Genomic DNA, 244,034 nt, shown 5'->3' on the forward strand with positions numbered 1-244,034 from the left:
AATGTGAGCCCAGACCAGACACCTCCCTCCTTGCCTTTCTCTCACTACAGACAGTGGCTTATCCCAGCCACACCAACCTCACATGTCCACAGCCCCAACACTGACTGAGCCCATGCAGCTGGGAGAAGTTTCCCTGGCCTCCAGAGAGGGTCATTTTCTCCCTGAGAAGTTCCCAGACTCACCTGAGTCACATCAGCTTCACTTGTTAACCCTTTCCTCAGCGACTCATATTCTTTCTAGTCACCTCCTTGGAAATTAAATCCCATGAGACTTCTTTGACCAGCCCAGGAGGAAAGTGAAGTCTCTCACACCATGCTAAATCTCAACAAAAACTTAAGATTATTTCATGGCAGTGACATTTTAGTTTGAATATTTGGCAAATCTGGAGGAAAGGTAGAAATTTTTTTTTTTTTTTTTTTTTTTTTTCTTCCTGGATTTAAATAAGACAAATGTCGTGCATTTTTTTCAGACATTTTTGTTTTCAAAGATGTGTTTTAAAGTCACTGGTCCCTCTGACCAATTAATTTGAATTGTTAATGAGATAGAAAATATACCATTGACAAGATATTTTCCCCCTAAAAATAGTATCCTCGAGCTGAGGAAGAGGTGGTGGTGAGCAATCTCCCAGCACTGCACACTGTTTCACATATGTGTTCTCAGATGCCACACAGATTTTGCAGCAACACTCAGAAACACTTCACAGCAGTCACAGCTCTCACAGTACTTGTAACTGACAGAGAATGAAGATTAATTTCTAATTTTATAACTGGAGAAAGTGTCTTGTTTAGAAATATTTGCAAATGCATCTTATGCATCCAAGTCATTGTCCCTGACTGACAACTTCTATGGCACTATTTACTGAGCATCTGATTGCCAAAAACATGTTAAATTCACAAGAAAAAATTCTTGTAAAGCTACATTTAACATAAAATAATATGTTGTTTGTGCTGCTGCAAAAAGGAGTTTTCTGTTTCTATATCTTTATTAAACTTTTAGAGCTATTGCATTTATTGTTACATGCAATTAAAATCATATTATGTGTGTCATCCTATTGTAACCTGAAGTGATTAAGTTCTCTTATGTAACCTAATTAAGTGATGTGCAGACTGAAGTTTTTGTATTATTTAATTATTTATTACATTTTTATTTAAGTAATATTTATTTCAGTGTCACAAAAATATATTTTATATAGAATTTCCTTCTACTTCATATTGATGTTCAATCCAGTTATCACTGGTATAAATGAATTTTCCAAGGAGCCTGTTGACCTTAAGTTATTTATCCAATCTGCTTATATATCTAGACAGCATTGTGATTTCATGCTAAACATTGTAAATATTAAAAATATTAACAAAATGCTTAATTAGATGCCTCAAAATGGGGATTGTTCTCTTTGCAGCACTATTTCACCTCTGTTTAAAGACTAAAGTGGTTACAGAAAACAAAAAGTCATCTCAGACTCCAGGTTAGGAAATGTCATGTTTTGGGATCTGGCAAGTTTAAAGTCATAGTTCTACATATAAGAAAATATGAGAATTATGAAATGCCATTGTGTTTTCTTGGTAAAACCTAAGAACAAGGACTGTAAGTCTGAGTGAATATATGGAAGCAGAGAAAGAATACTAGATAAGATTCAGAAGGCTTGAGGGAAACATCTGTACAACTGACAAAAGATAAAGCATCCAATTCTGCAGAATTATTAGACCAAATTAAGCACATTCAGATGGTCTCTGGTGAATAAATCTCAATTGTCTAGGTAACAAATATTTCCTGTTTTGTTTTCAGATGAACCAAAGTAATTTACAATGGTTTCATTCATTTCCAGGCTACAGGTTCCAGATTGGCACTAATTGCTCAAAATGTAGCTGTTCTTGGAACTGGGATGTTTTTGTTGTTGATCTGGGGCTAGCAGTTCATTACTCAGCTTTTAGCCATTGTGTGAATTATTGCTGTAACAATGTAATGATTCAAATGAAGATGCCTGCTGGACATGGAAAAAAAGATAAGAAGGAACTGTAAATCACAGAAAAAGTAGATTCTGTGGCATTTTTAAGTTTTTATGTTGTACTAAACTGTGTTGTTTAATAGGGACATTCGTGATGCATCAAGAATATACTCCTTGAACAAGTCAAACCTACCTTGTTCTATTATTCTGACAAAATGGTGATATAGCAAATATGGAGCTGAAAATTGAAAACATGAGTTACTCATTTGTGTTCTCAAAGAGTTTGTAGGATTCAGAGCATACTAAACATTTTGAAAGTACTGGGTCCCTCAGGCCTGTCCTAAATCTGCATTTGAATTCCCTAGTCTTTCCCAGCACTCTGTTTTCTTTTCTTGTTTTATTTTTTCTTCAGTTTGTTCCCTTTCAGAGCCCCTCTCTTCTACCTCCCTCTCACCTTGCAGTTGTCTCTAGGCTTAAGTTGAAAAATCACTATATAGAAACCATCAGTAACAAGGAGGGGTGAAAATGTGACAGTGTAGCTGACCATGCCCTGCAATTCCTTGCTCTGATTTTCATTCCTTTCCTCTCAGCCAGGAAGAGAAGCAGGAGCCTGAGAACTTGTTTCAAAGGAAAATCCTAAAAGGATTTTCAGTGAGGTAGGAATTAGCCTTTCCTCCCAGGTAACAAGTGAGAGGACAAGAGGAAATGAACCTCAAGTTGCCACAGGAGAGGTAAGCAGAACCATAAAATTATAGAATGGTTTGTATTGGAAGGGACCTTAAAGATCATCCATTTCCAACCCCCTCTGCCACTGGCAGGGACACCTTTCATTTCACCAAATTGCTCAGAGCCCCATCCAACCTGGCCTTAAAATACCTCCAGGGCTGGGGGCATCCACAGCTTCTCTGGGCAACCAGTTCCAGTGCCTCACCAGCCTCACAGAATCTTCCCCTAATACCCAATCTAAACCTACTTTTTTTTCAGTTTGAAGCCATTCCCCCTCATCCTGTCACTACATACTCTTGTAAAAAGTCCCTCTCCATCTTTCATGAATGTTTTCTTCAAGTACTGGAAAGCTGCAATTAGATCACTCCTAAGCCATCCCTTCCAGGCTGCACAAACCCAAATCTCTCCACCTTTCCTCACAAGGAGAGGTTCCCCACCCTCTGACCATCTCAGTGTCCCTGCTCTGGACTCACTCCATGCCCTTTATGCCCTTCCTGAGCTGGTACCCAGAGCTGGGTGCTGTGTTCCAGGTGGGGTCTCTCTCACCAGAGCACAGCAGAGGGACAAAACCTCCCTGCCCTGCTGCCCACGCTGCTTCTGGTGCAGCCCAGGGCACGTTTGTGTCTCTGGGCTGTGAGTGCCCATGGCTGGGTCATGTCCAGCCTCTCACCCACCAGCACCCCCAGGCCCATGAGATTCCCATGGGCCATTTCTCCAGCTTGTCCAGGTCCCTCTGGATGGCATCCTGTCCTTCAGGTGTGTCAGCTGCACCACTCAGCTTGGCACATCACTGCAAACCTGCTGAGGATGCACTCGATCACATTATGTCAGCAATGAAGATATTAAATAACACTGATCCAAACAGAGACCCCTGAAGGGCACAACTGGTCTCTGATTTCCAAGAGGACTCTGAGCACTTGACCACTGCCCTCTCGCACATATCTGTCCAACTAATTTCTTATCCACTTAACAGTCCTCTCATCAAATCCATCTCTTTCCACTTTAGAGAGAAGAATGTTCTGGGGGAGCATCTCAGAGGCTTTACAGAGGTCCAAATAAATGAACCTGTAGCCCTTCCCTTGTCCACTGATGTAGCCCTGCCCATCCTAGAGGCCACCAGACTGGATATTAGGAAATATTTCTTCTCTGAGACGGTTGTTGAGCAGTGGAACAGGCTTCTAAGGGAAGTGATTGAGTCACCAACCCTGAAAGTCTCAGGCATGAGACTGAGGCATGGTTTAGTGGTGGAAACGGCAGTGTTGATTACAGGGTTGAATCCAATGACCTTAGAGGTCTTTTCCAAGCTTAATTATTCTGTGATTCTATGGTACTTTGTTGTGTTTCTTATTTGTAGACTGTCTAAGAATTTATTCTACTTCTTATGTAGAAGTAGTGATGTGGACAAAAGGATTTACTAACTGCATGGGTAGAGTTAAGTTTTTGGAAGTTAGCTCCCATATTTAGAGCTTCCAGGCTTTTCCTTCTTCTCACTGAGTTGGAGGTTGAGTCATGTTTGCTTCCAAGCTGTTTTCTACATTTACAGTGAGGGCTGATGATTCACAGGCCTAGAGGTGCTCTGTCACACATTAAAATAAGAAGTTAGAAAGTTTTATTTTTAAAAGAATATATGTTTAAAAAAAAAAAAAAAAAAAAAGAAAGAAAAATAAAGTTGCTATGCTTTCCATAGCAACTCAGCAAAATGTTTTACTCTCAGTATATTAAGCAAACTTGAAGGAAAACAAGTCTCAAGCATCTATTTTTAGTTCTAGGTAGAAATCTACTTTTTTAAAAGTGAAGTTCTTCCTGGAATATTGCTTATTGAGAAAGGACATCTTCATACACCAGAGGTAAAAATAAACTACTCTCACTGAAAGGCAGAGAAAAAATAACAGTTGAAAGACAGTAATTAAACTTCATGCCTTTCTTATGAGCAGTGAAATTTGTCATACACATATCTAATGAATCAAGTAGCTCCTGGTACAATTCATGAGCAACAGTTCAGAGTGGCTAAGAGACAATGGGGATCTTCTGTGAAGGCAGGGGGGTTCCACAGTGCACGAGTCTCACATGGGTGACAGAAAGTGAGAAAGAACTGAGCTTCAGTCCTGCAAACTGGCTGGGTTTCTAGGCAGATCTAGTGATAGATTCACATATCCAAGGGATAAGTTTTAATTTTCTTCTCCCACAAAATGAGTACTTTGAAACTAAATTATAGTGGTGAATTTAGTGCTTAATGAATATACTTTATAAAGTTTATTTCCAAGATGCTTTACATATTGAGTTTGGATTTGCTAGATTCCTGATCAAGGCTAAACCAACTGTTGCTACTGTAAGACTTGCTGTTGATATTAATTAGCTAAAAGTAGATTCTCTTAATATTTGGGAGCATTAAGAAAATTAAGGCATGAGCTTCTTCTAGTTTTCAATCATGACTGGACACCTAGCTAAATTAATAATTTTTGAGAACTTCTACTATTTTTTTGCTGTGCAAAACAGGAAGATTTTCAAAGACATAAAATGAATAGGGATAAGATGCCAAACTTCCAAGAGCCAGGAAAATGTTTCTACATTTTTAGGAATGAACAGTGCTTTTCCTTTAGGTGTTTTAAATGGCATTTGGGTTGGGAATTTCTCCTTTAGATGTTTGGAAAAACTCCTGATTTTCAAAAAATTCTGAGAATATACCCTGTGAAAGATAATTTATTTATGGCTAAGCTCCAAATCACTGGTTGCTTTCCACAATGTAGGATGTATGTTGACCCTGCAGTTCCAAAAGCCTTTGCAGGTGATGTGGGCTTGTTCAGTGTATCCCACAGCAGTGACAGCCCCATGGCATTATCCTCATGACAGCTTACACAAAACCCACAGAAAAAAACTCTCATTGTAAAATGTGTGCTGTCTCCACTTCAATGCTGTAATTCAGCCTAATTGGGTATATTTAATAGCAGCACACCCACAAATGTTGTGTCTACACTCTCAACAGGATGTAGCCACATTTCTACTGCAGTTATCCATTGGATTACATCTAAAAGTATCCATAAAATTGTTTTTCTGTTGATGAATATCTGCTCCCAGACACAGACTGCTTCAGCAGCCATAGAAAATACTTGGATTGTTGTTACTTTGAATCAGAATAAAAAAATTAGCTTAAATCTGGACAAAGTTTGGAAGCATCATACAAGTTACAGAATGCTTCTTAAAAACGTATTGAAATATTCTTTTTAAAAATGAACATAAACACTAATAAACTGAGGTCCTGAGTGGGTGTTAAGTGTGTATACCAAGTACACGCCTAATAGTGCTTAAAACTAAAATACAAAGTTATCCAGCATGTTTTCTGATTATATGGAACTCTTTGGTGGATTAAGTTGCACTTATTTAATGAGTGAGCCTGAACTTGGAGCAGTTGTCCATGTTGCTAAAAGTGAGCCAGAAAGTGCATGACTTGTCAAAGGAGCCAGGCCAATTTGTTTGGGACAATTTCTAAAACTAATCAATTAAGACCTGCTTGCAGCAGAAAAGAAGGGCCAGGCTGTGACCCTGGAAAAGTCTGTTTGATCTGATTTCCAGGGCAAGTGATAATACAGTGAGCACTGTCTCCTGTCCCCCATCCTAGATGTACAAACAGGAACCTGAACTAGTCATCAGGATAAAGTTTTCATCTGCAAGGCTATAGAAGCATCACCTCTGTCATTGTTCTATCAGATAACAGACCAGAGGCACCAGAGGTGGGAACAGCTGCTGTATTAGTTTTTAATTCACCTTTTGGCTTTTCCATTGTGCAGACTGTCAGGAACTGTCAGATTGTCTTTATCTGTCTTTGTAAAGGTCACACATGCATCATGAGAGCTCACCAACCTCTCCAACATCCATAATGCAGACAAGATTGCTGTGGCTCAGAGTGCAAGGTTGTAGAGCAAGAGAATCAGCAGCAGCTCTGGACTGAAAAAGGCATCTAACTCTTCTCTGGTCAATGTTCAAAGTGAGACACGAAATGCATGAGAGTGGGCAGTACCAGCTGCTGAATTGCAGCTACACAGCTGGTTCAGTCTTCTAGATAAAGACTAATAAGGATATTTCAATACATGTGGTTTTGGTACAATTCCATAAATGGTTTCCTTAAAACCCATAACTAATAAATAACTGAAGTACATTTGCTTTAAGAACCCAATCCTCTTTCACCAGTACAAAATTCATAGTTGCTCAAATTAAAGAGTACAAAGCAGTCCTGAAAAAGCCTCACTGATTTGCCAAACTGAAAGCAAAGGACTGGGTGGAAAACTCCAGGCAGTGAGATCAGCTCTGCAGCACAGAGCATCTGTGCTCATGGAGAAAGACACAAAAACAGGGAGGCTTTGAGGGCAGAGGCACTGGAGACTAAATGCCTTACACAACACTGAAATTATTACCTACATTCATGAATTCATGCATCCACAGCACATAAGCAGCTCTAACAACTCACAGAATTTAAATTTGTTCTCCTTGGATACTCTTCTGGCTTCAATTTCTGTAGGCAAGTCTCAGACAGTGTCAGCTGAACAGGAAATTCTAGTTATGCTAGTGACTGAATGCCATGTTCTCAATGATTCACTTTCTGAAAAAGTTGTCCTTTTTTTGTATTTCTGTCAGGATTTCTATGTTTCCAGAAATCCTCAGAAAGGCAGGAGTAGGTGTATGGAAAATAAATGCAAATAAATGCGAAATTACACCCTTCAGACTTCAGGCAGTTTGGAATGGATGTTCAAAGCAAACTGTCCTTATCACAACTGCAACCAAGTTTACTAACCCAGCTGAAGGGTGAAAGGTTGTAATTATCAGATAGAACTTAGAATAAAAATACTCACTCATAGCTTGATCCAAAATCCTAATCTATCTCACAGAAATCACAGCATAATAAAGACACAGGCTTCACTGCCCATGAGATCTGAGAAAGTCATTTACCTCTGAGAAAACGGGTGGATTGTTGTAAGCATTTCAGAATAGGGATGAATTCTTTCTCTATATGAGTTTTGGAAGATCTCAAACTATTAGACACTGAATGGTTGTCAGATGTAATTAAGATGTACAGGTAGCTCAGTAAAGGCAAAGAAAACAAAGGCTGAAATGAGGAGATCATTTTTTGAGGCATCAAGACACAATGTAACACATCCTGGACTGTAGGGAAGTGTCAGGCATTGAGAGAGGAAATCAAAAGGGGAAGTGTTCTTGCTAATGTGAACAAAAAATATGCAACAGAGAGCAAAGAGTCTGGTTCTGTGTTAGCTGAAAATTGAGTTGTTTCTGTAAATAATAGTATTTGAGCTCTCTGAAACTCTAAAAAGCTACAGAAAAAACAACGGGTACTTCAGAATCTCTGTTTCAAATTCACCTGTCACCAAGATCATCTGTCTCTCACAATGTTGCCCCACTATGTTAAACCATCCAGCCATAAATTAAGACAAGGTTGACTTTTAGAAAATTTTATTTCTATAATAGGAAAATACAAAGTTGCTCAGAGGAATCAAGTATTAAAATCCTGAGAACTGTATCAAACTGTATTCAGTGCTTACTTTTATTGTGCATTATTAGTGTAAAGCAGCAGATATTCACAGTTCACTAGAGGACGAAAACTGAGAAATTTAAAACTTGTGCTGCTTTCTATCTTTATTATTGAGTGATTATTTTTCAAAATACTTCAAACTATAGTGCTCTCATATTACAAATGTAGTGGGAACATCCCCATCCACAGATACAACATTTATTTGGTATAATCCTGATAGCAAAACATGAAAGGTAACTCATAAAATACCACATAACCTGATGGAGGCATTCTGTTTGATTAACCACTCTGAATAGGAAGCATAATCACATAAGAGGATAGTGTGGTTACTTTTAAGTACACAATTAAGTGCTCCACTGTCATAAACACTATTGGTAGACTACAAACTATTCTACATGTGACTACTAAGGTCATAAATACATAAATCCCATCAATTTTCCACTCTAACATCCCATCCCTAAGTATGTTTGCATTGTTGTGGCATATTTAATATTGCATTGTTCTACACAGATAAGGTACTACTGCTTGCATTGCTGTTGCAAATGGCTACATTATTCTTAAATGGGTAGTGTTACCACAGTAAATCTCATAAAAATAGATACATGTCACATAGATCATTAAATGTCTTGGATATAACAGTACTCTTGAGTAGCATTTCATTTTTAAGTACTACACAATTTGTGGGCTTGCAAAGCCTCTTACATCATTATCAAGCTTACAGCTGAGCTGTAACTGTTAACTGCAGCACATCATGAAAACACTGGAACAGAGTTCTGCACAGCACTTCTGCATCAGTCTCTGGACAGGACTTCCAAGAAGAACACGTAGTAATGATCCTACCAATAGAAAACAGTGAAGTCACTGAGCTTAACTGTCATGGTCTAGGATAAAGTCCTGCAATGTGGAATTATTCACATAAATTCTGAAGCAAAAATTATAACATAAACATACTGTCTCAACATTAAAAGAGGACTCAGATTCTTAGTGCCTTCAGTAAGCAATAATGTTGACAGATCTTTAAATCAGATACTTTGATTTAAATACCTGTTACTACATATAGTGACACAACTTTTCTGCTTATATTTGAAAATGCTGTGAATTATATTTCTTCTTTTTCTGCAATTAGTTTAAGGTTTTAGGTACTTCTGTTTATCTAATAAAAGGTATATCTTGATCTAGTTTTATTTATTTAAAGAGCCATAGATCATAGACCAATGGCTTGTATCTCAAACCGATTTGAATGGGCACACAACCCCTGCCTAACTTTAGGAAAAAGTAATTTGAATTACACCTAAACTAGCAATTTATCTCTACATATTCTAACCAAAGTAGCTTTAGCTTTCATAAAAAAGCAGTAATTTTTGTCCATAATACCAGTTAAGCCTAAGTTGGATCTTTTCAAATCGTATGATTTTTGGAGAAGTGAAGCCAAATGTTTTAGCTTCTCCTTGTCAAAAAGGTCTGGTTTGAGTCAAGATGTGTCACTGCCAAGAATGATGGGCAGTGTGCTCACCTATCCTCTTATCTGCTCTAGCTCAGCCAAAAAACACCTTTACATGTTACAAAATGATCTCTAAAATGACAGCCTATTTCAAAGTTAATCTGTTTTAAGGCCCTTTTGTTGCTCCCTTCTTTCACCTTCCCTACTCTTTATTTCTGCTTAGTGTCAGTATCTTGGTGCTCACTTGCCCTCCACCACTCCCACTTCCTCCTACACATGCTTTCCCAGAATGCCAATGCCTCTCTTCTCGTGTACCTCACTTCTCAATCTCTTCTGACACATTCAGCCATATTTCTTGGGTATTTTCCTCTCCTCATTCTAGCTGTTAGCTGCCTTTTCCTCTGTGGCAAATGCAGAGCCATATCCAAAATGGAATTATATCCTTACCTGTCATCTCTAATTGAATAAAAAAAGCCATAGCCATGTTGTACCATAGGGAGTGCAGATCCACTAAACCTAGTGTAGCCAGTCAGACTAGTTGAAAGGACAAAATTCCCTCCTCCTCCACTGTGAAACAAAACAAAACAAAAGCAGCACTTTTGAAAATAATTTAAAATAAAGTGAGTTTGACAAAACAGTTATTTGGTTGTAAAGATCAATAAGACCATAAGACCAGTGTAACAAAGGCCTTGGTATAAAGGGATACAACTTCCCATGGCACAAGAATATGAATTACCTGGCTGTGAAGGCCTTATCCCCATACAGTTCTGGCACTGGCAGTCCTTGCTCCTGTGCTATGAGCAGGAGACCCAGAAGATGACGATCAAAGCCTGTCAAATAAATGCAAATACTGCATCATTAACAGCAGCATTCCCAGTTTTTCTGCCTCTTCTGGTCTGGACAGCTGGGAGCTCAAATAGCAATTGAAGGACAGATAAACAACAGCATCATATTGCAGCATCCAAAAACATTTCCCACATGTTTGATCTAAGAGGTCTTCAACACTTTCAACTTGCAGCACTGAGCTCAAAAGCAAATTACTTAAGGTATTAATTAAGGATGGGTGCAAGGACTAGGTTTTAGTCCTTCTCCCCAAAATTAAATTATAAAATGTTGAGGAGTAGTTTTTATTCAGGTTGAAAATAAGGTGATAGAAAATGTACTAGCATACACTGATATTCCCTTTTCACCCACAGGAAGAAGACCAAAAAATTGTGATTCCAGAGTACCTTTTCCATTTTCACATTCTTTTCTCATTTTATTGTGCTTTGCAAATGCCTTATGCATCAGTTGTAGCCGTTGATAGTTCTGTAAAGTAGGGCAGAGACAGGATAAAAAAGAAAAGAAAAAAGAAAGAAATAGAAAAATCAATCCAAATGAGTAACATATCAGCAATCATAGATCAGCAGGTTTTTCCCCTCTCATAGTTTCTGACAATTTTAGATAGAAAAAAATGGAGGAACTTGAAAGGTACATAAAAACCTCTTTCAAACCCTTTCTCCCAAGCCCAAATTCCCTTTTCAGGAAAACATGCTTGTTTGTTTCCTGTATCTCTGATCTCTGACTCAGATCACTTTTGAAATGAACAATATTCTAAACCTCCTGCTCTTTCCCAAATAATCTGAAACAATGGAAAGGAACCAGTGTGAACTAGAGTAATCAAACCCCAAAACCTACTATAATACTATTTATTCAGAAAGACACTAGCTCCTACTAGGTGCATTCCCAAATATTCTCTGCTGATTGCCATTCTGCCCAACATTAAGATTTTTTCAAGTTTATATTAAAACTTAAATATTAAAGCCAGAGAGAATACAAGTAACATGGTTTTTGTAAAGGAGGCCTTCAGAAACAGTCCTAGATGCTCAAAATCTTGACTTCTAAGACCCTAGATCTTGATAGATCTTTGATTACTTAAGAAGCACTAATTATCCTTTTATTCATCACACAGGAGGATGCAGCAGAGAATGTGCAACAAGGACAGCAGTCACTCAATTTGGATAAAAATTAAGCTAACAAGCTGACAAGGGGCAAAGGAAAATTTGAGACAAAAGGATTATTTCAAAGCATCTGACTTCAAGATATAAAAAATTACATAAAGGCAGACTTTTTAAGCATGTTAATTTCAATACCATTGAACAGATTTTTTCAAGCTCCAGGAGTTAGTATTAAAAAACAAACAAACAAACAAAGCAACTATAGGGAGATATTTGGAGATGCTATTTAACATTACAAACAGAAAAAGTCCACAGAAAGTGTTGAAACTTACACACTATTAGTAGTAGTAACCACAGAAGCCTGATAATTGGTTAGAAGGTAAATGAGCAGCAGGGAAATAATAGGAATCCATATTTGGAATAAGAAAGTAGATTTGGAAGACGGCCAGAAAACTGAGTTTTAAAACTGCAGTACATGCCAAAAGAAGTCAGTAAAGACCAGGAAAATGTCCTCTAAAAGATCAGAATTATTAATCACACATGCTTTCTGACAGCTGTCTTCCTCTATGTTTTACAGATGCATTAATAATATAGAACCTTTGATTTTTCTAAAGATGTGTTACCCTTTGTCTCAAAAACCTTCTCCATGATTAATTTCTCAGGCTCTGAGAAATGTACAGTGAGAGCAACAGAAAGAGCTTTATTAGAGCTCTTGCTTGGCAAGCAAGGCATGACCTGCTTTACCAGCCAAGCACCAGAGGGTAGTCACTGGGAAAAGAAAAGGTCTCTGATTCAGCTACTCAGAGACAAACTCTGGAATACACTCCTGTTACCACTAGGACACAAACAGCTTTCAATCTTGCTCTCAGATCCAACTATTAGACAAACATTTCCTGATTTCACTTGAAAATTAAAACAACAGAACAACTGCACAGCAGAATACTTCGGCCCCAGCCCAGTAACTTTTTGAGGTGTAAAATAAATCAGTGTGAATGTAATTTAAGATAGTTACATTCTTGAACTCAGAATGTAAATAGCACAGAAAACCAAGCAAGCCCACACATGACAGCACATCTCAGTCACATTGACCAGAATCAGAGTTCAAGCAACTCAACATTTGAAATTTGTCTCCTTGGAAAGGTGCCAACTCCCATTAATGAGACAACAGAAAACCAAGTTTGAAGTGGTTCAGATGACAGTCCTTCTAAATACACAGTAATTAAAATAGGATTTCAGTATTTACACTTTCAGAAGGATCCAGCATGGACTTGCACCATTCCACTGCTTCCACAGTACATGGTCTTATGGTCTCTGTGCGGCCATGATAGAAACGCCTGGTCATGGCAGTTTCGTAACAGCAGCCCGGACTAAGAACAGAAATTGGGGAAGAGTGTCTCAGTAACCTAACAAAACTATTTGCTATCTCAAGGACTAAAGAAGCTCTGCAAAAGATCTTGCACATCTAGCTACAGTTACAAGTACCAGAAACCCATTAATTTTTTTTAAGCTGTATGTCTGAACAAGAGCCACAAAGCAACTCTGTATGCTTTTATGGGACAGATGACTGAAAAAAAGTGCCAGTACTATAATCATACCTTGAAAAGTCTGCATTGCCATGGATATTTTCTGCAGACTACAGAACTACCACCCTCCAGCAAAAATAGCTGAAATTACACAAGCTTCAGTTTCACTGTAGACTTCCACCTACACCATCCAAACCCTCATAAATTAGGAGACACACTTGAAATAAGCAAGGTGTTCCAAAGCATTTAGAGGGAAAAGGTCAAAACCTTCTCTGCTGTATTCTGACAGCCATCCAGCTTTTACATGGAGCAACTCCAGCTCTATGACAGCCTATATACTTATAGTCTAGGTCTATGACACTTATTATACAACCTACATGAAACATACTTGCATGTTTACAACAGACCAAGGCTATTTTAGTCAGATAATTAATGTCCTGATGTTCAGAAAACCAAGATTTACCGACCTTTGTTATGATGAGCTACATCTCACCAGTGACTAATCACCACACTCCTATGAAGAAACCCTCCTCCTTCTGAAGCAAGCAATTCTCTGCTGGCCAGTAATGATTTACACAAGCCATATAATGAGTGCTAGTTAGCTAACAGAAATTTGGGAACACCAGTAACAAGAACAATGACACCTTTTAATCAATAATACAGAATTAAATGCCACATCCAAAAATGCAGAGGCAGGCACTTAAAGTCACTATCTCCATCTCTATTATTCTGCCCAAACCTTCACGTCCGATATTGCTAAACAAAGTAAGACACCGAAGTTTGTGAGGCCTTTCACAGGCTTAGAAGATGAAAAACTTTACTGATGGCTGTCACAAGCCACAGACAAAACTCTCTTCTACATTTGAGCAACTATTTGACATTAGTGAATCCTGACCCACAGTGCATTTCATGTTCACCCAAGCGTTTCCTTTGTTTGGCACAAGTTCAAGTTCTCACAGACTGTGTTCTACCACCCATTCCATGGTATGCATAAGCATTATCCCCGTGGGCACAAGAACATAATTCTTCTGAAGCAAGTATGGCTCTACGCAATTGTTACTGTAAAAACCCCTTAGTTCTTCATTATTAAATCCCCATGGCAAGTTACATACTAACTTTGCAAAACCACATCTCTACTCAAGAACCTAGTTTTTTATTCCCAGTCTGGTATTTTCTTACCGTCTATGGCATTTGTAATAAGCAAGCTGAAGGGCAAGCTGCACAAATGTATCGGGATGAAGTTTCCTCTTTCTAATCAATGCTTTGCCAAAGGATGTGAAGGCATAAGACACCAGCTGCACGTCAGATATCTGTCATACCAAAGGAGTAAAAACAGAAGTCAAGAAACATCACAACTTGGTCCACTGCAAATAAAACACACTCAACATAAACCACAACGTAACAAATTTAACCATGGTGTTAAATTCATCAATTAATCAGTAATATATTCATTCCTGCTCTCCAGAATGAAAAAAGACCAACTAAAAACATGCAATACAATGAAAAAAAATAGTATCAATAACAACTAAGAGAACCAGGAGTAAATTTCACCTTCTTGTAATACAGTTCTTTAGTATATCCAATTTCATTTATAATTTTTTGATCCACTGTGAATACAAGTTCCTCTGGCCATGGAATATCCCTCACATTATCTGATCCCTGGGAAGATAAAGACAGAAAGAAAGACAAAAACAGAAAACATTATCCATAAGAAAAGACACGTTAACTGATAAGCTTGAAAGTTTATAAAGGATAGATACCTTCCATTTTCCTTCATTTTCAATAATCTTCTTTTCAGCATAAGACAACATGGTAATTAAAGCCATGGCATCAAAAGGAGAATGCTAGAATCAGAGAAGAGATTATGTTACTTCGCGTAATGCAAGAAGACCAAACTTCTGCTTTTTCCCCTATCCCATTCTTTTTCCTGCATACCAACAGCTTTACTGCACCGTGTTGCACTTGTTTTATAGTTCTGCAATAAATACAGAAGTATTTTAAGTCCATGCACCGTTTTAACTGCTCTGCATCTGGACAAAAAGGCACAATGTACTACTGCCATGAAAAGGCAGATTCAAGGAAAAAAATAAGCCCTTTTGGCCATGCAATAGTAAGTTTAAAAACCATAAGTTTAAAAAACACAACTATTCAAATGGATACATCAAACAAAGGCTTAATTTTAAGCCTTCTTGTGCATTGTATTTTTTTCCTTTCAAACTCCTTATTAAATACTTTCAGAAACAAGATTATGACTTCAGATCCCATTGCTAATTCAAGAATGGTGTAATAGCAAACACCATGAGAGAGCAAAGATCATGAGAAAGCAGACTGCTTTTGGAAACCTACCAGACAAGGTGCCATGTAAACAAAGCTATACCAAAGAGTAACTCATTAAGCACTTAAAATAATACTCTGAAGAGGGAAATTCAGTAAATAAAAATTCAGAAGATGGAAAGAATTTAACTTACATCACAGAATGCACTACAGGTTCCATTGGAAAAGAATATGCTATTGTAGGATTTATCTCCCCAGCGCACAGTAGGATCGCCTGTTACGCCCAGCCTGGTAAGCTAAAGCAGAAGGAACACACCATGAAGTCTTAAAAAATACCAAGAACACTGCCAATCTTTGTAAGCTAAACCTAGTCTACATTAAGATGGCAAGACCTCCCTGACAGATGACATTTTCATTCAGTTCAAGATGAAACATGATTATAGGGCCAAGTTGCTAATTAGAAGTGTGATAAGAAGTTAATTACTATGTCTTTCAAGAACCTGAAGGATAGAGAACTAAAAAGTTATGAAGGTAGATTTCAGCCATTCCTGTTTCCAATATCCTAACTATTAAAACCATGTAAGTTTTCCTATGGATCAAAAAGTACATTTTTTGCATATTTATCTGCTTCAATTTTAGTGTTCTGAAAGAGCAAGAGCTGCTACTTCCGTATATATGCAGGAGAAATTTTTATGTAAAGATGATCAGATATGAATTATCAAATATTCTTAGCTACCTCGGTGTAGTCCTCAGGAGTTGCATGGGGACTAGCATCATCAAGGCCAACCACAAACAAACTGCTTTGAATTTTTTCCAGAAGAGCCAAGTTCTTTGGATCAAGATGAATCAAATATTCCCGTAACTAGAAGGCATGAAAAGACAAAGCTAATTGAAATGTTTTTCCAGTGATCACAATGCTTTTCCCAGGAACCAGCTGCTGAAGAATTCTTACCTCTGCCCATTTGGTCCTTTCATTGCTTGTTAGGGTTGCTAGTCCTGGTCCATCTGGTTCACTATAGCATCTCTTCTGTATATATGTAAGTTGTCTTTAAGAAGATTTAAAAAACAGAAGTTAACAACAGATGGAGAGAAGGTTAAAGTCATCTTGCATCTCTCTCTCTTTTTTTGCAAAGCTGGAATTTTGGTTTGACATTCACAAGCCAGTGTGAATATTCAGGAAGCATGAATCAGCTCCCCTAGATTCTAAGGACAATTGAAGACCTGCTCAGTTTTCAGTCACTCAGCACCTATGAGCCCAGTACAAACACACATAAACAATTATAGCGCTAAAGCACTGTAACAACTTAATTTAAAACTAGATGTAAGACTCCAACAGCACAGGTTGAGACTTTTCAGAGCAGCAGACCTCTGCCATACTGCAGCTTTACAGCAACTAATCACATACAGGGCAAACCTTCACCTCAAGATAAAATTTGAAGCAGAACTCTTGCTGCAGTACATCCTGAAAGCAGATTCTGAACTATAAAAGAGCAATTCCCTTCCTACCTTCCTCTTTGCATTAAGTATTCCCAGGCAAAATTAACAACACTTCTTTAGTAAGGAGATGCATATAGGTCCCAAATCAGTCACAAGAGACTTATGCTGAAACTACATCTATATGTAACAGGAGAGTTCAACACATGAAAGTGCGTCAACTTTGATATGATTAAGTAGCAATGCAGATTGCACCTGGAAAGAATAATGATAGTTGTAATCCTACTAATTCCACATAAAGAAAGCAGAAAAAATGGTACTTCCTACTGAAGTGTCTTCTTTTAGCCCTTTTGTGTGATGCTGTACAGATGTATTACAATAGTACATGGAAAGAAGTTGCCATCCACTGAACAAGGACTTACTCAAATCTGAACCTTTTAGCTAAAGGAGAAGCTGTAGTCTCTCTCACACCTAATTCTCTGGGGTCAAGGGAATGGAAAAAAAGAGCCTCTTTTGTATGTAGCTTAAATATAAGATAGGTAATTTTAAAAAAGCATTTTGAAAACCTGAAAATCTCTGGAGGAGTTAGCATGCTGCCTTCATGCACAGCATCAAATGCAAATACTCGACCTCGACACAGGACTATCAAGTGAGATGGACATTCACCTTCAGCCTCTGAAATGAAAAACAGGTATAAATGAAAATCTAAGCTTGGGAACAAAGTGACAGATACAGGAAAAACTCAGCAAGGCCTACAGACTCTTTTGTTCAATTCTGCAAACTTGAAGACATTTTAAAAGCCGACAGAAGTTACTTGTAACTTTCAGTGTTATAAACTACTTCAAGTCATTGTTCTAATGTTATGTTCTAATAAATCTAGTAGCAAATTTTATTTAAATTAAAAATTTATTTGATAAGGACTAAATATTTGTAGATGAGATACCTTCTTTGCTTCATTATATAAACACTCTACAACCAGTAGCCGATTTAGCACTCAAGAAAACAAGAATTTTATGGTTAAAATGACCACTCCTTCAGGATATTAATAAAAATCATTTGCTTGTATTAGCCCCCAATTTTCATTTGTTTACCAGTTTTAAAATAACTTCTGAGAGAGTCTCTGGTAAGTCCAGGAATTTTGCAAGTGCAAAAAAGCATTCGAAATTGGTTCATGTCCAGAACAGTATTCCCAGATCTCTCGATGGCAACCTTCTCTCTGTGTAACAAACACAGCAACATTAAGCAAGAGAAATTACAATAATGGAATTACGCCAAGGTAAGACAAACCTGTCTATTATGGCAAAGAATTCATGCCAATGGACATGAACACACATATGCAAGTAAGGGATACACAGACAATCAATATTCAGGATCAATTGGTTTTTTTTTAAAGTCTTACGCTCGTAATAGATCCCAGTATTTCAGGGTGTGCCATATATTTACACATGCTCTGTCTATCTGAGTGCCCTCTTCTGGTGGCCAGCAGTGTTCAATATAGGGACCAGGGCCTCCCATATTACAGTGTATTTGTGTTGAGATGCGAAGATCAAGATAAGCCACATTCAGCCACCAGTCCTCCAGCTGAAATGAAAAATGTTAAACAGAATCAGAACTTATTGTTATTCATTAATTCTCTAATAATTACATAACTGTTCAACTGTCTGCTTTTTACTTTTTTATTTTAATACTCTGAATAGTAGGTCCTATATAACACAAGGCAGGACAGTGGTTTAAAACTAATTGCTGAAGATAATGACACATTTAGCTCTTCTGTTTTCAAGCTTGAAATAAAATTCAATGCTGCTTAAAAACATTAAACTGTAAATTATGGTATTTCTTCCCTGATATTCATAATCTTAAACTCTTGCAGTTGTCAGGTGTAGTTGCTGTGAATATCACAGACTACTCCATGAGGAATAGAAGGAAACTCGACTTATGTTGAGAAGGAATTTGAGAAAGAAATTTCATAATTTACATTTTCTGCCACCATATGAAAATCTCCACTCTGGAGTGTGTCTTGTTAAGATTTAGACTCATGAATACCACTTGATAATGACCTTCCTTGTATCTCTTCCTCTGTTGAAAGATAACTTTAAAATGTTACCACATAACTTCCTTCTGGGAAGAAAAAGAAAGAAACTAAACTCCGGATTCCAGGGCTGGTTTTGTTGGATTTTTTTGTTTGTTTGTTTTTGGGCTTTTTTTGCAGGCTGGAGAGAGAAGGAACAGATGTCATAGAAAGAGAGACTGACAGATAAAGCATTCAAAAGCTGGTAAATAAGTTAAAATTTCAGTTAGTGAGCTCTCTTAGCCACTCAGCGTTGAGAAAAACAAATGACACATGTGTAAGTGAGTAAGAGTTCATATCCGGGTCAAGTGTCTGGCTGATGTAAAGAAGATTTAGAGATTTTAAAAAGTTAAATGATTCTTTGAGTTACATCCTGAATAACCAACTTTCCACAAGTTAAATTAAGATTTCTTACATTGAATTATGATTTCTTATACATCTAAATACGCACCCAATTCCTTCTTGTTTTAGCTCTTTCCAGTAATTTCTGATGCAACTCTTTTCCAATGCCATTTTCAAATTTTTTAACTATATCCTCAGTTCGTTGATATTCTTCTTCATTTAAAAATGGCTTCACTGTAAAAGGAAAATGTTTTTATTTTAAAGACAACTGCATACTAAGATTTATTCCAAGATATCCACAGGCAAGGGAGTGAATGAGAATTAATTTTTCTAAAACAAGTATTTGAAAGGAAAAGACCTTTAAAACACCTCTCAAAAATCTGTAAATAAATCAGTCTGTTCTAATAAAACATAAATACATACTTTTAAATAAATACAGATGATAGCAGACTAAAGTAATTGCTGAAAACTTGAAATACCTAACAGATAACTAAATCAATATATTTACATCTGTAAGTACTGTGGAGTTCTACCAAGTAATTAAATTTACAGGAACTTTATTTGCAAATTAACACATGGAACATACACATCTGCTACCCTACTGCATCAACTACAAGCTACTTGCCTGTATTTTCAAGTCCATTCATGGTCTACAAGCAACTTGCCCATCAATTCTCATTCACTGCCCCTATGTAATTTCCACCTTTTTTTATTGACAGCAAACGGAGTTACTGGTAGACAGTTTTTCTATTTTAAAACCCTTTTGGATTTCTCTAAGATCATGTGCACTATAGGCCAAAGTCTTCCATAAACATCTGCAAAAGTATTCACTATTTTAATCTAAACATTCCTTACAGACTTTTTACCATTAAATTTATGGTCAGTAACAGGCACTGCTGATATAATTTTCCATACAGGGACATCTCATTTTTTCCTATACTCACCTGGTGTATAATGTAATTTCTGTTAAATTTATACTAATATTTTGAAAGCATGGGAAACAGAATGGAGGGTTGTGTGTGAGGTGCGTTTCTAGTGATTAAAGGCCTACACAATGAGGTCCAAGTAATTTTTGAGGCTGCTAGACGCTCCCATTAGTTACTTTCTTGCTACTGGTAACCCAGTAATCAATTTATAGCTGTTAAGAAACAAAGAAAGATAAACAATTACAAAAATTTAAACATGTATCTGCAACAACCAAGTTTCAGCAGGGCAAGATCTCAAATACTTAGTTAAAGATAACAAAGTATTAAATCTCAGCTGTCTTTCTGCAATCACGCCTGCTTGCCTGCAACCACTATTGTTCTCAACAAATCTAGTGATCATCTTGTCCAACACTTCATCTCTGTAGGGTCAGTTGCAGCAAGTTTCTTAGGACTGTGCTGGGTTTTAAGAATCTCTGAGGATGAAGACTCTACAACCATCTTGGTAGCAGCCTGTTCACTGCTTGACCACTGTTGCAATAAGATAAGTTTTCTTTTGCTTAAAAGGAATTTCTTGTATTTCAGTTTGTGCCCATCACCTCTTATTCTGTCACTAGATATTACTTTGATGTCTGGCTCTATCTTATTTACTCCTCAACAACAAGGAGTAATCACACATATTGCAAAGATCTGAACAATCCTAGCTTTCTCCGTCTCTTCTCACATGTCAGATAATCCAAGACCTTCATCACTGTCACAGACCCTCTCTGGGCTCACTTCAGTATATCCATACCTCACTTGTACAGGGAGCCCAGAAACAGACACAGAACTGCAGGTGTGTCCTCCACAGCACTGAGCCAAGGGAAAGGATCACTTTTCTGTACCTGCTGGCAATGCACCTCCTATAAGGAGTCCCAAAGGCTACTGACATGCCTTGCTGCAAGGCCACATGCTGGTTCATGTCTAACAGACCCCAGGGGCTCTTCTGCATCCAGGCACTAGGCCCCAGCTTGTGCTGCTGTGGCAAGTTACTCTCTCCTAGGTGAATGACTTGGTAGTTCCCTGTGTTTGTTGAGCTTCATGGGGCTAGTGTTAGCCTGTTCCTCCAGCCTATCAAGCTGCCTCTGATGGCATAACAACCATCTGCTGCATCAGCTAGTCCTTCCAGCTTTGGAAGCTCCCAAACTCAGAGTACACTCTGAGTGCACTCTGCCCCATCACACATGTCCCATCACCACTAATGACCATATTAAAAATTACTGGACCCCTGGTGTACACCATCAGAGATTGGCCTAGAGCTGCCATATGTGTTGCTGACCACAAACCTTTGAGCCCAGCAGATGATACAATTTCCAGTCCATCTGACTGTCCTCTACCTAGTCCATACTTTATTAGTTCATCTATGAAGATTTTTTTAAAAGCTTTTGATGTGCCAGAAGCCTTGCTAAAGTCTATATAAACAATACCCATTCTTCCTCCTTCATCCAGTGAGACAAGTCACCTCATCATGAAAGGCAACCAGGTTGGTCAAAATTTCCTCTTCAGAAACCCATGCTTCCCAATCACCTTCTTGTCCTTCATATGCTCAGAAATGTTTTTCATGATTAATTGTCAAGGATTCCCAGAAATTAAAGTAAGATTGATCAGCCTGTAGTTACCCAAATCTTCTTTCTTTTCCTTCCTGAAGACAACAGTAACATCTGTTTTCTTCCTTTCCTCAGGAACCTTCACCAGTAATCATGAACTCTCAAAGATTAACAGAAGTGGCCTCTCAAGACAAAGACCATCTCCCTCAGCACTCATGGACACATCCCAACAGGACCCATGTAGTTTTTCATGTCCAATCTGTTCAGTGCTGATCCTTTTCTATCAAGGGTAAGTCCACTTTAATCCTAATTATATAAGGCATTTCAGTATTTTGCACTACCTGTCCTAATGTGAAAGATAAGGATCCATTTTCAGATACATCCTGGTCTCCTTATGGTATTCTACAACAACAATGCAAGTCCTAGCTATAGTTTTTCTATTCCACAGGACAAACATAGAGAGTGAGGGCCAAATATTACCTACAAACATATTTTTAAACACATCCTGATAACCTTAGGCAGCAAGACAGAACATCTACTTTCAAGTATTACCATATAATGCTAGTGTTTAAATTACATTGAGACTTCCAAAAATTCCACTACAACACCATAGCAACTGGAAAGGTACCAGGATTCTCCTTATACCTCCACCACAGATGATCAGCTATGCACACTCAGGCAGTGTCTACCACATCTAGACCTCATCTAGATGCAGCTTGAATTGCACACCATCATTTGTGAACACAAATGAAAAAAGAAGTGATAGCAGCAGAGTCATTCACCTTCACTCTTTTGCAGATTACAGTTTTCACCCTGAAGTTGAAACCCTTGCCTGACTGAGAGTAGTCCAACACTCAGGTTTCCCAGAAAATGACCTTATTATGATACACTACTGAAAGAGAGGATGATTACCCTCTGTTACTCAGGTTACAAAGTCATTACAGAGCAATATTCACACAGAAAATTAAAAAGAAGCAACATTATTTGGTTCTGGTCTCAATTCATAGAACCATTTAGGCTGGAAAAGGCCTCTCATTAATTTAGTCAAACTGCTAAAGGGGTTACTAAGATTGCAAGAGGACTGGAATGCACAATGTGTTTGTTGCTTACAAAGAGAATGCAAAGGGAAGACGACCTTGCTGTCCTCTTCAACTGAATGGAAGTCCTGGTGAAGATAAAGCATAATTTCTCTCAGAGATGAAAAGAATTAAGGTAAGAGAAAATAAAAAGGAATAAAGGTAGAAGACAGAAAATTTCTGACATGGAAAACATGAAGTTTTTAGAAGGGGTTTTTGGTAATTGTTGTTTTTTTTTGTTTGTTGGTTGTTTTTCTTCCCCCTCCCACAATCATGGGGGTGATCAAACACCAGAACAGGTTACAATGAAACAGAGTCTCCACCCTTGTAAGTAAACAAAACCCGGCCAAGCAAGGGCTGAGCAACATGCTCTAGTTGGACCAGCTTAGAGCAGAAATTTGCTCCAACTCTTCCCAACCTATGTGATTCTATGACTAGAAGGCCTCTTTCCATTTAAAAACTATTTAATCAGATGTAGAAGCAGCACTGTTAAGGAGCAGAACTTTTCTCCTTTCTCACCAGAGTGCAGTGAAACTTCTCTTGCATTTCTTCAGCCCACAGATTTTGTCTTTCTGATTAGGAGGTCAGCTCTGCCCATGAACAAGAAGTATCCCATGAAAGACACCTTCAGTTGCATAGTTAAGGAACCCTGGGAAGCTGGAAGGTTGAGTTTTCATACCTGCATGTTGAGTCTAATATTCTGAATCTCAGCCTCTGGGGTGGAAGGCTAAATAACAAGTCTGTGGCCACCTTCTGCCCAAGACTTATTTTCAAAAAAGGGTTACTCAAAGAAGAGGTAGCAACTATAAAGCCTTAAATAAGGCATATTCTGACACGTACTTTGTCCAGCTTTTCTAGTTAGCTAGCTCTAAACAGACAAGTGCCTTACCAGCAGGCGCCCTGACTAATGTCAAGTGCTCAGAGTCCTCCTCCAACCAATGAAAGGTTTCCCAGGACTAATTTAAAGCCTCTGTGAAGAATCATTTAGAGGTTCTGAATTGTTGCTTAAGCAATGAAATTCACAGAGCTGTATCTAGAACTGTGACCTGCACACTTTCATATATTTGTACAAGGGAAGACTATGGCAAATGCTGGGCAAACTTTTCTCCACCACCAGTTAGACTAAAGAAGAGCAACAGTGATCAAAACTATAGAATGTTTTTGTATATGGAAGAGCAAGCAGCAACTAACTTCAGCATGAAAAAGAAAGGGACATAAGGTATTGGGACATAAGGTGATAAGGTATTTATGAAAACAGAATCAGAAAACAAGAGCAAACAAATTCACTGCCATATTTTCTCACTCCATGAGAGAGTTATTTATTAACCTAGAGAGACAGATGGGTTTACAAAACTAAGTAACAATGTTGCTTTTGCAGGTTCTACTTTTGCAGCACAACTTTAAGTAATCTGCATTACAGCAAAGACAGGCCATTATTTTAGACACACATACAAACACAAAAATTTTGCCAAAACCCACCACTTCATTCTGCATCAAAAAACAATGATGTAAGAACACCAAAGCAGGCCATTTCCAGTACTCAGAATAAATGGGAACTCTGAGTAAACTTCAGGAATTCTATTTTGGGAAAGGGAAAATTTGGTGTAGTAAGCTTCTGCTAAGGAGAGAACTCAAAGTTTTATTTTGCTAGCATTTGTGTAAGCCTGTAAGATGGTAAGATACAAAGCAGGTGTTCCAGAAAAAAACTCCATGTCCCAGAGTTCTGAAAATTATTGAAGAAATATAAAAAAGTAATCTCAAGATACCCATAATGTATTTTTGCTATTCCAAACATATAATAAAAAATGAGCCAGTCATTTCTTCTTTATAAACAAAACTAGATACATATACACCGATGCTGTTACAAAAATTTTCTGTGATGTTCTTTAGATTAGTCAACATGTCAAGGCAGAAAGTATCCAAGCTAAATTATTAAATTATGTGAAAATGCTCACCTCCGTTTTTATCTACTACCATGTAGTTAATAAGTGTTTTTCTCGCCAATATTAAGTATGAAAAGTTTTAAATAACTGATTTTTTAAAAAGATTCTGGGCAAGCACAGTTATAAACAAGCAGCTATGCAAACTAAAATTTGTAAGTGAAGAGTGAAGCATTTTTCAGTAGAGCAACCTTTTTTTTTTTTTTTTTTTTTTTTTTTTTTTTTTTTTTTTTTTGAGAAGGAAAAAAAAGTTTAAAAAAAAATCCACTCTCAAACCAAAAAGTTCACCTTCCCACATGCCAAATTCCCTTGAAGAAAAGTAGTTAGGGATTTAATGGAAACTTTTACTCAATCTGTGCTGGGCACTTAATTTCCAATTTTAAGCCTGACCTTTGGCCCTCTAAACTTGTCTGTATCCCACGCCCCAATTACTGCACAAGCTGTCTCTACAGTCACTTAGCAAACATCTTCAGATTAGCCTGGTTACAACAGCACACGACATGCTACCATTGCAAAATTAAGTCATTACCTGCATCAAGATATTTACTCAAAGATTCATCAAGAGGAGGTACTGGCAGGGAAGGCAGAGAATCTTGGTACTGAAACGTTCGCTCCTCTGAGGATCCAAGCACTTGCTTTTCCATGTTGCAGATCCGCAGCACAACCAGACTATTCGCGAAGCCCACGTTCGATGACGAATCGCCACAACACTGTTCTCTCCCCCGCTCCGGCCTCCTGCCATTTACACGGTAAAAGACAGATATCAGGAAACGCCCCCCGACAAAGCACGGACCGAGGTTTCTTCTTGGCTTGCAGCCGCGAGAGGCACACACACGGCAGGGGAAGCGATGGCCAGGCGGCCACTGCTGCTTTCCCCAGCTCGAGGACTGTCGCTTCCTCCCCCAAGGAGCAGCCAGTCAGCCCCGGGACACGGGCCCGAGACTAGAGGGAATCTGGGGAAGGGAAAATCACCGCAGCCCGGCTGGCGGCCCCTCCGAGCCCCGCAGACCCTCCCCAAAGCCCCCGGCCGTGCCCCGACCCCAGCGCTCCCCGGGCCGGGCCCGAGCCCCGCCACACCACAGCGGTGTTTACAGCGGCTCCGGGCCCGCATCGAGGGAAGCCCCGGAGAGCCCAGCCGGACGGGGCCTGGGTGTAAGGAGACGGCCGAGCCGGGCCGAGCCCACCCCTCTGCCTGCACCCCCGAGGAATGACGGGGGGGACCACCTCCGGCAGGGACCACCGCTCGCCCCGGCCACACCAGCCCCGGCTCCCTGCCCACCTCCCCGGCCGCCGCCTCCGCTCGTGTCCCACTCCGCAGCGGGTCCGGAAGCCGCGCGGGGCGGGGCGGCCGCGGGGGCGGAGGGAGCGGCCTGGCCCGTCCCGTGCGCCCGGGCCCGGCGGTGCAGCTAAAAGGACAGCTGGAAGGGGGGCGGAGGGAGCGGCCTGGCCCGTCCCGTGCGCCCGGGCCCGGCGGTGCAGCTAAAAGGACAGCTGGAAGCGGGGCGGAGGGAGCGGCCTGGCCCGTCCCGTGCGCCCGGGCCCGGCGGTGCAGCTAAAAGGACAGCTGGAAGCGGGGCGGAGCTGCCGGCTCCCCCGAGGGCACCCGGGCCCCGCAGAGACACCCGGGCCAACCGGAGCGCTGGGCAGGCACCAACTCTGCCAAGTTTAGTTAGGGCGAGTGCCGCTCTGCGCCTGGGACGGGCAGCTCTGGACGGACGTACAGACTGGGGAATGAGAGGCTGCAGACCCCATTTCCATCGGCCTGGGATTCCTGGTCGATGGAAGGTTGAATATAAATCAGCCATGCCCTGGCAGCCAAGATGGGCCAGCTCTGTCCTGGGGTACATCAGGCACAGCATCACCAGCAGGGCAAGGGAGGGATTGTCCTGCTCTGCTCTGAGCTGGGGCAGTTCTGGGTGCCACAGTATAAAAGAGACTTCAGGCTATTAGAGAGCTTCTAAAGGAGAGCTATGGAAATAAAGAAGGGCCTAGAGGGGAAGCCATGTGAGGAGTGGCTGGGGTCACTGGGTCTGTTCAGCCTGGGGGACACCGAGGGGAGATCTCGCTGCAGTTACAGCTTGGTGGGGAGGGGAAGAGAAGGGGCAAGTCCTGATCTCTGCTGTGTGGTGCATAGTGACAGGAAACAAGGGAATGGCCTGGGGCTGTGTCAGGAAAGGTTTAGACTGGATATTAGGAAGAGATTTTCCCCCAGAGAGTGGTTGGGCACTGGAGCAGATTCATGAGAAAATTGGTGACAGCACCAAGGCTGCTAGAATTCAAGAAGCATTTGGAAGATGCTCTCAGGCACATGGTGTGATTCCTGCGGTGTCCTCTGCAGGGTCAGGAGTTGGACCTCTGTGATCCTTAGAACTCAGGATCTGTGGTGTGGGGAGAAAGCACAGCTGGAGCTGCACTAGAGTCAGGGGCTCTTCACAGCTGCTGTCCCTCGTGGGCTGTGCTCTTAACTCAGTGGTGGCCTTAGCAGGACTGAGACCAGATGCAAGCCCTGGCTGGCCCAGGGGACTCCTCACCCAGGGTAAGTGGCCTGGCTGTTTTTTTGGAGGGCAATAGCTCAGGAATCTGCAAAGGTATTTCTGTGGACCAGGTCTGGGCTGGTAGGTTTCTGTGCCAGCTGTTAAAATGTAATGTGGGAGAAATGCTTGTGGGGTGTGACTTGCAGTTCCACAGGAGCAGGAGTAAACAGTAACCAGAGTGATTGGGTGGCATTTGGAGCAGTCTTCAGATGCTGGAGCAAGCATTGCACCACACAGTGAAGCACCACCTGTATTGGGAAGGACATGTGAAACCCACCCAGCCCTACTTGCCATGGTTAATGAGGTCTCTGCTTTCAGAGACACCTGCCAGTACTGCTATTTGGCACCTTGAAGGTCTCTGACACCTGCTGGTGTACATGGGTGGTGTGTGTTGAAGAGCTATGGTTCAGCCCAGAGTCATAAAAAAAGTTTTAAAAAAAATTCTATGACACAGCCCACCATACTTGCAACAAAATGTCACCATGTTCCATGACTTCTTTTCTCTTTGAGTCTGCAGCAGTGGTACCTTCTGTTTGCTTCTTTTTACTCTCTGCCTTTGCTGCCAAAAAGGCTTCACATTATCTGGTGTCGTGGTTTAACTCCAGCCAGCAGCCAAGCCCCACGCAACAACCGCTCAGTCACTCGCCCACCAGTGGGATCAGGGAGAGGATCAGATGAGTACAAGTTATAGATCTTGTGAGTAGGGAAAGCAAAAGCTGCACAGAAAAGCAAATCAAAACAAGGAATTCGTTTGCTATTTCCTATGGGCAGGTGTTCAGCCATCCCAAGGAAAGTAGAGCTCTGTCACATGTAACAACTACTTGGGAATACAAACACTGTCACTTAAAATGTTCCCCCGTTCTACCTTCTTCTCTTTATATACTGAGCTCTTCCTGAAGCCTACAGTGCTGCATGGGGTTGTTTTAACCCAAGGGCAAGACTCAGCACTTTGTCTTGTTGAATCTCACACCATTGGCCTTGAACCATCAATCCACCCAGTCCAAGTCCCTCTGCAGAGCCTTCCTGACCTCCAGCACATCAACCCTCCCACCCAACTTGGTGTTGTCTGTGAATTTACTGAGGGTGCACTCAATCCCCTCATCTAGATTATCAATAAAGATTCTTAACAGGAGGTTGTACTCTCCCAACTAATTTTTCCCTTCAGATGGTAATTATCTTTCCACATTGATGTCTTTCCTCTTGATTGTTGATCTACTTGCCTAGTGCCATCTCTATGGCCTTTATCTCCGGTTTTATCTCTTACCTTTCACTCTACTCTATGGACTCCTTTAGAGCTCTTTCTCTCAACGGAATGATTTTCTCAAACATCTGAGCAAAGGTTATGTGGTTGTACCATAGCAGAACTAGGCTGACAGCAAAGGAGTAGGAAAGGAGGGGAGATTATGCTGCTCCTTGTGTTTGTTTTTGAAACATGTTGCGAATGCATGTTGTGTGACTTTAATATTTATTTCAATAATTTTGCATTAGGGATGGTTTGAGCTTATCAGATGCAAGTGTCTCACAAATAAGTTTCTCTGTAATAATGTCATCGATCTTTTTTTCAAGGCTAAGTAAAGGGGTGGGTAAACTGCTTTGTGGAGGACATTATTTCAGTTGGTAATGACACATATTTTTTTTTTTCAGCAGCAGCTTTTAGATGTTAGCAATGATATTAGCTGATTTTGAATATAGTCTGCTAAAAATGTAGCCATGAGAGATATGTTACTAGGAAAAATATGAATAATAAATGGGTATGCACCATACTTTTTTCCATTAACTTATAGCATTTAGGTATAATGACAAAGGATTGCCTTAAGTCTTTATTTTTCAAGATGCAAAGACCAGTATTGTCCTGAACTCAGGAGCTACTGAGATATGGCTTCCCACATTTTTTTCCTGTGGTTTATGCATTTTGCTGTCTCTTAAATGGAAGATCATACCAGTTTTTGAAGATCCCACTTACTTTTTGCTGAGTAAGAAAATTTTGAGCATATAAATCCATAAACCTCAAAAACCTGTAATAAATATTACAATGCAGGTAACAGATGTGTTTTCTCTCTATCTGGACACCTCTTTTCATAAACCTGTAATTTTCCAGAAAGCCTAAGTGCCTACTCTGGAAAACATTTTTTAAACTTTTTAAAAGGATTATTTGAATAATGGATTAACCAAATGTGTATGATACAGTAGCATGTAAGGTATTGATACAGATGCAGAAATAAAAAATTTCAACTGTGTCACAATGTTAGGACAATGAGACATTGGTGTTTCTCAGTTACACAAACTGTGTTTCTCTTGTGAAGAGAAAATCAGTAGAGGATTACATTGCCTAACTATCCTACAGTCTGACAGCTCTGTTTTTACAGGATTGCAAATAACAAGTGCTCAATGCCCTGAGCTGTTAAAGTTCTCATCTTCCCAGCCAGGTGTCTCAGATACATGCCTAGCTGTAAGTAATCCAGCAGTTTCAATAACAGACTCAATACCTACCATGAAGTGGATCATTTGACTCCCAGGCTCACTATTCCACTTCTGTGCTTACTACTGGCAGGTGAAAGGACTACCTTAAATCTAAATTTTGAGAATAGCCTTGGATCTACTTGCTACCTGGGGATAGGGTTGCTTTTCCCTGGCGTCCAGAATCTGCAGACAAGGGGTTAACTCGTCTGTGTGCAAATGAGACAGGTCTGCTCTGTAGGGTTTGCAAGGTCCTGGATACCTGAGAGGCCTCTTAGGTCCTGGACTGCCCTGGCAAATACCACATTCCTGCAGTTCACAAAGACTCGTTGCACAGATTTTTAGACAGTGTACTATAAAATAAATTTTGTTTGGGGAAATATCTTGCAGTCCTCTGCTGCAAGCACTTGGTGTTTCTTTACCTTTAGCTTTCCTGTTCCCTGCAGGATGGGGCTGATGGTCCATTTGTCCTAGCAGCTGGTTGGTGCAAAAGCAGTTTTGTTGTCACTTGTGTTTTCAATTAATATTTTTCATATACTTACTATATAATATATATAATACCTACTATATAACACCTCATACCTACTATAAGGTGATGCCATGACAATAAATAAAGCTCATGTAAAAAGTTCATCATGGCCTGAAAGCCTGTCTCAAAAACATGTTTGAAAAATAATCCAAAATTTCTTTGGTGTACGACATCTGGGTCCATTTTAAATTCTGCTGTATTAGAAGGGTGTTGAAATACTGAAGTGAGTGTGGCATGGTCCCTTGTGATTTTGACTGGAGTGGTTGGTGTACAGGAGAGACTGAGATAATTGGTTTTGTCTTAGGAGGGGAGTGCCAAGTGAAGATGTCTTCACCTACCTAATAGAAGGATAAGCAGAGGATGGACAGAGCCAGACTCTTCTTGGATGCACTCAACAAAAAGACAGAAGACTTGCAGATACAAGGGACAACAAACATATAGAGAAAGAGAAGTACTCTCACCATGAGCCATGATTGAACACTGGAACATGGTTACCAAGGGAGGTTGTAGAGTCTCCATCCTTAGAGATACTCAACATCTAACAAGAGAAGATTTGAACTATATGATCTCTAGGAGTCCCCTTTAGCCCAAGTTATTCTGTGATTTAAATGATGGCTCTTTTAATCTTTTTTAATCTTTAGTTCTCTATCAAACTAGAATTTTGTTTTCATCTTATTCTAAACGTGAAGAGATAAAAACCAGGAAATACTTTATTAAATTCAGTGTTTGTTTAATTTTTTTTCACTGGTTGAGCCATTTCTTTGCCAATAATTCACGAAAGAAACATTCTTTTTGATTATGAACACTCTAAAGTAAATTTTTCTGCCATTAATTCATCAGATCATGCATCTAACTTAAAATTTATAGAGAATAAAAATTCTGTTGAAAAGCTTACAATCTAGAAAATTTTGATTGTGTGGAAGAATACATATGTATTCTCTCTGTTGTAATAGGGTCTGAGTTAGATCTCAGGTGTAATGGAAATAGGTGGAAGTAGATGAAAATATAAGGATGGTTTGGAAATGATCAATTTTTTTGTAATGGCTGTCTTATCTTGTAAAAAAATGAGAAAAAAGAAAGATATTTCCCTAACCAGATATTCTTGGATTTCAAATAAATCAAGATTCAACTGAATGTACTTCAAATATTATTTATTCACACAATAGTTCTTTCTTCTTTGGGGCCTTTTTTTTTTTTTTTTTTTTTTTTTGTGTGTGTGTGTGTTTGTGTGAATGAAAATTAGATTGGCTGAATGTATCTTTCAAACCAGTAAGACAGACTCTGCAGGTTCTTTGTTTGAGAAAGAGTTGTAAAATAGTCCTTAAAGGCAAATTACTCCATTAGGTTAGCACAGATGTGTCATTTACATCTAAACCTTGGGGCTGTATATGTAGTATCAGCATGCACCTATCCAGCTGGACAAAGTGTGTGACAGCTTCCAAAAAGTCATAAAAGGCTCCTTTCATTTTCAACAGGAGGATGGTGAGACTGATGTAAGTCTGAACTACAGGATTAGTTTTCAGCTTGATAAACAAGCTCTTACTACTTAGCAGTTGCTAGTGCTGAGTTAAATATTGGGGTAAAGCATAATGCTCCAAGAAGCTGGGAAGGGACAGATTGTCTCATCAGCAGCAGGATCAGACATAGCTGCATCTGGTGATGAGTCTGCATCTCAGTTACAGCTTTGACTTAGGGCACTCTCTGAGCCTCACCACTTCTCTGCACCCCATTTTTGCCTTCCCTGCAGCAGTTTCCTTTGCAGCAAAGGCAATAGCAACTGTGGCTATGGTTTTACTCCTGTTCTTATAATCAGTTACTTCTGTAGGTCATCCTGTGACTAAGAAATCTGGCCACATTACTGATTTTTTTTTTCAGAAATCTGACATTTGTTTCCATACCTTATTAGAATATTTCAGCTTGTGTGAGGAAAACAGCACTTGGAATGGTTTTCCTGGAATTCTTGCTACTGAGTTTTCTCTTCTGATTCTGAGCCAATAGGTGTGGATATAGGAATCAACCTCAAACTGATGGGACATCACCCATAGGATGCAGGATAGCCAGTAGTGAATGCAGAACTTTCTGATTGGAGGAGACAGAGTTGGTTGTGAGCAGCTGTGAGGATTTTCCTATCATCACACAAAAACTTTTGTGTTTAAAAGGAGAACAGCCCTGTGGACTCTAGCACCTACTGCATGTCTCTGGGTAGTCAATTTGGTGGACAAGCCCATTGAATACTTTCTGTTCCACTGGGTTATGAGGCCAAACCTCCATGTTAATAAATCCCATGCCTTTTTTAGTCATGTGCTTATTTCTTGCAGAGTGTCCATGTGGTATTCCCACTGGAAGTAAATTGCTGTAGTCAAAATGTAGAATGCACAGCCTTCTCTGTGCTATGTGTACTTTCTATGAACGGCTATGAAAGGAGCAGATTCCCATTATCTGTGACATTATGCCTCTCTGCCTAAGCAGGGTCTTTCTGTACCCTACTAGGTCTCCTACTGTTTGTGTGTTTTATTCTTGTCAGTCCTGATGCTATTTCACTCACCATTACTTTTGAGAAAGCAAAACTCTTCTCTAACCTGCTATGTCCTTTCACTTTCCCTGACTACCTTTTGGTTTTCATGGGTGACTAATCATTTCCTGTCCAGGAGCCAAGAGCATCATTGGTGGGAGATGGAGAGACCCCCCAAAGAAACTGCTGTTTCTCCAAACTACCAGTTCTGCAAAGTATTAGTTCTTCAAATTGTTACCAGTTTGGCATCAAGAACTGCTGACAGACACACATCAACATCTGTGAAGAAAGAAAAGCAAGCCTTGTCTGTTTGTGAGCATATGAAGATATAATCCACTGTTCTGTTGATTGTGGTAATCTTTCTTTTTTCCAGGACATAATTTTGTGCATGGTAGTGGAAGTCCAGATTAACCCCTTTTCTGCCTTATTAGAGTAGGTCAAGCTCTGAATGATGCACGACTTCTCATCAAATTAACACCACTGTTCACTTTCAGTGGCTGACGGAGTGTTGGCAGCTCATGACTCTGCTTTACAGAAATACAGAGGGACAAGGGAAGAGTATTTGTCCAATTGAACAGTGCTTCATGCTCTTGCTTTACAGAAGTAGGTATTGACATTTGCATCCTTGTCTTGAGTATTTTAGGCCTTCTCTGACTGGAAGTGTTTCTGTTGAGTGATCTTTGTCCCAAAGCTGTAAATGATTCTCCAAAATTTGAGACTAAAATTGTGTTTGTAAGCTGTGTCATGTATCTGAGACAATAGTATACAGGAGTTTCTTTGTTTAGCATATTGTATGCCTGACTGCTTTGCTGCAGAAACTTGTGGTTGACCAGCAGTTTGCATTGCTAAGACTGTTGCACTCAACATCAAATGGTGATTCCTGTGAGTGCCTCAAGGTTGAGTATAGATAGAGAGCATCTGAGCACATCTAGGTGGAAGTTTGAAGACTGCAATGCGGGCTGAGCAGCTAAGGTTATGAGAGAGTACAAACTTCTTTATTTGAAGATTTATTGTTCTCGTTTTGATTCTTACAAAATCTGCCTTTTGGAACTCAGACACCATTTCCCTGGTTTTTGAGTTTGCTGCAAGGAGAGTCTGGGTAGGTCTCATCTACACAGCTAGGATCTTGCCATGGTGCATTTCTGTGTATGCAGCTGATCACAGGGAAGGAACAGGGGGAAATTGGTCTTGGTAAAGTTTTATTCTTCCTCAAAAGCACTTTTTTTGGTTGTACCAGTGAAGCAGTTTTATCAGTTACTATGATACTTCATATAATGATAGCTCAGCACAATTGTCTTCTCCTGAGACAGCAACAAAAATGTTCATTCTGTTTTATTTCCCATGGCCAGCCCTGTATATAGACTGACTATTTTTATGTAAATTCCACACTTCATTTCTCTTTGCAAGACTGGAAAGTCAGCTTTTCCACTGTGTTCTGGTCCCTCCAGGCTTCCTGTTTTCTCTGATTACTTTTGAATTTTATTTTCTTTTCTTAGCAGACTGACCTCAGTGCATGTCCTAGTATTAAGTACAATAATAGAAATAACTTTGTTGAACTGAGCTTGTTCTCTGTTAGGAAGACTGTTTTACAGCATTGTAACTGCCTGGCTTTCTTCATACACATACAGACTCATTCCTGTGTCAGGCCAGCAAGTGCATGGCACTGAAAGTATTCACCAGGCCACAATACATACTTGTTCTAGGACCACTTTAATAATCTGAATGTCCGGCTTAAAGATGGAGAGCTGTTCCAGAATTTGGTGAGTCCAGTAGTTAAAAATCTTATGTCTAGCCATGGTTAATTTATGGGCAATCTCTAACCATTTCTTGGCATGTTATTTCTCCCACCTTTCATCTTCCAGTGCACTTGTAGAAGGCAATGTCACTCTCTTTCATAAGTTCTGTTTTCTAGCCATGCCCTGCATCAGATCTGGTTTGAACTCACCTCTCTTGACCAATGCTGTAGGCGGAATTCCAATGAGATCTCTTCAATACTCTGTCTGACGTCACTCATCTTTCCAAATCCATCAGGAGATCCTGCTAATGCATCTCAGATTTCCTCCCTTTTGCAAAATCCACTGCTCCCTCCTAGTTTCACCGTCATGTCTCCTGTTTTATTGCTTATGTATAACCCTCTGAGGCTATACTTAAGAATAATAATACATTTGGATTAGTTTAAGACTGTCTCTATCTTAAGACTGTCATAGAGAGGAGCCTTACTCCTGTTTTCTTTTGGATGGTGTAAGAGCTGCTTAGTTGCATGCCTCTTCATGTAAGTGTGAAAACCACAAAGTAGTCCAGCTTGCATGTCTAAGCTAAACATCAGAATCCCTTTTGGCATTCAGGTTCCTTAGTTTCTATAACTGCTTGTAAATATTTTATGTTTTATTATTATTGTTACAAATACTCTTGGTAGAGTAACACTAAAAAGAAAAAAAGGGGGAAAAAAGCCAGTTTTCCTAGTATTGCAAATGCAATTGCAAAAGACACTTGTGTTTTATGTTGCTCATAGTTAATCTTGATTTCCAGGGGCATAAAGGGTATCAAGAAATTATCACATGTACCCAGAGTGTATAGTTCATACACTGCTATGTCTTTCAGTCTAAAGAAATTACAACTGGTCTACTAACCAAATGCAGTGGTTAATCATATCAGGTGATGGTCTTCTACAGCAGCATTTTCAGACCCCTGCAAAACTCTCCAGCCTCGGTGTGAGTACTGTATTTCTGGACACAGCTCTTACAAAAGACTGGCCTTTCTATTTGTGCAGCTTTTTTTCTCAGTAAGGCTGTGTGCCTCCTTGTATGAAAACTGCTACAACTTGTGTACTGTCAGGGGCATGCTAACCTGTGCTTTTTCCTTCCCTGGGATTAGCACAGTGTGCCTTTGTTATGTTTCTGCCAAGTGTTGTGTATCACATCTAACACGTGATGCTTCTCTCCCCCTTTTGGTATGCTGCCTTTTCTTTGTTTTGATGGTGGGGCTCCTCCCCTTAAACCTAGAAAAGGCTTAGAAGTAAGTGTCTGTGAAGCTTCTTGATGTGCAGCTCTGAGAAGTGGACCCACCCTCAGGCTGTCATTGCCTGGCACTAGAGGTCTTTCTGACTGTTCAGGTATTTGCACCTAAAGTAAGCTGGATGGTGATGGAATAAACCTGTGTAAGTTTAAAGTGGGAAAGATATCAGTAACTGTTAATGTATCTTTAAATAATTTAAGGACTTTTATTAATTGTATTCTATCATGCTTGAAATTTCTGTGTCACCTTTGAAGTAATTTGAGATGTTGTTTTTGTTGTTATTTGACTGTCAGGTTAAAATACTGATTTCAGAAGTGTGTATTTTTGTGGAAGAAGTGGCTATGTAAATGGAACTAATTATACTGAAGCTAAAAATCTGCCAGAGGAGCTGTCCTCTGCTGCACTCTTTGCTACTTTAGGCTCACATATCCAGTCATTTTTTGAGACTTTTTTTGTGTGTCTTGCTCTTCCTAATGTGTCTTTGAAGTGATTCTTAACAAATATTAACAAACTCTCCGGTTGAAATATACATGAAAATCAAGAACCACACCAACATTTAGGTCTGTTTTCTTTTATCTTGTTTGTGTAGTTTTGAAATAGGTCTGAATTGCTGCCTATCCTGATCTGGTTGCATTTCTCAGTTTCTCAGGTAAAAAGATTACATGTAGGCATACGGGTGACTTTTATGGTGAATCAGCCCTTACATATACTGAGCTATATTCAAGGCAAGAAATAATATCCTCAATAATCTGCAGCATTTTGGAAATGGAATTTTGCTATCTCCTAATCAGTATTTTTTTCAATATTTTTAATAAGTTTATACTAATGGCTGCAAAAAACATTTTATAAAAATTATATATCACTATATTTCTAATTAATTTATCTCCACTAAGCATGTGGTGTTTCCAGGTTCTTTTGACACAACACAAGCTCCAGGTGCTACTTTGTCACTTCAGTACTTAAATCCACAAATCTAATCAGAAAGAATAAAGGACAAAGAAAATATGGATAAAAGGATAAAAATGATAGAGAATTGCTTTATTCTTCAGATAGTAAAAATAATATCTGATGCTAGAGACAATGCACTTGGCATCTTCAATGCTATTTTTCCTTCACTGCAAGAAAGAGGAAGTAATTATAAATCTTGCTTCAGCTGTTACTTCCATCAGTCACTAAGCAAAGCTACCAAAGCTGCTGAGATAAAGCTGAATGTGGCTCTGGTTACTCCATCATGGCAAACAGAATGTAACAAAATTAGACAGTGATGGGCAGTGATGATAGATATGAAGAATACTTAACACAGCCAGGTCTTTTTATTCAGGAAAAAGAAATGTTCAAGGGCTGAGATAATATGTCAGAAGAGCTAAAAAATGCTCAAGCCCTGAGAGGTGCACTATTCACTGTCTTTACTACCCTGTGTCCATCAAGTGAATTTGTAGAAGTCGGATTAAAACCAAGAAAGGGATTGATTCTTCCTCCATCAGATAGTGGAGCTGTGCAACTCATTGCAAGAGGAGGTCATGCCAGCTGTTCAAGGGGAGACTGGAAAAATACATGAGAGAGTAATTCATTGACATTTTATATATATATAAAGAAACTACATCCTACTGTTCCTTTGACATCCATTTTACCACTGTGATAGAGAGAATGTTGAACTAAGTGGTCCTAATGTTTTTCAGATTCTTCAGATGGACCTTTTATTTTTGTGTATATGCTAAAATCCTATGTTATTCAATGGCCTTCCTGAAACCCCTTAACAATTTATTGTGCTGCTTGAAATGTTATTGTGGTCAGTGACTTAGCAAATATTAACTAAGTGTACCCCAATACTATTCTACCATCATGATAAAAGAAGAACTGGTTTATAGTGTTGCAGGAAGATTATATTTTATCTAGCAGATAGCTGTTGTAGCACAAGCAGTTTTGATGTCAGAGACTATTCCACCCTGTTGTTTCAATTTAGACTTAATTCACTCTAATTTTCCTGAAGAGTCTTGTTCTACAATGATGTGTTGTTTTCTTAGTTTTCTTGGTTTTTCATATTGTTTTTGTTTGTTTGTTTGTTTGTTTGTTTGTTTGTTTGTTTAAGAAATGGAGAAGCTGGTTGCTTGTGTACAAAAAAAGCCAAATGCTCTTTGTAGACTGATCTGCTTTCCATGGGCTGGAGGTGGAACTTCACAACTTGCTCAATGGGGCAGACTCTTCAACGACACAGTTGAAGGTTAGTCATTTTTGTAGTTACAGTAGAAGTTAAGCAATTCTGAAATACAAAATAGCCAGATTTTTAAGATAGAATATAATAGTCTTGAGAGAACCACAATCTTTATCCAATGTGTCTTCTCCAGAAAAGAAGGAACTAGCATTCATTAGGAACTAGCATTTCCACTAGGGTATATTTTTTGTACTGCCTTGAATCAAATTATGTTCAATTGGGTGAAAAAATTATATCCTCAGAGCTACATTTCACAAGAGTATAGCATGCTTGACTGCTTCAGAAACTATTGGTATAGCTCAGAAACAGAAATACACTGAATATTGTTCATAAGCCAGTCTTCAGCAAGGTTAACTGTGAAGAGAACTATTTTTAATTTTGAGAGGCTGCAGAGTATCCCTTACCCAGTGTTTACACTTCTTGTATCAAAATTGAAATTTAATCTATGAATTTTATAACAATGAAATGATGTTTAGTTACACTATGAAGTAATTTTCATTGCTCACAAGATATATCAGCACTAAAAAATCCATTGCTTGACCTATTTGAAGAGGAACCAAGGCCATTTTCCAAACCTTCCACAAAGAAAAAAATAATTTCATACTCATAAGCATAGCCATTGCAGTTTTACCAGTCCTCTAAATGCATGTATACTTTCCAGTAAGCAGTTGCACATTCCTTGAAATTAGGGGAAAAAACTACAAAGAAGAAAGAAAAATAATTTGTCCTCTGGAACTACTTCCAAGAAAGTTACTAAGGAAATGGCCTAGGACCAAGTGCAGATGCAGATGAATAAAGTCATGGCACAACATGTTCTTTCAGAGATGGTTTCTGAAGAAAGTATAGAAGATGTAAACTTTTGTGTACTGGTATATATGGCATTAAGTTGTGGTTTAGTCTGTCTCTTCTAGAATGCTTTGTGTCTGACCCATTACTTCTACATAACTAGCAGTATGCATGATGTCAAGGAGATTTGAAAAAAAACAACATTTTTTTCTGAACAATTCATTCCTTATTTCACTAAGCAGTGAGAGGAAAATCTTCAGTTTTGAAAGGAGAATATTAAAAGCATGTAACATTTCCTTCTCTATAAATATAAATAACTATAAATAACTATAAATGTAAATATCCACCAATTTGCACTATGGTTCCACGTTTTCCAATGTGCAGTGCTGAAGAGCTGACAAAGAAGAAAACAGGCATTGTACCATTCTAGTATAGTTTCACTTACTGATGCTGCCCTTAAAAGGATATTTTTTACACAACCTTCAAACTTACTATTATTGAAATTAATGAATTTGTGGTTGTTATTAAAACTTATAACAATAAAGTTGCTTTCAAACCTCAGCTGAAATCAGGATCTTGTGGATTCTGATCCAAGACATTTATCAATCAAATCAGCTGGAAGGGCAACATTTGAGACTAAAGAAAGGGTGGAAACCTAATCTCTTGCAGGATTAAATCACAGTAGCAGCAATAGCAAGCAAGTGCACAATATCAACTGTAAGAAGGAGTAATTAAAACAGTAGGTATATTCTGAAGAATAATTTTAAAACTTAATTTAAATTATTTTACTGTATCTATTTGAAATAACTATAATTCTTTTCCCTCCCTTCTTTCACCTCTTCTGCAGTGTTCTGCATAAGACTTCCTGGGAGAGAAACTCGTCTTGGGGAGCCTTTTCCAAAAGACATGACAAGCTTAGTTAATGAAATTACGAGTGTTTTGTTAAAAGAACTGGAAGAAAAACCATTTGCATTTTTTGGTCACAGGTAAAAATATATACATTTTTAGATACCCTGGTGAAGGAGCTTCTATTTCCGAGCTCTAGGAGTAGAGTTACTTGTTTTTATTTGCAAAACCTTTAGGAAAAATATGCTTCTGTAAGGATCTTCCGTCAAGTCATCCTAAAACATGCAGTTTCTCTCAAAGACTCTGGCTATTTATTTATTTATACCTTCAGAGACAACATCTGAACACGTGTTTCTAATCAATCATAATTGCATTTATTGTTATATTTGTGTCAGAGCTTGATCTAAATGAATGCAGGGGGTAAACCATTCATGAAACAGATTTTAAATATTGCTGAGTCTCAAGTATTCAAAATAACTGTTCTAATTGGAAATTAAGGAGACTATTAAAAGAAAGACTGAAAAGTTCTTATTTGCAAAATTAACATAAATATACTTCGTGTCAATTAACTAATGTCATTATAATCTGCAAGTCAGATGCAGTTTCAGCAACTGTTCAAGATAGCAAGTTAGTACTGAAATTAAAATTTGTTTATATTTTCCAGTTTTTATGTAAGTTTTTACTGGCTTTGATTTAATTTCTTCTTTTGCTGCAGTCTTGGAATGTACACAAGTTTTGCTGTTGCACTTCATTTGAAACAAAAGTACGGACTGGAGCCAGTCCATCTGTTCATATCAGCAGCACATGCCCCAAATGTAAGCTACAGAATCATTAACATTATGAAACAGAACCATAAGTTAGCTACTAAGAGTAAAAATAATATTTTACAGTATGATATTCAGGGCAGTTTTAATACAAAATTTTTCTTCAGAATCTATGGAGTGAAAAGTGTTCTGAGGTAGATGCAGAATACATAATATTCACTACTGCTAACCTTACCCTTGGGAGAACAATCTCTTTAAACTAATGCCTGAACTAATTAATGCTTGAACTAACTAATCCTTAAACTAAAATGTTTTGAATATCGTGTTACTTAGTATGGTCATTGGCTTTAAACTCAAAAGTAATCAAACCAAGATACTAAGTGGTCCTCCTTACTGTGTAATGCATGAAATAACTGTCTTGACCTACTGTTTCATAAACCTGCTGCATCAGCCCTCAATACTTTTTTTCTCTCTCCTCATTCTTTGTAGGATTTTTAATCAGTTTTTTTTCTGAGGTTCTGCTAGTTCTGCTAGTCTTTCTCAGAAAAACAGTAGTGAAGTGGCAGTTTTCCAGTCCGTCCTCAGTCAGCATTTGCTATTTCTGTTCTTCAGTTTCTAATGCATCTTAGCAGTCTTGAGTATGAGCCAGTGATTCATGGAAGCAATTCTTATTCCTGCAAATTTCCATAATCAGTTGGTCTCTTCAGTTCTACATTAGGCAGATTTATGTCCAGTGCTAGGTTTTTCTTTCTCAGATTATTTCACTAGTTGTATTTAAAAAGTAAGAGTCAAGCTTGTACAAAATAAAATTAACAGTTATTTTTCTGTATAAGTTTCAGAAGTAGAAAGTACTTGGCTCACTCATAATTTGTAATTTCAGTAAGCACAGTCTACTAACCCTTTCCATGAAGCATTCTCTGTGAATGTTAAACAAATCAGTCATCATATTCTGGAGATGGAAAATTATTGTACTTTTTACTAAAATAATTTTAATTAAAATATTATTTCAAGTATATTATATACAACACCCGATCTGTTTTGTTTGGTACTGACAGTCTGCAGCTCATCTTGCCCTCAAAAGCACACCCATGCCTGATAGAAACAGTGACCTTCTTGCATGTGTGGAGATGCTCGGAGGAAATTTTGAGCTTCCACCTAATGAAGACTTTAGGAGAAATATAGCCCTAGCCTTCAGAGAAGATGCTAAAGTTTTTAAGACATTTTCGTAAGTTTTCCAACTTTGTATTACTTTTGTATTTGTATTTTACATTTTTACTTCTGTCTGACCATGTTAGGTTTCCTTTTTTCTTTCTTAGTAACTTGGTCTCATTTCTGTTATAAAAAAAGAAGAAGAAGAAACAGTAAAGATAGGTTTTTTTTTCCTTTGTGTGCTTTTCTGTTTGTTTTCTAGTATTTAAGCCCTAGATGAAACAGTGCATACTGCAGCAACCACAGCTGTTACTGCAGTAGTTAATCTGTCATGACAGAATTACAGTTCTACCTAGGATCCAAAGTTAGCAGCCACTAAAAGAGAATATTCTCGTGTCTTTTATTGTTTTCTGAGATTGACAATCTCAGCTCACCATGCTTCAGGAACACTGCATTCAGCCTCCAGATCTAAGGTCCTCTAGCATAACCAGAAGAAAAGGATCCCTAACTGCTGTCCCCACTGGACAAGCAGCTCCTGTAGCTGAGTGGTTAAGGCTTCTTACCTTGGCAAAAACAAGGACACTCTTGGAAGTGGGACCCATTTTGGTCTTAGGAACCTGACACTGAAAGATGCTGAAATGTTAGAACTTGTATGTAAGTAGGTAATATAATTATTTATTGTAGGTGAGAATTTTTTTGCTGGTTGAAGCAATTTTTTTTTCCCTAACTACTGGGTCATTTTTTCTTTACAATTTTAGATCTAATTGCAGTAGAGTAAGGAGCTAAAAAACTTCAAGATACAGTATTTTCTTCTCTTGACGTCCTGTATAGTCTAACTCCTGAAATTTGTTAAGTTTTGGAGAAGAACAAAAAACCATTTTTTGCATGTGAAAGCAAATTCCAAATATCGGTATTTTATGGAATGTTTTATGGCTTTTTTTTATGTTCACAGATTTGAGAAGGCAGACATGAATACCCCCTTCTCCTGTGATGTTACCTGCTTTCGTGGGTCTGATGACAAAATATATGATGTACAAGGTACTTTGTTTAAATGGCTTTTCTCATATATTTACACATTTTCTTGTTGTATTGCACCCATTTATTAGAGTTTTCTAGAGTCTATCTCCTTCTTAAAGGAAATAAATCAACAGATTTTTATGAACCAAAAAGTTGATAAGGGATTTAAAATAATTATTAAATAATACCTTTGAAATACTTAGACAAAATGATCACAATAGTTGACGTTTCTCTGACACTTCAAATATCTTTTTTAGGTTGGCAAGAACTAACAAATGGAGATGTTTCCTTTTATGACCTTCCTGGAGATCACTTTTATCTGCTGAAACCATCTAATGAAAGTTTCTTGATAAAACATATCACAACATGCATAGAAAATGCCAGTCTATGAGTATTTCCCTCAATTTTAATGGCAGAATGTGTAGGTTAGTCCACAGCAATTTATAATAAGTCACTTCTTTCTCTACATTGCATGCAATTATGTCTAAAAGTTGTTCTGGTCCTCCTCTGTAATCCTTTATAAGGGGAAGTTTTCCTGATTTTTTAAAAAACAAACGTTGGCTTTGGGTCTTAAAAAAGGTTTCACCTTTTCCTTCTTCTCTTCCTTATGCACAAACTCTTCACTTTATTCCATAACCTTGCTTGCAAAAAAATCATGTCTATGTTATTTAACTGTTAGAGCTTTTCTGTTTGTCTTCTTCTGTCAAAATGCTAAATATAATTTAATACCCACAAAATTCCACAATTCTTAATAAAGCTTAATTTATTCAGTTCAAATTTATTTAGATTAATATACAAGCTAAAAATCGATTATATATGTAAATACCCTTTAAAGTCAAACAGCTGATGCTTAAAAGATATTAGTGTCAGACTACACAAAAAGGAGTTAGTACTGCATTTTTCTCAAGTTAGTTCATCAGCTACTGAAGAGTAGTTAATTATTAGTGGGAATTATTTTGAATATTCTAGATTCCATATTTTTCTACCATTGCTCTTGCTTTAGAGATATAGGCATTCATGGCATCCTCCTTTGATAAACCTGCAAAGGAAAGTAGGAGTCATTATCTTTCCTCATTTGTCATCCTATAAACTTGACTACAGGATGTAAATTTAATGGGTGTAACACCTTTTTTCAGGTTCCATGCCTCCCATTTGGCTTTGCCTTTCAAATCTAGCATTCCTGGACATTCTGCCAAAATAAATGCATAGCTTTGGTTATCATGCAGATTTACATAACATTACCTTGATTTTATCAAGATATGTGAGTAAATGTGAAGTATATATAGTAATACCAATATTAATATCTCCAACAGTAGCCTGTTTGTAGAATCCATATAGTTCCTTCAGTTCTTCATCAGTTGGTCTTGTTTTTAATTTTTTTACATCTTCTGCAGCACCATCAAAGTCAGCCTGATGAAAGAACAGAAAGTATTCTCCTCTCAAGGGGTGTATTTAAAACATGAGTTATAAGACACACAGTAGTATCATTAGATATTCTCAATGACTCACTTGGGTTTAACAATTCAGACAAGGCTTTTTCCCATGAAAGAAGCTTCATAAATGTTAGAAAGGGATATAGGCTTACATGGCTGACAGGGGCAAGCAGCCTCCCCAGTTTATGTGGTGTATATGTCTTTTACAGTCACACTTCAGGTATGAAGCTGTTTATTGAACTTTACACCCCACAGTAATCTCTGAGTTGCTTTGATCTTGCTTGCACTGTGTTGGCTCAAGTGGCGGAGCTCAAATCCCCTCTGAGTGGTACTGCCCAATTCACCCTCCATTTCCACTGCTCTGCTGACAGGGAACTGGGTGGCACAGAGGTACCTCAGAGATGAGCTACTAACAGGACCACCTTCCACAGCCACCTCTGAAACACAGGAGAGCACCAGAGTAAAGTGTAAATTTACTCATTTCATCACTGTGAATCACACATTCACATCAATCTGAGGCTGTAGCAATTCTCACTATAAAGCAGGTCTCAGGCTAAGGTTTGGAGTTCTGTTTCATGCCCAGAACATTTCAGGGAGAGCCAAATTTTGTAGAGTGACTACAGACACATCAGGTCACTGCACTACTCTAATGCAGAATGATACAAGCACTTTAACATGCTGTATGCTGGTTTCAACAATTATTTTAGCTTTTGAGCTGGATCTGCATTTGCAGAAGCACAGTATATCCTGCACACATATTTATTATGTACAAACCAGCTGTATTGGTTTTGAATGGCCTGGTTTTTGGTAGTGAGGGAGGCTACAAGGGTGGCTTCCATGAGAAGGTGCCAGAAGCTTCCAACATGTCCAGCAGAGCCAGTTCCTGGTGGCTCCAAGGATGGATGTGCCTCTGGGCAAGGCTGGGCCGATTAGAAAGGTGGTAACACCTCTGTGGTAGCAGAGGTAAGAAGGAAGATAAAATAAGTGGTTGTGCAGTTGTAACTACAGCCAGAGAAGAGCAGAGCGAGAACATGAGAGAAAAATTAGCTTGGCTAATGAGATTCACCTGACACAAACTTCTGAGGAATTTCTAATTTTTTGCAAATTTTGAATTGCTATATGAAACCCACAAAGAGAAAGCACAAGTCTTCTAAGAACAAAAGTGCTTGCCACAAGAAGATGTACATCTGTAACAGCAGTGTTGCAACAAGGAGCAGCAAGCAGAGAGGTGCATTTAAATGGAATGTTTTTTAAAAATCATGATGTATGATTAAAAGGGCATTCTAGCTCCCTGCAAAACAGCAATTAAATCTTGAATATTGTTTAAACTGCAGCTGTAAATTCATAAAATATTAGATGGGAGGGGTTCATTATGACAATACACATCTCTAGGTCTGTCAGTTCACAGCACCCTTAAAGGGAAATGAAAGGAAAAGACAAAAATCCTGCAGCAATGCAGATGCTTTTTAATAAATAATTTTCCAACTCGGTGAGAACCTCAGTGTTTGCATAACTGACAAGCAGAAGTTTCTGGGAGATTCCCAGCAAGGCCTCCCTGAACCAGATGCCCAGTGACAGATGGAGAAGTACAGAGAAGAACTGATGAGCTAAAATTGATAATGACTGTTTTAAGTTTGAGAAATGCTGTTGTTCTATTTTGAATATAACAATCTTCTGAGAATTAGGCAGATTCCAAGTGCCATTTACCTTCTTAAAGATCTGACATTTGGTCATTCAATAAAGTATATGATTTGGCAGTTTCTGCACTAAATTCTAGATTAAATTACTTCCAAATTATATTCTTAAATCTAAAACTTTAAATACTGAAACATGTAATTACTTATGTAGTTTGTTCCTGTTTCAATAAAAATAATTCTCGATGTTATTAAAAGGCAACTATACCATAGAACCATAGAAAAACACGAAGCTTTAAGTCCAACTTTTTGTGTCTGATTTCTTTTAAGAACACTGCAGATTTTTTTTTTTTACAAGTATTTGAGAGTGCTGCAAAACAAATACAGGGTTTGCCTAGAATAAAGAACCAAAAGGCTCAGAATGTATATATGTTATTTGTAATTTAGATAAACCAAAATTGTGTGCTTTACACTACATATAAAAGCTGAATCAATAATGTTGAAATGGCCTCACAGCATCCCTTCTCAGATTTTTTTTTTTGTAATATTAATATTTGCTTTCATGAAAGTCTTGAAATTTTTATTTTTCTTCTTATTGTCTCTTGGTCTCCTTCTGCACAGCAACTGTACCTGGATTTTCTACAACCACATGAAATGCTTCAACAAGTTCATATGTTAAGCTCATTTTTAATTTTTCATCAAAAATTACTGAGGGCCATAGTAAGTAAGTAAATAACACTATTTTTCCTTTCAGCAGCAAACCCAGAATGGCGAACCCAAGTTTTCGAGGCCAGAAAGTCACAGCAGCACAGGGAGAGAATTCAGGGTTTGGGACAGAAGCACCTTGTCCTGTGTCTTAGGCACAGCATGGGTGCCCTCATCCTGGGAGTAGGGAGGGGACAGACACACTGCCACAAGCAGGAGTCTAAACCCACAGTCCCTGTGAGACTGCTCACAGGGCTTTTTTTGACAGTCAGGTGCCTTAGCCTTCCATGAAAACAGGCCTGTTCCTCTTGCCTCTTCCCTCACCTCAGGGAAGAGGCAAGGACATGGGGATTGCAGAGGAACTCACATGCTTTGAATTTACATCCCAGCCTACCCCTGAGTCACTCCAGGCACGCTGCTGCAGTGTTCCAGGCACTGCAGCATTAGGATATGAGGGAGCCTGTACTAAGGCAGCAAGACAAGTCTAATCACAAAAACTCCTATACACTAACAACATTATTTTTAATAGCTATATAGCATTTATAACAGAGAAGCATTTAACAAGAGGAAAAAAAATCAGCAATGCAAACTACCTAATAACAATTAACATAGTAGTCCAAAGAAACTGGAACTGTACATATTTGATGCTCCTCAAAGCAAAGCATTTAAAGTCACACTTTGGTACAGATGTATAAAAGGGATGGACATTTATTTATGAAAACAAATGTGATTACCTACTGCTCAAGAGGTTTTTTTATAGGTACAATCTTGTTAAAATAAGTATTTCATTATTAATCTAAATATCAGAAATGTGACATTCATGACTACATCTATGACTGACTCCTCCATGACAGACATCTCTTAATATTATCCACACACATGCAAACCAAAGCAGGATTCATGCTCTGTTAACTCTAAGATTTAAAACTGCTATCGGTAGTAAACCATAACTAGGTTGCCACACTGTTTAGTTCAAATAAGTTACTACTGCATGTGAGCCTCTGCCAGAACTGATGTACAAGGACCATTCAAATCTGTGGAAATCTTTCACATGTCTGCAATTGTTTTCTGATCTAAACTTATGTCTTGGTTTTGTCTGGGGTATAGTTCATTTTCTCCCTAGTACCTGGTACAGTGCAGTGTTTTGGATGCAGGATGAGAATTGTGTCGATAACATACTGATGTTTTGGTTGTTGCTGAGTAGTGCTTGGACTACTCAGTGCAAGGACTTTTCAGTGTCTCATGCTCTGAAAGTGAGGAACTGCATAAGAACCTGGGGAAGGTGAGGGGAGCACATCTGGGACAGCTGACCAAACTGGCCAAAGGGATATTCCACACCACAGAAAATCATGCCCAGTGTAGAAACTGGGAGGAGCTGGCCAAGAGGGACTGATTGCTGTTCAGGGATGGGCTTGGCCTTGGTCAGTGGGTAGCGAGCAGTCATATTGTGAATCACTTGCTTCTCTTGGTTTTAACTGCACATTCTCTCTCTCTCTCTCTCTCTCTCTCTCTCATTACTACTATCACAGTATACAATTTTATTAAAAAAAAAAAAAATTATTAAACTATTCTTATCTCAGCCCATGAGTTTTTGCTTCCTCCCCCTTCTCCCCACTGCCAATTCTCCTCCCCATTTCACTGCAGGTGAAGGGGGTGTGAGCAAGAGACTGCATGGTACTTATTTGCTGGAAGGTGTTAAACCATGACAACTTCACAGTAAGAATGAACCAAAGGCCCTGTTCAACTGTACAAGACAAAAGATAAAAAAATAAGTTAAGGAAACCATTAAGTTAATAATCTTATCTCCCTATAATTTTATTCTATTTGCATCTATAGGCAAATATCACAAGATAGTTTAAAACTTAGCAAATGCTTATCTTACAGGGCGAGAAGTGTGCAGAAATGAAATCTAAAATTTTCTTTCTTTATCCCCCTCTAGCCAGTCATTCTGCACAGACTGTTCTTTAGGATTTGTCTGCTTACACAACAAGCTTATGAGCAGCCTGTAAAAATACCATTTCCTTTTAATCATGTGCTGATAAAATTCCCTTTAACTCTTCAAATAAAAAGCATAAAAATATATACAGACATAAACATACACATGTGCCTTAAAGATAAAATCGCAAATTATCAGACTATTATCAGACACTGCACCTTTTTGCAAAGAAAAAAGCTTGAATGAATTCTTCATTTACAGCAGAATATTCTACCAGTTTGCAAAACCTATAAATATTTTACAACTTCACTAATGAGAACATTATTTCATCCATTTGTCCTCATTCCCATACAGCTAGATTCAATAAATTTATGGATATGGTTGGTGACTGTAAACCAAACCAATTTGGAAAAAAGCTCTATAATGTCTAATGCAGAATGTGTATGGTATCTTAAAATTTCAACCACTGATTTTTTTGTGAAAGTGTATACAGCTGAGCATATCATACTTCATTCAGCTCTTTCTTATTATGATTTATGGCTCATTGCTTAATCATCAGGCTAATAAATTCACCTTCTAGAGTAAATTCAAGGCAGAATAAAACAAACTGTAATTTCAGCAATTATTAATTAAGCAAAGGTGGCATTATGTTTGGGATTTGGCAATTTTGATCCACTAAAGAAAGAGATTTCTTCTTAGCTGTAACACAGCACAATGAAACCTCTGTGCGATTCAACATAATTGCAGCTCAGAAGAAAATTGCTAAGCTGCTGGCAGTGCACTCCCTGCATCTAGGTCAGAGCACTGTGCTGCTCACTCTTTGCAAAATGCACACTAACTAAGCTGAGATAGACATAATGAGACCGGGATAGAAGAGCTTGCAAATCTTGCTGTGAAAGGGATAATAGGAATGCCTAAAGAAGAAAAACAGCTTAATCCATCAGGGCACAGCCAAGACAAGGGAAGTATTCACAGTTTCCCACAAAGGTAGCAGGCTAAAAGCCAGCAACAAAGACAATTTCCTCAACAGCTATTTAAAGCTATAATCAGTGAGAGTGTAAAAGGATGCCCACTCTGTAGCCAGAAAGTAAGAAAGTAGAAGCTCTCCTACCAATACACAAGCCTACCAAAATGTAGCAGTCTAAAGATGCATACACCCTAAAAAATACACACAACTTCCTTAAAAATTATTTATGCTTCCCAAATGCACATAGAACACTGTCTCAGTGATAGAAGTTTCCGTCCTCCTTTAATAGCTCCAAGCAACCAGCTAGATCCTAAAAATATATGTATGCACCTGCCTTTCCAGGTCTAACTTGGTCCTAGCAATCTCAGATGCACACCTGAAGAAAACATAATTCATGCATGGTCTCAACAGTAAGGCTCAAAATATTACATGACCTATGAAATAGTTCAAATTAATCAGCATGCTTATTACCCTCCACTTGTGAGAAGTAATGCACTATTTAACCTCCAAGGGTTTAGGCAGATTTCCCTTGCCGCAAGGTAACCTTGATTTTTCAGTAAAAATCCTTATGCTGAAGAAATACCACAATCTCCAGCACGGCAGTACACAATGCACAGTGCATCCCTCTCCTCTCGTCCTGTCTCACCAGCTGCAGGAGAGCGTACCTGAAGAGTCATGCTGCTGCAGGATGCGCAGGGAACGGCCTCGCTCCTTCTCCGGCGGGGACGCGGCGCGTCTGCAGTGGGGCTGCGGCGGCGCGGCGGGGCTGGGGCGGATGGACCCGTGACCTGCGCTCGGCAGCGAGCGGCGCCGGCAGCGCACGGGGAAACACGGCACACAGGGAAACCCGGCACACAGGGACTGACAGCACACAGGGACTGACAGCACTGCACACAGGGACTGACAGCACACAGGGACTGACAGCACTGCACACAGGGACTGACAGCACACAGGGACTGACAGCACACAGGGACTCACTGCACACAGGGACTCACTGCACACAGGGACTGACTGCACACAGGGACTCACTGCACACAGGGACTGACAGCACTGCACACAGGGACTCACTGCACACAGGGACTGACAGCACACAGGGACTGACAGCACTGCACACAGGGACTGACAGCACTGCACACAGGGAAACCCGGCACACAGGGACTGACAGCACACAGGGACTGACAGCACTGCACACAGGGACTGACAGCACACAGGGACTCACTGCACACAAGGACTGATTGTACAAAGGGACTCACTGCACACAGGGATTCACTGCACACAGAGACTGACTGTACAAAGGGACTGACAGCAGTGCACACAGGGACTCACTGCACACAGGGACTGACAGCACACAGGGACTCACTGCACACAAGGACTGACTGTACAAAGGGACTCACTGCACACAGGGATTCACTGCACACAGAGACTGACTGTACAAAGGGACTGACAGCACACAGGGACTCACTGCACACAGGGACTGTCAGCACACTGGGACTCAGTGGTTTCTGCAGAAAGCCTGAGCTCCAGCCATACCACCGAGTATTAGACCGCCAGGTCGAGAGCAGTGATACAGAAGGAATCCCACACCGTCTGCTTGACAAAGTAATTTCTGGAAAGGTTTGAACTGCAACCAGCGCAGTGATTGGTACTGTTCCCTCTGCCACAGTCCCTGCCCATGTCCATGTCCATATCCAGCCAACCTGGGACCTCACACCCTTCAGCTGCAGCTCTGGAAAAATCCTGGGTCATCCCAAGGATACCTCACACAAGTGGCTACACACACAAAATACACTGTGAATGCTGGTTTTTAATTTGGTCTATTAAGTACAGAATAAAAACAATATTAAATTAATTGATGAACTATCCTGCAAATGTAACAGCTGAAGAAAAAAAAATCCATCCCTCTTGTATCAATGAATTATTTATATTCATGCCTCTACACATTTATGTACATGATTTTCTAAGCATATTTTGATCTATGGTAGGTATTTCTGCATTTTTTAGCCCACTAACTTCCATAAAACCGTGCCAAAAAAGTAATTTAAGGGGAAACAAGTCCAGTTAAATTAAGTCAGGAAATAATGAGAAAACAATCCAAGTAAATTTAAGTAAAAAGGAGATTGTTTTTTTTTAAGAAATGAAAACATCTCTGAAGCAGCGGCGCCCTGGTGAAGAAGCTCAGCACTTTCAGCGCCAAGAGGCTGTGCTTAACCATGCTGTACACTACGGTAAATGTGGAAGATGTCCGTGCTTGTGAAGATTTGTTAAAGGCTGAGGGCAGATTGCGGAAAACACTGAATGGACTCAGCCCTTACATGTCCCCTCGGTCACAGAACACAAGATCCGTGCACAGCACGGCGCACACTGCACTGCAGCGAGGACACCCTGTGGCTGTGAAGTCCCTATGAAGTCACCTGGTGATCTGGCACCGATTGCGTTAGCTGATATACAACTAATCAGGTCTGCCACTGCTTAAGCGCCAGAGAGCTCGAACTCTGGGAATGCCGGTGCTGAGTCTACGGTTAGACCTGGCAGCGGCAGGCCCCCTTAAAGCTACGGCCGCTTCGCCATGCGGCCTTGAGCGCAGCTCGGACACCGCCCCGGCACAGAGAGACCGGCCCCGGCACAGAGAGACCGACCCGGCACAGAGAGACCCGACCCGGCACAGAGAGACCGACCCGGCACAGAGAGACCGACCCGGCACAGAGAGACCGACCCCGGCACAGAGAGACCGGCCCCGGCACAGAGAGACCCGCCCCGGCACAGAGAGACCCGCCCCGGCACAGAGAGACCGCCCCGGCACAGAGAGACCCGCCCCGGCACAGAGAGACCGACCCGGCACAGAGAGACCGCCCCGGCACAGAGAGACCCGCCCCGGCACAGAGAGACCCGCCCCGGCACAGAGAGACCGCCCCGGCACAGAGAGACCGCCCCGGCACAGAGAGACCCGCCCCGGCACAGAGAGACCGCCCCGGCACAGAGAGACCGCCCCGGCAAAGAGAGACCCGCCCCGGCAAAGAGAGACCCGCCCCGGCAAAGAGAGATCTGCCCCGGCAAAGAGATACCCGCCCCGGCACAGAGAGACCTGCCCCGGCACAGAGAGACCCGCCCTGCCTCGGAGAGACCGCCCCGGCACAGAGAGACCCGGCCCGGCACAGAGAGACCCGCCCTGCCCCGGAGAGACCCGCCCCGCCTCAGCCGGGGACGGAGCGGGGCCGGCGCAGGGGGCGGAGCGGGGCCAGACCGGGGGCGGAGCGGGGCTGGTCTGTGCCTCGTGGCCTGTTCCTGGAGCGTGGGACGGCGGAGGTGAGGCCGGCTTTGTGCCGGCGGGCGCGGGGCAGCTGCGGCCTGGGCCCCGCGGTCGGGCAGCCGGAGGCCGCTCCGCTCCCGGGGCCGTGTGGGCCCGGCCCGGCCCGCAGTGCTCGGCGGGTGGGGGCGGCGGGCGGGGAGAGGGTGCTGCGGTCTCGGCACCCGGCGGCGGGCGCAGGGCGTTGTGCTGGGCCGTGCTTAACCCGCGTTTCGCTGTCGGCAGCAGCTGCAGGAGCCCGCCCGGAGCGGAGCGGCTGCAGAGAGCTCCTGAACGCGGCCCGTTCCCCGACTCCTTCCGCCGGAAGCGAGGGCGTCGCGACCTGGGGCGAGGTGGGCGAGCTCAGTGCTCGTTTTTTCACTCGGTGCTCTGTTTCTTTATTTCTGCACGCTTGTTTTCCTCAGGAAAAGAAAAATGTAGTCTTTGAATTGTGAACATGTTCCTTGTTTTTTTTTCTCGTACCTGTCGCTGATTTTGCTTGTTAAAGGCCATCAGAGCATCCCTAATTGAAAGCTTTTAAAAGCGATAACCCAGAGCTCATCTTTTAAAAACAATCACAAGCTTCCATTCTAATTCAGTCACAGATAAGAATTTTTGTGGCCATTTCCATTTTTCACTTTTCTGTTGTTGCCACTGTGATGGCAAGCAAAAGGGATTAGATATAGCTGCATGAATGATAGCTCCATAAAAGTTAAGTTGGTACATCTTTGTTCTTACATCGCTGAGGTGGCCCAGCATATTTCATAGATTATTCTGAGAAGCTCAAGAGCACCACGGTGGTTTTTTTGTATTTTGGAATTCTCAGTTTTACTGTTCTCTGCAAACTCCTTTAGTGGTTTTGACTTTCATTTTGGGTAACAGTTCACATTGCATTGATGCACCTCTGTTCAAGGTGGAATCATAGAGTACAGACTATCCTGAGTTGGACAGAATTTACAAGGATCATCAAATCCAGCTCCTGGCCTTTGCAGTCCAGCTTGTGGGCTGCCCTCAGAATCACGCCATGTGCATCTTTCTCCTGCTGTTCTCCAGACAAGAGTTCACCTGAGTGAAAATCTATCCAGACAGATGTTGCTTGATGGCTGTACACTTGGGTAAAGATAGTATCTGTCTTTTTATATCAGATTAACTCACTACCAGTACACAGAGAACTGGTATGACTACCAAAATGGTATATTTTGGGTGGCAGCCTTTAGATGTTCATGAGCTGGACATAAATGCAACCTGTGTGCCTGCTTGGGTAACTGGGAAACTTAGAGGGGATTCATGCCATGTTTCCCCTGATTAGAAACCTGAGCTGCACTTACTCTGTAAGCTTGCCAGTGCAGCAATGTAGACATCACTGAGTCCCAAGCAGGAGCATGGGGGCTTTGCAATTTACCATGGACTGTCATCAGGCTTGATCTCATGTCTTCACTGTTACTCTGGACTAGATCAATCAGAGCAAGAACAATTACACTTTCTCCGCTCCGGTTCAGTTTTTCTCATCCCTGAAGGCATTGTCCAGGTGATATCAAAGACCCCTTCTGAACTGCTGGAGGCCTGTAGGGGATTGCCTGCCTTCCCTGAAAGCATAAATTATTAAAGAGTCTGCAAGCTTCTATCATACCTTCCAAATATAGAAAAACACAAAGGCACAGACTAAAGACTTAAAAGACAGATCTCTAAAAATCCTAAATAAGTTCAGGAACTTGTTTCATGTTGTGATTCAGTTTCTGCTTTTATTTAACCCCCCATGACATGGGGGACAATGCAGCTGTGCAGTAGTAATAATGGAGTGATCCTTCAACCTGTGATTCTGGGGATAGGTTGTTTGGTTGGGTTTGTGGGTTTTATTTTTTTACATCTGTAATACCTCCAGCTGCTTTTGTTCTGCTTTAGAAGGGTCTGTTGTCACTGCTGTTGCCTTACTGTCCTGTCCAGCTTTTTTTTATTTATTAAAAATAAGCAGCTCCACCTGCCCTGTGGAAGATACGTGAAGGATTGATGTGAGGAGGTTGATAAGATGCCAGTATCACTGACATACAGTGCTTCTCTTCTGCATTCCTAGAAGAAGCTTCTGGGAACAATGTCCATAGCACACAGTACGGTATTTGAACTCATGTCTTGCTCTTTCTTCCTTAGGTTGATAAAACACAGAAACACCTCAGGATGTCTGTAATTCAGCAAGGGACAGCAACACTTCGGAAAGCAAAGAAAACCACTGTAAAAACGTGTCTAGATAACCCCTTTGTTTTCCAATGGAAAACCATAGATGGAGAAGATATGCGTTTTATACTAGAGACTTTAGAAGAAAGGATTAAACATATTGGACTTAAAAAGATTGAGAGTCCAAGAAAGAAAAAACGTTCCCCTACAAAAAAACAAACAGAAAGAAAGAGTGATACTGGCACCAGTGAACTCCCTAAAGAGGAAGCAGAAAGCTACCAACAAAAACCAGGATGGACTGACATAAGTATCAGAAGACAGCTTGCTATTGGAGTTAATGAAGTTACAAAAGCCTTGGAAAAAAATGAGCTTCTTCTCTTGCTGGTGTGCAAGTCTGCCAAGCCTGCCATGATCACGTCGCACCTGATCGAGCTGAGCGCCAGCCGCGCCACGCCGGCAGGGCAGGTGCCGCGGCTCAGCGAGACCATCGCGCCCCTGCTCGGCTTGACATCCATCCTGGCACTCGGCTTCAAAAAGCAGTCTGACAAATTCACTGAAGCAATAGCAGCAATAATTCCAAAGATACCAGCTCTGGACGTGCCCTGGTTTCAGTACGGAACTGAAGAACCCATGACTTACACAGATATAGATTCTTCAGAAAATCTGGAACCTGAAGAGCTTGCGGAGGTGCTGGGGGATAAGCTCACAAGTCAGAAGCGGAAGCATATGGAAAGCAATCAGCCTGATCTTTCAAATGTAATTTTGCAGCCTTTGAAAATCAAGAAACTTGTCCCAAATCCCAATAAGATAAAGAAACCCCCTCGCAAAAAGAAAAAGGCTTTTTCAGCGTAACTGATTTTAGTTTGATTCTTTCTATTAAACAGGTTTTTTAAATGCAGGGTGGAGTACAGTTCTAACTGAACAATTCTTTCAGGCTTTACAGTGTAAAGCTCTTTAATACAAGGTGAACTTCACATTGCATTTGGCTGAGGTACTTTCTGCTGTAATAAAGAATATTGCTCAGACTTGAATGTTAGTCTTTACTGGGTAAGTATTTTCATTTGCAGCTGGATATCAGAGTTAAAGCCGGTAATGAACATGCCAAAGTAATTTTAAGACATAATTTATACTTCTTTGGAATTAATACAAAGCATTAAATGAACTTTGTATTTTTACACAGATGAACATGCTTTAAGCAAAAGAGATTTATGTATAATTACTCAAACAAATAAATACCAAAAGTGAAAGTTTATTTAAACAAAGGTCCATGCCAGTATAAGTCTTTTAAAGCTGAGTTCAAGTAAATAGCACAGGCAGACTTCCCTTTTGAACTCTTATTATAGTTTTTTCTACTGAACAACTTGCCTTGATCACAAATGTATGCAGACTTGAGTTCCACCTGATACCTGGTGCATGGTACACTGAAGGAAAAGCTATTTCCAAATACAAAACCAAGTTACTGCTGCTGCAGTATTAAAAAGAAATACTTCCATATGCAAATTATTAACACATATCCTGTGAGAAAATGTAAACCTAAACCCCATTAGATCTCGAAGTCTAAAATCATTTCCCAGGAAATTGACAGAAGCCATATACTGTTTTATATAAAGCAGATGAGAACTATAAGTGCTACGAGACTGAAAACATATCACGTAGCTTCTGAGTTTCCTTTAATTTTACTAGGGACTATGAACCATTTCCTAATGAGGGAGTTGGGTTGTAGGAAAGAAGGGAAATAGCACTGCAATTCAGGCAATCAACAGCCTAGGAATTTACTTGTAGAAGAAAGCATAAAATACCTTAACTGAGTAAGTTTTGTTGTTCCTTACAAGGTAAAATTTACATCTATTTTTCAGAGATTTATTCATCCAGACTTCCACTGTCATCCAGTAGCTCATCTGTATTTTGAATTTATTTAGAAATTAGTTTAGTTCATGATACCAACTATGAAGGCAGGCAGTAGCAATGGGCTAATGTGATTGTGTAGTCATGATTGAAGTTTAAACAAAGCATTTAATTTTTGTCCGTGTCTAGGTGACATTTTTTTGCCTTGCTTCATAATCCTTTATACATGTCCTTTTTTCTGAATTTCTGGGTGCATAAAACTTTGAAGGCATGCTAGCACTAGTGTGTTTCATTCCCAGGCTGGCTAACCATAGCATAAGAGCATTTACAGAGAGCATAAAGATTAGCTTTGGTAAAGAACATAAGCACAGCAATCATCCTTCAAGCACTTCACTGCCTGCCCAGGTCTGTCTCTGTTTTCAGGGATTTGGGTTCCCTCTGCAGATAGGAAGTTACTTTGGGAAAGAAATACCAGATGTTCAAAAAGCCAGGTGGGAAAGGTAGTAGAGCAAGCTTTACGTTCACCAATCCTTTGTGAACACCTATTAAGTTCTGAGGAGTCTTACCTTCATAGCAGGACTAATGCATGCAGGTTCAACCTTGGAAACAAGAGAAGGGTCTCTCCTATTGAGTTCCTGACAGAGGCCCCACACATATTCACATTTTGTTTAGTGTCTGCTTAGGAAGTCAAAGTGAGTTGCCACAATTTTCACCTCCAGAGAGGTGACAGAGTAACTGCGTTACTGCGTGGGTGCAGGCTGGGACACCTTCAAGGTTCAAGTCCTCTTGATGCTGGGATACTTCAGGTGAAGAACACTCAGCAGGGACACAAGAGGCCATGCTTAACTCACACATGTTCATGAACAGAACTCTCCAACACATGCCCCAACACTCAAGCTTAGAGGCCTTCTTCCCTCATGCTCTGTCTAATAAATTTTCTCTCTGAGCTACAGTGCTGCACAGCTTCTACAGGAGCATGTCTCTGCCCTCCAGCCCTCAGTGAATATGCAGAGTGAGCCAGACAAGACAGAAGTTTATCCCTTGGAGTCAGCAGCAAATGGCACTATTTTACTAGAAGAGAGGACAAGACTGTCCATGCTCCTTCCTTCATGTTCCCTAACCTGAAGATTTAGGCAGAAGTCAGGCTGCAGGAAACCCAGATTCAAGTCTGTCTTCTGCCTGGACATACTTGGTCCTGTCATGGCCTCTTTTTTAGAAAGGACAGACAATACTTGGGATGATCTGCCTTCTGATTTCAGAGGAGAAAAGAAATTCTAGCATTTCTTCCACTTGCATTTTTTTGAGGGTAAGGAAGGCAGAGAACATGAATATATCCTTCACCTGGGCTGTGATTACCTGGGCTGTCTCAGCAAGTATCTTAGCCATGAGGACAGAGCTATGCCCTGCTGTCCCACCAACCTCAGGCATCCCTGACTGAGGACTGCTGAGGCTCTGCCTTTAAGAGCTGAACACACTAAGCTTGGTGAACCTCATCCCAGAGCACCCCATGAGAATGCCCTGTCAAAGAGGCACCTTCTTACCTTTTAGGAGTTAAAAACTTAAGTCTTTGACAGGGTCAAGATTAAATCCTTGTTACCTCAGGTATCACTACCACCAATTATATTTTCAGGCACTTAATTCTGCTCAGGCCTCACACAGAGTCCAAGCTGTCTCTGCATCACCTGTTTTGACTGCTACTAGCAGAGAGGTATCAAGAGTGGCCAGAGATGTAAAGCCTAGCTGCACCATTAGATCTCCTCTGAAGACCTTCTAAATTCATGAGGTCCTGAGCTGGTGCACAACCATGGGTCAAACAAACCACGTTCAGTCCCTTCCTTTGTTTGAAGGAGGTCGAATGCTTTAATCAGCTATAATGCAGTAAGGGAAAGTATTTATCATTGTTTCTAGGGCAGAATCCTCTCACCACAATTCAACAAGAAAAAGAAACCAAACCACAAACCATTCACACAGTGGAAAAGGTGCGGGAAGAAAGAAAAACCCCACTGCTACAAAGTGGTGGGTAGGGCTAACAGTTATGAAGAACAGACAAATTTATCTTCATGTACAGAATTAAACTTTCAGCAAAATCTGCTGTCAGATTTACAGGCATGTTTAAAAGGAAAGTTAGACATTTGCATTTCATGAGATATTCAAGTCACATTCAAAAGATGCTCACAGCACAGAGGCTTCACTACCACAATTTGGCACTTTCAGCTAGAACAGTTTCTTAACACAGATTTTCTCAGTGCTCACGATTCTGCAGCATCCATGAGCTGAAAGAACTGCTATCATCTCTAGCTATGACACTATGCTGGAATGCATTTAAAGTGCTTCAGAAGCCACTCCCGTTGCTGCGCATTCATGAGGGAATTAAAACAGCTCCACCCAACAACGAAGATCAGCCCTCCTACATTTCAGGAAGTGCAGTACAGAGACTTCCAAGGACTGAGGGCAGAGCATTTCTCTTCTGCTTACCAGCCACATATATAGCAAAACTTTTTGTTCCAAAGTCAGGATAAAAACACTACCAGGAACAATTTATGAATACATATTTACACAAGGTACTTTTCATTAGAATTACAGACTTCATAGGAAATCAAAGTAGACAAAGGAATATGTGCAATTTCGCAGAAGCGTTGAAAACATTCAAACTATAAATATCCTGATAGCACTACTAAAATTCTTAGTTTTACACACAGGCTGATGTTATTCTACTGAGGAAAAACTAAGGTATTGTGCCACAACTGTAAATTAAGTACAGTAATGTATTATCATTCTGGCAACATAGATAACACCTGCACTGAACAGTGCGATACTGTTAAATCAATCCACTGATCTATTGAAGATCAAAGTACAAATCTGTATTTTTTATTGATTTGGCAGCTTTGCTTATGGAGAAACAAATGCACTAGTTAAACCAGTACACTGTCATACTGCTCCAGTTACAAAAACATCCAGGACTTTCATAGAGCTACAAATGTATCGTACTTTGTGATTTTCCCCCAAATGATGATATCCATGTTAAGTAAATAAACAAAGATACTCCAGTTTGTATCCTTCATTCTGTTACACTGACATACATACATCACCACTTAATAAATAGAAATGCAGCAGTTCATCCACATAATAGCAAATATTTTTGTACCCTAATCCACCACTGAAGTTCAGTTTGTACAAAACAGTCTTTTCTACAGAGTGGAAAAAAATACCTTCTTCTCATCCAGGTGCAAGCTAAGCTTTGAAACTTAAATGAATGTGCTTTTTATTCTTTTCATGGACAACAGAAGATTTCATGATCTGATCTATCTGAAAATAATAAATTTGGTCACATGTGGATGTCTTCATTTATCAGATTGAATGGACTATTTCAGTATCACTGACGTTGTGCTTTTACTCCTCTTGAACAACACCATTTCAAGAGTTATGGAGATCAAATTAACTCAAATGATGACCTCAAGAGTTCTAGAAACATAAGTGTTCTCATTGTAATACAAGACCAACCTAAAGGAAGAAGAAAAATATAGTATTTTAGTTCAAGTATGGCAGTAAATCTAATCAATAGTCTTCTGTATCTCAGTTATGATTAATAAACAGGGCAAATTAAATTAATTTTAAAACTTCTGGCCATTTTTGGCCAGCGTAGATTAATGTACCATTACATCTAATGGAATTCAGGAACTCATTTTTCTCCCCTACCTTTTCAGATTCCATGCCTGGACACCTCCAGTTGTACAAGTAATACTGCAAATTTCCATCTCCAATCCCAAACTTGAGTTTTTCCAGGAATGTTTTGTTTTCCATTAAGTCTAGCGCATTGAACACATCAAATCCTTTCTGGCAACAGCAAAACATTTTTTAAATTTTACTTTTGAAATTTTTAAATAACACACAAATGATACTTTACAAAGTGCCATACAGTAGCCAAGAGAATTAGGCTAATTAAAAGGAAAAAATACAATGGAATACACACAAAGACATTTTCCCAATGAAAACTAAAGTATAATGCACAATTTTCCTTGAAGATTAGCTTCAATGTGGTGCAAATCTTAAAGCCATTTTCAGGGCCTAAGGTCTGAAGAGTCCCTAAAGCATTACTCATCATTTTATCCTTACAAATATGCATTTTTTACAGTCACATGTGTGCTCTGACACATACGGCCTATTCTAGTTGAAGCTGCATAAATACATCTGTGTTTTCCAGCAATTTATCCTTCTGTTAAACATATTTTTGTGATTTAGTCCTTTTCTGAAATGCCATTCTCTTGAGAACTCAAATCTTTCATGAGGTTCTCCCTCCCCTACTTATGCACCCTCTACCATCTCCTCTTTTCATAAACCTCCCAAATTCACCACTCAAAGAGACAATTTTTTGTCCCAGAAGAGCCACACAGCCAAATCAGTCTCAAGGTTTTTTTTGCATCAAATCCTAACTCCTCACTGGGAACTCTTACTAAGCAACATAAACCCAAGGTCAGTTAAGCCATTGCAGCAATAATCATCACATATGGATAGCTGAATTTTCTTGGGAGTGTGGATATAAAAGTTCACTTATTTGCAATTAACTACAAGGGAGTCTGACCTAAACTCCTGGAGTCTTAACAGCATAAAGGCAGTGCACCAGCAGGACATGATACACTTTTAAGACAAAAGATCCAAAACAATAATGCTCAATTACTTAAGCACAAGAAGATGGAGTAAGGAACATTCTTTACTCGGTAAAAAGATTTTTTTCTTTTAAATGAGCATCCCATATTAGGAAAAAAGAGGCTTGAAGAAAAAGAGCACTTAAGCTCTTCACCAGGACTATTTAAAGCAAAGTTACAAAGCAGTTTACTAAGACTTCCTGCTACCCTGCACAATGATCATTCTGTGCGCAGATGACACCATGCTAAGTTAAATTGCTGTGAAAAACATGCAGAAATAAGACAAATGAGGTGACAATATTTGACATGTGGCATTGAAAGCAAATTTTTAAATACTCCAAGTGAGTAAGTAACAGTAACAGCAATCTCAGAGCGCAGGAAGCAAAGTGGGGGAGAACAGATACACACTCTAGATATAAGAACATTAAGCTGTACAATTAAACACTCAAAATTCAAACAAAACTCGCCAGATGTAGTTTTAATGCAGGATCTAAACATCAGCAGATTTTAGGTTAGTATCTTCACAGAGGAATAAAAAGGTTTCTGTTTAAAGGAACTTTCTCCACAGCTCTGACAGACCACCGAAGCAGACTCAGAAGATAATTTCTTCCCTGTGTTCTAGATCTAGACTCTTAGTGTCAACTTCAAAAATAAAATATGCAGGGTTTTAGAGGGATTATCTTGATGCAAAATCTCACTCTCCACGCAGAATACACAGAACCTAAGTTAATAATTCCAAATTTGGGGTTTTACTTTGAAGGTCAGGTGTTTCGTCCTGTAACTACTGAACTAATTCTAAATTAATTTTATACAGCGTGATATGAATATAAAAATAAACATTAGCTGACATGCAAACCCTAAAAGCAATTTGCTGAGCTGAATTTATACCTCCAAAGCCCATGCTTTGTTAAAGTACAGAAAGGAGACTGTGGTGGGCTGTCCCCAGACAAGAGCCAAACACCCACACAGCCTTTGGTTTACTCCCCTCTCACAGGATGGGGAGAAAATAAAGGGAAGGCAAGACGTCTTATGAATTGAAATAATGAGAGCTTAATAGAGAAAGCAAAAGCTGAAGGCACAAGAGAAGCAAAAAGAATTTACCCACTGCCAGACAGATGTCAAACCACTTCTGCTGGAGTGTGTAAAACAGAAGCCTCTCTGAGTCCCCCAGAGAAAGATCAGAATGCAGGAATTGAATTAAAACCTTCAGAGAAATTAAAGTATACTAAGCCACACAGACATGAAGTAGAAGTGCAAGCTTCAGTTAAGTGAGTAGAAATATTATTAAGTTACATAGATATGAAGTAGAAGTCTAAGTTTTAAGTAAGTAAGAATATGCTTTAAGGGCCTTAAGAGAGTAAAAAGCCCTAGAAAGTAGTGTAAAGTTTAGGCCTTGGTAAAAGTTCAAAAACTTAGCCCCAGACATAATGAAAACATTGCTTACATTTTCAGATAGAACAGATAGAACCATTTACATGAATAGATAGAGCTATATGTGTAAATTTTGCATAAGAATGAACACTGCTTTCTAGAACTAGAATTCTAAGAGGTTCAGAAGAAATGTTTTAGATTCATGTTTTTAGCTCATGGGTAATTAACAAATAAAAATCCATGTAATGGGATGAGAGCTCTCTTCCTTCAGCAGCATCATCACCGTCTGGAAGGAGAAGGGAACTGCTGAAGCTGCTCAGGACTCTATACCAGGGAACTGCTTCTACTCAGAACTTCACACCAGAGAGCTGCTGCTGCTGCTGCTGCTCAGGACTCTATGCCAAACAGCTCTTGCACAGACTTTGGTAATCTGGACTCTTTCAGACTGCTTCTACCATAAAAAATTTTAGAGTAACCAACAACTGCTCTTGTCTCTTTGAAGACCTAAACCCATGAAAATCCTGACACACTTCTTGGGAGGCAATATCTCAGCATGCGTAATGATTGTTAGGAGCCATAAATACTATTGCTGGAAGCATCCTCTCCTTCCTCCTCCTTTCCTTCAGCCTTTATTGGGGAGCAGAACATCATGTGGTGTGGAACATCCCTTTGGTCAGTTGGGGTCACCTGTCCTGGCTGTGTTCTCTCCTAACTTCTTGCCCACCCCCAGCCTCATCACTGCAGGGGAAAGAGGCCTTGAGGCCGTGCAAGCACTGTTCAGTAACAACCAAAATGCTGGTGTAATCAGCCCTGCTTCAGTGACAAAGTGCAGCACCATATGGGTTGCTAGGAATAAAGTTAACTCCATCCCAGCCAGACTCAGAATTTTTGTAAACAAAAGGCTGTGAATAGGACTGCGCTATCATCTCTCTTCCCCTGCCTTACCTCTACTCATGTAAAACTCAACTGCCAGATCTGCAGCTATAATTAGGCATCTACTGATGCATTACAGGCTCAGCAGGTACTTAAGAAATCCACAGGTGTCTAAATCCCAGTATTGAAAGGGATATAGGATGATCCACTCAAAAGGAAAAAGCTGCATGTCACATTAAGAGAGAAATGTATGCAGGGTAAAGTGCAAAGCCTTGTGGTCAGACCATGGAACTGGCTCTTCATCTGTCCCACCCACAGCCTAGAGAATGGCCAGACACAGCTCCCTGTGCCACACTTCCAACTCAGACCAACCTTTTTCCACCTTGACTTTTAAGAATAATTACCAGTATTTTTAGCCACTCCTGAAAATTATATTAGCTTCTAAAAGTCTGTCTCTGAACTTCAGTTTGGATCATTCTGGAATCTGTATTCCCTGTGACTATCAGGAGTTTTCCCTGACAAATAGTTACTGAAATGCTTCTAGGTTAACAAGCCTCAGAATAAATTATAAATAAATTTCTACATTTTTTTAGGAATAAAAAAAAAAATTAAAAATCAAAATGCAAAATTTGATAGCACTTATTAATTAATTTCCAAGTGAAATTATTTTAGTGATACTTTTCATTCTTCTGATACTTTGCAACTGTGGTCATCAGTGTACTCTTGGGTGTTTCCACAGTTCAAACTATTGCAAATACTTTATGCATTTGTCATTCCCCAGCACCACTCAAAGTAAAAAAGAAAAGCAAGGATATTACTTCATATTTTGATATATAAATTGTATATGTCTCATCAACTGCACTCTGTGCTGCCAAGAGTAAAACTGAATACACTGGCATGGATAAGTTACTCCAGTTCTTACCTTGCCACTACTCCTAAGAATACTTTTGTGAATGAATCAGAAAAAATCCAACCTACAACTTACCAATTTAGCTATAATGAGTGCATCATTCATTAAGTCCAAGAGGGGAGTCTCTGTATGAATATTGTAAAAGGAATAGGCAGCTTTGAGGCTTTTATGAACAGGATGATGCATCACTGTTGAAGGTAATGTGTAGAAACTGAGGAAGTCTGTTAAAATACCATTTGAACCCTATAAAAAAACAAAATAAAACAAAAAAGTCCATTAATAAGTAATCATTTACTGGTTAGACTAATGTGACAGTTCTACAGAAAGTAATAAATGCAGCAAGGTTTGTGCACTGTAAGTACTATGGCATAACAGCTAGTCTTAGCTAATATTTGAGGAAACATTTAGATTTTTCTAGTCTATTACACCACTAACATTTTGACAAAAATGTCAAAGCAGTTGTTTGCTATAGACAAAACTAGCAAAGCACACTTCCACTGAAAATATTGAAGCTTTTTTCTGACCGAACTAATTTTTAATAAAATATTTTTAAAATATTATGGATATTTTAAAAAATCTGATGACATTCACATTAAAGAATAATTTTCTCATCTTCCTAAAAATAGAGAAAAAAATATACTGTGTTGGTATATAAAGCATATTTAAATATTAATCAACAAGCACAAGCTACTTGTTGGAAAACAGTGCTAAATCACACTGAAATTCTAATAAAACCAGTAGTCATCAAAAAAGGTGTTTATACAGAATCTAAAGTATACCAAATAAATCTTCTTAATTTCACACATCTAAGGAAGTTGGACCATCTTCAAGAGTGTGGATTAGTAGGAAATAATTATTACATGGTTTATGAAGGGTTACTACTAACAGGCTGGACACAAAAAACTCTCCAGAGTATCTCCAAGAAAATAAGGCAAAGGAGACACACAAATACTTCTTCTTGCTTTATTTTTGAATAACTAGTAACCACTAATTAGAGTTCAATGAAGGACTTCACGTGGATCCTTAAATTAATAGTACTTCTACAGTAAAAAGTAAAACAGTTGAACATACCACATGCAAAAAAGCTTTTGTCTTAGAGCAGGTACAGATTCTGTAGTAGAGTAATACTAACTACAAGGAACAGAAAAGTTATTGAGTCACTCACTAAATTCAGCAAGGATGATGAAAATATTAACTCATAAATTATACAGATTATTGTAAGGTTTTAGATCTGCACATTACAAAGATGAATTAGAAGTCTGACAGTAGCTTCTCCAGGTTACACAGGTCTTAAAAAGACTTTAAGCACTAACAAATCTACATTTTGTATAGTAAAAAACTAGTTCAAGAGACAGCATAAAACAAGTAAGTGAAGACTGTGCTGTTCAGTTAACATGGCACTGTAAATGTCACATTCATGCTGATCCTGGTGCTTGTGAACTCTCCTGAAGATTTCAACTCACAAGCAAGCCAAAACCCAACTGAGGGAGCAAGGCAAAGAGCAGAAAGAGTGGAGAAAGAACATGGGACCATAAATTAGACCAAGGAAAAGTCCAATGAGCACTAGACCCACTACAAAGAAAGCAGAAAGCTAAGCCTGGACAATCAAAACTGATGGACAGGACCACTCATCTCCAGCAGCTCTGGGCTTCCTAATTCAACTGAGGCTCCTGCACAAATTCAGGTTACAGTGTGGGAACACTGAGCTTCACAACCTAGTGCTTCTATGAGAAGGTTTAGGGATGTTAGTGCTGATCCTTTTTAAATAATGTTATCACTTTAAGCAAAGTAATACACTGTCTAAATATGCTTTCTACAACTGATTTTGTACGGACTCAAAGGGAAGGGTGAATCTTTCCACTAGCTTTAGTGCACCTATTCCAAACATATCTGGGAGATTTCCAATCCAAATGCTAATCTATTCCTGCACTCCTTATTTTGAGAGAAGCATTATGACCAGCTCCTTAGAGGGTGGGGGTGGTAGAAGTATATATATATATTATATATGCAAATTTATACACATATATACACACACATTCTTTTACTGGAAAAAAACACACTTTACAGAAGCAAACCATCAAAAAACGTAATTGTCCCAGCAGGTGCCTCTAAAATTAGGTTTTTTTAAAAAGAATTCTGCAATGGTGTATGGCAAAAATGTGTACACTTGGGAGAATGATAGTCAATTCAAACCAAATTCTTATCTGTCATGACATAATTTTTCCTTTTTTCTAGAAAATGAGGTTTGAAGACCACTGCTTAGGATCATGTCATAACTCTGTAAAAAGAATTAAGAAATGCAGGTGGAGAAGTTGATTTTAAAATATGTAGGGTTCTTGTCAAGATAGTGATATTTTGATATTTTGGAATTCTTCTTTAAGATATTCTATTATAATAGTACTACCGTTTATCAAAGCCAAACTTATTCTTAACAATGTAATAGAAAGAACAAAGCTTCTGCTCATGGTATCAAATTCTACCTATAACACACATATTTCATACTGCCTGCATTTCAAAAACTTTATGCTGATAGGAACTACTGTCAGTGGCACTCCCACACACATTCATATACATTAGTTCATATTTTACCTCCACCACGTAAGTGTCAATAATATGATCCCGAGGCAGGAACCAGTGGGCCACCTCTTCTTCATCCATCACAGGAGCAAGATTAAACTGTTTCAAGTAAGTATTGATTAATTCCTGTACTGCTTTCGTATCTTTTTGTTCCATTGGTCTCAAACCTGAAGTCTTTGTGGCCTTAGTATAAAAAAAGAAAAATAAATGTTAAGACGTTGAAAGGAAAACTGCAAACACAGCAAAGGCTAAAAGTAGGTTGCAGAGTCACTTCACTTGCTATAATGCATTCATTATTAGCCTACTTTATCCCAGCCACCTAATTCATTATGCTATTTTACAAACGGCTTTCAATCAGAATTCCCTCTCTTCTAATTACTGAGGCAGTCTGGGCCACTTCAATCTTTTTATTTCATTATTGAAACAGCTTCATTTCTCCAGAGAAAAACATAACTGCCTACACTTTGTGAATTTAATGTTTTTTATTTTTTTTTTTAGGTCAATCTATTTTTTATCTCCTTCTAAACTACCTGGGGCCCAGACACAGAAACAAAACAAAGAAACTTGCAAATCAGAAGTTATCTCAAGACAAGAACACATGCAATTCAAACTTACGGAAATTACAGTCAAGCTATACATCAATGTCAGCTGATAAAGTTTAATTAGAAATTATTTAACGGAAAAGATTCTACCTATTTTTAGCCCTTGTAAACTTCCTTGCTAACAACCTCCTACACAAGCACAACTGCTATTCTGTTAACAAGAAAGCTTCTTGTAACTTACAGCTGCCTGAAATTAAAAAGCTATTTTAACAAATAAAGTCATTTTTCTAACTTTAAACATCAGAAAAGGAAAAAAAACTACTTTCTAGTATTAAGCAATTACTATTTAAACAAGTGAAAGTGATTGAAGTTTTCTTCCCATCTTTTGCTAGCCTTCCTGGATATTTCCTTTTGTGGAGGCTAATGCTTGCTCTCTTCAGTGCCCATTTATCCTGCCTCATCTGTCTGAACTACATACTTGGGCACGTACCACATTAATCATAGCAAAGTCGATTGCAAGAGCAGCCAGGTAGAGACTTGATTACTGGAAGCCTGAAATTAGTGTAGCTGATTATGCTTTGCCCAAAAGGCATTATTCTGGGGGAGGTGTTTATTCACGCACTGTGGGAGTCAGCAGTCAGATGAGAAATCAAGGCACATTTCGCCACAGCTCTAGCCTGTGTATTACATTTCAGTGTCCCTGCTTTTCTAGGCAGCCTGGGACTATGGTTTGACTCCACAACAACACATGATCTATATTTTTAAATGCCCTTATTCCAGAAGGCATATAGGTTAGTCAAGACACTTGACATACAGGAAGGATGGAGAAAAAGTAGCTGGGCTGGAAGATCTTTTTCTCCCCAGTAATGCTTAGAACGGCCACCAGTAAGCGACTATTTGTAATCCCAGGGGTGAGGGAAAGTGTACAGAACCGTGTTAAAATTTGTTTCTCTGCTGGACTGGGCCTGTAATCATGTGACTGCCCAGTGTCAGGATCTCAGCTGGTCAGGAAAAGACAACAGAGACAAACATACTCCTGTCCTGACTCTAAACACAGACAAATTTTACTTCTTCCAGAAAACTCCTTGCTCAAGAGATTAAACACTTAGGAAAAAACAACCACTTTTATTTTTTGTGTCTATAGGTACATGCACAGCCTTTAGAGAGGGTGATATTTATTAATTACAGTATTTATTACACCTGAAAACCTTTTTAATTCAGGTTGTTCAAATGATTAGGAATGATTAATTCTCTTAAAGGGAGATGAGCTCCTATTGGCAATGATATTCCAAGGACACTAAGAAAAGAGGTTAAAATGCAAGAAACTGTGTTTGGTGCTGAGGGACAGGATAGCATGGCCTGAATGGACAAATTTGCTTGACAGTAGTGTTTATAACATCCTGAAACTGAGGAAAAAGAGCCTCAACAGCACTTAATTCCCTTCTCAGGAAAAAAAAAAAAAAAGGCCTCCAAGTAAACTCGAAGCACAAGACTTAAAGAGAAAACATCAGAACAGAGATTAAGTCTTTATTTTACCCTGAGAAGCTCCCAAATCCAACCTAAAAATAACAAAAATCCTGAGATATATGGACTCCTACATCGCTTAGTTTTAAAAGCTGATTTTGAAAGCAACTGTTTTCTATTTGCACTTCTATGTACAGTATATGTTTGCCTTAGCTATATTTTATGCATGAGATATGATATATTACTTATAATTTTCCATAATTCACTTCTCTGTTGAAACTGGGTTTTATGACAAAGGAAAATGATTAGGATACAATTGCTATTTCTAATTATTCTCTGTAGTTACACCTCTGGTACTACAAGTAAGATCCTTATTCTTTAAACTATTCACTTCCTGAGTTGTTTCCATAAGCAATATTCCTAGAGCTGCCACCAAAATCTACACTTGAAATTGTATATTGCACTCTTCAGACTGCTAAAAATGTCTTCAAGATTTGATGGAAGCTATATTTAGCTGTCCAAGATTAAAACCCAATTAATTTGGTTATTAATTCTTAAGCTCTGCAAACTGCTGCCCTGCACGCAAGGGAGAAGCTGCATGTGCAGGCACAGGTGGCAGCAGGCAGAGCAGGAAACGAGGCTCTCAGACGACAGCAGGAGTACAGATCAAGGCATGGCATGTGCTTTATTCCAAGGGTTGCTCAGCCTACTGCTCAAATATCTGAGCACTAAGAGAATCAAGTTAAATATAGCAACAGACACAATTCTCCAAAATCGGATAAATCATTAGAAAATACTGTCAGTGAGGAAAAAAAGTGTTGTTTTTAACCATAAAAAGGTTTTTTTTTTTTAAATAGAGGTTTACTGATAAGGTACAAGGGATATTCTGCAATCCCTTCAAAAACAGTAACAAAAATACTTTTACTTACCCTAGCTAAGCCAGAACATTTGTTTTTTACTAGACCATGCAAACTAACAGTGCACAACATATTCAAGTGGCTTTTACTGAGCCTGCTCAATGCAGAACAACACTCTCTGACAGTACGGAAAAAAAAAAGAATTAGAGTGGAACCAACAATATGAATGCATTCAGCCAAGTTGCTGATGGACTTCTCTGAGAATTTTAAGACATGAACTGTTGCTTTTCTGTTCCAGTAATCTCTTATCAGATTAAACATACCGAGAATAGTCTTATGCATCTTCAACTCATTCCCACATGTTTGTGAAGTCAAGCTTTCTGGGCTTTTTTTTCCTTTGTTTAAGGATTTTAGGTCAAAATTTGTATTTTCTCCATAGAGATCCAGATTTCCAGCAATAGTCTCTTCTGTTTAGTATAGCCCTTAAGGTCTTTTTCATCAACCAGAGATTATTTTTTTCTAATGTCCTGCACGCACTGCCTTTACACAGAAAAGCCTGTGCTGTCAGAGACAGATGGAAGGTTATTTTGGGCCTCACAATAACTGTGGGGATTCTCTAGAAGTCATACTGCTTACATCAGGAAGTCTGTAGAGCTTCATTGTTCTTTGTAGAGTCATGTTTCTACTCAAATGTGAAAATTTCACTTCCACCAATTTTCTGGGATTTAGTGATCGATGCCAATACCTGGAAATACAACCAAATAATTAATTTAAATAGTATTTTAAGTGTCAGCGTCACTTGCAGCCATTGCCCTGCTTTCTTGCTTCCTCCTTTTCAACTCTCCAAATTTGTTTCTAAGCAAGCCTGTACTAAGTCTATAATAAGCCTGATTAACAAAAAAAAATTAAGGAGAAGCTATATCCAAGTAATAGGTTTTAAACAATCCTGCTATCACAGTATATTCAATCTAAGTGAATGCTTTTTGATACAGAATGAATAAGCAAAGGGCTAAACATTTTAGCATTTGTCACAGCCCTGAAAAACATATATACACAGTAACATTTATTTTCTTGTGCAGACAGCACCCTCTGCTCATGTCTAAGCATTTTTTTTTGAAGGAGCTCTGCCTTTCCTGAGAGGTCATTGTGCAACAGAGCATCTCTGGTTATTCTAACACAGCACAGTTTTTTTTCCTTCCCATCATTCCTTATAGAAACACAGGATCTTTGGTATTGATAGGTACAAATCAATTTCAAATCAAAAGGTACTCTGTCCTCCAGAAGTCTAAACAGCCAGACTAGAAGTGCAGGAACTGAATTTTTCTAAGTAGAAACAAAATCCATTCCAAGGAAATTAAATTATATTTGACCATTACTCTTCCCACATGGTAGTGTTCCTGTATTTATCAAATGCCAATGAAGTTCTCCTTTCTCCAGGAAAGATGAAAGTATTTCAAAAAAGCAAATCATACAATTACCAGAAATGCTCTGCCATCTCTGGCAAGCAACCAGGTTACACAGGAAAGTGTCCCAGCAGGGACACAGACCTCTAGAGACACAGGTATACAATGTTGTCTTTGCTAGCACGGCTGCCACCAGAAGGTCAACAGAAACATCTGCTCGTCTATTTAAAGCATGCTAAACAAACCAAAAGTTAAATTTTAGTCTGAGAAGCTGTTTTATTCGAGGCACTGGGAGGGAAGGGGGGAAAAAAAACCCCAATACCAAAAAAAACAACACTGACGAACACTCAGGCCTTCAGGTTAGTCAAGGCCACAACATTTAATACCTTTGAATTTTATGCTTTTGCTGTTTTTAGACAACTAAAAAATTTAAATTTTCTTTAAAATAACTGTTATAGGAACCAATATTATTAAGAACATCACCTAGGTTACCTGCAAGTGGCCACAGGTTTGGGAAGTACCACTCCAGCAGTGTAAACAGCCTGAAAAATTCCTTCCAAGTTTACTCTTCTGGTTATCTCCCGAATCAGTACAGGTGCCACCCGTTTAGATCTCAGTTTCTTATGGACACACAGAAAATTGATTTCTACCATTTTCTTCACACTAAAAAGGCATTAAGAAGTGGAAAAATTAGAGTTACACATTGCATGTTTCCATTTTTATAATTACAGTTTTCCATACTGTGACAGAAGAATTTAAAGCAAAATAAACTTGCCTGTGACAAAGTACATCTGCAACAAACACTAATCTATGACACTGTGAGTGCAATGACAAATTGTGCAATATGGAAGCTATTTCTGAGGGACAGTCCTTTACCAGAGCTCTATCAAGACTTAACTGATTGCTTTACTTTAGATGCAGTATAGCATCCAAGCAATGCTATGTGGTATCACAATGCTTTATGTTGGTCTGTGTATGAAGACTTGGCCAAGTTCAGCTGATCAACTATAAATGCTTTTCAGCAGGGTCAGAAAACTGTATGGCATTATCTCTATCATCCATTACTAAGAAAATTCCTTAAATAAATACTGGTGCTCTTCACCTCGTTCTCTCTTTTTAAGTTCTGTACAGCAATGGATACCAGTTTAAGGTTTGTGTTGTGGCATTATTCTTTTACAAATACAAAAGTACTGGTGCATTTTACCTGTCATAAATACGAATATTTGCAGGGATGGCACTTATGAATCCTACCAGTTTTTTGTTTGAAGACACTCTAACTCCACAGTGCCATTGCGGTAACCAGCCTGGAGGACGTAATGCCCTAGAATTGATGACAGAAATAATTACAAATTACTGCCTAAGAAGATGTAATAAAAACACCTTTCATTGCACTCCAGCCAGAACAGAATGTGGAAATTGCTACTCACCACAGAAGAAATTCAGGTGAATAATCAAACCTAAACATATTATCATCATCTTCTACGTAATTCTCATTTAATAGTGTGTATAACTCCTTCAGCTGAAAACACACACAAAAAATTCCAAAGACTTATCCACATATCAATCAGAAAAAAACTTGAATTATTTTAGATACATATAAAAATTGTTCTACTTACAACTTCAGCATTGCTAAGATCCAATGTATCCCACATAAAACCTTGTGGCAAAGAATATGGCTCTAGGCGGACATTGTCCTTATCTGGTTCAATTGCACCATGTGAAGTTATAACTTCATCTTTTGAGGGAGAAGGGATAAAAAAACAAACAAAAAATGGTTACACTACTAGCTTTCCTGACAGCTCTCTAAACTGCATTTAATTTGCGTCATATATTTCCTCATAATTACGTGAATGGAACAAGCAGCTTTTAAAAATGCTGAAAAAATTAGTATTATTAGTTTACACTACTTCTCATAGACCATATTCAGACTAGTGACTGTCTCATCATAATATTTTTAGATATGCACAGACCATTCTATCTCAACTGATACCCTGCATTTCATAACACAAGAGACAACACACACACACACAGAGCATTTAGTCAGCCATGAGACCCACAGCCTCATCATGAGAACATGTACTCACTGCTAACAAGCTATGGCTCAGATCCTGTTTACCACTGACTTGAACAGACCTGAACTCAACAGGATTACTCAGGAACAGTGACATAGCAAAGCCAGGGCATTTAAGAGATACTGGTGGTATGTGAAACGTGTTCCTAAAATCCTACTTGAAGGCATGATTTCTTCTCCGTTACTTTACAGCTCCAGTCCTCAGTATACACTTATAAACTGCAGCTGTTCCCCTTCTAAGGAGCAGCACCTACTAATTCATAGAATTTAAATTGGAAAAGACCTTTAAGATCAGTCCAATCACAAACCTTACTCTGCCAAGCCCACCACTAAATCATGGTCCTAGGCATTATATCTATGTATCTTTTCGATACCTCCAGGGATGGTGACCCCCCTACTTCTCTGGGAAGCCTCTTCCAATTCTCAACCATCCTTCAGTGAACAGATTTCTCCTAGCATCCCATCTAAATCTCCCCTGGCACAGTCCTCTTGAGGCCATTTCTCCTTGTCTTCTCACTAGCTAGCTGTGAGAAGAGGCTGACTCCCACCAGGTCACAATCTCATTTAAAGTAGTTGTAGAGAGTGATAAGGTCTCCCCTGAGCCTCCTTTTCTCCAGGCTAAACAATCCCAGCTCCTTCAGCCACTCCTCATCAGACCTGTGTTCCAGATCTTTTACCAGGTTTGCTGCTGTACTCTGGACTCAGTCCAGCACCTCAATGTCTTTCTTGCAGCATTGTCCTTTAAGTGAGATTACACTGTAAGGGCTTTTGACCTTCTGATTTTCTTCCTGCATAACCTCAGCATCCTTGTGATCCTCATGAGTAGCCTGCCTCTCCTTCAACAGCCATAAATTCTCATTTTCTTCCTGAATCCCTCCCCCATACTTGGGCCTACTCTATGATCTCAGGAGTTCCCAGTAAGCCTTGACCAAACCAGTTGGTAAACTGTTAAACAGTAAAGGAGGGAGTGACACTGACTGTATCGGGATCATTTGCCTGAACAAGGTGAGGAACAAGGGATAATCAGTTATTCCCTAACAATCAGCTATTCCCCGACAGCCTTCAACATCATTTACCTGAACTTTAGCCCAAGTAAAATGCCATCATTGTTACTGGATGGGATTTTTCAGATTTTTTTTTTTTCAAAAAGCAGTTACCACTGTGGGTTATGGCCATGATGGAAACTTACTGACAACTAAAACAAATTATCTTGCAATACTATGAAGAATGGTGGTAAGTGAGGCCCTTTACAGTGCCCTGGACTGCAGTGAGCTGCACCAGCTCCTCCCTCTGAGAGGGATATCTCTCGGAGCTTGCAAACCCTCAAGTCTGTGATACTCTAAAGACTTGCTGAGGACAAGGCTTACACCCACACCCTCCACTCCTGAAGGCTCAACCCTTGCCTGCAGAGAAATGCAAGGGACTCAATGTGTGTCACTGGGCTCACAGGGAATTTTTGACAGGCACCTTTGAACACAGAAGCATGTAACAACTCTGTGTGCGTGCATGTGAGCTGAGTATAGCAGCAATGCTGTTATCTAGAATCTATAATTAAGTCACTCTTACAATTGTAGTAAATCCTATTGAATCACTTCATAAATGTTGAATTAATGATTAAGTACTGCTAAACTCTTTTGTACTCTTATATTTTTGCACCTGTATCCTTGGCACCCTGACTCTCCTGCATCCCCACTTTCCAGGTAAATAATTCTAAATTGCTGCTAATTCCGTTTTGCTATGTGTTCTTCATCTATGTAGTAAGTAATAGAGAGAACCTTGCAATCAAACTCTCACTTTCCACAAACATGCATGAAAACCTGCTTATTGCCATTATCTTTGATGGAGATTCTTTAGGTGGCCCAAACCACTCATTCACAACAGTTTGAGCCGAAATTCTGCCACACTGGTCTCCCTCCCTATTAGCTCATCCTCATGGGGACAGACTATTCTTGCATCTTTAAGTTTTGTTTCTGAAACCACTTCCAGTCCTCCCTCTTTGCCTTTCAGGACTGTCTCCCAAGGGACTTTCAATCAGTTTCCTAAACGGATCGAAGTCTGTTGGAATGTGTAGAGCAGAGGCCTCTCTAAGTCTTGCAGAGAGAGATCAGAATGCAGGGATTGAATTAAAACCTTTAGAGAAATTAAAGTATATTAGGCCACACAGACACATGAAATAGAAATAATGTAAGCTTTACTTTTAAGTAAGTAGAAATATTAAGTCACACAGGTATGAAGTAGAAGGTATGAAGTAGAAGTGTAAGTTTAAGTTTTAAGTAAGTAAAAATATACTTTATGTGCCTTAAAAGAGCAAAAGCCTTTGAATCTAGTTAGTGTAAAGTGTAAGCCTCGGTAAAAGTTCAGAAACTGAGCCCCAGACATAATGAAAATATAGTAAGAATACTGTTTACATTTTAAGACAGAACAGATAGAACCATTTGTGAGAACAGACAGAGATATATGCACAAGTTATATGTAAGGATTAAGACCACTTTTGTACTACAGAACTAGAATTCTATTAAGTTTAGAAGAAATGTTTTAAGTTCGTGTTTTTAGCTCATTGAGCAAATAACAAATAAAATCCATGCATTGGGGTGAGAGCTCTCTGCCTTGCTCCTTCACCACCATCACCACTGCCCGGAAGAAAAAAGGATCAGCTGCAGTTTCTGCTCAGGACTTTACACTAGAGAGCTGCTGCTGCTTCTATTCAGGACTCTATGCTAAATAGCTCCTGCACAGACTTCCACATTTTGGACTCTTGCTTTTGAGACTGATGTGCTTCTTTGATAAACAGCCTTATAGCAACCAACAACTGCTCTTACTTCTTTGAAGACCTAAGCCCACAAAAGTCTCAACAGAAGTCATCCCTCCAGTTCTGCTGACGCCCTCCTTACTTCTCTGAAATCAAAAATTCTATCATTTTATGATGACTTGGCCCAAGATGGTCTCCAACCAGGACATCACCCGCAAGTCCTTACTTTTCACAAACAACAGGTCCAGCAGAGCACCTTCGTAGCTGGCTCACTCACCAACTTTGTCAGGAAGTTCTCTTCCCCACACTCCAGAAACCTCCTAGAATGTCTCCCCTCAGCTGTTCTGTATTTCCAGAAGACACCTGATACAATGAAGTCCCTATGAGAAAAATGGCTAGCAATGGTGAGACTTCTGCCAGATGTTTAAAGAAATGTTTAAAGAACATTTCATCTGCCTCTTCATCCTGGCTGGGAGGTCCAGAACTGACTCACACCATGGTATCTGCCCTGTTGGCCTTCCCCCTGATTCTTACCTGTAAACACTCAAATGTATTGTCAGCACCATCAAATTAGACAGTCAAATGTTCTTTTAGTATGAATTTTTCCAAATGATGCACAATCCTGACTAATAGTTATGGCCTGCCATCCAGTTTGGAAGGTCAAAATTATCAGCACCTTTGGGCAAACTCTGAAAAGTCACAATAGCCCAAATATTACTGCCACTACATGGCAGGTTTGGCATAACTAAAGGACCTATTGCTAATAATTTTAACTTGAAGGCCAGAGGATTCCGAAGCAAATTTAATGCAAAGATCCCTACAACACCTTCTTGAATTGACAAATTGTTTTTTCTACCTAAACACATAAAGCATACCAAGTAGTGATGACTTCCCAATCTGTTCATTCAGCAAAGAAAAGCCCAAAAAAATCTGTGGGATTAAGAAAAAATTCATAGATACTTTTGGATAAAACCTCACTGACCAAATTCAATGAAACATACTTCTACTGAACAACACTAACAAATCATTTTCTGAGCCACTGTATGGGCCTTTTTAGACTGTCAAGTGACAGACTTTCCCCTGTAAGTGCTTTAAGATACATTGATTAGCCTGAACTGAGCTCCTGGCACTACTGCACAGACACCTGAACTACCTCTGGAAAAGCTTGATTATGGCCAGAGCTTTTTTGATTTATGCTTCAACTTATTTTGGCTAGGGTCTTCCTCACTTAGGCTAGATTGCTGGTAACAGTGACTACCATTACTTTATGCAGATATTTGGACACTGTTTGTACAGAGAAAGGCAATGGCAGGTCAGTTCAATCCAGTCCAGGGGAAAATATTGCATCCAGGGACTCTCTATTTGTCTCTATTGTATCTGAACTTCCCTATCCAAGGAAAGCCAGGAAGGAATGAGATTGCTGCAGATTAAGCTATAGCCATGGGTTAATGTGAAATGCTGCCTGTGGAGAGAGAGTGAGCAGAATGCTCCTGTGCTTTAGACTCTACCTTATTTCTCCTTATTCTATACCAGTCTCCAGTGCAATGAAGAGAAACTTGCAGGGCAGAGCAGCACCAGCTACTGTGCTGAGAATGTTTTACTTGTGGGGCCCCCAAATGTGTTCACACTGAAAAGCTGTAACTGCTTAACCTGAAGATTATGAAAGCAGAAAAAGAAGGTTCAGAAAGCAATGCAGAAAACAAGACAGTCAGCAACTACCTTCTCCAACTAGAAGCTTTACTAACTCTCTTATCAGGGATTAGATCAGTATAAAAAAATAATTTATCAAAGTCATTACAAATTTAAAGGCAAGGAGAGATCACCTCATCATCTCACTTGGAATCAAGAACAGAGAACAGAATCTGAGAAAGTATGTCCTCAAGGTAGTGTACATTGTGGAGAACATGAACACACAGCAGAGAAAGAGTCTGTGTATCAGTGCCATTATCCACTTGAAGCTGTATGAAAACAGTGCAACCTATGGCAGAAGAGTCATTACTTCTGTGATAGCAAATCAATCTATTGAAAAAAGATTTTAAGGGAATATAAATAAATATACAAAACAAATAATAATAAAAAGTTAATGTTTATTCTTTGCTACCACTTGAGAGTTCTTACTTCTCCTAAAGTGGAAAAGGCTTCTATGTTCTATTGTTCAAGGTTTCAGACCTAAAATACACAAAAGAATGCTATTTCAATGCCATTTTTACAGAGGACATCAGAATGAGATTTTTAACACTGTTCTTGCATATTACCTGTGAGGAAGACAAGCACTTTCCTGGAAAACATCAATAATTCCACATAAACTACACAAAAGACTAAGGATCCACACACAGTCCAACTTTATACCCATTTTAGAAAATATGCCACAGAGCTGGCACATTTCTTCAGTGATCATAAGACAGATCTTTCACACAGATCCAGTTACACTTACTAAGTTTAGGTACAGGTTGTGTATCCCAGAACTGGTATTTACGTTTGGTAGCCTCATCAATATTCTTTGCTGGGCCTTGGCATGCAGAGAGCAGCTCCATTGCTCTCTGGATGTCTTGAAGCTTCTGCATTGGAATGGCTGGATTCTGCACACACAGACAAGCAGAACAGGAAGTTTATTGAGTACATTTACTTTGTGATTAGTTGTACAAACATGTTAATTTCTTTTACTGTTACCTATTCTTATGGGTACTCTTCTCATCATGGATAGTTTAGGTACAACATTTGTAGACAGGAGGGTGGAAAAAAGGTGGGCAACAGGCAAGCAACTTCACAAAACAGTTGCCAGTAGCACTTGCGTTTAACCAAGAAACATCAACATTTTAAACACAAATACAGCAGCATTAAGGCAGGATACTATATCACAACAATAAATGCTTCTTATATTCCCTGTTCCCCTGGTAAAACACAATAAAATATCATAAAAAGTATCAGTTTAGGTATTTAACAATAAAGGCACCATTGGTACACATGGAGTTGTTTGAAGTTGTACTTTACACATACAATATAAAATAATATTTAAATTCTAACCTTAGTTATATTGCCTTGTATTTGCCTGCAATTATTAAAGCAGATAATACCTTTCTGCATCATACATGTAGAAGTTAACCACCTTGCTAATATCAACTGTGCCAACACTGACAACTAAAGAAAATTTTAACTGAAGCAGACAAACATAAATTCAACTCACTTTCTCCTAAAAAGTTGAAAAATCTTTTTAGAAAAGTTATTTTAAAAACATAAACCAAAGTATTTCTAAATTGAGCTATTAAAGCCTCACTTTTGATCACTCTGAGTAAATCTAATAGGAATGGGAATTTTTCCTGCAAAGGACAGTATAGAGGAATAATGGTAAGAGGCCTCTAAATTTTTTGCCCTCTCTTTTTAAATCTGTTTGTTTTGTTATCTTCCTAGTGGTAAGTCCTGTTCTGAGGCATACCAACAGCATGCTTGTGCTCAGGTTTCCTTAGACTGTAGTGCAATAAGGCATCTGAAACAACAGTCTCAAATGTACTGGAAAATTTTAAGCAATTCTGCACAGCGATTTCAAGCCAGACTGTTTTTTTTTTTTTGTTTTTTTGTTTTTTTACTGAATAGCAACGGACTATTTCCATATTTCTCCTCTTTCTAGGATTCATTTGTTGGAAAATCACCATAAAATAAATGTAATAATGATGGTAAAGCTTAATTTGGGTGATCAGCCTCTAGTATCCTCAACCACAAAAGGAGCTAAACTTTGTGTCTGGAGCTCAAGCAGCCCATCATTTACTATTAATAATAAACACTTTTGTTATCTAAATTAGTGAAACAAAATACCTAATGTTTAAGTATTGCAAATTTCACCTGTAAGTGTGCCTTAAATACCTCCAACTAAGTAATTGTGAATTAATATGTGTACACACTTTGGAGCAACACTGTTGCAACCTAAAGCTTATCTTATTTCTAGATCAGGATAACAGAAACATAAATTACTAATGTCAGTAGATAAATTCTGAAATCTCATCAGAATATCATGAAATCATACATAAATGCTGACACACTGTAATTTATTCTGTATATTTATTTAAAGTCTATAATATGTCTTCAACATTAAAAAAGCAGAAAATCTAAAAAAAAAAAAGTTCCTAAGAAAGATCTTACTAGCCTAATAGTAAGTAAGAAGTTAATGTTCAGATACTAAATAGACCATAGGGACATCAGGAGGAAACCCCTTTCATTTCAAAACATTCAGAGATCAGCCTGACTTTCAGTCAGTTTACTTTCAACACTTTTTGTTTTCCTTTAATAGAAAGCAAGGAAAACCTACACAGAACTTCACACGAATTAGAAAAACAAAAACCAGCTCTTTTGCTTAATTTCAGTTTAGGGCAAGTGTCTCTTCACAGCACAAAATGGCTCTGTCATGCAACAGGGCTGAGGTACAAAATGCTGGTTTTGCCTCAATTTTATTGATGACCTCATGCCTTTGATGTACCTGTGCACTGTAGCAGTCTGAGAGAAAGTTAGGGACTGTTGAGCAAACTAATCACGCACAGGTCCCTGAAAACAGACCAAATGCATGTAAGGATGCTAAGGGAGCTGGCTGATGTTAGTGCAACTGACATCTATTGAGTTTAAAATAGCAATTGGTGGAAGTTTCCTATATATGGATAAAGGAAATGTCACACCCGTTTTCAAGAATGCTAGGGGGAGAACTCAGGGATCAATACTGTTTAATGAAACGGATTTGACAGAGTACTTTCTCTACAAGTGCACAGATGATACCTAGAAGAAGAATTTCTAAAATTGTTGATACGCTAAACCACAGAGCAGTTATTCAAAGCTACTTTGACAAGCTGGAAACAGAAACTTAATCAAGTTTGACAAAGGCAAATGCAAAGTCCTCCATCTGGGATAGAAAAAGCTCATGCAAAGGCAGAGGCCAGCATGGATTGACTAGAAAGCAGCTTGCAGAAAAGTACTTGGAGGTCCAGGTGGGCAGAGGGCTGGACATGAGCCAGCAGATTGTTGGCCAGCAAAGGACAGCTGCATACTAGGTAGTACCAGTATGACTGGCCAGGAAGCCCTCCCCTTTATCTGGCACCCCTGAGGTCACACCTCACAGTTTGGGGTTCTCGAAGGAGAGCACTGACAGAGTGCTGTGAGTTCTCTGAAGGGCACCAAGATAAATGGGGGACTGAAGCACATCACACACAAGAAGATGATGAAAGACCTTGGTTTGTTTGGCCTTAAGAAGAGAAGGTTGAGGGAGTAGGGAAATCTTATTACTGCCTAATGGAAGGGTATAAAGAAAGCTGAGCTGAATCTTTTCAGAGGAACACAGTGATAGGACAAGAAACAAAGGAGACAAGTTGCAAAACAGAAAAATCCATTTAGATACAAGGAATTACTAATTTTTTTTAACCAAAAAATGTAGTCAAACACTGGAATAAGTTATGCACAAAGATCATGGTGTCTCCATCCCTGGGGACCCAACAACCTGATCTAGGCCTGAGCAACCTGATCTAGCTGGACCTGCTCTAAGCAGCAGGTTGGTCAAAAATCTCTCAGATGTCCCTTCCAATCTATTATTCTGTAACTAGGTTGTGTAGACCACTTGTGACTACAACAATGACTGGTAAGATTGCAGATATGACAAGTTTTCTTTGTGTCAGCGTGGACAGCCTATAACACTACAACTTGTAATAGAGAGAGATGGCAGTGAAGTGTCCTCAAGGTAACTGCAAGCATACAATGCTAACAATTATTTACTGCTATGATTACACTCACACCAGTGGTCAAAACATCTACTATCACTACTGTGATATAAAAGGAAGGTGGAAGCCAAGGAGACTCACTGTTCTGCTTTACTCATCTTCAGACTAATAAACCTGTTTACAAACTCACATGACCACAAAATCCTTCTTCAAAACCATTTTCAATGTGTTCAGGAGCCCCACTGGGTTCTACCTGATGATCTACCTGATTCTTTTAGAGGTAAGGTGTATAATTCTCCTCTAAAATATAATCCTTTCAACCAAGAGCAAGCAAATGTTAAAAGCCCATTTTCTGTAATAAATTTCACATAGCACAAGAATACAAAATCTAAATATTACTTGAGTAGCAGACAAAATAAATATACTTTTCCATACTGATCCAGACCAGCAGTCTAAGATGCTTTCAAAAAATCTAAAACAGAATGGTTGTCTAAGACAGGCCTGCAACACAGCAGAGAACGCAAATAACCCTCCCGGCAATGTTGCTGCATTTGTGACTAGAGAAAAGGGAAAGCCTTAAAAGAAGAGTAAAGTGGTTTAGCTGCCTAGAGTTTGAAAGAAAGACCTTATATAAGAACTTTTTCTTTATGCCAAAAAAATAGAAAATTTTGTAACACTGCTAAGGAGCTGACTAAACTTGTGTCAGCAAAACAATCATGAGCCATGCCACTCTAAGTACACAACTTAGAACAAGGATAGGCTTCCACATGTGTACAACACATCACATCAGAGAAACGGTGTGCAAGGCTGCAAGGTGCAGGACTAAAATCTTGCACACAAAAGCAGAAACACCATGAAGTAGCTTCTGTTTAATGCAATTAGAGGCAACATATGCAACAATAAGTTTGGTCAGCAGAAAGTCAAGGAACTCATGGGATACTATAGCAATTAATTACGCCTTTATGTTAATACGAAAATTTACTTCACGCCAGTTATAAGAGTGTGAAATTACTTGTGTATCATTTGCAGTCTTCCTGTATTACTGGTTCATGATGTGTTTTACAGAAAAGCAGTATCGAAACATGTGGCAAAGAAGTATTTAAAATCTCTCTACATATTATGAAGTGTCCCCTGTGGCCAAATGTGTGCATTCAAAGCAATCAGGGTAACACCAAGAAAATCTAGAGGGACAACACAAAAATCTACCACTATGCTAATCAGCCAGAACACAATCTTTTTCCCCTAAAATTAGTTGGCAACCCCAACTTGACAAATCTTACAGGACGAAGATTACATCGCATGAAGTTGGTACAATGGTGTAAAATTCTCCACAATAATCAAATAAAGCAAATATAACTACCTCAATATGCTCAACGATCCACAAACTTTGTTAGTTTTACAAACTTTAGTTCTTGGACTCAGATTTCTCTTGGGATAAAAGCTGTATGCTAAAAAGCCACTACATCATGTTATTCACTGCTCATTCAGAACATGATAGACAAAAGCACACAGACAATGCTATTTTATCAGAAAGTCCACAAGGACTGTACATTCCCTCAAGCAATTTTCCATTCTTAATTATAGTGGAGGCCTTTCTGACAGCAAAAATTTTCTTCAGTCTGTATCTCCATTTTTGAGATTACTGAATTTTGTATACCCAATACATGCTGCTCGCTTGCCCTAAAGAGACTCTGGTTAGCACAACAGGCCCACTTTCCCACCTGCTGCTGCTGCTGAGAGAGCTTCATGCTACACAAGTGACCAAAACTGCATTAAGCCAAGTTAGATGGAGGCTAAAAACTAAAGGCAATTCATCAAATACAAAATCTCTTTGAAAGCATTACCATTGCAGATTATGATTCTGTGCAATGAAGCTGTCACTAGCCTGAGTTCTAACAACTCAAAGAGAAAGACAAAACATCTCCTCTGCCTTTCTCACAGAACCACCACTGTGGTGACCACAACTCTGAAAACACCAGGTCTTGGCTTGCTTCCCTCTGCTCAGGACAGGAACGATTTGCTTAATTTTCACACACTAAGGCAGGACTACCAGGTCACTTTTACAACAAGCGACACGCAAATTAAAATTAAATTAGAAAGTAAGCACAAATTAAAACAGAACCAGGCTCTTACTTTTGAAGGTTGTTGTATTTTAATCTCCTGGGAGTCAGATGCAGAATCTGATTTGGTGCCTCCAGAATTTGGTTTCTCCTTTTTTCTCTTCTGCTTCTTTTTCTTCTTCTTCGCTCCCAAATCCCCTCCAGGACTTCTGCCAGAGATTCAAAGAAAGTGCAATGAGAAAAATCAATACCACCGAGCCTCAAATTTAAAATAAATTAAATATGGAAAATTCAGCATTTTGACATGAAAAATCTAACAGCAGTTTGAATGTAAAGAAAAGGCAGCAGAAAGAAAGGAAGGAAGAGGAGAACTGAGAGCATTGATAAAAAACTTCCTGCAAGTGCTGTCTCATTTGTTTTATATTCTGACACCAGCACAACCAGGCATTTTGACATACTTATGTCAAATTGTAACACTATATAGAAACCAGTGCTCATCTCCAATCTATTACCCAGCACCAACACAAAATTACCAAATTCAACAGCTTGGAGGAACACAAGAAGTAAGGGAACTGAGGAAAGTAACCTCCTTGGCAACTCAGTAACTATTAGTGCCCCAATACTTTTTCTCCTTCATGCTCAGCCACCAGACACATCCCAATTCCAGAAGAATCCAGATAAAACATTCTGTTTTCAGGAAACTTTGTTCCTAACTTAAACTGCAATGAAAGTCTTGCTTAAATCCCAGTAAGAGACAACATAAAACCAACCAAGTATTTGTGCTTTAAAACAATAAGCACAATAAGGTTAACTTTAATTTAAAAAGCCCCAGCAACAAAGTAAAAATTGCACTTGAGGAATCTGATTTATTTTGACTATTGATTTTGATTATTCTTAAAGAAGATTTTTACTTAACAAATAATCAAGATATAGAATCAAGATTAGATCAGAATTTGCAAAGTGTCAGATGCGTCGGCAACTCTCAGAGAACGAAAATACGAAGGCAATGAGTCAGTTACCATTAAATTGTCTTCAAGGGGCTAATCTCTCAGCAAAATTTTACAAACATAATGAAACTTAAGACAGTTATCAGAGTTTGGGGGGCTTGGGTGTTTTTTACTGGGTAAAAAAAAGTTAATGCAACAAACAATTGCTTCTTTAAAGCCTGGAGGGGGAACAACCCCAGGCATCATACTGACAAAGAAAAAGAAAAATCAGAAGAACACAACTAAAGTTATTACAATCAACACATTTGCAAGGGACGTATTATTTTCTGTAAAATGCTCACTTTCAAGATTATGATGACCAGTTTTAGCATCTATACCTTGTCTGAGCTGATATTGTCAAGAAAACACCCTCCCTCCAGCTGGAAGGCCCAAAATCTGCAATTAATCAAACAGTGCAACTAAGCAAGGAATGATTTTTGCGAGATCATTACTGTACTTTAGAATAGTCTATAGTGAAAGATCAATCTCAAAAAGTCCTTAACATTCAAGGTTACACTGGGTTATGCTCCCAGAAAGAGAGAGCTGTAGATGCCAAAGCCTCTAGAACAGGACCAAATTGCCACTCAGTGGATAACAGTAGAGCAGACCAAACACACTGGAGAGATTAAGAGAGTTTGAAGCATTTACTAGAAGGCTGCAGAAACAGAAGATGGACTCGTGTAAGTGACACTTATTCTTTCGTTGCAGAATAAGCATACTCCTAGATTACCTAGGAGTACATGATCCATAATGAATCACAATTTCATTGAATCACCACACTTAAGTTGGAATACACCTTTAAGAACAGTGAGCCCAGCATTAACCCCAGTCCACTACAATAATGTATCCCTCAGTGCCACATCTGCACTTGTTTTTAATACACCCAAGGATGGCGACTCAGCCACTTCCCTGGGGAGCCTTTACCAATACTCAACAACCTCTTTGGTGAAGAGATTTTTTTATCACATCCAATCTGAATCTCCCCTGGTGCCAGTTGAAGCCATTTTCTCTTGTCCTGTCATTTGTTACCTGGGAGAAGAGGCTGACCCTCACTCAGCTAAAACCTCCTTTCAGGTAGCTGTAGAGAGCAGTAAGATCCCCCTCCCTTAGCCTCCTTTTCTCCAGATTAAACAAGCCCAGTTCCCTCAGCCGCACCTCACAGGACTTACTCTTCAGCCCCTTCACCAGCTTTGCTGCCCTTCTCTGGACATGCTCCAGCACCAGTTTTGAGGCCAATGGAGGGTTCAAAACTGAACCCAGGATTCAAGGTGTGGCTTCACCAGTCCAAGTATAAGGGTGCAATCACTGTCCTGATTCTTCTGGGCACACTCTGTCTGATACTTGCCAGGATGGCATTGGCTTCCTTGGCCACCTGGGCACAGTGCTGACTCGTTTAAAAAAATAAAATTTAAATCTATCTGAAGGCCTGGGTACCAAGCTGACATTTTGTACAGAATTTAAATGCAGAACAGACCCAAAAGCCTGGCAAGTTGTTACAAATATGCAACAGTAAAATCTCACGTGTGTTTAAGACCTAGGACTTCACCACCTCTATCAGGCAAAACTGAGATAAAAATACTAGGGAAAGTGATTTCACCTTTGCTGAGATTCATTTAAGGAAGTATTTTTTTTACTTTCTGCAATTGTCCACAAACTTGTCTTTCCCTGTAACACTTCACATATAGCAAACAAATGATGCTTCTGTGTCCCTGAGCTGGCTCCCAAGGGCTTGTGTGCTGAACATCAGGCTATTTGGAGTTTCAGCAAACACTGTCTTGAACAGACACCCTCAGCAGGCACCTAAGCCCCAAGCTGCACCAGTGCAGCTCACTTGTCTTCTTGTCTTTCAGGAGGATCCAGCGTCACATACACCACAGGGGAATTTTGCTCACTAGGATTACCTCAGGGTCAATGTTTTATTTATTTTGGTGAAATAATGAACGATTCAAGTAAAAAAATGGTTTGGCAGCTATGGAGAAAAATCAGCTTTGCCAAGCTTTACCAATGTTATCCTCAGTTAAACCGTACTTTTACCAGGACAATCATAGTTTGTTCTTTGACTTATTCAAGATCTTTTTCATACAGAAATGCATATTCTTCAGCTGGGAAAGAAGAAGAAGAAAGACAGAAGTAAATTGCTGTGAAATATATGTGGCATTTAAACTACACTACTCAGGTTTTTTTTTTGTTTGTTTGTTTTGGTTTTTTGTTGGTTGGTTTGTTGTTTTTTGTTTTTTAATTAATCTTCCAAAATCCCAGTCCTTGGTTTATGACCTTGAGGTTTAAACCTTTCCCACTGTCTGTTGCAAAATAAATACTGGTATCTCTGTCTGACAGGTTATCCAGGGATCATTCTGAGCAGTTATTTATGCACAGTCTCCTGCTTGGGTCAGTTTATTTTTTACTGTTACAGTCCACACAATGTAAAAAGAGGATTTAAATAGAGTTCTACTCATCGTACTATTTAGGCACGCCTGCAACCCAGATATTTGGTAGCAGGCAGCACACAGAACCTTCCACTCAGTAAGCAAGTTTGTCCAACACAAGCTGCAATCACAGATACCAAGCAAATCAGGGCAGAAGTGAAACCAAAACATCTCGGATTTTTTGTCCTTCTCATGCTCTGCCTTGAAAAGAACTGAAAGGTTCTAAAACTGGGAGTGAGAATGGCTGAGAAGGGAGAAACTTCGTTGCTCAACTTGTAGTAATTACACTGGACTTGACAGCATGAAGGATATGCAAAGGTAACAAGATTAAAACCAAAGGCTCCTACTAAAAGCTTTTCTCTGACATTCTTGTGTACTAAGATCTGAATTCTCCTCTGTCAGGTCACATACACCTATATGATGACACATTGAAGTATATCACACTTAGAAGCGTGGGAGGAAAAAAGTTTCCCATTTTTATGAAAGTTGACCTTTAAGTGTAAAATCTCTTTTTCCAAACTACCCTGCTCCTGTAGAGTGACACAACTCTGAGTGCAGGTCCCATATGGGAAGCAGAAAAACAATACAGAACTCACGGTGTTGCCATGTCAAGTTGGCAGGTCAGGAAACACAACCTTTTCACTCATCAGATCAACACATTTGCCCCAGACCAGCCTGCCACGCAGACAACAGATAATACAAAGAAAACCATTCAATGTTAGATGATTTTGTTAGGAAGATTTTGACTGTGTCAGTCTAGTGGAGACACACTTATACCAGGAGAATTTAACAGGAGGGCAAGTCTATACACTGAGGTTTAGCTATATCTAAGTACAGGCACAGTCTAAGATATTTTTAACTGCATGCACAATGACAAATTTTTAAGTCTGATGAATAAGAAAAAGGTGAGGCCAGAATAAAAGTGACATGCAAATCAAAATTCAGTTGAGGCAGAAGAAGGGTCAAAAGACCGTATTCTCCCCCAAATGACTTAACCTTGCCCCAGAAACAGGCTGTGGATAGGACTCCAAGATAGCCACTTAGGCCTATGGTTTCATGATTTTGTCTGCAAGTCACAAATGCAAGCCCATGATCCCACCCACATACCTTTCCACTTATGTACACACATCTGGTGTTTTGCATAGATGTGAGAAAAAAATACTCTTCCCTCTCCCTGCATGTGGTGGTGTTTTGGTTGGATTGGGTTTTTTTAAACTGTAAAATGGGAATACTTACTGCATTTGGGGAGAAGTGTGGCAAAGGTGGAGAAACTTACTTTATGAGGCTCAGAAAAAATCCATGAAAAGCTGAGATGGAAAAAACAGGAGGAGCATGACAATTACCCTGTTCAGGTGGTCAGACTGTTTTGGTTCCCTTGGTTTATCTTTCTTACTGACTAATTGTCACTATTATTTTAATTTCCTTTTTGAACACTAAATTCTGCTTTAGCAGAAACAACCTTTTGTAATATCAGCATCTGTTTTAAATTACATGGAATGGTAATTTTAAGTTAGCAATTTCTCAAATTTAAAACCAAACATGTACTTCAGATGTTTATTTTTAAACTGCAAAGGCCTGTGTGGGGTTCTTGTCTTCACAGTACTTCTCTCTCTGTGAGTAAGTGATGTTGCAAAGCTGCATTTCTGAAGATGTTACACAGATCTTTTTGATCACAAAAATAAGGTCTCATGTATATGAGAGACTTCAAAAATTATAAAGCAGTATTATTTATACTAGGGCTGTCTTTGGTTCATAAAGAAAATGGAGGTTTAGGTGCAAAGGGCTTTCTCATTCCTGTGAAAAACTACCACCACTCCAAGACAATATAGAAAGGTCTTGACCAAAAGGGTCTATGCCTTCAAATTCCACTTACTAACAAACTGCCACCACAAAGAATCTCTCTGCATGAAGATTTCATTTGTATACATTTCAGTACTTGAGAATGGAAGGTTTTTAGCATGAAAAGCTAGCAGCAATACCTTAAACCCTTAAACCCTAACCAAAGATTCAGATCTGCATGTTTCCTCTGCCTCATCCTTCAAGACTGTAATTTGTACTTCCAGATGTAAAACTCACCTGCTAAAAACGAGTACTGCTTCCACTACCTTAAAATATTTGCTTCTTTTTTAAATCTAGAAGTAGTACTCATTACAAAGCTGGCCTTTTTTGACAATAATCATAGGGGTATACTACTAAAACATTCAAAGCAAATAATTTGTGAGGGATGGGGGAGTTGTTTAAAGGTCATACCTTTTTCTCATCTGTTTACTTAATGTTTTGTATCCAAGGCCTTTCTGGAAATGAGCATAAGGAGCTATTTAGAATATGAGAGACCTTATAAGGATGGGCTTAGCAGGGTGGATCCAGGTGCAACAAACACATTTTCTTCTACATACACACTAACAAAAATATTTTGTAAACCAGTTTATTACAATACAGAACAAATACAGCATAATGCGTCTAGCAGGAACACACTACAGAACAGGAAAACAGCAATGAGTCACACAACATACATAATCCTGCATCTAAAAAACAGGAGCAGAATCAGAGGACAAAGACATTTGCACAGTTGAGAGCTATAAAATGGTTATTTTCTGCTGCACTCATTCAGTGCTCAAGCACAAAAAACCCCTTCAAATTAAAAAAAAAAACAAACAACAAAACAATAAAAGCCCTATATATCTAAAAATCTTGTTTTCCTGTGTTTCCTAATATTCTAAGGACCTGTTTTCAAATGTCAAGAAACACCTTTAAAATAACTTAATTTACATGGCAATCCAGTAGAGACTGACACACAATATTCTGTCTCCTTCTAAAAAAGTGCAGGCTAAAACAGAACAAGATTAAATACTGATCAAGAGCAATAGAGACCATGCAGAATTCAGCAAGTCACTTGACACAGTCATAGTCTCAAGTAGTTGGGATGCTCATAAATGCTCAAGTATATAAAACCTAATCTAAAAGCTTGAAGCAAACTTTAAAGTTACCTCAATAATTAATATACAATGACTAGGAGAAAACGTGTAATAATTAATTAGGCTCCTATTACTATGGGTTAATCTCTCAGATCAAGAGTAGATCTTGCATGCTCTGCTGTGAGTTTTTTTCCTTTCATTTGCTGGAATCCCTTTGAGTATTTCAGCCTGCAGACAAAGAGTAACAAACAAGATTTTTCAAAGATTACAGGAAAACAAAGTAATTCAAGAGTTAATGCAAGTAATTCAAGACTTCATGCAGCAGAAATTAATACTTAAGAGGCTTTTTCTACTGGAACGACCTACCACTAATTTAACTAAACTTCATATTACTTGAAAACATTCGCTTTCTTATTCACAGAAGCACAAAGAAGCTTTTAAAAAATTCTCATTAAAATATAACTAGGATATTCAACAAAAACAACTTTTGGGTAGAAGACCATACAGGCTACAACTACTACAGCTGGTAGTCCCTTAGAGAGCAGTGAGACCCGTGTTGGAGTGGAGCAGCAAGCTGTGATTCAGAACACACCGAAGTGCAATTCTTTGTTCCCTGGCTGCTCCCTACACACTGCACTTGCTGTCACTGCAGCCCGGGCACAGCCACACGCAGAGCTACGCTGCACAGGGCAGCTACAGCCCAGGCACACACACAAACAAACAGGAGAGGAAACTGAAGTAGGAATACAATCCAAATGCATTCTGAGCAGGCATTATCTAGCTATCAAACAATCCCGATGAGGATGCTAGGTCGGTTGCTATGAAGAACAATAAGTAACAACTATCTGCTCTTAGGACTTTCACTTATTTGGGAAGCACCAACTGTGACATGTTTACTAAAACAAATGTAACAAAAACCACAAGCTAATGCAACACTATTTTGTCCCTTTTAATATCCCCGATTTATACCACTGTAATTATTTCTGATGCAATTATTTTAGCGTGCATGCCATTAACTCAGTGACAGAACAGCAAGCATCAAAGTTTTCCCCCTTCCTGCTTCTACACAAGTCAGGCCTCCAAAATCTCTTAGATTTCTCTTGCCACAATTTAAGCTTGTTGTCAACCAAATCCTGGGGGCAGGAGACAACAGAGTACAAACAACAAAAAACAGTCACCTACAGGAAGGGTCTCAAGCAAATCAATCACTAACTCAGGAGGAAGACATTTGTGTAGTACTGTATAGATTAACCTAGTTCTATTTTAGGTTCCTCCAGCCACTCCTAGCTGCGACAACAAAGCGCCTTCTCTGCAATCACGTTTCTAACCCCTCAAAAAAGAAAAAAAAAAAATAAATTAAGCCGACTTTTGAAACACATTCCTCCCACTCCCCTGCCCCAAAAGCCTGCAGAGCAAGCCAGAACCTTTGCACCTCGCGTCCGGACGGAGCCTCACTGCAGCCAGCAGCCAGCCCAACACCGGCCGGGTGGCAGGGGCCGCAGCTATGCTGGCTGCCTCTCCCACCAGCTCCCCAGGCAACTGCAAACACCGCCTGATCCTCAGCGTGGGAAGATCTGAGACGCGAGATTAGCGGGGAAGGAACTACAACCAGACAACAGCGTCTGCCCCGGCTACTGCCGTGCTAAAACACGCGCTCTGCTCTCCACAGCGTGTGGATCTGGAGGTAACATCTCCTGGAGGACAATGGGTGACGGTGAGGAGTGTCTGCAGGACAGGCTGACACAGACGATGCCGGAGCGGACCGGGCGGGCGGTGGGTGTGGGTGTGGATGGGGATGAGCGCGGTGCGGCCCGCGGGAGCCGCTAAGCTGGAACCACCCGGAACCACCGCGGGGACACGGGGGCATCTCCCCGCTACAGGGGGCTTCCTGACAACCAAAAAATACCCAGAAACGCCCCCAAGCCGTAAAACCGCCAACAAGAAGGCAGGGTCTGCCCTCGCTTATACAGCACGATTTCAAGGCCGGTGTCCGGCGGGGAAGTGCCAGCCCCGCCGCCCCTCACCTCGGGCCGGGCCCGGCATCCCGCCTCCTCCCTCAGGGGCAGAAGGGTGCGGGGCTCCGGGCCGGGCGGCAGGGCCGTCCCACGCCGCTCGCTGCGGCGGCAGGCGGCCCGGGCTGGGGCCGCTCGGCCGCGGGCGGCCCGGTGCAGGCGCCGCGGATGAGCCGAGCCGGGCCGGGCCGGGCCAGGCCGCGCAGGCCGCCCGCCAGCGGGCAGGAGCGCCCGCCACACCCGACCCGCCGAGGGACCGCGCCGGACATCAGGGGAGCCCGGCCCCGGCACCTCCAGCCCGGCCTCTGCCGCGGCGAGGGGCACGGAGCTGCCTCCCCGAGCCGTGCCCGCTCCCCAAGCGCGCCCCTACCCCTTGGCGTGCTCCGTCTCCTCCTCATTGTCGCCGTCTATGCCGCAGGTGTCCTGGTCATCCAGCTCCAGGCTCTGCTGGCTGGCCGCGGACTCACTGTCCTCCGCCATCACGGGGGAAGGAGGGAGGGGAGGGGCGGGGGAGCCTGTGAAAGAACCGGGGCGCACGGGCAGACGCGGTCCGGAGCAGCTCCCTCTAGCTGCGGTCCCTCCCCGCGCCAAAGCCGGGGGCCGAGGAGGCGGCGGCCGCCGGGGCTGCCCGGCCGCTCCCGCCACCCGCGGGGCCCGGGGCGGGGCCGTGTGGGGAGCGCTCCGCGCCCGTCCCGCCCGGCGCTGCCCAGCGCTGCCCAGCCCAGCCCAGCCCAGCCCGGTGCACTCGGGCGGTGCCGCTCCGGGGCCCGGCCCCACACTGTCGCCCTCATGCCGGCGTCCATGCGGCTTCCTCGGCCCTCTGCGCCCCGGAATCCCGGCCGTGGGCGCTGCCCGCCCCGCCGCGGAGAGCGAGCGCTGCCCCGGCGCCTCCGTCCCGCGGAGCCCCTGGGGCCGGGCCTGCAGCCGCCGGGCCCCGGCAGCATCGCCGGCCGTTCTGCCGGCTCCCCGTGTTTCATTCTCACACCATAAACACTCGGACGCCCGAGTTATTTTCATAGGTCTCCTTAGAGCTTTAGTAGTGACTCTAGGTTTGCTGCTAGACAAAATACCCAGTTGCTTATGGCAACACACTGGAAGCTGTTTTCTCAAAGCGTTTTGTATTTCTACAAGCTCTATGCTAGAAAACTTGGAATTGAATGGTAACGATTTATACCCAGGAAAACAAATAAAGAGCAACTTGTGTTAAGTATTTGAACTGTTGCGATTTCCAGGGTCATATCAAGCTTTCTGAATGAGATCCAGAATTTCTTGGTTTGGCAGTACTGCCAAACACCACATTAAACGATAAGAATAGGGTGCATCAGTTGTAATTTCGCTTTATCTTTGCACCATTGAGAGCAATTTAATGTGAAGATGCTATTGGTTCTGCCCTATTTAAAGTTTGATCTGGATTACTTTTTTCCATTTTTCATTTGAAGTGGCATCATACTTTGCTCTGTTATGTATTGCAGGTGACATGTCAAGTAAAAGGTCTCGCTGGCCGACAGAAGAAAGCTAAATGTCCTTCCAGCTGTCAAACTCTGTCTGAGTACTGAGCGCTAGCCTGGGGCTGCCCTTTGTCCCACTGCACTTGGTCCTTTACAACTTGTGAGTTGCCACAGGAACTTGTGATTCAAATGCATGAAATGGAGTCTGTAATTTACACTTGGCCAAGTATGACCTCTCGGTGTCAAGCCCGTAGTAGTTAAGAGGGAAAATGTTTTTATCACGTCGCTACACTTTGAAATTACCTTTAAGAGGAAACCTTCATTCAGTTGTAATGCATAAGAGAGAAAAGATATCTCAAAACAAAGGCACAATACCCAATAGTTTTCAATACCAAAAACCAATTGTGAAGTTGTCCTGTAGCCTGGAGAGAAGTTAATCCAGTGATTATGAATGATTTTTCCCCCTCATAATACTATGTAAGAGAAAGTGAAGAACAGCATGTCAATGACTAAACAGCTGTATTGAATCACTGTGTTGGAGAAGCTGTAGATTTCACTATCTTCTTTACCACAATTTTCCTCACTTCATTGAGACAAACGGAGTACAGGAAGGCTGGATCCTGACTCTTCTTGCATTTCATATTGTCAGTTGAAGAGGCAATATGAATTTCTCCCAGCAAGCTACTCTGCTAGGCATTCTCCCTGGAAGGGGGACTAGAGCTGCAGAATGGCTGCTGTTCTGTACTTCATAGCATGTGTAAAGTGAAGAATAATCTTAAACATAGTGCAGTTGATATCCTGAGATTATTATCCAGGATCAACCACTGCAAGGTCGAATGACAGCACTGGATTGCATTTCATGAAGATGCAACTTTTGCTTATACCACAAGTAAAGTTCACCAGAAGTGAGAGTTAGGCACCTGTCCTGTACTGCGGATTTCTGAGGTAGCTTTGCATTTCTGAAATTATAAGACATATTCCCAGTGGATTTAAATTTACTCTGCAGACACTGCTCAGCAGTTACACTACTTGATAGATGCTGGCTACCACATGTATAGTTGTCTTCCAAAAATAGAGCAGCAAGGTGAAAAAATGTACCTCTGAATTTCAGGACCCCAGATTCTCAGCCACAGAGAGTTATTGGAGTATGTAACATTAGTACAGCAACCTGCTGTGCCTGAAAAAGCTCCCTGTTGGCATCTGTACTTCCAAGATCTCTGTTGTTGCATGTGGGCATATCCAGGAACCCCCCAAAATGCTGCACGCCAGTACCGCAGACACAACCCACAGACTCACACCAGTCTAAGCAGACCATCAAAACCCATCAGAAATGTTTAAACTTAACCAGATAAAGAGCTTGTGTTTGTGAAGGTGCAAACTCACTATTTTTAACTGATGAAAAAGACCTCTTCCTAGATGTACTGGGAAGATAAAAGCAAAATCTTTTTATTTTATGAAGATTGAAAAGAAAGCACAGCCATGTTGCACAAAAGCTAAAAAATTATGAACAAAGGAAAATAGACTTCCTTTGCAGGAGATACACTTCACTTAATACTAAATGGCATATCATGAAATCAATTAAAATACTTCCAGCATGTCATGAATTATTCATCAGTTGGTTATTTTCATAGGTCTCCTTAGAGCTTAGTAGTGACTCAAGGTTTGCTGCTAGATGTAGACAAAATACCCATTTGCTTATGGCAACTAACTGGAAAAAAGGAAGAGAGAAAGGCAAATAAATGACTTCAAGTGTAGCTCTGCCTTGCTGCTCCCAATACTATCAGGCACCAAAGAACAGAACAGTTTCCAGGGGACCTGCCACACCACCATAGATCTCAGCTTTCTGCATCTTTCCCCATTGTACCTTCCAGGTTCTGTCTGTCCCCAGTTTTCCATGACAGAAGCAGTCATGGGTCTGTCATGGCTACAGAAAATTAACCAGTGTCTACAATTCAGAGATGCTTTGAGCCACCTCAAATGCATGTATGAGCATAGGTCCAGATGCACAAATGAACTTTGCCATTGCTGTGTTTAACCTTTTCCTAGTTGACTGCCAGAGGAAACTCCAGGACTTAGAATGAAACCCTACAAGCACTCAAATACTTTGGGCATCTTGGTGGCCAGCATGAGTTCACAAGAACCCCAGGTTACTTAGGGAGGAGCCATCTAAGCTTGGCAGTAAGAAATACTAGGGATTGGGAAACCTAAATTCCCATGACTGTACAGGGACTGGATGAACCATTGGATGAGACTGTGCAGTACGTGGGCAGGGTTGGACCATGCTTCTTGCTCTTCTGAGACTGAATAAAGCCAGCCAGGCACAGATACTGTTTCCCACAGGCAGCCAGGCATAACCCAGACTTGTTTACCTGCCTAGCAACACATATTAATTCCATCCCAGTGAGCTGCTGATATATAATCCAGCACTAAGGCTATTGGCACCATCTGATTAATGAGTTCTGAGTTTTAAACACTGCAGAAGAAAAGTGTCTACAATTTTCATGCAGTCATAGGACTGCTACTAACTTAACACACCACAGTGAAATATTCATGGTATTTATAATTTAAAATGGATTTGGATTGCAAGTAACAACTTGATGTAAAGATTTTTAATCTTGTAAATTGAAAGCAAAATGGGTCCAATTTGAAAATTAGCTAATATTTTAGTGTTTCCCCTATTTTCCTAATTAACATTTAAAAAGTTATTGAGCAAACAAATATATTTAGACTGCGGTTCATTCAAGCGTCTACTAGTACTACCTCACATTGCTTATTTTTTCTAATTGGCTGCTCTTTATGGTGAAAACGTAAATACTATCTTCCACGATTCTGAATGAGAGGCAAGGATAAAAGAATAAGATTGAAAATAAACAGAACAAGTGCACCAAAACACTTCTGCATACTTGTTACAGTTAACAACAGTGGAAGTAGAAATGGTTTGGGAAGGAGATGAGCTTGTGATCCCATCTATTGCACACTGTTATCAATGTGAGATCACACCTCTGGTCTTTATGGTTTGTCTCACCCACTCTACCTCCTTTTAGCCCCCCCTGCATACCCCACTTGGGGAGCTGCAGCCTCGCCTCTTCCCACATCTTGCTGATGGCCTGTGTTGACTGCAGTGGTCAAACTGGGGGCATGCAGTCTCAAAAGTATCCCATTCTTTCTGCTTCATTCTCATTCATCTTTTTCTACTCCCATTTTCAAATGCAGCTCATTCCTTATCCTCTTCTATTTTACAGCTTACCTTTGCACAGAGCCATCTACTTCTCCATGCTGGTGCCTGCACTGGCAAGGGCCATGGGCTATACAGCACTGAAGAGGGTTAGGCATTTACATACATAGTGAAAACATATCAGGGCATTGAAAAAATGTGTATGATAAACACAAACCTTTGTGCTTAAAGGTATAAGTGATAAGGATAGAAAGACTTTCATCCTGTTATTATTGCTAGTAGAGATTTCAGTTTTGAAAGCATCTGTTTTTGATGATTGTTGGAAGCAGGATACAAGACTTACATCAAACACAGGTTCAAACTGGTTCCAGCACTGCTCAATTCCTGAGTTCCTAGAGTCTCTAGCCCCAAAAGGTAAAAAATACTTAATAATCAGAGCCAAAAATAAAATAATTATTACAAATATATATGTATTTTGCATTTTATGTCTATTTTGAGACCCTTCTCAAACTATGTGTGTGGATGAATGTGTTGGGGTGACTTTATGATGCATGTATATCCCCAATCGTCTGTTCTGTTAGTGTTGAATATTGAGTTCTGCAGCTTTAAGACTGGTTCCAGGAGTGAAGAGGGAGAGAAGAGGTGCAGAGTTTGTTATCAGAATCCGCACTTGCTCCCCCGCATCCTTCACACAGACTGTGTTGTCTGCAGTGGGCAGCAGGAGAGAGCTCTCCTTTGCTTTTGGTTAGTTTTTCTGGCTAGCTGAGGCAAAGAAGTTCCCTAAACGTTTTTTTTTTTTTTTTTTTTTTTTTTTTTTTCCTTTTTCTTGGAATTGTTCGAACCTGCTCTGGACTGAAAACCCAGAAGTGCACTGGGAGCTCACACCTGTGGCCCACCAGGCCTGGCCTGGGCATTTCTCAGCACTGGAGGGACTGAGAACACTGAGTGAGCTGAGCTGAGGGACTCTTCTGAATTTGTCATCTCTTCAAAGCAGAGAGAGGTTTTGCTGTTTAGTATTGTTCATTTTTGTGCTGGGGAGTACTTTGTTTGTTAAATAAATAGTTTTTTTTCCACTTCTCTCTGGGGAAATATTTTCTCCGAACCAGCTGGGGGAGGGACTGCTTAAATCTGTTTCCTAGAGGGACCCCATTCAGAGGTTTCCTCCCAAATTTACCCTAAACCAAGATACTGAGAATTGGTGGTGACAGATTTTTTGATAAAGAGTGTTGACACAGCTACTGCAGGAGCTCTGACTGATACTCAGCAATTACTTCTGCCCATCCAATCTCCAAATCAATCCAATTTACTCCCCTCAGCTCTGCAATCAGTTCTCCCACTAGCCTTTTACACTTCCCCCAATCAATGTGCCTGCTGTTTCCTTCTCTTTGCAAGGAGGCTGCAGGTACAGCCAAGCAGCTTTATTTCCCTCATTCTGGAAGAAGGGAGTGATAGATACATGAATTATTCTTTATCTCTTGACCATTTCAGTAGTTTTTCCAAAATAGAAGTTTTTAGTTTTCTTTTTGTCTGTTTCAGATAGTTCTTTTCCCACAAAGAAAAAAGAATTCTTTCCTGTGACAGATGTGCCTTCTGGGTGGTTAGAAACAGATTAACAGCATAGAAACAGATTAATAGCATGGTTCCTGAACCATGCACACTTTTGGCATGGAGAACTACACTGAATTAAGAAGTGTCTCATAGACATAGTGTCTTCCCTATGAAGACAATGGAAAATCAGACTCTATTGTAATGCTTCAATTTCTATGCAGAGTTTTTAAAGATTTTGCTGTAAGATTTTTACCCTTCTGAATTTTACAACTTTGCAAAAAAGAAAAGACTGTCAAGTGTGCAACAACTGCAACTTACTTAAAATACAGATCCTAGACAAGCTTTAATCACAAAATTTACACATCAGGTTTAGGCTAGAAGGCAAGCATGAATAAATCCTGTGGAAGTTGGAGATACAGCAGAAACTCAGCATCAAGCATGGTTTTGACCCTGCAATGTCAGACCACAAGGACAATTAAGTTAATTAATACAAGCCTTTATGGGCTCTCATGCCGGTTCTTCCAGTCAGTCTGGGCGAGCGACCTTCACTTCACCATTGCTTGATGTTGAAATGCTGAAACCAGTATTTAAGCTTTTATATTAAGTACATTTATATACATACATGTGAATATGTATCCATGCACGTGTGCATGCACACACACATATACTTACTTATGTAAGGATTTCTTCAAGGATTTCAAGGAATGAAAAACTAATCCAGCTGTCAAGCCAAATACATTTCTCATTGGGAGAACCTGGCTATCATGTTTGGCTCATCTCATTTTTATTGTGTTATTTAATGCAGGATTGCAAGGTGTTAAATACAAGTTAGAGCAAATGGCAGACATAGAAAAAAGGTTGCCCTTGCCAACACCTACCTAAAAGTAGCTTTACTGAAAAGTCACACTGTATGTCCCATTGATGTGTGGTGGCCTCACAGCATGGCACAAAACTGAAAGTGGAATTAGGGAACTTGGTTTATAGAAGAGGCATTCTTTGAAGAGAGAGGAGAGAGAAGCCAAGGCCTATAGCTTCTCTCATCTCCTAGCTTTTTAAATTTCCTGTAACCACTAAATCAGCAAAACCCTTTTAAAAACAGTGCTTGTAACAGGACCACTTTAAATTTAAAGTTCCTTCAGTTTTGATGCCCAAACTCTCCTGCAGCAGGACCAGCCATTCCTTTGAAAGTGGGATCTCTCATCTCACAGCATTATTTTAAGCACCATTTCCTCCCTTTATAATACAAGACTGTCAGGAGCATTCCTCAGTTGGGTTTACTGAGGAGGCTGTTTTTTTTTTTTCATGTGGACACAAAGTCCTTCTCTACAGAATTACAAAAATAACCTGTAAACAAGTATTTCATTTGTACCTCCCTGTTGTCATCACATTTTCCTTCCCTGTGGCTGTAAGGCAGAATAGCTATTTAATGATCAAACAAACCGGCACTGTTCATTCCTAGAAGAAAAGCACATCAATAAAACAAGAAATTCTTCAGTTAAGTGTTAATAGACCAAGTGCCACAGTTTGCAAAGTAATTACCTGTGGATACCAGAGGATTACAGCTGAAAAGAACTAGATACCCTTTCTGTTATTACTGACAAATAGAAGACAGTACCTGGTCTCAGTTTAACAGTTGGAATTACATGAGTAAATGTAATAAAAAATGCTCCTCTATTCTGAAAATTGCATGTGACAGCTGCTTATTTGTTTACCTGAAGCTCCAATTCCAGCTGTTTTGGAATGGGAATGAATATAGCAGATATGAAAATATAGTGTAGGTATGTATTTATCATGGCATATGATATAGCACAATATTATATATATTCTAAATCATGTGTGATCATATATATATACACACACACACACAAATAATAATAGTAAGGTTAGCATTATGAGTAAGGTTAGTGTTGAACCTGACAGTTTTTCTGTCTTTAAGCAGAGGAACAGGAAAAGAATAATTGAGTTGCTCCTATTTTTCTCAACTTTGGAAACAGAAGTTAAGTTTGTTTTTATTTTATTTTAATCTAAACCAAAGGTGCTATTCACAAGGCAGAATACAGAGCCATCAGTGATGATGCATTTTGATATGAATGGAGATGTCATAAGCTGAGTACTCCCCCAGCAAGGAGACTGGGCAGGGTGTCTCAGCTGACAGGGATCTCTGCACTTGGACTATCAGCAGGCCCAGGAAACAACTGATGATCCTGTGCCAGCTGCCTGCTGGCATTACTGGAGCTGTTAACTGTGCTTATATTGAAATGATAAAGTGCTTCACACACAGCATGTCTGGAGAAGCAGTTCACCACCAGGTGGCAGATACCACAACTTGAATTTGAAATGCTAAGGAGACCAAAGGCACCGCTGATTCAGAAAAACCCTCTCTGATGCATGCCTTTTAGAAAAGTAAACAGACACTCTTCTCTTTTGACCAAGCCCAAGGATGCACTGCATGGACCCTACTAGGCTCCAAGTTATAGAATACTGATAGTTGATTACTGAGCTAGAATAAATTTTAATTCCCAGATGAATTCCTGTTAAGAAAAAAAAGCCTTTTTGGTTCACTATGGACCTTCCTAGAGTAAGAGTAAATATCTCATCCAACACTTGCTCATTTATACCTGTACTGTTCTATAGGCTAAACCCTACATAGGATGTTGGATTTCTCATCAATTTCAAACATATTGGTTCAGAATAGTGAGATAAAATTGGTTCCTGAGAGCATTCATGGATAGAATGAAGGGCAGAAAATGAAAATATTGCTAAGGTATTTCAATTCACTCTACTAAAGCCATTTAGTCCTCCCTGTAACAAAGAAAAGCATTATGAACAATTTCCAAATGCTGGGCCTTCCTTTGTAATCTGTTCATCTCAGATCAGTACCACAAGTTTGTATAATTTGTCTAACATGTTAGATTGTAAATGCTCTGAGGCAGTAACCAGTTTTTGTCCCTGTATTTGCAGAGGGTTTAGCATGCTGGTACCCTGACAAAGCACTTAATCGAATGATAATAGGTCATTATCTCACTAAGTCAAGGTGCTTTACAGATAGCTTAATAAGATGTGAGAAGCAAGTGTCTGAGCAGGAACAAAGTGGGAGCTGGGGGACAACATGAACTGAATGGACTCTTAATGAGTGCATAAACTCCCAACAGTGCTGACATTTCAGAGAGTCTGATATAAATGAACCTGAACTTTGAAGATTTGTTTCTAGTATATTTTTAAGACAAACATATTTTCAGTATTTTTGTAAGCTTTGTCGTGACAAACTTGTATTTTCCCCCCTACTAATATGTGCCATCATAAAATAAGAAAACAATTGCTTTTCGAGGTCCTGCTGATGCCAAGACCTATTAGAGTTATATTTTTTTTTTTCTCGGTGTTTTATGAGCTTTATTGGTACTTGCTTCACTGTGCAAGTGCAATATACAAGCAAGAAAATTTCTTTGAATTTCAGTGATGTATGTTCCTCAGTAATATTTTGAAAATTAAAACATTGGATTTATCACTGGACTTTTAGATTAGGCACAGCATACTCTAATCTTAAGTGTCACCTGATCTGTGCTCTGTTTCAGTCTTATTTAGCATATGGCCCAGGTGTGGATGTAGAGAAATACATTAAATGAACTATATATTTTGCAAAATTAAACTATCACACCAATTAAAAAATGGTATTTTAAAGAAAATTTGAAATATACCCACATCGTGTTTGTTCAAATGTATTTGCTGTATAAGGACCACAAATCATTAAATGAAGTGTTTTGAACATAAAACCAACACAATTAAAGAAACAAACCACTGCAATTTAATAGCAACAATCTCACTTTACAAGATAGCAAGGATGGAAACTTTGCAAAGGAATGTGAAAAAAGAATATAATTAAAAATGACAGATTTAAGACAACAGAAAACTTGAAATTAAATAGCACAATAATTCTAGTATGCGGAAATTTTATTCAGAATGTTTACTTATGCAGAACTCTGATTAGTAAGTGACACAGTATTACCAGCACTTACTAAAATCTGATAAATACTATGCCCTTAGTGTTTTCTGTTCAGTGACCTTGCACAAACTGACAATAAGTACCCCAGAGCCCAAAACCAGTTCACAGGCGGTCAGTACAAAATTCCTGAACAGAACAGGAAAGGACCTGGCACATACACAATGAGTAAAATGTAATTTAGTGCTAATATGGTAATTTCAATATTCAATGCACTCCACAATATTTTAGATTCCTTTTACAACATATACCACTTTCAAACATGAACAAAAGCAAAAGGTGATCTGGCTTTGTGAATGGAAAGGAGCATTGAGGTGGGAACTAGGAAATCAGGATTCAACTCCTGGCTAGAGATCAAGTTCCCAGGTAAGATACACAGTAAGATGGAAATTACAAGGCCCTCTTTCTAAGAAAACCTTGACATTTACTGAAAATAAAGCAATGAATGTGAATTGGGGCTTATTATTACAAATTAAATAGGAACAATATAGCACTTAAATCACTTTGGAGATTACTTATTAACTTGAGTAAGCATGACTGCTGCTAATCTGTATAAAAATAACTGAATGAAACATGATAAACTGAATGTATATGAAGGATTCCACAAAAGTAGACATCACATACTTTCTCTTCTTTGAGCCCAATTCATGAAAAAGTGAGAAGAGTGCAGTAAGTGTGAGTACCCACAGAAATCTCAAAAAGAAAACTCGCCCACAGGAAGTGTGACTCCACAAGGAATTTTGGTGATACCAGGATTTCATTTCCCATGTCTTCAGTGATACTTAAGCAAATCATTACGTATTTATCAAGATACAGAGGATACTTTTCTGAAAAGGGGTCTAAATTTCATTATTGACTTAAGCTCATGAGAATTGCAAAAGAAAGTAAGTCATACAAGCATAAATATGCACAGGAAAATAAAACCAAAGTATTTTTCTTTTTAAATAACATAAAATAATGTGATAACCACTAACACAGGAAAAAATCCACAAAGATACTTTTTGCAGTTTATTTTCAATTATAATTTTTTGGATAACCAAGCAGCTCTGTATGGAAAAAGCACAGAAGAGTAATTCTGGCACTTTTGGATAGTATATTTGTTTTTCCTCCAAATTTTTCTAGACACATTCAGTCCACTTGCTCGGTCAATAGTCCATTTTATATGAGCATGATTAGCTCATGTGATTCCAGAGGAAACTAACAATATATACAGTCAACGAAACTATCTTGGCTACTCTGGGCCCTTTAAAATGTCTTCTAAGTCTATCCTGGCTAAGCAGAATCCACAATATACATGATAGCTACAGAATACACTGTATTGAAATGAGAAATGCTTAGCACAAAATGGGACTCTTGGCATGCAGCTTAAAATAAAAGGTAGAAGTTCAGAAGTTTATAAAATCTCAAATGGGGTCAATTAAAAGGACTTAGCAAAAGAAGGGACTGTTCATTGTTACTGTAAAAAAGGCACTTTGAGAAAATGGTACCAGAATTGGAGGAATCTTAGTCGACACAAAGTTCAGTTTGGTTTCATAAAAAGGCTTCAATGCTAAGGGATGCTACTCAAGTTTCCTGCAGTTGTACATTAAAATAAATTGCTGAGTAGTTTATAATAAAGGACATAAAATGTTTACAACCAACTTGTAAAATTAAGAAAAGCATAGTATAAGCAAAATATTACTAAAAGCAGCGATGCATAGCCTTTCATTGAGATAATGCACAATTTTGGACACCATGTGTCAAACTCCTGTTTTTAAGATACTTTCAGTAGCATTATCAACATAAAATTGGCCTACAAAACAAAAGCTTTACCAGCTCCCATTCATAAGGAGATTGAGGTCATAAACCAACCAAAACAATTTGTCAGTATTTTCAACATCCTGGATGACCAATATCAAGTATATGGAATAACAATCACACTCTTTGTTCAGCTACCTCACTGGAGGCAGCTGTTAAATCAGAGGAATGATTTTAATTCTTTTCTAACATTTACACAGTAATGCATTTAAGTTCTTTCAAATGTTGCTCACCACAGTTTGTTTTTCTCTTTTCTCTCCACAACATAAAAAAAAGAAGAAAAAAAGAAAAAATATCAAGCACTTCCACAGAAAGGATATTTGGCAATTTTATACTCCACTGAAGGGTGGATTTTCACAATAGCTCACTTTAGATTGAAAGTCATTAGTGGTCTTTCCTCTCGTTTCTGCCAAGGACTCTTCTTATCTTCACCTTGGTCATCTTCCTCATCCTCCTCATCTTCATCATCATCATCTTGAATGGATGTTCCATGTTCAGGACTAGTTAATGGCTCTGGTTTGGTATCCACAGTTCTGGTTTCCTCCTGCAGGCTGGGCAGCTGCACACCACTTCTCTTACTGGTGCCTTCTAGGAGGCATCGCAGAGCATTGTCCTCGGGGCTGCAAACTGCTGTTCCACACTCGCTGCCACTTTGGTCCATATCATCCAAGTACACAAGCTGTGTGTAAGCTGTGCTGTCTGAAACCTTCCTCTCCCTCTGCTGGTGCTCCTGCACTGGGGGGTGACTCTGTGGTGCAGACAGATGATCTCCTCTTCCCTTTCGGGCAGATTTGGGTTCGTTCATGTCAACACCAGAGTCCAAACTGGCATCGTTACTCCCGTTCCTCCCAGCTCTTTGGAGATCAATGTACGAATGTCTAACGTGAGCATTGGAACGCCCATCTAGAGAAACAAACCATGCTCGAGGATGAGGCAACGGCTTTCCACCTCCCAATTCCATCAAAGCCTTTTCTGTAAGAAGCTGCACTTCGCTATTCATCTGAGCCAGGGATGCGTCGTTCAGAGAGGCAGGAATGGAAATAGATTCAGACATGGAAGCATTTTGCTGACTCCACTCAGCTGCACCTGCATCTTGCAAATGTTGCTGAGATATTGCTTGGGATGCCAACTGCTGGGGCTGCAGCTGCTGGGCAGGGTGTGGGAAAAGCCGTGCGTGAGGGTTAGGAAGCTCAGCCTGAAGTCTTTCTATGTCAATCTGCTGGTCAGCTGGGACAACCAGGGGCTGGCTAACAAAAGGGTGCTCTCCAGGCAGCTTCATGTAATGCCCTGGGATGACCAGTGCAGGCAAGACCTTTCTGTAAACACTGTCATTGACTTGGTCAACAGAATTGCAGCAGATTAACTGACCTGGTCGAGGGAAAGATGTAGGTCTTTCAAGGTGATCAACTGAACGAGACATCATACAATCAGTAGGTCTGCAGTCCAGCAGCTCTTTTTCAGGGGCTGAAGGTGTGGGGTATATTTGTTCCTGAATATTGTATTTACTTCCAGTAGCAATATGGTTCATAGACACTTGAATTTCTCTCTCTTGCTTTTCAAATAAAGGCTGAGACAGCATAGCATTGTAACTTCTCCTGTACTCATCTTTGATAGGGGACTCATAGCCTTCAGCTGTTTCTGTAGATTTTCTTGTCTTTAGAGGAAAACTATCTGCTGACTTGTGGTAGTCTTTTCTTAGAGATCCACTGGGAGTCAGGTCATCCAAGGAAATTCTGCTCTTGTCTTTTTCCTTGTCAGAGAGCAGTTCCTCTCGGGAGCTAAACTCCTGGGAAGTACTGAAGGAGTGTTTGAGCATAGGTGTATGCATATCTGCTTCTCCAGTAGGTGATACCATCTCCATGTGGACAGCACTGATTAATTCCTTTGCCCCTGAGTTTTCAGCGTGTCCATTGCTAGCAACGGACAATCCACCTGGAAATTCTGACTCACGGCGTGAAAATATTAAATTTATATGGGACATTGAGGTTGCTTGATCCTTCTTAGAAGTGTCCAGGGCTGTTGAAAGTTGCAGTTTCTTATGATGTTGACGTGGTCTAAGACATTTTCTTCTATAAAAGAATAACAAAAGAAGTTATACATTTATGACTGTTGTACACAGAAGCAAGAGAAGCAAGTGTGTCTTAACAGAAGATGTTAAAGCAGTGATTAGTATTAGGGGAATTGAACTTTTATTACATAATCTAAAAATTAAAAGCTTAACCCAGCAACAAAGATAAAATTAAAGAATAACTAATGTCATTTGGGAAATATCTCAAGTACCAATTACAAACTGGAGTAAATGTCTAGAGAAGGCAAATATAAAATCACTCATTATTGTAGGCATTTGCTGATAATTTAATATTAATTTTAATACAGTGCCAATAGAAAGATCATTTGCAAATGGATAACAGGTACAGAGATCTTGAACCTATGCCCATGATTGATAGGAAGTTACATGGAGAACACAGGTACAGATGTGTGTGATTCACCCAACTACCATCCTCCCAAAGGCAGGGATTTATATGCTGCATGTAACCAGGAACACAGGAAATTTGATCTCACTGTTTCTTTCTTTTTCAAGTGGTTGCTTGCCTTTTTTTCCCCCAAAGGAAAAATGTTTCAATAGAAAAGTTTTTAATTTCATAAACACAAAAAAACTTGTATTTTCAACATTAACTAAGTAACCAGGATAGTGAATCTTACCTGCAATAATACAAAAGCAGACACAGCAAGACTAGAAGTATAAGAGTCATCCCTCCTAAAATTGCCAAAAGAAACATTGTGTGATAGCTGGTAATGTCGTGTGTTACAATGGGACCTGGAAGACCAGAAAAGGGAATTTAGACCTGCAATAATCTGCAAATAGGAAGAGAAAATATAACAACAGTTGTTCAAGGAGAGGGACACTTTCCCTTATTATGAGGGTGCTAAGCAACACTGCTGCTCATATCCCTGTGCCTACTGAGCAGACCATCTCTGGAGAGGGGAGCAAGTTGTGGAGAAAGCATGTGCTGGTTTTCATGACTGCAAGTCCAACTAGCTCATTTGTGGAAAAGCAGTTAGTTTCAATGCGAGCATGCATCAGTGAATGCTGTGTTCCAGGTCCTAATGCTGACACCAAATGCCAAAGCTCTCCCCACTGGAGAAAATCCATCCAAGCACCTCCCAGCACTGTAATGCATGAAGCAACACTGTGGGCAACAACTGCTCTTTAAGATCTGTGGCTCCTCACACCAAACAGTGCAGACACTGCAGTACAGGATTCACTGGAAGATGTCTTGATGCTCTGAAGTGTAGATCAAGCCAAGCTAAGCAGATCTTCAGTAGCTTTAATTAACAGGCCACTAGTGAAACAGTGTTGTAACTCCAGGTATAAATAATGCTTAGTACATGTTCTCACACACAAAGGAATGCACACATGGACAACATCTGTTCACAATCATGAATGTGTGACCCAGCTGGTTTGTAAAATCCTTATGATGATTTTGAAATAAAGACCCAAGTTTTCATCTGCAGGCAAGAAGGTACAGCACCAGCTGGCAGACTAACATGCATGTACTGTGAAGGACAGCAAGTTTGGTCAGCTTGGTGGGTCTAGGTCATAAGGTTTGCAGAACCTTATCTGTGAATCTGGAGTGGTCTGTAGAGCCACTGCTAGGAAAACAAAGATAATTTTTTTCCATTTTTGAGATAAGAAATCAAATAGATTCAATTAGGGGATAAAATACGCAAAAATACATTAACTCATTAAAAGTAACATAAATTATATTGCATTTGGGAAATCTATATATTTATATATTCTGTCCCACCACTACCATTACATAATTGATTTTACTGTTGCTTTAGGACATTAAGCAAAAAGAAGACAAGATAAACCACTCAAATTTTTCATGAAAATATTGTTCCCATTGCAACAAAGTTTTAGGAACTCAGATCTAGCCCTAGAGGGAAGAAAAAGTAAAGTACAAGCAGAAACTCTGCCATACAAGGCAAATCTAAAGGACAAATAAGCCTTCTCCTGTTAAGAGTTACAGGCCTTGTAACCTCAGAATTACAAGCACAATTCCATGACTAGTGTAACTTCCTTGCAGTCTGGGACAGAGCTTTACTAGGAAATGTTTGGCTCAGAGCAATTGCTTTTTTTCGTAAAATTCCATTAAATTCAACATGATAGCTTATTCAGATCTGCACCTGCCTCTAAATTCTGTTCAGCAGTGAATCAGCTGAATATCCCAGCATGTAATATCTATCATTTAATAGAACCTCAAATAAAAAGCTTGCATATTATGAAACAACTTCATGATATGTATGAGTAGACTTTAAAACCTGTCCTCTTGTAAAAGTTTGTTTTGTTGGTTGCATTTAGTTTACTGTGCTTGCACAGCCAAGACAAGCATGTTTTCATTTTTACTGGATTATGTTTTTAGCTGGAAAGCCTAATAAAGAAAACCTGTAAGGAGTTCTGGGTTGTGGGTTTTTTTTTGGTTTGGTTTTTGTGAGTTTTTTTTTTTTTTTTTTTTTTTTTTTTAATTGATTGATTCATTGGCTCTTTTATACACAGAGGTATCTCAGATTATTGGTGGCTGAAGAGCTAATATCAAGAAATCTGAGGCAGCCACAGACAGAAAAAAGGGAAGCAGAAATTGCAGCATTAATAATCTCCAAAGCACATATAATTAATGCCTAGTTCAAAGCCATTTTTGACAGATATGCCAAGAGGTTTGCAGATGGCTCTGTAGTAATGCCACTCTAATATACCTCCTAGAACTTCTAAGCTAAGTTATTCACAGTGTAAATTAATCAGTCACCAAGATGATGCAAAGCATAATGCAGGGCAAGATGGGCATCTTCAGCACAAAAGGAAAAAAGTGTCAATCAATCAATCAATCCATCCATCCATCCATACACACACACATGCATTCTAAGTGTCTAACCCAGGATAATGCTGGTGTTAGGGGAATCCATATCACTGTGAGTTTCTGTACAGAAACTTCACAGCATCTGTTTTTCTACCTGCTGGAACACCAACACACTGATACCATCATTTTCTAGCAATGGCTGTACCAGGCAGTGGTGACACAAATGCATCAAAGCAAGAACACTTTGAAATGTTCCCCATTGAAATGACACACATATTTTGAGTACCAGGGCTGCCCCACACAATCCTGAAAAGATTTTAGCTCTTTGCTTTCTGTTTTCTAATTTCTAAGATTTCTGTTTTCTAATAATCCATTATTGATGAAGCTGTGGCATCTAAGATGAGGTCATTCTGAAAAACAGAAACATTATATATGAATAAATAATTACTCAGTGCTGCAAATACCAATAGAATCCAATTCCATCTTACCTGGGATAGTAGGTGACATAGCTGCAACCCAGTAGCCCAGCTGAGGTGCAATATAAGTCCAAGTCAACTGATCTCCTTCTTGTTGTACAATGCCCAAACTACTCTTCAGCCATGTCCCTGTAAATGTAGAAGTTGTAGGAAGATGTTACAGATACTCACACATTCCTCTGTAAACAAGAGGAAAATCAAGCAGTAACAAAACCTATCCATGTGTGCTGCTGTGAAGTGGGAAGTTGTGCCTTCTGGTCACTGGCAATTGAGAGTGCCCATAGCTTTCTCAGAAGCAAAAAAAAAAAAAAAAAAAAACAAACCCAAACCCAAAACCTTTCAGGTTAAGTAAAACTAGTAAATCTCCAAAATCTATTAAAAGAAAACATTTATTGTCATATTGGGTTCCCCGATTTTGAAGATGGATATTCCTGAAGCTGATTATATGTAGACAGCTCACTTAAAAAATGTAGTTCAAGAGACATCACATTTCTCAGACCATACTTGAGTTCTACACACCACCTTTCTATCAGTCCTGGCTGTCAACTTCCAGAAGACAGAGGAAAATGTTTCCTCAAAATGGTTTTCCTATACAGAAAGCAAGCTTAGTTACTGCCAATGACCAGAGTTACATTGCACCATCCCTGTGACTGACTCCATTAATCTGTGTAATACCCCCAGGAATACTGTTTGGTAACAGGTAATTTTTTAAAACATGTTTCTCAAAGGAAATAAAATACTTTTTTCTTAGAATTCTGAAATCATTCCAGAATAAGTAAGACTAACAATTTTTAATCAATGTGTTTCAGTTTGCATAACTCTTGAGTAGTCCACACTGAAAATCTGCACTATTTGAGAGTTTTTCTACTTCCTGAAGATTGCTTTTATTCCAAGAGTTGGGTTATGACAACCTTTACAACTGAACCAGCTGAATGCCTTTTTGTGATTCATTAAGACCCCTGATTCTGGGGCTCTCACCTTAGTTTCTGATGTAATAAATGCCCAGAATGGCTTCTAGACTGTTCCTGCATTCATCCTCTTTGAACAAAACACAGAACTACTGGCCTTGACATGGAGAGCCATAACTGAGAGGCCACCCTGGTGCCATAACAGAGGGCTTGGCCTCCTTAAGGCCTCACATATTTTGGTGGCCACTACCAGGATGCTGATCTGTGTACAGAGAAGGGATAAACCCCTCTGCATTTCTGTAGTGCAGTTCTCCATTTCTGTGCTGAAGGGGGAAGAATGCTGTATTTTCTTTACTCAGCTTCAAATGCTCACTTGAAAGGCAAGCTGCATCACGTACTTGTGATTCCCCTTCCTTTCAATAAGTCTGCTGTTTGTAATTCCCAAAATGGTGCTTTTCATCAGATGTCACTTAGGATTAAGCAACAGCATTTTGGATGACAGTCATCTGAACACGCAGTGAATATACAACACACAGAAGAAGTGCTGTGGCTGGACTTGTTGTTTTTATAATAAATTAAAGAACCTGACAATTTCTTCTGTGTTCCTTAGATTATCCATGTGTGCAAACCCTCTTTTGAGTGTTTATTTCCTCCCTGCTACTGAATTTTCTTATGTAAGACAACAAAGGTTTAGAAGAATACATGGTTGAGAGGATCTCCAGATCTAGGTGACTACTACTGCCAGATGTCAACTATACTAGCAACCAAACTGAATTTGTGGGCAACAGGGAAAAGGAATTACTGATGAAATTACCAGTTTCCCAAGTAACATTTCCAGTCTGTAGAGAGTAGCAATAATCTGTTACTTCATAAAGTCGCAGAAGACTAGTAATATTGATTTACAGTACTAAAAGGACCAAAATCTGTCTACACAGATTTGTATATGTGGCACTCATAACTTCAGTAGCAGAACATCTTGGTGTAGTAACTCATTTACCTCTCTTAGGGAAAAATTTTCAGGAAAAATAGAATGGAATTGGCCACAGTTTTGTGTGAAGTTTCTGGAATATCTAGGAAAAATAGATTTATTTTCTCCACTAACATGGCTGCTAACCCTTCAGATTCTCTATCCATGCACTTTCAGGGAAGATGACATACTAATAACTGAACTGAATGTAACTAATGAACATAACTAACAAAACTAATAACTGAAGGTGAAAAATAGCCCTTAAGGTCACAAATTGCTTTTATCTTGTTTCTAAAATGCCATTTGGTTAAAAAATCCTGGAACCTTGAACCTTGTCATTTTTCTTTTTCTGCAAGAGCTGGATGATGAGAATATGCACTAGTATTGAAATATACAACAATGTAAAATAAAATTTTAAGAGAGATATAAAATGCTGATTAAAAAAAAAAAAAGGAGGGACCTGGGTGATGAATAGATCAAGTTTCCCATATTTTTCTTATCATCTCTAAGCCCTTTAAATTCACACGAGCAGAATGCAGACGTGTATCATTCAGCAAGTTCAGTACCTTTGGTGTCTATTTGTACAGCTGCCTCCCCGAGCAGAAGCTACTCCCGATCCCCTCACTAGGGGGAACTTGTGTCCAGCATGTCTTACCCACTGGATGCTGCACGCCAAGGAACTCGGTCCTGCTGCCCCCCAAAAGCCTTTAGCTCGGTAATGCTCTGCAAAATGCAGCGACCAAGGAGCTCAGACAGGCTGCAGGCTCATCACCGTGAGCAGAGCTCTGCTGCCGTCCTGCCAAACCAGCAGCGGCCCAGGATTTATCAACACAAATCCCTTATTGGCCATGGAAGCAAACACGAGTCTACTGCACAATCCTCAGGCAGGTTTCACCCTTGTCTGCTGCTCACTTGGTCCACCCGTTCTTGCTAAGCACTGCACATACTCCAGCACATGTGCTGGTCTGCATAAACTAAGGAAAAATGTAATCCCCTCTCTGTTATGGATAGTTAAGAATTTCAAACGTATAAAAGATGTGTCTAATATTTATCATCTTTAAACAAAAGTGATACAGCTTTTGTTGACCACACCCTACAAACTGTTGTATTATGACAGAAAATACTAACTTTTAAATGGCTCTGTCCCAAGTTCATTCATCAGGATGACACCAAGTGTGGGTTCCTGTAAACCATGAGTACAAAATCTCATTGTCAGCCCTTCTAATACTTTCATTGTCCAACACTTTGATGCTAAATTTGCCTCTTAAACTTTCACCATCTCTTACCAGTAGTCCACTAATAAAATAGCATCCTCCCACATCATGGGATGAAGAAAGCAAAGAACTCCATCCTTCACAACAGCAGCAACAAAACTGGTTTGAGTGGAAACAGCTGAAAACATAAAGTCCTGTATTGTTTCTTTTGTGATCAAATAGCTGAAGGCCAACTTAGTGTTACTGGAGGGAACTGACATACCTCCAGTATTCTGCAAATCCATTGGCATTTCCAGATCTCTCATATTTCATCCTTTATAGGCTCTAATTTCCTGGTTGTTTCAAGTATCATTACACAAGCAGCATTCTTGCAGCTCCTTACAAGCAATGCCTTGCTGTAGTGACTAATGTTGGACCTTCTATTGAGCAAAAACCAATTGCCTGGTAGTAACTGGCTGTGCTCCTGCCATTTCACACTGCCTTATGTGACCAAGAGTTCATTGCTGTGCAGCCTTGAGAACATATTCCCTATTCTGCCTCAGATTCCTCCTTGAAGTGGAAAACAAGATGTTTTCCTGTTCTTAAAATGAAGCTAATTACCCTGTATGTCCTCACACACTTGCTGCTGTCAGCAAAGGAGGAGACTGGGGCAGTCAGTAAAGAACTTTGTCCATTTTTCTATCCATTCCTATGCAATAGCCTGCAGATGGAAGAAGAGCAAGCAGCATTCATTCTTTCTGTGTTTTCAGGATTACAGCTGCAAAACTAAGCAGGAGGATATAAAAGGGAAGAGAGTATGCTGTGTTGGAATAATTTACTTTGTTATTTTCCAAATATCCTCTAACATCTGCTTCTTCTCCCCACCCAAGTCAACAAAATCAATAAGCTTCACTGCTTATTAATATTTACACTTGATTTGTAACAATTGTTAAGTAACAAGCAATACAGGATTATTATAAAACCCCCCCAAACCAGTAAGAGCTGGATATAAGGAAGTGATCATTTTTGTTCAAGACTGTTCCAAAGAAAACTTGTCAATGTCTCTTTGGATCAGAAAGAGCAAGTTCAGTATAGTTTGTAAGCACTGCATGATTTGGGCCAATTCACCATTAATTCTTAAAGACTTTCTGGTGCTTCACGGAAAACTTCTATATATAGAGACATTCTTGCTTATAGATCATTTTTACATTTCTCTTCCTCTTTTTCCTCTCTTACTGCTCAGTGGAGCCAACATGCTGATCCAAGATTCAAGTCAGGGGAGCTGTCTCCTGGCTCAAACTAACAGCAGGGGGAGAACCTAGACACTTAACACTTTTCTCACCAGAATTATACTGCCTGTTACTGACTTGTTGCAATAAATGATGTAATTTAACAAGTTTATTCTTCATTCTTCCTTAAAAAGCTTTTGAAGCATCTCCCCATCACTCTTTCATATATGGAACTCAAAAGCAAGGTAAGAGAACATAGGAAATATAAAAATCAGAGTACTTTAAAGATACACAAATAAAAAACAATCAGATAAAGAAAGCTGATGTCCATCTGACTGTAAAAATACCAGAGACGTTCAAGATTTCAGCGTAGCCGGAGAGAGAAATTCTGCTAGAGAGAAGCATCTTAATACTTTGCAGTAACTTTGTGATGAACATCCTTATTTATCTCAGGGAGCTTTTAGGACTTGCCAGTGGAGGCCAGAGGGGGGCTTGCATGAGCAAATTTAACAGAAAATGGTTTGCACATTCAATCCCTATTTCAAGACACTTTCAGCATTAAACAACACCTTTGTGTAATTTATTTTGGTTTACTTCTGAATCAGACTGAAAAATGGCACTTTCAGCAAGGAGAGTACCCAGATGGGCAGCTATTGCAGAGAAGCCTTTGGAGAACAGCTATTCTAGGCTATCCCCTTGCACAATCAGGTCACTGCAGGAATGGCTGGTTTGCCCAGAAAAGAGATGTCCTGTTGTCTTCAAAGATGTCAATTATTCAATGTGACAGCTTGCTGGAACCAGGCAGCACGAATGGATCTGCTTCCACAGTCTAGATACATGTTGCCTCTGAGTAGGACATTGCTTCCCTATTTTAAAGCTAGACTTTATTATTTTGAATTGATCTGTGAAATTCAGGGAATTGTATCTCCCTCTGGCTTCCACATGTGACTGTGCATGCTGACAATCCCAATCCTGCTTCAGCTCAAGCAAATGGCAAACTTCCCACGGGCCATTGTGAGGCAGGAGTGCCCCAGAGCACCACCTGCTCCAGGCAGAGATGCATGGGACTCTTGCTACAGCCAAGAAGGGGGACAGCCTCTCCTCCTGTGATCTGGCTGCGAGGGGAGCTCTCTCACTGGCACCCCAGCACAGAGCTTGCCTCTCTGGCAGGATGAATAATGCTGCTTGCTTCAGGTTTAACTTCCCAAGCTGACCATTTCAGAGCCTTCCAGATCACTGCTGCAGGGACTTCTGCTGACTCTGATATTGTGTTCTTTCAATCACTGACTAAAATAGTTCTAGTAAATGACTGTCAGATGAGTGCGCTGCAGCCAGCAGCTTCCCCCAAGGACAGTAATAAAGCCCAAATATTGCTTATGTTTAAATATATGGTAGCTATGGTGGTTTATTACTTTTACATGTGAGCTTTTGGTCAAAAATTCATCCATTGATCAAATACTGTTTGCTTTTCAGTTTCTTTCTTTTAACTGGTAATAGGATCATCCAATCCCACTCAAGCAGGGAACCAAAACTATCTTATTTACAACATGAATTATTTGCATCCAAGAGGTTTGACAAATAAGAGGATTTAATTAGTAAGAGAGCAAATTAAACATAATCCCATTATATGAATTTATTTTTAGTTATAAGATTATCTTCCCTGGACAAAAGCACTTTGGAAAGAAAAGAAAGGTACTTTTAACTGTACTGCTTAATAGCATAAATGTTTTAAATAAATATTCCCTAATGAGAAGTGCTTTTCTTTCAGCATGGATCTCTTTTGTGCTGTCTACGATGTCTCATAAGATTGCCCTGCTTAGGCAGAGATTCATGGTTAAACAGAGATATATGTGTCAAAAGGAATGAGGCAGGTTGTTATCAGACAGTGTAGGACAGCAAAGGATATTCAAAACATACCAAAAGTGCTTCTAGAAGTAATTGATTTAGACACTGAAAATGGCAGCGTTTTTATGAAGAGTTAATCAAGGGCAAGTTTGTGAAAAGAACTTCCTAAAGCATGTTATGACAGACATAAATTGTAGCTTTTCATTCTACCAGTTGAAAGCTGCTTATCAGATTTCTTCTTCCAACTGAAAATCACCTCTAATCTGCATCAGGAGGGGAAGTTTTACTAGAGAGGGATGGGATTTTTGGTTTTACTTTTGTTCATTTTCTAAAAAGCTAAAAGCCTGAAATGGAAGTTGAAAATTCCTTCCTGAATATTGGTGGAGCTTATTCTCCTCCTCACCCTCCCCCCAATACACATGGGTTTAAAAATTCATAGTATTTAAGTTAATATTACAATTTTGTTTTCAGGGTTGCTAGGCAACATCAAAAAATAAACGTCCTTGCTCTGAGAGCCCATACCCTCATTATTCTTCCACTCTTACAGAATTTGTTACACACCCCTTCCAGGGCTAAATCCTGCTCCTCTTCTAGCAGCACCACCATTATTTTATTAACTAAAAGGGAAATACTTTTACCATCATACCTTGAAGATTTTGATAAGGAAATCTACAAGTTCAATTTATTGTTTGTATCTGAGAAACTCTGTGGGTTTTTCCATCTCTTCTCATTTTCCCCCCTTAAATCACCTGTCAAGTGCTTAACAAAAGAACACACTGGTTTTCATTATTTAATAATCTTAATTTTATCTGGGCAGAAGGCAGGGCACATTGTACACAGAACTGCTCACATTGCTTTGGTCCCCTCAGTATTTCCTTCCAAAATGCCAGAACAGAAGTGACTTATTAAAGAAAATTACTTCCATACATAATTACTGGTTAGTAATTGTATTTCAAAAGGAAAAGCTTACTTATGCCTGTTGGACCATTATCCTAGTTACTGGTATACGTGCAAGATACTGCCTTTAGAATTTAACATTTTATTAATCATATTCAGTCAGTTACTGGTAAAATTATTAGAACAAGTAATAAATAAAAGCACATGCAAACACTGCATTCCTTTTCCTTCCTTCAGCCTCACAACACACTCACGTTCAGTTTTTATTTTTCAAACGGAAGTGGAAGCAGAGGCACTGGGATTTGATCTAACATTGCAAGGCTGCAGAGGGAGGGGTTCCCAGGCCCTCAGCCTCTTCCAGCCCCATCCAGGCACTACCCACTCCTGCCTCCATTCCCACCAATCTCCAGGTCCTCTTCAACTGAGGCTGTTGCTCAAGCACAAAGGTCTTTTCTCCATTTCTGAAGTTTTGATGTCTGCATCTTCCCATCTTCTCCTGCCATGGCCTCTATAGGTGGAGCTACAGGGCTATCTACATGATACCAAACTATTAAAACCTGCTCCCAGCAGCCAGGAATCTGTTTTCAGTTTTATTTCCTTGACTACATATTAGAGATTATTTGTACAAAGATGACTACACTTTGGCACCAACCTGACTCCTTCAGTGTTCCCTTAAGCATCACATCATGCCATAACTCATCCACTTTGCTATCAACACAGCTCAAATGGTGTAAGAGGTGGGCAGAGGAGTAAACAATCTATTCTCTTTCATATGTGTAAGCCACCACATCCATTTTGAAAACACACAGTAATAAATAAGCACAACTGTCTCCTATGATCCTCTCCACAGGAATCATGAGAGTGAGAACATACCTCAGTGAGCTACACTGTGAAGCATAAAAAAAATAGCTTCCTTTCCTTTTAATGCTGAGGTCTGTCTAACACTCTGAAATGGTATCTGCACCTATTATGTAGGCATTGTACATGGTAAAAAGTTGGGTTTGGAAGCTGACATTTCTATGGCAACACACAAAATATGGAATTCTTTGACAGCAGTTAGTTAAGAACCAGTATTCTTTAGTTCATTTAGTCTTTAACAATAATTTAAGCTTTCCATCTGACAATAAAAAGGAAGTCAAAATCAAATTGTCAAGGAATTTTTAAACTACAGAAATAGCTTAACCTTGAAATTCTGTGGTTCTCACCTCTGCAAACCAATCTCCACATCACACTGAATCTGGTCTAGAACCAAGTGTTCTGGATCTGATAATACTAAGCTCAAACCTTTGGGGGTGAGGAATGTGATTTCCTGAGCATGTCCATTTTTCATACATAGAAAACCCATTAAAACTCATGGAGAAGTGTATGAAGTCCCAAGCCATTTCTGCAGCTGTATGCACTCCAAATGCAGACCATCTCTCTGTCAGAGAGGTCAGAGGCACAAACTCACACCCAGTGTCAGATCAAGTGACAAGCTGTGAATGTTTCTGTTAAATTATTATTTTTTGTCAGTCACACATGGTTATGAATGTGGTGGCAGTCAAAAATAAGTCAAATTCACAACAAAAAGAAATGTTTTATTTTTAAACTATAAGTATTTTCTTTGGGTGGATTATTACTGCTACCACATGGGAAGCTTAAATCCAAGACTTTTATAAAACATCTTATTTGCAAACAATGCACAGTGAACTGGACAGGTGGATCTACAGCAATCTGCTTACATTTTCTGCCTGACAGGAGCTGTTGCTCTCTCCCTATAAACATTATGAACAAAAAAAAACATCATTTCACCTCTACGAAATTGCAGCCAAGTTTAAGGAGGCACCAATACTGCTTACACGTAAATATATCCTCATGACTTCTTTTGAGCACAGAAAACATTATCTTGATTTTGCTGAGGAAGAAACATCTGGAAATTCTGGTTCTACAAAAATCAATACAAATTTTACCACTGACAGCAGAATGTCACCCGGAAAAAACAAGTACTAGACTTTCAAATGCATTTAAAAATCTATTATGGCATTAAATGCAGTCAGAAAGCACCAACCAAGAAGAGCAGAGTACATAAAGCATTGTTTATTATGAAGTTACAAGGAGTTTCCAAAGATACTTTTCTCCATACTCTGCCATAACTTCACATGAACACATGGCTGAAATTTCAGGTACTGGGAAAACATCCTCCTCTGCAAAGAAGCCAGTCATTTAAAGACAACAAGGTCACATCGAAGATGTACAACCATAAAGATGTACAAGTGTCTGGGGAGAAGGAATAACAGAGACATGGTATTCCGAATTTCATTTACATGCTGTGCACAAGAAATAATGTATTTTAAGGAGGATGAAAAAAGGGCTAAAGTTTAACCCTTCCACTCCAGAGTCCTTTGCCACACAACTGGAAACAGTGTTGAAAATATTTTCCTGTTATTTGATGGGAATAATTAACTAGCAGCTGCATCACAATAATAAATCTCATTTTCATATTATGCACACTGGAATATTTGGTGGAATTTTATAGTCTTTCATACAGCTCCAGCTATAGATCTAGAGGTCTAGGTGCAACATAATGCCTTCATACAACTTGGAATGAAACTGAGGACTTAAAATGGAAAATGCTGGACACACAGTTTTGCTCACTGAATCCAATGAAAACCAGACACCTTAACATAACATAAACCATTTAAATGGGGGTTGAGGAGAATACAGCTGAGCAAGTGCTGTGTTATTCAGTCCAGCTGGTGGGAGCTGAAGATGACACAGGAGGCAAAATGTTTCATTTCTACTGGGATCTGTGGTATTTCTGACTGAAGAGGACAAGGCTAGAAAGAGTTTTGAACAGAAATTTGGTGTCCAAGAATAGAGAGATTAATTATACTGCTGTAAATCCTAGCCGACATCAAGGCAAATATACACGGAAGAAGCCATGATCCCAACCATCTGTTTATGGATAAAGAAAAAATGATTTTTTTAGCTCCCTCAGATTTTGAGAAACCCAACACAGCATTTGTTAGGAAAAAAACCACCCAAACCCCAGAAAACCCCACTGAGCACTCCTGATTATAGAAATGAGAATCTCTATGTCCAAACCTTTCAAGTGCAGACCGTGAAATAAAACAGCGGTCTCACAGTATTGTGAAACACAAGACATGGGTATGTCCACAGCATGGAGTGATTAAGTTGCATTTCAGCATGTCATGTAATGCATTTCATGTAATGTCTCCATAACATCAATGCATCTGTGTTTATTGTTGCCAACACTCAGAAATGCTGCAGGAAACGGCGGTGGACCAACACAAGAACAAGGTTACGTGTACTCGCTTACCCGTGAAACATCTCCAGGGCATTACAGCTGATCTTAATTTTATTAACTATTCAAAATGGTACTATTGCTTTAATTTGCTTGCTGTGCACACTAGGCAGTAGGTTTGTTTCATAATGAAAAATCTCATTTGGAACAGTATGAAATAGATGCAGCAGATTGTCTTGTTTTGATGTCAGCCTGTTTTTTCTGGCTGCTTGTTTCATCAGTGTCAGTGGAGCCACTCTCAGCCTTAAGCAGACTATGCTGCTTCTCCTGCTTCTCTCCCAAGGATAGAAAGCATGGTCATGAAAATACAGATTGTTTATGGTAAACACCCTAAAAAGCCATTAGTTATTTCTGGCTGCCATAAGATGCAAATATGCCTCATTTTCGTGGAATCTACGAAAATCTCTGCACTTCCAGTCAGATGCATCTGGGTTCATATTAGTTCATCATGAGCTCAGCAAAACGTATGAGATGCTAAGGATCAAAATATCTCTGTAGTATTTCTGTCACTTCTACAAGTCCCCTAAAAGTGAGAAGTACTTCTGCTTTTTAGAGCAGAAATTGTATTTCTTGCAGTAATGAAGACAGCCACAAGGACTCTAAACAAAAACAATGGCTTGCATGAACAAGTGTCCACTGTACTGCTAATCCATGAGAGAGAAGTGCTGTAAGCACTTGGTAAGATAGTCACAGTTTTCTATCTGTGCATTTACTCACTGTTCAGGTAAAAACATGCAAATTCAAACCACTGGAAACCTATTAAGGAGAGACCAAACATAACCAGCACTGAAAAAAGCAGCCATGAAATGAAAGACAAAATCAGAATAATGAAGTTAGAGGTCCTGTCCTGACAAGGCACAGATCTGGCAATGCAAATAGGTTACAACAGCTTGTCTGCCAGCTAAGGATTTCCCCAGTATGGAGCCATCCCAGTCATTACCCATCCATCTCCCTTGACAGTCCAAGCACAACACAGGGATGTGGAATGACAGGATACCACCACGTTCATACTACATATGGCTAGTTTGACAGCCCTTAGGGTGTTAAAGTAGCTTGCACAAGATAGTGTGGCTGTTCTACTTATTAAATTAAGCTACTCTAATTTAAATTGGTTGGGATGTAGCCAAAATTCTACTAGAACTGGCATGCTGCAGTCAGGGCTTAAAATGCCTCTTTGTTCAACATCTTTGGTTGCACAGAAAGATGCTTACTTCAGCTGAAGTGTGAGCTGGAGCCTGAGCATATCATCTTCAATACCTTGCTCTCCACAGCTTTGTGAAGCTAAGTGGCTTGACAAAGATGCATTTTGTTTAGCAGTCCTCATGCCTTCTCCTCCCAATAACACAAGTGCTCCAGTAGTTTGTAGTGAATCAAACAAGGTTGGACTTGTCTCAAGACTGGGAGCCTCAAGCCTGCAACACTAATTAACTAACCAACCTCTATTGATCTATACTAATATATATACTGCACACAATAGGGTAAATAACTCTTTATATGCAAAATTAAAAACTATATTCCATAGTAAGAGAGAGCTTTTGTGGCCTCACTGCAGGAGCATGGAAATTTGGCCATAAATGAGAAAGTTCCATAATCAAAATCAGAACCGTTTACTTGCAATGAATAACTAGCAATGAGGCAGGCTGCAGCTCTAGCACAGCTGACAGGAAGAACTGGGGGAGGATTGCTCCTAATGGAGAAAGTAAACTCAACTTTCCCTTTGTTTTTTTTTTTTTTTTTTTTTTTTTTTTTTTTTTTTAACAAGGGAAAACAAAGTAGTTTCTAGAAGAATTAATTATTCAGTTTCAGGAAGAATGCAGTGAAACTTATTGCCAGGTCAGCACAAAAGAAGTGTGATTTCCACAGTTATAGGAAAAGCCAAATCCATTAATTGCACTCTTTTTCTACTGTTCTACCTTATATCATGTTCAAATTCATTAAATTGTACTGCTTTACCCTCTAATACAGGCCTGACAGAAGATTCATGGGCATGCTGTTTGAAAAGACACCATTTTTTTCAGCAAACAGAGGCAAGTAACAAAAGCATTATTTCCCCCTTCATCTCTCTCTTCCTCCAACACACTGCTTTCATGCTTGTTCCTCTACTTCTAGCTGTGATCATCAGCTGGCTCAAAACATTTGCTTGCAGGACAAACTCCCAATGATTGTCTACACAGACCCATATTTCTGGCTCCTTTTTCTCTCAGCATCTACCTTTCTCACCTTCCATTCTCCTTTTTCTTAACAATCATCTGGTAAATACTTCAGAAGGCACAGTACAATAACTGAAGGGGGATCACCAAGACAAGACTTATGCACTCCTTCGCCCTTTAAAATCTGAAGCTGTAAAGAAGGCCAGTACAGTGTACCAGTTAGTAAAAAAATATAAAGAAAATAAATTTTAAAAAGAGTCTAAAACATGTCTTTCTGGGAAAACTCCTGGTCACAATGGCAAACACTATTCTGTAATACAAAACCTTGAGTGTATTTTGCAAATTTTATTAGTCATTCTGTCCTTTCAAAATATTTAATGAATTTTTCTTTTTAAAAATTCATTTAAATCATTTACATGCATTTTCCCCTCAGTATTAGTAAATCTCAAAGTGATTTACAAAAGAAGTCAGTACTAAATTTCCTATCTGGCAGGCAGGAAACAGAGCCTGAGCCAAGAGAGGGACTCAAGGTCAGACAGCTGGCTGCTGGCAAAGATAAGGCAAATTTCCATTGCTACACACTTCCAATTCAATGCTGTAGTGAATACGTTTCTCTTCTCAGTATGTGGGTGACTGCACTTCCCTCAAGTTTTTAAACAAAATATTTAATAATTGAAAAATGATACTTTTACAAAATCTTTTGTTTAAAATTGGCACACAATGCTAAGTCAAGTATATTTGCATATATACCATATATTACTTGATCAGTAAAACTCAAGTGTCTCTTGTTTTAGACAGAAAACAAAAGCCATCTAGGGAGCCACGATGAGATGTTACCTACCAAATTTTTGGTCAAACCTCCATGCTGGAACGTGTGCATTGTGTTTCAGGTTGCTGTTTGCTGGCAGAGGCACTGTTACATAGATGGGGCCGTTGACGGGGACGGGGGTCCCATCGCTGCTGAGGAGGTGCACGCTGACGGCGCTGACCGGGGTGAGGTCGTACCTGGTGCTGTTTCCTAACGAGAGAGTCAATGAACAGTGACTACAGAATGTACAGAATTTAAGGGGTACCTGTGTGGCTCAACACCCAGTACTGCATCAAGGTAATTCTCAAGGAATGGTAGCAGCAATTTCCTCCCTGTCTTACAGAACTTTAAACCAACCAACCAGCCGGCCAACAAACAACCCTCCCCCTGCCAAAAAAAACAAACCCAAGCCACGAAATTGAAGAAGATGTATATGGTCTATTTCTCACTTAATTTTGGAAAAATGTGAAGACAAAAAAACGACAGCGCAAAAATCTCCTGCATGTATTTTTTGATGTTAATTCACCTTAAATAAGTCTGTTTGAGTAACAGTTTTACCAAAAAAATTATCTTACAAGTCTTTTTTATAACCTCAAATGCTTGTATTGTTAACTAACAAACACCAAAATAAAAATTGGCACCTCACAAATGATCGGTCACATTGTTAAGAATGCCAGGTTGCATTTCTTTGGCCTTTCACTGAAAAAAACATGCTAAATGGATTATTGGCATAACCAATGTTATCTTCTTACCTAAGACAGTAATTATTTTTTATGTTTAAACTGCATGCCAATCAATGTTATTTCAAGACAACATACTTCTAAAAAGCATTATAACCTTTCAATGATTTAACCAAATGAATCAATGACAAGGATAAATATCCCAGATGTGTGTAAACAGGTGAAAAAAATCCCTCTTGAGTTTTAAAACTGAGATCTGCAGCTCAAAACAGGAGTAGTAGTAACAAGAGCAGTTCAAATTGGAAGAGATGGAGCTCCCAGTTTTGCAAGGAGCTGGAGCCCCACAGGTAGCAGCTGCTAGGAGGACCATCCTTGCTGCCTCTGGGGCTCTGTGGCTGCTCTTCCTGCAGGGGGAAAATCAGGGTGAAGGAAGAGGGATGCCTGGCTGGCAGGGATGGGGTACTGCCCCCACTGTAAGCCTGGTGCTTTACTCACACTGCCTCTGAGAGGATATTCACACCCAGCACTGGTGGCACAACACGTGACGTTCAGGTATCCTGAGGTATCCTGGCCACAGTGCTCAAAAGGATGAGTTAATTGAGGGAATGGTGGGAAAGCATTGAGACCTTTATGATTTCTCGTAACTCTGGTTAAATCTCGAGGAATGGCCTTTATTCAATTTGGCGTCTCTGAGTAACAACTCACCAAATAAAGACATCATCAGGAAAGGAGTTGGGGAAGTGGTAAAGTGAAGGGAAAAAAAGGTGACAAATCTTCGCCAAATTTTAAATTCCTTGGATTTTGCAAGACTGGCAAACTGAAGAAATGGAAAACAACCAGAAGTAATGTTGCATGTGGCTTATTTATGAATGTATCTAGTCTGATGCACACTTTGCCCAGATTTCCAGGAGGGTGATGTGCAAGGGACACACATGCTGCCTTCACTGTGTATGAAGGGGCAGATGCTGACATTAGAGAGGGATTAAAGTACTGAAAAACAAGCACTCTGAAGGTGGCCATGTAGGAGAGACACAGAGCTAACAGATTAAAAACAGACAAGTAAGCTTTGAAAATTCAGCTAGGGTATAGGGGAAGGTTGCCAGCCTACCCATTCATGTGTAAACACAGACTCCAATGGTGCAAAATATTGTTCCCTTAACACCTTAGACTATAAAACAGCAAGACAGAGTGAAGGAAAAGTTGTTTCTTTATTCCTGATCATTCAATACACTGCCTCTGCCATGCACCTGTAACTTCAGTCAGATTGATGCTTGACCCCAGGACTAGGGCCACTAAAGTTCTCAGGCTGTATCAGAGAAATTCCTCTTGCCAACTACTGTATCTTGATGACATTCTTATGTATACAAATTCCAAATGAAAAATGGTATAATTTCAAATTAATATAAAGGATTAAATAATGTTTTATATTTTACATCTTTTTAGATATTGAAAGTTTTGATTTTTTCTTTTATTACTGTCTTGATATAGCATATATCTGTAAAAATTTATTTTCAGTCCCAGAAAAAGCATTCTGATGGTGAAACACAATTTTTAACTAAGATGCACTAATACTTTTCTCACCATTAGACTGAACAATCTATATTAGAAGACAAAGAAATTTCTTAAATCCACTGACCTCTAGCAAGAAGAAATAATTTTCCAGTTTGCTATCTTTTATAGTGTGTTAATACTCATTAAAAAGATAAAATGTTTCTCTTTTTTGTTGTGAAGGCAAATTAAAATCAATGCTTATGAAACTCTTGCATCCTATAAAACTGATATGCACACACAGAGATTAAATGGGAATGGACTTCGATAAATGTCAGCTTTCATTTATTTCTTGTCATTTTTGACATCTGGTGACCTGTAAAGAGCTTTAAAAAGAATCAGATAAAATTCACTGTCAGTTCAGACATGATGCTTTATAAAGAACCAAGCAGTCATGAAAAGCAAGAGGAGTAATGGTTATCAGCCAGCTTGGTCCATTGAGGCAGATGATGGAAAGTTTTGTTTAGTTTTAGTTTAGTAAAAGGACAAGATTTTGTGAAACCATACTCCTTCTCTCCAACTGGTGATTAATATAAACAATAAGCTAACACTATACAGGCTTGTCACTACTTGCAGTGAAATTCTTCAAATTTTTATGTTTACAACATGCTGATTCATGCAATGAATTTTCACTGCTCTGTATCCAATTCCACACCCAGTTGGGATTTTATGAAAAATGCTGAACTCATAGAGAATAGGTTTTAGCTAGAACTACTATAAAGCCACTCTGAACAAATACTGAGGGACTTAAATGGAGGCACCTCACCAAAATGCTACACACAGACATGTAAATAAACTATGAAAGAACAGAGAAGTAATTGTGGGAGAAGAAGAGAAGGGAGAGAGGGAAGACAGTGTTCTGCAGAATTCCAAAATTTCCCATGCAAATCAATGCTAAGGTTTTTTTAGAATTCTAGAATTTGTAAATATTCTTTCTCTCTTAAGAATGAAAATACTAAAAATCTCCAGCAGGTATTGACCTCATTTTTTATGCATTCCAAAGTTTTCCAGGCCAAGTCTTCACCAAGTTACTTGCAGATGCAGAAAAAGATGTCAATTCAATTTTGGGATTTTAAAGTTTCAGGTTTCCACATCAGAAGAGGCTTCTACTAGAGGCAGAGGACGTTTCACTTCTACTATACTGCATAATAAAATACATTGCATTTGTAGTCTGTGTTACACCATACTGAATACTACAGTATTGGGAAAACAAGGCTCTTCTCAGTCTCTTAAACACCATTTCTTTGCCAGTTCTTTTGGTCTTTTACAAAACAGTTTTATCTGAAAACTAAAAGTTAAATCCAGAATCCTTGTGCTCAAGCATAGAAGTTTCTGTCATGCAAGAACACAGAAGACTAAAAAACCTAGGGCTCCACTGATGTGTTTTATAGGGGGCTAGGAGGTAAAACAGGAGAAAGACAATACCCTGCTTGTGCAGTTTCCATGAGATGGCATCATCTGAAGCCTTGGCAAGAACCTGTGATCACTAAATAAATGCAAGAATGGGAAGCTGGGTTGCCGAGCACTTAGGAAAGATTTGGGAAAGATGAATCCCACACACATTGCCAGCAGTTTGTTCAGTTGGTTTACAGATAAAAAGAAAGGAGATGAAAAAGTAGACAAATGAGGGAGATCAAATGCATTCCTTCATTTTAAAAAAGATAAAGTGGTTTTGATCATGTCTGAGTATGAAAAGTCAGAGAAAACTGAAGGTTGAAGATGAGAATAGGAAAATGACTGGGAGATAGGATGAGATAGGATGAGATGTACTCAATGGAGCAGACAGATGGATTGGAGTAAGGTTGCAGACACATTTCTTGTTGGAATAGAAAAGGAGATGTGCAGATTTGTTCAAAGGGAAGAAGGGGGAAGCTAGCATGCTACCATTTACACACATGACCTAGCATTCAAAGTCACTTAGATCAACACATCAGAAGTAAATGCATCCTGAGAAACAGCAGGGAGAGAGACCTTAAGGGAATATTCAGGCTGCTTCAAAGCAGGCTCAGCTATGTCTCTGCCATCCTCACAGGTGACTGTCTAACTCTGTCCAACACCCTCAAACAAGTAATTCTACAGCTTAAACTATCCCCATCATAGCAAGGTTTTCCCAATCACTAGCCTGAATCTCTCCTGCTACACTGCATGGCCACTGATAGCATTCTAACCCATTACAGGCACAGAAAACAAATTATTCTCCTTTTCACACCAGCCTTTTAAGAATTTGAAGGCTTCTGCTCTTGATTCTGCTATTCTTCTCTTACCTATGAAACACCAATTATTTCATTCAAGACAGAATGAAGAGTAGAAAAAAACTAGCGGGCAGTTGCAGTCATAAAAATGTATTACAACTTTGAATTTAACAGTTGTTGTGTTTCTACTATGAATATTCATTGTTTTCTCTTTGTTGCTAGACCAATTTGTGCATTTTGTCTGCATTCAAAAGTATCAACAAAGCCATTAAAAAACACAGCATTAAATCATTGATATGTAGGCATTTTATTTATTTTTAGAAAAAAAAAAGAAGAATTTTATAGCATACTCAAGTAAAAATTTTTCTTGTTCCTTCACATTAATTTCCATCTTTTATGTGCACATGCAGCGGATTTGGAGACTCAGCTCTGAACTAAAAGTGTGACCAACTCGCCTGATCTCCCAAGGCCAAGGTGCTTTCACCTTTGCTATTCAGTAGCCTCATTTAAGGGACAGGAGACCTTGCCCTCTTGCTCACTGGAACAGCATATTGGTAGGGCAGTTGAAAATATCATGTCACCCAAATTTGAAAGAATGTTTGCTGGAATAGGGAATGGATAAAAATTAAAGGATCAAAAGTCAAGCCCTGGACCAATATGAAATCAGAGCAAAACCAAAGTAGTGAGTTACCTGTTCCATTTCCATCTAATCCCTGCAAATAAGGGAAACTGTCCACTTCCCAGGGTGAACTGGCTGCAGTCAGATATGCTGTCAAATCACTGTAGCTAGTGTTCTCTGGCAATTTCACAGATCTTCTCTGAAAGTGAACCTGTGGCTGAGTCCGTGCACCTAAAAATATTAAAAGTGACTTTATATGCAAGGTGGGCAGAGTATTTGGATGTTCATATTCATGGAAGCAATTTTACATTTTTTTCATTATAAATTGCAGTAGCTTGAGAAGGACAGAGACATCAGAAGGCTATTATGAGAGACAGAAAAACAGTATTTTTACATTTATTTTGCAGTTGCCATTATTTTTCCCACAAGTATTCCAGACCAAAATTGTGGAGGCACCTACTGTCAGAAGCTTTTCTGGCTGTGTTGTTTCTCCTCCACTTCCATTACATGCCTATTTTAATTTGTATAACTGAAACTAAAACTAAGTTCAGAGATAGGGTATGCAAAAGCTTAAGAAAGCATCCTGTTCACATATTTGTCCAAATTTTATTTTCCCTGAAATAGCAAGATAAATGTAGTTTATACTTTTCAAAATTATTTTCTAAGAGACAGGTCTAGCTATAGTCTCAATTATGTTATGTAACTTCTGTGTTTAGAATTTGAAAAGCTTTGGTCATGAAAACTAACTCTAGAACTGAGACCAGTTGCTATTGAAATCACTGGATGAAAATGTTCACTTGATAAACCTTGGGTGAAAAGATTTTCCATACTTTCCTGTGCAAAGAACACACCTACAGAGAACCAGACTGTCATGTAAGATTTCTCTCTTTTCCTCTGTTTTGTACAGTGTTAGCATTTCTTTCAAGCTCACTAGGTGTTAATTGAAGGGTCTTTGCTGCAACATGATTTAGGACTGTTTCATGTACTATGGCATTTCATGTCTCATTTAAATCCCAGCTTATAAAGTCAATAGTCTCTTTCAAAGGATACTCACCATTAATACTGTTTAGCAACACACAGCAAGACTCCATCTCCAAGTTTGTGTGCACGACATGCAAATTAATTTTTAAATCAAAAGCTATTGTATTCTCCAGAGCTTATTTTGAATACACACAGAATACTTCCCACACAGCACAAAATCAAGAGGCAAGCAGTTTTCTTCTTAATTCACATTGGACTATGTGATTCAAAGATGTCAGCTCAAAACAATTTTGCATCTTTTCCCCCATTAGTCTCTGGCAGCACTTTTAGGTTACATGTAGCTTCACTGTGAGAAAGAGTAACGAGCTTGACTTGCTCCTAAGCTTTGTAACAGCCAGTGTCATTAACCTAGAGACTGGAATCTTTTCTTGCATAATTTTCCAGCAGGAGCTCTAGCTGTGAGAAAACAAAACAAAACAAAATGTTGTATTGGCCAAGAAAAATGTCTGTGTACAGGAGTAAGCACCTCCATCGTTGCTTAGCTGTCATTTCTTTGATAATTCTGCAAGAAAAAGCTATAAAATTGTTTTTATTTTTTAATTTCTGAAACATTTAAGTATTTACAGTAGGCTCTCAAGACTGGCAGTATCTTTAAGTGCTGAATACAGTTATTAAACAACACCTGTGCGAAATGGGAAGAAATCTCTCTTATCTGATTTCTAGATATAAAAGGAAAAATATATAGAAGATTAAGTAAATTGACTGCAACAAACCCAGGCAGGATTTATCTCCTGTGTGCTCTGCAATACAGCAGTTTGCTGTACCTCAGGGACTGATGTGCTCAGGCACTGTGTAACCCTTTACTGCACTGCTGAGGGGGCTCCTACAGCCCATGGGTATACATATCTACAATCACAACACAGGGAAAAAGCCCACAATAATGAAACTACCATTAGGATTATCACTAACAGTTCAATGTAAAATTGCAGGATTTTATGATGTCTGAATCTCTGCTTAAGATGCATTATTCAAGTTGCCAAGAACCAGTGTTTTATTTCCAAAGATACAAATCAAGCAAAAATTAGAAATCAATTGTTGTTGAGTCTCCAATACAGTAGTTTATGACTTTTCTAGTAAAAAAAATTATGGATTTTAGCACTGAGAGAGCCATGAGCTGCCAAATTTTAATAGATAAGGAGGACTCAGAGAGCCAACCTCAGTTCCTTCAATCCTACAAAAGTACAAAGCCTTCTTATGGCTGAGCCCCAAACCTGGCAGAAAACCTGTGCAACAATGAACTCAGATATAAGCTTGGAGGGTGAAGAAACAGCTTCCTCTGTGATAGTGCATATACAGACATTTAATAAATCAGTGCAGAGTAGTTAATCCACACCCTAGAAAAACAAATTCCTCCATATTGATGTTCACCCAAAACCTGCCACTCACCCTGACTCTCCCTCAGTTCCTCAGTTGGGTTTCCCACACCTGGCAAGAGATTCCAAAGGGACAGAAGACTGAGAGCTTCTAGAGAAAGGCTTGGTGAGGGAAGCAGCTACCAAGGCTTTCACCTTCTGTCACTACCTTGGAAGATAATCCAATGTTCTCCTTTACCAAAGGCCATAGTGGATTTTGGGGCATGTGTCTGGGGACAGATTTATTGAGGGAATTGGAAGTGGCAGAAACTTGTGCTGACCAGACTCTTATTAAGCATATTTTTCAACAAGCCATCACTTATCGCTGGGAGTGGGTTATTAGTATTGTTTCTATTACTGAAGATACCTAGTTCTTACATATAAAATCCAGTTGGAACTTATAAAACCCAAGCACATTCAAGTGTAAAATGTGCATGTGAGCTCTTTCCACATGATGTGTGCCATGAGGTAAAGACTGAGCACTGATCTTACCTTCTTTAACAGCCTCCTGTCAAAACATCAGCCAGATTTCAATGCTGTCAGCTCCAGTTTGCCAGTACACACCTGAGGATGTAACCTCAAGGAGTCCTGTAAGGCACCTCTTGTCACACTGGATGTGTGACATGTGGCACCACACCAGCATTTGAGGTTTCTATGTGAAGTAAGATCTGAAGTCTCACCAATTCACGCTCTGATTGCTCATAGGTCAGAGACAGATAGAGAGTCCCCACACAGCTTCCATTCACTGAACGCTGAAATTCAGCCTGTCACAGTGCTGGTATTAAATAACCTAAATGACCCAGTGGCTGGCAAGCCCCATCCCTCACAATTACTGACAGAGCACAGCAGTGGATTGTAATGCCATCATGAAAATGAAGCTGCCTGCATCAACTCAGACAAACTTCTCAACTGCATAATACATCGCCTGCTTGATTAATTATTCCAATGCAATTGGTAACTTAGTGTACCAAGACAGGCCTTTCTTTCCCTTTGACTGGTGCTTCAAACACCAGTGTTCCCAGCCTGTCCCTGGTATAATGAGTTCTGGTTTGTTCTCATTTTTGCACTAAGGTAACTCTTGATCAGCTCTTTTGAAACAGTGTGAGGTTACTGGGAAGTAAATTAGAGAAATAACAGAGAAAAACTAGGTCACAAGGATTTTGGATCGAGAGTAGAGAGGCTCCATTCAAATACAGGAACAATGTGTAGGCTGTCTTTCTTCTAGACTTCATCACAAGAGAAGTCCCAAGAAAAGAAATGCAGGCTGGACCCATAAAATAGATTTTACTGGGCAAGACTGTGAGTTCAAATCCCAATCCTTAGCATGCTCCAGGTATCACTTTCTTTCTTTATCCTTTTTTTCTGCTATCCCAGTAGAAGCAGTGAGATTATTTGAATTTACATATATTGTTAACACACTGGATCAATTCACTGAAGGAAAAAAGATTATGTTGAAAATATTTATGAGTCTCACTCAGCTGTTAAATGTCCCTCTAGTCCTTTAGCATCCCCTGTTTTTTTGAAGGAAGCTGTGAACATGAAAATACTGTTCTTTTTTCAGTTAATTGCATAATATTAGCACATTTACATAAGAATAAGAGCATTTAATACAGCATGATAGTGGAATACTGTTGGTAAACAATGTTTCATGTCTTGCCTAATGGAATCCCTTGTTTTTTAACACAGTTCACTGTCCATCTAATTTATTCCATTAGACAATGTCCAGCTCTCAAATTGCAGAATATATGTACAGCAGCTCTTTCTCCAGCTCCTTCTGAGCATTCCATCAGCTACCTAATTTGTTTAATGCATTTTCAGCCCAGTCATATCTAGTGCTATCATTAATGAAAAGCCTATTGAGTCTGGATGGCTTCTAACTAAAAAATACGTCAGGAAGACATAATCATATTATATTCTCTCAGATAGAACAAGGTTATCTTGGAATACTATTGAGGGCACTATTCCCTTGCTTATTAACTATCCACTAGAGTTTAAAATGATGGCAAGTATAAGACTTACTGTGAATAAGACACCATTTATGCACTGCAGGAGTGTCCACAGGAAGGATATGCCCTTGTTCTGGTTCAAAGTATCTTTAAAAACCCCTGTACTTTTATTAACAAACTTACCTAAGCCAGCACATCAATTGGACTTGTTTATGCCAGATATCTAAGTCAGATGAACATTTTATTCTTCACTATGCAGTTCAGAAAACACTGTTCCTCTAACTGATACTACAGTTACTTTAACATCTGTGTTTGGCTTTAGGAAAAGATTATTCAAACTATGCTTCTAATACAGGGGGTTTCAATGCGTAGAATTTAGGTTTGCAGGCAGTCTGACAAGGGGTCACAGGAAAAGCAAGTTTATACGGGGCTTACAACAATGCAGATACAAGAAATACTCAGTTTTTCTATGCCCTAAACATCTAAGTAATTTACATTAGAAAGCAAGGAATAAAATAAAACCAGAGAAAAATCTTAGACATTAAGAACAGCAGAAAATGATGGTTAAATGAGGCTAGATGAAAAAACATCCAACAGATAGCGAAAGAAATTTAATCTCCAGCTCTCAAATGGCACACTAAAGTCCAAACTCATTTATTACCGTGTAACTTGAATTCCCCAGTCACAGCAGCTAGGGATGAATTCAGCTATTAATTTGGTAAAACAATCCCACAGAGAAGCATCCCTCAGGGAATTAAGAACTCCCCATAGAACACCAGTCTCACTCACAGGACAGAGTTCAGAAAGCACTGGGCTGTCAGGCTTTTTCTTTAGTGTCCCTCAAATCTCAATTCCAACCTCCCAAAGCCAGCATACCTTGAAATCCTGAGACTATCTGGACTACATCATCATAGACCATCAGAGTAGCTGAGCGTTCAGGAAGAAGGCCGAGGCTCAGTGAAGAGAACACTGTGGGAGAGAAGTGCTTTAAGTGGGGTATATTTAAATTCTTATAAACAACAACAGCGCTTACTTTCTTCACATTTTTGCAAAAGCAGGCCACCCAAACTACTAAAATCATATTGTATACATGACAGAAACCACATGCATTTTCTGAACCAAACACTTAAATTGCCAGAGTTACTACTGAACTAAACAAAATGTTCCACACTTTGACTCCTGCACGTCATGCATGGTAGCTCAAAGCACTGAAGAGTGCAGTGTAAAGCAGGGTTTCATGCTTTACATGATGCAATTCCCAGCTCCACAGAAAGACAAGAGAATAAAGAGAACTGAAATGCTACCTCAATCTGGCTGAGTTATTATTTTGTGCAACAGCTATACTTCTTACCTCAGGAAGATTGTAATGAAATTTAAGTTTTAAGTACTTTGAGATGCTTACATAAGTTATACAGAAAGGCAAAGTATGATGAATAAGTCTGAATAATTTGCTTTAAAATGCAGCATGTACTTACTGAGTCACCACCTACACCAGTGAAGTGCTATTTATAGCAGAACTACTATATTCCTACCAGTGGTTGAAAGGGGATGGATAAATGGTATTTGCTGCAAGAAGTTGACCTGCAAGGACCTCCCTTTCCCCTGGGTATTGATACTCCTTGCAGGGGGCTGTGTCAGTATGCACACACATCTTTGCAGAGTGAAAAATGGGATATAATTTCACGCCAAGTTCTTCAGACCCAGAAGACCCAAAATATGGAAGGAATTAGCCACAGGGCCCACCTGCCTCCTGCATCTATGAAAACAGTAAGGAGCATGACTGCCTGCAGTCCACATGTGGCCTTCAAAGATAGAAGAAGACTAATGCAGACTAGCTATTTTTGGTAACTGGGTAGCATCCCATACGTGGAGAGTACTTATCCTTGTCTGAAGTACATGAAGCTGAGGAAGGCATTCCCAGAAACAGTCAACAGAAGAACAACACAAACTCTTCTGATTTTCTGGAATTTTATGCATTTCCTCTAAATTAATACACATTACTTAATCCAAGAGACCATATAGATGTTAGTTACCAATAGAGAGACTACACAATTTCTGCTTTAAGAAATATATTCTCCTTTTAAAGATCAGAAACTTTAGTGTTTGGGAGAAATGACAAAAAACAACAAGAAATACACTGAAAATAACTACCATCTAAAAGATGGTCTTAATGATATATATATATAAACATTAAAATAAAAAAAAATTAAATATCATGTTATTTCAAGTACAGCTGGGCATTTTCTTTCCACTGCCCATCTTGTGAAACAGATCTACACATTAGGAAACATAAGTAAAAAAGCCTAGTACAAGCAGCACTAAGGCTACACAATTACAAAATTTGTCTTTACTCCAATAATTTAATTTGTACAAAGAAAGCTAATGTAATTTAGACACCCTGGGGAGCTCAATACAATCAACCATGCCAATATCTTCTTCCATATATGCCAGACTATAATAAATATATAACCTCTAAACTTCCCTTGGGCTTTCTGCACAATCTTTTCTCAGCATGACAAATATAGAAAGACACAGCTTTTAGGGCCAGAAGGATGACAGTGATGATCCAGCCTTATTCCTGTATAACTACAGCTTTCCCTGAATTAATTATTGCTGCAGATTCAATAGCTGTACCAGAACCTGAAAACATGTTGTAGAAAAACTCCAGTTTTATTTTACAGGTGTCCAGTGGTGCAGAATACACCACAACATCAATGTTCTAATAAATAATTATGAGGGCAGTTAAACTATGTGCCTCTTTACCCATCAAAATTTATAGAGGTTCAATTTCCAGCCATTTGATCTTCTTTTTATACAGGCCTGCCAGACAGAAGAATTCTCTCTTACACGTTTCCTGTTCTCTGTGAAGGTATTGATGGACTATGATCAAATTACCCCATGAACTTTCTCACTGGTGAACATAATTAATTAAGCACTTCCAAGTCTTTCCCTGTAAATTGTATTTTCAATCTTTTAATCACCCCTGATAAAAGCCCACAGTTTTAAACTTCTTCTTGAAGTATGGATCCAGAGCTGGACACACATTTCCCTGAATGGCTATGTCAAGGACAAGTCCTGGAATACTATACTCTGCTTTCCTAGTTTTAAACCTTATTTTACAGGTAAACTATTCCAAATGAGCTCTCATCTCCCAGAAATACCATAAGCATTATCCTAGAGCTCCTAAAACTGTATTTCACCACAGTGAATACCATTGTTTGCTTTGACTGACTGTCCTGGTTTCAGCTATGATGCAGCTATCTTGTTCTCTGTTGCTGGTACAGTGCAGTGTTTTGGATTCAGGATGACAATAATGTCAGTAATACACTGATGGTGTGGGTGTTGCTGAGTGGTGCTTACCCTAAATCAAGGACTTTGCAGTTTTCCATACTTTGTCAGTGGGAGGCTGCAGAAGAAGAGAGGGAGCACAGCCATGACAGCTGACCTGGACTAGCCAAAGGGAAATTTCATACCACAGAATGTCATGGCCAGTACATAAACTGGGGGGAGTTGTCTGGCAAGGGTCAACTGCTGCTCAGGGATGGGCTGGGGAACTGTATTTTGCTTCACTTGCTTTAACTGGGTTTTACTCTCCACTCCCTTTTTGTTAAGTCTCATTATTCTTATTCTTAAATTTTACTTTATTCCAACAATTAAACTGTTGTTATCTCAACCCATGGTTTTCACCTTTTTATGATTCTTCTCCCCACCCCACAGAGGCTGGGGGGAGGAAGCAGATGGGTGGTACTTAGCTGATGACTGGAGTTAAACCATGACACTGAGTCTACCAAAGATGTCTGAACTGTGCTGTCTCTGCAACTCTCTCTCTTCATTGCAAACACTGCTCCAACAGGAGTGTCCTTTTAAATAAGAATTACCAGTCACAAATGTTTTCTTCCAAATTTTTTACAAAGAAAAATCTAAGTGTAGTTAAGAGCAGACAGATGAACACATCTTCCATCACGAACACTTCAACAACTCAAGTGATGTTAAATTAAGGAACTGTTAATAAGTGGAGTCATGGTTCTGCTGATAAATATTTTAATGGAAGAAGAGATCTTAAATCTTTTCCTCCTACCATTTATCACTATGTAAATAAATAATCCTCCTACTTAAGCAGTAAAGAGCTAGTCATTATTTTCGTTAATATAAGAAAAGTTAATTTCTGCCAAATTATAAGAACAGAAAACCCCCAATGTTTACTCCTTGAAGCTACTACAACAATATCACAAGTTCAGTGGCTGCACAGCTTTTCAGCATAACACTATTACCAATGCATATTGCCTGTGATGGAGGAATCCTGATCCTGTGGCAAAGCTCTGCTACAGCATTTTTAACATTACCACCCTTTAGCTTTCAAACCTATTCCCTGCTCATGGTTATCATTTCCCCATTTGAGGTAAATATGGCCAAAGTTCATTTACTACAGCACACAGGATGGCACATCAGCTTAAACACTGCCCTGGGTGGAATGCTTCTCAGAATGGGGAATCTGCAATGCAGGGGAGAGCTCCCAGGACTGTTGACAAGCATTTTTGGGAAATGAGGATCCAGCTGTATGGGTGTGACCAGACTGCACACTGCAGAACAAAGATTGAGATATGCTGCCTGTTCCCCATCATTCGAACCAGCTTAAAAGTAACAAAACAACTTGCACATTTTTCCAAAGTTCTATACTGTGCTAGTTAAAAGCATGACAGGCATTTAAATACAGGACATTTAAATACAAACAGTTCTTGAAAAGTTTTTTAAAAACTATAGGCATCTTAGTCAATATAAAATATAAAAGCCTAAGTATCTTAAGTTTTATGTCATGTACTTTTTCAGGACTAATTCAAAGAACAACCCTATCAAAACTACAAAGGGCATATCGAGTTGTAGCTTGTTGTTTCTTTAATCCAAGAAAGGAAAACGTTTAAGGTACAGAGAGCAAAAGAAAGGATTCTACTTCTAATTAAACCAGTGGCAAACTATCTATCAGTTTCAGTGGGGGAGGATCAGAGGTGAAACTAATCTACTTTCTGAGCTAAGCTCACGTTTCAGCCATGGAAAGAAAGATTTTGTGGAACCTATACAATTACTGCTCTTTAAACTTCAGTGTTGATTTACTAAAACAAAAATGCCCTGTTTCATTCCCTTCCCTCAAAATCAGTATTTAAGAAAACAACAAGCAAAAAGCTAACCAAACAAACTCCAGGCTATGGAGAAGTACATCTCATTCAAAAGATCTAGGGTATGAGTCAGAAAGAGATGAGACACAAGGTTATTGCATACTTTAATAATTTAAAAGCACATGAAGTATGCTGAGAAAGCTGCACTTCATCTTATTTAAAGAAAAGAAAATCCAGAGAAAATTCCTAAACAGAGTCACAGAACAATTATGGCTGGAAGAGAACTCTGAACGCCACCTCTTCCACCAAGCAGGGGTTGTCCAGTTGACTTCTCAATGTCTTTAAAGGTGGAGATTGCACAACCTTTCTGCACCACCTGTTCCAATTTTGCTGGTGCTGTAACAAATTGTTGCCTTTTACTTATCTGAAACTCTCCTGACTGCAACTCTTTTCAGTTGCTTCTTATTCTTTCACTACATCCCAAAGACCGTGACTTAGTCTTTGCTGCAGCTCCATTAAGTAGCTGAAAAACATGGTGGAATACAGTACAGAAAATGTGGAAGAAGTCACTCTTATCTTATCTGAAGCAAGTGAAAGCAGATAAGTAAACAGCATGTTGAAATGCCTAAAGCATAATTCTGGGTTTGAAGAGATTCACGTTCCTTTCCCCTTCTGAAAATACATTTGCTACTTGACCTTGCAGCAAGTCACTCAGTCCTTCTGGCTATGTTGATATTAATAAATAAAATGGAGCCAAGGCATGGAATTCAACACTGCCCTGGGAACATATACACTATTTAAATATTAGTGCACTTAAAACCTTACATGGTTTTGGCTTGGGCTAATTATCAAACCTGAAGCATGTGTTATTCAGGTGTGATTTGGGTAGAATACAAGCCTGAGACCATTTCCAAATTACATGGACCTTAACTGTAGCTGAGGACTACAAAAAAGGCAGATGAAACTTGGTATGTGGTCTTCATATAGATGTTACATCTCAAGGTTTGAAAGCCACCCTCAATCTGTTCCTTTTAGCAGTACAGAAATAGGCTTCATGACTCAATTTTTCCTCTTGTATAACTAATGTAAGGTTCTGAGGCATTCTGAGAAAAACTAACATGCAAGTATTTTTGTTATATTTGTTTGCCTGTGGAAGAAGCAAAATCATGCTAATTAAGTTAGTAAAAATCCTTACACCTGGATAATATAACTGCAGATTAAAACTGTTTCACTGACATGGCTAAGAACTAAAAGATCAGGACTTTTTTGCACACTACAGCCTATGGTGCAACAGTTGTTGCTATACCTTGGAACAGAAGCAAGAATACGTCACAGCTGCTGAAACAAGGTTCTTGGAAGCAGAGTTCCCCTAAAGAAAAAGATCTGGAATAGATTTCTATTTTCTGTGGAGCTGTAGGAGCACTAACAGTTATTTGAAAACTGATGTAGCACTGTATCTCCAGAAGGAGAGTAAATCTCTGCTCAGCCTTGATGCTGCAGTTTAACTGAGGAAGAAATGTTACTGTTTTTGAAATGCACAGATTTTCCTCCTCCCACCCAGAATCTCAAGCACTGAAACACATCATACAAAACCATGTAGCTTCCTTTAGATGCAGTATCTTACCTCAGAACAAAAATAAAGATCTCTTACCAGGCAATCTTACAGGTTTCCATGGTGCAGAATTTGGCACATATGCATGTTTACTAGCAGTCACTATCAGCTGATTGCCCAACTTATACTGAAACTTGAGGAAGGCAGTGCCATCTGCTCCTGAGGTTCCAGATGCAATGGAGATCTGGTTGGTAAAAATCTCAATGAAGGCTTCAGTTACTGGCTGATGGGTGCTGGCATCGCTTACATGGACCTTCAGCGTTACTTCTGTAATGACAAACAACCACAGCAATTATTGTCTGAAAAGCTTCTGTGGGAGGCAGCAGTTAGAATATGCTGACACACCAGTGACTGAAAAGACACCAGCTCTGACATTTTGGTGCCATGTATGACTTTTTATACTGGCCTGAAATTCTCCATCTCAGGCAGTCACTCTTCAGAGACACTGCAGATTCTGCTATAAGCCAGACCAGGTCCTGAATTACTGCCTGACAGCTAACTCCAACTGTGGAGGCAGTTCTTCCACCTGTGACCCCTATGCAGCTGGGCAACACATCTCCAGGGCAGGCAACACTCCCTCTGAGGGGCAACATGTCAATCACAGAGTACTGTTGTACTACAGCAATTCTACATGTGTGCTATCAAACACCCTGTATTAGTCACAGACAGCAGGGCATGGAAACTCTCTGTAAGACCCCTGCCTTGCTGTGCCTCTGCTCAGTCCAGCAGCAGTGGGGAGAGGAAAAGGCTGCAAGTGGGGTATGCTCCTCACTCCTTCCCAAAGCAATTCTCTCTGTGTAGCAATGGAATGGAGGAAATCTGCTGTGACGGAGGCTCAAGAAGAAAGTGGGCATGAGAGTAGGCTGTGCTACAGTTGGATGTTTTCAGTTCTGGTGGGAAAGACTGTCCCAGCTGGCACAGGACTTCCCTGGTGATGTCTAACCAAGGTGGAGAATTCCCACAGGATCATGTCCATGTTCTCCAAGAACAGGACAATCAGTGGGATGCAGAGTGCTAGCAGTGACAGCAGCAGCCCTGACACTACTGTATCACCTGTCCCCACAGTACTGCTGGTGAGAAGCAAAGAAGTGATGGTTAAGGCAGTCAGGAGAATCATACATCCTGCAGATACGCAGTCTGAAGCCAACACAATGGACTACATTTTTCTTGAGTAATTTGCCATTTTTCCAGAAACAAATTACTAGTTTAAATGTTTCCAGATGTACAGTATTTGTCCACTCTGGGCACTCCTATGACTAAAACACGCATTGTGTCACCAGGATTTTGTTACATAAAATGGAGTGGCTTGTGCAAGACAGTCCCTCTGGAAGGCATTCTTCTGTATCTATGATTATTTTTCTGTGCCCACAATACTTCAATTGCCTCATGCTCTAAAGCAGCAGCTGATGCCTTTCTGCAATAACCATGACTTAAATACAATGTTGTGTTGAAAAGACCCAGCAATGATCTACTGCTTCCACCAAGACACTCCTTGGGCTCTTTTCACTTCCAGTTGCCTCTTCCTCTTAAATGAACATCTCCCTCTCTCTTTTCTGTCCAACTCTCCCCTTTCTCTCATTCCCATCCTAATGTCTGAAAATTCTGTTGTTCTTGCATTTAGTTCCCTACCTCAGCTTACCCCATTCCCTAAGGTAGTAGATGGTATTTTGCAAACTCCCTTTTTGTGTCAGAAGACTTCAACCTCTCACAAACAAGATCCTCCCACTCCATGTGCAAGCGTTTCTGCATATGATACCCAGAAAAGAGAGTGTGACCTCCTGTTCATATATATTCAAAAACATTACACTGATTTCTACATAACAGTATTGGTGGTACAGTTCTGTTCTATTACTAATGCTTTATAAGAACTTATTTTTGTGTAAGCCCTGAGCCAGCAAGACATGACACCAAGAAGAAAACACAGAACTTGACAAAATCTTAGTGGTGAGTTTCAATAGTGAAATGACACAACTGAGTATGGGAGAAACACAGCAACCTAACAACTTAACAACCCAAAACTTTAAAAGGACATGAGGACCTAATATAAAAGTATTGGCACATCTGTCCTAAGGGCATTTCAGCCAGAAAGATCAATATCTTGGGCCCTTTCATAAGCAGAGACCTTGTCTCTGAATCCTACAGTACTGAAAATACCAATATCAAGCAGCCCTGAAAAAAAAAAAACCAATAGAGAAATTCATCATCATTGCAGCCACTGCTTTAGAACTTGGCAATGGAGGATGCCAGTTTAGATGGGATCAGCATGAAATATATTCTAGCTATTAAAGATTCTGGACTTCTTCCCAGTTTTGCATTTAGCAGTCAAAGGAAGCAATGTACATTGAAAAGCAGTGTCCACATACTCTGGTGCCCAGCACAGGGTGCCTCCTTAGAAATCTTGCCTTGACCACCAAGCATCTTGTGATATTTTGTGTATGTGAAAGGCAGCCACATTAATCAATGAAGAAAAATATATGTATTTACGTATTTACAAACAAGAGGACAACAAACAGTATGAGTTTTAATTTTCAAAGTAGAGTGATATGCTTAGATCCAAAGCCAGATAGCTGGGCTCTTAGCATTTCTCACTTTGAATTTCCTAGCAAAGAATGCAATAGATGAGGTTAAGAATAATGGGTGATGCATTAAAGAAGAAGCAAGAGGACAAGCTTAACATCACTGTTAGCAATTTCAGTAACATGGAATTTTAGCCTTCTCTAAAAACAACCACAGATAAGAAGGAACCAAGGAGCTCTTCAATATTTAATATTAATTAAGGAAGAGAGTAAGAAAACAACAGAAGTATCATATCAATTTAATTCCTTATATACACCCAAAATTCTAGAATAGAGACTACTACCAAAATTGATCATGAGAAAAATCCAATAAAATTTTCCTGTATACACAAATCCATTTTTCTCTTCCCAAATCAGAGAGCTAGCCAGGAAATTTCTTTATCTCTCACTCCACAGCTACGTAAGGGCTTCTGTCTGCATACTTCTCTCTTTCTGCATCCCTCTCTCTTTCTGATAAGGAAGGACAGGGGTTTCCAAAATCCTTCTTCAAAACAGAAATTATAAAGGCAATCACCCAAGACAGAGGACTGATGCCCTGAAAGGCAGCAGACTGGAACTGCTGTTCCAAACCACACACTCCCTAGATCAGACACTAGGTTTGTTTTCTCCTTCTTTTTGATATTTTACATATTTTTTCCTGAGCAGATAGAGAAAAGCCTAGCAGCCTGAACAGTCCTAATTCCTTTCCATGTGTTATCTTCCCTGACAAACATGTGAAATGCACACAACTTGCTTAATTCAGGGCTCTCACCCACGCGACAGCTCCTTTTTCTTATCTAAGGCAGCAGTGAAGTCACAAACACTAAACCTACATTATCACTGTAATTTCCACAGCAACTGAATGATTAAAAGCTTAAAACTGGAAAGAAATTGTTAAAGAAAACATCCTCTCAAACAGTGACGTGAGGAGAACAACCTATAAAAAGAGACAGTAAATATCAGAATTGATAGAATATATTCAGGCACTTCTTGAGGATCAGGGGAACTGGAGAAGGGAAATAAGACAGCAGAGTAAGGCCAACAAGTGACCCAGGATCAGTTTGATCTCTAATTAATAGGGAGGTCTTAGATCAAAAGGTATAGGTATTAGGTATACTAGATGAAATCAATTAGAAGCTGTTTAAAAGGCTTTTAACTAAGGAATAGAGTGTTTAAAATATCTGGCAAACTTTTTAGTTGGAACTCTCAGCAAACAGTGGGTATAAAGCAGGTAGATTATTCTTGGTTTTTGCAGCCTACCACAGCAAGGAACTCACACAGAATCAAAGACACATGACTCAGAGAAGAAGCACAGCTGCAGATGAAGGCAGAGAACTGAAAGCGCTGCAGAAGATGAACTGCTAAAGGGAAGCCTGCTTCATTCTCACACTATTTTATATACAGGAATATTTGCTAAGTTCTGGAGGAGCTTTGCTCTGTGCTACTAATGAGGTCCTGGAGGGAGGAATGGGACATAAAGGTGAAGAGTGCTGATGTTTCCTCATTGCAGAGCAAAGCAGAGATGGCTGAGGTGACAGGTAGGAATGGGCCACCTGCAGATGTTAAATAGTTTAGTGCAACTCTTCAACTCTGCTTCAAGAATCCGAAAGCAAAGTGGGAAAAGAAGATTAGTGGGAAAAAAGCAAATAAAACCAGCAAATGCAGGGGTAAATTCCACAAAGAGATCAAGGCTGATATATAGGTATGCTCAAGCAAGTCTAGTGTAAATCTGTTCTCTTATAATCCTTTGTCTTCTTTTAAGCAATTAACCTCCTACATGTTTTTCAAATGAGTGCAAACCAAAACTACTAGTTCCTGTGAAAACAGCTGCTTAAGTGCAGCTCCCTCCCAGTTTTCTGGCACTAAATTTATTGCAAGCTATATAAAAAAACTCCAGTATCTTCAAGGTTATAATTTGGGAAAGAGGAAAAAAAGACCAAAAAATCCCTAAATGGTAGCATTCCAATCCAGAATCCCATCTGTCTCCTTAATCTGATTTTTGAGATTTTACTAAGTTTAAACTTTCTCTGAGCAATCCTTCCTGTGCCATCTGCTCTATGAACTCTACTGCCTTGCCTGAAATACAATTAACCTTAGGAAAACTATTTCTGCATTTGTAACCCCTTCTTGTACTCACAACTGCTAAGTTTGGGAATGGTTTTCCTCAGAACTACTATAATCACTGCTGTCTTCTATAACAGAACTCTTGAAAAGTGGAAAGCACTGGCTTTAGGTGGTTTGGGGCTTTGTTTGTTTGTTGCATTTTTTTTAAAGTCAGTAATATAACACACAAAAATCCTGAGTGACCTGAGCAAACTTGTCAGATCCTACATACTGGAATAAACAGAGAAAAGTTATGACACAGATTGGAAATCAAAGATCATAATCCTATTTAGATCCCAATCCTGCAATTTGGTTTCTGTGCACACACCCCTCTGTCAGGCAGACTCCCACTGACGTCTGCTGGACAGATGATCTCCTTTGGGAACAGGCTGACACAGGCAGCTGCTATCACTTAGCTTTTCCTTTGGGGGTCCCTTATCCATGGACAATGTCAGGATATTACCAAAGAAACAGATATTTAAATTATCTAAGTTCTGATTAGAAAAAGAAAACTTCCTGCTCATTTAAAAAATGCCATTATGAACTTTATGCAAAATTGTGTCCTCTGCTTTGATTGAGCTTACTGGCAACATGCCTGGCTTTGAATCCTACGTGCCAAATGGATAAGCCTTTCTGTCTCTTAACCTTTTGCCCATGTGTGAGGTCAATCCTCAGCCAAAGAATAGGATTTTCATTTATCTAAAGGAAAACATTTTCCTAGAAAAAGGACTGTTCCCCATGCTTTAGCCACAGATGCCAACTCTAGGATTTACATATTGTATCTTTTTAATGTGCTGCATCAAGAAGGCTCTACTGACAATCAATTACACTTCAAAATAGCAAGTTTGTACGAAGAAAAGAAAATATGTAGGGTAGGTAACATCCCTCCAGAAGCACATAGATTCTGATCATTATTGATGTTGTCAGCTGGAACTAAGTTCTCAAGTAGCACCCCAAATAGCAAATGATATCCTCTCTTCAGAACTGTCTCTGGCTCTCATCACAGCAAAATCAATAGTGCTACACAACCTTCCCCTTCACCACAGGTGACTCAGGTTTCAGCTGAGGTGAGTGCCCACTACTGATTCCAGGGAACCCAACCAAGCAGGGGATGCAACACAGGAGGTCTGATCAATGCCTGATCAGCGATTCTCCACATGATCCCAAGTTTGCTGTAGTCCCTGGCATCAAGAAAGAAGTTCTACACTAGTCAGAAATCCGGTAAGGACAGCATAACTCAGAGCTTAGTTCTCAGACCCACATTCAGAAGGGATTTAGAAAATAGAGGGGTTCAGAGAAGGGACACATAAAAACCCAGGGAACAGGGAAGCAGCCTTGGGAGTGGCATCTGAAGAACATGACCTCCTCCTCTTGCAAGAAAGGCTGGATCATTTCGTGCATAACCACAAAACTGCGAAACTTCAAGTCAGCTGAGGACCTTTAGTCTTGCCAACAGAGATAGCCAACAGCTGTACACTGAACCTAAGCAAATTCAGATGTCATTTCTTGCCAGCAAGAGAACAGCTTACTAGATAGTAGACTCACTCAGGCTGTGAGAAAAAAATTGGGTTAATAGCCTGAATTTTAATTCTAGGTGTTTAACTAAGGCTTACAATTAATGTTAAGAGTTAAGAGAATTAATGTTTGATTCTAGAACATTTGTGAAACCAGCCCAAGTGTTGTTTGTGGCACTTCTTTTTAGCACTGCAATCTGAATTTGCTAAACACTTTGTACTTTAGAGGTCAAGGGGATGACTATCAGCAGGGTCCTCCACACACTGAGTACCTGCAGTGTGAAGACTACAATTAACCCCACACCTCAGAAGTCAGAAGGAACTTTCTTCCTCAAATGCACAATGGATTAATTTCTGAGTTTTTCTTTTATTCTTCTCTCTTGCTCTTCCTCAGAAACAGCAGAGTGCAATGAGAATTGCATATTCCACTCTCTTGGCTGACACTAGAGAAGCCCCTACATGATGCCTGATCAGAGCATTCTGCTCACCTCATCTCTGCAGGACAATCAGGATCCAGGATTGTGGAGGAAGCTACACTCGGGTAGCATTGGGGCTTTTTCAACCTTCTTTGCAGCTCAAGTTGATTCATCTGTATTTCTCATCTAACATTCCTTCCTGCTCCAAGTGCCTCAGGCATTGCTGGCACTGTGGCTGATTCCCCTAGTGCACAAGAATTTAATTTCCAGGGGACTGAAATTGTTTATCTTAACTAAAATAATGAGTCTTAATCCTCAATCTTCAAATAAAGAACAGTTGCCTGTTATATGAAGGTCAGACAGGTGCCCTACTTACCTCTTCAGGTTTAAAATCCATTAAACAAAGTGTTCACGAACTAAAATAATAAATATATTAATTTATCTCACAATGCTTTATCTCCTAGCAATAGTGCACACAAGTTTTAGCAAACCATCACAAAAAGAATTCAACTCTATGAACTAGAGCAATTTATGCCACATATGAAAACCAGACTACTATACAGCCCCTCTATTCAAAGGGGAGGGAGGGGCAGCTACGGGATAATAAAGACATCCATCATGCAACAGTCCAACATGTAAAAGAAGATTTGCATATCCTGACCTGCTAGAGCCTAGAGCATTACCATCATAATTAATTTCTTGGGAAAAAAGGTAGGAATTTGCTTTAATTAAAAAAAGTGGGAGCTATATGCATTATGCCCAGATGAGACTCCGATACCCTATTGTTAAGTGATTAAACAAGCATTTATAATTAACTTGAAACTCACACGGCTATGAAACTCATGAATAGCAATAGTTGCATTAACAGGTCTGCCTTTGATCTCTACAAGAACTGTGCATGACACAAACTAATTTCATTTCCAAACCTTGTCTCTTAGACATGGAATTAAATAAAATACCGTCATGGAGTGCAGATGGAAGTTGAGTTTCAAAGCTTTAGCTTGCCACACGCATAATGTATTCTTTGCAAGACATGAAGAAGTAATCCCTACTTAAACCCCTTTTTTTTTTTGTAATAGAGTTCTTTGAAACTCTGTTTGGGGATCAATATAGAATGAGAAGTTAATGCACTGATATGTTCCAGTTGCTCAGCATTAGAGTTTTCCACTGACTCAAGACCCCAGCTGATTTTGTGACATCAGCTCTGAGGATAACCACAGCGAGCTCAGCCGCTCGGGGTTTGAAGCCAACTTTATACCTACTGCACCATCAGCCTAGTTTGGGGGAGGGCAGAAAGGGAAAGCTTGGACTTGCTTAGCCACAAAGGCACTTGATACCTTTTCTCAGAACAACTTTATCCTAAGTTTATGAATAAAAGCATGCATCTGATGAAAGCAATTCAAAGTAGATGTATTCTATGTTTAAGTGGTCCAATGGGGCAGTGAGGAGACAAGCACTCTTTTGTTTTTTCATTTTCGAACATCTTTAATCTTAGCTTTAATCTCTAATTTCCAAAGCCTGTTGTGAAAGCAAAGCTGGATGTCACTTTGGAAGAAGGAATTATTACTCGGGTTGTTTCTTTTTTAAACAAACCACTGTAACAATTCAAACAAACCCATCTCAAGGGCCTCTCTACATTCCCACTGCAGCCTGCAGTGCAAACTTCCACTTTCATCTCAGTAATCCACTGACGTAAGCTCATGCACATACAGAGGCAAACTAGTGCGCTAAAATTTTATCTGGGCACTTGCACGTTCCCTTTCTTCAAATAACTCGACAGTCGATTTATAATCGCTTCATTCCTTGAAGAGGTTATCCCCAGCTGGCGGGCAGGAAAATTGAATTGTAGGTGAAGCTACACATGGTAACCATCTCATTCCTCCAGCACAGCCAGCCTGAGCAGAGCCCTGCAGAGTGGTGGGGAGTGCAGCACTGCTGTTCAGCTACTCCACATCTCTTCCCTCCCCACCTCTGTGGCCTGGCTGTGGACTCTTGCTCCTTCTCTTGGGCTACCCCACTTCTCCTTGAACCTGCTGCTGTGTTGGTTTGCACTTACTAACCTAACAAACAGCCTAACAAACTGAGTGGCTCAATGCCAGGTTATCAGGCTGAACTGCTGAAGCAATGCAGCCCCGTGTGCCAAAAGCAGCAGAACAGGCAGGTGTGGGGGTGGAGAGTGGTGGCCAAGTGCAACACTAGTAGAGGAAAAGAAAGGATTTGGGACCACCCCTGCTAGTTCACAAGCAATTCAGTCATCCCTGTTGCACCCCTATGGTCACTTTGGAAGGATACCTGCCCATCTCTTGACCTAGGCAAGCTTAAGATCAGTATTTGGCATGTACAGTTGCAGTAAACCTTTATTCTGCATTAATTCCAAATCCCATTCTCCAATAACTTCCCAACCTCTACCACTACATACTGGCACCACAGCAGTGAAATCTCCTGGCTCTGTAAGGACAGGATGCTTGTGACAATGCCAGGAAAGGGCTGGTATGGAGCAGCAAGGACTTTGCACAGGCATTACAGAGTATTTACAACAGCTCTTGAACACCCAAAAACCTCTACAGTCAGTTGGTATTTGCAGCTGGGTGGATGGAGGAGGTTACTGTTGTTTCCTCCCGACCCTAAAAAGCTTCCTTTTATTAACATCTCTACATGCCACTTTCTGTGACTTTTGTCACAACAGCACAAAGATTAAATGCAATCCAGCTTGTCTATACTGAAATTTTCCTACCCTACAAAAATACTTATTTCCAAGTTTTTGAGATTTTCCTGTTCAAAAAAATATTTCTATTTCCTCATTTGGAATAGCTTAAAAATTTAATTAACCTATGATCTAGGTATTCCTCTAGATTATAAATAAAAACTTTAAATAAAAATAGGACCCATTTAGTTCTGAGTCAGATAGTTCCCTTTATCCTATCACTAAAGCAACCTCAGCTTAATACATGACTATTCATCATTACACTTTGTTTTCTCTTTCATCCAATCTCAGTCACATAAAGAAGCCTTCTGATCCAAGTCAATTAATTTTTCAATTAATATTTTTGAACCAGGCTGCTCTACTGTCTATACTTCAGTTATGATGACTGCATATATATGCAGTGCATACATTACTGACTCAGCAACCAAACATTGTGTCACTTTAAATTACTGTAATAGCCATAGTGATCTTAATTCTTGGCAGGGGATTAATTTTTAGGGCCATTATGATTTCATGAGAAAAATAATTCTGATCAGATTAAAACTGTGAATTTTGAAAAATTACTTTCTATTCCCCTACACTGGAAGTCAATTATGTAAATCAGAAGTTATTGGCTCTTGCACAAATTCACAATCATAATGGAAAGGTACAGTTACACTTCCAACATTCATCTTTCTTAGACTCACTTTCTATAAAAACCTCGATGTGACAATGAGGGTTTGACACGCTGCTCACACACCTTATCTTCCCTTCCAAGCTGGGAAGAGCACTGGAGAATACCTTTGTATTTCTTGGTCGCCTTGCAGCTCTGATTCTCAGAGCTGCTTATCACAGTCACATGATTACCACTGTAGCTAGAAATGAAGGTTTGGAGGTCTTCAAGCCAGGCTTTGGGAACAGGTGAAAGCAATTTGGAAGTAGCCTGCTTGTTTAGGGAGTATTTATAATTGCCAGTCTAAGCGGGGCATGACACTCTGCTGAAGGACTCCTGGGGTTCACAAATCAAAATACTAAAACCAACGAATCAAAGCTTATCAAACAGTTCAGTGAATTATCTGTTCTATTTAGAGATCAGTCTTGATGTAAAATGCTGTGACTGGCCAATAAATGGCAGAGGAAGGCTGAGAGGTGATGGACAAGGGCTATGTGCCCTGAAGCTCAGGAAATAATGCAGGGTGGGACTGATCACAGCTTCTGCAAACAGGGCTGACTGTATCTCAGCACAAATGGCACCCGAGGGTGGCCTTTGTGTTAGATGAACAGCTATGTCATTTGACTGAATCAATTGACTACACCAAGGCTGAGTGGATCAAATATTTCTCCAAGTTCATTAAAAAAGTTGAGAATGCCTCCCAAACTAGCACAGTGAAGGCATATACACATGGCTCAGACCAGCAATGCGTGTAAGAAGTGAACAATTAGCAACATTAGATAAAATCAAAGATGGTTGTGGGTTGGTTTCAACCCATGTACTCCTTCTCAGCAGCTGGGGATGGCCAGCATCATGATGGTGAGTGTACTACAGAGACCATAAACATGTACCACATATTGGTGTAGTGACTGAATTATTGATGTTGTTAATGTATTTTGTATTAACAAAGCACAAATTACATGGGCATTGTGATTTTGATATATTTTTTATCATTGTACTAAATCAAACAAGCATATCTTCAAATAAGTAAACTTGATATTACACATGTGGCCTACCTAAAAAAGCCAAGTCAGAGTATACAAGATTCTGGCAAATGCTCTCATTATTTACTAGTTTGTCCACTTGACAACATAAAAGAGTTATTTCTTTTACTCTGGCATAAGCCCATTTCAGATATTTATAGCTGTAAATAGCACTCTGCTCAAGCTCTTTCCCTCAGCAAGGAATCCCTCAAATTCTTTTATTTTACCTCATCTGTTTCTTATACTTGTGCTACAAAACACACATCTGCTTAAAAGTAACACCATCACACAGGGCTGTTGGTGTTTTCAGTCTGACAATTACAGCCACTTTCCCATTTATAAGCAGATATGTAGAACTGAAAACATTCCAGCAGCGTGCTCTGCTTCCTTGGCACAGACAGCAACATGAATATTTTGCAGGCTACTTAGTCTATGCATTAAGCAAGCATTATAAACTATTATTATACTGGTTTAAACAAACAGCTGTATGTCTGGAAAGTGATCTACTGTGTGCAAACAATGCTTACAGGAGAAGCAGGAGGAAAGCCTTTCTAAATATCCAAATCACGCAGACGCTGAATTTATACACAGAAGTTGCATTAACAGGATGTGCTAGGGAAATTTGCTGGAATGCAAATGAAAAGGAGATATGAGACCAATAATCAACTTCTGAAAGGGTAAAATATGCTCTATTGTTGTGCCCAGAATGAGTATAATGTTAGCACTTGGGGACATGGTTTTGTGATGAACATGGCAGTGCTTGGTTAATGACTGGACTTGATGATCTTAGAAGTTTTTCCCAATCTTGCAGATTCTATAATTTGCAGATAAAAGGTTCCTGTATGTCATGCACATACATATGTATGCTAAGTTAAACTAAAAACACAAGGTACTGCTAATCATGTTAAAAACGACAGCATTTATTTAAAAGTTTTCTTGACACAAGTACCAGTCGTTATTCACTTCCCTGAAAACCATTCAGAAACCAAGTTTACAGATACTTTCTTGAAGTTAAGAAAACATGTATTTCATGCAGGGATAGCTCCTCTTCGTTAATTTGTAATTTATTCTGTTCTTGCATTTACAAAAGAACTGCTAAGAAAAATTACAGTATTCAACAGTTAATCATTACTTTAAAGGAACTAGCCCAATAAATTTAAAACATATTCTACCATACTTAGTCACAAATACAATTCCAATGAGTAATACCAGAGTGCTAATCTTCTAGTAAACATGTAAAATAAAGATACAGATTCCTCATCTTTCCTTCTCAAATTATCAACTATCTATAAATACCATTTTTAGCAACATATTCAATGTCACTTCATGTTCTCTCTTATTTTGACATTCACTTCTCCAAATCACTACACATTTAATTTTAAAGTTCACATAATTTCAACATGTCCTGAGATTTGGGAAATTAACATTCCACAATACAAAAGTAAGGTATTCTTTTCGCTGAGCATATGCTCTAAACCAAAATTGCTCTTTACTTTTTTTGCCCCTCTTCACACTAAGACTCTGAAAAAAACCCTACCCACATAACTCAAAGGATGTGTGCATGTATATACTCTCACAATCTGCAGCACACAGTTATACAGGAAGGCTGATTTATTTATTTCAACAACAATAATAACACAAGTGGTCAGTTGTTCTCTTGAGGTTGCTAAATTACTAAAAGGAAGAGGAAAAGGGACAGTAGATTGCTACTACTGCTAAAAGCCAGCCTGAATTCCCAGCTAGCCTTGTGCTACCACAACAGCACAAGGGAGACTTCCAGCCATCAGCTGCCTAAGCACAATATGCACCCCATCAAAGAGCACAGAAAGTGGACAGGTTAGGAAACCCTACAGCACCCATCCTATAGGAACCAGAGGTCTGCTGCAAGGATGACAACAACCATTTCAGTTGCCTTAGATGTTTATAAAGACAAAATGACTTTGGGTTTGCTGCTCTAGTACAGGATCAGCAACAAATACCACAACAAAACAGTGAAAGTTTGATGTAGTCACAATAAAATTCTACAGACACATTAAAGTCCTGTACCCACACATATGGATGCAACACAGGAGAAACAAAATAATTAAAACTGCAATTGCCTTAAATGGCAACTTAAAACAGCTTATCTGCAGACTCAAGTTTTTCACAGAAATGGCAGTCAGTCTGCTGAGATGTTCAAGGCGAACAAGAAGGATTTTAACTTCAGCTTTGAACCATTCAATTAGATACTCCCATCTGAGTTGGTAGCAAAATAAAGAAAATTGAAGCAAGTAAGAATTATTACCAGCTAAGTAATATTTGCACTTCAAGATCATCTTTCTAGCCATGAAATGAATATTAAAATTAGGCTGAAATTATTTTGGAGTTGAAAATGCTTGGGCAAATAGCACATAACAGCAAGATAACCATTCAGCTAAGTACAGCAACTCATAGTGTATAGCTACTTCTTTAAAACATGATTCTTATGTTAACTGCAATACCAAAGCCAGGCAAAATACATTTCACATTCTTTTCAATGAGTGTGCTTACATATAAAACACTGCTGCCTACTTTGGGCTTTGGTTTAGAAATTCATTTTTGTTACTGCCGTGCTAAAACTGCAATGAAGTGGGTGGAATTTCTTAACATCTCTTTTTAAGTAGGAACCTCAGCCAAAGTGTTTTTGAGAGCCACTGCTCCAATTCCCTTGGTAGAAAGGACTTTTAGAAAATCAAATAGGTAACTGTGAAGCAGAACGGGTGAGATTTCACAATCCACTTAGGGATGCAGTGCTAAACTTGCTGTCAACACAGTGGTAGAAGCAGATGGCTCTGCAGGCCATAAGCCACTTTTGCACCATGCCTATCCTTTTCTATAAATTAGAGGGGTTTCCTGGCAAAATGCCCTGGGGACTGCCTGTTACATTAGCAGTAACAAAGCCTGGACTCTGAAGATGTGGCCTTCACCTTGATAGCTCCCCTCCTGCCCAGCTACATCACGGGCAGAAAGGTGCACTCGAGCCAGGAATCCTCTGTCAGGCAAAGCCATTGCACAGCATCTTTCCAGCCTGGGTCCCTGGAGCAGCATAATCATGTACTCAAGCCTGAGGGTCTCACTCAGGAATCCTGGTCAGGGCTACTTTTTGCTCTTGTGCTGAAGACTCGCTTGGCTTAAAATCTGCCACCTCTTTTCACCTACTGCTGAAATACCCTGGTTAAGATGACATATTTAGACCCTCAGCTATTAATTTCCAGAAATTTTCACTGCTTGTGAAACACCTTACTTCATATTTAGCTACCTTTATCCTGCTGTCCTCATGTCCTAAGGCTCCATCACTTAATAATACACATTTAAAAAAAAACTGAGAAAGCTCTGCTAAATGCAATTAATTGTAATAACATGGAATAAATTGGTTTACACTGGAGCAATATGTCTTGTTTAAACTTCATTTTATTTAAGTAGCAGTGGTAGCAAATATATTTAAGTAGCAAACCTGCCACAGTTTAAGAAACAAAACAACAAAACACATGTACTTTACATTGGCTCTCTCTACAACAGTTCAGGACAAACCCTTCCAAGATTCACATGAGGATGTATCAACATGTAGAGGAAAACAGGCTTCAGAAGTTAATTTAACAAAATGTACAGAGAATTTAAAACTACTTTTTAAAATAAGAGTTTTCATTTTTCAATACCTTCATTACAACTCTTGCTACACTGCTCCCCAAAAATGTCCTTCTGAAAATATTCATCCTTTTTAGATTACTTGCAGTGACAGCAGGCACACTGATTTCAGCAACTATAACAGCTCAGTTGTGAAATTACCAAACCTTTTTGCCAAATCAATCAAACCCAGTTACAAGAAGCCCTAAAGCATGCAGCAAAATATGTTTAATATCTGAAAGGTGGTATGATCATGAAGGCCAGAGCAGTGGGGAGGCTGTTTGGTATAGCAGAGTCCTGGAGCTCCTTCCTCCAGGGTGAGGATGCGGGTTCCAGCAGACTCACAAAAGCAGCATTTCCCTGTCATTTTCTGTGGGCAGCCCCAATTGCTCTTGCCTATGACTCAATTGCACCAGTTAACAGATGGGACTTGATCTACTCTCTTTTGAAGAAAGCTATCACCTACTGTCTGTTTTGGTTTTCCCCCTCCCAAGGCAGTTTTCTTCAGGCTCCATACATGGCCCTTTGAAAGTACAGATTACATAAAGAGTTACAAATGACACCTGAAAAAGAGCAAGTCATGAGGCTTGCCAGAGTTATACTGCCATTTTTACTGTTACTGGATTTTAAAATATATTTAAAATAGGATCCATAAAAGCAAAAAGGTTAATAAATGGTGAATGATGAAGGAAGTCTATTAAGATGGCAGTGGGGCTGCTTCTTGGTTTAGGGTTCTTAGGAAACAGACTCTATTTAGGAAAAGGAGCTCTGAACACAGAGAAAGAAAAGCAGTACAATAACAGAGAATGAAAATGTAATGAAGAGAGGGCAGCATCTAGCTTTTGTAAAAGTTTAATGAAAGCCTATGAATAAATTTATTCTAACAATTCTTTAGCTTGCAAAGAATCGACAAAATGTTTCACATTCAGTGGGACTTTCACCTCCTATTACGTAAAAAAAGATGAGTGAATGTATCCTTGTGAAAGGAAAGGCCTTTGGGCTGAGCTGGCAAGAGCAGTAAATGGACCTTGCACACAGCTGGGAGCCTGCCTGCTTACCTGCCATGTCTGTCACACTGGGTAAAATGGGAGGGGACAGGAGGACAGGGAAAGAGGTGGACAGTCTCCATTCCCTGCAACAGGGAAACAAGAGTGAAGAGAGATGCTTACATGGAAGTCACAGGTACACAGATGTCCCTCCATCTCCCTGGAGTTTAGAAAAAAACCTGCAAATAGGTTTTCCTCCCTGAACACTGGACTCTCCTTCCTTTTTAAGTCCTTATCACATTCCAGTAATTCCTGTGTGCTCTAGATTGACTGTTGCTATTTGCTCTTACTTGGGCTGGCCTGAAAAGTGACCCAAAGTATTCAGAAAAGCAAGGTGGAGAGAAAACTTTTCCTTGGTGCAGCAGTAAAAACTAACAGCTACATGATGCCACATGCCCTGCTCGCTGATACAGCCATGGCACCACTTTCCTGATGTGCCAGGGTCTCTGGGATGGAGGTGGAAGGCAGCAGGGGCAGCACACAGCTGTGTTCCCTGCCAGCAGCTCTGCTGGGGAAACTGCACCATATCCCAGCCTTGGGCTTACACACTTCATTGACATCATCCGAGATTCACTCCCCTTCCAGCACATCCACCCCAGATACTGACAACATCTGCTTTGGGCCAGAACACGCTGGCCTTTTGACTCTCATTCCTCATTTCTCTTTGTGATCATTTGCTACATTTTATTTATTACAGCAGCTGGATGTTCAGGTCTAAGATCCTCCTATGCATGTGGGCTTTGTATATGCAAAGTATCATCTCCCCCTGGATATGGGGGTGTTGGGCAGGGGTAGGGAGGAAAAAGAAGGGAAGTTGAGTATTTCAAGCCACTCTCTTTGATTTGTAGAGTAAGTACATCACTGCTGAGTGCTGAGACACTTTAGTCCAAGGGCTGTACACAGCTGTCATGGAGCCACATCACAGAACCAGGGCAGTTCCCCTCCAGCCCTAGCGTATTCTACACACTTCTGCCTCTTCCCTCCCACAGATACCACCCCCAGCCCACCACCTCAGGGCTGACAGCCAGCTGGCAAGGAACTGAGGTGGGGAGGGGAGACCCAAGAAGCACAGGCTCTGCCTTCTCCTGTCACAGCAGTCAAGACAAGCTAAGATACGAACACTTGCCTACCCACAAATTGGGCTGTGCTGCTCAGGGCTTGCAGGACTATTACACCCATCCCCCGAGAGGCACACAGTGACTCACAGCAGCACTGACTTCACACCCTGCAAGCATCAAAACCAGCAGCACGGTACTGGGGGCAGGAGAAGGAATATTGAACAGCGTGCCCTGAAACCACCTGAGCTGTGCAAAACAGCAACTCCAGTCCTGTGTGATAGGACCCAGAGAAACACCTTGGCTCTGGTATCTGTATGCACTGCTCCAATAGATCCCAGTCCCATGCTGGGAGGACACCTAGGAGTATGCCATCCCTCTGACTTCTGCAGCTTGCTCTCCAAAAGATGAATTTTGAAAGGCTGTAACCCATCTGAGTCCCACCCTAGCCAGAACTGCAAAGTACATGGTGAATCTCTTCTCTCCCTGAAGCTCTGGCATAGCTTGTGTGACAGCACTCAGCATCTGGGACACTTGCAAGATAAAACCAGAGCACACTGTAATCAGAAGGGCATCTAACACTAGCACAGCTCTTGCAAACACTTCAGCAAACCATAGGTTAAGTAGCGACGTAAGTGCTAGATGATTTGCACATTGTAGATTATGGGGGGAAAAAAAAGTCAAATGGAAAAGATTTGTCACTCAGGAGAGATGAATGGTGGTGGAGGACATCTGTGCACATCAGGATTCAGATACAAAGCAATACCTAAAAACATCCAAAGAGAAAACTAGTAAAATAGTATGCTTAAATACAATATGTCTGTTAGAAATGTAATATATTATATAGATGCTTTTTATATCCTGCATTGCATCCAAAAATCTTTGTGGGTTCCTTTGAAGTTAAATGTCTACAGATTACTTTTATTTTTTTAAATCAGTTTAATTACGTTCCTTGTGGACAGTGAAATATTTGCAAGCTTTTACACAAGAATTTTCCGACAGTTTTATTTGGAATGCTCACTAGTTTTGCAAAGGACAGCTCTAGGACTCTCACTTGCACATTCAGCTACTTCAGAAAGTGCAAGCTTCAGCAAGTCCAGAAAATGAAGTTTTCTGAGTAGGCTGTATATAACTCCATGAATCCAAAAGGCTGTAAGGATTCGTGCTCCTGTGACATCAGCATACCTTGGAGAAAAAGTTAAGCAACATTTGGAGTATAGGTTTAGGCTACTTTTGAATGCTCTGCCTTTATGCATCTAATAAAGTTCTAAATTGAAGAAAGGTTAGTACAGGAAGAAAATAGTTCTTAACACTAATACAGTTTTATTTTGAAGAACCAGAGACCATACAGAAATAAAGAGGGTTTACCAAGCAACTGGTACAGCCTACTCATGCCCAGCTGACAGATCACCATAAAATGAGCACCCAAAAAAGCAAATTTTTAAGGTTCAAGCACATAGACAATACCTCCAAGGCCAAGAGCACCAGAAGTGTGAACAGCATTATGTATCATATCTACCTTCTACAGACTCATAAGCTTCCTTTGCAGTGTTTTGGCTTTTATTATACTGGGATTTTTGAGAGATTCACAAGTGCTATTGGTGAGGAGAGCTTATTAATAAACAGATTATTCAAGCTTTATATACCACAATATGAGGATTTAATCGACCTTTGTTTTTAAACAGAACATGCACAATAAACTCGGAGTTTACCAAAGAACTTCAAAATCCACACAAAACAGGTATTTAGAATTATTCTTACTTATATCTAGTCTGAGAAATTCTACAATAATTTCTTCACTGAATTGATCTTTAAAAAAGAATTACAAAAAAACACCATAAATCATCTGATGTGTATGAAATTTGGTTCCAAGAACACCACTTTCATAATGGTTTGAATGTAGCAAAATGGGCTGTGAAGGTCACCAAGTGACCAGACCACTCCCATTTTCAGTTTGCACCCACCCTGCCTGGACTTGGAAAGAGGCAGGTAGAAGGTGACTGGCCAAAGTTTTGTAAGGAAGAAAGAATGACAAGCACTCCTGAGTTTGAAGGAATAGACTATAGTCAGACATGGGAATAGTTTCTCCGTTCTCAACACTCCTCATGCCAAGGAAACTGATATGTTTAGCCAAAGTCCTCTTTCCCACATTGCTTCCCTCCATTGAAGTGTGACAGATGCTACAGGAAGTTGATGGTTCTATTAAATTATTTTTTTGTTTGTTTTGTTTGGAGGTTTTTTTTGGGTTTTTTTTGGTATTTTAAAAACACAGATTGATAAGAACTTGGTATTTTGTGATCTGTGTGGTGACTACATAGAAGTATTTCTTCATTGTGCTGAAGGGAAGACTGACTCCCTGGCAAGTATGCTCACAATGCCTCTTTATTCAAAGCCAGCTCGAGAGGGCTCACAAAGGGGTGAGTGGGCTGACGATGACAACCTCTGCAGAACAGGCAGGAATCTGGTGACGCACTAATCGCTGCCTTGCTTTTCGCACTGCAGAACCCCTTGTGTGCCTGTTTCAGAAGCCAACTCTCACCCAGCTTTGCTGCCACAGCAACACAGAAACCATCATGTGGGAGTGCTGAAAACAGATTTCCTTGTATTACTGAAACCAAGAGATCTGGCAGTAGATGAGGAAGAACCACTCTTTTACCATCTTGTGGACCCATCACACTCAAGTCTCAGAGACAGAGCACAACTTGAGGCTATTCCCCCTCAGTCTTCAAACAAACACATGCACATACACTCCTGCCCCCACAGATAATACCAGACATGAAAAATACTCCTGACTTTTCTTGTTCTTTGAGATACTTTTCTTGTTCTTTGAGATGACTGTTTTCTCAGCTTGGGCTGACCCGAAGATCTACAAACCTCCACAGCATCTCACCAGAAAACAACGACTGTTATTGGGATTTGGGCTTGCTTTGCAAGGATGCTGCTGCCTCCTTTCACTTTGCAGAAAAAAAAACACAGCAAAGGAGAAAGAAAGGCTGTGCAGATCACTGAGACATCTAATTACACTTTGCTTTTTTAACTTCAGATAGATTTGCAGCTTTTTGACAAGTCTATAATGATACAGTTTTTCATTCTGCATTACAAACGTTAACAGTCAATACCTCACAGCTACTGAAACAGATGATAGGTTGCTGAAATTCTGTAAAGTAGAAAATTCCATCTGTGGGTGGTGTTTTAAAAGTAGTAGTTTCCCTCCTGTGCTCACAGAGGTGAAGATAACAGCAGGACACTCACTAAAAGCCCACTGCTACACTCACACTCCATGCTACAGACAGAGCATAACTTGGCCACCACAGGAATCCAACACACTTTATTACTATACATCCTCATACAGTTCACAATTATCAGTGATACTACCATGTGGCCTATCTTAAAATTGTATTTTCATACAGAAGAAGGAAAGAATGTTTAAGATGAGATCTTTATTATAAAGGAAACAGTTAAATGGGAAGTTTCTAATTTCCTTCAGCCAAGATGAAACTCAAACATGAAAATCAGAGTATCACTTAATTTCACTGCTTCAGTGTGTTCTCTTACTTGGGTGACTATTTTCCTACAAAACTTCATGGGTTTTATGCATTACACTTCTTATGCATTCCCTCTTTAATGGAAGTACTGGCTCAGAGGCATAAAAGAGAGTGAGGACTAATTTCCTTGCAGTTAAATCAAGAAATCAGAGTTTCCACTTCACGTGGGCTTTGCTTCAGGGCTGGAATAATCCATCATATGGTATTAATACCAAGCTAAGAAATCCAATCAGAGAGGCCTTAATCATACTACAGCTGTAGGCCCACTTTAGTTCAGCACCATTCAATTTGGTGGTTGTTAATTCTAAGTGGCAAGCAAAAACTTCTTGTACCTGGTATTTCAAAGACTAGAAGATTCCAGTGTAGCTCAAAACCAGGAAGGAATATTTATTTATCACCACATGAACACAACATGTTTAAGAATTTAAGTATGTCAAATCAGAAGAGATACAGTAATGTGGTGTGGCTGCTGGAATCACCATCTATGCACAGAATGCCCACTGTTAAAATCTACATTGATGCAAAATTTTACAGTGACAGAGCCAGAAGCAGAGCTCTCTGAAGGTTCTCCTTTCCCCCTGGCCAAGCAAACATCACATCCTAGTGCTTGTCAGGCAGTGCTGGGAGCAGGATGATTGTACCACAACGGTCTTTGGTGACCTCCAGGTCCACTGAGGTCATTCCCCATGACTGGAACTCCTCAGGGGCTTTGCACGTTTCACCACCACAAGAAAGCAACAGGACTGCTCCATGCAGGACTGCTACTCCCTGACATTTGACTTGCTTTTCAGATCCTTCATCTTACTTTGACTTCTTTTCTTCACGGATCTAAAGTGCTGCAATTACCAGACCAAGCTCCAAGAGTGTAAAAATGCTGCACTGAGAGACATAATGAGGGATTTTATAGAATGTTTTATGTTGCCAGAAGTGTTCAAATCCAACAATTGAGGGAAAGTCAGTGTTTCTCCAATGGAGAAATGTGGAATACAGTATGCTTTTTTTGGTACTTCTATTTGCAAGCAAGTTATACACCCATACTAGTTTAAAACTGAGATGAAAAAACATTATATATACCTACATGAAGATTTATGTAAAAAAATCATATGGTAATTGGAAAAAAGTTTATGGTCAAGCTGTCTCTCCAGGGAGTACTTGGAAAGCAAAGGGAAAATGAGACTGATGGAGCAGCATTCCCTTTAGTTAATTAAGTTCAGCTGTATTAATTTATTAAACAGATGTCAAAGACAACAAATCATTATTTGTCAGTTTAGCACAATTCCACAAAGCAATCTTTAAACCTCAGTGGTATTATCTCCCTTTGCTTTCTGAACACTACAAAGCTGCTAAAAATGTACTTAATCAGCCTGCCATAAATGTTGATACCACTATGAAGGTGAAAAAAACGCATAAACCCTTTAGTTTTCTAGGAAAATTATCCAAGGCAATAAAATTAAGCAACATTATAGTTTTCAAATGTTTCAGTTACAGATTTCCTGGAATTTCCATGAAATCAATCCACAAACACACTGGTAACAATAAAACTTGCTTACAAAATTAAAACTTCTGCATTTGATATGCTCAGCTCACCTTTTAATTACACCTAAAAATTAAGAGGGTTGAGATTTTAGTTGAGATGTGCCATGTCTTCCCACTGTTTGGGTTTTTTTGTCCACTGTCCACTGTGTTTAAAAGAGAAAGTAGAGTGGATGTTGTACAATTATATATAGCAAGAAACATGGTTCAAATTGGGCTGCAGTAAGTTATTCTAGAACATGGTGGAAGAGAGTACTTGCTGAGAGATTTACTTTAAGAAAACACAGCGAAATAGTTCCATGGAAAAGACAGGCACTAAAGCAGCCTGGAAACTGACATAAAAAGCAATCTGTTTTTTCTCCATACTTAACAGAGAATATACTCATCAAGCCACTTTTTAAAATCAATTGGATTCCATTTCTCCTTTGAGTGCTTTCATTCCTGATGCCTCCTAATGACTGTTTGCACCTCAATTTCCTTTGACATTTAACATGCACATTAAACATTATTTGAAGGTGAAAGTATCTTACTTAACAGTACCTATATGAATATAAAGGAGAAATCACCTGAATTACAGCCAGTCCCCCTCCCAAAAAACAACCAAAAAAGCCCAAACACAAGCAGGAGCCAGAGCTGTAACAGTGCATTAATTTAGCACATCATCATAAACAAAGGACAGTAGTGGGCAAGCTTTCAAAGTACAAATTTTTCTACTGTGAGAGTCCTCCTGTTTTCAATCTGTTACAGCTAAATGCCCATGCTCATTAAAAGCATGCTTTGCACAAATAGGACTTAAAGAGCAATGAAATGTTTACTTTCAAGTAAAAAATGTGGCTGCCCACAAGTCAACATGAAATAAGAAAGCAAGATGCAAAAGCAGTATCACTTACCTGTCAAGAATACTATAAACCAACCCACATTGCTCCACTGTATTTTTTCCAGTACTACCTATCATCTTTCAGCCAACTTAAATTGGCTTAGATGACTACCACAGTTTTTGTGTCCTTAAAGTTTAGTCAATTCAAGCATTACAGTAAATGACCAAAATTTAGTAATCTTAGCAACCCACAATTTTGGTAAGTATTAGGAAAGTTACTTGATGCACGGCTTCAATTAGACCTCCTTGATGAATGCAGAAAAGGCTTACTACCTACCTTGGTTTGCATTTACAAAACACACAGTACACATGACTTCAGACAACCTACTTATGGAAAACAGAGGGGGGAAAAAAGCTACAGGAGTGAAAAAAGATCAAATTTAGATCTTCAGAAAATGTCCTCAGTTAACTGCATGAACATTTGACTGAAGGGATGTTTTTTTCCTGAGTATCCAACATACAAAAAGGCAGCTTCCAAGCCTTATGGTCATTTGCCTTTGCACCTTGGGCTGGGGAAGGGGACAAAAGAAACAAATGTACACAGCTTTCTTCTGAGGACAGTAAGCTCCTCTGGCACACACCACTAGAAAACAGCACTGATGTAATTATCACATGGAAGCAAAGCACATAGAATTTCAAAGTGCAATTTGACTATTTTCCAATTTTTTAAAATCACATTTTTTTCTCCAAGATACTAATTTCTGGTAAGTACAAACCTAAGTGGCATTATAAGCATGTTATAATGCTTGTAATGAACAGAACTTCATATTCAGCTGTACCAAAACTGTTCTGAGCTCCTTTAGTAATAGCACACAGATGCCACCCATTTAGGGATTCTGGATTAGGCGACATACCCCACAGAAAGGATAACATCCAAGAAATTAACCATTAAGGGGATCCTTTTCTCTAAAGGAAGCTTGGTTAGAAAGACCTGGAGGGTTTGCAGATTTGTCCATTCAGTACCTCTCTTGGTCTTTATTAGTGCTACTGGAATATGACTATAATGTCTGGATAGGAGGGGAAAAACTCCATTAAGAATATTAATATTTATGGGAACTTGAAGTAAAGACATTTATATTTTTAGTAGCCTCATGACCCTGTGTAACGATTCTTCAACTTTACAGGAAGTAATGCTACAAGGAAAGTGTTCCTTGGATTCAGGAATGCTGGTTATTACTTTCTCCAAACCTTGGCTTGTTGCTAAAAAGAGTGAGTGTGAGCATATGTCTGTGTAGGGGAGGAAGAGAGGGAAACCTGCTATAAATACTGATGCATGATGACCTTCAGAAAGTACCAGATGAGATTCCAACTTGGTCTAAAACTACTTCAGTTTTTCTCAAGAGAAAGATATATTTCCTCTCTCTTCTTATGCCCAACTATCAGCTTTTTGTCCCCCTACATCTTAGCAATAACATTTACATTTAAAAGCAGCAAAAAGTCAAGTTTTTCTTTGGTTTTTCTCAAATTGCTGCTTCCCTGGTGCTGACTGTATCCATAGTCCTCATGTGTCCACTCTATAGATTAGTATCTCTGATAAGTCATGATAGTGGCTTTACTGTCTTTAAACTTTTACTGTTTAAACTTTTACTGTCTTTAAACTTTTTCATAATCCATGTATCCTAATTTTCTTGCCAGTGAATATATCTGCAGCAGGTAGGAAAGAACACAAAATGAACACCATTGATGGTATAAAAAGACAATCAGACATCACAGTTTCACTGAGAGAGAAGAAAGTTGTAGCCTCTTGAGCCATAAGAATTTTGCAAAGTGCTTTTCATCAAGATAAGAAAACTATCAGAAGACTCTTCCCCAGGCAGCTCTAGGAGTGCCTGAAATCAAGTAAGTCTCTGTCAAGCATGGTTAAGTTATATCTTGACAGCAAAGGCAAGAACTACAACGGAGCATGAATTACCATCAATCTCTTCAACTAACCACTTAAAATCAGAGAGCCTCTTAACCAGCCAGTCATTTTGTATTAGTTAAGATATCAACAAAAATGATGCAAAATATTAAAAGTCAACCAACTCCACTACTGAATGAACTTTTTGAAAAACAGGACTGTATTGTCCTCAACAAACAAACAGATCCCAACTATTCCCCTACTACAATGCAGGGTACAGTGTCCTTTAACTAACAACAAATGAGGCAGAGAATTGACTAACCCATTGATTTCTATTTGTGTGTCTGAGATGGGTTTTAGCCACACAGAGCCAGAGGGTAGGTACAGTGCACCTGATAGATCCTCTGTGACAGAACTCAGTCTATGCTTTGACTAAAACCAAGTATCAACACTGGGAACGGAGACTGAACCACTAAAATGTGCCTTTAGGCAGTTTGGGTGGATTTTTTTAATGGCAGCTGCAAATGTTACTTTACAGATCAGAGACCCTTGAATGATGTATATGGGCTGAACTCAAACCAGTGATCCTATAAACTGCATTATCTTTTGCTGGGTTCTGCGATTTATTAGTGTGACTACTGAAATAATTAAACCTATTCACCTGATTAAACCATTATATTGACATTCCCAAAGGCCATACACTCTTTATACTTTTAGACACAGCTTAATCTATACTCAGCCTCAAAATACATAATAATTATAAATTAGCAATATTTTATTGTGGTTTGAATTAAGTTAATCAGACTTTAATCTAACAGATATATTGAAAAAAAAATAAAGAATGAAAATAGGATTTGCCACACCAGATCAGGCCCCTACTGTATCTAACATGGTATTTGCCTTCAGCATTGGCTCAATACTGTGGACTGGCAAGAAAATGACAAAGTCAGGATAATTAGAAAAAAAAGTTACATAACATACATATATGGAAGCAAAAGAATAAAGGATAGTGTAAAGGGCAAAGCAAAATCATGTAATACATCATGCATTTGCCCAAGAGTTAATTCACTGTTCAAGGTTATAACTCTCCAAACAGTCCAAGGAACAATTAAGAACAATGTCAAAGTATTCTCACAAGCACTACAAGTGAGAGCAAATTTAGATAATACAACAGATAATGGTAAAATGACAGATGGGGCTCCATCTGTCAAGCACTTATATTTGATAAAATAATTTCAAAAGAACTAATGGAGATGAAAGTTTTCCAATGGGTGCAAGAAGAAACACTCTTTAGATGTCATTCCAGAAGAGACTTATCCTGGGTACAGCTGCACTTATACATACATATGTGTATGTATGGGCTGGCTAACAGACTTTAGCTAAAAAACTTGAGAAGGATAATTTTTTTTTTTTAACCCAAATCAAGTGACTGACATGGTGTGATGGTGGGCAGTGATGGTCCTAGTACAGCCAAACGCTGGTAAAGGCAGATCAGTGGCTGGGGCCAAGAACAGTGGAATTGTACCCCAATATTCTCATTTGCAGAAGTATTGGTATATTCATTTTTCTTGCATAATTTTGCATAGTGTAAGGTGAGAATAGTTGCTCATAACATACAGACTTTAAGATGTTTCATGGTTATCAAAGAACTCCCTATGAGGGGACTATTTAGATAATCAGGAAACAATTTCCATATCCATGTTACTGGGGGAGTGTTTTTCTAGCAAAATGTTGTCTAGTTGAGACTGAACTAGGTTAAAAATCCACATTTCTTGTGGACAGACACAACAGCCATGGGATGGCATAGTAGGCTTTTGTTGCTGTCCTGTGAAACTCAGCAAAATTATGTACCCAAGTTAATACCTGTGCCAAGGTCCCATTTTTGGCACTATGGAAGGCAAAGAAAAAGCTACCATATTTTGGCATTATTTATGAGCTGCTTGAAACAAGTCAGACCACTTCCTCTCTAAAGCAATTTGATTTGTATACTAAATGAGCTGAGATTCATTAAAACTTTATACATCTTGCACAAAAAAAAATCTAATGTTTCTACAATTCTGAATTACTTCAGTTGTTGGTCAAAACATCACACTATGCCAAATATGACATAAATCAGCTCTCCAAACAAAGAGTATCTCACTGTTCTTATCTCTGTTCTGTAAGAATAAGTGGGTAGTCTTTTTAAAGCTTCCACTTATGCTGCTTTATCACCCAAGTCTTTTACAATAAAAGGAGCACACAAAAAAACCAGCAGACTAATGTTTTGCAAGCAGCTTTACTGGAGAACCCAGGCACCATTAGATACATTTCACTCTATCACCTCAAAAGGCAAGGTGTGCAGTAGTCACACCTTTATGTGTGCCCAGAATAGGCACTTAACAGACACTGAACTCTTCCCAAAATTAGAAGCTATATTTGCAAGTTTCCTTTGCTTTTCAATTACTCTTGCTATCCAGTGGTGGTTTTGTATTAGTGTTTAACAACCAAATCCACCAGAAACAAGAAAGCAAATTCTTCCATATTCAATAGTCATTCACATCAGCCCTGAAATGCAGTTACATGTTTTACCTTTCAATCCCTTATCTAACATATTAATTACTTTCCATGTGCACTGAGAATAAAACTGTAGCTACCTTCAATTGAGTAGTTCTTTTACAGCAAGAATGGAAAAAATTGCTTTGAAAATAGTAATCTGTATAAAAATTACCAAGGAATACTAACATACAATTCCTAACTGCAACACAAGTAAAAAGAAACTGTAAATCCCAAGAAATCAGAGAGTCACTTTTTCCACTTCTTGTGTTGACTTTAGTTTATTATTTAAATACTGAATTGCCTCAGGACATTTTTAGAAAAGGGGTTTTTTGCTGCATTCCACTGAAAAGCAAAAACTAAAAACACAGGATAATATTTTCTGGACCTTCATTGTACTATTACCTTTTTTGTGTTTCTATTCTTCTCACTTGTTCTTAGTGGAAATGTTTTAAATTGGAATAAATTACATAAAGGCATCTTGTGGGTAGTCAGATCCAGGCCTCTGCTACCAGCAGAAACATGCATCATAAAAAAAGTCAAGATTTTCAAGTTCTGCCTTAAAAGAGGTAATTACTTATCTTCCACACCCACACAATTGGCTGCCTGCCAGAATCCCACTCCTCCATGGCTACTTCTTTTACCTGCATACTTTTCTCAAGGCCAAACTGTCAAGTGCTATTCTTTCCTTAAACAGGTCCTTTCTATATCTGCAGAGAGAATCACTGTTTATGTTTATCTGGCATCTTATAACCTGTGATTGACCAACACTTCTATCTGTTTCTTCCTCTAACTACTCTATAACTCCAACTTAGAAATTAATGTTATTGGTCCCTAAACAGACAAATTTATACTGTAATATAATTGTTTCAGTTTGTAAAAACTGTTATAAAAACAAAGCTTTATAAATGTTAATATTAGAAAGGTGAATGAAAACCTACTAATATAAATATTCAGCATCTGTTCACAGGCTACTGTGTTTGGTCACACAGAAATACTTTTACAATGCCAAAAGTAAAGCAAAATCCTTATGAAACACTACTAACAGCTTTGTTACTACAGGTTTGGGGACATAATCTGAAGAGGAACAACACTTAATCCCATTCAATACTAATAGGAGCTTATGTGCAATCTTAATATGTTAGAGAAAAAAGATCCAAAATAGCTTCTGCAACAGTCTATCAAAATGTCAGCTTTGTAGAAAACAATTTTAACAATCCTGAATGTTCTTTGCAACAGCCTTTCCCCACCTCTTACAAATAAAGAGCAAAAGTAGTATAAAATGACAGACAATTTCCCTAACAAAACAAAATGTCAAGAAACACAAACAAGAAATCCCAACACTGAAACGTAATTCAAGCAAGGTAGGGCAGCAGGTCATATGGATTAACCTGGGGATGGCAGAGTCCAGCCTTCAACCAACCAGCTTGAGTAAGAAACATCAAGAAATCTTCCCCTCCCTCCTCTTTTTTTTTTCCCCACTTTCCCTTCTTTGAGTTTCACAAGTACCAGGATGAAGTGTTAGGTCACAGAAAGCTGAAATTCAAAAAAGAACACAGCAATCTGTACTAGACAAAAACTAAGTTAGTTATGCCACAAGGTAAAAAATGCATGATTGAGCAAGTTCAAGTGTAGTTCAAAAGCTAGGTAGGAATGAACATTATACAAACAAAACATAACTTTTAATAATTCATTTATTATTATCTCCAATCATCACACAGTGATGTTTAGATCCGTATTCAGGTTCCTCGTTTCTGGGAAAAGAGGAAAAAATTGAATGTAATGGAGCTGTGCCAGGTGGCACAAACTGATAGCAAGACAATAAAAACACATGGCTTCACCAAGCTGTGAGCTCAGGCTAGCTATGACAACCTTTTCTGTACAGGTAAATAACATTCGCCTCTGATTAGGCGAAAGTGTAAAACTGCTTTTTGATTGGGATCAAATACTGCTAGAACAGCTGCTCACTGCAGATACCAAAGGTGCATGAAACACTGTACTCACAAACAGCAGCAGCAGATGAAGATGCTCATGCTCCAACTGCCTAGTACTATCCCTCAACTGATTATTACTCCTCCAGCTGAAGGACTGCAGAGTGTAATGTGAGCACACCTCACCCTGTCTGTGCAGCCAGGCAGTGACTCCATGCACCAACACTGCTCCAATGGCTTTGGTGAAAACCAACTGGAGTTATCCCTGCTGTGGAACAGGCATCTTGCAGTAACTGCTGCAACATCCAAAGCTGACTATGCTAGATCTGAAACGAAAATACAAGAATGCTTTAAATTTAAGTAGGAAATAGTACAAGGAATATGTTATAAAACTGCTTATCAAATAAAATATAGATGCCAACACATATGGCACTAAAAGCATATAAGGTAGGGCACTACCACAGCTCAATATATCTTAAATTCTACACAGTCAGAGCACTGAATAGACAGATGAAGTGTGAAATCTGTATCCCTGAGGCCACAGGCAAAGGTAAACCATCTAAAATTTCTAGCAGTTCACCTGCAATCATTGCTGTTCAGATTTTAACAACAAATGCTATGAAAGCAATACAACTCTACTCAAAATAACCTGGCAAACTGTATACTTCTTGGCTGTAATTTGGAATTAATTTTGAGGAAACATGCAGGGCTTGATTTCCCAGATAGGTATCCTTCTGCTGAAAAAATAGTAAGCAAAAAATTTGACAATTTTCTCAAACACAGAAGTCTTTCCACTTTTTCTGGTCTTAACAGCACCAGCAACTTCCAGCCAAATACAACTTGGAAAAACCAGCTTTGAATGTGGCATAATCATGGTATCACGATATGTCACAGTTTCTCCTCACTTCCTAATACACTGGAAAGATTATACTACAAGATCATCTACACTGGAGATACTCAAAAGCTGCCTGGAAATAGTCCTGGACCACCAGCTCTAGATGGCTCTGGCTAAGCAGGGAGATTGGACCAGAGGTACCTTCCAACCTCAATCATTATGTGATTCTATCTTCACACTATTTCAATGCCTACCTTTCCCCAATTTGATGGATATTACCCACCCTTACTTCCCTCCTTCTACTTACCTCAGTATTAACTTAACAAAGCTAAAGTCAGAGCAATTGCACTGAGGTATGTACAAGTTGAAAAACCAACTTTGTCAGAGAAATGGATAAAATCTTCATGCCTGTAAACTTCTCTCTTTTTCAGTTTTCCATAGTGGTCTAAAATATTATTGCTCTAAGAAATAGGACCATGTGCAAGGTACACTCATTTTGCTAATACTAGAGAAGGAAAATATGAGGGTTTATCAGGTTCTAATTACCTTACCACCTGAATAAAATTTACCTTATCATATCAACTGAATAAAAATTAATTGGTTTCTTTTCTGAACTCTTGTGGTTCTGTACTGCTAAGTGTTTTCAGCATCTCTGTTGATAATGACTCATGTGCCCAATCTCTGGCTTGTAAAATTTTAAATTTACTCCTTTTTTTTTTTTTTTTTTTAAACTGGCTATTTGTGCAACTGCAACTTTCACTGAACTCAACCAGATGGATCAAGCTGTTGGGTTACAAGCCTGTCCTTGCACATGGCAGTTAAGGCCAGCAAAATACCATATTTCATGGACTTTAATATTTAAGTTGCTCTGGCAGATAAAAAGTATTGAAAAATTTGCACAATATTACTAATAACACTGAACTGCTTGGAAACATCCTCTGACTCATAGCAGTGAAGTCAAGCAGAACTCAGTTTTAAGATGAGGTCAGTGAGATTCAAAAAATGCTTACCAAGTATTTGCTAAAGAGATGAAAATCCAGTCTGTTCCAGTACCATCCTCCTACACTTTCACAGGGTTCATGATTCATATCCAGAACTGCACTCCAAACATTTTTGGTCCAACACAGAAGTTAACTGTGCTGCACTTCATTATCTTCCCCTACAAAGCGAGCTGTGGGCACATCTTGCACACCACCTGTAATTTCTGCAGTATTACACTCACAGATCAGAGGGCAGAAGGGCCACTTGGTATGATCCACAATACAATGCTAAGGAATTTCACCTAGTCCTCACTTCTGTTCTACATACAAGCACCAGCTGCAACCATACAGACCAAGCTGAGAACAACATGCAGTCATTCTGCACAGCAGAAGGGAGAAATGAGACAGCCACCCTTTACTTTCAGCTGGCAAATATTTGCTTTCCACATTCAGCAGGTAACAATTATCCTGCTCCAGGCTGAAAGCAAAGCAGACAGGGTAGACTTATGAGACCAAAGAAGTGAGGGAAAAAAAGATAAAAAATTTAAAAATCAGGAATCCAAGAATCAAGTAAGGCTATTGCTAGTGCCTATAACAGCTTTTAGAAAGTCAAGTAAACGCAGATGACCAGCAAGGAAACCTGAAGTTTATATAATACACAAAATCTCGAGACTATTAGCAAAAGTTAAGTGTTCCAAAGTCTGCAAATGGCCCCCAAGGAAATAATACTAAAATAATAATAATAATATTAAAAATTAACCATAAATCACAAATTGCATTTATTCTGGCATAAGACCTGTATATTTCTTGGAATTAAATATCTGTCTTTCTATGAAAAACATCCACGTCTGTTCGTGCTGGGTTAAAAATATGACCAGAAGACATTTGCAAGATTAACACCCTTGCTATCATGTTTTAATTCTTTAAAGAATCACACATCTGATTCTCATCAGTTGACAATAAGGTCAATTTTTTTCATTTAAAGAAAAAATGTAACTTCATTCCTCAGTCATAATATAAACCAAGAAAGAAACTAAGGAGTTAAAGCTGTTTGGCAGCTGTTATTTTAAACTTCTTTGGGTTTTACAATTTGCAGAGCATGTCAATTCCTCCAAATTGGAACTTTTTTAAAACACCCAAGGAGAGGAATGTCACAGCACCATCATCTGCTATAAGTACAACAGTCAGAGATATGATACAGCAGAGGATCTCCTCCTCCAAATCTGTCATTTGTAATAAATTATGGTGTAGCCAGGAGCTGGTTGAGACCAGACAGACATAGAAATCAAAATTAAGATAATATGTACAATCAGACATGACCTATATAGAAGTGACAGGCGAGGCTGAAGAGAGCAGTATGATTTCTTAGAGGGAGAAGATGTGAGAGACAAGGACAGAGACAATGACTACTCAGTGAAAAGGACAAACAAGCATAAAACCTTTAGTACTGTTATTAAAAAGTAGCAGTTTGAGGCAGTATTCAAGCACACAACACACTGGATTCTTGTTAAAGATGCTCAGAAAGTAAAGACCAAATATGGCACTAAAACCCAGCCACAGCAAATTTAGCTCAGAGACAAGGTCTGCATTGCAAGACCTGCTGGGTAAGTGTCGCACAGCAATCAGATGCTGCCTTTGACCAGAAAGCCTAGAAGGTTTTGCACAAGTAAGAAAAAGAAATTCTTATGTTTATAATTCTTCAAACAAATGCCCTTTCTCCCATAAGCTCATCTCTTCCACACTTATTGAGAAAGGCTATTCCAGCATACAAACATCCCATCACTACATCAAGTCCCTATACCTGGCCAATAAACACCCTCTCTCAAAGAGAGACCCGATGTGAATTGAATAAAGAAGTTAGCATTTAAAGGTAGATAAAACATACCCCCATAATTTCATCACCTTGAACGAAGTTTACTTCCTCTATTAGTATCCACTTTCATTAAGTCCAAGCTGTCAACATGAACTAGTAAACAATAAACCACCCTCCAGGTCATACTCAGTACCACAGGACAGCAGCTCTGAAGTACACCCAAGCATGCCAGCCTTTGGCAGATAAGGGTGGACACCTTCGTTTACCAGCTCAGAACAAGAGCCAAAGCCAGTAAGACACCAGGAAGTACCTTTCACATTTTCTATTGTGTTTACCTCTTTCAACTATTTGCATTTTCAGATGAGCATTTTTCCTGCTTCTACATTATTGTTTTTCTCTGTTGCACAGCTTACAGCTTTAGAAGGGTTCACAAAGCACTACTTCTAGTATTTAGCTTCCTGGCTATTATCATTGCTTTAACGAAGTGATGGGACAATGATTGTGCTAAAGATGATTTATTGCTCCAAAAGGCATCAGACTTGAGGTCATGAGTTTTAGAGAAGCAAGAATACAGCCATAGCCAAAGCAGTCACAGGTTTCTTCATTACAAAGAAATATATAACATTTTTATCCAATAGAAAATTGCTACGAAGTTTATTTATTTTTCTAACCTATCACCTTTACTTAATTCTGCCACATTGCATATACTTTAATCCAATAAGCTACTGTCACACCTACACACATGTACTTCTATTATAACACTTAAACTCTTAGCTTACTCTATATAATTACATTACTACATTATGAAACTCTTCACCATCCTATCTAATACAGTTTCTTACTTACTTAAGGCATATTCTTACTTAAAACATAAGCCTGTAATTTTTCTACTTAATGTCTGTGTACTTTTATTTTCATGTCAATCCAAGACTCTTCCAAGGCTTCAAATCAAACCCTTCAGTATCTGTGGAAGTTTCTACCTTTCCATTCCCCATACCTGGCAATGGAAATATTAAAAGCCACAACACCTTGGCATATTACAGCCCAGCAGAACCCCAGTGGCAAGCTGGGGCACTCATGCACTACTGCTATCTACAGGTATCTAAAAGCCAAGCAAAAAGTTACAAAAGTGATAAACAGTGAAAGCCCAGCATCTGCAAGTACTGAGAGCAAAACAATCAGACATTTGTTCCAAGCTCACACAGCAAGGCAAAAACAACTGCACAGCAGCCACCATTCTTCTGAACAGGAGCCAATAAGACGAAGGTTTCTTCATTTTCCCCAGTGAGTTCACAAAATGTTTGCAAGAATCATCCTTTTATTTTAATTATTGCACAGATCCACACAATCTGGATGCTTTTCCATAAAAGCAGCAATAGTGGGGAATGGATGAGGGTGAAGAACAGGAACACAGCCTGCTCACTGCTCTACATTCAGCTGCACCAGCCCACACCGAAGAAGCTCCAGTTTAGGATCCTCAGTTGACAGAAAGCCAACACAACAGACCCTCTAAGTCTGGATGCAACATGTCAAGAACACAAAGGACTGGCCAACACAACAGCAGTTGGTAGCCATGAGATACTGCCTCGGCTGTCAAACCAACCAAGCTTCCATCAAGTATGAACAACAAAGAAACACAGTGCTCACTACATTCTCATCTCTGCACATCCCTCTGTGGTACTGAAGGTCAGCAAAATGCCTCATTCCACCTACACATTGAGCATCTCTGTCCATGAACTACTGAGCAACCAAATCCTTCTCAATCTCTTCTCATGGGGATTAAGAATCTGGGAAAGGAACAAAACACATGGATTAGAGTCCTTCCAAAGCTAAAATGCAGTTATATTTCAAGTAACTGGAACAACAAGTTGAAACACTGCCAAGTTGTCAGGGACTTACAGGGGACATAAATGACTCCTTCACGATATGTAGATGTGGCACTTAGGAACATGGTTTAGTGATGGACTGTTGCACTAGGTGATTTTAAAGGTCTTTTCTAAATGATTCTACGATTCTTTGAGTAAACGTCCAGGTAAGGTAACTTCTGCAACACACCACTGGAAACACAGGTCAGAGGCAAGTCCAAGTGAACTTGACAATGTATAAAATGTCTCCAGAATCGACACAAGGATGTGTCTGGACAGCCTCCAGAAAAAGGAATCAGGAAATAACTAAGCAACTCTTAGCAAAACTCCCTGATGAACTAACTATTCATCTCTTTCCTACTTCGGCCAGAGCATAAGACAACATAACAGCACACTGAGGATGACACATGTTCATCTCCTCTGAAAGTCAAGGTTATCATGGCTATGTGAAGAAAAACTACGTGTGGCCACTCCACAAGGTGATTACACCAGAATTGCGGGCGACTAAAGTCCTGTTGTCAAAAATTACAAGTATGGCAGAAGATTCAGCTACCAGACACATTATAAATAGATGGCTTGGAGTGCTTATGTATCATTAAAAAGAAGTCAAGGGCCTACTATGACTACCAAAGAGAAAAATCTACCAGTACTGATATTCAGTAATGTCATTTATAGAGTAAGACATCTGATTCAGCATCTGGTCAATATTTAGGGTATCATAACCACTCTACTTATCTTAATACAGACAAAAATACAAACAGTAAGTCAGTTCTTCATTTTAATGCTAAGTGTATTTGTGTGTTTAGAAAGGACAGCTTTTAATAGTATCAAAGTCACTATCACAGCCTAAAGGCTGAATGGTTTTGAGCTACAAAAATGAGAGAAAAAATTCTAAGTGTTATAATTTTACATATAAGACCTAAAAGTCTAATATTAAAATTCACTTTTTCTGATAATGTTGGAAACTTCTAAGAACTCCCAGTAATAGTTTGAGATACTATGAAAACTGCAGGGAAAAAAAAAAAAAAAAAAAAAAAAAAAGCAAGAGCTATAATGTTTAACTAGAGGTCTCAGATTGTTTAAAAATCCTGAACAAGGGAGTGCATATACTCATACACTCAATTAGTTCACATGCTTTCTATCTGCTAGCAAGGGTTTGTTGCAAATCTACTGCCATGAACAAGAAGGAACAAACACATCTGTATGCATTTGCTAGCCAAAGCTGCTTTGAACAAAGCCAGTGAGCAGAAAAGATGACACAACTTCTGGTGTTATTGAAATATCTGCAGCAATCCAAGGACAAAATTTAAGCTATGTATCCCAGAGAACACATTAATTTCACAGAATAATGACCATTTACAAAGGACAATCTCTGTAAATAGTTCGAGGTACAGAGTATCATGCCATGAACACATAACTGAAAATGGTGGAAAATGCATTACAGTTTTACTACTGTGAGGTAAGCTTTGATTCATACCATATGGCCTTACAAGACAAGCATATGTGCACATCTGCACATGTGTGCAGGAATGCTGAGGTCTCCAACCAACTGCAGCCATCCCAGTCTCTTAGAAGAAGTAAGAAGACAGAATTCCAACAACTACATAGCTTTTCAAGAGTTGTTCAGAGAAACTAATCCTACTGACTCACAACTTTTGTCTCAGAAACCTGGTAATTAAGACAAACTGAGACAAACTAAGGTATGAAGATAACTAGGTATTATAGTAATACTAATTATTATATTTGTTTTCCTCTTTACAAGGCTTAAAAAATCCCCCAACAAAAGCAATTGCACTAATATGAAAATAATTAATGACAAGGAAAGGGATCAATGTACTTACAATTCAGTTATTTTCTTTTTTCCTATTCTTTTTAAAGTAGTACAAAACACAAAGTTTTTTATTTTGCCCTCAGGCAAGGTCCAGTGAATACAGAGCTACCTCATAAAAATCACAGGTCATCAGTTTGGGTTTAAAGTAACAAAAATGTTAAACTAAATATTATACTGTAAGCATGGAGAACATTGAAAAATGCAACTGGTTATCAGCAAAATTCCTGAAATCCACATTTATCACTGTTGTCTCACTCTCTGAATTAAAAATTGCTTCCTATGGTATTTTCTGTGTTGTAACTACAGACAAGTATTGACTTTTTAAAAGCACCTTGAATTTGAGGTGTTTTATCCTCCTGCTGCTTCAGAGCATGAAATGAGATTCTGGTGTTATCTGCAATGTCAAATTTCGTGAGTATTTTTGAAATACAAATTTGTTTACAAAACTACGTTTTAAAATGTAGGTTATCTTCTGTCAAAATGAAATAAAGTTAAAAATTAAGCTCAACTCAGAAGGAAAGGGAAGGTGAAGGAAAGTGCAAGAAGAAAAGGAAAAAGGATCTTAGTACTCATAGCTGGAATCCATTCAAACTTCATTTCCTATGTAGGAACTTTCATGCTTTCCTATTACCTTCATGCTTTTTATTTTTGCCCCCTTTTTTTTTAACCTTCTTAGTTTCATAAATGTTTACATACATATATTCAGAAACAAAGCTTGCCACTTATTTTGGGGACAAGTTGTTGTGTGAATTTAAAAAAAAACAACCCTCAGATTTGAACATTAGTGCAACAGGTGGGGCTCCCTGCCTTCCCAGGAGGCTGAAAGCAAGCCCAGACTGCTGACACACCACTGGCTGCCCACTGCCAGGCACCTTTCTGGCTTTACCCTTCACACTCATGCAAGTGTGACAAAGCAAAGCATGGAACCGCAAGGAGAGGTGGAATAAACCTGAACATTATCGCACAGGGGTCCAAGAAGAAGCTTTATTACTAAGTATCACTTCATTCATTAAAAGTTCCCTAACCACTTAAGTAAAAATGGCATGAATTAAAAACAAACTCTTGTGTGGGCTTGATTTACTTCCCAGCCTTGACCTAGACAGTGTATCATCACGGTCACTGCACTTTCTCTTTAACTCCTGACCTTATTTTATGCTCAACAGACATACCCTCCTCATCCTGTGACTAGAGAACAAGCAATGAGCCTTTCTTTTCCAAGGAAGACATATTCTTTTATTAATTTAAACTTTTATTACTTTTATTGTATACTCAAGAAGCTGAAAGAATAACTTAAAAATTGAACTTAGCAAGAGAAAGTGCTATTCTTTCTGGCAAACATACCCATTGCTTTCAAAGCCTTTGGGCTGTTAAAAGGTCTATTGAATGTTAACATTGGAGTAATGAAGGCTGCATTCTACTATCTCCATGAAGACACACCAGAAAGCAAGCAATGACCTGCAACCCAACAATGTCAGGTACCATTTGTTTATAGCCAGCCCCTAGATGCACCAAGGCTCTGTTAGGATGGATTGTTTTGAGTATATCCTTACTAGCTGTTAACCTGTACAGCAGTAGAATGGCATGAAGTTACAGTGAGGCCATGAAATTTTCTGCCCCATGTCAGCATCATGGTAAGGAAACAGTGATGCATTTACTTTTCCTCCCATTCAATATATTCCTTCTTGAAAATGCTAACATCACCACATCAATGCTAACAGGCACAGGCACACAGTGTACCTGAGAGAGCTTGGCCAAACGAATTTAAGCTTTAATTTTTTCCCCCATGTAGTCAAGCTAGGGGTAAGGGAAGATGACATTTGATTACCCTGAGCAGCTAACTGATGCAAGACTTGATCTTCAAATGCATCAGATATTAAAAAGCATCTTTGTTTATCTGCAATTATCTATGGTAAGCAAAGATCCTCTACTGCTCTGAAGGAACCCATGGGTCTATCACTTATTAATGAGTTTCACCTTGAGAGCTTATATAAATTTTTTAAACTTTTTTTCACCACAGAAAAATGAAAGTACACTTTAAAGCATGCATTAACTTGCACATGGGAATAACCATTACCTTTCTAGGAGCCTACCACAAACACTGCTCTACTCTGTTTGCCTAGCCCCTTACCCCTCAAAACTCAAGGCTATTTTTCTGTGCATAGAAAGTCTTGAGACATGACACTACTCTGACCCCCTCTCTAATGACAGCATCTGCTGAGAGGGCTCACTCAGCTCTTTATGCAGCAATAGTAAACCATGCCTTAAAAAACCCCAAACAAATGAAACAACCACTCCAAGACTCACTGAAAGATTACATACAGGTAAAATTACTAATTAAAACATCTTCACTGAGACTCTCAACATAGCTAAAGAATGGCAAGTAGTTTTTGCTGAGGTAGAGCTTCATAGAGCAGGTAAGTATTCATATCCAACCTTAAGAAGCCTTATCAAACGTCTGGAAAAACTAATGGTTTTCAACAAGAATTTTAGTGTGGTAGATTCCCTTCCTTCAACAACTGATTTTTAAAGTACTTTTACTAATTTAATATTCTTAAGCCCACTGCAGTTACAGCTTACAGCAATAAGCAAACTTGAAATTCATCCCATTTTAAGTTCTAGTTCCTACTGCCTCAGGCTGCTTGAAGCAGCTGTATATTTAATTTTCATGTAACATGCTAACAACAATATTTACATTGACTAAGTTTAAAACCATAGTTATCTCTAAAAAGTTTTAACTAGCAGTATACTAAAGAATGAAATAAAAATTCCTTTATTCTTATAGGATAGTTAACTTTTGAAGAAAATTAGTGTCTTTAAATTAAGATTTTTATGGTACGGAAAATGTAACAGTCCCCACACACAGGTTCACCACAAAACAACAAAAACACAGCTCCCATTCCAAACATGTATTCCTGGGTCCTGTAAATCATACATCATGAACCTAGAGACTGGCTCAAGCTTAAGTTATTTGCCAGGACTTCAAATGCTGAAATAAACTGCGAATATTGCAAGAATATTTTGGGTACCAGCAGTAAAGAAAAAAGAGGAAGTATATTGCCATGCTTCACTGTGTGTGTCAATGTTATTCCCTTACCCCTAGCCTTTTTAACTACTGTAATATTTGTCCAGGTCAGCATACTACTCAGCAGGTTTCAAAACTTGCCAGGACCACAACGCAGAGAGAAGTAAAGAAAGCTCCCATGCTGAGCCGATGGCTCCCATTCTGCAAACACAATGCAAAGCCTGGACAAGTCCATCCCCTCCTGCCCAGTGGTGTGCTCCTGTCCTTGTCCACCTCACCCTCTGCAGACTGTCACTCCTGTCTCCAGAGCTCCTGGATACATTTATTTTCCTAGCAAATACCTGCCCAACTCAAACAGAAACAAGAAAAGGCCACGAACACTCCACGAACACTTTTGCTGCCTGTCATCAGCAAAAACAAACCAAGCCTCTCAAGATACAAGAGGGCCAGCGTAGGGACACAAGGAGGAAAGGCAGGATAAGGAGAAGTTCTTATCCCTCAGGAGACAATTTAATCTTGGAGACATTAATGCAAAAGTGCAGTAGCTAAGGAAAGTAAGGCAATTAGCTGAAAGAACGTGGGAATCACTCTAGATGGCAAACAGATCAGAGAAGAATGACCAGACACTAACAGGTATCATGGCTACTCATCTCAAATCCTATGCTGACAACTTCCTGGTGAAAGTCACCAGAAGACTATGGTAGGTGCCAGTACTGCCCCCATGTTTCTTTAGCATTCAAATGAACTAAAATATATTATTTCCTCTCAAGCCATTTAGAGCATCCAGAGAAAAGACAGCTCACCTGTTGCCCTACAACTGGAATAAAGACTTGTGAGACTTGAGTTGTCACACTAAACTTGAGCTGAAACTGTGGATGGAAGTCTGTTTAAACTTCATGCAGGGTACAAACTGGAAATCCTAGGCAGGGACAAAAACCTGTTCTGATAAGAGATAGCTGCAGCTGCAAGTGCCTCAAATCAGTCCAGGTCTGCCAGTATTAACTGTGCAGGTTTTTTTCTACTGTAAGCAAATTGGTTTTTCAAAAAATTCTTTATGCTTTTACTTTGAGCAATGGGACAGTATTATATTTCCAGATAAGAGCAGCCTCCTTTAAGCAGTAACTTTTAAAACAGTTACCTTTCTAAACGCTGTGCCTTATGCTTTAGTTCCACAAAAAAATAATGTAATCCTGCATCAACTGGCACTGCTGCCATGAAGTCCTGGTTTTCCCTTACTAGCTCCTCCTAGCCCTTTCTGCTGCACCAGCAATAGCATTTGTGTAATTTTTGATGAATCCAGTCAGGGAAATGATCCAGGTGAAGACTGAGCTGATGCACACAGGAGTTTTCAGTTGGACAACTTCCTCAATCTGGTTTACCACATTGCTACACAAATGCCAGTATGAGAAAACAGACAAAGATGAGAGTAATGATGTAATTTAATTCAGGAAAAATCAACCCCTGGGAACACAAAGCTAATTAAAAACATGGCAAAAACATATAGGCAAGTCCAAACAACTCTACAAGCCTCCTTACTTGTTTCTGAACTTTTTGTTTATTTATTCTTGGGAACGAAACACTTAGGTTCATAAGCATAATGCTATGAAGACAAATGGTTTAGAAATGTAAATAGACAATAACTCTTGTCTGAATCTTGCTATGAAAAGCACACAACCCAGCCAGGTAATCCAAGAGTGTGTTCCTTCACACAGCTTATTACACTGTATATATTCAGTAGCTCAAGGCCAAGCCAGAGGGCAACACTGAGGGAGGCAACAGTGAGGGAGGATTCATCTGACTAAATGGGAACTCAAACAGTGTTGTGTAGGCTGCCAGACTCGTCAGTAGAGATTCACACAGTGGATATTCATCAACCCAAATGTGCTTACTCCAGGTGACAGGAATGATACTTGGCTCCATTAGCTGAGATTAGATCTTCTTGTCTGTAAAAGGACCGTGGGCAACTCACTACAATGCAGACACTGAACACTGCAGACACCCAAGCCAGACGAGATGCCTCCTATCCTGGATGCAAACTGCATATCTCTCACATGAGAAGTACCTAATATGTACAGACTGAGATATGAGATTTTTGGATCTTAACCTTTCACAACTTTTCACAGTATGGTAAAAAGCAAGAGGGCTGGACAAAACTGCTGATATATTAATTTCCTTGCAGCAGCAGTACAAATGCAGCTTTTACCCTAATTTGGAGCTGTTTTCTTAGCAAGTCTCACAAAATCACCTGAAAAATACTTGTTGCTGTGTTAGTATATGCCTTTGCTTATAAAGGATGAAAGACACCATGTTTCAATATAGACAATCACAAAGGTGGGATGAAACAAAAGGAAGAACTCAATACCACTACCACTTCCGTGAATCAATGCAGGAAGGAGAAAGGGCTATGTTATCTTTAACAAAGCAGGAGTACTTCATTTACTTCTACCTCCTATTTATCTCAGCATTTGTGGACTGTCAAGGTGAGCTCCCCTTTACTGCTAAACACTGTTACTGTATTATACCTACCACATAGTACAGCAGCTCTCAGCAGTCCTGCAGCTACAACTAACTGGAAGCATTATGTACCTCAATGGATTCAGCTTCTTTGTCCCCAAGCTGAAAGGATGCTGCTACTTCCTTCCCCTTGGCTTCCGCTCTGTGCTCCATTTCCTCTCTGCAAACTTCAGCTGCCACTGTGTCTCCTCAAAGCCCTCGGTCAGAGAGGCTGAGGGTGGCCCCTGCAAGTGACTCCAGCTCCAGCAGGGCCTATGTGGTGCCCTTTATGTTACGTGCTCTTGCCTCTCCATCTGGAAAGCACCCATGATAGCAGCAGTGTGCCATGGTGCAGCTCCCACTCACAGTAACAGGGAAGCTTCACCTGCCAATGCATGAGGTGCACAGGTAATGAACAAAGATAGGAATGCACTCCCTAGGATGCCTCCATTGAATGGCACAGGCAGGGGCAGCTCCTAGAACTGCAAAAAGTAAGAGCAGGAACAATTAAAATACAATAAAATAAACAATAGCTTTGGTGTTGGATTTCCAGGGACTTTTGTACCCTGCTGGCATAAACTGCTCCTACTCAAAACATATTTTTATATCCACTGCAGTTCTGTTTAAATATTCCCAATCCCCCAAGTAGCTAGTGATGACCCCTAAGTAATAGGGAGTCAAATTTAGAAACTATACTGTACATAAATAAATTTTTCCTTCAGGTTTTCCTCAAGATTTCTTGCTCTTCAAGCTAGCAAGAGTTGCATGGGTATACATGAATCAGAACACCAGAATTTTACAGAAATGAAAATGCTGCTCTATGTTGAAATGTGCTTAAAAATAGTCCTTCCAATGGCTCAGACATGCCATTATGTCAACTGTGATTGTGTCTTACTATTTTAAAGTGAAAGATTCAATGCACTTAGAAAAAGCAACAAGAAATTATAATATGTTCACATTTTTATGGCTCTGCATTAAAAAATGCATACATATTTCCAGTTTCTAATAAAACTAAAAATGGTATTTGTAAAAAGCATGTGTATAATGCTTATTACAGCAAGCCAGATATTATATTAACTGAAAGCTTAATGCAAACCAGCCTTCAGGATAACGTTTCTGGAATTTCTGAAGGAAAAAAAAAAAAAAAAAAAAAAAATCACTCAGTGCTCTTTGGCACTTCCTAAAACAAAATGTTTTAGTGTACATTACTAACATGTATTATATTAGTATTATTACACTGATTCTTTCTACTAAATACAACCATTTACACAGACTTCTTGCCTCCCTTATTTTTGCTCTCTGGCATGTATACAGTAAAGCCATTGGGACCTGTGGGAGAAGCAGAATACCAACAGCATAGCTCTCTCAGGAGCTGCCTTTCTTAGTATGTAAAAGGCAGAACAGATATATATATATATACTGGAGCAAGGGTAAATTGATCTTACCAAAAATGCAGCTTGCATAAGGTAATGAATGTATAAGCCAACAGAAATACAGAAAGTGCATTAATTTGATTTCAAGTTGCATGTATTTCTCTGAGAGATTAGTTTGCCTCTGGCTGACTGGAAGAAGAACACTCCCTGAATTATAAGCTTGAGGTTCACAACAACTGTACTTGATCCAGTGTACTGGAATTTGAGATGTGGAATAGAAGCATCACTCCCAACCACACTGCTATTCAATGGTGAGACTTCAAGCAGGGCTGTGAAGAAATGACATTTAAACTGAACCTCCAATCTGCCAGGTACAGCACACTCCTATAATGAAATGACCAAAGCATTGCATTTCCTTGGCATGCATTTTCTTCTTGGTTTTCTTCCTGTGTCAAACCTAGCTTTGCCCACAGAAGACAAGAGTAAAAAACTGATCTGAAGTTTGTAGTAACAGAAAGTGGAATGAAATTTCTGTTCCTCCATTTACCAAAACCACCGATATTTTCAAAAAATCTAAAATGCACAATTCTTCTTTCTCCTTAGGACACAAATACATATAGCCAAGCTTCTGTTAACCATTACAATTCAAAATTGTAAAATTGCATTTCATTGCTACCAGAAACTGCTATTTGAAGTCATTCACTTAGCCAAAAGCCAACACAGCCATCCGTAAAAGCTTCATGAACCCAGTTTACTCTCAAGCAGAAAAAGGCATCAGTGTGGTGTTAAAAAACAAACAAACAAACAAAAAGACAAAAATAAGGAGAGAGAGAGAAACACATAGCAATTAACACTACCTCAAGACACAAATGGGCAAAAAAGACACAAGATGCAAGTGGGACTGCAGGGAAAGCCAGCATATGAATTTATCACGTCACAAGTGCACACACACATTATTAAAGGTAAGTTGGATCACTTAGTGTAAGATATTACAAGCCAAAAGGGTGAACATAAATGCTCAGGAGAAAAAGACTGCAGTTTTAAATCCTCAGATCACCTAGGTAACTTGTTCACCTGACTGAGGGAAATTAGTTTCTAGGCATTTGCAGGCATTCAAGCCAAACATGAAAAAAAACTCAACCAAAACCTAGGGCTTACCTGGATCTGATAATTGGTAAAATCAACAAACACCTCATCTTCATTAACATTTTACAACACTATCTAGTACCGAGTAAACAACTGGCTCCTCCACTAAAATAAAGCTAAGTCTTTTGTGCAGCTTTACATCAATTTAGCTTCTACTCTGAGGAGCCCATTTGTGGTCTCAATGAAATAAACCTTTGGGTTTGATGGTCATTAGTAATTTGCAGCTGAATGAGAAGAGACAGTATGGCAGTGCAAAAGGAAAGAGAGAAAGACTATAAATATAGACTATTTCTGCAGCATCCAAACTTTAGCATCATTGTTAAAACTGCAAGCTTGAGATAACCAGTTTAAAAACAAACCAAAAAAACCCAACCCAGAACTGGAGGGTCTTCTCAGAGCTGTTACTGTGCTGTCCAGAAAAGCAGACTTTGGAGAATGTCCAGCTGAAATGGTTGTGAAGTTAGCTTCCATGAAGTAATGGAATGGCTGCTTACAGGAAGGCAATTCCAAATGACAGCACTCAAGCATCAACCCTCCTGTCCTCCATGCATACAGAGGGAAAAAACACAGCAGATTCCAACTAAGCAGAAATATCTGAATTTTTATTCACTGTCATACTGGAAAATAATTATCTACCTAATCTCATTCTGTGATTGTGAAGGTGGGATATCCTGAGCATATTCATCTACTAGTAGGCTAATATTTGCTATTTATTACTCAAATGTTATTTTATTATTCATAACTTCCTAACTTTAAACAACTAATAAAGTAAGAAGACCAACTGAAATACCAGTTAAAATCAGCACACAGTGCAGCAGACAAAAATAATGCCACATTCTGGCAATAAACCAGAATATTCTAGGATTTCTCTAAAAAGACCTCTGTAGCAGCTACAAATGAATGATCTTCATCTTCTACTGAGAAGCAAAGCTTACAGGCAATAAAAATATTTAATCCCCTCCCAAATTACTCTGATTATGCTTACATTCTCCCTGGGTTAATGTTACAACTCCATGTAACTCTTAAATTCCTATTTGCCAGGGGTCTGTTGTTAGGTTTTACACAAGACCTATTCATGTGAAAAATGTGCACCGTGTATTTTGTGTACTCACCAAACAAATCACCAGTGCCAATAGGAATTCAGCTTAAGGGTTAGTTTGGGGGCTTGCTTGTTTGTTTCAAAATTTGCACACATTCATTTCAGCACTAAGAGAAACTGAAGTTCTGGAATACCTGTCAGAACAATTAAAAAACCCAAACAAAACCAAAACCAAACATAAAACCATAATTTAGTCCTCATCTGAAATACCTGTCAGGTTTTATGTACTTGAGTGAAGTTATAGAGGTAAAGGTTCTGTAGGGTACCTTCATGGACATCTAACAGCCTCACTGCTGGGGCTCCAGCTGCTGGGGGTCCAACTTTTACTGTTGACAAAAGTGAACAACTCATCTGAGAATTTTACCATATGAAAGCAAGTAAGTTACTGAAATTTCAAGGTCACATCTGTGACCTTCAGAGGCCACAAGAGATCTGCATTAAAAAGTCATTAAATTTTCTAAATACAGTGCTAAGTGCAGAGCTTAATAACCAGTACTTCCATATTCACAAATTACGTAATCAGTCTGGCTGAGGAGAATCTGAAGCCGGGACTGTCTGAACATATGTCTGAGACCAATGAAGCACAGAAATGCTTGATGCAAAGCATCCCTCATCATCCCTTCCTTAAACAGAAGGCTGACGACAAATCCCACTTTCAAAAAGCTCCAAATCCTATACCTATTTATTTGGTTTGTTAACACAGAAATGGAACATCTTAACCAAGTCTCATTTGATCTGTCCCACCATGAGGAAGGTTCTCCACCCCAGTCTCATGTAACCTGTCCAACAATAAATACTGCAGTTGAAGCAATTATTCCCTAATGGCACACTCTGACTTTCTAGCCTCTACCTTTATTTCAATCACTTGGTTTCTAACGTGTCCAGTCATAACCACAAAGGGAGGGACAGTCATCTGCAAACATCCCTGAATTTTGGCAATGGCCCTTTACTTGTAGCTACAACAGTGAGGTGGTACTAAAAGGGCAAGAGGGAAAAACAGCTAGTTTAGGTTTTACAACCATTTACTGTGATGTGTGTATACCAACTAGGAATGTACCTGGCATTAAACTCTTTCCCCCAGAAAACCCTCACACCTGATGTTCAGAAAGTTATTCAAGGCTACAAGCTGGCATCACATAAACTTTGAAAAAGAGTCACAAGTAAGGAGGTAGTAATTAGGAAGCAGAATACACTTTGATATGAGATCAGCTCTACTTATCCCCTTGTACCAATGAACATGTCCAAAGAGTAAAGACTGGGCTTGTATTCAGGCTTTAGAAAGTGATATTATGAAAACTCAGATGTTCTTACATGGAAGACAAAATTAGACGTTTCTATTTCGATAAAGATGTTCTCAACTCACTGAGAACATAGCTTGAATAATCAGCCATCAGTCTTGATGAGGATGCAGCAGCTACAGACAAGCCTTTCCATATTGAGCTTGACAAAAGAAGACAAGTTCAGCAGGGCAGATGAAAGGCACTAATTCTGTCAATACCTTACCACTTTGATCACATGAAGGAGATTGTCCATATGATATAAAAATTATATTAGATTTTGATATTATCTTGGTATCTGAAGTGCTAGTTTCATGGGCCACACATAGCTCTGTTTTTCTGGCATGGTTATCAATAAAATCAGTATAATGTGAGTTTAGTGGCCTTTGAGTTTTAGTTAGTGGTTCTTGTTCCAGAACAGCTATTTTTGTTGTCCTTTAAGAAAGGTAGAAACTGGTAATACAGTTGATAACAGATTGCCTGGTGTGGTAGATTTTCCTACAAGACACTTTTGCCTTTTGACTACTCTGTGTGTGAACACATGCCCACCCAGATTCTACTTACTGTACCTAAACACAATCATGTTAGAAGGAAATTAAAAAGGCTACTTTTAACGTTTTATTTCTTGCAACTGGCATTGCTCATTGATTGTTACAACCTGTGTGAGATAAGGAAAGCTCTGAGGAGACAGGACAGAAGTCTACCCTTCACAGGGTGCACATCCACCCCAGGGCAGTGAGAAGGATGCTGCCAGCCCGCTGACATGAAGGCTCAGCCGGTGTACGATCACTCATCCCAGATGACACATTTAGCCATTTGACAATACACGCCACAAGGCCAACGCTGACCACAGGGGAGGTTGCATTTCCTTCTAACGTGTCTTGTACCCCTACGAACACAAGTTTTCTGATCCTGACATACCCGTGGTCCCGGCAGGCGCGATGCAGCATCCCTGTCCGAGCCCGACGGAGGGGTTGCCCTCTCGCTACCAAACGCAAGGCCAAGGGCGAGCAGGGCACGGCGGCGTCTCCCCTCCTCGCCGAGACTGCACACCGGGGAGGGCCGGAGGGCAGGTGCACCCCGCCGGCCGAGGGGCTGCCACACCACGGCACAGGTGAAGACCAGGGCTGTACAGCCCAGGGCAGGACCCGCAGCCCGGCACAGGAGCATCAGGAGTGCTCCAGCTGCCCCCGGGCGCTCGGGCACTGGCTCGCTGCGGCTTCTCCGGCCGCCCGGGCGAGGGCGGAGAACGACCCTGCCCGGCCGGGGAGCGTCTCTGCCCGGCTGCCCAGGGGCAGCGGTGACAGACCCCGCCCGGCCGGCGGGAGCCACCGCGCCGAACAAAAGGCCGGAGGAGGCCCGGAAACGTCCCGGGGCCGCGGCCGAGCCGCGCCGTCAGCCCCGGGGCGAACCCCAGCCCGGCGGCCCCGCACGGCCTGCGGCCGCCGTGCCCCCCGCCGCCGCGGCGGGCCCTGCGGCGGGCACGGTGAGGAGAAGGGAAACCGGGGGAGAAGGACGCAATGCAACAGCTCCGGCGGCGCCGAGGGACGGAGGCAGGAACGGAGGGGGCAGCACAATGAGGCCAGCGCAGCCCCTGCCCCTGCCAGTAACAAAAGCTCCTCAGCCGCGGGGCTGCCTCCCTTCTCCGGGCTGCGGGGTCTGCGGCGGCCGGTGGAAGCCGGGAGAGGTCTCACATCACCGAGCCGCTTCCCCGCCGTCCCCTCGGTCCGGCCCCCCGCACAATGCAGCCCCCGCCGCCCCGGGAACCGCCGCACAAAGCGGGCCGGTCCCGCCGCCCATCCCGCACCGACCTTGAGCCGCCTCGGGCGCCCCTAAGGTTTTGGTCACCGCCTTCCACACGTTGCAGCCCAGCAGGCAGAGGAGAAGCGCCGCCGACCTGCTCATTTCCACCCGCCGCCGCCAGCCGCCGCCAGGGAGAGAATCGCCGCCGGAGCCGCTGCCCGGAGGAGGAGGAGAAAGAGCCGCATCAGGGGCTGGCCCGCTCCGCGCCTCCCTCCATGTTGCCGTGCGCTGCCCCTCCTGCTTTCTCCGCCTGCTGCATTGTCGTCCCGCCGCTGCGCCCCGGCTCCGCGTCCCGCGCTGTCCCCCCGGGCGGGCGAGCGGCGGAGGCGAGGGGGAAGGAAGGGGAGGCCGGAGAGCTCCGCGGCCCCGCCGCCTGTCCGCCCGGGTTTATTCTTTAATTCCGCTCCCGTTTATCCATCCCCCCGCTCGCCCCGCGCTCCCCGCCCTCCCGCCCCTTAACCCTTGGCGGTACCCCTGCCCTGCCCGCGCCCGGCGGCGCAGCGCCCCCTGCCGCCCGCGCCCCGCCCTGCCCCGCCGCGGGGCTCGCCGGCAGCGCCGCTGCTGCCCCGGCCCGCCCGGGGCGGCCGCGTGTCCCGGGGGCAGCCCGGCCCAGCACAGCCCGGCTCGGCCCCGCGCTCACCTGCCGCGCTCACCTGCCGGGGGGGCTGGGTCCCGCCCGGCCGCGCCCGCCGCCGCTCTCCCTCCCTGAACGGCTGCAAAATGGCCTCCCCAGCCGTGCCGGCCCCGCTCGCCTCCCACCGCAGCCAGCGGGAGGGACGAGGCGGAAGGCGGGCGCGGTGACCCGCTCCCGCACGGCTGGGACGTGGCGGGTCGCAGGGTCCCCCCCGGCCCCGCTGCCACGCGTGACCTCCGGCCGCTGCTGGAGTATTTAAATCGAATTTTAACAACAAAACGAACCAACCAACCACAAAGCAGCAGCAAATGCACCCATCTATTGGTTTAATACAAAATAGTTTTAAAAAATGCTATAGCAAACTGCAGAGGAAGGGTGAACTCTGGAAATCGTGGCATTGAGGGCTGGGAGCGGGCACGGTGCCTCCCGCCCCGCCCCTGCGGAGCGCAGGGTAGCGCTGGGGACACCGTGCCGGGGGCAGGGCTCTCTCCCTGGCGGCTCCCTCTCTGGGGTGGTTTGCATCTTCCCTAAGAGCATCTCTCGGCTTGCTTCCCTTCAGGCCAGCGGAGGCAGAACACGGGCACAGCAGTCACTCCTCCCTTCCCGGTCTCTGCTGAGCATTACGCGTCCTCAGGGAGGGAGAACAGGCACTGCTCATGTTTCCTGCAGCACAGAGATTGCTGCTCCAGGCAGCTATTATGGCAAGTCTTTACACAGCTGTGCAAAGCAAAGCCTTTGCCCCACTGCCTCACGGGTTTCCCACGATCTGCTCCCAAACACTGCCAGTGCTTGGCCTCTAAGGCTGAAGTTTGTATACCTACAAATTTAATCTCTCACTGAGATGTCTTAAAGTTTCAGGATTTATTTGTAAATCTATTTTTAAATAAAGTCTTCCAATAAAGACGTGATGCGTTATAGATTGATTTTTAGAAAGCAGTTGTTTATTTTGCCATTTCAGTATTCGACCAGAGTAGCTACATTACAAGCTACACATTATTTTATGAAATTTATGAAATTCTGGTACCGCAGAAGTGTTAAAACTAATTTAACATAATTTTCAGAGACACTCCAGTTGATTACAACATATTTCACTTTGGTTTTTCTGTTTTCAAATACATTTTCTGAGAGTTAATAAGTATTGCGTAGACACTGCAACTTTATCCTTTTATCCCAAGAATTTGGAGGATTTATTTGTAAAGTTCAGTCCCACAAGAAAACTAAGTACAAAAAGGCTATTCAGTTCACAGAGAAGACTAAATGAATAAATACAGATCATGTGATCTTACTCCTGCTTGTCATAAACAAAGATTTCAATATTGTAAACTCATGGCGTGTCTTAACTGTGAGGCAACTTGTTACTAAAGAAAGGAGGTTGGCCATGTGGCAAATAATATAGCTTTTTTTTTCCTCTTAGACCCCATTTCCCTTTCTCTGGATGTTCATGAACTTAAATTAGCATACATAGGATGCGTTCAGAGCTAGAAACTTATATAAAACCTATTTCTGCCCATAAGGAAAGGTAGAGCATTTTGTTACAAAAAGGAAAATGCATTTTCCTGAATATAGTTGTATTATTTTCACAAAACAGATACAACAATTCTTGTAACATCAGTGGATAACACATAACGACTAAGGCTGGAAAGAAATGAGATATTGTACAGAGAAATCACAGAATTATTAAATGGTTTGGCCTGGAAGGGACCTTAAAGATCATCTAGTTTCAATTCCCCTGCATAAACAGGGACACCTTCCACAGGTTGCTTAAAGTCTCATCCAATCAGTGTTGAACACTTCCAGGGGTGGGGCATCCAAAACTTCCCTGGGCAACCTGTTCCAGTGTCCCCCCATGCTTACAGTAAAGAATTTCCTCCTGCTACCTCATCTAAACCTGCCCCTTTTTCGGTTTGAAGCCATTCTCCCTTGTCTTATCACTACATGCCCTTGTAAAAAGTCCTTCTCCAGCTCTCTCTGGCAGCTCCCTTTAGGTACTGGAAGGTGCTGTACAGTTTCCCCATAGCCTTCTCTTTCCCAACTGAACCACCCCAGTTCTCTCAGCCTGTCTTTATAGGAGAGGTGTTGCAGTCCTATGATCATCTTCATACCCCTCTTCTGGACTCCTTATTTGGGGGCTCCAGGGCTGTTCACAGTACTCCAGGCAAGGTCCCATGAGAGGAGAGGGCAGAATCACCTCCCTCCCTCACCCTCCTTCTTGTGATGCAGCCCAAGGTACAGCTGGACCTCTGAGCTGCAGATTTGAAAAACACAAGCTGTGCATAGTACCATGCACTCCCCACATTTCTCTGTATTTCAACCCAGATGAAACTATGCTGGGCACACGGGGCTTGTGTCTTACCTAAAACAGTGAAATTTATCTATATAATTTCATGGTAACTCTCATAAATGCTGCTATTCATGTAATGAAACTGAGCTATTCCTCCAAATAGCTTCTCTTGAAATCACCTTTTCTTTGTTGCCCCAGTGAGCACTGAAGCATCTAACACTGACATACTGGTAATTGATTGCTGGATGAAAACACCTTGTGACACAAGGGATAGTCGATATCTTATAGCTCAGTTCAAATCCTCTTCAACTTAACCAAATCTAAGTTATACCCCAGTCACATTTCCATGCCTTGTTTTCTGATACCCATTGGCTAGACACCCTTAAGGAAAAAAAGGAGACAATTTACTGCAACCTGAGCAAATGCCACAGGAGACGTGTCAATAAATGACATTAATACAATAAAATGACCTAAGTCAGGCTGTAGTGAGAGCTTAGTTCTAATTTGGGTCATACATGAGCCAGCAGAGTGCTCTTAGAGCAAAGAAAATGAATGGTATCCTAGGCTTCATTATTCAAAGCATTGCCAAGCAGATCAATAGAGGTTATCCTTCTCCTCTACTCAGCACTGGTGAGGCCACACCTGGAGTGCTGTGTCCAGTTCTGCACTCCTCCATCCAGGAGAAACACAGACACACTGGGGAGAGTCCTCCAAAAGGTCATGAAGATGATAAAGGGACTCTGACCATCAGGAACCACTTTTATTGTGAGAGTGACTGAGAACTGACACAGGCTGCCCAGAGAGGTTGTGGAGTCTCCATCCATGGATATATTCAAAAGCCTTCTGGACACAATCTTGGGCAACTGACTCTATGAGGCCCTTCCTAAGAAGGTAGGTTGGACCAGATGACTTCTAGATGCTCCTTCCAACCTCAACCATTCTGGGATTTCTGTTCAGGAAGAATACTTGAGCCCTAGCACTGGAGGTGCAGTGGCAACTAGATGGCTGAGCCTATTCCTAAACCAAGGTGGGCACTTTTCCTTTCTGCAGCATTTCCTTTTTGTCCAGTCTATGCTGATGCTACCCACAGTGCAATTTTACATTCTACAAACATTGTAAATTATATTTTAAATTGTACAAGCATATTTTCAATTAGTTGACTATTCAAGTACTAACATACTTAGAACATGATTTCTAAATGTATAACCCATTAATGAGGTTCTCTGTACCAAACATTAGTAGACTGACACATTCAATGAGTGCCTTGGAGACTATATAAATTAGTTTGCAGGTAGGCTTACAGTTAAAATTCCCAATTTTTAATTCTACAATATTCAGACACCCTTGAAAGGTATGTTGAATACGCTTAAACAAAAAGTTGGGCTAGTTAGTTCCTTTCTGTTCTTTCTCACAATGTCTACTACTGTATTTCTGGTGGCATTATTTCCACGTAGACAAATAGACAAAGTTATGAGAGCAGTGCTCAGACAGCCAATAACAAATCTATAATGGAGGATTAACAGTTAAATATTTCATATATAGCAAGTGAATTCAGTGAACCAGAAGGTGCAAATATTTATGATAAAGACATAGCTCTAGCAGGCTGTTACCTAGTCTTTCTGGTTGGCAGTAGCAGTGTGTGCATTTGAGGATTGCTTTGAAGTACTTTTATAATTTCTACAAGAGTCCTTGTTTACCAGTGCACAAGTTACTTTACATATGGAAGATCACAAAAACCTAAATCTAAAACAAACAAACAAAAAGAATGTCAGATATAAAGCCATGAAGATTATTTTGCAGTGCTCCTGGTAAATTGAGCCAGCTACAGATTATGTGGTATTAAACATCTTACATGAAAATTATAGAAACTATTTAATACTGGATCTTTCAAAGGAAAAAGCAAAGTTTTATGTCCATGACAACAATTATTTCACATCCTTTTGAAAAATCTAGCAGTGACTGAGTACTACTGTTGTTTTAGTTGTAGCCATGCTGAGCTTGGATACCAAAACATAATGCTGTCTTTGGCATAAATACCTTTCACCCTGAAGATCTCAGATCATTTCAATATTGACATACACATGCTGTGCTATTAATAAGAAACTCAACTACTGCTCATAAGGTAAAGAAATGTTTGGCTCAGCAAGACCTAAGTGCTTGTTTACATAGGGAAGCCAGTGTGAAACAATTATTGTGTGAAATACATCCCCATCCCTGACTGCACACTAAAACCCTTAGTAGACAACTGGATGTGGACCAGCTTGAGGCTTCAATAAATATTAGAACCAAAAGTAGCTTTTACTGCCCTATTTCTGTGCTAAATAAAATTATATTTATCTTATGGGAGCTGCCAGAATACAACTAGGCTGAGATTTAAAAAAAAATTTGTAAGCATTGTATAAAGGTTGCAGAGGAAAAGCTAACAGGGAGTCTTGAAGTTAATATGAGGGTTTTGGGAGCCAGGCTCAGCAATTGAGAAGGGACTGGGAGATCTGAAGCAGGGATGAAAGGATGACTAAGAAGTCAATGGGTTTGGGGACAGAGGAAGGAAGGACGAAGGAAGGGTTGTGTGGGGCCTCTGGAGCTTTTGGGAGCTATGGGAGATATCACAACATTTAGTGACAGGCAAGGTTTCTTTTCAAATTCTAAGGTAGTTCTGTTTTCCAGATTTTGCTGTATTTCTGAAAGGTGAATTTAAAACAAACAAAAATATCTGAGAGTCACAGATGAATCCTTGACTCTGGGAGTTAAGGATTTAGTAAGAACACCAACATAACAAAATTCTGAATAAAATACGAAAAGGTGACAACGTTCATGCTAAGGATTATTATAAGGTTAACATAGACTATAATTAAGAGGAAGTTGTTATTCAGCATTAAAATCCTTCTTTGCCCTTTTCTGTTATTTATGGTCCCATTCAGATGAAAGGATGTCTGTCATTTGGTATCAGCTAGGTGAACCTGAAACTTTTTCTGAAGGTTCGATTTAAACTCTGCTGGATATTATTTACATGATAGTCTGAGCTGCCACAAAGCTCTTATGATACAATAAAAGTCAGATAAAAAGAAACCAAACATTCTTTATGCCACACCAAGTGATGACAAAACATACCAGTAAAATAGAAGCTTTCTAGAGTATATTTTGGTATAAAGCCTTTCTAAAACCAATGTTTTCCCTAAAGCTCTTAATGACTAAATCTAAGAGCCTTCCCTCTCTATTTAATCACTTTGATGAAGTACACTCAAAGCAGTTTAGATCTGAGTTCCTCACCACAAGTCACACCGTTGCTCTCAGTTCTCTCCTGGAGGCCACCACAGCAGTACAGCTCTTGTGGAAGTCAACAGCGACACGAGCTCTCACCCAGGCACAGCTCTGTTCACAGAGTTTGTGAGTGCTCGTGCTTCCTTGTGCCTCCTTATGACGGTTCATTTGAGTCAGCAAAAAAAAACAAAACTCAAAAGAGTCCTGGTTAATGGCCTTGAGCTGTTATTACAAGTCCTGGACTAAAATCTTTGAGGGGAAAACAAAAAGAAACCACTTTATAAATCAATACAAATCTGGCAAACATTGGTCTCAGAAGCCATAATCTTACTAAGATTTTAAAAAATATTTTCTCTGAAATTCTAAAGTCAATTCTGTCTTTCTCTGGCTCCCCCTCCTCTTCTCTGCCTTCTTCTCTGCCTATTACCTCTGCTCTCACATCTCCTGCCATCCAGGACATTTTACTTATTCTCATGGTTTCAGCTACTGCCTATATTAGCCAAAATCTAATTTATCTTTCTGCTCTAAATTCTATTTACTTCAAACTTCAGTTTCAAGGATATTAGTTTTACAATTGGAAATTATAACATTCTACTCAAAAACCTTGAATTTTCTTTACCATTTAAAACCTGATTATTGTTCCCTTTCAACCAAACTTCTAAACAGCATTTGCTTTTTCATTTGTCTTTTCACCCATTTGTTTTATCTCATGTATTTATACCAGTTTATATTTCTGAGCTTTGCCATACCAACTGCCATAGTCTTATTCAAGCAGTTTTACATAAGCTCTATTACTACAGCTACTCCCACCTTCCTACTTCAGCCTCTTTCCTCCCTTAATATAATTTGAGAAATGGGGACTTTTTTACTGATCAGAATCCATCCCTTATCTTTGGTTGGTATTAATACACCTGCTGAGTCACACAGACAATGCTGCATCAGTATGAATCATTGTTTCTCCATAAGAGGTGGAGACTTGCCATTTTTAAAGCTCAGGGTTTTTTTTCAAATGCCATTATGCAGCAGCTTTGAAATAGCTCAAAGATATTGTCAATTTGCAAATGCCTCTGTTCCAGAATAGACTAGAATAGCATATGCTAAGTTGGAAGGGACCCACAAGGATCATCAAGTCCAACTTTATCTAAAAATCTCGACTTTTAAAATATTACAAGTATTCTTTTCACCGGATAATGCCACCAGTTCGTACTGGAAATAATTTTGGGAATATTTTAACTACCTAGTTAAAAACCCCAAAGCATTGTGGCACTTATTGATATAATTTTTCTCAGATGACTGTTCTGCTGCATCTGACTGCCACACAGATCCCATCACGCCTTAGTAATCCCTTCGACAGCTACAGCTGTGCCAGCAAATACAAAGAGTTTCTTAGCTCCCAAGGGCCCAGCTTTGAATTAGCGAGTGCTAAACACTGTCCCTCCCACAACAATTTATGTAATGCATTTTGTGATGGTTTTTGTTTTCCTTCTGTCACTAAACTCAAGCTCAGAGTTTGCAACCAAGCTGTTTCGTGTGACACGTAAGTAATTAAATTCTACAATATTACTATGTGGAAACTGCTTGGGTTTTCACATGTGTTTATGCTTAAAAATGTCTCTGATGATTTACTTGCTACTATTTTGAGTCTTACGGGTCCCAGGATGTCTCAATGTCTCAGGAAGCATCTTTTTTCCTTGTCCTGCCATCTCCCAGTGTTTTGGAAATAACCAAAAGCCAAATCCAATATCCTTAAGATTTTTATCATTCCCTGCAACCTTTGTGCCTGAAAGTAAAGATAATCATAGTCCTGCTGTTTTCAGGTTGCTCCTGAAACCTGGAATGCACTTGTTCTCTGTGCATAGCACAGAGTGGGGAAGCAACAGAAATGAGTTTCTAGATGAAGCAAAGTGTCAAAGGAGCATCTGGCAGGGAAGGAAGGAAGACAATGTCAGAAATGTGTTGGAGGAAGGTGACCAAAGGACTGATGAACAATACAAATGTTTTTGTCAGCTGAGGGAAGAAGAGATGAATGTGTTCTCTATGCCAGAGTTTAGGAGAAAATTAACTTAGTCCTTGCTTTTATGAAAAGGAGATAGCAGATCTTTCTCTATGCATTTAAAATGCAAATGATAGGATTAAAAACAAAGGGTGTTCACCTGTAGACTAAAAGACAATTTAAATACTCATCTCTCTTTTTTTTTTTTTTTTTTTTTTTTTTTTTTTTTTTTTTTGGCAGTACAGAATATTTTATGTCATCTAGATTCAGCCAAGAAGTTAATTACCATACTGAAAAATATTTATGCACTTGTGCCAGAATTTCTCCAGGTCAGGGTTTGCATATATTCCCTTGTATTTCCTGTATGCCTGTTAGAAATGCACAGAATACTGCCCTGTTCTCTCCTTTTAATTTTCCATGTTGTTTGTCCAGAGCATGGTGTAGGTACGTGGGGTGATTCTTGGTCCTATGCAGTGACAGGAGTTGGACTTGATGATCCTTGTGGGTCCCTTCCAACTCAGAATATTCTATTATTCTATTCTATTCTATTCTATTCTATTCTATTCTATTCTATTCTATTCTATTCTATTCTATTCTATTCTATTCTATTCCATTCCATTCCATGGCTGAATAGTCTGTTCATTTTAACTGTGATACTTTTCACAGTCAGTTTGTATTATTCTTGATATACAGTAGATCATACTGACTGAAGACATACTGACAGAACCCATCCCTGGCTTCCAATTAAACCTGATATCTGTGCTGTTGATTACAGACGTATTAGAACTGAACATCTGTTGAAATTTTTATTAAATGGCATTTAAAAGATAGGAGAGTAGTTCTTGTCTCAGTAGCTGAGAATCATCTCTTCCCAACTTTTTGGAGGACTGTATATCTGAAAGAGATAGAGACTTCCAAGGGAGGGGAGCAGGAATGAGAGAAGGACCATCTGCAGATGGTTTTGCCTAAATTAATCATCATCTGGAAAAGACAGAGTTTAACCAGTGGAAAAACACAGTGAAATGTGAAATGCTGATATGATGGGCAGGACTGTATTATTTGTCTCATGAGTGAATAGGACCAGGCATTGTAATTCATCAGAAACAGAATGGGCTGTGAAGACTTGTCTCATGACTACTTAAGAAAAAATTGAGGCTTTTTCAAGAGGCACAAGCCTTAGGAGATGGGGGCTGAAGTGTTGTGAAATGCTTTTGTCTCTGGCATTCTGAATCCTTTGAACACTTATGTGAGCAGGCTGGCTCTGGGAAAGGCAAAGTGGATAGTTGTCTATTGGAGCAAACTCCTGAGAGCAGCAAGCTGCTATTGTTCACTGAAGCAGAGATCAGCTGCTTCTAGGTAAGGCAGCAAACCTCTGGTTTTCCCAGGTCCTTCCACTAAGCTTGGCTCACAGGCTTTGCCTGATCTGTTGGTGTTTCCCACCATGCTGACACACCATATTCATACTTTATTATGGATTACCTACTTTAATTTTACACCAAACCCTATGCTGCTTCCTGAGGAACATCCACTCATACATCTCAGGATGCTCCAGGTTGTCCTGTTGAATGTCTGCCTTCTAAAAATTAAAAATTAATAAAATAAAAAGGAAAAGGAAAAAAGAAAAGAAAAGGAAAAAATAGTTGTTACCAACTCCTGCATCCAGCACAGAGGAAACTAAGGCAAGAGTGTTTGTGGCCATATGTTGGGTAGACAGAATTGAGACTAACAAGATACCTAAAAATGTGGTCGTTTTTTCCCTCAGGTTGGAAGAAACTTATTGGTCTGCTGAGTGTGGACTTGTGGAATAATGTGCATAGATAAAAGCCAGTCTATCCCTGTAATGCAAGGCTCAAGGACACAAGGACAACTTTGTTTCTCTTACAACTCTTGTACACTGAAAAGGAATATGGGAGACAGAACGAGAAAATTTATTGAGATAACTTATTGGCAAAGGTGGTATGGCTATCATACAGAATACAGAAGTACTGTGCTACAAAAACCAAGGTGATGGCTGTTTCTGCTTTCAACTGAAAAATTATGGGAAAAAACTTTCATTGCAATGCATTCTGCAGAGCACAATAAACCTAGCTTTTCTGGGAAAGCCCAGAAAATGAGAGGCGAGCTCACTACATGTATCTTATGGTGCTGTGATTTTATGAAGCTTGAGAAAATGAAGAGACAAATGGGTTTCACCCAAGAAAAACAGTCAGACCCCTAAGTGGATCACATCCTTGCAGAGAGAGATGCTCAAGAAGCCCTGCATTTGGCCTGGTTGTAGGGACATTATTTCAGCATGAGAGTGACTCAGACTAGTCCCAGAAGTTAATCTGTCCAAATGTACACTGAAGTTGTCTGCCTCAGCTTCAGACTGGCCTAGCACTTGCCAGCCTGCTTTGAGATGTGCTCGCTTTGCATTGAAGGACTTCAGTACCTCCATCAGGCACAGTATTCACAGTAATATTTAGACATACAATTCCTATTAAAAGAAAGGACTCAGGCTAATGAACACTAAAGAAATGTTCACTGTAGGAAAATGAAGTTCTTCAAATGTTAGGCTTAACCATGCATGCACGCATATGCATGTGGATATACACAAACTACTGAAAATGGAAATCCAGTAGTACTAAGACAGAAGTTGTAAAATTTAAGTATGTGGAATTTCCTTTCCATATAAAGCATTTATGTCCTTTTTCAATCTTTCTGTACATACTGTAAAATGAAAAGTAGATATGTATCAAGACATAAAAATACATGTAAGCATAGAACTGTACCTGTACATGGTAGGTAAATATACATATATATAAACATACAAGGAAAGTATTAACTGAGTAAAAGAATTTTATTCTTTGTTTAGTTTAAAATCTCTGGAGTTAGTATAATTCTTTTAAAATTTCTATACTGTGTAAAGGCGTACAAATACCACACATTCCACAGCTTGACAAAACAAAAGCACACTTATACAATCTTACAACTCATGTTCTTACTTTCCAGTCACTAAGGTGTGCTTCAGAATAATGGCATTAGAGGCTAAGAATGGCTGTGACTGGAGTCCAGGCTAGCAAACTCTGCTGGGATAATTAACATGACCTCCCTGCTATTACCATTAAGAGACATTAAAATGAGGGAATGTAGAAGGAGTAAAACAGAAGTGGAAAGGACCAGGCAAAGATGAAGTCTAGGGACTGAGTAAGTGGAGAAGGTGGTTGCAGGGAGTTTCAGCTATGAAAATGTTGGCAACAACGGTTTCATATTCTGTAATATGGCCTAATGATCCCAGCTGGTCTTATCCCTGATGGAAAGGCTTTTTTATAAAAACCTTCATTTTTCATAAACTCGGAGTAATCTGGGAAAAGAGAGACTTTGTCTGATATGAATTATGTGGTCTTTGTTCACACTGTATTCCTTACTGAGTCTAGGGAACAATATGAGAGCCCTCCTGTGGCCAGCTGAACACCTGTAAATTCCCTTGATCACAGTCAAAGACAAGACAGCCCACTAGATCATTACCTAGTGTCTGATTTCTTGCTCAATGGGAGTAAGCTGTTATTACCACACTATTTATTGTGTAGCGGTGTGCATGGCATTCTCAACAGTAAATCAAAGGCGACTGTCCTCAAACACGGATGTTAGAGCATCTCAGTTAGAGCACAGACAGAGTGAAGTGAAACACAGAGCTAACAGAGCTAGTACAGAACATAATGAATTATTATCTACTGCTGTAAGTCAGCACAAGTCCACCAACACAGACAAAAAAAGATAAGTGGATTGAAGAGGTAGCCATATGGCACACTTTAACAAAAGGCAGTGGACTTGAAGTGGAAAAGATGATTCTGAGCACCAGTCTGTGTCTTCATTCACAATGCGCTGACATTTACACCAAGATGGAAAAGATGTGAAATCCTGTGCTCCTACTGAGTATTTTTGATATTTCCTTTTGCAGAATGTAGATACTGCACCAGCTATGCAGGAGGATTCTTGTTAATAGTCTCCCACTTCTAGACAACCTCTACTCTACCAGCCTAATCCTCATTCACATCGACTTGGTTTACAGAAGTATTAGAACAAAAGGGTTCAATAGCATGGGAAACACGGAGAGATCAAATTTTCAATATCCATAACTTTTACAGTGAAAAAAAATATCATTTTGCTAAAGGGGCAGAAAAAGATTCTATGCAGCCTTTTAAAAAGAGTGAAAAAAAAATGGGTAGCTGGTCTAAGTACATAGAGATCTTGAAAGGTTAGGAAAATAAAAACTTACATTATAAAGAATATGAACCAAAATAATCCCTTTAAAGCTAAGAAATTTGATACCAATTTATCCCTTTCATAAGTACAAAAATGAAATAATCTTTATTTTATACAGTCAAATTCAAGAGGACAGCTTAGCTCCTCTAAACAAATATGCTCAAAGTTTAGCCTGAATAATGCAATGCATTACTTTACTGAGCTCTTTAAATGGACATAGGCAGCTGAACACCTTGGGAGAGTTGTCAAAGGTGATTTACACAGTATTGGTGATGATTTTCATTAGCATGAGTAAAACTGCAGGAAGAAAAAGCAGTATTTGATCCTTTCAGTGCAACATTAATCAGTGTTGCCTACCATCAGGTCACCAGTTTTACATGTTTTGTAAGTCAGAGCAAAATGCTGTTCTAATAATCTGTATCTGCAGTTTTCCCAGCAGCAGATCAGTATTACTCAAAACCCCTAAATTGTTGCTCCCTGAAATTTTTTACTTTTTTGATCCTTCTAGACTTCTAAATTTAGCTGGTTTTGCTCTCCTTCTCAGGCATGTGCAACATGTGACAAACTCGGGCCCAGTAGAAGAATTTAAACTTGTGAATTAAAATCTGCAAATCCAAATCTGTCCAAGTGGGGGCCTTTCTCTCTTGGTAGTACAGCCGATTGATCAGTAGATGGTGGTGGTGCACTGTCACCTGATGCAGCTGGCCAACGACAGTAACCAGCTGTTAAACCATTTTTATTATAGAACAGACCGGTAACAGTCTTGTACATGACTGATTTTTTAATATATCAGAACATTAAGAAATGAGAAATACTAAATATATATGTCTTATAAACAAGGAAAAGTTGTATTTTCTGTTTGTTTTTTTTTTTTCCCCTAGAGTTTCATCAAACTTCTAAACTTCCTTATCCTGTATTTTAATTCAGTGAGAACAGAGTCCTTTAGCTTTTGCTAAAGTTTTCATATACTAAATAAAATGATAGAAGCAAGGAGAAATAAAATGAAGAGTGGGAAGATATCTAATGAAATTGTCAAACTCCAGAAACCCTTTCAACATGGTTATTTGCCACTTTTCCTCCCACATCGACTTTGTCACAGCAGCAACTCTCTGGAAGTGAAGAAGAGACAGAAGGAGCTGGTTTAAGTCTCCTTTTGCCAGGCAGGTAAGATGGAGAGGACGAGCACCTTGTTCAGGTACAGGATTCTGGCACGCCTTTATCTCTGAGTCGTGATCTGTTTGCACTGCTGTGGGTATTTTAGGGCTTTTTTCTAGGGGTATATATGCCATTATGCACCTGAAGCCAGGATGCTTGTCATGGGGATGGACTGTATTGATCTTGGGGTTTCTACGGAGAAAGGAAGAAATAAAGTCTTGGAGCAGGACCACAAATGAGTGAATTAGAGCCGCCTTTCTGAGCAGTACAAGTACTGAAGCTTTACAGAAGGACCTCTGATAGGAGTGACACGCTGAAAGCAGTTAGGAAATATTGTAGGCTAGGAGTCACATAGCAGGGACAGATCAGATTTCCAGTTAAACACATTCGCCACCCGCTGGCCAGGCTGCAGATTTGCCTGCTGCTGCAGTGGGAATTAGCAGCTTGTAGTTATAAGTATTTAATATGATGGATGATTAGGATGTAGAAAGCATAGTTTAACAGTAGAGTATCATTGAATATTTATAGGTTTTTGTTTACAATTTTAAATGTAAGGACTCCTGAACTGGGCAGTGACAGGGCCACATTAACATTTTTAATTTGCAACTCACTTCTGTCATCAAAAGCAATACTTTCTTAGTTCCTAGCTCATACTTCCTTGGCTGACTGACAGATTATGTGCATGAACAATGAGAGCTAAAGGAGGAATTTTATTTGGGCTGTGCATAAAAGCTATTATGAAGGTAAAATCAGACGTTACTTCAAAATTGAACTAGTACTTGAGAAGAGGGTGAGAAAGCTGATCCAAACTGTTCCTTTTCCTCAGCCATCTGATGCCAGAAGAATCTGGTGTCACAAAAGAGAATTGAGGGGGAAGTCCAAAGGACTTGGATGAAAGTGTCTTCCAGCGATATTGGTTCTTATTCAGTTTTGGCTTCAGTCCTATCTTCACCCAAAACCAGAACTTCATTGTGGGGGTGGATGAGTTTTTACTTCATCTCAAAAGCGCCAGTACAAGTTGAGCAGAGAAACAAAGGAAAATGTGCCCCAAGGCTAGCAGGCCAGAAGCAAGAAATCACCTTTTCAATTTTACCCAACATGAGTCAGATTATTTTTCTCCTTTCCTTCCTCCCTACTTCACTGTAATTTTTCCATCACCTAGAAAGAAAAGCATGTTTAAAGATGTAATATAAAAAGTAATTCCCATGCTTCCCCTTTTGAATTTGAAAGCTGGTAAGAATTTATTGCTCAGTAAGTTAAACCTGATACTGTGACATTTCTAAGGGCAATGGTTATGTAAATACATCCTTATTCTATCCCTGGGGTGCCACTGCAAACAAAAAACACAGTCCCCACAGGGTAATGATATCACCTATACATGACTGAATATAGAAAATGGAAGACCATAAAAATAATATTTTATGAACAGTTTCTCTTTTATTATATCCTGGAACAATATCTATTGTTTTAAAAGGAAATAAAGGAGTGATGGAGTGAGAAATTTAAGCAATTTTTCATTTACTTCAAATATTAAAAAGGGACTACAATAAAATACAAAGAAATTCATAAACTCTGATTGCCCAGACATAGTTAATTTTGCAATATGAAGGTGTCAGTGGAGAAACATTATCCATGTCGGAAAAAAATCAAGTCTCAGGATAAAATTAATATCTTAAAGAAAAATCATACCAGAGCTTGTACTGTAAGGCTTAGTCATTAGTGAAGTTATTTAATGGAGCTGTTTCATACAGTATAATTAAAAATATAAGTTAACCATAGCCATGACAGTTCTTCCTTGATTTTCTTATATCTTATATTCTTATATCAATCATAGAGTCATGAGCTTTTGGTAAATTAGGTCTAGAACCTCTGTATGGATTAATGAGGTTTTGCATGCAAATAGAACTTTTTACCCTAAAAAGACTGAATAAAATTTACCTAAATTTAAGTATGTCCAGTAACCAGATGGAGCAAATAGTTTTTTAAGGAATATGAAAGTCATGTCTGTCTCTCTCTTTCTCTCTCTCTCCCCATATATATATATATATCTATGTTGTAGTAGTGTTGTAGTGTTATGTTAGTTATCACACCTATCCATGTAATGTGAAACCTCTATTTTTCTTGCCTAGATACATGACAAAAGATTCAAGGACAAGGTAATACCTAAGAAAACTAATACCTAAGAAAATAATACCAAAGAAAAAAATATCACTGTCAACACTGCTATAAAAAAATACCCAGGTCCCTCTGTTCCCTTACCATGTTATAGGGAACAGTACTGTGCTCCCTGATTCTGTAGATGATGCCTATATGTAAAGAAAGGCAGACAATAGAAGTCAAAATTTGGTCTTCAACTTTGACTTGAATGCAGTAATTTATTTTGTGCTGACTATTGCCTCACTGAGACTGTTTCCAAGAAAGCAACATTTAGCATTAAAGGTGAATTTCATGCTTTCCAAGGCATGCTGCGGGAACTTTCCTATTGCTTGAAGAGGTAATGAATTTTTCAAGATGATACTTAAAAAAAGTGCCACTTAGCTTACTACCTCTTTCTGCTGCTGTTGATAGACTTATGAGCAGTCCTAGGAACACTTCCAGTATTGGGAAGAACTCTGCAAGGTTGCTCTTGCTATTCTTCTGCCTTAGGCTACACTCAGTCTCTGCAGTTCAGCCCAGTTTTCCAGACCGTACATCCCAAGTCACTCCCCAGGGAAGTTGATTTGTATGCTTCACTGCTCTGCCTGTTCAGAAACACTTTTTAACATCTAACCTAAGCCTTCCTCCGTGACACATAAAGCTTTTAGGTTTTTATCCTACACAACATGAACATGGCAAACTGATTACTTCCTTCCTTTTGCAGCAGCAACTTTTTACATGTCCTCATTCTTCCTTTCTTTTGGCTGTCAATCTTTGCAGACAGTTAATCATTCTTACTGCACTCCTTTGGACCTTTTTCAAATCATTCACATCTTTTTTAAAATAACTGGGGTTGCCAAACATCCCTTATAATGTGGGATTTCTCATGTTTAAGCCTCAAATCTCACATGCCATATTGAAAATATGTGAAATGTTGCCTGCTTGAATATTTCCTCTTTATTTGAATAGGTGACATGGGTTATGAGGTTGAAACATAGAAACTTGCAACTGCTTTCCTGCCCATTCTTCAGAGCCACCTTTGGCAGCACAGAGCCATGACTTGGAAGTGGCTGTGACAGAAGCAAAAACCAAAGTGTCCTAAAAGGAGCTGGGGAAGTCTGAAGAAGAGAAAAATTCAGAACTCACCAATTCTGAGATGCTGTCCTGCATCAGATGTAGTCATTCACCCAAGGACTCATCAGCGTAATAAGAAAAGAAATACTCCTATGTTTTGTAGACAATGCTTTTGCTTATACAGCTCAGGAGATGAAATTTTAGGTCCCTGACTTCTGTTTTTCTTGGGATTCTCCATGGTCTCTTCTCTGCAAAATGTTATCCAGCAAGTCATATTCCATACTTCATCTGTTCAGTTCCTTGTACCTGATTACCTAGGGACCTTGTCTTCACTGTACTTTATCTTTTTCTTACCAGAACACTTTTAAAATTTGCCAAGATCATTCTGAATTTTGGTCCCGTCCTCCATTACACTTGCTGTTTCCCCCTGACTGGTATCATCTGTGAATTTAAGGCCTGCTCTCCTTTCAAGTATATAAATTATTTTTAAAAAGCCCCAAACCAAAACTATAGCCAGACCTTGAAGAGAACTTTATCTGATGTATCTTTATTTTCTACAAAGAATCATCTGCTCTGTTATTTGGAGCAAGTCAGAAGCAGAACAGACTCCACTCCCCAGACACTATTTCCATGGATACGATGCAACACAGGTATGAGTTTGCATCTTTCACTTCCAGATATATGGAAGTAGAAGTACTGTGTTGCTTGCAGAAGCCAGTATTAGCTCTTGTCTCTGGAATGAAAGACTGGAGAGTCACTCTGAGTGTCCTTAGCCCTGTCCACTGTGGGAGAAGCTCTGTTTCAGAGATATGAGTGCACATTTAGCAGGGGCAGAACATGAGATCAACCCAAAGGAATAAACATCTCCTCTCAGAGCTAAGTGCTAAGAATGTCCACTGCAAAATATCTACTTCGTCAAATAGGAATGCTTTTTCTTGGAGTCCTTAAGTAACTGATAATAATGAGAGAGAAACTACAGCCTTTTTCAGGTTCTAAGACCTGTGACATTCAACTGCAGCAGTGTCCATCACCCCTAAAAATATAAACTGTAGCAGATCCCAATAGCATGAGAAGAATTTCCTTCAATGTCATCAAAAAGTTTAGGATCTTTCACTTCATGAAGAGTTTTAGAGGAATCTTTCAATAATTTTCTATGAATATGAATGAATCTTTCCAGTCTGAGCCTATCAGAGGAGTGAAGCTTGGCATTTAGGAAATACTCACTTCAATTCAACTCACTTCAATTTTTTCCCCAGCACTCTGACTGATGACATTTCAGTGTAAAAGAAGGTTTCACAGCTGACTTTTCTATTTCTGCCAGAGAGACCTTACAGGTAGTGGCAAATTCTGTCATTACCCAAGATGAAAAAGATTCTATTCATCCCTGTCCAGTCTGGACATCTTGGCAGGATCAGAAGAATATTTCTAGTTAATTTGGTCCCATGCAAAGCTTTCAGTGAAATTGGGTGAAAGGGAGTGAAGAAAAGCAATCTGAACAATAGCTGAAAGTTAATTTCACTCACTTATGCTATTTCCAACTGAATTTCTAACTTTCAAACCAATTGTTATTATTTTCCAGACCATTAAAAAATAAATTCCTGTTGAAAAATGAGATGGTGGTTTATACCATCCACTTGCCAACAGTGAGAGTAGAGGTGGCTGGAAAGATATCAAATGTGTAGCTTGTGCTGGTAGAACATGGGCTCACAGAATTTATATGCACTCAGGGACCACTTACAGGACTGCTTTGTGCCTGTGTGGCCAGCCGTATGAATGTCATGGGCTAGTTTTTCTTTGCAATGATGCAAGGAGGTAATAATTCCCACATTTTTTCTCAGTGACAGTGGGAAGGTAGCTTTAAGAGCTGGAAGGCTGAGGATTGGGACCTCTAGTTTCTCTAAGGTGATTTTAAAAGATTCTGTAACTCCAGACACTTCATATTGCTAAGCTCCTTAAAGATTTATTATGTTTATGACAAACATTTTTTCCTGTGAAATTTCCTTTCTGCTCAAGTATTTACAGGAAGAAAAAGTTTTCTTTTTTCTCCTGTCAAGTCAGCGAAGCTTATCCTGTGAGGATTTCTGAATGAAAGGGGGAGATTAGTATTTCAGGAACATACCTTAACTCACTTTGGATGCATTTACTGGACTTCCTGCTGTGCCTCCTGTCCAGCTGGCTGGGTAATCACTGCCCTGCCTCCCTCCAGGCTTCAGCTTTATTTTATTGGAAGGAATTAGGGAAAAAAAAATCCACAAACAAGCTTTGAGATGCTTTATATCATAAAATCCCATTTGGGATATGATTGTTTTTGACTAAAGAAGGGAGCTTCACTTAACAGGATTAAGGAAATTTCCAGCTGCTTAGAGATCCTCCTTTTTTCTGCCTCTCATTGACAGGGGAAAAAAGTTCAATCATAATTGTATTGCAGGATAATACATCCAATGGCTTTTGACTCAGTGCCCACAGCTATCACTGCCTCAGCTGTACAGAAGGCAGCCAACTGCCCTCGGGAGTTTTACCAAGACCTGTTTGTCACCAAGACAGAGAATATTTATTTCGGTCCTTAGATGCACTTTGACATTTACAGAATTATAGAATCATAAAATATACTGAGTTAGAAGGGATCAATCAGGATCACCAAATCCAATTCCTGGTCCTGCACAGGATCCCCCAAGAACCACACAATCTTCCTGAAATTAAAAACTCATTTTTTAATGTCCTGCTCAAGATGCAAAACATTTTTTTTTTAATTTTTTTTTTAACATTAGCTTTTCACAGAAAATAACTTCAAACTCATTTTCTTTCCTGCATCTTTCAGTTTTGGAGTATGTTTTGCTGTGATAGTGATGGGTCTACATAGTAGGATCATACAATTGCTTTGTTAAGACAAAGTAAGATGTATAAAGACAGCAAAATACAGCAATCAATCTTAAAAATAATAACTCCCACACCACTGCACAAATCACTTACATTATGTTTTTTGAGAGTAGCACAGTGTGCTTCAGGAAGTCAGTTACCCTTTCACCCTACTCTACAAGTTTATCTACCTTCATTGAGCTTTGTTTTCCCAAAATATTTAGAAGGGGTATTAAAAAGGGGCTTTTTTTGAGATTGAGAACTACATGATCAATATGCTGTTATTGGTCTTTTTCTTTTACAGCATAAGTAATCCTTAGTTGTACTTTTGGCATGTATGTTTTGTTAGTATAATTGTATCTGGCAACAAATTCATAGTTAGAAAAATAGCCCTAAAATCAAACCAGTCTTAGAGGATGGTGTAATTTTAAAGCAGATCAGTACTCAATTATCTGCCCAAACGTTATTTAAGGTTACTTGGTATTTAACACTATCAGTGACTTTTTACGAGGGGAAATTAAAATTCTGTGCCCTAAGGAGCTTGTGAAAAGTTTCATCAAAAGAAAAAGGTACAAATGTTCATAAGTATGCCAGTTCCAGTAAGTTCCAGTTTGAGGCAGAGAAAATATGTGTGACATTTTATGTACTCAGAAATTATCTACTTTATCTTCGACTGTCCAAAATCTGTTTTACCTTTTCTCTATCAAAGTCTGTTATGCAGGCCTATGCCAATGACAATCTCTCCTCATGAAGGAGTAGAACCAGCAATGCTGGTCATCCACCAGGATGCCAAATGTACTTGGTGCAGGGTGTGTGGGCAGGGTATGAGTGCCCTGTGCCTTCCCACCTCTCCTTCATCTATGGACCCCTACACATATATGCATGATTTCTGTATTTATGCATGATTTCTGTGTTTAATCTTTGATATTTAATTCAATATATGAAACTATTAAACAAGTACAGTTGTTTTAGTGAGTACACCAGCATTTTTTTCCTAGATGGATTTGAAGAGAACTGGATAAATTTTTCTTTTACTTTAAACACTTTCAATGGAAACTTGTATTTTCAAAGGAACTATAAAGCTTGCAGAAACTCTTCAACAAGGTGAGGCATTATCTTCTAAATAAGTTTTCATTTCTTCCTAAGGAATCCAAAATATTTACAAAGCTGAAATTAGTATTCTTTGATTTTGCTTCAAGACTTGCAGGAAGCCTGGGGATTTTTATTAGGAGCTCTGTCACCTTAACTTTAACATTTCTTTATGTAAATGAAGCTCTTGTTAAATGCTAAGTAAGATTAAATCATGCTCTGCAGAGATTACTGAGAAGTTTAACTTAAATTTGTGTCCTCCTCTTGATTACATGATTTTCTCAGGAATTTATTATTTCAGTACTTCTCCAATTGCCATGGAACCTAAACAACTTATTGAAATGAACCAGAATTAAAAAAACAAAAAACAAAAAACAAACAAACAAAAAAAACCTGAAGAAAAATAGAACAGTAGCAGGAAGAGAAAAGGTTCTGACAGGTAGGTAGGAATAAAAATTTAATAGTGTATTCTTCAATATGTGTCCCACTTGCACATAATTCTTTTAATTAATCAGTGCTGTAAGACTATCAAGAAAAAATAGCCAACCTCCATATTTCTTAAAAAAGAAATATACAATATTACATTACTTTTCATTAATATGTTACTTTTCAGTGCTATCTCTTCACTGTTTCTTTCCACCACATTCTCCAGCTTTCACCCACAAGCCAGATAGAGGAGCCTCAGGGCTTCAAAGTATAGCTTGAATGACACAGTAATCACTATTGGAAACTTGGAGACTTCATGCTCACCTGGTTCCTTGGTGCCTACATCACTTAAGCATATTTTTAATCCAAGAATCTCCTAAATGAAGCCCTCCACAGACTACCTGCATCCCAGAGGAGGAGTTTTGTTATTTAGTTCTTGCTAAGGACAGTTGGCCAACATGAAAATGTATGTCTGAGAAACTTAGGTTATGTCCATATGGACAGGTTGAAAATTTGATTAAATATTGAGCAGTAACATATCCAAAGTGTTCAGTTTCCATAATGCAGCAGGCTCATGCCAAGTATCTCAAAACACCAGGAGAGAAAAGATGCAACAGTAGAGTCTTTTATGTAGAAAAATACTTAGCAAATATACAAGCCTGATGAAATATCCTCTGAGAGGCTAAACAAATTTCTACTTGTAATTCTTATATTGCTTCTTTAAGACCTTTAAGGTATTTTCTTCCCTAAATACAATGTTGAAATTCTACTTTTAGCATGTTTAAAAAATGAAAGTTACATTTTCAAAATTGAAAAAGAAGTCTCTGTGAATAACTAAATCATAAGAACTATAGCTACAGAGCTACAGATACAGGCATTACACTGCTCAAAAGTTTCAAAAAACACAGTGTTTGAGCTTAATAATGCCAGCATCACCTGCAGGCCAGATTAGTAAAAGGGTATGGTCTCCTGCCAAACTTCAGGGAAAGCTCATATTTTCAAGAGTTCATAACTTGTGAAATGTAAACAACTGTTTTCCAGACTTCCCTTGGTACACAAGTTTTTGTCCAGAAATCTGTCCAGACATAGTTCATGTTAAGGGACAGAGAAACCAACTTTGAATCTTTTTAGTGTTTTGTAACACTGAAGTTTTACCATTGGAAATCAATGTAAGACATAGAATACAAACAGTTATGTTTATTTGTACAAATTGAAGAAGCAATGTTAATTATGTAAGTACCTAGTTTTGCGTACTACTTTTCACCAGTAGATTTCATCAAATCAGGTGTCATACTCCATGTTAATTAGGTGAGCACCTAGTTCTGTGCAGTACTTTTTACCAGCAGTTGCCAAAAAGTCAGCTTTGAGGCCTCTGATCTACAATGAAAGAAACAAGTTGAGTGACATAGTTGACTAGACTGGGAATTGAGATAGGAAAACCATCTAGGGAGTAAAGTAATTTGACCTGCTCACCACAAAGCAAGTTACATGTGCAGTAAAAAGCATAGTGCACTATCTTCACACAAAAATGTGTATTATAAGTTCAGATGTGTAACAGCCTGTTCACCCTACACAGCTCCAGTCATGGGTGTAGCCATGGCTTGCTCTGGCCAAGAGAGATCTGTAGCCCTGCATTGCTCCAGGGAGGGTTTCATTTATCTCTCAGGGCACCCAGGAGTGTGTCATCCATGAGCTTTGGAGCATGCCATGCTGGTATGTTTCTTTAACAGTAACAGGAGAAATTATAATTATAATTATACTAACAATATAATTATTATATTGTTACAATATCCTAAGAAACAAGTTTTAGATAGAGATTCTGCAACTGTCCTAAACACCTAGATATCTATATATTAAACCTACGGGTTTCAGTGGTACAGAAATTCAGCTCCCACTTATCCTCCTGCAAAACAAAGCAGGAAACAAAGTCACCCAGTATTATCCTTCACCTGAACACCTCTAACAGCAATAGTTTTGTAAAGCTTTCTTTTACAGTATCTATTGAATACAAGCATTGTATACTTCATATGGCCATATGTCATGTGTAAAATCGTCTTCTGTTGTAATTTGTCTACGAAAACCTTACAAAAGTAATAAAGTTTTTTAAAAAATTAAATAAAATGTAGTGGTCTGGTTCCTTGCTGCAATATAAAGCTTATTCTTCAGTCTTCAGTCACCTCTGTGAGTTTATTTATGTCCCAGGCCAAGCATGCCTGTGACAGTACAGAAAGAACATCTGTTTATGCAGAGCAAACAATTATTACCCATTATGAGGACAGCACTGGAACAAAGATATAATTAATTACAGTAAATTTAGCACAAAGAATTGAAGGACTCAACTCCCATTAGCAAACAGGGGAGGGAAGCTCAGCAGGCAGATAACATCTTTTATAGACAGGGATCATATAAACACCAATTTCACACTTATTGAATCTTGCAAAAACACTATTGGGGAAAAAAAAATTGTTCCTGAAAAGCAGATGAGCTATTCTAAGGCATTCAGACACTCCCGTACAGAGTTTGTGTTCAAGAGAGCCCCGAGCAGTCAGGACAGCCCATGATCCAAGCCGGCAGACCTGCTGAGAGGTGATGGAGCCCTGAGTGTCCCCATGGACAGATGCAGAGCAATGCTGCCAAGGTGCCTGCCTCACCCCTTTGGAGGTGTGCCAAGATAGAGATACACCAGCATCCGTGCTCTGCACCACAATCCTGCTGCCTGGGGTAAAGGATGCCAGGTGAGGCAAGGAAAAGGGTGCAGGGCCATGCAGCCAATCTGCCCAGGGTTTAAAACCTTCAATAAGGTTCTGCAGTGAAAAACAGTGTGTTGGCATACTGCTATTCTCTGGAGGTAAGAGCAGCCACCAGAGTGGATGGGTATGTTCTTGAGAAGATTCCTGAAAATGAGATCACTGTATTTGGGACCAAAGTGTTATAACATCTTTCTCTTTATTTCCTAAGTATGCAGCAAGACAAAGCAGAAAACAAATTACTAGGAAAACATCAGTGGCTTTGAGATTGGAATGTAATTTAAAAAACCTAGAAAAAACAGTTTACTCTACCATATCTAAAAACCCAACTAGCCAAAATTTCACTTGTGAAAAGATCTAAGAATTAATATATGGACTGACCATGAACTGGGCCCAGCTAGGTTGGAGGCTAGATGTTGAAGTTTCTACAGAACTCTCTGAACCACAGGCTGTATCAGAGAAAGTAGAGCAGGAAATACTTCCAGAGATGGAAAGGTCTGTTATATTTCTTAAAATTTTGGCATCTAGTGCTGGAACCTTTTTCCCCTAAAAAGGTACAGGTGATGAGAACACAACAATGAGGAAGGTCCCTTGCACTGTGTCTGTAACACTGTTGTCAGGGAAGAACTAAGACATGTGTAACTGCTTTGGTGGTTCTGTAGTCTTTGGTCCATGACTGAGTAATTGATGCTGAGGATTCTGGAGTAGGTAGCAGTACCCTGTTTTAGTATAGTAACTTTTTTCATAGCTTCCAGTTAGGAAACCTTTATTTAAATCTTACTGATAACATACAATAAAAATAGCTATTGACTTTATTGACATTTTAGCATGCACGGTATTATTTGGAATCTCTTCTTTATCTTCACAGATAGGTATATTTCTATGTTGCTTGTGAAAGAATATTATTTAGGTGCAAAATGTTTGAGTTAATTCCACTCTGATACTACAAACTTTTTCTCACTTTTATCTGTAACTTGATGATAAACACCATCACTTGCAGAATTCTGTAATGTAATCTTTAGTTACTCAAAACACACTATCATGTCTCCAAATTATTGCAAGTCATTTAAGTGTCCAAGTTAGCTGCTAACCCTGTGTGAAACAAACTTGGGCACCAGGGATTTTGTCACATGGTCTAAGCGTTCGTTAAAAATGACAGATGGAAAAAAGACATGGAAAATAAAGTAAATTCAGAAAACTAAAATCTAAAGCCAACACTTGGCTGAGACTTGAAAACCATAGTTTTATTTGTAGTTTTATCAGGATATCAGTTAAAATTCAGCAAGAGTGTGTACAAACAAAGCACAGACCTGGAAACACTGCTGTGTCAGATTCTCAGCTTTTACCACAGACAGTGCCAGGGTGTGTATATTAAATTGTTGTGGCTTTAGAGATGACACTGTCTTCCTCATCCTTCATCCCTGACCCCCTTGCACAAGTAGAATGAATGCCAGCAACACCAGTTCCTGGCCTGACAAGTGCATTGTCCAGACCAAAACACCTAAAAAGCAATGTTAGTGATTAGCAGGAAACAACTGTCTCATGGCAGCACCCACAGAACTGTCTTTCATGTTTTTCTATCATCAAAGGGCTAAACAGTGATCAATGTATGAATCTACAACTGTTTTCATGGATATTTTATAATTCAGACATCATGCCTCCCAGAACTTGCCTTATGTAAATAACAAGATGCATTTAAAAGCCTGTTTCTTTATGAAGCACTTAAAATCATGTCCTGTGCCCTACAGCTTTGTTCAGATACTTCAAAGTCAAGTAAAATGTGTAGCAAAATCAAACTGGGTATACACAATCACCTGTAGTTTCTTTAAGCAAGGCCACCTCAGAGAAGCAAGAATAATACTCTAGAAAATGTTAAAGAGCCTTTTTTCCCAGCCAACATACACAAATCTACAGCTACTTTGTTCCCAGAGGCTGATTTTCCTGTATCACATAATGAAAATTGTTGCTTCATTTGGCCTGAATTTTGGTATATGTTTAAAAGTGCCTCCCTAATGTCACTGTTCATCTGCTATTATAAAAAAGTCCTTACAGCTTGTTTACACTTCTAGCAGATCACATTCATGTATTCTTCAGAGAGCAGTTTTCTACAACAATTCAGGCCCCACCACCCCAATAACCCAGAATGGTAATCCAGTTCAATCTTTCCAATCCTAGTAGAATTTATTCTACACAATTTCTGGATCAGTTGCAGCCTTTGCAAATCTTTTCTAACACTGTCTTGTCTAGGGAATGTTCTAAAATCAGGTTCATGCACATATAACTGAGTTTTTTGTTTGTCTTTGCTGCAATTTCTATTCTGCAGCAAAGATAGCATTTATAGTTCTGACAATTCTCAGAGTTTGCACCTTATTTGAAAGTCATGTATTTGCAGATGAATAAAAAGTATCTCTGTATTTTAGTTACAGTACTTGCAATACTTATCCCTTGTGGTGACAGCAACAGTCAATTTCATCTAAAGATACTTTCTATAGGGACATTACATTTTTATATCCGTAGGCCAACCTCTACTTATTTAATTTCTGATAGTACCTCTGGCATACAACCTCTAAATGTCTGGTTTTTACATCCTACTGCAGGAGATCTGCATTAATGCACTTACTTTCTTGAAGTCTAATTTAGACAATCTAGGTTAGCCCTTACCACTGCTGGTGAATCCCAACAATTTTGTCAAGTGCCAGTCCCACATGTTCCAGTTACAGTCACCTTGCCACTTCATATAATTCTACTTATTTTCAGAGACCCACATTGACTTTAAATCTTTAATTCATTGGAAAAGCTCTTCAGTCCTTCAGGAATTCTGTATTAGGACCTAAATGGTTCAACTAATCAGACAGCTAACACCAAGCAAGTCTTGAGATAAGGATTAATAGATGGGAACCCAAGGGGACAAGAAAGACTGCAGCAGAGGCCACATTGGGCTGGAGAAAGAGCTCCTGGTTGTAGGCAGTCTGCAGATTTTCGTGCATGTGAAGAATTGCAGCTGCTGATACTGTCAATATGCCAGAAGGAGGAGCAGCTGCAAGAGAGGGAGAAAAGGGAGGACTGTGTAGGGCCTCCTGAACTGACCCCACACTTCTCTAGTGTAAATTTTTCCTCCCTCTCCCCTGCAATACTCCACCCATAAAAATTTGATTACTCTGATTTCATGCAGGTAAAGTGAATTTCACCTCTAAAGCTTGAAAGTTGTTTCATTTTCAAACCCTAAGGGTTTACAGTAAGAGAGAGGGAAGTGAACTGTGAGAGATCATAGGTGTGATCTTAAGTGTGGGGCTTTTGGGCACTCACTTTCAGGAGCTGGCTTTTTAATACTGCTGAAAACTCCTCACTGAGGATTGCATGCTATCAGGTGAATGCCATAAAAGGAAATATGATCTCTGCAGGATGTTTGTCTGTGTTAAATTTCACATCTGCCAGTCATAATAGCATCTTTGTCAACCTAAAAAAATCAATGTTAATGTTATTTGGTATTTAAATAAAAACATTAATTAAAAACCTATTTTAAAGCCTATCATTTCTATGACTTTTCAGCATACAGTGACTATAAAAGAGAAACTGTAATTTCCTATGTAGTTAAATCTTTTTTGAGTCCTTATTGCTTATCTAATATATTTCAGTCATATAATTATAACATGTCCAAGGGAATGTATTTCCATAACTGAGCTCTTTCTTAGATATTTCTCTTGCAAAGCAATTCAGAACTTTCCATTCTATTTTTTCCTTATAATGCACAACTGCAGAGATTGCACATTTAGTCGGATATATTAATGTTGTATCAGATTTCAGTTATTTCTTTAAAAATCTGTGATCCCTTTTATTATTTAAAATATGTTAATATTTTGTAGACAACTTTACAGCTGATTTGGACAGGTCTGTAAAAAGAACCATAGCCCTTCATGACAGCATTATGACCACTGGGAAGCTGGGGAACAAGACCATGGGCTACTGGGAGCACAAGGCTTCTCAGACAGACCTTGCTCCTACCTGGGCTAAAGCACTGCCAAGTCTGTGAAACCTTCTCTGACATAAGAAACTTTTGGGCTGTATGAGAGGAGTTTGGGTCTGGTGCCTACAGTAGGATCCAAAGACAGACCAAGAGAGATGGATATGTGTAGGATATTCATCCTGACTATGGATTTGGCCGGGTGCTCCAGTACAGACTTCAGTTTTCCCTCCTGTAAAAAACATTCTGTGTAGTAGGAAGAAGAGGGCTGGTAGGACATACATCCACAATTCACACTGGTAAAAGACTTACCAGTCTGGGCACAGGAACTTTTTCAAATTTGACTGTTCATATGTTACCTATGGACTGTAGAACCCTGCTCTTTCTTCCAAATTACTCATTTTCCCTTGTATCAACAAATTTTAGTCCTTAAAAATATATGGTGGAGTCTTTCCCCCCAGGCCCTCCTTCCTGCAGTTCACAAGGGATGGCCACTGCTTTCTGGCTTACTAATTCCTTATCTAAAGGGAAGCTGTCCTGCAAGCACTGCTAAATAAAAACACGCTGTCTGTCACACTTAATAAAAATGAAATACAGGGACGTCAGGCAGCAAATATAAACACTCCCACAGACCTCCTGCCATCATAAAATAATTCATGGGATTGGCGCTGGAGTGGCATTCCATACCATAATATTCCCAGCTGGCTTACCAGTACCTATAGTTTATCTGGCTGGTTGCAGAACAGTCCCAGCTCTAGTTTCAGTTCAATAACTACTTTATTTGTGACCTGCAGTTAAGGAAGTCTCAGATGTGGTCAGGTCTCATTCACTGAGAAGAAAATTGTATCAGGTATATCAGAACAGCCATCACTGAGTTCACTCTAAGCACTGTGGCTTTTTATAGAATAGTTGCAAAAGGAAAAGTCGAACTGCCACTGACTCATTTTTCCTTTCTGAAATGCCTCTCACAAATCACTACAAAAGGTCTAGGGAACAAAAATATTTCTTAGACAAATAAGCTCAAACAGAGCAAATAAAAATAGGCTATGGACAACATTTAACATAAAATCCAATACTCTTCTACCTTCAAACCTATAATTTTGTGAGATCGTGTGGGAAATTAACAAAATGTCTACCTTTTCTCCTACAGGTGCTATGTAATAGCACAGTTTTCAGTGGGGACCACATTTTTCTTGTCTTTGGAGATTTTAATAGCATTGTTATTGCTCTCCCATTCACAAGAATCTTTTTTTGAGAATGCTAATAATTGGTCTCTTAGAAAGTCAAGTCTATAGGAGAAAACTTGCATGGAAAGCGCAGAAAGAGGGTTTCATTACTGTAAAAGCCTTTTCTGAGAAACAGGTCTAAGTCCAAATGGGAAAGGCAGTAATTAGAGGAGTGAGTTTGCATGTACAAAGTCCTTTAAAAGATACAGCTAGATGTGGTGCCAAAGACATGTCTATTATTTTCTACTGGAACATGCCAGTGGCAACCTGGGGCCCCAGCAGAATACTGCTATTGCAGTCAGGGATTCAGAGGCACACAGCAGCATAACAACATTAAGTTTTTTCTGTCAAATTTCTTCTGTTCTGTTTTTTGACACCATCATTGCAATAGCCCTTTTACTCCCACATGGACAAAAAATCCATCAAAATATGAGAGCAACAGGTGACCTGAAAGCATTTCTGCACTTGAGTGATACATGGCTTATGCTAAGACCCAATGGAAAAGGTAGTTCTCATATATAACATAACACGGGGCTTTTACAAACATAAATCTAAGGATACACAATGCAAAATTCATTGCAAAATTGACATAACATGAACGAGCTGCTTTTAAATGAATGTTCTTTCCTTTTCCCCCTATTTCTCTATTAAAGCAATGCTCTGAGAATCTGTGCTGCTGAAATAAGTTGCAGTGCACAAGACACTCACTGCTGTATCATGGCACATTTTTCCATCATTAACAAAAGAGCTAGAATAAGAGTTTGAAAATAATTTTTTTCCATTATAAACTCAGAAACTTAGAAGTTCGATTAGTTCTTCACTCATTGAACTCCATTGCAAAAATAGGGCTGGATCCAATGTACTTTGGATAGAGGGGAAATGCATTGACAACACATCATTGTAGAGAGTGTTTGCTGCACCAGAGCAGCCTAAGCTGAGAGGTGAAAGCTACACTAGGTAAAGGATTTAGGGAAAGGGAAGTATTTTATAGAAATCATGGAAGTTATGATTAGCAATCTGGATCCAAATCATAAAGGAGCTATCTTCTCTGTAAAACTTCCTGAAATTAAAATAGCCTAAGTTCAAAAGGGGAAAACAACGTCTTACTACATTCTTAGTGAAAGCCAAAAAAGAGTGTCATTACCTGAAAAAAAGTAGGCTGAAATTTTGAAAGTCTCTGATGATAAATATAAAAGTCAGACTGAAGTGAGCTTTCTTCTGAAAATAAAGTTAAATAAAGTAATACTTATTTCATTAAGTATGCCCTGGCATTTTTTATATTTTAATCTCTTGAGTCAGATAAAAATACACTGTAAGTTAAAAATCAGAGTAATTAAAGTAATGGCTATATTTATAAATGCTGCTACTTCTTTTGCCAGCTCATTTGGAGTGTTCTGCAGCAAAATAAACAGATGTTGAAAATATTAACACACATTATGAAATATGAAAATAGCCTCATAACATTTAAACAAAGAATGTTTGAGAAAAACACAAAAAATAAAATAAACAATCAGGAGGAGGGAAAAGAGTGGATTGAGGCAAAAAATATAAATCATGGATGAAATGTGACATAACTCATGTGACATGAATCCCCTCTGGTGCAGAATGCAGGGACAGCCAGAAATGCCCCCTTAAGATGCTGTCTGTAAATGTGTAGGAGAGGGGTAAAGCCCTGGTGCCAATACAGACACCCTCCAGTGCTAAAGCTCTTAAGGAGCACCACGGACATGTCCTAGGGGTGTTCCCACTCTGCCACTGCAAAAGGAAGGAAATGAGAAAAGATTAATATTTTCTCCCTTGAGAAGTAACCATTGGCATACTGCTCTCCAGGAATGTGTTGTTGCCAAAGCTCATGGGGAAGCAAACTTCACTGGACAAACCATCCCATGCATGCCCTATTTCCAAAGGGAAGAGAAACCTAAAGAGGGGTGTCCCCTAAGGAGGGGACTGTCTGTGCCTTAACCCTTTCTGTCCCTTTCCCTGCCTTAACCAGTAAGCTGCAAAGCTGGAACAGGGATAGTCAGATCCAGAAAATGTCTGTTAGGAGTTCAAGACTACAAAGGATTTGGAGCAGGTGGCAACAGATCATAGTACCCTTGGCATACAGGAAATCTCAACAACTCCTAAGGCTACTGAGGTCCCTAAGACCAGGTGAGCTACCAACTTATTTGGCATTGTAAACAGCTTCAGAAAACCTCCTCTGATGGTGAGAGCTCCCAGCACCATGGGTCTGTCACCAGCCATGACAGTGCACAGGAGTGCTCTTGGTGACCTCTGAACCACGCCACAAACTGCTTGGCATTTCCAGCTTCAGATGTTGGACTCAAGAACAGAAAAACCAACAAACAAACAAACTCAATTACAAACTAAACACGTGCTTTCTCCATTTACAAAAGTATTTGCTTTTTCCATCTCAACTTTAAGGCTTCAAAATTAACCAGAGAAATTTCCTGTCCAAGAATAAATAAGCCCTAAGCAATTTCATGATGCTAAACACCCTCAGCATCACTCATTCACCTTTCTTTAAAAGTGAAACAACCCTTATATGTCTCTGCAGCAGTTCTGTGAGACCTGAGGCTCCCATCTCACAAAATATTTAGGCAATTGCTTAACTTTGAGCACTCAAACTTACTCAGGGCCCAGAGCAGTAATTGAAAATTGAGAGTGCAGAGTGTAATATAACACTTTGTGCAACACATAAAAAACAATGTATTGTTTTGGTACAAATTCTGGCAAAGAGTAAATTTTCCTTTTTAAAGGGAAGACTAATATTTTGAAATGAAATTAAATCCAAATCCGAGCTAGATTCTGTGTTCTGATATACACACAAAACTCCTATGAAGTGAATAAATTTCATTTTAAGTCCAACACTGACACTAAAAGACGGTGTGGAGATATTTAACTGCCTCAGAAGAGAAATTGAGGAAATACTTTCTGGTTTTGCTGCTCACTGTGAACATTGACTAGCTATAAAATTACTCTCATCACTGGCAATACCTAAGCAAAATAGAGTGTTGAAAAGCATGTCTAAGTTATGGATAGAAAAACTTGATCAGTGGTGTTTTTATAGAAGCCATTTAAACTTCCATTAGGAGGAATGCTGGGTAGTGAGTGTACTGAGGCCTGTATGGAGTGCAGACTTTCTGGCTTCAGAAATTCAACTCTTCATAAAAAGTTGGTAACACTTTTCATTGGCAAGTACCTGAATGAAACCTTGGGTAGCCTGGGGATACTCAGACTAGCATGCAGAGTCAGAGATATCACCGTACTTGTAAAAAGTCTTGCTAGTCTGGGCACACAAATTAGGCTTCCTTCCATTTATACGATGCCTGAAAGATACACAATTAAAATTTAAATTAGCAATTATTATAAATTATTATCAATTAAAATTACAGTAAATTATCAATAAGGAGAGTTTTGGGAACATTTGGTGCTCCATATTATTGACTGCCTTCATGACAGTTCTGCTTTCTAAGTCTTAATCCATCTTCCCATCTTAGGAACATCTATTTGAACTCTCTGACCCTAGAACAACTATGGTAACTACATCTGAAGTGGTTAAAGTGAATTGTCACACAATCTGCCTGTGCTTTAGCCATGTTTTAGTCCTGGGGGAATACAGTATGTGGCTGCACATCCTCCTCTCAGCTACATGCCTCCTTCTTCTGTCCCTGGCTCATGCTGTACCAGAAAAAACACTCTCAGCTGTAGAGCTCCTGGTCTGGAAAGGTACCTGCCCTTGAGTTGTTTAATAGTCTTTGCTGGAGAACAGTTAGGGAAGAACTGGTAAGTGACTCCAAGATATTGGCACAGGGAGATGGACTGGAGCCTCTGCACACAGAGATTCTAAAATCATGGGGCTAAGTTTATTCTCATTGTGGCTGTATTAGCACTAAGAAAGTTACCTCTGGGATGAATTTGGCCCTTAGCTTGAGAAAATGGAAACATTATGTAAATCTATTGTGGAGCTAATGACAATGCTGAGCAGTAAGCAATTTTCCAGTAGGTTCCAATGCACATGGTAATGAATTGTTTTCCTTGTTTAGAGTCAGCCAGCCCTGTTTAATCAGGTTGCTAGAAGGTGGGATGTGCCCAGAAATCCTATTTGCTCTTTGCTCCTTGAACACAGGTTTTTTTTTGGGGTAACTGTACGTGCACTTGTGGTGCCTCAGCACAGCAGCTTCTCCTGAAGGTCTGCTTTGCCCAGCAGCATCCAGACACAACCTCCACTGTCTCCAACTGGCTGGGGCTGGTGGAGAAAGCAAAACTGAAGTCCTGCCAGAATGGTGGAATGAGACAGCTCCCTCATGCACTCAGTATTCACTTGAATGAGATATAGCTGGAGATCAACTGTCAGGAGAGATGGGAAAAGTCTATAAGAATAGAGTCCCACTGAAACATGGCCTCTGCCCAAGATAGTAAAGCTGGGAAGAAAACCTCACCTCAGCAAGCAGAAAGGTGAACGTGAAGAAATTCCCAGTGCAGCTATTTTACCCTGCACTTTTGAGAGCAGTAACAAAAGTGCAACTGGCTTTGCAGAAGGCCTGCATGGGGCACAGGAGTGTTCACTGTGAATTTATCTCCTGCCCCAAATTCTCAATTCTGGTTGGAAGGGGATGTGTTGCCATCTCAGCAGACTTTGCCACTGAAATAAATTTTGCTCTGTCTGCAAGATACTAGGATTCATTTTGTTCCTGTAAAAAATACCAGAGAAGAATAAAGTATTTATTTAAAAAATAATTTAATATAATGCTCTCAAATGTTTAAAAAAATGGACTTTTAAAACGATAATAAAAAAAAAATCCATAAAAGAAAGGTTATCTAACAGCCTTTGGTTTTCAACCTCTTTCCTACCACTGAAAACAGTGGCATCTGTCTATCATTTAACTTTTCCTGCAGCTTCACAGAAACTTCAGCTGGAACATCAAAACCCCCATAGTATGTGCTATTGCTGCACACTAACCGTGCTCTCATTATTATGATACAAATGAACGTATCTTTCACAGCAATCATTATACCTATAAAGAATTCAATGGCCATAGTAGCTCTAAAGACCTCAAACAACTTAATGAATTTTATAAACCATTCTAACTTTCCTTAATCAGAGTTAACCTTTCCAGGTGTTCTTTAGCCAAATCACTTAAGCAGTGTCCAGGTCTATATACAAACAATGTTCCATTTGCCAGTTTATAATTTCCTGTCCTTTGCCCTTTTTAAAAAGTGAGATTCAAATCTGCTACTTCTTAATCTCCAGAAATCTCTTCTTGACTCTTGTGATCTTCTAGAAAATGTCAGTGAAAGGATTGCAGATGTGCCTTTCCTAAAAACTTACTTTATCTGGACTTCAGGCTCTGTTTGATTTTAGTGCATCTAGAGTTTTTATAGCTAATTCTGCTGTTATCTCTAACACATGGGAGACTCTCACCCTCCCTTTCCTTTCTGCAGACAGCTACAAATGAGCTGCTCAACAAATGTTCTGTTTGCTATCATCCAAGATCTATTCCTCACTATCATTTTTCATTGGCCCTATGATTATCCTTTGTCTGGTGTGTGTGTACATATAAGATCATATAACATTTATCACACTAACCACATACAAATTCCAGAACTGGACAGTTGTAAGATATTATTTTATGTGGAACCACAGTCACTTATCTGAACGATTTGCAGATGTGATCTCAGAGCTGCCTCCAAGTGCAGAGGGAGGAATGGTTACTGTGACCAAGAGCCTCCCACTCATGCTGGAGTGGGACCTCTGTGTGCAGTGTCTGAGTCAGCCTCGGCCACAGCTCCTAAACAGTAAGATAATCAAATCATGCAAAGTGGGCAAAAACCCCTCTTGTTGACATAAACAAAACATTTATTTTCAATTCCTTCAGGAAAACCAATGAATTAATGTTTGTACTTGGATGACTATACTCAGAAGAACATGGTGGATGTGAAATGGTTCCACAGATGATGACTCTGTCATTTTACATTGGGCTTCTCTGCACAATTTCTAGAACATGTTGGAAGAGCTGACAGATCCCTATTGTCAGTAGCAATGGGGCTATTCTTTATTTGTTTTTCAAATTATCCGTTATATTTTGTTTTCCTCAGTGGTTTCCCAGAATTCTTCAGCCTGTGTTTCTACACAAAATATAGTGTGTTTTGTATTTAGTAGCACCTTTTCTTATTTATTATAAATCTTTTGCCTGTTCCATAACTGTAACAACTTGTGATGTACAATGAGGATTGAGAATGCAAAAAGTGATTAGTAAGCCTACTGCCACTTAAAGTATTAATTATGTTGCATAACAATCTACTCTCTAAAACTGTATCTATTTTTAAAGCTATCCTGAGGTAGAGCATATATCACAAATATATATTTAGTATGCATTATAGGAACTAATTTCAAAACCAACAAGAAAAAGAAATTCTACTCACTGTGATATTGTTCTTTGTAGTAGCCAGACTGAAAACATCCTCTGTAGTAGAAAAAAAATTCATTTTAGTTTCCAGGTAGGAATAAACACCAAAAGCCAACTTCATTTATTTAAATAAATGCAATGAATGTATTTATTACTGTACTTCAGCTATGGATGTCTATTTGTGCAGTAATAAAGTAGCAATTGGCAGTAAGAAATAGACCAATTGATGTAGCTCATGTGCAGCATCCAGCAGACATTAAGTAAATCACAGGGGTAATGCTGCTGAAAAACCTGACGTGTACAAGGAGAATTTAGCCTTTAAATGTTCAGTAGGTGTATGGTTAAAACATACCAAAGTCAACAAATTTTAAAAGAAGTTATCCTGCAGCCTCATTATTTGATTTTCTGCAGTACATCAAATTTTATACTCCTGTAGTAAACCATGGATTCTCCATAGCAAAAGAGAGATGAAACTGGGCATAACCTACCAGATGAAAGTATTTTCCACCAGCAGCACACACCAGTACCTTTGCTTTAAGGTGTCTGTTTCTCCCTGACAAGAGTCACGCTAGGCTTTCAACCTCCCAGTAACCCTCAGTTTATCCATGACAAACACAAACTGTGCTTTACAGCTAATATTTAAGAGCGAATATTTGGCGTGGACTCCCTGGTCCGCGCTAGTTGGGCTGCGGGGCCGGCACACTATTATTTTCATTATTTTCATTATTTTCATTATTTTCATTATTTTCATTATTTTCATTATTATTTTCATTATTAGCGCTCCCCGCGGCCCTCACGCCCTCACGCGCACCGAGCGGGCAGACACCGGCCCGCGGCCGCTGGGGGGCGCTGCGCCACAGGCCACGGGCCGGCCCCGAGCGCTGAGGGCGGGCAGGGCCCGGGCGGGACGGGCCGGGCTGGGACCGGGACCGGGACCGGGACCGGGACCGGGACCGGGGCAGGTGTGCGAGGGCAGCACGGCGCCCTCCTGTCCCCTTCCCCCCGGCGGATACAGCCGTGTGCCCGCGGAGCCCCCCGGTGCGGTGCAGCTCTCGCCTCCCCGACAGCAGACCTCTGCCCGGCCACCCCCGGGGTGGGCACAGCCCGAGCCCGGTGACAAAATCCTGCAGAGAACCCTGCAGAGAACCAAGGACAGCCCTTGGGCTCGGGGCAGGCACCCGTTTTGTTAGTTCTGGCTTAAAGATAAAAGCAAATTCTTTGGTGTCATTGAATCCACTTTATTTTTTAACTTACTGTAGAATGTTCATAGAATTATACAATTCTACAAAAAGTTGTGAGAGACGTTTAAGATCAAATCCAAATGTCAACATGGCATTTCCACTGGAACCCCTAAACCACAGTACCGATGCCAGATGCAGCCATCCCTTAACACTTCCAGGTGTGGTGATTCCACTCCCTTGCTAAAAGGGGGGATCAACTGTTAAGGCATTGAAATGAACCTTAAAGATCTTCTAGTCCCGATCTCCCTGCTATGGGCAGGGACACCTCTCACCAGACCAGGTTGCTCAAGGCCTTATCCAACCTGGTTTTGAACACTGCGAGGGATGGGACACTCATAACATCCCTGGGAAACATTCTAGTATCTCACCACCCTCACAGTAAAGAATATCTGAAATAATACCCTAATATCTGAACTAAATTTTCCCTCTTTAAGTTTTCTACCCATTACTCCTTGTCCTATCACTACAGTTCCTGATGAAAAGTCCCTTTCCAGCATCCCTGTAGGGCCCCTTCATACACTGGAAGGCTGCTATGAGGTCTCCACTCAACCTTCTCCGGACTGAACAGATCCAACTTTCTCAGCTTGTCTTCTTTTCAACTTCATGGTCCTCATCTGGACTTGTTCCAACTTGTTTCATCTCCTTCCTGTGTTGAGGACACACTTCTCTGGCTTTTTTTTACATGTTCATTTTTATATCTCACTCCAACCTTTTTGCATTTTTTATTCCTATTCTCAAAACAAACAGAAAAAGTGCTTTCTTTTCTGGTTTGTTTGCAGCCTCAGGATACCATTCAAAATATTTAAATTTACTTCTTCTTTTTAAATCTGCATATTTATCTGTCTTATTCAGAGTGAAAACAAATACTTGAATATTATGTCAGTTCCTCTCAATTCTGCTGCTTGACTGTGATTACACAGCACTATCCGAAACACCCTTGAGACAGTGAAGTGATTCAGAAGTGCTGTTTACAGCCCCTGACAGAGGCCCTGTTCCTCTTCCAGCTCTCTCTCCAGAGCTGATTAAAGCAAGCACAGTATAAAATGAAGGTTGGGGTCATTTGTGCTGCCATCCTGGTAGATCTATACTTGGTCCAGAATTAGAGAATTCTGACTTTCTGGAGATTATATTCACCTCTGGGAGTCAGTTGAGAGACCCTGCAGTCCTGGGCAGCTGCTTACAGCTGGCAGCCTGATTTGTGGCCAAAGATGATGTATTTTATTTTAAACATAGTATTTAAATTAAAGAATTAATCTTTTTTTCCCTCCTGAGACTTCATAAAATACCATAAACAGGTAGAAATTAGACAACATAATTCTTGATATTCCTAATCTTTAGGCAGTTCTGCAGTCCTTACTTTCAGCTGTGCCAAGAAAGTACTGACTGGCACATTCTGCCTAAAGCCATCCCAACCTTAGTGGGAGACATGTCACCTGAAGGGGAGAACTGTAAACCTTCTGTAACTGAGATTAATTTTGTGTGAAAAAATAAATTGTTTATATTATCTACCTGCCATGAATTATACTGTCAAGTGATAACATACTAAATCAGGGAAAACATTTAGAAATATTTAGATCTGGTGGTTTAATTCTGATTTTTTTTCTCCCTTTCACAACAGTCATAGTATCAAACAGGGAGAGCCTTTCCTTGAAAGAAATATTAATTTCTTACAGCCATGGAAAGTTTTCTTTCCTGCTTACATTTTACATTGTAACACCAAGCTATATGTGCTCTCTTTTTGTGGGAACACTGTATAGGTGGCTGGAGAGCAAGTAGGACTAAACCTTGAGAGGCACGTTGAGAGCAGATGAGTCAAAAGAATTGCCTAGAAGAGACAAAATTTTTATTGAAAAATATGACGTACTTTGTTTTTCTAACTTAACATTGGGCATATGATTAACCCAGCAATGCATGATGCTCATTTATTTGATGACCTTGCAAAGAAGTTGTATCCATTCCCTGTGTATGGATGGAATCAGGGGACCTTACAGTAAGCAATAAGGGACTGTGACACAGACCAAGTGCTGAGAGGCAGTGTACATTAGGTTTGTCACAAGCCACACCACTGTGATGTCACAGCTTCCACACAGGAGCTGGCTCCTCTCCTGCCAGCTCAGAGCTCAGGCAGAACACGTGCCTGCCTGCACCTATCTGCCCAAATTCTCTCAGATTTCCCCGAAGGTAAGAAAATACATTATCATGAAGAAATCTAAACTAAAAATCACTGCAGGAACATTCTCTGTTCATCAAAACATGAAAACACGTGGCTGCTGCTTCTTGAAAAGCATAAAGGTGTTGTTGTGAGCATTGCTCTAGTATTTACAGAGGAAAAGAAAAAATAGCAGCCTTTTAGAGAGGTTTAACTCAAATCCCCATGTGCAGCAGTGTTGCCTCCAGCCTAAAGTCAATGTAGTTTTTGATCCTAAGCCTTGCAATCTGAAGTTATCCTGTGGTTCTGCAGTTGTGTTTATTTTGGAAGATACACAACAAATAACAAGAGGAAGGATATACGAGATAACACAGAGAGCCATAGGGAAAGGGGTTGCAGCTCCAAGGAGGGGGGAATTTTTTGCATATGGCCTCTGAAAACCAAAAAAATGTCTGTAGATAATATTTGCTTTTTCTATGCTCCCTTGGGCAAACAAAAATAAAGGGCAGAGGGAAATGATGTTTTTTCTAAATTAGAGCCCTGGGTTACTAAGGATCAGATAATGTTTTAATCAGTTGATCTACTGAGGAGGGGAGCAGAAAGTTTTAGCCTCTGGAGAAAGTTGTAGAGCAGACAGGAAATCCACACACTGTAAATGGGAATCTGCTGTGAGATGGGTGAAATGCTGAAGTTCTGTTCTGGGGGAAAAAATACCCACCATTGGAATTTGCTTCCATCTCAGTTGAATGAGAAGTTAGAATTCATACTTCCCCATATACTAAGCATTCTTCAAAGCTGAGTTTTGGGAATAGAAAAGTGGCCTTATCAGACATTTAATTTGAGTGAAGTCATAGCATTTTGTCTTGATAAAGTCAACAAACTTTGTTTCAACTTTTGATCTGGAAGTTCTTTGACAGAGAAAATGATGGAAGCCTGGTCTCTGAAGGATATATTGCTCCCTCAGAAATCTCATGGATTGTTTTTTCAAGCAAGCTGGGGCAGAAGAAGTTAATTGGAATATAACTCTGCAATGATGGCCAGCTTCACAGTAATCCAAAAGTCACTAAGGCATTCTAGTAAAGGGCAGTATTCCAAGTGACAGCAGCTTGAAAATCCTTAGTGCCAGCAAGGATACTACATTTTGTAGATGTATACACATATATATATTTGTGCTACAGTATAATGAAATCTATTGAAAAACTGCTGTATTTTTCACTAACATTTTAAATAAGCATAATTAAGCATATAAGGTAAAAGGCTTGTTAGTACCTGAGCAGTTAATTGTGGCTGGTCATTTCTTGTTAGTGGTAATTAGCATTTTTTCTCCTGAGGTCAGCTCCTCTAGAAGATGCCAGGATAGCCCTGCTAAGAAGCCAACAACCAAGAGTGAAAAAAAATAAGATGGAAGCATTACAAGTAGATTAAATGTTCATCAGTGGGAGCAAACAAAGAAAGAGCAAGAGAAAATGTTATTGTCCTCAAGGGAATTATAAAGACAGCAAGCTAAGGAACCTGCAAGCAAGGAAGAGCAGGATTTTGACTAAGAACAAGTGAAAACACATTACCTTGGCCAAAAAGGTCCACCACTACTAACTTTCTTGAAAATTATATTAGATGCAGATCCTAATATTTACTAATAATTAAAGAGATTATTTTAAAAAGTTGTGAAACTAAATGCAAGAAAAATTTCACAGGTGAGCAGGTAGAGGGGACTATTGGCCGCAGCTGATAGAAGCAAAGTACACAGAAAAAGCAAGAAAGAGTAGTGATGAAAATAGTAATTAATTGCAATTGAGCTCTTAATGGAAACATATTAATTCCAGGTTACAGGACAAAGGCAAAATATTTTTACTCTATTATTTGGTCTGATAGTGAGGAGGAAGGCAGTTATTTTAAAGGAGATTCATATGGCTGATAGGGAGGAAGGAAGTAAGGACAAGTTTAAATTAAGACGTGGGAAACCAGGGAAGAACTAAACAACAAACACTGTCAAGGAGATGGTCTAGGTGACCTTGCAGGTCTTCTCTATCAGATGCTTCCTTGACTCTTTATGAGGAGAGCAGGGTCTTAGTAACAGATATTTAGGATGCCATGTTAATGGCCAACTTCAGCAGACTTGTTCTAATAGAAAAAAATAGTCTGCTTCTCTGAAATCTCTTTAGAATAATGAAGATACTAAAACGCAGCTCAGAGTTTCATCCAATCAACTGTTTAAAATACTGGCAGAGTATGAGCAGAAGTGCAGTTTTTCTCCTCTTACTGTCTAAGTGTAGTGGTATCTGAGTTGAGAATTATTGTAGTGTTTTATCCAGTTGCTTTGTACTCTGCTGAGAATAACTGGGATAATTGTCCGGGCTGATCTGCAGTCACCTCACATGAAAGCAACCCTGTCCATCTAGGGGTTTGCATCCAGTTGGTATTTGTGGGTCACACACACACACACACACACACACACACACACTATTTGCTGCACCCTTACACTGGGAGATATCACAGCCCACCATTTTATGGAATCCTAGAACAATTTGGTTGGAAGGAACCTTAAAAATCATCTAGTTCTAACTGCCCTGCCATGGACAGGGACACCTTCTGCTAGATCAGGTTGCTTAAAGCCCCAGCCAACATAGCCTTGAATACCTCCAGGGATGGGGCATCCACAATTTCTCTGGGCAACCAGTTCCAGTGTCCCACCACCCTCACAGTAAAGAATTTCCTCCTAATATTAAACAAAATCTACCCTCTTTCAGTTTAAATTCATTACCCCCTCAATCTATCACTGCAGTCTTTGATCCAGAGTCAGTTCCCTTCTTTCCTCAGGGCCTCCTTTAAGTACTGGAAGGTCACTATAAGGTCTCCCTGGAGCTTGGCTAAAAACCCCAACCATCTCAGTCTGCCTTTATAAAAGAAGTGCTCCAGCACCCTGATCATCTTTGTGGCTCTTCTCTGGACCCGTTCCAGCAAATCTATGTCTTTCCTATGCTGGGGGACCTGGAGCAGAGTAGAGGGGAAGAATCAGCTCTCTCAACCTGCTGGGCATGCTTCTATTGATACAGCTTGGGGCATGACTGGCTTTCTAGTCTGCCTGAGTGTATTGCCAGCTCATATTCAGTTTTTCATCCAAGGATACCCCTAAGATCACCTGTGCAGGGCTGCTATCAATGCAGTCATTGCCTAGCCTGTGTTCAATTTTGGGAGTGCCCATTACTGACCTTGCTGACCTTCATGAGGCTCACACAGGCCCAAATCTAAAGCCTGTCAAGCTATGCCTGGATGTCATGCCTTCCAGTCAGATTATCAACTGCATCACCAGTCAGCTTGGTGTCATCCACAAATTTGCTGTGGGTGTGCTCAGTACCACTGTTCATGTCCCCAGTGAAAATGTTAAATAATTTTGGTCCCATATGGCCAACAACACTCATTACTGGTCTCCATCCAGACATCAAGAAACTATTTGAATTCAGCTCTCTGAGTGCAACCATCCAGCCAATTCCTTATCCATTGAATGGTCCACCCATCAATTCCACGTCTCTCCATTTTAGAGACAAGGATGTTGTATGGGACAGTATCAAATGCTTTGCAGTAATCCAGGTTGATTTGAACTGGGCTGTTCTGGAAGTCCCAACATTGTGGGAAAAAAAGAATGAGAAAAAAATAGTCTTTGCACCCAAACCTGTGAAAGCATTGAAAAGAATTTCTAAGGGAATAGCTAGACAACCAGAGGAATACTATGCTGTTGAAGTCAAAGGGTACTAAAATGATAAACCAGTGGGACCCTCCTATTGTCTGCATTTAGATGAATTGGATGGGATTTTTGTACTGGATACCAATTCTTGGATTTGATTCTTGCAAAAGCAACTGATGCTGTACAGATGTATGTGGGAATCCAGCTGAGAGCTAGTAATGCTGGCTCTAGGCAGCCTGGTCAGGTGCTCCTCATCCTCAACCTTTTCTCTCTGAGAACACACATGTTGGAAAAAGCACTTCACTGGAGTTAAACCTCTTGTCACCAATCACAGAATTATATGTTACAATGCATGTCTGGGAGCCTTCTAAATCCTTTGTTTTGGGCACATGCAAGGTAGTTGCTTTCTGAGTTCTCCTTCTCAGCTAACAAGAGTGATTACAACGGTGGAGATGATAGTAAGGTACTTTCTAGTAGTCCATCCACCCAGTTGCTTCCTTCCTAAGCACTTATTTTTGCCCCTTCTTGCCTGTATTCCTCTTTATTTGCAGTCAAGCCCTGACTGTTAAAAAAGACAGCTACAGTGTGGCACAACAGGAACAGCTTCTCCAGAACTGCACTTCATCCCCTATTTTCCCTCTTTGTTTGGCAACCCTCTCATTTACTCTTAACCCCCAGCCCCTGCACAAGAAGCAATTTAGGATCCCCCTTCAGGGAGGGTATATGGCCAGAAGGACCCTTAGGCATCTATTTCTTCTATTTTCATGCAAAGAGCAAGGTTTTTAGTACATGGGAACTAGTCTTATTAAAATTCATGTCCAGTTCTGGCTGAGTGGATTTATCAAGAGTAAATCAAATGCATGTCCTCTCATGTTTGCCTTAGCACCAGCAAGAGCAGAGGGTGATTTCATCTCATGGGACACAGTCTCCTTCTATTTAGAGGGGAGATCAACAGTTACAAATCATTTGGTTTGAGGCTTTCAATAGCCCCCATATGGAAGGGGCAGTTCCCAGATTGTCTGAAATTCACTCAGATTTAAAAGGATGAAAAGCAACCATGCACTTCTAGGACTATGTACTCTGACAGCCATGCCCTTTGTGGTGTAAGGTCAATGCCAGCACTGAGATGTCTTGAACAGGGAAAGCAAATGGAGGACATCAGTTGACATCAGCATTGCAGTGTTTTTTTAATGACTGGAACTTATGATTACTGAAACTATCCACTGCAATTTTCTTTGGTTCACCATCATCATCATCATCATCATCACCATCCTCATTAAAATCATCACCATCACATCAATGAGTATATTCATGTCTTTTAATGAAGGAAATACAGTAAGTGGATGCCCACTAAAGGACAGCACATCTGTAGTGCCAGATTCCTGAAGGATTCTGCCCTCTGTTTTGGTTTAAACAACAGAAGTTGGAAGTTGTTTTTTCAGAATCCTTTTGGAGGGAGAGGACAAACTCCAGGCAATGTTTACTAGTCTTGAGAAAACTGACCTTTCATTAATATTAGTGGCTTCTTTGTGGTGCCATCAGCTTTCTGCTCAGTGTTTGTAAACTTCTCAGTCAGTTCCCCCAGGGTCTCTGAAAAGCATGGAGCTTCCACAGCTCCCCATGGTGCAGCTGACACCCAGCTCCTCCAGTCTGTCCCTTGCTTGGACAAATCTCAGTAGCAAACCAATCTAAAACACCAGGATCCACTATCAGAAAATTGGTGAGCAAGGTGGAGGCTCAGGCTAATCAGACTATCTGTTGCAGATGATTTGTCCAGCTTTAGCTTTATAAACAGTATGTAATCTGCCTGCTAGCACTGTGTGAGGGTGTGGGAGACAGTGTGTACAAACACAACTGGAAAAGCCCCTGATACATACTGCCTTGTAATCGACTATGTCCTAGAGAGGGAAAGAATAAACATTAGCAAACAATTCTGACTTTCCCCTAACCTTTGCAATGAAATCATCCTATAATTTATGGTTTGATTTTTAAAAATGACTTTTTATTGGATGTGTGCATAAAAGTTCATCAGTCAAGAACATGTATATACACACAACTCCTGAAGACTAGAAAGACCAGCCTCCTTTTAAATTTTTTTTTCCCACAAAAAAAAAGAGAATCATGAAGAATGTCTTGTGTATGAGTTGGAATCCAGACAAAAGTGGGGAAAAAAAATGCCCTTTTTGTGTTTTATGACATTCTACTATCTTTTTTAAAGTTATGGTTTTTTTGTCAGCACTCAGCAGATTTTAGGTGAGATAAAGTGTCCATTCTTTTCTTTTTGCCTCCTTTTTTCTGCCATAGCATCTGGGATCTTAAAACCTAAAAAAACCCTTATGATTTATCAGCCCTAATTGTCTTGCAGTGGGGTTTCAGAGAGATCATTAGCACACTCAGACATAAAGCAGATGTTCCAGTGATGACATGTCAGCAGAAGGGAGTGTGTTTCTCTTTTACCTCCTCCCTTTCTTATTCCTTATCGAATCTCATTCCCTTCAGCACATTTGTCATTTACAGGGGTGGGATGTTTGTTGGTGGGAGCAGAGGGGCAGGAGCATCTCTTGCAGTACATGCACTGTGAAGCCACCTGTGTCCTCTGCTGTGTCTGGCCATGGCACACCAGCACACAGGTACTGTGGGTCAGGATGGTAGGAAGCACACAAGGATTAGTTGCACTGCCATGGATACACAGGTGAGTGGCTGTGTTTATGTGTCACACCTGAGAAAACCATCCCACCACAGTTACCTGAGTAAAACATCTCAGCTGCTGGCCTGGCTTCATGTTCCAGCAATGGGGCCCTTTTTCATGAGGCTGTTCATTCACAACTGCCTGGTGGAAAAGCCTTGTAACAATTCAGCTTCTGAAGAATATTTATTTAAGCAAAGTATTATTTATGAAGATTTTCCTTTAAAAAATGGATGTCCTCTGGCTGAGGGAAAACAATAAATGTGCTAAATTATGTTCTCAGTTAAGAAATAATCTGGATGACTGGACAAGGGAGTAAAGAAAGGAAGAAACAAGAACTTCACTTTTTAAAGAAACATTTTTCCCTCAGATGCCTGGCAATCTGTGTTGGGAAGCACAGAACCTAGGGCAGATCTGAGTCTGAAAAGGCAAAGAAAAAATTGTGATTATACCTATTGTCTAATTTTAAACATTTTCTCTAAGAAAAACTCCAAGGAACAGAAAAGATGAGAAAGATCCCAGATAGCTGTCTTGATAAGAAACATTTCCCAAAGAAAAACCTGGAAGCAATGGAAACCAATGGAAACCCTGCCAAATCAGGATCCTTGGTGCATGGTTATATATCAAATCCTTCTCCTTTTCCCCTTAAAACTATGCTGCATGCAAGATTTATTTTCTTCTTGTCATGGTAAATAAATCCATGGCTGCTTTCCATTTTGGGAGTGAACACCAAACTTTAAGTATAGTTGCACTCATTTTAAGTTTCAGTAGATCTGCACACATAGTTGTAACAACACATTTACAACAGAAATGTCACACAAAGGCATCATATCTCCCACTACATTTTGTTTCTAATATGGGGAAGCCAGAAATGGGCTAAGCTAGAATGCTTATCAACTTCCAGCTTCCAATTTCACTTTCCAGTTAAGAAAGCTGTGGAACACTTTGAAAAGAGCTGAAGAGCTCACAGCTGCTCTTCTCCCATGCCAGAGCCAAGATATCCACAAAGACACAATCATCCTCTTTTTTCCCACCTCCCATCACTTTTTGTATGGAAAGAAGGGAGGTTTTGGTAGCAGCTCTGACTTTGTGATGGCAATGGGATAGTCTTCAGTGCTCCTGAGTCTTTTATAGACGAGCATAACCATTAAAATCAGAAACATTTCAATCTGGAGTAAGTCCTAGTTTTGTGAGTTTTGTGTGTATTCTGTATGGCTAATGTTCTTTATCTGAAAAATGAGATTATAAATGTGTTTGATGAAAGCTGCTGCAGAATCAGAATCAGTGTGGCTCTCACTGAGTAGATTACCAACTAAACAGACAAGAAGTGACAAATTTTAATTTGGAAACAGGAGAACATTGGCAATGGAGTATCACCCCTGAGCAGGTGTTTCTAAAGGTATCCAGTTCTGCTCTCATGTTATCTAATGTTCTACAATAAATATTGATATTGATATCAATACTTGATAGCAAACTCCCTATTCAAAGGCAAAGTGAAAGAAGATGAAGCAACTGCTGTGAGACACAATTTTTGAGAGTAAGGATGGCAAAATAGCTGGCAAATCAAAATATCTCTTGGATGAATTTAACATAGTGTGCAATTAATTCCTGAATAATTGGATGCTCAGGAGAGGCAAATAAGCACTCAAGCCTGAAGAATGTCAAAATCCAAGGCACAGTATAATCTTTGGGTTCAGCATGATGGACTGTCAGCCCAGTGTTTCCATAAATGTCATGTTGGGACCACTGGATTTGTTTCAAGAGTGAGCAAGGACACGTCCTCCAAGGAAAAGTCTCTGTCCAAGTTTTTCCAAAGTTTTTTTTCATCATTTTCCAACATAACTTCTCCTCCACATCCATTCTGGTGACACATATAGCTACCAGGAATAGTTGCTGGAGATGGTGCAGGAACAAGTCAAACACACATGGGAATGTTTGAAAAGCCAGTTGCTAGATGGACTGCAGATGTTGCTTGTTTGGAACACTGGTAGCTGTTCTGCTCACTATTATTTTGAAAAATACACTAAACATTGACGTGAATGGCATAGTCTTTTTTTAATCAATATTTTCACTTTGCTGTAGTTTTGTTCCATATTAGACATTTCAGAAAGGAAAGAAAAAGTAACTGCAAAGAGAAGCTAGAATATCTCAGGAAAAAAAAAAAAAAGAGGAAGATGCACAATGGGGAAGGCTAGCTTTTGTTTTCCACTGAATGGTATTTTTAAAAACAAGTAGAATTATTTCTTACAGAACCTTGTTCTTAGTCTGGCATGCTTATGAGAAAAGCAAAACAAGAACAGTATGCACGAAATTGTACACTGCAAATACTCTATGCCTTACAAATGGAAAAAAAACAAAACCCTATCATTGTAGATGTTATTGCCTCATAGTTTAGTTTTTTCTCTTCCCTGAATGTCATTATTCCAAAATTAGTTTGTTTATTAACAAACAAACTTACAAAACATGTAAAAAATTAGGAAATAATGTTTTTTATAGATAACACATTAATTAAAAATAAATTTGTAAGTTTTACTTGAGTAAATGTTAAATGTTTCAAACATTGACCCTTATTTTCAGACATGGGGTTGTTTTTAAGTGGTTAAGTTTAACTCTTTTAAAAACTCTGATGCAGATATAACTTGAATTTTAGAATCCGAGATTAAGTTCTTGTTTAAAAAATGTTTAACGACAAACTTTTGCATTTGCTTGAACCAGGAGTGGTTTTCAACTGCATACTACTCACCTGCATGGAACAGAAAAAGTCAACCCCAACCTTTGAGAACTGTAGTCTGAGGGAAATCTTAGACATGCAAAAGAAGTTGGTTGGACTCTCTGTCTGTGTATTTCCCCATCACTAATTTATACCAAAGAAAAATATTTTCCTTTCCAGTCTCTTCATTCCACATGCTCCTCAAAATTCAGACTTGAGGCTGAAGATGTCACCCTCCAACACAGTATCTGTCACAGGTGAATGAAGCTGTGAGAATGTGGCAGACCTGGTGCTGCTGATCTGAGTCACCACCTACACAGAGAGTCTTTTCCTCTGCCAAACATCCCAAATGCCCGTGACTTCAGTGGTGTCTACAAGCACTTGGCTTGTCAGAAATCCATACCAAAAAGTATCAGAATTGGCCAATTATAAAATTTGCTGCTACTACTATGGCTGTGGCTTTTGTAATTATTTTCAAGACAAGGCAGAGTTTCTGATGCCAAGCTGCTCCTGACAGTGTGCCTGAGCGGGTAGCACCGATGTAAATCATCAGCCCTGCTCTCAGCAGGGATGCTGTTGGCATCCTCACTGGAATGTGCTCTGTGAGCAGCAGCAGCCTGTATCTATACTTCTCAAGAAGAGGAAAGAAATGGCTTTGTGGAAGAAACTTCCGCATTACAGACATTCCAGTTGTTCCTTTGAGCCACATCCATAACTCTCTCCAGATGTAACCCTTCACTTCTCCCTCTTTACAAGTTTATTTTCCTTGTAAGGAAGAAAAACATGGAAAAGATTTTTGGTGGGTGTAAATCAAACTGCGAAGTACTGAATGTAAAGAATGAAGAGGGCTTTATACAACATTTGGCAACAGCCAGTGAGCTGAGTCACAGACACAAAGCCATGGAAGAGCTAAACCCCATCAGATGCTTCTGTCTAGGTGAAATTCGTCTTCTTGCCTAACATTGCACGGGAGAGGAGTATGTGTTTGCTAGTGCAAACACAGGAAGAAAAATCTTTGCCTAAATTTATGGCTTGACCAAAGAACTCTGGCCTCTGTAGCTCCTGCTACAAATTTAAAGCCAGATTGAAATCTGGAGGTTCTGTACACATCCTGCCTGGGAGGATTCTACCATAGCAAACATGTCCCACAAGGGTGTGGCAGCTCCATAGTTCTTATGCTTCTCTGTAGAGCTCTCTTGAGCAGGAAAAAGGTACACATTGAAAACACCCCATTTTCATATTTTTAAAGTGTTCTCCTGGTAAGAGTATGGTGATAATTCTGGATTTCAGTTTAAGTTTTGGGCATAGGCATGTACCCTTCCAGTTTTTTTGTATGAAGGCTACCTCTTAGGTTTCAAGGCTGGAGGGTGTCTGCAGCTAAACCTATGTCCAGGCATGATAAAAGAGTTAAAACCCCTTTAGCTCCCCCACCTGGGAACTCTATCTCACACTGTGACTAAGGGCAGGGGTAAGGGGACTACAACCATGCATACTATTTTGACCTTTTCGTGAGTAACAGCATTGTGGTAAAAGCTGGAGTACTGATTGAGGTGCGCTGCCTTTCACCAGAAATCCCAAAACTCTACTCTCCTCCCAGAGGAGCTCTGGATGGACCTGCCCAAGAATGTTCACAGCTGTGCTGTTCTCCAGAGAAACTTGCAAGAACAAAGCATAGACCCCAGGAGAACTTTGGGGTTTTTTCTGGACTTTAGTCTACTGGGTGGAGAAATCATATCAGCAGTCTCAAAATATTTGTCATCGTATGGATTCTGCTGCTGTACTGTTGTTCTGTCTGGCCACATTAATGAATGAAAAAATGTGGGTTTATTTTCCCTGAACAAACATAAAGCACAGCTTGTCAAGGGACCTTCAAGCAGATATTTAGCTTTTCCTGAGGTTGCAGTTAGGATGGTGAGCCTATACTATTTGCACCTTTAAAAACAAGTCCCATTGACAAACTGTAAATTTAAAAACAGACTAAGTAATTTCTGATGCTAGCAACCCTGGGCATCTCCTAGATACTATCAAATGTGGCCTCATACCATTAACTTTTTCTTCACTTTTTCTTTCTTTCTCAGAAGTCCTCCTCAGGTTGTCAGTTTGCAGAGTGGGCCTGATGCTCAGACCTTAGGGCAGAGGTCAGTTATGATAATAGCACAAGAACAGAAAACATAAAAAACTTTACTCATCAGTGACACCAATATTCATTTTGAAAAGGCCCAGGAAATTACCTGGGAGCAAATGAAAGGTGTGGTGGGCACCTGAATGCCACTTCAAAAGATCTCAGCGTGGAGCCTGCTGTCTTGGTATGTGTGAGATACAGTAGTTCTCTTCCAAGGACAGGCTGAACTACTGATTCAATAATTCACATTTGAAAGAAAACTCTGCACACACAGATGCAGTAGGCCAGGATTATTCCATATTTTATGTCAACACATAGATATCCTACAGAGCATTGTTTTCCTTTCCTTTCCCCCACATTTATGTTTTTTGGTCTGGTTTATGTTTAGATTCTTATTGAAAACATGTGAGAGTATCACAAACATGAATTTGGCTGCCAAGACTTAGGTCTCTAAAGCCATATGTAGGTATCTAGAGTGGCTGATTTTCAGAGATCAGAGTTCAAAGCATGGCAGAGTAAAGCATTAATTTAGGTGCCTACATAAAAATGCAGTTGCTTATTTTGAATGGTCAAATTAGAAAAAAATTTCCCAGTGTATTCAGGGAATTGAACATGAAAATTATGAACCTTTGAGCATTTGACAAGTTAAATGTTTAAGTGATTAGTAGAACATGGCAAGACTGTAAACTTTCCAAGACATTCATTGGGGATCTCAGACAACATAGCTGGAATTCCAGGCTTCTTCAAGTTCATTTATTGGCAAGGGATCACATTTAGACTGATTGGAAAACTAGAGCTGATTTAAGAGAAATTTAGGAGCCTTAGTTCAAAAGAGTAATTTGGACCATGTACTAGTTGGGGCAGCCACCCCTCAGAGGTATCCAGAGTTAACATTGCTGCCTCTATTGCTGCTCTCTCTAGATACTCATGTGTTATTGCACAAACTCCAAAGTCTATCGGCATGAGCACTTCATTGCAGAGTTTTTGCAACTGGTGCAGAATAACTCAAAGTTTGTGGCAGGCCCAAGGCACTGAGCCTGTTAAATGGTGCCATGCAATGACAGGCTCAAGAAAGGATCAGAGGGGAAAGGGACACTGTATGTGTAACAGCCTTCTTGGCCACTGTACTCAGCCAGAAAAACACAGCAAACTAATGCTAGAATTAACTTGACCTGTCAGGATGAGAACAACCCTTTACTTCTCAGGAGAGGACCATAACTGGGTGATGGACGTCTGGAGAGAGATATATGCATCATCTTTCCCACAGCATTAGTGTCACTGGTGTAGAAAAGGACAATGGACACTTGGGGACCACAGGACAGCAAGCACTGGCATTCAGAGAGATATCTTCTTGGGGTTCTAAATGCCCATGCTTTGAGCATTTTGTAATACAGAAGATCCAACTCACTCACTCCTATGAGCACAGACCACAACTTTCCAATTCCAGGAGATCACTTTACTCAGTTGACTGCAGCCAGACCCTTCTACTCTCTCTGTAGTCCCTCTGCATCGTGGGCTACTGTGAACCACAGCCCAGCAGAGCCACAGCACAGCATGTAACACAGGGCTGAGCTCCTGGGCATAACACCTGCATGCTTATCTCCAGTGTTCTTCTGAAAAGTGGCCTTGGGACAGTACATCCCAGTGTTACCCAGTGCCTCAGCCTCCAGGAAAGCAGGGAAAATAGCCCAAGTTGATGCCTGCTGTTTCCTCCTTGGCACCAGACTCAAATGTTACCAGATGGGCTCAAGGGATTTGCTGGAGAGTAAACCCACAGCTGTCATTTCCACTGGTTGTATAAGGCCCTGGAATAAATAGGAGAGATGCCCTGGGTTGCCTTGATGGGCCAGATGACTTCTATTTAGGTATTACGATGCCCAATTTAGAAATCCAGAATAGGAAGTCTGCTTATGGCCCTGGCATGCTATGACCATTGCTTATTATGCTGTTTATAATACTGTCATTGTTTCTATATGGTTCTCTTTTATTACATCCATCTGCTGCTCCATATTTTATACTTGAAGTGAAAGCCTTCTGTGCCACAAATTTCCTCTGTGCCTAGCATATAGTAAAGGCATGCCAATACCCAAGTCCTGCACTTCCCCCAAAGGTCCTGATGGAAGCACTGAACAGTTGAATGAAACAGTTAAGACAGTAGATCACATGGAAAAATGCTTAATTCCTCCTTAGAGCACCAGCATTTGAGGTGTTTGTCAGCTGGTGCCTGCTACCTAGTGAGACAAAAAATTCAGGACATGGAGGACATAGAAAGGGATTGACTCTATTCAGCCTTTTAAGCCATAGACATCATTGGAGTACACGGAGAAGAAAAGACAGTTTTTAAAAAAGCTTTACGTGCCATCTTCACAAGTGTGACACAAGCTGGTCAAAACAAGGAACTGTATTATTTACACGCAGGCTCCACTTCCAGCCTCTTCCACTCATGGTGGTTTTAGGCAGCTTTGGATGTTGATATGAAGGGATCCTGCTCCGGTTGACAAAAAGCCATGCCTAGGACAACACTGTCAAGTGTTCTAATGTTTCTGACTGCTGGCCTTCAGGCAGCTCTGATTTTTTGGAGGGCACCCAGGGATTCAATGCCCCAGTCACTTCATCTGTAACCACTCCTTATTTGAGTCAACACACTGTTGCTCAGAGATATACATTTTCAATTCCTTGAAATCTTCTTCAATGATGTGATTCATGGTTGCTTGTGTATCTGTACTGCCATTCAGGGCTGTGCATCTCTTGTGTTACAGCAACAAAGAAATAACCTGGTATGCAATAGGACAAAGACAAGGCACTACATTTCTCTCTCATTGCTGAAAATCTCCAGAGTAATTCTAGAGAAGCTCTAGATGTGACATGTAATTCCTATATAATTCCTATGTAATTCCTATATTTGTTCAGAAGAAATACAAGCTTAATCCTTTTAGTGTGCATGGATACAAAGCTGAAAAGGTAAGTACTTAATATTACTAGTCCTTCCCACCTAAATTGTCCTACACAGCAGCTTGGAAAGCTATTATTTGTATGACAGTTCAATGGCTTCATATATATTGGATTGATGAGAATGGAATAAGCAGACTTTTTCTCTGCAAGCCTGAGATGAATAAATAGCTCAAATCACAGTATCCATTACTACTTTTTTCATCAGCTTGGTTTTACTTTATTACTTATGAATGACAGGACAAATAATGCAAGCATAAGCAGCTAGAAAATAATCCTGTATGGTTTTATGTGTCTGTGGGGAAAGAAAGGGAGCAGTCACATGCTTCTCCAATACAGGCACTTAAACTTGCAGCAGCTGGTCCACGGAGGCTGATGTTACTCAGCACTGATATGGGTTTTTAAGCTTGCTTCAGCCTTAGAGAAATAGGACAGTCCTGGTTTCCACCTGAGCAGGTTATTATTTGCAACACATATCCAGCACTGTTATTTGGTGGCCCTGCTGCAGATGAGGAAACAAGGGATGAAGTGCTTTCCCAAAATTACATGAAGTTTGTGGTCAGTCCCACTGCCCAAGCTTAGCCCAGCAGCCAGCACAAAGCCATCCCTTCCCTCCCATGTCCCCAGTGTATACTGGGAGCAAGCTGAAGGGCCTGAGGTGGGGATGAGGGAGATGTTATGAAGATCCAGGGTACATATTATGTGGGCCTGCCTTAGCAGTCAAGAGGAACAGGCAGAGCTTAACTAGTAAAAGGTTGTTTTGAGAGCTGGTCTGCAAGGAATGAGCAAAGATATTGTTCTGGCACTTGGGTCATCAGTCCAGAAACAAAACTGGGGAAGAGATGGAATAATATGAGCAGACCAGAGAGATGGTTTATCTTTGGGGAGGCATATGCATGTGTGAAACAGGAGGGTATGAATGATTTGGGGATGCCATCCCATCCAGCAGCTGTGTGAGAAGTATGTAGTTGCTGTATCTGACCTGGCTGGACTGAGCTCTGCCCAAGCCTCCCTCAGAAGGAGGTAGGGGGTAGCCATGGGGTGAGACCTCCCTTCAGGAGACCTGTGGTGCCCAGCTGGGGCCCCACCACATCACAGGCTCGGGAAGCAGCTAGTGAAGTCCCAGTTGGGGAGATAGAGCTGGAGAGCTGCTGCCACTGTGGTGTGGGGAGGCTGAGGGGAATTCATGGCTGGAAGCACATGGAGGAGCTGGAAGGGGCCTGGAGGGTGGGCAAGACACCAACTGCAGGAGGGAGTGAGGGGAGGGAGCAAAGGGGCACAGACAAAGGATGAGTGTGCTTCAGCAAAGAGGAGTGCCAAGCACAGAGCCCCTCAGTCCTATGGCAGCTGAGGAAGCCAGGACAATGCTGTATGCCGGAGCCAATCCACATCTTTGCAGGCACTGCTCCTCCTTGGTGCTGCTCACACCCCATGCTGCCACTTCCCCTTCTCCTGCAGACCTGCTCAAGAGGTCCCACTGAGGGGCTGGTCGTAAAAAGTTCACCAGCTCTGAGTGAGCTTGCAAAAAACAATCCACCTTTTTTCTTGCACTTCATTCCCACTCTCCAGAGAAAGCATTTTTGAGATAATAAAATCTGCTAACCATGATCTACATAAGATCAGTAAACACTTGACACAACATGACAACTGTAGTGATGACAGTGAGGAGTCCACAGTATGTTTTACAAGATTTCCTCTTAAAGACATTACTGTGAGTAAATGGTTTCACACAGATTTTTGCTTAAAATGGCTGGGGGTCCAAGTTCAGGGTTACTTTGTTCTGCTAAATTACAGAACAAAGACTTGGCTGGTTGCTTAGTGAAATAATCTGTAATAGATACTGCAGGACTGACTTCTTGCGTATATATGGGCATTAGAAAGTGGGGTGGAGACTAAACACCCCTTTCTCCCAAAATCAAGTAGAATATATTCTCATTGATCACATCGGAATTACTGAAAAGCTGCAGACATGTTCATGAGGCAGGAGATATCCTCAGCATTTTGAACAAGAAGCAGATGTAGAGAAGATGGCATTAATTCTCTACCATCCAAACCAGTTGAATGTGGAGGAGCTAATGAAGCAAATAATATTAACGAAGCAGCACTCAACAGAGCAGAGCAACATGCTTCAGAAATCTTTGAGGCAAAGCAAATACATCAAAAGGACTGAAAACTGTCATGGTATTAGCATTTTCTCCTCTGGGGAGAGTAACTGCTTTGTCTGACCTGCTAGTGAGTATCTTACACTAAACACAAATATCACTGTTAAAAGTGTCTAAGTGCTTCATTGGTTCCATATTATATTAAGCAGAATTAAAGAACTAGTAAACCTTGAAAATACCAAGCATTCATTACAGCCAAAATTAAATAGGTGCCATCTTCACTACATCAATTAATTTTTCAATTCCATTGCTGACTTAGTTGTACCTCGTTCATCTGTTTGCAAAGAATTGCTCCAGTTTAACTTATTGAAAATGGATTTAAAGACCAAAGCTTTTTACGTGTATAGAGAAGCTTCTTAGTGAATGTAGCAACACTTGATAAATAAAACCATCCCACTTAAACACCACTTTCCTTAGGTTTCCTGGGTAAGTCAGGCATAGACAGAAAGTTTCCCACAAAAGATTTAGTTTTTACTGGTTTGAAAGAAAAGCCTTTCTATTACCTTTGGACAGCACAGTCTGTACCACTATAGTGAAATGTGTCACAGTGCCTCAGCAAACACTGAAGTCACTCTGAAACAGCAGTGAATCCAGAAGCTGGAAAAACTTCAAGTGTCATGTCTCTCTTCCTTCGATCAAAGTCAATGAATACAGCCCTTCATTTAGAAATGGGAGAGATTCACAGTTAATACAAGAAGCCTGTCACAGCTGCAGATATCTAATTTCTAGGGAAATAGTCTTCCTCAAACTTTGCATGAGCGATGAATCAGTTGGCCATTGTGAAAAAAAAATAAAATCACTGTAGTAGATCATTAATTTCATTATATTCTGGGTCACAAATTCTCATCTCCTGTAGCTGAGCCATATTTCCAAGCCATCCATTTTACTAATCATCCTTTTTGTTGCTTCTGAGCTGTGATAACATCTATGTGTTTAAAGGTTTCATTTCTCCTCTAGAACTTCCTCCTCCTCTCTAAGTTGTTTATAGTTAATGTAGTATCCTGCCACCTCCTTAACTGCTTGATAACAAGTCCCTTGTGTGCAGTAACCTTGTGTTTATTCTTATACCCATAGTGCTTGAAAGGCAGGGTTTCCATGGGGTCATGTTCTCCTCATGAAAAACAAATCTTTCCTAATTTTAGGCAGTGAGAAAATTTATTCTTTGTTTTCTACAAAAAAGTTTCTTCTTGGTGAACTGAGTCAAATTGTCAATGTCTCCTGCTCCTAATTTAGTGGCATCAGTTACTCATGCTGTGCCTATTCTCATATACAGGGCACATAGGAGGAGATGATAGACCTGGTTATTTAAAACAAAAGTTTTTGGTTTTCACATTAGTTGGCATGGGAGTTACAACATTTGGCATTTGTTACAACAAAGCTAGAACACTCCCACCTGATCTATCTCCTGATGCCTCTTCCAAGCCTAAAATGGAAAAAAATTAACCCAGATATATACCTGTGAGACTTCATTATTAGTTTAAATCTATATTCTTTTTCTGGTCTTACTATGCTGACCTATCTTTTCTCAAATACTATT

At 39.7% G+C, this 244,034-nt stretch overlaps 6 protein-coding genes and 1 long non-coding RNA gene across 10 annotated transcripts; 3 read left to right on the forward strand and 4 right to left on the reverse strand.

Annotated features, from left to right (window-relative positions):
• Positions 1 to 8,114: 8,114 nt before the first annotated feature.
• On the reverse strand, positions 8,115 to 26,309 carry CROT (carnitine O-octanoyltransferase). The gene is made up of 17 exons (XM_056484377.1): positions 26,034 to 26,309; positions 25,284 to 25,489; positions 19,339 to 19,463; positions 18,219 to 18,400; positions 17,911 to 18,035; positions 17,386 to 17,494; positions 16,338 to 16,431; positions 16,122 to 16,247; positions 15,580 to 15,681; positions 14,872 to 14,955; positions 14,663 to 14,770; positions 14,291 to 14,421; positions 12,832 to 12,955; positions 10,881 to 10,959; positions 10,388 to 10,481; positions 10,099 to 10,218; positions 8,115 to 9,046 (listed from the first exon to the last, which is right to left on the reverse strand). Exons 2-17 carry the CDS (start codon positions 25,396 to 25,398, stop codon positions 8,926 to 8,928), a joined length of 1,839 nt encoding a protein of 612 aa, XP_056340352.1. The 5' UTR covers positions 25,399 to 25,489; positions 26,034 to 26,309; the 3' UTR covers positions 8,115 to 8,925.
• Positions 26,310 to 37,888: 11,579 nt separating this feature from the next.
• On the forward strand, positions 37,889 to 43,069 carry OLAH (oleoyl-ACP hydrolase). The gene is made up of 6 exons (XM_056483092.1): positions 37,889 to 38,022; positions 39,647 to 39,785; positions 40,361 to 40,460; positions 41,465 to 41,634; positions 42,511 to 42,596; positions 42,833 to 43,069. Exons 1-6 carry the CDS (start codon positions 37,893 to 37,895, stop codon positions 42,964 to 42,966), a joined length of 759 nt encoding a protein of 252 aa, XP_056339067.1. The 5' UTR covers positions 37,889 to 37,892; the 3' UTR covers positions 42,967 to 43,069.
• A 265-nt stretch (positions 43,070 to 43,334) lies between these two features.
• On the reverse strand, positions 43,335 to 51,991 carry ACBD7 (acyl-CoA binding domain containing 7). The gene is made up of 4 exons (XM_056483090.1): positions 49,916 to 51,991; positions 43,868 to 43,985; positions 43,702 to 43,764; positions 43,335 to 43,614 (listed from the first exon to the last, which is right to left on the reverse strand). Exons 1-4 carry the CDS (start codon positions 49,925 to 49,927, stop codon positions 43,541 to 43,543), a joined length of 267 nt encoding a protein of 88 aa, XP_056339065.1. The 5' UTR covers positions 49,928 to 51,991; the 3' UTR covers positions 43,335 to 43,540.
• Positions 51,992 to 52,473: 482 nt separating this feature from the next.
• On the forward strand, positions 52,474 to 55,733 carry RPP38 (ribonuclease P/MRP subunit p38). 3 transcript variants are annotated; one of them, XM_056483094.1, is made up of 3 exons: positions 52,474 to 52,553; positions 52,780 to 52,886; positions 54,679 to 55,733. In XM_056483094.1, the coding sequence occupies exon 3, from the start codon at positions 54,706 to 54,708 to the stop codon at positions 55,552 to 55,554; it is 849 nt and encodes a 282-aa protein (XP_056339069.1). In that variant the 5' UTR covers positions 52,474 to 52,553; positions 52,780 to 52,886; positions 54,679 to 54,705; the 3' UTR covers positions 55,555 to 55,733. The 3 variants fall into 3 exon arrangements, with proteins under 3 accessions (XP_056339069.1, XP_056339071.1, XP_056339070.1); XM_056483096.1 differs by having other exon boundaries at positions 52,488 to 52,553; positions 52,783 to 52,886; XM_056483095.1 differs by lacking the exon at positions 52,474 to 52,553 and having other exon boundaries at positions 52,634 to 52,886.
• A 198-nt stretch (positions 55,734 to 55,931) lies between these two features.
• On the reverse strand, positions 55,932 to 93,128 carry NMT2 (N-myristoyltransferase 2). The gene is made up of 12 exons (XM_056483093.1): positions 92,467 to 93,128; positions 83,831 to 83,966; positions 78,442 to 78,586; positions 72,804 to 72,922; positions 72,615 to 72,706; positions 72,392 to 72,508; positions 71,680 to 71,850; positions 70,421 to 70,529; positions 66,934 to 67,104; positions 64,420 to 64,587; positions 60,244 to 60,381; positions 55,932 to 60,048 (listed from the first exon to the last, which is right to left on the reverse strand). Exons 1-12 carry the CDS (start codon positions 93,111 to 93,113, stop codon positions 60,028 to 60,030), a joined length of 2,034 nt encoding a protein of 677 aa, XP_056339068.1. The 5' UTR covers positions 93,114 to 93,128; the 3' UTR covers positions 55,932 to 60,027.
• On the forward strand, positions 91,476 to 99,127 carry LOC130248932 (uncharacterized). 2 transcript variants are annotated; one of them, XR_008839707.1, is made up of 3 exons: positions 91,476 to 91,798; positions 93,569 to 93,704; positions 97,584 to 99,127. It is a non-coding gene; the product is annotated as an uncharacterized LOC130248932 (long non-coding RNA). The 2 variants fall into 2 exon arrangements; XR_008839708.1 differs by having other exon boundaries at positions 91,478 to 91,768; positions 97,584 to 97,671.
• A 2,919-nt stretch (positions 99,128 to 102,046) lies between these two features.
• On the reverse strand, positions 102,047 to 187,738 carry FAM171A1 (family with sequence similarity 171 member A1). Its single transcript, XM_056483097.1, has 8 exons — positions 187,311 to 187,738; positions 138,838 to 139,065; positions 132,952 to 133,044; positions 127,809 to 127,967; positions 122,731 to 122,907; positions 109,409 to 109,525; positions 106,765 to 106,879; positions 102,047 to 106,130 (listed from the first exon to the last, which is right to left on the reverse strand). The coding sequence occupies exons 1-8, from the start codon at positions 187,402 to 187,404 to the stop codon at positions 104,426 to 104,428; spliced, it is 2,688 nt and encodes an 895-aa protein (XP_056339072.1). The 5' UTR covers positions 187,405 to 187,738; the 3' UTR covers positions 102,047 to 104,425.
• Positions 187,739 to 244,034: the final 56,296 nt, after the last annotated feature.

Source organism: Oenanthe melanoleuca, chromosome 2 (genome assembly GCF_029582105.1).
Source record: "Oenanthe melanoleuca isolate GR-GAL-2019-014 chromosome 2, OMel1.0, whole genome shotgun sequence".
Taxonomy (NCBI): Eukaryota; Metazoa; Chordata; class Aves; order Passeriformes; family Muscicapidae; genus Oenanthe; species Oenanthe melanoleuca.

Coding starts and splice junctions, on each gene's coding strand:
- NMT2 (XM_056483093.1), bottom strand. CDS start 93,113: ATGAAAATAACTCGGGCGTCCGAGTGTTTATGGTGTGAGAATGAAACA. Junction 78,587..83,830: donor AAATACAACAACCTTCAAAA/GTAAGAGCCTGG, acceptor CTGTGTGTGCAG/AATCCAGCCATTCCAATGCA. Junction 72,923..78,441: donor ACAACCTGTACCTAAACTTA/GTAAGTGTAACT, acceptor CTCCCTCAAAAG/ATGAAGTTATAACTTCACAT.
- FAM171A1 (XM_056483097.1), bottom strand. CDS start 187,404: ATGAGCAGGTCGGCGGCGCTTCTCCTCTGCCTGCTGGGCTGCAACGTG. Junction 122,908..127,808: donor ATTAGATGGAAATGGAACAG/GTAACTCACTAC, acceptor CTCTCTCGTTAG/GAAACAGCACCAGGTACGAC. Junction 106,880..109,408: donor TATGTCACCTACTATCCCAG/GTAAGATGGAAT, acceptor CTGGTCTTCCAG/GTCCCATTGTAACACACGAC.
- ACBD7 (XM_056483090.1), bottom strand. Junction 43,765..43,867: donor TGTTGGAGATATTAATATTG/GTATTACTATAT, acceptor TTATTTTGGCAG/AATGTCCAGGAATGCTAGAT. Junction 43,615..43,701: donor GGCATGGAACCTGAAAAAAG/GTGTTACACCCA, acceptor TTTCCTTTGCAG/GTTTATCAAAGGAGGATGCC.
- RPP38 (XM_056483094.1), top strand. CDS start 54,706: ATGTCTGTAATTCAGCAAGGGACAGCAACACTTCGGAAAGCAAAGAAA.
- CROT (XM_056484377.1), bottom strand. CDS start 25,398: ATGGAAAAGCAAGTGCTTGGATCCTCAGAGGAGCGAACGTTTCAGTAC. Junction 17,495..17,910: donor CAGAAGTTATTTTAAAACTG/GTAAACAAATGA, acceptor TTTTCATTTCAG/AGGCTGAAGGTGAATGTCCA. Junction 14,771..14,871: donor AAAATGAAGGAAAATGGAAG/GTATCTATCCTT, acceptor TTATCTTCCCAG/GGATCAGATAATGTGAGGGA.
- OLAH (XM_056483092.1), top strand. CDS start 37,893: ATGGAGAAGCTGGTTGCTTGTGTACAAAAAAAGCCAAATGCTCTTTGT. Junction 40,461..41,464: donor CAGCAGCACATGCCCCAAAT/GTAAGCTACAGA, acceptor TGGTACTGACAG/TCTGCAGCTCATCTTGCCCT. Junction 41,635..42,510: donor AAAGTTTTTAAGACATTTTC/GTAAGTTTTCCA, acceptor TTATGTTCACAG/ATTTGAGAAGGCAGACATGA.